The 222473-nt window shown below is 51.1% G+C and overlaps 5 protein-coding genes and 1 pseudogene across 13 annotated transcripts; 3 read left to right on the top strand and 3 right to left on the bottom strand.

The window, feature by feature from the left end:
- Positions 1 to 2614: 2614 nt before the first annotated feature.
- On the top strand, positions 2615 to 23974 carry SH2B3 (SH2B adaptor protein 3). Of its 2 annotated transcripts, XM_040986998.1 has the most exons (8): positions 2615 to 2986; positions 9102 to 9896; positions 20316 to 20417; positions 20496 to 20587; positions 20671 to 20765; positions 20860 to 21074; positions 21165 to 21336; positions 21472 to 23974. In XM_040986998.1, the coding sequence occupies exons 2-8, from the start codon at positions 9129 to 9131 to the stop codon at positions 21765 to 21767; spliced, it is 1740 nt and encodes a 579-aa protein (XP_040842932.1). In that variant the 5' UTR covers positions 2615 to 2986; positions 9102 to 9128; the 3' UTR covers positions 21768 to 23974. The 2 variants fall into 2 exon arrangements, with proteins under 2 accessions (XP_040842932.1, XP_040842933.1); XM_040986999.1 differs by lacking the exon at positions 2615 to 2986 and having other exon boundaries at positions 8792 to 9896.
- Positions 23975 to 24345: 371 nt separating this feature from the next.
- On the bottom strand, positions 24346 to 110948 carry ATXN2 (ataxin 2). Of its 5 annotated transcripts, none has more exons than XM_040986994.1 (25): positions 109990 to 110729; positions 85662 to 85698; positions 83909 to 83968; positions 83419 to 83490; positions 82679 to 82829; positions 70963 to 71087; positions 65204 to 65295; positions 64546 to 64743; positions 63334 to 63512; positions 61338 to 61547; positions 59312 to 59494; positions 54072 to 54272; positions 52974 to 53081; positions 52669 to 52739; positions 47086 to 47390; positions 46130 to 46193; positions 44913 to 45065; positions 44467 to 44527; positions 37791 to 37975; positions 37367 to 37499; positions 33362 to 33415; positions 28988 to 29133; positions 27763 to 27990; positions 25726 to 25894; positions 24346 to 24942 (listed from the first exon to the last, which is right to left on the bottom strand). In XM_040986994.1, exons 1-25 carry the CDS (start codon positions 110718 to 110720, stop codon positions 24914 to 24916), a joined length of 3945 nt encoding a protein of 1314 aa, XP_040842928.1. In that variant the 5' UTR covers positions 110721 to 110729; the 3' UTR covers positions 24346 to 24913. The 5 variants fall into 5 exon arrangements, with proteins under 5 accessions (XP_040842928.1, XP_040842927.1, XP_040842930.1 ...); XM_040986993.1 differs by having other exon boundaries at positions 44461 to 44527; positions 109990 to 110720; XM_040986996.1 differs by lacking the exon at positions 25726 to 25894 and having other exon boundaries at positions 44461 to 44527; positions 109990 to 110306.
- LOC121160967 lies at positions 45177 to 45284 on the bottom strand (annotated as a pseudogene).
- Positions 110949 to 131447: 20499 nt separating the features above from the next.
- LOC121160870 (BRCA1 associated protein) lies at positions 131448 to 155585 on the bottom strand. 3 transcript variants are annotated; one of them, XR_005884585.1, is made up of 13 exons: positions 155310 to 155585; positions 153983 to 154141; positions 152810 to 153008; positions 151419 to 151608; positions 145941 to 146054; positions 144368 to 144516; positions 140635 to 140710; positions 140056 to 140194; positions 139570 to 139679; positions 137410 to 137499; positions 134648 to 134751; positions 134281 to 134547; positions 131753 to 131918 (listed from the first exon to the last, which is right to left on the bottom strand). XR_005884585.1 is itself a non-coding variant. In XM_040986991.1 (12 exons), the coding sequence occupies exons 1-12, from the start codon at positions 155389 to 155391 to the stop codon at positions 131555 to 131557; spliced, it is 1776 nt and encodes a 591-aa protein (XP_040842925.1). In that variant the 5' UTR covers positions 155392 to 155585; the 3' UTR covers positions 131448 to 131554. The 3 variants fall into 3 exon arrangements, 2 of the variants coding, with proteins under 2 accessions (XP_040842925.1, XP_040842926.1); XM_040986991.1 differs by lacking the exon at positions 134281 to 134547 and having other exon boundaries at positions 131448 to 131918; XM_040986992.1 differs by lacking the exons at positions 134281 to 134547; positions 153983 to 154141; positions 155310 to 155585 and having other exon boundaries at positions 131448 to 131918; positions 151419 to 151628; positions 152810 to 152889.
- Positions 155586 to 155652: 67 nt separating this feature from the next.
- On the top strand, positions 155653 to 185767 carry ACAD10 (acyl-CoA dehydrogenase family member 10). The gene is made up of 22 exons (XM_040986987.1): positions 155653 to 155751; positions 157341 to 157454; positions 157855 to 158054; positions 160086 to 160234; positions 162169 to 162363; positions 162829 to 162987; positions 165500 to 165659; positions 166645 to 166786; positions 169737 to 169805; positions 171090 to 171271; positions 175217 to 175367; positions 176141 to 176286; positions 177753 to 177926; positions 179296 to 179696; positions 180671 to 180811; positions 181139 to 181276; positions 181406 to 181496; positions 182214 to 182372; positions 182968 to 183140; positions 184037 to 184180; positions 184729 to 184806; positions 185310 to 185767. Exons 3-22 carry the CDS (start codon positions 157868 to 157870, stop codon positions 185448 to 185450), a joined length of 3180 nt encoding a protein of 1059 aa, XP_040842921.1. The 5' UTR covers positions 155653 to 155751; positions 157341 to 157454; positions 157855 to 157867; the 3' UTR covers positions 185451 to 185767.
- A 7454-nt stretch (positions 185768 to 193221) lies between these two features.
- Positions 193222 to 214417, top strand: ALDH2 (aldehyde dehydrogenase 2 family member). Of its 2 annotated transcripts, XM_040986988.1 has the most exons (13): positions 193222 to 193370; positions 202082 to 202186; positions 203360 to 203500; positions 204540 to 204619; positions 206112 to 206223; positions 206487 to 206615; positions 206839 to 206952; positions 207436 to 207538; positions 207987 to 208171; positions 210738 to 210902; positions 212288 to 212445; positions 213583 to 213697; positions 214014 to 214417. In XM_040986988.1, exons 1-13 carry the CDS (start codon positions 193242 to 193244, stop codon positions 214044 to 214046), a joined length of 1569 nt encoding a protein of 522 aa, XP_040842922.1. In that variant the 5' UTR covers positions 193222 to 193241; the 3' UTR covers positions 214047 to 214417. The 2 variants fall into 2 exon arrangements, with proteins under 2 accessions (XP_040842922.1, XP_040842923.1); XM_040986989.1 differs by lacking the exon at positions 203360 to 203500.
- The last annotated feature ends 8056 nt before the right edge of the window (positions 214418 to 222473 follow it).

Here is a 222473-nt window from a genome sequence, read left to right as displayed (position 1 = left end):
CCTTTCCCTCCTGTGGTCTCATTCTTCAAGCAGCCGCAGCCTCAAATCACAGCTGTTTCCTCGCATTGCCACCGCCACCAGTGTGTGTGTGTGTGGGTCCCCGGTGGTGCCTGCCTCCCCGGCTGTCAAACGTGTGTGGGGGTTCCCACAGTCATGGGAGGGAGGGGCCGCGGGAGGCCTGAGCAAGTGAAAGGAGAGAACCCCAAGTTTCTGTCAGCAGTGAAAGTGTGGGCGGGGCAGGGAGGAGAGGGCTGGCGGCCGAGGCCAAAGCCAGGGTGCTGGCTTTGGCCTTTTGGGGGACGCTCCTAAAGGGACTCCCAATGTCACACCTTGCAGCCCGAGCCTGTAGCAGGTCCCTCTCGCCTCAGAGTCATTCCCCAGCCACCCCAGACCCTTGGGCACTGTGGGATGGCACTGCTTCTCCCACTTCACCTCTTCCTCCCCCTTTCAGGTTTTCTTCCCACCTGCTGGCATTCCTTCCTGCACTGCCCCCCCCCCCCCCCCAGCCCCTCTCCCTCCTGCCCCAACCCAGGTGTCTGTTGAAATGGCAACTCTCTGGAGATGTCTGTTTTTCGAAGATTTATCTTGAGTCTGGTGCTGTGGCTCAATTGGCTCATCCTCCCCTTTCGGGCACTGCAGATCCCATGTGAGCACTGGTTCATGTCCCGGCTGCCCCACTTCCCATCCAGCTCCCTGCCTGTGGCCTGGGAAAGCAGTAGGGAATGGCAGTGGTTCAGATATTGTTCTGGAGACTGAGACCCTGCCACCCTGCATGCCAAGTCCCTTCTCACAGCTCAGTTGTCCACCAATCAGATGTACCCTGGCATGTTACCTGAGAACCCCACCCAGCAATCTCAGGGGACTCCTTCCCCCATCCCTGCCCACTTACCAACCACCCTTAGGTAATCACTTGTGACGATCGCAGTCACCAATCCCTTGGGGCCCGCTTGCAGCCCCTCCCAGTTCTCCATGCCCCCCACCTTGCAGGCTCCCCCGAGTTGCATAAAGGAGTCCCCACATGTGTCCCTCTTTCTCTTCGCTCTTCCACCACTCCCATTTTGTTCCTATGAGAACTTTAAGTGCATTTAAAACCTAACAATGACCCAAAGCCTTGGGACCCTGTACCTGTGTGGGAGATCCAGAGGAGGCTCCTGGCTCCTGGCTTTGGATCGGTTCAGCTCCGGCCATTGCAGCCATTTGGGGAGCGAACCAATGGATGGAAGATCTTTGTCTCTGTTCTTTCTGTAAAATCTGCCTTTCCAATTCAACATTGTTTAAAAGGTAATTTTGAATTTTTTTTTTTTTTTTTTTACCTGAAAGGTAAGGACACAGGGAGAGGGAGATCTTACAGCTGCTAGTTCTCTCTCCAAATGGCTGCAACAGCTGGTCAGGCCGGAGCTGGGAGCTGAGTCTCCCACGTGGGTATCCTGCATGGGTGGAGGCTCCCTCCTCCCCTCTCAGCGGACCTGCCTTCCCACGCGCCCTGGCAGGGAGCTGGGCAGGGAAGCGGGGCAGCTGAGATACCAGCCGGTGCCCATATGGGATGCTGGCGCGGCATGTAGAGGCAAGCTGTTTCTCGGCCCCTCCCTGGGGTCCCCAGCTGTAGGAGTAGCTGGCCTGTAGGAGTAGCTGGCATAGCTGTCCAGCGCCCCCCACACCCCAGTCATGCCAGCCTCAGCTCCTCCCTCCCCCCTCCGCAGGCTGGAAATACCCACCTGTTGGGGAACCCCTTCCTGCAGCCCAGAGTGGGGGGCAGGGCGGGACTCCCCACTGGGGCAGCACTTCCTGGAGCAGAGCCCCCACCCGCTGCCAAGCACCGCGGCACAGGTTCGCCTCCGTCGCGTCACACCCGAGCGGAGATGAGTGGGGGCCCCTCCGAACTGGGGGCGTGGGCAACCTGCTTCCTGTCGGGGGAGGGGGCGCGCGGTGGGAAGGGCCGGCTGACCTGGCTCCATGCCGCACCAGGCTGAGCCGCACGGTTAGCCTCACCCTACCCGGGGGAAACGGGGCGACCAAGTCCGGGAGGCGCAGAGGCCATGGAGCAGCAACTCAGGAGGGCTTCCAGGAGGAGTGGAAGCTCGGGGGCGTAGGGGTGCAGGTGGTCTCTACGGGCTGGGGTCTGACTGTGGGAGTCCAGGCGAACAGACGGGGCCGGGTGGGGCCTGACCCCCTCCCCAGGCGATGCTGATGAAAGCCGGGGTGCTCTTGCACATCCCGGGCCCGGCGGGCGGCGATAAGGGCGCGCGCTTGGGAGGGAGACGGTGGCAGCTCGGGAGCGCCCCCTGGAGGCCGGACGGCGCAGCGCCCCGGCCCCGCCCCCAGACCTGGCCCCGCCCCCGCCACGCCGAGGTGCCCCGTGACGGGCGGGCCTGGGGGAGGGGTGTGACCAAAGCCGCCCCGCCCCTCCGGCAGCTGCCTCCCTTCTTTAGGCTGCGCGACGCGATAGGGGAGGAGCCGTGGTGGGCGTGGCTCGGTGGGACTCCGCCCCTCGGCTCGGGCTTCCCGAGGCGGCACGGGCGGTGGGCGGGGCCGCAGGGCTCGCGGGGGCGTGGCTCTCGGCGTCCCCGCCCCGCCGGCGTCCCCGCGGCGCGCTCGGCTCGCTCGGCCGGTTCCTCTTTACATAACGGCGCGGGGCGGCATGGGCCCGGGCCACCGTCTCTCCCGGCAACTCGCCCGGACTGTCGCGGCCCCGCGCTGTCCACGGCGGCGGCGGCAGCAGCAGCAGCCAAGTTGCCCCGGCGGCGTCCCGGGGGCGCCCGGTCTCGTAACTGTCAAGCGCTGGCGGCGGAAATGATGAGGCGCTGGCCATCTTCCGAGCCCTGGTTTCCTGCCTGAGCCCCGCGCGAGCGAGAGGCGAGCGAGGAGCCGGCGCGCGGAGCGGACTCGCCCGAGCCGGGGGCCCGCCCGCCCCTCTCCCTCGGGGCTTCGGGGGGCCGGGGGCGCGCGACGCCATGGGCCGGCCGGGCCCGCACCCCGTCTCTCTCAGGTAAGCCCGGCCCGCGCGCTCGGGGTGGGGTCGGGACCCCCGGGCAGCCGGCTCGGGCGAGGCGCGCGCGGCGGCGACCCCGGCCCACACAGGTGCGGCGAGGGTCAGCTGTGGCCACCCCGGCCGAGCACGCTCAGGCGCAGCTGGGCCCCGAGAGGAGGGGAGTCAATTCTGGGTCCTCAGGAAGTGAAAAATGTAGTTGGGAGCAGAGCCCCCGCTCCGGGATCCCAGACCTTGTGGCTGGGAGGGAGACCCCCCGTCCCGCTCTGCGCTGGCCTAGGGTTCGGGGGACCCCCACTAAGCAGAGGAGGGGGCGTGGACTTGAGGTGCGGGGCAGCGGGAGGGGATTTCTGGCTGGTTCAGTTCCCTGGAGCTTGGCGGGGGCGGGGGTCCTGCATTTGAGGAACTGGGGAGGAGGGGCCTGCGGACAGCCGGCAGCTTTCCTCTAGTTTCCTCATTCTCCTTTCTCTTCCCCATTCCGGGGCCGCGATGATGTGGGTGAGGAGGTCACTGCCTGCAGCTGGGAGTCCGGGGCTGGGGGGTGGGGGCCTTGCCAGACCGGCCTGGGGGGAGGAAGTGAGAGGGGGCGGTGGGGGGGGGGCTCCAGGGCACGTGGCCCAGGCCCCGCGGCCAGCCTGGCCTGCAGCCTGACCCCGGAGGTGAACATCCTCCCAGCCGGACACCTGCTGGCCACAGGCCAGGCCGCTTCCTCGGGTGACAGTGTGGTCCTGCCTGCTAGAGCGGTGGGCATGGGCAGTGGCCAGGGACAGAGCCCAAGTCAGGTCTGGCATTGCCATCAGTGCGCACCCAGGTCCTGAGGGCGTGCCCTGATGGGGGAGAGCCAGTTCAGGGGTGCAGGCCAAGGCCCCCAGCTCTGCGGGCGTCCGAAGGCTTCCAGGCCGCCTTCCTGAGCCTTTTCCCACAGCCCCCGCCTGCTGGGGCCAAAGGGTGAGCATTCCTGGAACAGCTGCGGGTCCCTTGGGGGGCGGCTAGCAGCTGGGGTCAGAGGACATCAGGGGCTCAGCTCAGCAGGGGAGGGAAGAAGGGCGTGGGCCCGGGCCCTGGGGAGCCTCAGCTTTCTCTTGGTGAAATGGGATAATAACAGGTTTACCTTGTGGGATTAATGAGCCCGTGTGAGAAGCACCTGCCGCCCGGCAGAGGGCTCAATTACAGGTGGTCACGTGGTGTTTATCCTTGCATTTGCGCAGGGTGGGGGGGTCCTGGCTGGGGGATCTCCACAGTCCTGGGGTTCTGTCTTGGTGAGAGTTCCGAAGGCTCTGGGCAGGATGAAGTGATGGCACTTCGCGGCTCCGAGCTCCTGCACGATGGCGCTGGCCTCCGTTTGTTCATCTGTGATATGGGTGTGACAAGAGAATCTGCTTCTTGGGATCGTCAGCTGAGTGACTCCATGGTGTGGCAGGGAGGGCCCTGGCAGTGCTGGCTTTTCCCACTATGTCAGCTCTGCCCCTGGTCGCCCTCCCCAGTGAGATGGAACTTTCTGGAATCTGCATTCTGGGCTGTGACCCCCACCGCGTGGGCTGAGGAGGCCTTGGAGGCAAGTTTGCCTGGGTGTCTCCTGTGGCTGTGATTGCTGGGACCCCACAGCCTTTCGGAGAGTGTGGGCAGGAGCTGAGGTGCCGGCCGGGAGGCGAGCACGGGTGATTTCTGCTCAATGCCATGCTCCCTGGAGCGGCGTGGGCTTCGGGGCCAAACCTGCTCTTGGCCAGTCTCCAGCCATGGGTCTGGAGCAGGTGAGCTGGCCAAGGAGGCTGCACTCACCTTGGCAGTTGCATCAGGAGTCGCAGTTGTGTGACCCCCTACTTGAGGCCCTCACTCCTCTAAGATCTCCGCCCCTGTGAAGTGGGGGCACTCAGTACATGTGAGGTGGTGCCTGGAGGGGCTGGCATTGAATAGCTGCCCAGCGTCTGGCTGGGCGGGGCCAGAGGCTGCTCCCCCCCCTCCCCCCGTGGCCCTGGGAGCTGCCCCCTTTGAGGGTCCATAGGTGGGCGTGCCAGGCACCCAGGGGAAGTGACTCAGCTGGGTCACTGCTGAGTCAGGCCTAATAGGACCCAGGAGCCCTGCAGCCCAGCTCCTCGACCCCTGAGGACTAGGGGTCCCGTGGGAACTGGGACAAGCCAGGCAGTAGGGAGTGGGTAACCCTCTGGATGCCCAACTGCTTGTCCCCTCACCACCAAGGCGTCCGGTGCTCCTCTGGAGTCCAGAGCTACTAGGCTGCCTTGCCCTGGGTCCCTCCTCCCCCAGGGGAGCATGTCCTGCTGGCTGCTGGTCCCACCCCTGCCGGAAGCCCCACAGCTGAGCAGATGGCTGGGGAGGGGGTTAGGCTGCAGGCTTCCTTGCTGGGAGCCAAGCTGGGAGCCCCTAGGGGCCCACCCGGATGTCCCCCCTCCAGCCCTGTTGGGCTGCTACCCAGGCAGCACATCCCCAGGGAGGCCTGGGAGGGGAGGAAATGTGTGCCCGGTTACAGGGCTGAGTCACAGGCTGCCTGCTGGGGGGCCAGGGCCTGCAGGGCCTGCTGCCTGGTGCGGAGGGCTCTGGGAGGTCCTGCCCTATGGAGTGGCGCTCATGTGGCCCTCATGGCCCCACGGATTCTGTGTGCAGAGGCAAACAGCTTGCTTTCTCTCAGGGCAGGTGGAAGGTGAAGCCACATCCTGGCCCAGGGCAGGGGTGGCCGCTGAGGGAGCTGCCGGCTCCCCAGGCCCAAGCCCCGCGCCCATGGCCTCCCCGCCTCCCGGGGCCTGGGTGGGGTGGTGGCTGCCGCGGCAGGCGTGCGCTGGGAGCTGAGGAGACAGAGGCCAGGTCCTGTTCTGGCTGACTGCACGGACCTGATAAATGTCCCTGGGGCACCAGGCGACCCCAGAGAGGCCTCTGCCCTGCACTGCCCATTGGCTGCCCTGCTACCAGTCGGGGCTTGGCTCTCAGCACCTCCTGGGGCACAGGGTAGGTGTGCCCTGGAGGCCTCTGTGGGCCCTGTGGACCCTGGAGGGGGCATGGAGGCCCAGGAGAGGCCTCAGGTAACTTCCTGCCCTGCACCCTCCCCCAGCTTCAGTGGGGAATTCTCCCTGCAGATGGCAGGCTGCAGTACCCATGTCTGGGCTGAGGGTGGGCTCTCAGCTGCCCAGGCCCCAGCAGGGTGTTAACACGGCACCAAGGCCATGGGGAGAGCCCTTGCTGGGCTTGGCTCCACTGTCCATTTGCTGCTTGCAGCTGCCCGAGATCATTCATTCCACTGCTGTGCTGCCCCACTGTCGGCCCGGCCCATGGGGCTGCTGTCCGCTACAGCTTGGTCCTGGCAAGCTGCAGTGCCAGGCTGCCACCCTTCTCCTACAGTAACAGCAGTAAAATAGTGGTTGCTGCTGGGCTCCCAGCCGCTGCCCAGCCCTGAGAGCAGAATTGTCCCCTCCAGGCGGAGGCCACACACAGCCTGGCATGGCACTCACTCGGTGGTCCAAGGACCTGTGAGGTGTCTGATGGTTCCTGCTTCAACAGTGAGGTCTTGGCAGGTGTCAGGGTGCCCAGGGTGTGCCAGCTGAGGGCCTCCTTCCTGGGTTGGTGGTGAATGGCACCCAGGGGTTGACTTGTGAGGGCTCAGTGCACACCACGGACCTCGGGGGGACCTCTAGGAGGGGGCCGCAGTGGGGAGGGCTCCCAGCATTGCCACGCTCAGGAAGGGAGTGTGTGAGACCCTGCAGGATCTGGCCTTCGCTGCGTGTTCGGGGCTGTGCAGGGTCGGTGTTGTAGGCCCCGGGAAGTGTGTGGCAGCTGTTGTCAGCCCTGTGTCTGCTCGGTCAGGGGTCAGGGAACAGAGGTTGCAACTCTGAGTAATGTCTTAGGTCCATGAGGTTCACTCAGTGCCACTTAGTGAGTTCTTGCTGTTTACTGGGACCTGGAGATGGAGGGAGGGAGGACCAGTGGTCTCTGGAGCCTGGGTTGGCCAGGAGGTGGTTGGCAGCGAGTGACAGTGTGCTGGAGGGCAAGGTCAGGCCTGCTTGTGGTGCAAACTGTGCACCTGGAAGCAGACAGTGGAGGGCAGTGGGACTGTGGGCAGACAGCGGGGGGCAGTGGCACTGTGGGCAGACAGCGGGGGGCAGTGGCACTGTGGGCAGACAGCGGGAGGCAGTGGCACTGTGGGCAGACAGCGGGGGCAGTGGGACTGTGGGCAGACAGCGGGGGGCAGTGGCACTGTGGGCAGACAGCGGGGGGCAGTGGCACTGTGGGCAGACAGCGGGGGGCAGTGGCACTGTGGGCAGACAGCGGGGGCAGTGGGACTGTGGGCAGACAGCGGGGGGCAGTGGGACTGTGGGCAGACAGCGGGGGGCAGTGGCACTGTGGGCAGACAGCGGGGGCAGTGGGACTGTGGGCAGACAGCGGGGGCAGTGGGACTGTGGGCAGACAGCGGGGGGCAGTGGCACTGTGGGTCTGAAGTCTGAGTGGCAGTGGAAGCCACTGCGGCCTTGGATCTCCACCTGGCACCCAGTGAATCTGCTCTGCTCCTGCCCAGCAGGTGGGTGCAGCCTCCGGGATGCAGCTGGGAGCCAGGGCCCACGGTGCGGGGTGAGGACTCTGCTCCAGTCTCGAGGATGCGTGGACATAGGTCCCCCTGCTCTGTGTGATTCCTCCTTGGTTAGCTCCATGGCCATCAGTGACGACGTTAGGAGTGGCTGAAGCAGCAAGCCCCTGAATTTTACTACCTCGGTCTTCACGCTGACCCTGAGGCAGGCGCCATCAGGGAAACTGAGGCAGGCCAGCACATCTTCTGGTTGCCCAGCTTGTCCCTGGTAGTGCCAGGGCCTGAACCTGCCTGGGCTGCCTGTCTCCCGGCACCCCAGGCTTGGTCCCCAGCCAGGGTCCACTGAAGCCATGCTGATGACCACTGAAGTGAGTTCAGTCCCCACCGAGCCTGGAGTGTCTTGGGGTTCCGACCAGTGTGCTCCCTGGGGTCTTGGCACCCCAGAGTCTCTGCTGCTGCCCAGGGTCCTGGATTGGGTTCCAGGCTTCTAACTTCAGACAGGTATACTTATCACAGGCATTTGGGGGATGAGGGTAGGGGATGGGCGAGTGTCAGGAAAACTGGGGGGGAAAACCCCATAAGCCCCAGTGGCTGAGAAGGCAGCTGGTTTTACTGGCTCTGTAGGTGTGTGTTCTAAGTCAGTTGTGCAGCTGGCATTGTCGTGGGGGCTGCATCCTGTCCGACTGCTGATGAGCAGGCCACGTGTTGGGGTACCCGGATGCTGAGCCCAGCTGGCACTGCTGGGCAGTGGGCAGCCTGTTTTCCCATTCCTACAGACAGCTGAAACGCTCACCCTGTGTTCCTTTGCAGCTTCATTGCCAGGGTGTGACCGGGCCGGCAGTGTGGACGGCCGGGTGCTCTCCACTCGTGCTATGGGCAGGTGATTCCCCACCACCAAACTGCAGGCAGCTCCTCCCCTTTATCCATGGCTTCACTTTGTTTGCCCTCTTAAGCCTGCAGTCTGAATGTATATATATATTTTTAAAGATTTATTTATTTATTGGAAAGTCAGATATACAGAGAGGAGGAGAGACAGAGAGGAAGATCTTCCGTCTGATGATTCACTCCCCAAGTGAGCGCAATAGCCGATGCTATGCTGATCCAAAGCCAGGAGCCAGGAACTTTTTCCAGGTCTCCCACGCGGGTGTAGGTTCCCAAGGCTTTGGGCCGTCCTCCACTGCTTTCCCAGGCCACAGGCAGGGAACTGGATGGGAAGTGGAGCAGCCGGGATTAGAACCGGCGCCCATATAGGATCCTGACGCGTTCAAGGCAAGGACCTTAGCCGCTAGGCCATGCCGCTGGGCCCAGTCTGAATGTATATTACATGGAAAATTCTAGAAGGAAGAATTCCCAAGGTTTAAATGGGGCCGTGCGCCACGTGCTGTGCAACCTGAGCAACCTCACAGGGCCCTGGGGTGTCCGGGTTACGCAAGAAGCCCCTGCGTATGTGTGTGCGTGCCACCTGTCTCATTGCTTGTTGTCCACCTTGGCCCGCAGACCGGAGGGTTGCCCTGCACGGGATCCAGGCGGGCTTCGGCCTTACCTGTCGGCCAGCTCACTCTTCGCTCACCCTTCCGTGTCTTTCAGCCTGGCCGCGCCACCTCGGTCTCCGCCATGAACGGGCCCACCCTTGAGCCTTCCTCGGCCTCCTGCGCGTCCTCGACGCCCACGGCCTCCCTGCCTTCCCTGCCGGCGGCGTCCCCGTGCCCCCGGGGCTGGAGCGACTTCTGCGAGCTGCATGCGGTGGCCGCGGCCCGCGAGCTGGCCCGCCAGTACTGGCTCTTCGCGCGCGAGCACCCGCAGCACGCCCCTCTGCGCGCCGAGCTCGTGTCGCTGCAGTTCACCGACCTCTTCCAGCGCTACTTCTGCCGCGAGCTGCGCGACGGGGCCCGGGTCGCCGCACCTGCGCGCGACTACCGCGACACGGGCCGCGGTGCCCCGGTCAAGGCCGAGGGGGCGGCGGCCGAGCTCGGCCCGGGCCCCGCCGCCGGCCTGCCCAAGGCCCGCAGCTCCGAGGAGCTGGCCCCGCCGCGGCCGCCCGGACCCTGCTCCCTGCAGCACCTGCGCCGCAGCCTCCGCCACATCTTCCGGCGCCGCTCGGCCGGTGAGCTGCCCGTGGGCGCCGTGGCCACTGCTGCTGCCACCACGGCCGGGGAAGCCGGCGAGGGCCCGGCCCGGTCCGGCCTGGCCCGCAAGCTCCTGCCCTGGAACCTGTCGCGGGGGCCGCCGCCCGAGGCCCTCAAGGAAGCGACGCTGCGCTACAGCTTGGCCGACGAGGCGTCCATGGACAGCGGGGCGCGCTGGCAGCGCGGGAGGCTGGCGCTGCGCCGTGCCAGCCCCGACAGCCCCGAGCTCCTGCTAGAACTCTTCGATCCGCCCAAGGTACGCCCTGCTGCGCCCCTGGGGACTGTGGACATGACATTGGTGGGTGCAGGTGGGTTCTTTGCAGAGTACCCCCAGAAGGCAGAGGATGGCTTTTTCAAACACTTGGCTTGCTTCCTAAAGTTTCATGGTTGCAGGAAGGTTACAGAGATGGGGCAGGGTGTCTGGCCTCTGTGGGTGCCCCGGCCACACACCTGGGGGTTTGTGATGGTGTCCCTGTGCCCGGTGCAGGTGTGACCCACTGAGTCACTCTCAGGGCTTGGGGTGCCTGCGGTGGCCCCATGGTCTGGAGGCGGACGCATGCGGGACTGTCCTGTTTGTCCGGTTCGCTTCTCTTGACCCTGGGTGTCCTGTGGCCAGTGGCATGGCGATCTGAGGTGCTCGGGAACCTTGGCCAAGGCTGACACCGAGCAAGATTGGTGTGTTCCTTGCGGAGGGTTCACGCTGCCTAGAAGACACTATGCACCCTCTCGTGTTGATGGTTGGAAAAGCTGTGCCCTTGGCAGCTGGCTTTGTTGCTCCTGTGTGCCCACACTGCAGGCTGTCGCCTTGGGTGTGTTCGGTGGTTGGGGCCACCCAGCTTGATTTCTCTGCCCCTTGTATTTTTGCCAGGTCTTGGCTGCCAGGGGGAACGACACTGATCCGGGGTGCCAGGGCCAACATTGGGCATGCAGTCTTTGACCATGTGGAGACACTGCCTCAGTGGAAGCAGTGTGGGGGGCAGGGCGGGGCAGGGACAATTCGCAGAGGGGGTCAAAACACGTGGGTGGTGAGGGGCAGGTGTCGCAGCCCTGCTCGTTGCAGGTGAGAACGTGTGCCCCCCTTGCCAGGCCCCTAGTCCCTCCTCAGGTTGGGGGGCAGGGCTCTGGCTCCGGGGCCGAATCAGAGTTGGGTGGCAGCTGTTCTCGGCGTCCCATGGGTGTGTTGGCTGTGTCTGCGTTTGGAATTGCAGGTGGGGGAGTGGAAGGCAGCTGGCAAAGCTGTCCCTGTTCTGTGGCTTTGAGCTGTCTCTCCACAAGGGCTGTGGTGAGCCTGCTGGGTGTGGATGGTGTGTGTACGCTGTCATGAGCAAGGCTAACTTGGCAAGTGTGAAAAGAGGCTTGAGTGCAGCTCAGCAGGAGTGTCCTGGGATGAAGAGCTGTGCTTGGTCGGGAGGCACCCACTGGCCTCGAGGTTGTGGGGGACACGGCAGAGGCTGCCTGGGTACATGGCTGAGGGTAGCTTCCTGTAGGGTCAGAGCATCAGGACAGAGCCCGCCTCAGTCTATTTTGAGCTCTGCGGTGGCATTGTCTTCTGTGTTTCAGATGTGTGGTTCTGTGTGGCCCTCTGGCACTCGGCGTTGGGAGTCTTCAGTAGGGCCCAGGCTGCGGTCATGTCCTGGTCTCTCTGGGTGTCGCAGGGGTGGGGCACTCTGCCTCGTCATGCGTCTGCCTCCCCGGGATTCGCTCTCAAGGAGCGCCTGGTTAGAGCGGCGGTTACCAACGGGGAGAGGCAGAGCGCGTGCTTGCACTGGCCTGCACTCCCTGGCTCACTCCCTGGCGGCAGCAATGGCCAGGACTGAGGCAGGTGTGCAGCGTCCCAAGCCCCTGAGCCCTCCTCTCTACCTGTGAGCTAGGCTGGGGGACAGGGCGCTGCCCAGTAGGCCAGAGGTTGGCATTTTCTGGTGGGCACCACCGGACTCCTTGGGATGTGGCTGGCAGGAACACACGTGTGGGCTTTGCAGCAGCATCCGTGTGGCTCCCCACTGTGCGGCCACGCCCTCTCAGCACCCTGTCCCATCTGTGCTCTCATCTGTATGTCAAAGGTCTCCTAAAAAGTCATCACTTTAAAAACAGCTTCTGCAGTTGCTCTGGGAGAAGGAGGGCCTGGATTTGGTGGGTATTTCCTTCCTGCCCAGTAGGGCCTACAGGTGAGGGTCCCCGCTTGGGATGCCTGGCCTTGAGTCTTGGCTCTACTTTTTCCTGCTGATTAGGCCCCCTGTGATGGGTCCTTGCCCCCCACAGGGGGACCTGGATGGAGCACCAGGTGCCCGGCTGTAATGCTGTGTCCCAGCCATTAGTGCGGGCATTGGGGAGTGAGCCGCAGATGGGGGGGTCTCTGCCTTTGTTTGCTCTCTTAAAGATTTATATATTTGGGCCCGGTGCGATGGCATAGTGGTTAAGGTCCTCGCCTTGCATGCCCGGGATCCCATTTGGGCACTGGTTCTAATCCCGGCAAGCCCTGCTTCCTATCCACCTCCCTGCCTGTGGCCTGGGAAAGCAGTCGAGGACGGCCCAAAGCTTTGGGAACCTGCACCCACGTGGGAGACCCGGAAGAGGCTCCTGGCTTCGGATCGGCATAGCATCGGTCGTTGCGCTCACTTGGGGAGTGAATCATCGGACGGAAGATCTTCCTCTCTGTCTCTCCTCTCTCTATATCCGCCTTTCCAATACGAATAAAATAAATCTTTAAAAAAAAGATTTATATATTTATTTGAAATGTAGACTTAGAGAGATCTTCCATCCTCTGGTTCACTCCCTAGATGGTGGCAGTGGCTGGAACTTGGCTTATCTGAAGCCAGGAGCCAGGAGCCTCTTCAGGGTCCCCATGTGGGTGCGGGGTCCCCAGGTTTTGTGCCATCCTCTGATACCCTCTCCAGGTGCATTAGCAGGGAGCTGGATGGGAAGTGGGTGGTGCTGACTTGGGGTGCTGATGCTGTAGCTGCAGGCTTTATGCTCCTTACCTCAGTGCCAGCTCGTGTCTCTGCCTTTCAAAGAATCAAAATTAAGGAAAATGCGTGTTATTAAAAAACCAGTGCATAAAAAAAAAAACCAGTGCATGCATTTAAAAAAAAAGTCCTACAGATTTTTGTTTGGAGGCCCCGTGTGCTGGGGCGGGGCTCACACTGGTGCTGCTTAGTTCCGTGCCAGAAGCCAGGACTGCTGGTAACTGGGGAAGGTGCCCCGCGTTCTCCGTCCTGGGGACCGAGAGCTCCCGGCTCGGCAGGGGCCTGGTGGCTGTCAGGAGACCTGTGGGGTTGCAAAGCCAGCAGCAGTGGCTCAGGGCCAGGTGCCCCAGCTTCGCCCTGTGCTGGGGCTGCTGCCGAGGGCACAGGGCTCCTGAGCAGTGCCAGGGCACTCAGACCATGGTGGCCAGGCTTGACCGCTGACCTGTGACCCCAGGACAGGAAGGACTGCACCTGAGCATCCTTGTGCACTGTGATTCGGGGCACATGGCAGGCAGCCACTGGGCGACTCCTGCTGTGCAGCCCTGAGCCCATCTGTGAAGAGGGTAGCTGTGCACAGGAGGCCCGCCTGCAGGGTGGGGCACTGAGAACACCTAGCTGTGGCAAGGGCCCAAGCCCAGGGCTGAGGTGTCCCTGCCTCCCCACTCAGTGCTGCCCATGAGAGGAAGGTAGGGGTGGCCGGTATACACTGCTCTGCGGACATGCTGTGAGCAGGAAGCAGGGGCGAGGAAGAGGCTGCAGGGGGCCTCAGGCCTTCCTGTAAGAACTGTGGGAGCTGTGGGAGGCCTGGGGTGGCAGGCTGGGAGACCTGGTGGGGGCTGCCCCACAGTGGCAGTGGGACTACAGGCTTGGTCCTTATGTGTGGCCTGGGGAGCTGTGTGCCCACTCCCCTGACTGCCCTTGGCCTACCAGACACTGCCCCGGGCGCTGGGACCTCCCCTCCCGTAGGGACAGGCGGCTATAGATCTGTACCCCGAGTCCAAGAAGCCCTGCCCTGGCCACCTGCTGACCAGCTCTGTCCACAGGCCACAGGGTGTCACCTGGCTGGTGTAGTCATGGAAAGGGCCCACGATCAGCAGCGGAGGGATGTCACGTGGGAGTCCTGTGGCTGTAACGGTGCCAAGCCCTCACCTGCAGGAGAGGCCCGGGCCAGCTAGCCGGGCTGCTGCCCAGGTCTGGGACGTAGCCTCCGTTTCTCTCTTGTGTACGACTCGGGTGAAACTCAGCTGAGCCTGCACCTCAGGCCGCTCCACACCCCCCGCCAGCTCCTCCCCCACAGTCCTGTGAAGGCAGCGCTGGGATCACACCCAGTGGGCTTCGGCAGCTTGTGTTTGGTCCCATGGCTGGTGAGTGGCCAAAAGGGGATTGGAACCCGGCACTTGGTGGCTCTCTGGAAGGGGTCTCATATGTGTCTTGGGCTCTCAGACTGGGGGTTGGGAAGTAGCTGCCCGTCAGGAGGCAGGGACTCACCAGGGGTCCCATAGCCCTGCAAAGTAGTGGCCTGAGGGGGCTGGACTCGGGGAGCCCAAGGCACCCATAGCCAGTGGTGTGACCTCACGGGTGCTGTGTGGAATGCAGTTTGGAGAGGCAGAGAGCCCCAGCTGTTGGGCCAGATCGTGCAGACCAGATGTTGGGGGCAGTAAGGGGCTGGTGTGGGTGACTGGGTGTCTGAGGGCTGGATGTGATGTGATGTGTGAGGTGGGAGCTCAGCCCCCCACAAGTGATTCCACAGGGCTGCTGGGCTGCTCTGGCTTCCCGGGCCAAGCCACTGAGGCCAAGGAGTGCCTGAGGAGTCGCGCAGGAGACCCCTGGCTTGGGCGGGGCCCGGAGCTGCCCGGCCTCGGTGTGGGAAAGAGGAAGCGGAGAGAAAGGGCCGTGGGCCGGCTGGCGGTTTCCTCCGGGGCCAGAGGGCGAGGAGGAAGGGGAGGCGGCGCAGGAAGTGGCAGGCAGAAGGGCTGCACCTTTGGCTCAGCCAGTTTGCGGCCCCCCTCTCTTCCCTGTGTCCTCAGAGTTGGGGGACCTTGGGGAAGGCTCGCTGGCCTGTGCCTGTGTCCTGGTCTGGCATCCAGGCTGCAGCAGCAAGGGCATGTGGCCACTGATTCGTATGAAGTGGTTGTCACTCTGCAGCTGGCATGTCCAACAGCTTCACTCACACCCGGGCTCGGGGCTGCAGTGGTGGAGCTAGCAGTGGTGTCCGGGGGTGCCCCTCTGTGGGCTTCGGGGGTCTCTGAGGCCCACCAGTTCCCCATCCCTCTGTGACATGGGTAAAGGTGGGGTGAACTCCTGTGGGGTCCATGGCCACACATGGTGCCCCGTGTGCCCCCTCCCTGGGCTCCCGGGAGAAGCGCGTGGCGACATAGAAGGTGCCCCAGTCCACAGCTGGGTGGGTTTGGCCCTGCAGCTCGTGGCAGGGGTGTACAGCTCACTTAGCGCTTCTGTTTTGGGGGTTGGGGGCTTCCCACCTGGGTTCCTCTTTCCTTTCTGGGTGGATCTGGCTGTGAACTTGGCCTCTGGGCCTCAGGTTCTCACCTCAGTGGAATGTCACTGGCTGACCTGAGTTGGAGATGGGGCTGGGCCTGTGGCCGAAGAGCCGCCCCGCGGGCCAGGCAGGTGCTGTGGAAACCACTCCTGCACCCTCCGCCACTTCGTGGTGAACGAAAAGGAAACTGAATTTGCTAGAAGTCTCTGCCTTGTGTGCTGGCCAGGGAGGGTCGGGTGGTGGGGGTGCTTCCTCCTGGTGTAGGAGGGGCCACTTCGGCTTCCTTTCTGGGGCCCCACACACCTTGGCCTGCCTCTCTCTGGGCTGGGGTGGCCGTGGACCTGCTGACCTGCTGACCCAGCCCGGCGCCTCGGGACCGCAGTGGGGTGGGCGGGGGAGCCCGGTGCGCCCGCCGGACCCCTGTCTCCTGACCCGCCCAGCGCTTGTGGTGCGGCTCCTCCATGAGCACAGCTTGGGGGGGAAGAGGAGAAGCAGTTGAAAGCTGCCCGCGCTCTGCTCCGGTGAAGAGCAAGCCCCCCAGGACGGAGCCTGCACACGCCCTCTGTCACTTATTTTCCTAAAAATCAAAACAGACAAAAGGAAGAAATGTACTAATTTTTATTTGAAAGGTGAGTGACGTAGATAGGAGAGCGCTTCCACACACAGTTCACTCCCCACGTAGCCAGGACTGGGCAGGGAGCCGGGGCTCCTGGGCGCCCCGTCGGGGGCAGGGGTCCCGCCACCTGCCTCCCAGGCTGCACAGGAAGCAGAGTGGCCGGATGGGGACCAGCCCGCCCAGCCTGCTGAGGCCTCGCACCTGCGGGGCTCCACTTCACTGTCAGGCGTGATTGAACATCTTTGTCGCAAATGCGTTTTGTGAACGTGCATGTGCACAGGCAGCCTGGCCCACAATGCAGACATGCCGTCTCCCCAGCAGGGTGCTGCGTGCAGGGAGGGCGAGCTGGCAGGCGCTGGGTCACGCGGGGGCCGCACCCGATAGGGCCTCGCTGGTGAACTGCGCCTGCCGCTGTCAAGCTCCAAAGCACTTGCTCTGGCAATCTGGGGAGAGGCTGCTGAGGGCACCGGCATGTTCTCTGTTGCCAGGGGTAGATGCCCTCACCTCAGGTGTGGGATCTGGGGTGGGCTGTGTCCTACACATCCTGCAGGCACTGGATCACGCTCTGCCAAGCAGCCTGGTAGGCGTCTGAGTAGTTCCAGGTAACTAGGCTACCATCACACACACACTCTCTCTCTCTCTCTCTCTCTCTCTCTCTCTCTCTCTCTCTCTCTCTCTCTCTCAGGCCATGGCCTCCGCGTGCTCGCCCACGCATACTCCCTGGCTTCTCTTACCACCCTGTTCCTGAACTCCTGCCCAGCTGACGGTACCAGGTTTAGGCTGTCAGCAGAACACCGTGACCCTTCCCTGTGTGGACTCTCCTCTCCTGTCCTGGGAATGACTTGGGGAACGAGGTCACAACAGAGTGAAGCCTTTCTCTGCCGTGCTCGTCAGCCGGCCGCTCTCACACCCTGGTACACGTGGCTTTCCCTGGACAGCAGTGTGAGACGGTGCTGTGGGGAGAAGGGTGCCCACAGCTGGGCCCTGGCCCTGCCGCCCCTATAGGAAGCATGCTGCCAGCCATCACACTGCCGCACATGCACACCGCCTGCCTGGGTTCTGTGAAGTCCTGACGCTGCACCCCATGGGGGCAAGGGGACAGGTTTTTGTTTTTCAGAAGCAGATTTTGGGGAGGGGAGAGATCCCCATCAGCCCACTTACTCCTCAGATGACCACCTGTAGGCCAAGCCATACCTCTTGCCCTGGTCTGCATATGGCCAAGCTGGCACCCTGATAGGATGGGGGTGCTAAACTTGCTGTGCCAGAATGCTGCCCCCTAAAATTGTTTACCAAAGCTCTTTCCACTCATACTAGCAGAGCCAGCCACGCTGGGCCAAGGGCTTCCCCCATCTGCTCCCTGGTGGTGCAGACCTTGGGGGGGGGCATGCTGCTCCCAGCAATATGTTCTGAGCTGAACAGAGGGTGCACTCACCCCATTCTCCAGGCAGGGCAGGGCTGCAAGTGGTGCCCAGCGTGGTCCAGGTCTGTCCTGGTGCCGCACCCACGAGCAGCATGTGCAATCCAGCCCACTCTTGCCTCGGGCTGGCCTCCTCTCTAAGGGGTCTGTTCCAAGAGGGGGCGCTCCCAGGACTGCAGAGCTCACTGGATCCTCACCTCATGTGCCTGGTGTATCCTGTTGTCCACCTTCCCAACCTGGCCCCAAGTGGAGACAAGCAGGGAGGGCTGCCTGCCTAGAGCAGGGGGCACTGGTGGCCAGCAGAGAGCAGGGCTGTGGACAGCAGGTTCCACTCATGTCCATGACTTCAGTTGATGGCACCTGTATTCTGTGTTGGGGGGCGGGGAGAAGGGCCTATGGGACACCTGAGCTCCAGGAGCATCTCGGCAACAGGAGGCTTCAGAGTTGGGGCTACTGAGGGGAGGACAGAGAAGGTGGGTGTGTCCTGCCTGGGTGCAGACAGAACCATGACTCGGTCTGCAGTGGCCGCTGTGCTGTGCTCTGTGTGTGTGTGTGTGGGGGGGGGGGGGGTGTGCAGCAGGTAAGGACTGCCTGCACGACCCTTAACACAGGCCAGGGGTCCAGGAGTTCAACTACTTAACACCCTCCAGTGGCCTGTGCTGGGCCCCAGCTGGGAGTGAGGCCTGGCGCCCCACCCAACCCCAGAGGAACTCCCAGTCAGATGGCAGAGGCAGCGGGGGCGTCAGGAAGTTATGGCCTAGCCCGATAAGCTCTGTGTGGAGGGAGAGGCAGAGGGCTGGCACTGAGATGGGGTGGTCGGGGGTGGTGTCTGCGTCAGGCAGGGGCTGGGCCTCAGCCTGGGGAGGGCTGTATGCAGCTGCCCATCCTGAGTGTGAGCAGTTCATCAGGCCTGCGGTTGGGACCCTGTGTTGGCCTCTGAGATGCCTTTTCCATCAACCAGCTGTTTCTATCATCCAAGTCCCTGTTACCTGGCGACGCATCTGCTGTGCGAATAGGGAGCCCCGGTAGCAAGCCATGGCCCTCTGTCATGACCCCATGGCTGAGCCTGGCCCTGTGTGGGAGGATGGGCCATGCCCTTGTTTCACTAAGCCTCTCCTCCCAGAGGGTGCCTGGAGTGAGTGCCACAGGGCAGTGCCCACAGCTTCTGTGCGCTTTCTGCTCTCAGCCCTTCCCGTTCCTGTGGAGACATGAGCCCATGAGTGCTTTGCTCCAGAGGCCATGCTGGGGTGTGTGTGGGGGACAGATCATGTGCCCCTTGAGTTCAGCACTTGGAGCTGCTGGTTGTGTCCCATGGTGAAGGTCCCCTGGACACAAGGTACTGACACTGCATCTTCCTGGTGTCTGCAGTGCACTGCATGAAATGTGTCACCTAGCAACAGCATTCATGCATTTCTCTCTCCAGGCTCTGGGCTGGGTGGGGGACTTGGCGATTGGGGACTGGATTTGGGCACCTGGGGGCCTCTGCCCAGGTCTGTGTTAGGGCGGCCGTTAGCACGACCTAAAGTCAAAGGGAAGGGATATAGGTTGGGCCAGCTGGTGTGACAGGGAAGCCAGGCCATGGCTGAGTGAGGTTGGGGTGCAGCTGTAGGAACCAACCTCCTTCCAAAGCAGCACAAGGACAGACCCAGAGCCCACGGTGCTCCTGCCCTCGTTCCCTGGGGAGGGGCTCCTCAGTCACGGTGTGGGGGAGTGAGAAAGTGGCTGTTGTGGGGCTATCCCTGACACTGGGCCACCCAGTTACCATGGCAACCCTGGAGTCAGGGAGTGCAGAGTTAGGCAGGAAGTGGTAGAGGCAGGGTGGGCCCTCCCCCTAAGGGTGAGAGAACTATAAAGGCTGGGGAAGGCAGCTGGCAGCGGTACAAATCCTGTCGCTGGGCCAGTGTCAGCTTCCTGGCAGCCACAGCAAAGCAATGGATCGGTCCCACTAGCCACGACTCTCAGGATGTGGGCACCTCACACCAGATGCCTGAAGCCACCTGGCGACTCCAGGCCCGATTCTTCAGAGTGAGTTGGGAGCACAGCCCTTGTGCCTCAGTCAGGCGGGGAGCACAGGCGATCCAGTCCCCAACTCGGCCTGCAGCTGCCGGCTTTCCTCTTCACCCATCTGCCACCAGTAGCTCAACCAGATTGGCCCTCACGGGATCCCTTCACCTGGGTACGCCAGGGCCACCCACCACTAAGCAGCTCAGGAACTGACCTACCAGCTCTGCTCCCTGCCAGGTTGGGCCTCAGACTGTGGCCCTGCTGAACCCCTTGCAGGGGCTGCCACAAGGTGGCAGGGAAGCAGCAGGGGCAGCCCGGGCTGACCTGCCAGACTGAGAGGAATCGGTGCTGCTGCTGGCTCAGCAGTTCCTCAGCTGCAGAGGGAGGAGCTGGCACAGAGGGGCCCCAGTCAGAGTGAAACCAGTGGCTTTGCTGGTTAATCTCAGCACTCAACACTGGGGTCTCGGCCAGGAGCGGAACTGAAAAGGAGCCCAGGCCTGACAGACTTCCTGGCGGGGATCCTGCTGGGGGTGGGAAGGAGCCATGTGAACCTTACCCACTTTGCAGGCAGAAAATCGACAAACGGACAGCTGGGAGGACTGGGCAGAGGCCGGGGGCTGAGGGAATGTGGGCCCAGGTCTGGTCCATCAGCCCCAGCCAGACTTCCCAGGCCATGATGCTTCTCTCTCAGGCCCAAGGCAAAATGGAGCGGCAGCTGAGGCCTGACCCACTGCCCTGCAGCAGAGGTGGCAGGTACAGTGTCTCAAACGCCACATGAGCACCTCGGGGCTCCTTGTCCTCCCACCCAGCCTCCTGCTGGCTTGTGAGGGGCTTTGCCATTTTGACCAGGAGTGCCCAGCCAGCTCTTGGTCCTTGAGCTGCTGGCAGACAGGGCCATGGCAGCAGCCATCTCCTAACCCTGGGCAGATGGTCTTATCGGCCTTTTCTCGAAAGGGAAGGAAGGGGGAATCTCCCTTCTGAGAAAGCACCTACTCATTGCCCGCTGGGGGCTTCAGGGCCAGGAGGCCCCAGCAGGTGTCCTGGTGAAGAGGGGGCCGAGTGGACCCAGTTCCAATTTGGAAGCATGGAGCTGCCTTCTGCGGTGGCAGTGTGGCAGCTGTATGCTGCAGTGACAGTTCCACTGGGGACTGTCCTGAGTGCCCCTCCTGGTCTCCTAGAGCTCCAAGCCCAAGCTGCAGGCCGCCTGCTCCAGCATCCAGGATGTGCGGCGGTGCACGCGCCTGGAGATGCCTGATAACCTCCACACCTTCGTGCTCAAGGTGGGTCACAGAGCATGGTAGCCCTGGGCCTGCGCTGCTGCGCCTGCGGCCCACACAGTGGTTCCCTTCCCCTGCCAGGTGAAGGAGCGGACTGACATCATCTTTGAGGTGGGGGACGAGCAGCAGCTGAACTCCTGGTTGGCTGAGCTCCGGGAGTGCACAGGCCGAGGGTGAGGCCCTGCCCCATTCCCCCTTCAACCAACACGGCCTCTCGTGGTCTCCCAGTGACCTCACATAGCCTCTTCTCCAACAGGCTGGAGCGCAGCGACTCGGAGCCACACATCCCCTCCCCTCCGGAGCCCAACGCGCCCAGCTCCCCCCAGGCAAGCACAGATGCCCTTAACCAAGGTGAGTGGAGCCAGGCCCTTGTCCTCATCACTGGAACCCGCCCCTGTCCGGTTCCCACAGCACCCAAAAGGGGTCACCCCATTTTTCCGAGCAGGTGCTTCTCCTGGGGGCCTGCTGGACCCAGCCTGCCAGAAGACAGACCACTTCCTGTCCTGCTATCCCTGGTTCCACGGCCCCATCTCCAGAGTGAAGGCTGCCCAGCTGGTGCAGCTACAGGGCCCTGATGCTCACGGAGTGTTCCTGGTGCGGCAGAGCGAGTCCAGGCGTGGGGAGTATGTGCTCACGTTCAACTTCCAGGGCAGAGCCAAGGTAGGGCAGGGCAGGGGGGCCCTGCCACCCTTTCCACTGGGGCCTGGGACGCCAGGGGCATCCCGAGTCTGCTGGCACCTTCTCCTACAGCATCTGCGCCTGTCGCTGACGGAACACGGCCAGTGTCGTGTGCAGCATCTCCGCTTTCCCTCCGTCGTGGACATGTTGCACCACTTCCAGCGGTCCCCCATCCCACTTGAGTGCGGCGCTGCCTGTGACGTCCGGCTCTCCAGTTATGTGGTGGTCGTCTCCCAGCCCCCAGGTTAGACCACCAGGCCCTGAGCTCGGTGGGGATGACCCAGGTAGACCAGGCGGTGGGAGAAAAGCTGGAGGCAGAGAGCTTGGTGTGTGGGGCCAGCACATGCAGACACCTGACTGTGCTATTTGCTTGTCCTAGGCTCCTGCAACACAGTCCTGTTCCCGTTCGCCCTCCCTCACTGGGATTCAGAGCTAGGCCTTTCCCATCTGAGCGCCTCCAGCTGGCCCCAGGGGCTCAGCCCCGAAGGGCCCCCAGGCCAAGCGTCACCCCCAGAGCAGATCTTCCACTTGGTGCCTTCGCCCCAGGAACTGGCCGCCAGCCTGCGGCGCCTGGAGTCAGAGTCTGGGAGTCGAGCCCGGGACTCGGACTATGAGATGGATGCCTCCCCCCGGAGCCACCTGCGGGCTATAGACAACCAGTACACACCTTTGTGACCCGCGGGCCAGGGCTGCTGCACCCAGCACACGCCGACACGTGGACTGTGAATGGAACAGGCTTTCCTTCCTGCCAGGGGGCGCGTGGAGGGGCACTGGTGCTGCCGCCTATGTCCAGGGTAGCTCTAGCAGGCCTGTTAAAGGGCCTCTAGGAAGCTCCCAGCACCTGCCCCCCGGGACCTGCCCATCGCTCCTGGCAGAAGTGGCCGTGGAGGGCCTCAGTGAGCAGTGGGGGCCTGTTGACACTGTCACAGCCGACAGACTTTCTGCTGTTGGGGAAGCCCAAAACACTAACACGCCCTGGTTCTCTCACTTCCCCCACTGCAGCCCATGCCTGGTCACAGGTCCTGTCTGGGCAGCCATGCCTAATCCTGCTCCTATTCTCAGCTTCAGGACAAGGTCAAAAATGATTTGAAACATTTTACCTCAGATTAGTTTTCTAAAAGATTCAGGTTTCACAGCTCAACCTTTGCTTATTACTTCATTGCACTGTCCCAACTTGAAGGCAGCCCTGTGGCTCTGTGGTCAGACACAGCTATGCAAAACCTGGGCTAGTGCCGGCTTCCTGTCTGCGGCCAAGCTACCAAGCATGCCACCCTTCCAGGGAACGCTAGGCAAGGAAGAGCGCCCCATCCCCGGTGCCTTATATCTAACCCACTGGGTTCTTGGTCACGGCAGTTTAAATGGGCAAAAGGAGAGTTGTCCTGGCCCTTTCTCCTAAACCCCTTACCAACCGGGTGGGCTCAGGCCCATCCCAGTCTCCTGCCTTATCAAGGACATTGAATATATTACCGTACTAGGAGTCTCAGGCTCCTGTTTGACTCCAAATGGAAGCCAGGAAACTGGTGCTGTAAGCAGAGCACCCCTACACCAGGGCTGCACCTCAACTTGCCTTTTGTCAGTGCTGTGAGCTGTGGCTTGCCTGGGCTGTCGGGCCCCAGAGGGCTAGTCGGCAGTGGCTTCCAGAAGGCAGGTGTGTGCCGTTTTGCAGTGTGCTCACAGCAGTGCCGGCTGCCTTCCCTAGGGGGAGGGTTTGCAGTGCCCCTTTTAATGAACACTCTACTCCACCGGGGTAGCCTCTTCTGGAATATTCTAGCGGGTGGGGAGGCTGCCATCCCTCCTACGGATCCCCTGGACCATAAACCAGAGCTAACGTGGAAGGAGAGAGGGGGAGCAGCATTCCACATTTGTCTTAACACAAAGTTCCTCTGAGCTCGTGTCAGACCCAGCATTCCATCCTTCCAGCCAGAAAGCCGAGTGTCTGGCAAACACTTGCTCCAAACCAGGGCTTTCCACTCTCGGTAGCCCGCCTCTCACACCAGGCACAGCGAGCCTAGCTTCCGCCCGGCCGCAGAGAGCCTTGACAGCCCCGGAAGTCGCTCCCCCTCCCTCTTCCGCTGCCCTCTTAGGAATGTGCTGTCCAGGTTTCCCAGGGCAGCTCCGGCACATCCTGACAAAGCCCCCTTTCCTGGCACTGGAACAAAGCGACACTAAGCCAATGCCTTTCCTTTGCTAGAGCTGCAAGAAAGGGAGGCCCTGGGCCAAACAGCCTTGTGGCTCGGGCGAGCAGCCCGCCGCGTCTCAGGCCTGCCATACCTCACGCCACTGAAGGTGGCCGGCTGCTGGCGGTGTGACAAGGCTAAGCCAGCTCCGAACCATCACCTGGACAGAGACCTCGCCCCACCCATCAGCTCTAGTCACCAACCGCCAGCACTGTGCCCCAGCCCCTCACTCCCTCTGACTATCGAGTTCTAGCCACCAGCACCGAAGAATTAAGTCAACTAACCTGCCTTGACTTTTAGACCAGCAATCCACATGGCTTTATCTGGTATAGATCTTCTGCCTTTCACCATTTCTGGACCATGTAGGAGAAAGGAATATCAATCATTAAAATCTTGGGCCAGAGAACACTATTTTCACTTAAGTTTCTTGGCCTAGATCAAGGCTTCAGTTCTCCCAAGGGCTGTGAGCCCTCCGTGCTGTCCATTCCGCAGACACCTCCCCCGACAGCGTCCGGCCCGCTGACCGCGCTGGGCTGGAACGGCGCACAGGGTGCTGCGCGCTCACCATGCTTCATCACAGGCAGAAAGGTATCGGGCAAATGTTTGTGTGTTGTTTATGTACTGTACGAGTAACTTATTCTTAAGTAATGCAGATTTTGCTATGGTGTACACATTGCTGTATGTGGATTAAAAAGTGTTTTCAAACTTGGGCTTTGCTGCTGTCCTGAGGGACCGCCCCTGGAAGGCCCCCCGGCACAGCTTGCCTGCTTCCCCCCAGCTGTGTTTTTTTCCAGCATCTCCTGCCCCCTCGTGGTCACACAAGTCACCTACCACCACCCACCGCGGTGCTCCGGGCCGTGAGGATGCCGCCTTGCGGTGCGGCCCAGCTCGGGCCAGCCTCTTCCTGCTGCAGACTCCGCCACAGGGCTGTCCCGGTCTTGTCTTTCTCTAGAGAGACCTGGGACCAGAACTAAAGGTGAAGAGAAGTCATGGAGCAGTGCCCCGCCAGGCCGCGCTGGCCGCCGGAGCGCTGCACCACGGCTGGCTCACACAGACGCACACTGACTGGGTATCAGTTTTTAAAACTTTTTTTATTTTTAAATTTTTTTTTAAGTTTTTATTTTATATTATCTACAAAGTAAACTTAAAAGTTGAACCACTGAGACAGTGATCACCTCATCAAACTTGATTTTATAAATAATCCGTCAGTTTGACGGTAAGAATTTACTGAAACCTTTTGTCAAGGTTAGTAAAAGGGTATTCCAAGTCTTGATTTTGTTTTAAAGCAGTAATAGCAGCAAGAATCACTCTTGTTACTTCTCTTGCTAGCTGATGTGTTCGTGACTTTCAAGGGCCATTAAAAAATAAATAACTTCCAGTTTCGGCAAGCAGAGCTGGGGCACTTGCGGGACTCGGCAATAGCGCATGGGGTCACGGGACAGCCCACAAGTTCCTACAGCGCCTCTACTCGGTCCACGGATCTCCACTGCAAGTGAATTGTTAGCATTCCTATTGGATGTTACAAGAAATCAACATATATTTTTAAAAACAAAATAAATGAACTTCTAGTTCTCTGTGCTTCCAGTTGGTAGAAGCAGTAGAAGGGAGGAGGGGATTTGGCCTTTGGGTTCCTCCAGGGCAGCTTTACAGCTGCTGTTGGTGGTGAGCTTGTACTGTAAGAAAGAAAAGTGAATATGTCAACAGAAGACTGGCAGCCCGCTGCGCTAGCCGAGTGTCAGCACGTGCCTGCCCTCTCTCCTTTGCTAGCTAGGAGACTCAAAATTTAACTCTCAATTTGTCCCCCTCCCAACCTGTGTCACGTGGGGGAGGGCTGGGGGGGGTGGATAGAAACAAGCCAGTCAGACGTGAAACCACTTCAGATAAGACTCCCAGACGACTAGTTGCTCATGGGGTAAGGAAAAAAGGCCTGAACACGCCCCCTCCCCAAATATTAACCAAACACCAGTTAGACTGTCCATTTCGGCCCTGGCGGCCAGCCAGTACTGCAGCACAACCCCGGGGCACTCTGTCAGGGCGTGGGCTGCAGCGGACCCTGCACTCACAACCAGTCCATACACAGCACTTGCTCATCACTACAATCCAGTCGGCCATGGTAATACCCCCCACTGTCCAACTGTCAGGACTCAGGAAGGAAACACGGCCCTGTCCGGCCTGCCTAACAAGGAAAGCCAACTGCGTCCTAGGCATGCGTCAGCTACCCAGAATGCTGCGGCTCATCATGCCAACTCCCGGACACCATCAAGACACACACAGACTCGGCTCCCGGCAGTCTCAGGCCCGCACACGGACCTGGTGGTCAGTCCCTCCTGTGCACATGTGGACGCTTCTGGCTAGTTCTCAAATGTGAGGCTGAAGCACTGGCCCTGCCTGCCACTCCACCTGTGCGAGCAGAATGCTTGGGGTGCCCCGGCGGCCCCTGCACACACACGCCTCACCTGAAGGGTGCGTCATATAGGGGAAATGCGCTGTTGTCGAGACTGGAATGGGCTGTAGTGCACTTTGAGCGAGGGCGGCCTGGGGACCGCCGGGTGGCTGTGTCGTCATTAGCATCATTGGCGCATGGGCAGTTGGATGAGAAGGAACCATTCCTGACTGTACATGAGCCTGAAACAGAGAGCTCTTTTACGCATACAGGCAACATCTCCGGCTTAAACAACATGTCAACTGTGTTCCTTCCCCTGGGCTGGCACTCTCAGACAAGGGCGGGCAGGCAGCAGGCCCAGCCCCCTTCTCTTCTCGGGGGGTACTCCCTAGCTCACCTTCAGGGAAGATCCTGCCAGGCTAGAGGAGCCTGGGAGAGACATCAGGGCTGACAAGTGGGCTGCTACCAACTGAGCACAGGATTCCAAGGTGTGGGGCGAGATCTCTGACGAGAGGAGACTCCTGATCCGAGAACAGCTTGCTCAGCCAAATGACACAAGATACGTACGATGATGCCTCAGAGCCAGGCATCCGTGGGGGCTCCCAGGAAAGCAGGGGCTGGCAGAGATGCCAGGGTTGGCCCCTCACCCTCTGCTTGTGGCCTGCTTCCCCAAGGCAGGAAAAGGAGACGGAGCTCTGCTCTCTGAGACATGCTGTCTGGAGCAGGAGGGTACGGTCAGGGCTCCAGCGCCATGGGAGACGTCATCTCCACGGTCTGGGCCAGCCCAGCGCCTGTCATTCCATCAGCCTGCAGTCGCTCTCGCTCCCTGCCTCCCTGCACCCTGTGCACTGTCCTAGACCATAGCCAGCCTCGCAGGAAACGATGCTTCTGCTCCCTCACTGTCCACCGGGCTCAGGACCTGCTTGGGGTTCTCCATGCTGGCCTCTTCACTCGTTCTGCACAGCAGCACACACGTGAGGTGCTAGGACCCCATTGGAGGCAAGTTTACATGCCTGCTTAGCCAGCAGCCTCTGCTAGACCCCTACGTACACCTCTGCTGGACACACCCAGCTCTCAAAAACCTTCTTGCAAATCATGCTGGCCCACACTGAACACAAGCAGCTGCCCGCCCATTCTCGGAGCCCATCAACTGCAGTGCACCGCCCGCACGACCTACCCTCAGCAGGCAAGGGCCCCCCAGGGACAAGGCAGCCTCCTGAGATACCGTCGCACTGCGTCGCGTCTCTAGTCTGTCCCTCACCAAAACCTCCCTAGCACTACCTGACAGGAAGTGGACTCCTTGAGGCAGGTCCCACTGAGACCCGCCTAAGAGCTGGTGTGACAGCTAATACATGCCCGCCGGCCTGACTGGCCCTGGGCAGGCCTCGAGGACAGCGAGGCCCTCCCGTGCATCCTCCCCAGGCAGGCTCTCCGCCTCAGTCCAGACCAGTTGGGCCTCTGTCAGCAGCAGATGCAGAGCCTACACTGCTTCACTGAGCCCCAAAACCTTCCAGAGCCACTCTGCAAGATAAATGAGAACACCGAGTACTTCCAGCTCCATGCACTGCACCAAAAGCCAACAGCCAAGGTCAAATCCCTCAGGAAGTACAGCACATGCTCCAATCGGGATCACGGATCTCCTCAGGGCACACGACCGTGAGTCTCAGCGACCACAGCGACATCCAAGCTGACGCACCAGCACCGACACCAGAGGGCTACAAGTCTGGAAGCCCACCATCCCTGCCAACTGTGTTTCTATGTGTGCACATGCGCATGTGGGCGTAGACGAGAAATGTGTGTACACACGTGTAGTGATAAAGCTGTGGAGAGACTGAGCAAAGCAGACACAGAAAGGGGAGACTGGGTTGCATTCCAAAGTCAAAGATACTCTGAAGGTCTCGGGTGAGAAACGTTCCAGGCCGAGCCCATCACAAAACCAACACATGAACACAAGGCCAGACCACGTGTACTCCAGAGGGAGAAGGGAGACAGGCGAACAGCGTCACACATAGGGGTTCCTAGCTTAAAGAGCACGTAGCTCTTTGCTGCTTATCTGGTAACCATCAGCATCTATTTGGCCTGGAGAGAGAAGCATTTAAAGCTGGTTTACCTGAGGTACGTGGGCCATGTGGGGCGGGTTGGTATAGGCTGGCTGGACGTGAGAAGGGTGGATTGTGAAGACAGTCTGTTGGGCTGCTGGGAAACTGCTCTGTGGCGACTGCGTATTGGAGGCAGGCGTTATGGCAGGGGGTGTGGGCGCGAGCCCCGCGTGGTAAATGGCTGACTGCTGCTGCGGACTGGCCAGGTGGAGAGCTTGGGCGGCCTGGTGCTGATGGTGCTGCAAGGGGAGGGCAAACAACTGAGAGCACTCTAAGGCACAGCGGTGGGTGTCGCACACGGAGGTGAGCCCCCCACGAGTGCAGGCTTGGCAGAGACCCCTCGGCAGGCACGGGCCGGGGGAGGGCCTCCTGTCTAGAGACATCTTCTGGAACACAGAAGCCTGACTGAGTCTGACAGTAACAAACCCAAACAAACAGTGGTCAACCAAAACTTCTGCCTACTGACCAATTTTTAACTGCTTTAGTTAACCAATGTAATTGAAGAAGCTAATGATGCAGGGGTGGGGGGCACAAAGTTCACTCTGAGCAGTCGACCTAGCTGCTAAGATGTCTGAGGTGGGGCCGGCTAACCCTTTACCTCCTAGTGCCAGGATCCCATTATGGATTAGGGGGCCAGTTTGTGTCCCTGCTCCACTTCCCATCCAGCTTCCTGCCTGTGGCCTGGGAAAGCAGCAGAGGACAGCCCAAAGCCTTGGGACCCTGCACCGCGTGAGGTACCCTACAGAAGATTTGGCTCTTGCCTTCAGACTGGCTCAGCTCTAGCCATTGTAGCCATTTGGAGAGTGAACCATGAGATGGGAGATTTTTGTCTCTCCTTATGTAAATCTGCCTTTCCAAGAAAAATAATCTCTTTAAAAAATGTTGGTTGAGGTGCCAGCACCTGATCCTGGCTCCAGCCCCTGGCAGTGAGCACAGGAGGTAGCAGCCATGGGGGAGGCGTCAGGTTCCTGCCACCCACACAGGCGACCCGGTCAGAGCTCCTGGCTCCCAGCTGCAACTTAGCCCTGGCCATAATGGGAGTGAACCAGCAGACAGGAACTGTTTAAGAACTTCAAGTTACAGCTGAAATGTTTGTCTGCAGAGCTTAGTCACTTTATTCTTGACCCCTATCTTCCTGTGATGACAACAGCCCTCCCTCGCCCGCCCTGGACATGCCTTCTGCCTTGGCCAGCACTGAGGAAGCCGGCCCACACAGGCCTCCGAGCTGCTCCTTACCTGGACAGGACTGGGCGCCGGATGGCTCCCACCATGCTGGCTCTGCTGCTGCCCGGTGGGTGTTGCCGAAGGCTGAGGATGCGGAGTGTGTGGGTGCAGGGTGGCATTAGGGTGTGTGTACTGCTGAGCAAGGGAGCCTGTGGAAACTAGAGTGGAAGAAAAAGCAGTGTGCACATCGGAGGCACGATGGCCTTTTACCACCAGGCTCACAGCCATTGCCAAGCCGCTGCCCGCTCCTGCAGCAGGCTCTCTAACCCCGCCACTGTCTTTAAATACTAAGTTTAACAGTAAGGCAAATATTTGATTCATTATTAAACTGACTGATAATATAGCTGTAGATAGCACTAGAATCTAGTTTTTAATTCACTCTAAAAATAGTCACTAGATTTTCCTGAAAAGGCAGCATAAAAACACAGGCAGAAACAACTCAAAGTAGCTATGCAAGACACACACACCTACACACACACACTCCTCTCTCCCGCCCCCCCCTTTCAGCTCAAGCCATCATCTGGCTAACCTCACCATGCTACTGTCCTGGAGATGGCCCACTGTCACCTGTGGCCTCAGACTACTCAGCCAACGGCACTGTCAGCACTTTATTATCAGGGCCTCGTGACCACAGCCTCTCAATCCAGGGGCTGCTCTGACATTCAGTTCATTTCCCAGACCTGACTCCAGGATTTCCCACTTTCAATTTTTAAAAAATCTAGCAGATGAAGTGACCTGACTTTCACAGAAACATGGACTTCCATCCAAGTGCCCCAGAGTTTTAGAAAGAATTTTAGTAAATTGAGTGACTTTGAAGGAAATGTGATGTTAGTTCAAGTTAGAACACGTCCATTAAATCTAAAAACCCAAGGTCAGTTCTTTGTGAATCTTGGAATGGACCACAGCCTAGCCCAAAATGGGGAAATGAGTTACAATTCATTAGCCCACAGTTTCAAAAACAGCAATTTGAGACCACCCCCCACCCCTGACTGAGATGTAGTCACTGCTTCCAGTGACCGGGGACAGCAGGGAGCTGAGACCAGGGCATTCTGAGGATGCAGCTTTTGCAAGACACAACTCTGGCTTGCTCTCAAGGAATGGAATCCTAAAATCCTGTAGACACGAAGCCACACCATTAACAATCCCCAAACAGTCCCTCACATTGCTCACACAGTAAGTCAGCAAGCATGGATGGATGGGGCGCTGATGAGAAGCCAGCACTTGCTGGGTCAGGCACCTTACTTCCAGCAGTCAAGAGAGGCCATGCCGCTGAGAATCCCCATCAGAGGGGGCTAGGGCAGCCGGTGTCATGGGATGGTATGCAGAGGGTCTGAGTGTGACGTCAAGGCTCCAACCCAAGAAGATGCCTCCAGCCACAACCGTCTCTCTCAAGAGCAAGGGTAAGACAGAGCCAGCACTAGAATGGCCTGTGCATCCATGGCCATGAGTAACCTACAGTTTAAAATATACACGGGAAAATCATCCGGATCATCAGAGTTAACACTGAACTATTTTAATAAACAAACAACCAAAAAAACGATGGCGTCGCATCCTCTGGACAGTCTCCAGAGCAGCACCTGTGCTGGAGCGGCCGCGTGCCGTTCTGGGACCTCCGGCCCACAAAGCCAGGACAGCGGTTCTTTTCTTCTAACCCAGCAACTTCTAAAAAGGCCACCCCACACTGTCTCTTATTTTTGTTTACTCTAAGTTGCACTAGCTTGGTCTCAAAGATAGGATGCACTTTGAAGGCGAGCCCATTGTTCTTCAAGAATCACGCTCATGTGAAGCATGCCTGGCCCGCCAGCTCCTTACAATGTTCTATTTGTAGCAACACCCAACCTGTCAGAGGGAGTCCAGTTTTTATGAAAGAAGAGTACAGGACCCAAGAAGGCTGAATCTGTATTTCAACAATATCTATCCAAGAAATCCAGAACTGAAAAATTTCACTTTTAATCATTCTCTAGAAAAATATATTCTTGATACAAAGACTTAAACTCCAAGTGCATTATTGTTACATACATGCATAGAGAACAGCAATACTCACGAAATCTCAAAAATACTCATCACTTGGAAAAATATAAAACTCTTGTAGTCTGCACAAAAAATTAAGCTGAACCATTACTGCTATGCATTGTTGAAAGGTATTTCTCTGGCGTAAGTTTACCAGTATTTAAAAGCTATAAAACAGTGTTTCAATCTCTAGCTAATTTGCATGCATAGCAACAAATATTTCCATGAACCAAAACTTAGTAAAATTGACTTTCTTTTCAAAAACCTTGATCCCTTCCCTGCCACAGAAAATTTAAAAGGCATATTTAGGGGAAAAAATGAGAGATTTAGTTAAAAATATTTTCCTTTGTTCTTTTAGCTCACAAGATCTTACATCAGGAACTCAAATCTCCCTCAAATAGAAAAACGAGTAATAATGGAGAACATGGCATTTATTTTTTACATTCAAAATTCATAATAAAATGAATAAAGCTTAGTTCCTCGGGCCGTCAGTTAAGAGGGCTCTCTTGTGAGGCAAAGGGGAAGACACAGGGGAAGGCTCCGAGGACTGAGATGCAACAAGTAGTCTGGTGAAGTTAAGCCAATAGGGGTAGCATCAGGGACGGCCACGCCCAGGCAGGCTGCGAGCTCCCAGCTGAGGGCTCCATTATCCAACTGCATTTGCTACAAATGCTCATTTAACTCAAGATTCCAGGGAACCGAAAAGTCAAGTGGATTTTCTTTGGAATTCTGGTTTAGTAATCTATCAGTTAAACTAGTCATAAAGCTAAAGCAGCTTTCATGAAATCTTCTGGCTACTCAAATATTGCTATGTGGGCAGACCTGGCTTACAAGATTACCCACCCATTCCCATTCAACTGCTTTCTGGACAGAAAAATTTACAATTATATACATGATTCATCAAATCATTATAGCACTAGCCATAGTCTAATTAACAGTTTTCGAAGCCATGTTCTTAAACAAATTCAGTTCATAAGCTACATGTTTAATATGCTACTAGATTTTATCATTTTGACCTTGGATGCACAAGTCATGAGAAATTGCCAGCACTGCTGAACTCCTAAATGCAATAAAAGAAAAATCATCCAGTTTTCAAACGTGATCTTAAATTCAGGAAAAGGTAAAGGAACAATAAAAGCTGAAAACTCTAAAATGGCAATGAAAGCAACATGAACAAATCATGATGAGATGACTTAGCAGAGGGGAAAACATAGCAGCACCTTAAGCCACAAACAACTCCAACTGTTAGTTTCTTTTCCCGTACCACACCCTTGTAGGGAAGTAGGAACAAGGCAGTTAATGCTTCGATGATGAACAGTGACGGTGAGATGGTGAGGATGACTCAGACTGACCCGCTTGGCGTAAGATAAATGACGGACACTACCTGTGCACACTCCAGTCACAGTGCATCCACACAGCAAGACTGCTTTTTTTAAAGAGCATCTCTCAAAGGATTAAATTTGTTAACATTTCCTAGCACCAAATAAATCACATGTATGTTATCAGCTTATTTTTGGATACCAAGTCATGGTACAATTAATGAAAATTTAAGGTCAAAGTGTTTTCTAAGTGCTATCTCTGGCATTTTCACAGAGCTAAGCACTGAGCAATTCCAACATAATGCAAAATTTAGACCCTAACATAAAATTATAACCTGTAATCCCCTCTGGAATGTAGTATTTCACACAAAAGGATGAATATAATGGCATGAATTTCTAATGCATTTCTATAAGCTAGTACCCTTTCTACTCAAAGCACCAAAGGCCAGGATGTATCTCACTTTAAAAGCTGCTGCACAAATAAGGAAGACACTCATCTTAGCAGCCCAGTGTCTTAGGAATTCATTCCAGAAAGCAAGCTCCAACCTGACTCCACCTGGGTGCGACTACTGCCCTTCTCCCCGAAAGGGTAGGGGACCTAAGCTACCCAAGTGACCTCTGGATGCCCTTGACAAGGAAGGCTAAGACTGAGAAAACACAACCGCCTCTCCCCTAGTATTTTTCCACTCCTCTGTAATTAAAAGTCCTGGTAAGAACAATTGTTTCCTTGCCAGGATGTGTTAACAGTTTAAGTTTTATATACAAAGCTGTGGCTTGGAATAAACAATGTCCTCTGTTTAGGAAAAGTGGTTCTAAAGAAGCCATTTCTCAAATACTTATATTTGCTTGGTATGCAAAAATTTTGGAACCAACTGAATATCTGAACTTCAGTTTTTAAGCTGGGTAAAAGTTTAAATTCTGAACTGTTGAAATTCATACTTTAAATGACTGTCTGAAACAAGGAAAATATTGTTCAACAACTCTAATCCCTTAGCATGTATTCTTTAAAAAGTGTTTCACTGTACAATTAAAATTAGTATAAAAAAACCCAACTCACTGGCAAAGTAGAAAGAAGGGCTTGTCTCCTTGTTGTATGGTAATTTGGGACATGCTAAATTCAGGAAATAGAAAGGTAAATTAGCCTTTAAAGGTGTGCATTTTCCTAATTTTCTGGAAAGGCTGACATAATAAGTATTTTTTCTATTCATGCATAATTCATTTTTATTTTATAAGAGAAGATAAACACCTTAAACACTGCTACAGAATTGGTATTGGGTGCCAAGTTCCAGCTGCTGACTTGCTTAAATAAAAGGTATAAAATCACCTAATAAAAAGACCAACATGGCATTTTACTGATACAGAAAGTGCTAAAATAAACGGCATTTACAAAGTTTAAGGCAAAGACACATTTTGGAAATAACATGAATAGATACATTATCCTGATAGATTGCATTTAGTCACACATTTAAAAGTGTACTCTACACTCGAGAACGCGGTCCTTCCAGTCGAGGTGTGCCCAGTGTGTAAGCATGCCTGGCAGCAGACACGTCGACCGCAGCTGGTGGTCAGGACGGGGACAGCAGGGAATCTGGTTTCTCTGCTTACTCTATTTTCCAACTCATTTGCGGTAAACCACCAAAACCAACAGAAACTATAAGGCTTGACTTTGGGTCTGATTCCCGATAGCTCCCATCAGTAAGCCATCACCAGAAGGAAAACAAAAGCCAAACTCTGGGTGGGTGTGGGCTGGGCTGACAGAGCAAGGTCGACGGGATGCTATTTGTGACCCAAGTCTTTCCCAAGACTGCCAGCCAGTTAAAGATGAGCAATGATTCAGAAAACACACCTCCTTCTCCTAGACTAACCACTGGTTGCTCAGCAATGGCCCAAGTCTTCCATCCTGTAGACCTTACAACCCCTGTCTTCCAAGTCCTTTGTTATCACCACAACGAGTGTCCTATGAACCCGTTACATACTCTCCTGCTTGCAGCAAAAGCTATAAAATTCTGAGAGGACACAGCTTAAAAGTAAAATAATTCATACTCAAACTGTGTGGGGCTCCTCTGGAAACACAAAATACACATTGCTCAAGGAAAATGAGTAAAAGAACAGGACCTAAAATAACAAACAAAATGCTGAAGATTTCATAAAAAATGTTCCAGAACAAATTAACTTCCTAGGGTCTGAAGTACCCAAAGCACACCAAGCTCCCGCCCCACTGACAGCGATCTCGTCCACACTGCAGGAGCAGGGCCCTCGGCATAAAGAACTGGCTGTGATGACTAGCTTGCTGCAGATCTCACTGCACAGTAGGCCTAGGGTTTTGCTTTCTATTTACGCACACCTGAACAGACTGCTGAAGGAAACTGCTCTTCAAATGGCAAAGTTCTGGGAGGGCAGTCCTTCCAACAGGCCATGTTCGTCTAACTGAGGCAGCTGATGCAGGCAGTGAGGGAGCACGCTGCGAAAGCCTTTGCTCAACATTACAGTATAAGCCACAGTCTCAAAGCACGGGGGCTGGAAAAGCTCTTCTCTAAAGGCAGTGGAAATTTTAGCTTAAGACCTTCAGATCTCAGGCCAAGGGGAGCACAGAGTATTCCATTCCAAGAGCAGAATTTCCTCTCAGAAAATGGAAGAAATGTTTTTCCACTTCATAATATATTTGCCAGAAATTTATAAACCATAATGAACTTTTCACCTAAGTCTTCAGCAAACTGGAAAATTGTTGAAATATATACAAGTTGCATAAAAGCCAGCATGATGAAACAACAGGGCCTTGTGGTACACACACTCATCCCTGTTGACAGAACTTCAGAAGAGCCCAGTGGCAGGAAAGCAGAACCCAAGCCACACACCCCATCAGGCTGTCAACGCATTTCTCAGTTCTGTTACAGATGGGCTTCTTGAAACAAATACCTAAACCACAGCACTTACACCACTTTCTAAAAATGCATCATCTACAGTGACAAATTTTAAGTGATATTGTGGAAAAGTAAAAGCAGATTTCAGTTTATAAACATCAATGGCTAGAAACATACAGTGTCTACCAGCAGTGAGGAGTGAGCCTTGGGGACAGCGCCAGCAAGCTGCTGGGGGCGGGCGGGGCGGGGTGGGGTGCAGCCCCCACCATGTCCACAACCTCAAAGTTCCTGCATACTTTTAAAAGGAGAAAAGCAGCAATATACCAAACACTTTTGCCAAAAATCCATAAATTCTTGACTAAATTTTGCTTAGATAAGTCACTCAGCAATGTAAAGCTTAAAAAAAAAAAAAAAAAAAAACCTTACACTCTCAGTCATTCAAAAGACTAAAGAGGTTTAAAAATTGAAATGTTCATGAAGTTGCATGTAATTTTAATTGAATTCTCATAGTGTGCACTTGGACTGGGTCCAGTGCTATGGCTCAGTGGCTATATTCTTGCCATGCATGTCTCAGGATCCCATATGGGTGCCAGTTCATGACCCAGTTGCTCCACTTCCCATCCAGCTCCCTGCTTGTGGCCTGGGAAAGTAATAAAGGATGGCTCAAATCCTTGAGACCCTGCACCCACACGGGAGACTCGGAAAAAGCTCCTGGCTCCTGATCAGCTCACTTCCAGCCACAGTGGCCATTTGAGGAGTGAACCAACAGATAGAAGAAATCTGTGTCTCCTCTCTGAAAATCTGATCTGCCTTTCCAATAAAATAAGTGAATCTTTAAAATTATATGGATCAACCCCAATTTAACCCCTAAAGAGACTGAAATGCCAATGAAGAGACCCAAATAACACCAGACCCCTCAGAAGCACTGAAGGCAAGCTGACATCATGGTGACCCTGAAACAAAGACACAGGGGTTCTACAAGCACACTGAGTCACTGCAAATTCTATGAAGGTGCAGGCCAAAGAGCTATTTTCAATTTGCTGAAAAGATAATTTATTGCACTAGACAGCTGCCGGGATAACCTACACAAAGTTCTCTGGCCACAAAATCAAGCCAGTTGGCTTTTTTTGCTTGTCATTCTTTTTTAAGGGTACTTCAAAAAGTTTGTGGGATATTGGAATTAAAAGGTAAGTGTGCAAAATATCCCGAAATCCATGCCTCCAAAGGGTCTTCAAGCAGGTCAGATTACGACAAATCCACGCATAGCTTAAGACTCCCCCCCCCCCAACAAAAATAAACATGCTGTGATTTCATTTTCCACGACTTCTAAAGTTCATTCATACAGAAATTGTATTTTTATAAAAAGTACTTCTGGTTTCCATGTTCACAGGTGTACTCAGTGTGAACAGGGTCCCGTGAAGCAGCAACCAGAGCAGGACACGTTGGTGCTGCAGCGCGGCTGCGCGCTCTGCACATGCCGAGGACGCCAGGCAGGCCCCGTGCAGGCCGTCCCAGACACTGACCGGGACAAGAGCAGGACCTTCCTCCCAGAACTGGGCCTAATCCTTACATTTTGGTCAAAGTAGGAAAGACATGTGAAGAAAATATAACCCCAGGCACCAAGGAGGAATCTGCTAAAACTCACAAAGCAGATTAGGGGCAGAAATGGGATTCTTTTGCCTTAGGGTTTTTTTTTTTTTAAAGATTTATTTATTTTTATTGCAAATTCAGATACACAGAGAGGAGGAGAGACAAAGAGGAAGATCTTCTGTCCGATGATTCACTCCCCTAGTGACTGCAACAGCTGGCACTGTGCCAATCTGAAGCCAGGAGCCAAGAGCTCTCCCAGGTCTCCCACACGGGTACAGGGTCCCAAGGCTTTGGGCCGTCCTCGACTGCTTTTCCCAGGCCACAAGCAGGGAGCTGGATGGGAAGCGGGGCTGCTGGGATTAGAACAGGCACCCATATGGGATCCTGGCACGTTCAAGGCGAGGACTTTAGCTGCTACGCCACTGTGCTGGGCCCTGCCTTAGCTATTTGACCTTCAGATTTATTTAATAAAAGACCAGACTATTCTTTTTTGTTAGTTTTTTTTTTAAAGACCAGACTAACCCTGAAGTCAGTTACCTTTTCAGAGCTTTTAAGTTCTTAAGCAAATTAAATTGGTCACACATACTAAAAAGATAAAAAGCGTCTCCTACCATACATCGCATGCGTCTGTTCATGAGCCCCGTACTGAGTGGCCGAGGAAGATACTAAGCCAGGCTGGGCATGTGTCGGCGGTGCCATCATCCTAGCGTTACCCTGTATTACAGGACTATAGACATGAGGATGCTGTGTCCAAGCAAAACAGAAACAACAAATATTAGAATATCAAATATGGCCAGGCAGATTTTCATTAGATTTTTAACTCTATAGTTTGCAGAAACAAATAATTGTAAAACTTTTCTTGAATTTCTCTGCAGTTCTTTCACTGAGCAATAACCTTCAAACATCTAAAAGACCCCCTCTATGTCCTTATAGCAGCCTACTCTATTAAAAATACAAAAATATAAAAACAGATCTGTTTACCATATTAGGCTTTACAATGGAACCAAATTGAAGAGATGGGCATGTGAACTTTACCTGAGACTGGTAGTGTGGCACGTGCTGAACCAGCGGCTGGTTCGGGAACTGCTGAGGACCGTAGGCGACATACTGCGGGGAGTAGGCCGGCGGCGTGGCTACAATCGGCGGGCCTGCCGCTGAGGCTGGGTGCATCATGGTGCTCTGAGGATGCTGGTCTTGCCGCTGCTGGGGCATATTTGGTACTGCGTGGGGGAAAAAAGATGGTTTCTTTATAGCAACAGGACCTGCTGCGCATAATGCACACGTTGCACATGAAGCGGTGTATGACTTGGCACCCCTGATCTGGCCTGTCTCTTGAATGCCACCGCACCCATTATCATAAAACTATTCTGAGTCTCAACATTTTCTCATCAGACATGGTGCCAATCAGCCTCAAGCACCAGTCCCCAGCTCCTGGCTGGAGGATTCTGACTCATCCTGCAAGTGTGAGCTTGTAAGAACTTCCTCGGAGTCCTTTCATGATGTTCAAACTGTGACCAAGTCTCACAGCACTGCAATGTGACCCTTCCTCACACCCCTTCTCTGAAAAGCCATTTCCATTTGCTCTTTACCTCAGCACAGGAAGGAGAGCCATACATGAACCTGTCTGATGACATCGCTGACCAGGCAAGGGCACTGGGCTCAATGACGACAACGTAAGAGAAGCAAGGAATCTCATCTACCCCACCCTCCTCAATTTTCCTTCTATAACTGCTCCACTTTCCCCTTACCACGTAGCATATGACAGGTGTCTAAATAACAGCCATTTATACTTACAAGGTTTTTATTTATTTAAGAGATAGAGGGAAAACTTTCATGTACTGGTTCACTTTCCAAAGACCTGCAAGAGTTGAGATTGAGGCCGACACGAGGACTTAAGGCAGGTCTCCCGTATGGGTCACAGAGACAAGCACAGGAGTCCAGGGACAGCATTACAAAGGTGGGAATGGGAGAGCAAAGCTGGGACTTGAACTCTGGCATTCTAAAATGCAAGTGTCTTAACCACTAGGTCAAATGCCTGGTTCAATTTTGACAGACACACCCACACACCCAAGATTTTTTATTTATTACACAGAATGGGAGAGATCTCCATCCATTGGTTCACTTCCCAAATGGAAGCCGAATGGCCCAGCTGGGACTAGGCCAGCCTGAAGCCAGGAGCTGAAACTCCATCTGAGTCTCCCATGTGGATGCAGGGGCGCAAGGACTTGATTTATCATCTGTTGCCTGCCCAGGATGCCTAGCAGAGAGCACAGTCAGAAGTGAAACAGTCAGGACTCAACTGGAACCCATATGGGATGCTGCTGCTGCAGGTGCAGGCTTAACTGGCTGTGCTATAATACTGACCGCTAATTTTGGCATAAACACAATTCAATCTCTACCACAGACTACAAAACAGAAACAGATAACTCTAAACAATGTAGCAAGAAGTTAAAGAGATGGTTTGTATAAAGTCCCTGCTGTGCTGTGGCAAAGATATGCCTTAAATAGTTCATGGCTGTGTTTCAAAATCAAGACTTTGACACGGCCTATGATGTGAAAAACATCAGAAAATATCTTTATTCAACACCTCAAGTGATAAGACTTTAAACAAAGTATCAAGATGCAAAAGCATGACAGTAATTAGCCTCGAGGACTGCACCCCCCGAGTATCTGCACTAAGTAAGTTCTCACTCAGAGACGCAACAGCAGAAAAGCCAGTGGCTCACACAACACACTCAGGGCACCGACTGAAGACATGTGCAAAACCCTGAGGACAGAATTCAGCTTTCCAAACACCTATTTGCTTATTTTCATTTTACCTGAATTTCAGAAAAAGAGAGAAGGTGGTGGGGGGAGACAGCAGGAGATGATCGACCCACCAGCTCATTTCTAACATGCTCGTAAGAGCCAGGGACCCAAGCCCCTGAGCTCCCTTCCACTTGATGCCTCTCGGGATGGGCCTCGGCCACAGCTGCACGGGAGGCCTAGCCTGCCCGAACGACAACCACACACTCGGAAGTAGACGATTTTAAACTACCGTGCCAAATGGCCACTCTAAGTAGAAATTTTGAAATGTGGCTGAAGATATAAATCACTACTGCTTGGGAAGACTCAACAATAAACAGGTACCAATTCTCCTCTAAGAAAATGTGCAGATTTTTCTAAGACTTCAACACAAATAAAAACAGGCAAACTAAATGGTAAAATATTTGACTGATACTAATAGAAAACACCTCTGGAAAATAACACAGCCAACTCATTATTTTGAAGACTCTCTGAAGGAAAAAAAAACGGGAAATTTAGTTGCCTTTCCTGGGCAAACTGCACTTCAACATGACTGGCTATTCTGATGAGGTAAGACTTTTCTTTACAGAAACATCCCAGCTAATAACTGCAGACAGGGCATGTCATCGCAGAGTGCTAACCCACCGACCCGGAGCTTTGAGAGGGCACGGTTAGTCCCAGTATCTTAAAGTGAGGAGTGAACAGAGTTCAGGACACAGATAACAAGTTTACTATTTTGTGGTATTTTTCTTTGAAATTCTCAACAACAAGGTAAAGTAGCTGAATTTTTAAAGTACACAAGCTCATTATGAAGTTTAAATATAAGTCAAGAAATTTTGGGGGAAAAATCAGTTTTGTGTGTGGATAAAGGGGAAAGGCAGCTCTATTAGACAAATGAATGAAACACAGCAGAAAATCCAGAAAACTGTACAAGGACATGTAATCCATAATAAAGTGGCATCTCATCTCAGGTGTTCCCTGATGACACGAAATCAACTTAAAACTAAAACCACAAGTGTATGTGAAGATAGAAAATACATTTCTAAATAATTCATTGCTCAAAGACATTCTGAACTGACTAAAAAGGACACAGTGTGTATATATATTTTGAATTTTGAATTTTATAGTACAATTTCATATGGTCTGGGATTTCTCTATCCTCTCCCCTCCTCTACCGATTTTTTCCATATTATTATACTATAGTGCTTCATAAGCAGCCATAAGTCTATCAGTCTTCCAATGTGACAATGTCAGGCAGTCCAGCATCCTGTTGTCTGGATACGTTCAGCACTTCCACTGGGAGTCCACCTTTGATTTGGAAGCAGAGATGCATTCTGTGCCGTATCTTCACATCGGGGCCTGACAGCCACTATTACACCGAGGACACAGTAATTTGTGGAATGCAGCTACAGAAATGGTGAAACACAGTTTTAAATGCTATCATTAGAAAATAAAGCCTCCAATGCTATGCTTCAGAGAGCACAGACTCCAAAGCAACCTGGGAGGCCGTGTTCCAGCAGAGAACTACCTGTCACCAAGTAGAGACTGGGGCCGAGAACAGCACAAGCCAACTGTGTCTCTTAAAGAAAATAAATTAAAAGATTAAACTGATAATACTACCGCAATAAAAGACACAGCAAGTATGTGACACAGCAGTTACGCTGTCTCCCTCGGGCCATCCACATATATGTCAGAGTGCCTGGTGCGGCCAGACTACTTCCGTTCAGCATGCCCTGGAGCTGGAAGGGTCCCTGGGGATGGCAGTGAGCTGCCACCTGCAATGCTTACAGCCCGCATCTCAGCCCGGCTTAAGAGTCCCCGCTGCTCTGCCTTCATCCAGCTCCCTGCTAAGGAGTTTGGGAAAGTAGCAGAAGGCAGCCCAAGTCCGTGGATCTCTGCCAGCCATGTGGGAGACCAGTTGGCATTCCAGGTTCCTGGCTTCCACCTGGCCCAGTCCTGGCCATTCTTACCATTTGTGAGTGAACTGGTAAAGGAAGTATCTCTGTCTCTCCCTTTCTCACACTGTGTTTCTCAACTAAATAAAATAAACCTTTTTAAAGCAGTGTTTCTTTTTTTTTTTTTTTAAGGCTTCTTTTATTTTACTGGAAAGGCAGATATACAAGAGAAGGACAGAGAGCATAACCTTCCATCTGTTGATTCATTCCACAAGTGGCTGTGAAAGCCGGAGCTATGCTGATCCAAAGCCAGGAACCTGGAGCTTCTTTCGGGCATCCCACACAGGTGCAGGGTCCCAAGGCTTTGGGACATCCTCGACTGCTTTCCCAGGCCACAAACAGGAAGTTAAAAGGGAAGTGGGGCTGCCGGGATTAGAACTGGCACCCATATGGGATCCCGGTGCCTGCAAAGCGAGGACTTCAGCCGCTAGGCTACCATGACAGGTCCAATAAAATAAATCTTAAAAAAAAAAAAAAGAATTGGGTCTCTGCCATCCACATATGAGACTGACTTGAATTTCAGTTTCCTGGCTTTATTTGGGCTAAGTCCAAGCTATTACAGACATTGGAGGAATGAATCAACAGGTAGAAGATCTTTTCTCTCTACCCAAGTCTCTCTGAAAGAATGTTTTAAAGAAAATATCACTGAAACCAGAATTTAATTTGAAGATTCTACCAAGAGTGATCAAGATGGGCTGCCATAGTAGCAACAGCTAAATCCCCTGCCTCCGAGCACTGAAATTCCATGCAGGCACCAGTTCACATACCAGTTGCTCTATTTCCAATCCAGTTCCCTGCCTATGGCCTCTGTTTAGGAATTTACCAGAATTCCCAGTCAGCACAACTAAGGCAAGGTAAGGACACAGTGACTGGAGTGTCAATGCATACACAGAAAGTCTAAGTCTTAAAACAGTTATTAGAAAAAGCAAACGGGTTTGGCAACATAGCAGAAAGTATATACCAAAAGACCAAGTGTAGGAGCTGACGCTGTGGCACAGTAGACTAAGCTATTATCTGCAAGGCTAGCATTCCACATGAGCTTTGAGTCCTGGCTGCTCTACTTCCAGTCCAGTGCCCTGCTAATGCACTTGGGGGAAAGCAAAGGTTGATGGCCCTGGTATTTGGACCCTTGCCATACATGTGAGAGATCCAAATGGAGTTCCAGGCCATCGCAGCAAGGTGGACAATGAACCAGTGCATAGAGGGTCTGTCTCTTTCTCTCTGGAATTATTTGTTTTTCAAATAAATAATAAATCACCTTTTTCCTTTGTAAATCAAGTGTTTCCCAATATACTAGCTAACATTTAAAAAAAACATTCACAATAGTACAAAAACAGCAATAAGAACATTAAGAAAATATACACAAAACTGACAGAACAAAAACTACTAAACACAGGTAAATTCAAGACTTACTCCCATTTATATGATAAATAGAGCAATAGATCATGAAATATATGGTGAATTTATTATAAGACACCGCCTCCCCCCACTCCATTCCTAACCCTGATCTAGAGACTCAACACAAGGATTCCCAAGCTGACTATAAAATCTACTTGAAAATGTAAACAGCCTAGAACAGTTAAAACAGCTCTGACAAAGAATAAAGCCAGGAGTCTTATAGGAACTCATTTTAACAGCTCTTGGAAGGACTGGGGCTGGCAGTTTAAGCACCGCCTGTTTGAGTTCAAGTCCAGGCTGCTCGACACTTCTAATCTACCTCTCCCTGTGAACAGCCTGGGAAAGAATGAGATGATGACCCACGTCAGCCATGTGGCAGATCTGGAAGAACTGCTTGGCATCAGCCTGGCACCGCCCTACTGCAGCCATTTAGGAAGTGCACCACTGAATCAAAGATCTCTTTCTCTGTCCCTCTAATTTTGCCTCTCAGATAGACAATTGCTCAAAATATAAGAAAACCAGGGTAGAAGTGGGAAAAACTACATATACGTATATGTATGTGTGCATATACGTATATACACATGTAATATGGAAAAATACTAAACTCAATCTTGACTTCACATTCTAGAATTACCTTGAAATCAAATATACATCTAAATCATGAAAGCTGAAACTAGAAGAAACAGAAAACTAAGTAAATGGGATGTTATAAAAACACAATATTGGCTCTGGGAGAAAATACTCATGGTATCTTTATTCAATAAAGGACTTAGAATCAAATTTATAAACAAATGGTTAAGATTTACAGAAAACAAACCCCATTTGTAAAATGGAAACAGATCTTTTTTTAAAAAATTATCTTTTCATCTCTCTTTTTAAAAAGATTCATTTATTTTTAATTGAAAAGTCATATCTACAAAGAGAAGGTAAGACAGAGAAGATGGTGCTTTTGCTGGTTCATTCCCCAAGTGGCCTGAAGGTTTCCCAAGGCCCTGGGCTGTCTTCCACTGTCCTCCCAGGCCACAAGCAGGGAGCTAGAAGAGAAGTGGAGCAGCCAGGATATGAACTGGAGCCCATACGGGATTCCGCCTCCACGCTGGCCCAACCCTTCAAATAATACAACACTCCAGTGCTGATCAACAACAACAACAAAATCAATGCGCAGCCTATCACAAGTGAGAGCCCAGAGGGCACTCGGTGGGGTAGTCAGGAAGACTGCTGTGTGCGATGTGCGCATCTCGCCTCACAGTGCCTGCTGCTGATTCCTTGCTGCAGCCCCAATCCCAGTTCCAGCTAATGTGCACCTGGAGAGGCAGCAGGTGACTGAGACACTTGGATCTCTGCCGTTCATGTGGGTACCCTACACTGAGCTCTCCAGCTCTCAGCTTTGGCCTGGCCCAGCCAGGGCATCTGGGAACTAATCAGCAAAATTGTGCCCCTCCCCCAATAAAAAAAGTAAGCACAGAAAGTCTAGAGCTGAGTCACAGATATGTATTCATTCTACACCAAGTTGCTTAATTCATGCAGCATGCAGACTACAAGCAAACACAGGGCAGGGTTATTCTCACCTTTACCTGCTCTATAGGTCTTGGCTTGATTGACTGGCATGGGCGTCATGGGTATTGGGTATAAAGGCTTGAAGGAATTAAAGAAGAAATTAACATTAGGTTCATGGCAATAGGAACATAAGAATATGCTCCTATTCATTTTGTCTTAGTTTCATAATGCTAGAGAACTAGATCTGAAGTTTCCTAATTTCTTGTAAGTCACTAAAAATAAAATCATACCCAAAACTAGAAGCATAAATCCCCAAGAACAGTAACTCTTAAATCAGTGTTCTCATTCCAACACATTCTCAGCTTCAGATTCTCACACCAACAACACACCGAATCCTGTACTCACTCTTTCAAATATTTCTGTTTACCATTTCTGCTCTCAGTCATCACAAACCAAAAAGAGGGCCTGGTACCGACCTCAACCAACCAAGAAGGCTAAATGGACACCGAATTTGAGGACTTACTTGCACGCCTGGGCTCACTGGAACTGGATACATCATATTTGGTGCAAAACAAACAGGCTGCGTGTAAACAGGAGTTGGCTGTTGATGACCCACCATAGATGGGCTGGGCTGGGCTTGAGGCCGAGGCGAAGTTGGGGTTGTAGAAGGCTTTGGCTACAAAAACAAAAACAGAGTTCAACCATGTCAACGTAAAAATTTAATGATGATAATTTGAAGATGGGAGATTCATTTTTTCAAATCATGTGATTTTTTTTTTACACTTTTAACTAGTCCCTTTATTAGAAATAAAATTTGAAATAAAAGAAAAATCCTTTCCTAAACATTGCTAATTAAGAACTACACCTGATCTTAGCCAAAAGGCCGAGAAGCGATGCTAATTAAGAATTAATATTAAAAATAGTGGTGGGCTGGCATAGTGGCTGAATAAGCTATCCTCTGCCTTGCTAGTGTTGGTGTCCCATATGGACACTGGCTCAAGGACTTGGGTCCCTGCATCCACATGGGAAACTGGAAAAAGCTCCTGGCTGCAGTTCAGCTCTAGCTGTTGTGGGCATTTGGGGAGGGAGCCAGCAGATGGAAGATCTGTCTGTCTCTCCTCCCTGTAAATCCGCATTTCAAATAGAAAAAAAAAAATTAGGCAATTCTTTAAAAAAATAGTGGCAATAATTTTTATGGACTTGGAGAAAATGTTTAAACATAATCAATGTTATAGATGCAACAGAATAACAGCAGTAGAACATCGATGAATTGACAGTCTAGCTAAACAATCATTTTCAAATTCTGACTCAGAAAGATTCAATGATTTGCTCAAGATCTTGAGGCCAATGTAGGGCAGTGGGCTAAGCTGCCATCTGCAACACCAGCATTTTATGTCAATGTTGATTCCAGTCCAAGCTGTTCCATTTCTCATTCAGCTCCCTACTACTGCACCCGGGGAAGCAGTGAAAGATGGCCTAAGGGTTTGGGCCCCTGCCATCCCTGTAGGAAACCAAGATTGCATTTCTGGCTGTGGCTTCAGCCTGTCCCAGATCTAGCTGTTGCAGACATTTGGGGAAGGAACGAGCAGACACTTCACTCACTGCTGGTAACTCTGCCTGCCTTTCAAACAAAATAAATCCTCAACAACAAAAAACAAAACCAAAAACACACGACAACTGATCCCAGAGACAGAAATGGGAGAAAAACAAAAAATGAAACAAAAACAGCAAGCAGCTTACCTGAGAAAAGGAACGAGGGTTGAACTCTTTCGCATTAGGATTCAATGTGGATTTCCTAACTTGCCTAAATCAGGAGAGAGTAAAAGCCACTGAATCCACATGGAATGGATGCTTCTCTAAAATCTTCCACATCTAACAATTTCTTTAAGAACTATTAAGCATGCTAGATTTGAACAATTAACCAAAGATCACACAAACACACACAATACCCATTGTTTCATCTGCTAAAGTAAATGGCCATAAAATCTTAAAATTTCAGTTCATGTTTTTTAATCAACTATTTCTACCAAAGGCAATTAACAAATGCTTGAATTTATATTACAGCAGTACCTTAACACAATTTTATCCTTAAAAGCAATTCTTAATAGGCCAAGTTTATATTGTGCAGTGGTTTCTCAGATGACAAAGTATTTTCTACATTTGACATAGCTTGGGGAAAAATCATGGCTCTAATTCTGTGAGTCCACAGAATTTCCAACTTCCCCCATCAAGCTGCACAAGGTGAGCTGTAATTGGGTTGTGTGATACCCAGAACACATAAATTAATAGTAGTTAGGTTCTAAGGCTAACCCATCAAAGTTTATTTAATGAAAACAAACCAGATAGCATGAAATTAAGCCCATCTTATTGTAACCATTCATTAAACAGCATTTCTGATAGAAACACTGGATTCCGCAGGCAGTCTGCAGTCCTGGCACCACCCTGGGCCTGAGTACTGCCGAGAGCCCACGGAAGTCAGATTCCAGAAAGGCATCACAAGGTGCAATGAGGTAATGTAGCTGGGATACCAGATTTAAACCAGTTGCTTGTAAATTAAGGGCTACTTGCAAAGGAATCTCAGAGTCCAGATGGCCTTGAGTTGAGAGGATTGGAAAGGCTTAAACAAAGCAAACAGAAGGGTGGAGCGGTAGAGGCTAACTGAATACTAAGATGTACTAAATTCCAGAGGTACTCACTCAGCTGCATCTTTTTTCTCTTCTTTATCATCTTTATCTTGTTTACACGCTGGGCTGGAAGTCTGAACTCCTTGGGAGGTGAGCTCAGGCCCCCTCTTGTGCTCCATATTACTCAGAATTGAAGGAGAAATGCTGGGACTATTTGGCTTGCTGCTACCACTGGTGCAGTTACCACTGCTACTTTCAATGAAAGAATCCTTAGCACTTGGTTCCATTTTGTCCTTGATCAAATCTCTTGATTTTTCTCCCTCTCTATTTTTGTTTAGTAGTTGATCCATAGATTCTGAAGCAGAACTTGGCTGTAACTAAAGGAAAACAATTACACTTAAATGTTTAAAATAATTCTAGACATAATCTTTACATGTGCAAGTATTTGGCATGAAATGCTCAGAAGTAGGCTTTTTCATTGTTGAGAATGTTTGTATGACAAAGCTACACTCAGAACATGCACACAGCAAACTCAGAATCATCAAACCACAGGATACATTCCAACTCCAAGTGAGAATGTTTAGTCAGAGTCCACCCTGGCCAGACTGCTCGTTGATATGAGTGCCCCTATCCTGCCAAGCCTATCATCCGGATGACAGTCAACTGCAAACGCATGAAGTGGTGCAGATCCCACTGAAGAGGCAGCCCACAGAAAGAAAGCTTTTCATTGGAGGTGTCTTCTACAGTAAGGTGTGAAAGATGCTTCGGAGGGGTACTGGAAAAGGAAAGCACTAGTTGCAGCCAGGGTAACAGGACACAAAAGTACAAGTGGACCAAGAAATAACAAAGCAAGAATAAGATGGTAAGGTGATCTGAAAGCTATGTTATGGACTCTGGCTATTAATTTTCCAGGCAATGAGAAATCAATGAGAAATTTCAATCAGGATGCAGTTAACACCAGACGCACAGCATAGAAAGGCAGATCACTGCTGCAGTAAATGACCTTGGACGAAGAAAACGACAACTGCAGTACAAGGACCACCTGGTGTTAGTCAAACAAGGGACAAGGTCTTAGCAGACCAGAAGAAATGAATGTTACCACTGGTGGAAAATGATTTCAGGACAGAAAACTGGAATGACGGAAGACAATGTCAAGTGAAACGACTGGGTTCCAAGGGAAGGGGACATGAAATGACGAGAACGTGCCCCACACGAGGGCGGCCTTAAGGTAGGAGAGGCAGAGGTAGGGTCCCTTGGCCTAAGCACACACGCTGCATGCATTCGCTCCTGACAGCTGCAACTGAGGGGAATCCAAATGTCCCTATTTTACCAATGGAGTCACAGAGGCATCAAGCTGCTGAGGGTGAAAGCTGGTCAGGGTATTATCTGAGTCCAGTGGCAACTGAAGTCACAATCAAGGCACTTGCTGGGCAAGCCTGCACCGCTCACAGCACTCTGCATCAGAGGCCCCACACAACGGCCCAATTATTTACTACAGACTTCAAGGCTAGTTACCACAAAGCTCTTTGCGTAAAGATAAGAACAAGATTTTCCTTTTTAAATTTCATTTTATTTGAAAGGCAGAAAGAATCCTCCATCCACGAGTTTACTCCTGAAATGCCCACAAGAGCCAGGGTGGAGCCAGGCTCCCCAGGATGCACATCTGCTATCACTATTCCCATCACTGCAAGCACACCTTAGTGCTTACTACGGGTTGGACATTGCATCATTTATACACTTATTATTCTTTTAATTTTGAATTCTATGGTACAATTCCATAGGGTCTGGGACTTTCCCACTCTATCCCCTAATAACCACTTCTTGACTAATTCTCCTCATACTACTGCAATAGTATAGTCCTTCGTAAGCAGCCATAAGCCCTTCCGTCTGTTATTTAAGTGTGCCTTGATATTGCTGGTACAATGTCAGACAGCATACTCATTATTTTACAATAGTTCTACTTTAGGAAATGCTCACAGCTGACAATGGTAGGGTCATTTACATTTTAGCAGTCAGATTTATCAAGGAAGCTGGTGCTGTGGCATAGTGGGATACGTGCTGTAGCAGTAGCATCCCATATTGGAATGTTGACTAAAGTCTCGGCTGCTGTCCTCTTTCCAACTCCCTGTTCACTGCCTGGGAAAGTTCCAGTGAATGGCCCAACTACTTGAATCCCTGCCATCCATGTGGGAGACCTGGAAGGAATTCCTGGTGTCAAGCCTCAGACTGGCCCAAGCCCTAGTCACTGCAGCCATTTGAGGGGAGTGACCCAGCAGATCAAAGAGGCCCTTCTCTGTTATTCTGCCTTTCTAGTAGGTAAAATAAATCTTTTTTAAAAAGATTTATTTATTTTTATTGGCAAATGAGATATATAGAGGAGGAGGAGAAGACAGAAGTATCTTCTGTTCAGTGATTCACTCTCCAAGTGGCCATAACGGCAGGTGCTGCGCCAATCCGAAGGCAGGAGCCAGGAACTTCCTCCAGGTCTCCTACGTGAATCCCAAGGCTTTGGGCCGTCCTCGGCCTCTTTCCCCAGCCACAAGCAGGGAGCTGAATGGGAAGCAGGTCTGCTGGGATTAGAACTGGTGCCCAAATGGATCATGGTGTGTTGAAGGTGAGGACTTTAGACGCTAGGCTACCGCGCCGGGCCCTGCTCCACCTCTGATCCATCTGCTTTTGGCCTGGGAAAGCAAGGGAGGATGGCCTGAGGCCTTGGGTCTCTGCGCCCATGTGGGAGGCAGAAGGAAGATTCTGGATCTCAGCTTCGCATCGGCTCAGCTTCAGCTGTTGCGGCCATTTGTGAAGTGAACCTGTGGATGAAGGACCTCTTCGTCTTTTCTTCTCTCTCTATAAAACTCAGCCTTTCAAATAAAAAAAATAATAATTCCCTTAGAATAACTCTAATCAAGACAGGAAAGTGCAATGCTGTCTTTCAGATAAATAAGGAAACAAAAGGGAAAAGGAAAGGCATGCCAAGTGAAGGCAGCTAGACAAACCAGGCGTGTGGCACGCCCTGAGGCAGGCACCTGGCACGCCTACAGCCTCTACGTGTTCTGGACCTGCTTTCTGCTGGCACACACCTCAGGGTGGGAGCACGTGACATCGGAGATGCACGGGTCCCTGCTGCCCACGTGATGGGGCTCTGACTTCGCACAGCTCCAGCTGTTACGGGCACGGGGGAGTGTGCGAGAGGATAGAAGGCCTCTACTGTCACTCAGCCCTTCGAATCAATAAAAGCAGAGACAGAAAATATGGTCTCTCCACATGGTGTTATAAAGTGTATCTGTTTTAGAGTAGTAGTACTTGATACTACAAAGCATATTCAAACTTCTGAATTTCAGAGCAATCTTATCACAGGCTTATACAGTAGGCAAAAGTTACTTCACTCATGGGGCAAATGTTTGGTGTAGTGGTTTCCACGCAACTGCGGACTCTGCCTGTCAAATGAAATGAAAAAAGTGTGCATAAATAAGCCATATATAAAAGACCTCATTTGTATGAAATATTCAGAAAAGACCAACCCAGACAGACTGCTACTGATGAGCAGTAGCCGAGGGCTGAGGTGACTGCTGAGTGACCACTGAGGCACGCGGGGTGTCCTCTGTGAGAGAGGACTACGTTTGCTCAGTCTTGGCATAACACTGTGAATACACTAAAGCCACTCCCTGAACACCTGAGTGGACTGTACCACATCTAAATCACACCTTAATAAACTGTTACATACACAAACTCATCCAGTGCAAAGTAAAAAAAGTGTTATTTTCTTTATAACTAAAAATTCACCACAGGAGTGTTTGAAAGGGGGACTAATTGTAAAACAAACAGTAATACAGGAAGGAAAAAAGCCCCAAAGGGGCAGAATAACTGTACCAATGATAGAACATACACCAAAGTCAAGATTATACAAAACAGCATCATCTGTAGCTTAGGAAATCTATTTATATTCAGTGCCAGCGTAAAGAACCGCACAGAAACCCTTCTCCAGAGGAGGGCGACCTCACAGCAGGCTTCAAGCTGTGCTGAACTGATTTAGCCAAGTAGTGGACACATGAATGTTGTTAAAAGTAGTTTAGGAACTGAATAATGGGCAGAGCCTGGAAAAACTGGGGAATGTAGAAAATGATCTAGAGTTAAGGAAATATGGACATTAAATGCAACCCTGGCAAGGGCTCAGAAGGAAATGAAAAGCACCACATGAACAGAATCCTGTGAGAAACACGAGAGCTCAAGGCGTTTCTGGCGAGTCCTCCGGAGGAAACGAAGCCCCTAGAAAACAGGCTGATGGAACGTTTGGCTGAATCATCTGCTGGTATTGGACGGAACTTGTCGAACCTGTGAGCAACAAGCTTCAATGTTTGGCTGAGATTCCCAACTAGAGAATGGAAGAGGCCATCCCTTGCTCCTTGCAGTAAAACACCAAATGAAAGAGATCCACTGAGAAGGAACGGTAAGCCATAAAGAGCAGACGTTGGAGCAGCCACGGCATGGGGTCTCAGAGCGTTGTGCTGCCTTGAGTGATGCCAGCAACCCACACTGGAGCACTAATCCACCTGCTACTGCCTCTGCCTCCATTTCAACTTCCTGCCAGCGTGCCCGAGTCCTCGTGCCCCGCCTGCACGTGGCCCTGTCTTCAGGCTGTGGCCAGTGTTTCCCACATCTCTCCCTCTGCTAATGATTACACGGCCTCATAAATAAATACATAATCCCTTTAAAAGAATATTAAGAGAATTATTAAAAGAATTTTTAAATTCACAACTGTTAATATTAGCATTAACTGGAATCTACTATATGCTAAACTTTGAAATAATAATATTGTGATGTCTGAAAGTCAACAATAAAGCTATTAGCAAACATGATTAAACATTAGAAAAGTCAGAAAACTACAATATCTGAGAAAAGTTAATCTTTTTCTTTTATTCATTCATCTTTTAATTAATTTCTTAAAAGATTTATTTATTTATTTACTTTTTTTTTTTAAGTCAGATATACACAGAGGAGGAGACAGAGAGGAAGACTTTCTGTCCAATGATTCACTCCCCAAGTGGCTGCTAGGCCACCACCCTGAGCCCAATTCAGTCTGGTAACCATATTTAAAGTCTGGTAACCATATTTCTCCTTACTCCCTAGGACATTAAAAGGAAAGTTTTTTGAGTTAACTTCAAAATTAAGCTATATATCTGTAGCATATTATAGTTAATACTGTGCAAAATGAAACAGTCATCAAGCAGAGACTGGGGTAGGTTCACAAACACTTGTCTAAAGGCTAGAGAAGCAGCATTATAAAAAGCTTCCACCACAATTAACATATTTGATACAACTGTCTCAGAACTCCAGGACTAGCACATTTGATACACACTAAATCAGATCATCAGGAACTCGGCCGTGTGCCACAGAAGTCTAGCTCCCTTGAACAAAGTGCACAGAGTAAACAGCAAAGGTCAGAAGGACCTGCTCTCAGTGGACAACTCGCCCTGCTCTCACCAAACCTCATACTTCCAGCTCCCACTGAGAGGGGAGACGGGATAACTTCACAGAAGGTTGCTCCCTACACTAAGCCCAGTGCTTTTGAGGGCATAAATAATCCACTTACAAACCAAAAACCCACAGTCATACTTAACACCTAAAAATGTAATTCATTAGATAAATGACACTTACCCTGAAGTCATTCTTAAATTTCTTCAAATCATCAATCTGCTTCCTGTGTTCAGAAACGACTGGCGATACACCTGAGGAGGAACAGACCACAGACACACGTTTACTTCCAATCTCAAGCTGAAGAGTATCCTGAGATATCAAAAGCTAAAATAAGGCTGTTAAAACGATATAAAATGTGCATTTTTACTTTTGATATTTGTCAAGTTATGTATCTGTAGACATACAAAACTAAGGAATAGTATTAACAAAAGTACTTTCTATTGTATATAAAATATTCTCCAGTTATGATCTATGATCATTCTAACCTTTATTTTCAGCTTTTGAGAAGCTAGGTGATGTTTCACTGGGCTTAATATTTTCTTTATTCCCTGCAGGAGAGTTCTGTCTCTGATCTTGAAGCCTTGACTCTTTAGCTAGAAAACAATGTTTAAAAAAATCATGGTTAGGAAAGTGTAGGGGGCTGGCACAATGGCTCCGCTGGCTAATCCTCCACCTTCAAGCACCAACATCCCATATGGATGCCAGTTTGTGACTCGGCAGCTCCACTTCCCATCCAGCTCCCTGCCTGTGGCCTGGGAAAGCAGTCGAGGACGGCCCAAAGCCTTGGGACCCTGCACCCATACGGGAGACCCGGAAGAAGCTCCTAGCTTTAGACTGGCTCAGCTTTGGCTATTGTGGTCATCTGGGGAGAGAAACAGAGGGATCGAAGATCTTTCTTTCTGTAAATTTGCCTTTTAAGTAAAAATAAGTATGTCTTAAGAAAAAGTAGAAAATCTCATAATTTTGTTTGTTGTTTTAAAGATTTAGGCTACCATGTCAGACCAATCCCATAATTTTGATTTCCTATGTTTAGAAATGAATACTTTCCTTAAACAGGTATCTGTCCTTGGGAGATATTATGTTTTCTATATGAGAAGGCTTCAAAAGTTTCATGAAAAATTAGCAATATCTACAGAGTGAAGGAGGGAGGGAAGCTGGCTCTGTCTACATGGCCACAACACCAAGGCCTGGGCCAGGCTGATGCCAGCAGTTAGCAGCTTCATCCTGGTCCTATGTGGTGACAGGTGACCGAATCAGATCAGTGGGGAGTGAAAATAGCACTTCAGCATGGGACACTGTCACAGCAGCTAATCTCCTGGGCCACTACAGAGGACCCATCATCATTCTTTAAAATATATATTTTTTAATTTATTTACTTAAAAGGGTGAATGACACAGAGATCTTCCATGCACTAGTTTATTCCTGAGATGCCCTAAACAGGACAGTCTGAATGGCAGAAACCCCAGTTCCTCACAGGTGCCTTAGCAAGAAGAGAGACAGGAATCAGAAGCAAGATTCCATCCTAGGCACTCCACTATGGGATGTGGGTATCTCAAGTAATGGCTTAACCCATCTGTACATACCCTCATTAGATGGGGTAACAGCTCTGTTGGATGCAGGACTGGCAGGTGCAGGAGATGCAGCACCCGGAACTGGCATGGCCATGGCCTCCGTCGGAATAATGCCTGCCTGGGGAGAAGCAAGCACTGGCCCGCTGGGACTATTTCCAATACTGTTCTGTCTGGGAGACCGGGGTCTGTGAGTTTTAGGGGACAATCTTGGAACTGAAAGAAAGACAGACATTATTTGTTACGTTCTCAGATTAAATGTCAATTCCTGAAAGAGATTCTCTGCAGACCCAGGTAAGCAGTCCTCTCAAGCTTCCACCCTTTAAGCTGGTACTGTGTTCTTTCCAAGTTGTTAGGAATAGTGGTGATACTGAAGAACACAGGTTTCTGAAGAATGATAGCAGTTACTACTAAACAACAACTGTTGCTTTCCCTTCAGATGAATTACTAATTTTGAAAGGGAATATAATGAATGCAATGGTATTCCAAAGGCGGACTCTCTGGAGGCAACATCTCAGGTAATGGCTGAAATGCCACCTGGGTGGCCAACATGTCCACCAGGAGGCTGGAATCAAGTGCTGCCTCTGCTCCTCCCTGGGTCTCCTGCGCATCTGCTCCCCAAGAGGTACTGCTAGGTACTGCTAGAGGTGAGGGCGCAAGCACTTGGTCCCTGATACCCACGCCGAAGACCTAAATTAACTCTTGGCGCCTGGTCTCAGCCTGCCCGAGCTCTTAGGTTAGCAGGCATTTGGGGAGTGAACCAACACATAGGAGAGTTCTGCCTCTTGTCGTCCGTCTCGCTGCCTTGGAAATAGATACTAGTTCTCGTCTCTTGGTTAAGCCACAATGGTCATGGAAGAAATGGCAGATACTGCTAAAAAAAACTTCATGGGAAATGTGAATTCAAAGAGATTTTGAAATCAGTTCATAGTTTGCTCCTAGAATTAGAGTTTCATGAGTTTTTTGAAAATCTTTCCATGGCACCCAAATGAACATCTAAGAGCTTTGTGGAGTATCCCTGCGGTACTGAACGGCAGCCATCTCCCAGTCACTGCAAGGAAGGGGCAAACCTGCTGCCTTCACTCTGGGGTCCCTCTAATAACTGTCCCACTCTCCTACTTCTAATCATATTGTCATTCTCCAAATTTACTGATACTGAGCAGCATTAAATGGTTATTAGAGTAACTGAAGAGGGTTTTTAAGAATCTCCATTTAAGGTATCTGAAGAGCCAGGGAAAAATAACAGGAAGTACAAAAGAATTTACAATATAATTACATGAAGCCGAATAGAGTGTAATGAATGGCAGAACATTAAAAATGTAAGAGTCTTAGTGCCCGGCGCGGTGGCGCAGTGGTTAAGGTCCTCGCCTTGCACGCCCGGGAGCCCATATGGGCGCCGGTTCTAATCCCAGCAGCCCCACTTCCCTTCCAGCTCCCTGCCTGTGGCCCGGGAGAGCAGTTGAGGACGGCCCAAAGCTTTGGGACCCTGCACCCGTGTGGGAGACCCGGAAGAGGCTCCTGGCTTCAGACTGGCATAGCATAGGCCGTTGCGGTCACTTGGGGAGTGAATCATCGGACGGAAGATCTTCTTCTCTGTCTCTCCTCTCTGTATATCCGCCTTTCCAATAAAAACATAATAAAAATAAATCTTTAAAAAAAAATTTAAGAGTCTTATGTACTGATTAATAAAATAAAGACGGGGGGGGGGGATCACCATGTGCTGTGATCTCACCATACTCTGTGATGTCATGAAAACACACTGGCAAAAGATGTTTGAGTCTATCAAAGTATAATTTATCTTTTTTTTCTAATACTTTTAAAAATATTTTATTTTCGTTTTTATTGGAAAGTTAGATATACAGAGAGGAGGACAGACAGACAGGAAGATCTTCTGTCTGCTGATTCACTCTCCAAACAGCCACAACAGCTGGAGCTGCGCCAACCCGAAGCCAGGGGGCAGGAGCTGATCCGGGTCTCCCACACGGGTGCAGGGTCCCAAGGCTTTGGGCCATCCTCTACTGTTTTCCCAGGCCACAAGCAGGGAGATAGATGGAAGTGGGTTCTAATCCTGGATGGCTGTAATCCCAGTGGCCATATGGGATCCTGGTGTGTGCAAGGTGACCACTAGGCTACCACACCGGGCTGCTTCTCTCAAAGACTGATTTATTTGGAAGTGAGAAAGAGGAAGAGAATGAGTATTTTCCATCTGCTGTCCACTCCTCAGATTGCTGCAATGCGCCAGACAAGGCTCCAACCAGTATCCAGGATCTTATTCCAGCTCCCGCATATGGGTACAAGGGCCAAGTACTTCGGCCATCTTTCACTGCTTTCCTGGGAGCATTAGCAGGAAGCAAGATTAGAAGAGCAACCAGGACACAAACAGGAATATGGAATGTTGATGTCACAAGCACAGCTTTACTCACTATGCCACAATTTCGGCCTTTCAAAATATAACTTGTGTATCCTTACAGTAGCTGCTACTATAGTCCATGAGCTAGGCACACACTGGATTTCTTGTTTGTGTCTGATATTCCCTATAAGCAAACTGTGGTTGGAGGACAGTACTACGTAGATCCTGTGAAGAACACTGTACCGTTAAGTCCAAAATAAATGTTTGTGAAATGACACAACAAAGGTGGCGAAAAACTAGGAAATAATGGGTGGGCATTTGGCACAGTGATTCAGATGGGCACCTATGTTCGAGTCCTACTCTGTGTTTCATCCTGTTTCCCGCTAAAGCACACCCTGACAGGAAGCAAGTTACACTTTTGTAACTCAGGTCAGGTTCTTGCCACTTACACGGAAGACCCAAAGGGAGTTCTGGGCTCCCAGTTCCAGCTGCTATGAGAATTTGCAGAGCAGGCCCGTGATGGGAAGACAGTGTTTTTACTCTTTCTCCACCACTATGCCATTCTAGTAAACAAAATTAATGCTTGCTTGTTACAAAGATAGGGAATATGAGGACTGGGACTGGTGGAGGGAATAAAACTGTCATTTGAGATGTTGGTGACAGTTTAAGTTCCAGCTGCTCCACTTCCCATCCAGCTCCCTGCTAACACGTCTGGGAAAGCAGAGAAGTGAACTGCACACTTGGGACCCTGTACCCATGTGGAAGACTGGCATAGAGTTCCTGGCTCCTGGCTTCAACTTGGCCCACAGCTTTAGCTGTTATGGCCATCTGGGAAGTGAATCAGGGATGAAAGATCTCTTTCTCTCCGAAACCTTACTTCCAAATAAACAAGTAAATCTTAACAAAACCAAAACAGGGGTTTGGAATGTGTGGTAGCAGCACTGTGGCATACTAGGCTAATATGCTTCTGTCTAAGGTATTGGCAACCCAGGTGGGTGCCGGTTAAGAGGTTGAGCTGCTCTGCTTTCCATGCAGCTCCCTGCTTATGGCCTGGGAACGCAGTTGAGTCTGGCTCAAATCCTTGGGCCCCATTACAGCCAACTGGCGAGTGAAGATCTCTCTCTCTCTATTTCTGACTCTGCCTTTCAAGTAAAAATAAAATAAATCTTGAAAAAGAGAGAGAGATGGGCCTGGCGCAGTGGCACAGTGGTTAAGGTCCTCGCCTTGCACGCCCGGGAGCCCATATGGGTGCCGGTTCTATCCCGGCAGCCCCGCTTCCCATCCAGCTCCCTGCCTGTGGACCGGAAATGCAGACGAGGACGGCCCAAAGCTTTGGGACCCTGCACCCGCATGGGAGACCCGGAAGAGGCTCCTGCCTTTGGAACGGCATAGTATCGGCCCGTTGCGCTCACTTGGGGAGTGAATCATTGGACGGAAGATCTTCCTCTCTATATATCCGCCTTTCCAATAAAAAAATAATAAAAATAAATCTTTAAAAAAGAGAGAGCGCGCGCACACGCGAGCGAGCCCGTCACCGTGACCTAGCAGTTGAAGTCCTTGCCTTGAACACACTGGGATCCCATATGAGTGCTGGTTCTAATCCTGGTGGCCCTGCTTCCCATCCAGATCCCTGCTTGTGGCCTGGCAAAGCAGTCAAGGACGGACCAAGGTTTTGGGACCCTGAACCCACGTGGGAGATCCAGAAGAAGTTCCTGGCTCCTGGCTTCAGATCAGCGCAGCTACAGCTGTTGCAGCCACTTGGGGGAATGAATCACTGGATGGAAGATCTTCCTCTCTGTCCTACTCTCTCCGTATATACCTGACTTTGCAATAAAAAAATAAAAATAAATAAACCTTTAAAAAAGAGAGAGAGAAAGAAATACGGGTCTCTAAATAGTGTAATACATTGTATTTCTCTTAGAGAATACTTAATAGTATAAAGTATATTTGTATTTATGAACCTCCACAGAATCTCACCCCAATCCCTAAGAGCAGAATGGGCAAAAACTACTTTACTCACAGGGAGGGCTTCACGGTGTTTAGCATGTCACTTAATACCCACATCACTCACCCCATCCAACTAAGATGCAAGTTCTGGGTCTGTTTCCAAAATCAGTCTGCTCTAACATGCACCCTTTGAGGCAGAAGGTCAATGTGGCAGGTGCTTGAGTACCTGCCACCCATCTGAAAAGTAAGAACCAGGGTCCACACTCTCAGCTCTGGCCTGGCCTGAACTGTTGCTACCATCTGGAAAGTGAACCACTACATAGGAGATCTTGGCTTGTTCTTCCCATACCTTTTTTTTTTTTTTTAAAGATTTATTTTTATTATTTTTCTATTGGAAAGGCGGATATACAGAGAGGAGAGACAGAGAGGAAGATCTTCCGTCCGATGATTCACTCCCCAAGTGACCACAACGGCCAGTGCTGTGCCGATCCGAAGCCAGGAGCCTCTTCCGGGACTCCCATGCGGGTGCAGGGTCCCAAAGCTTTGGGCTGTCCTCGACTGCTTTCCCAGGCCACAGGCAGGGAGCTGGATGGGAAGCGGGGCTGCTGGGATAGAACCGGCGCCCATATGGGCTCCCGGGCGTGCAAGGCGAAGACCTTAACCACTGCGCCATCACGCCGGGCCCTTCCCATACCTTTCAAATGAATTCTAAAATTTTTAAATTTTAAAAACTACTATTGCAAAAGGTGAAGTTCAGAATGACCACAAGGCTTACATTAACATGTGCTGAGTAAGCAGTAGAACCCAAAATAAAAACTGAAGTTTCTTAATTCCTGCTTATTCAAGCAGTTTTAGCATACACACCTACTTTCCTCACGTGAAGCTGCAGCCCTGCCCTTTTCAGTCAGTAGGACCATGAAATAAACACTGGCACCCACCCCAGTAAAGGGTCACCTACCCCCACTGACCACCGATGACCATGTCCCCGCTGCGGGACTGCTCCTTGCCACAGGAGGAGTCGCTGCTTCACTTGGTGGATTGTGGGATACAAATTCTAGGCCACTGGATATAGAACCCCTCCCAGCAGAAACTCTGTGATTTCGAGGGTGTCGCTGGGCCTTTGGGGACATCCTTGGAGGTCCTAAGAAAGGAACAACAAACATTATCATACCGCATAAATGCCATAATGTCCATTAGCACTACTTCTTGTTAAATACACACACATACTCTCTCTCTGCAGTTTATCCATGGTTAAAAAAAAAAGACTTTTTATTTTAGAAATATTTTGTGAAATATTACAAGCTTTACAAATAAATTTTATTTCCCTTTGTTTTTAAAGAAAAGGAGGGATGAAGTTCGTGCTAAGAAACCAAACAGTAAGATGTCATACTCTCAAAAGAACGTTAGAAATCTAGAAGCTCCCTAATCCGCCATGATCGACTTTACAACTCATGGCTTGAGCAGGCCTGATCCACTGAGCAGCTTCTCTCACTTAACAGACTATGATCTGCAAAACCAGAATCACTGACATCTGGGGAGAAATCTGCACATTAAGATGATCAAGATTCCCCATCAGTGATTCTGTCACCTAGCAAAACCTTTGCAAGGCAGTTTGCTATGGAACCAACCAAACTGTCAGGGCTGCCAAAATGATGGCACTCGGCAAAAGCAGTCTTCACATGAAGCCAAGGCTCCTCCCCCATACCTGCCACCAAACTCATCAGAATAGCAAACTCACGTTGTGTCCCACAACACGACCACACAGTCGTTAAATGAGTGTTAATGTCACAAAATATAATACCCAGCATTCATGAATAATGCAGATGAAATACTTCTGTGTGAATATTAAGTCCTTATATCTGAAAGTAAAAACATGGTTTACTCTCTTTAATGATCATGTGTCATCTAGTATGTTCTCTTGATATAAATCTCATTTGCTCAAAGGACAGACTGCAACAAACATCTCAACAGGCTTAACTCTGCCCTTAGTAAGGAATTCACCGTGAAAATCATGAAGCCCGCTGCTCCAAGTGAGATGCTGCAGTCAAGGTCCCACGTCCTCCCTGCACACCTGGATGGCAGCAGTTTATTTAAAAGCCGCCAACACAGGTTTCTCCAGGGAAGCATACTATGTAGGAAACTTCATCAGATCCAGCAGAGGATGTAGTAGTGATAATTTTAAAGAATACATCAAAGTCAGGATTGAACAAAAACTCCGTCAACTCATATCAAAAGAACATTATAGCAATATCAGAGAACAGGCTCTTAATTTAACTGCATTGAAATTAAAATGTTACCTTTCCATAACATGTAACAAAGGTAGATTTGACAGAGATTAAGAATCATGATTTTTATTTCTGATGTCAAAATATACCTAAACATTCAAATCCATACCTTTTTTCAATCAGTAATTTTATTTTAGATCAAGTAGCCTTTCACTTGTATAATACTGCAAAGCTTGATTTTTTTAGTTAACTCAATTAATTACAATACCTCAAACATTCTAAAAAACAAACTCCATATTTTATTCTAAAGACAGACATACCAAAGCAGGTATGTGAGCTGTCACACCCAAAAAGGGCTCTTGCTTCAGGCCAACAGGAATATCCACTACAATCTTGGCCAAAAAGCTATTACAGAAGGGCTGTGCAGTCAGCTCCAGCCTAGGGGAGTAAGGCGACCACCACAGCCCAGGAGAGCTGGCAGGCAAAGGCCCGGGCAGAGCCTTTGGGCTGTGCGAGGATCTTTACCAGGCGCAAACAAGCCCCTTTTCTCACAATTCAGCACAGTTCAAAGCTTCACAACAGTGATCAAATTTCTCTCTAATAAACAAAAGTTTAATAGAAACAATTTTAATAAACTAAAGTTAAACACAGAAATTATAGGTTATTAAATAATGAAGAGGAAACTATTTTGTAATCATAAACTCACATAAGGAGTTAAACAAAGACAAACAAAAACATGAACAAGTTGTGGTATTGTACCTTCTGAAGACATGCGTTTAGGCATAGTAGAGACAGGAGCTGGAGAACCATGAGCAGAGGGGTGAGACGGGGGTCTGGATGGCCGCGAGGGGGGCCTGGAGGGCGGCCGTGTAGGGGTGGCTGCCCGAGGTGGAAGAGAGTTGGGACCTGACTGGTAGCGAGAAGGTGGGCGAGAGGAAGGAGATGGGCAAGGCGATGGCCAGGGAACACCTGACAGAACAAATGATATGAAGGAAAGTATAAAAACTAAAGAAAAAAATGAGGGAAAAAGTAAACAGAAAAAAAAAGTAAAATGACAAAAATGATTTCTTGTACATTTTAACCCTTTGAGGACAGTCATCTGATTTATGCTAAGTTTTAGCATAACTTAACTGACATCAATTCACATTTTACTTTAACTTCCTTAAAATTCAATCTGTTTCAATGAATACACGTTCCCAAAGGGTTAATTAGGATCTACACATAGTACTGAAGAAGACCATAAGACCAGGCTGATTAATCCTGTTTCTACAGCTGTTTCTTAGTAACCAATTGGGACAAGGAGTATAACCTACACTACTGGATAATTCCACACAACAAAGCATAGCAATTCCTACTGAGGAATAAGATCATTCAACATATTTATTTTAGCTCTGAAATAATGAAAACAAACAGCACCTATTATACCAAATTTAAAATGTTGGTTCCTCACAACTATCTATGATTTATCTAGGCCTTCATTGGGTTTATTCTTGAATATAAGATTGTATGAAGTCTCACCCAGCAAGTCCCATCTACGTAGAAATAAAACATTACTTCTACATTTCCTAAAGCTAGAAGAGTAACAAAGTGCAGTGTTCACTGCTCTTGGAAAAAATTAAACTAGAAAAGGAAGACCTTCAAATTAATCTTTTCTGCAGTTAACAGGTATGTAAGAGACTGCTTAGCAAACAATGGAACTATCAAGCAGTCCTGAGTAAACTGATCCTGGTGGATGAGCAAAGCCCAGAGTCCCTGCACAGAGCGCCACCAGCCACCTGCAGCACAGAACAGGGACCAGGCCTCCTCTCCAGAGGGCTCCCCTCACTTCCCATCCCCATTACCCTGAAAGTATTGTTTACAAATAACTAAAAAACATTTAGATAAATAACAGCCCCAGTACTAAGGACAAAAAATACTGAAGAGTGTTCATTTGGAGAGGAGTTCTGGAAAAAAGGCACCAAGAAAACAAATGAAATTAGAAAGCTGGTGCTCTATCATCTCTAACATACCAAATTCAAATACTTCAGAGAACGCTCACTCTTGTCCTCAGGTTGGGAACAGGTGCTGTTAGCGATCACCCCACTAACTACCCCAGTACTGCTATTCAGCATTCCCCAATTTCCACCAAGGATCCACCCAGACTAACAGGTGGAGTAGATAAGGTCTTCCTACAAAAAACTCAACTTCTTTCACTTCAGGGGTTGCAACAATCGTTCTTAGAATAAGAGTTATTTCTGTTGCATAACATTCCTTTTCTCCACCTGACACTTGGGCATGCCTTGTATTAAAAGTACCTTCAATTCTTTACTAAGCAGAGCATAAGCACATTTTTAAAATGTTAAGGAACATGAACCCATATTAACCACTGAGTGTTCCACATAGATTATAATTTTTCACATAAAATTTGTCTCTAACTTTATTATTCAATATGATAAAAATTGAGTACTAAAAATGTCCAATTTCTTTATTTGTGGAGAGTTTTTTGGCCAAGCAGAGATCTGTGGCCTAAATTAGCGCTCTACATTAGTACATCAGAATTTCTTACATGAAATGCTGTATCTACAAATGATTCACACAATGTTTTACTGATTTGGTATCCAAAAACAGCATATTTCAAGTCATTCTGAAATAACACCTATTCCACAGAACTCAGTAAAGCTTTATACTTTCTTATCAGTGATGTCAACCATTGTTACGTACTTATGAAACTACGTATCTGATTAATGACATTGACAAATACGGTCAAAATACTTGCCTCCATTAACTACTCTTTGGTCTGAACCAGAATTCGGGTTGAAATCTGAAGTATGAGAAGTGGGTCTTGACGGCATGGAGCCTGATCCAGGCTGGCCCACACGCGGTGAATTCTGTCTCCCACTTCCCCAGGATATGACTTCTCTATTTCTTTGTCCAGGAGGAATATATTTATTTTCCCTGGAAATGAGAGATCTTCTCAATCATTTTATCCTAGAAGGTACCAGGCCAATGAATCACATCTGAGAGTGCATTTCGGCAGCCGGGAATGCTGTTTCTGGAGCAGCTTGCCACGGAAGCACACTGCCCCTTTCTTCCTCTGGCCCTGGCATCCAGGCTCCAGCCTCTCCCAACACAGAGCCTCACAGCCCTGTGTTCATCACCATTCTGTCTGACTGCTCCAGGATCCAGTCTATCAATCATGCTCTATCTTCCTTTTTCTTTTTGCCTTCAGCTTTTTCAACTTTATTTTCCCTAACACGGTTCTCCCTTTTTTCCTAACTCCCCTAACAGTGTTCACTAAGTTAGCAAACTAACTCATGGTCCTGCCTCTTACATCAAACAACCACCAGCCCTAGTCTAGATTGTGAGCAAGTCATCCCAGCTGAACCACTTCAATGTTCCTCTGTCAGCCGTCCACACTCAAGTTCGCTCACCTCACCTACAGTCTATAGGGTACTTTAAAATGACACCGCAAACCCTGTCACTGCCTCAATTCTCACAACTGCCACTGCTGTCCCCTCAGTGCGGACCCTGGGATGCACAGAGAGCTCACAGAAACCCTTTCCTCCCGGATCAGATGTCCCCCGCCTGCTCACACTCCTGCCCGTGCCTCGTCTGTTCTGAGTGGACCTCTGCCCCTGCCACACAGTGCTACTTCCTCCGAGGTCGTCAGACTCCACCACTCGTGCCAGCTCCTCCCTGCTCTGTATGTACCTGCTACTCTGAACACCCTTTTACTGCACTGCTATCACCAGAAGCCCTCACACAAGGAACTATTCTTCAAACGACTCACAGCTTGGTTCACTCTCCAAAGCTGATTTCTAAAAAAGTATTCCCAAGATTACCATCATGATTTTTTCTAGCTGAATCTTAAACCAGTTCCATGGGCACTCTCTGCCAAAGCTATATGAAAGCAAAACAGCAGTACACCTTCTCACACAGACCTTGAGTTGTGTATCCAAAACACTGCAGCATGATTTCCTTTAAATACCTAGTGTTTACGCTGTGCCCCTCGCGTTCAGCAGGATTTCTCTGAACCGCCGTGTATTTTTCCTCCTCGCTCCTCTCATCATTTTCCAGGGCCATTCGAGCTTTGTATTGGGCACTTGATTCAATTTCTTCTGCTAACTGGTTTGCTCGTGCTTCTCGTTTTAAAAATTCTTCTGAATTATCCCTTTCTAAGGGCACTCTGAAATGTGGTAAGAAGAAAAGCAGAAGCACTTTAAAATCATAGACTGCATATCTGTTGTACACAATTATGAAGGTTAGAATTTTTGACACTGGTAAAATTAAGAATAACACGGTTTGTTTACTTATAAATCAAAATTTGGATTTTAAAAATAATTATAGTTGCCCTGGGAGAAAAGAATATTTCAAATATGATTGAATAAGCTTTTATTACAACCACTACACTCCAGCAAATTTAACTTTTTGTAATTTAAAAACAAACCCGAAGTGTACTTAGAGTATAAAAACAGCATAGCAAAACAATGTTTATTCTTTGCTTTAGGGGGTAATTAACATCTTTAATATTAACAAAATAATTCTTTCATAAAATTGCTGAACTTAAAATCTAATAAATTTTATCTAGCATAATTTAATAGTAAAAGACAAACACACAAAAAATAAAAGCAATGCTTCAAACTTACGTGTATGAAGATAAACTGCTATCGTAGGTAGATACCACACCGTAAGTTTCTTCATTATACCGAAACATGTCATTGGGATCCCATCCGTTTGACTAGAAGAAAATTGAGTGCATTTTTAAAAATGACAAAATGTCTTTTTAAACTCAGTTTTAAATTAAGTCTCTATGTTACCTAACAAGCGACAGTAGCAAAACCTAGCACATTAGGAAACAAATTTCATTCAACAATTTTTTTTAAAAAAGATTCATTTTTATTAGAAAGGCAGATATATATACAGAAAGCAGGTGAGACAGAAAGATCTTTCATCTCCTGGTTCACTCCCCAAGTGGCTGCAGCTGAGCTGATCCCAAGCCAGGAGTCAGGAGCTATTTCCAGGTCTGCCACACAGGTGCAGGGTCCCAAAGCTTTGGGCCATCCTCTGCTGCTTTCTCAGGCCACAAGCAGGGAGCTGGAAAGAAAACTGGAGCATCAAGGACACAAACTGGCATCCATATGGGATTCCAGCACATGCAAGGCAAGGATTTAGCCACTAGGCTATCAAGCTGGGTCCTCCTTCAACAATATTTTAAGAAAAATCTTTAATTCTTTTTTTAAAAGATTTATTTTATTTTTATTGGAAAAGCAGATACACAGAGAGGAAGATCTTCCATCCGTTGATTCACTTCCCAAAAAGTCACAATAGCCAGAACTGTGCCAATCCGAAGCCAGGAGCCTTCTCCAGTTCTCCCATGCAGGTACAGGGTCCCAAGGCCCTGGGCTGTTTTCAACTGTTTTCCCAGGCCATAAGCAGGGAAATGGATGGGAAGTGGGGCCGTTGGGACTGGAACTGGCACCTACATAGGATCCTGGCATGTACAAGGTGAGGACTTTAGCCCCTAGGCTACCAGGCCAGGTCCAGAAAAACTAATTCTACAGATCAGTCCTTTATCAAGTTGGTAACTACACAAGATAGTCAAGAGGTTATTAGAAAAGCACAAAACATTTTAATTACTTCATAAAATATGATCCTTAGTGTTGTGCTGTGATCCTTGGTGTTGATGTTGCATAGCTTGTAGAGCTGCCACCTGCTGCCAGCATCCCATTTGGTCACCAGTTTGTGTCCTGGTTGCTCCACTTCCAATCCAGCTCCCTGCCAATGATCTGGGGAAAGCAGTGGAAAACGGCCCAAGTGTTTGGGCTCCTGTGCCCACATACAAGACCCAGCATGGTCCATCCCTAGCTACTGGGGCCATGTGAGGTATGTATGAGTACATCGAAGATGTCCCTCTTGCCTCTCTCTGACACTTTCACATACATTTTTTTCCCCTCAAATGACCTTCAGATTAGTCCCCAATAGCTACTTGCTCCCAGCTGGAGAACCTGGGTTTATTTCCTGGTTCCGGCGCCTGATCCCAACTTCCGGCTAATGTAACTGCTGAGCAGCGGCACTGATGACTCTTTTAACTGGGTTCCTACTTCCACTTGGAGACCTGCTTTGAGTCTGGCTCTGGCTCCGGCCTCAGCCCAGTCCAGCCCCCACACGGTCAGCCTGGGGAGTGACCCAGAGGATGTGAGTGCTCTTCTCTCTCTACGACCCAAATACATGAATTTTTAAAAAGCTTACATTATTTTATAAGACTTATTTGTTTGGGGCCCGGCGCGGTGGCGCAATGGTTAAGGTCCTTGCCTTGCACGCCCGGGATCCCATATGGGCACCGGTTCTAGCCCGGCAGCCCCGCTTCCCATCCAGCTCCCTGCCTGTGGCCGGGAAAGCAGTCGAGGATGGCCCAAAGCTTTGGGACCCTGCACCCATGTGGGAGACCTGGAATAAGTTCCTGGATCCTGGCTTTGGACCGGCATAGAATCAGCTGTTGTGCTCACTTGGGGAGTGAATCATCGGACGGAAGATCTTCCTCTCTGTCTCTCCTCTCTGTATATCCGCCTTTCCAATAAAAAAATAATAAAAATAAATCTTAAAAAAAAAAATAAAAGACTTATTTGTTTGAAAGGCAGGGTAATAGAGAGAGGGGGACAAAAAGAAAGAGTCTTCCATTGGCTGGCTCACTTTACAAGTAACCCCTAGGTCTGGGGTTGGTGCCGCCCAAGTCTCCAGGGGGTGGCAGGGGCTCCTCCGCTGCTGTTCTCCCAGGCCAGCAGCAGGGAAGGGGGCTGAAAGCATAGCACTCAGAATCAAACTAGTGCTCCCATATGGGCTGCTGAATTTTTTTTTTTTTTTAGATTTATTTTTATTATTTTTTCATTGGAAAGGCGGATATACAGAGAGGAGAGACAGAGAGGAAGATCTTCCGTCCGATGATTCACTCCCCAAGTGAGCGCAACGGGCCGATACTATGCCGATCCGAAGCCAGGAGCCTCTTCCGGGTCTCCCACGCGGGTGCAGGTTCCCAAAGCCTTGGGCTGTCCTTGACTGCTTTCCCAGGCCTCAGGCAGGGAGCTGGAAGGGAAGCGGGGCTGCCGGGATTAGAACCGGTGCCCATATGGGACCCCGGGTGTGCAAGGCGAGGACCTTTAACCACTTGCGCCACCGCGCCGGGCCCAGCTGCTGCATTTTTAAATATGTAATAATCAACCAACCAGAGGGAGGTTAACAAAATCATCACTAGTAAACAACTTTCTGGCTAATCATCTATTCATCATTCAAACTCCTCCTTTAAAGCCAGACTGGTAGGAAGCGGTGAAATCTAATACACAACTTGCTGATTTGTGCCAGAAGAGCAGACACAGCGTCAGCCAAGTAATGATGAGGACTCACCTAACTACACTGCCACCCTCGGAAAGACTAAGTGTAACCCTACTACAAAAACAATCACTTTGTTTTCACATATACAGGCATAATTACCTAGGAAGGCTTTAAAATTCATTAAGGTAGGGCTCCACACTCATTTCCCTTCCAATCCAGGTCTCTGCTAAGCGCCTGGGAAAGCAGCAGAGGATGGCCCAGGCCCTTGGGGGAAACAGGTAGACGCTCCTGGCTCCTGACCGGTCCAGCTCCGCCACCGTGACTATCTGGAAAGTGAGCCAGTCAATGGAATCTCTGCCCTTCCTCTCTGTAGCTACACTCTTTCAAATAAAAATAAATTATCTTCAGATAAAGCATTTCTGGTGTTGTGGCATGGTTAGCTAAGCCACTGCTTGCAATTCTAGCTGGTGCCCTTTATGGGTACTGGCTCAAGTCCAGGCGGCTTTGCTCTAGTCTATCTCACTGTGCCTCAGGAAAACTCCTAGCTTTAGCCTGGTCCAGCACCAGGTGTTGTGGCCATCTGGGGAGTGAACCAGAAGATGGAAGACCTCTACCTCCAACTTTGCTTTCCAAATAAATAAATACATCTTTTAAAAGAGTTGTCCTTTAAAAAAAATTTACTCTATAAAAAAAAGATAATCAGAAAAAGTTATCAAACCTAGTATACAGATAACCACTATTAACAGTTCCCTAATAACTCCAGAAATCTTCCACACATAATACAAGAATATCACCTTTTAAAAATTCAAATTGCTTTGTTTTTCTACAATTTTTTTTTCATAAGGCTTATATACCTTTTCATATCACAAGAGCCTTCTTTTTTGTAGATATGCAGAATTTCAATCGCATGACATATCACAAATCTACCCAACCTGTCCTGGACATTTAGAACTATCAGAAACAAGAAGTCACCACATATCTGTATGTTTAATGGACACATCAGGACAAAAACAAATGTTGGGAAGTAGAATCGCTGGAAGAAACCGCATACACATTCTAACTGTGGCTAAGCATTGCAAAGCCTCACAAAGCTATTAGTTTATCCATGTCACTGACAGTAACAAATTCCTTAGGGTGCAGACTTCAGAATCATTAAATTTGCTTCTGTGTAATTCTTAACCTAGCTTGTGTGTGTGTGTACTTTTAAAAATTTTTTTAAATTTATTTTTTAAGGCAGGTATGATAGCTCAATTGGCTGATCTTCTGCCTGATTTGCCTGAAATTGCCAGCACCCCAGCTGGTTCATGTTCCAGCTACTCCATTTCCCATCCAGTCCCCTGCTTGTGGCCTGGGAAGGCAGTGGACAATGGCTCAAGATCTTGGGACCCAGCAACCACGTGGGAGACCTGGAAGAAGCTCCCAGCCCCTGGCTTCAAATTGACTTAGTTCCAGCTATTGCAGCCATTTGGAGAGTGAACCAGTGGATGGAAATCTCTTTCTAGGTCTCTCTCTGCTTCTCTTTGTAAATCTGCTTTTGTAGTAAAAATACATAAATCATCTTTACTAAAAATGAATGGAGGGGCTGGCACAGTAGCTTGGTAGCCAAAGGCCACACCTTGCATGCACAGGGATCCCACATGGGCATCAGTTTATATCCTGGATGCTCCACTTCCCTTCCAGCCCCTTGCTTGTGTCCTGGGAAAGCAGTGGAGGACGGTCCTGGGCCTTGGGACCCGGAAGAAGCTCCTGGTTCCCGGCTTTGGAGTAGCTCAGCTTCAGCTGTTGCTGCCACTTGAGGGGGTCAAACAGCAGACAGAAGACTTTTCACTCTGTCTCTCCTTATCTCTGTAATTCTGCCTTTCCAAAAAATTAAATAAACCTTAAAACAAAAGAGACTGAAGCTAAGCAGATCTCAAGTCAGGTACACATATACGGCCTGTTGGTGCCTCGAGCAGAGGCGTTAGTTATATCAAGATTTGAAAACTATGATAGTATGTACATTTTTACATAACTAGAGAAGACATCAAAGTCAATCACTTTGGAACTTTTTGTCTGAGAGAGAAGATATTCATGATTAACTTACCAATAATGCCTTCAATACAAATTTGTTAAAAATTCTGTTGAACTTGATGGAAGACTCTTCATACAATTCAATCCTTGCTGTCTCAACATTTGGCAACAGACTGTTTACTCACTCATTTTATTTATTCTGAGAGGCAGACACAGATCTTTTATTCTCTGGTTTACAACTCCAACGCCCACAATGACCAGGGCAGGGCCAGCCCAAAATCAAGAGCCCAGAACTCCAGTCAGATCTCTGCCATGGCAGGAACCAGTTCCCTGAGTGATCACAATTGCCTCCTAAGAGCTGCAAGAACAGGCAGCTGGAGTCAGGAGTCCACACCAACACGCAGATCCAGTTGGTGTCTTTAGCACTCGGCCAAGTGAACGCACTGCCACTCTGTGCTCTATCTATTGTCTCCACATCAGAGACAAGTCTCTGTTGAGTATTCGGCAAACAAATGACGTGGCATGGAAAAAACAAAATTAAAATGTGGCAAGATCCACTTTAGAAACAGCAAGTTCTCTGTAGAGAACAACCTATCAGACCATAAAGTTTCTGTACTGCTTGAACTTGAATGCAACCCAATCAATGAGAGCTCACCTCCCTTTCCACAGGCTAAAAGCCTCCAACGCCCCACACCCATCCGAACTCAAGGTGAAGTCAATTCCAACTGTCTTAACACAACTGTGACACACACTATTTGCCTTTGGCAAGCATACAAGGCAATACACCTGCCATTTCCCACAGTTCCCAATTGAAGTCTTCACATGACTTATTATGATTTATTGTCATCATAAATGATTTAGGATCACCCACAAGAATGGATAGCATCTTGGCTTAGCAATTACAAATGAAATAAAAGCCCATTTTTATCTTTTGGTTTCTTGGGATCAATTCTGCGCACAACCAAATGACTAAGTTTCTCCACCACAGAAAATGGAACCCCGATCCCCTGCGTGTCACACACACAGCTCTGAGCAGGGGCTCATGCTGGTCACCAAAGGCGGCACTGACCACATCATTTTCCAAGGGCTCCAGATCCTCGCTGGCTGCCAGATCACCTGCATCCCACGGTTCCAGGGCCTTTTCTCGGTGTTCACCATTTACTTTGGCACTGAGAGCAGAGTCGGTAAACGCATCTGCAAAGGACAGCTTTGGTTGAAAGATCACAAAACAGGTAACAGATTGCACTACTAAATGTGAATTATCATCAATCAAAGATACAGCTGAAGGACAAAATTAGGAAAAATGGATATCAAAGAATACTATTCACTAATAGTATAATTTAAACTTAATTTAGTAAATGACATAACTGATCACTAGTAACTAGGCATTTTCTTTCTATATGATTTTAAGCCTCATGAAACAGTGGAAGACGATCCAAGGCTTCGGGCTCCAGCACCCACGTGACAGACCTAGAAGCTCATGGCTGCCAGTTTCAGACTGGCCCAGCTCTGGCCATTGTGGACATTAGGGGAGTAAAACAGGGAAGGAAGTTATCTTTCTCTCTTTGTAACCCCGACTTTCAAGCAAAGTAAATAAATCTTACATCCAAAAATAAAAACACTTAAAACAGAAAAATTGACTTTAGGAAAATTCAAGAGCAGACATGTTATTTTCTGCAACAAGCAACCAGATTAATTTATATATAAGATCATGATAACATTTTAATTGTATGAGTTTCCAAAAAGCATCATTGAACTACACAGAAACTCAATATTAAAGGTAACACACTTTTCACTGGAAAAGTTGAAGCCCAAAGCAGCTGGACATTTGCCTGACAGTGGAGTCGCTGCCCTGCAGGGTATGCGTGCACAGGTACGCAGGCCGTTTTTTTGTTGTTGTTGTTTTAAAGATTTATTTATTTTTATTGGAAAGGCAGATATACAAAGAGGAAGCAGAGACAGAGAGGAAGATCTTCAAATAGATGGTTCACTCCCCAAGCAGCCGTAACGGCTGAAGCTGAGCCAATTCAAAGCCAGGAACTTCTTCCAGGCCTCCCACACGGGTGCAGGGTCCCAAGGCTTTGGGCCGTCCTCAACTACTTTCCCAGGCCACAAGCAGGGAGCTGGATGGGAACTGGGGCTGCTGGGAATAGAAAATGCGCCCATATGGGATCCCGGTGCATTCAAGTGAGGACTTCAGCCACTACACAATCACGCCAGGCCCGTGCCATCGTATTCTAAAGAGCCTGACCCAACTTGTGCAATGGACCCAGCACACAGAAGCTGACACGTGCTCATGGCTTAGTTCCAAACAAACACAGTACAGCACCCCCAAATGGGCGCCCATATGGAAAAAACCAAGACACATACTTACATCTCACCATCTAGACTTTTCTCTGTTAACCACAACTTAGGTTCCACTAATGCCTAAATTACTAAGTTACCCTTTCTCTCAACTTTATCTTTTTATCTAAAAATCCTTTGTTTAAAATACCAACCTCATACACAAATCAGTTACTCAGAGATTGTTACTGGTATGATTTACATGCAGGGCAGAAGTATGATTCTAGGAGTAATGATATTCCTTGACTTATTTTTTAAAGATTTATTTATTTCTACCGGAAAGGCAAATTTCCGGTAGAGAGAAGGAAAGACAGAAAGAAAGATCTTCTATCCTCTGTCTCACTCCTTCAGCGGCCAAAATGGACAGAGTGAGCTGGTCCAAAGCCAGGAGTCAGGAGCTTCTTCCAGGTCCCCCACACAGGTACAAGGTCCCAAGGCTTTGGGCTGTCCTCACCTGGAGCGCACCAGGATCCCATATGGGCACCGGTTCTAATCCCAGCAGCTCCACTTCCCATCCAGCTCCCTGCCTGTGGCTTGGGAAAGCAGTCGAGGATGGCCCAAAGCTTTGGGACCCTGAACCCACGTGGGAGACCCAGAAAAAGTTCCTGGATCCTGGCTTCGGATCGGCACAGCACTGGCTGTTGCGCTCACTTGGGGAATGAATCATTGGATGGAAGATCTTCCTCTCTGTCTCTCCTCCTCTCTGTGTATCTGACTTTCCAATTAATTAATTGGGGCAGTTTCCAGTTACAGCTGCTCCACTTCTGGTCTCGTTCCCTATGACTGTGTTCAGGAAAACAGAAGCTGACCCAAGTCCCTGGGCCCTGCACCCACATGGGAAAGCCAGACGTAGTGGCAGGTACTTGGCTTTGACCATCCTTGACTATTATGGCCATTTAAGGACTGAACCAGCAGATGGAAGATCAGTGTCATGTTTCCAACTCTGCCTTTCAAATAAACAAAATCTAGAGAGGAAGACAGAGAAAGAGTACGCGTGCAAACAAGCTTTCTCCAAAAGTCAGTTTCAAAGACAAATAAAAGCTGAAGTACAGACTCAGCATGAAGCAAGGTTGGCAGTGTTGGGAACCTCACCGGGAAATCCTTGTCTGCAAGTCCTCCACCCAAACCAACACTCTCAGTCCTATGGAAACAAGACAGGGGTACTCCATTCTACAGTTATCAATATCCAGGATTGTACACTGTATTTCTGTATTTCCGTCCGATGATTCACTCCCCAAGTGAGCGCAACAGCTGGTGCTGTGCCGATCCGAAACCAGGAGCCAGGAACTTCTGGGTCTCCCACATGGGTGCAGGGTCCCAAGGCTTTGGGCTGTCCTCGACTGCTTTCCCAGGCCACAGGCAGGGAGCTGGATGGGAAATGGAGCTTCTAGGATTAGAACCGGTGCCCATATGGGATCCCGGCGTGTTCAAGGCGAGAACTTTAGCCACTAGGCCATGGTGCCCGGTCCCCAAAAACATTGGTCTTAAATAGTATAATGTTGCCAGCGTGGTGGCAGACTAATCCTCCATTTGCAGCACCAGCATCCCACAGGGGTGCCAGTCAGAGTCCACTTCTGCCACTCAGTTGCTCCACTTCTGATCTGGCTCCCTGCTATTGGCCTGGCAGAGCAGCAGGGGGTGTCCTTGGATCCTGCACCCATTGGGGAGACTCAGAAGAGGAGAGACAGAGAGGAAGATCTACTGCTGGTTCACTCCCCAAGTGACCACAACGGCCAGAGACGGGAGCCTCTTTCCAGGTGTCCCACACACGAACAGGGTTCCAAGGCTTTGGCCCATCAAGGCTGCTTTCCTAGATCACAAGCAGGGAGCTGGAACAGAAGCAGGGCCGCCAGGACACAAGCCAGTGCCCATATGGGATCCTGGTGCGTGCAAGGTGAGGACTTCAGCCACTAGGCTTCCACACCAGACCCATGTAAAACTCGTTTAAGTACAATGCTGTAACCAGGATTTCTGCAAAATTCAGAAAAATCAAGTGTGGGTATCTGCATGCAGATTTTACTGGTGCCATAAACCTAAGTATATTTATTTTGTATGATGTTCTATGCAAAGAAATAAAAAAATTATAAAACCAAGATCCAAAATACAAAATGACTGCCAATTCTGAAGTAACTACATGTATCGAAAGAAAAAAGGAAAATAAAAATTGTAAGATAACAGGAGATTTAGTTTCTTATGTTTCTTTCCCTGCCTTGTGAACAGGAAACTCATCCCTCTGAAAGTAGAGGGATAAAAGGCTTCCCTTCACTCTGTGCTTCCTCTACCCAGACACTAACCCAGCAGCAAGCCTGCTCCACCACTAACACCTGCTCATCAGAGTCTAGGCACTCAGATGTTCTGGACCGGTGGTGCCACCTGGTGGTATCATAAAGCAACGTCTCAGGCAAGGTGCCACTTCTCTCCAGCTTTCCCCACACAGAGGCAACTAGCGGGTTTATATTTGCCGCTTTATTCTTGTATCATTTTCTTTTCCGTTAATTCTCTAAAAAAGCATTCAAACTTGTCTGAGAACCTTTCTTTCAATTTATTTTTATTGGAAAGTTAGATTCACAGAGAGGACAGAGACTCTCCAAGTGGCCACAACAGCCAAAGTTTAGCTGATCCGAAACTCAGAGGTAGGAGCCTCCTCCAGATCTCCCACGCAGAATCCCAAGGCCGTGGGCCGCCTCTACTTTAACAGGCCACAAGCAGGGAGCTGGATGAAAAGTGCAGCAGCCGGGACACAAACCGAAGCCCACGTTGGATCCTGGCACATGCAAGGCAAGGCAAGGAATTACAAGTAGAGGTTGTTACGCTGGGCCCAGACTGCTCCACTTTCGATTCAGCTTCCTGGTAATGTGTTCTGGAAAGCAGCAAACGGCCCATGGGCCTGGGTCCTCCATTCCCACGGACCTGGTAAAGTGCCTGGCTTCGGTCACTCTCGGCCATTTAGGAAATGAAGCAGCAGAGGGAAAGATCACTGTTTCTCTTTGTAACTGCCTTTCTGATACATTAATAGCTCTTTAGAAATATTATTTGAGGTGGGTCTCAGGACGGGGCGTCTCATGCCTGGATCCCGGACGGCCGTCATGGGCACATGGTGAGCCGTGTCCGGCCTGCTGGGTTCCAGAGGCTACTTCCTTTGGGGTGAGTAGACCCGAGGGGGGAGGCCTCTGGGACTGGGCAGGTCTGGGACCCACCCGCCACCCTCATTGGGCGGTGAAGGGGATTTGGGAGGGGCACGACCTTGGGCCTGGGAATTTAAACCTCCAGCAGCCTCCCGGCAGCTGGTGGGTCTCAGGACGGGGCGTCTCATGCCTGGATCCCGGATGGCCACCATGGGCACATGGTAAGCCGTGTCCGGGTGGCCAGTGCGCCATTGGTGCCAGGCTCCGCCTGCTGGCTGCCCGGCTGGGGAGCTCTGGGTATTTGGTTCTTTGAGTTGCTGCTTAATTAGCTCCAGGTTGAACCCATTGTGATTCTCGGACCTGAAACAGGCAGTAACTCTTCCTTTGTAAAATTTGTAATCACTAATAATGCTGGGCACCAAATACCAGTCATGCAGAAGCCTGGGATTGGGGCTTGTCCTGCAAAAGTAGCTCCAACGGCTGGCTAACGTGTCAACTGGTAGGGAACAGAGTAGATCTGGTACGAATGAGCAAACCTTAGCCCACAAGTAAAACTAGAAACCAGAAGGGAGCAAAGGTCATGCCAAGCTAGGCTCTTGTACTGACTGGTCTGCGGGAGCCAGGGACACGAAACCACAGTGTCTAAGGCAGAGGTTGGGACAGGTGAGGAGCTGTGCCAAGCTGAGTCAGAGCAACCACTGGCATGCGAGTGAGCTATGGCTGGGAACAGACCCGGTTGGGGAGCAAAGGGGACAACCCTAGCTGGGCTGAGGTTCCCACAAAGAGGCACGTGGCCTGGAAGGGGGGCTGCGTTCTGATCTGGAAACAGTTGCAGTCTCCCTTGGCACAAGTGTGGACTGGGACTGGATGCACCGAACTGGGCCAGACCCCGACTCCCCCTGGTATTCAGGAGGACCAGGGCAGATGTGGGATGGACTAGGCAAGGTCTCAAACCCCTACTGAGCCATGCGTGAGCCATACGTAGGTATGGACAAACCATGGCTGGGCTGGAACATCCAACAGCAAGAACCAGATTGGGTGGAAGGCCAGTCAGGAAAAGCCACAGTTCCTGCTATGACAGGAGGTGGACTGAGTAGGGTTGGCTCATGGACCCACTGGTAAGCGTGTAACCTGGCATCGGGAGAGGTTCTGATGGAGGAGCCTGGGCAACTCCTCTGGCAGGACACAGACCCAGCAGGTAAGCGCAAGAAACATGATAGGAAACAGCCCAGAAAAGGCCATGGAAAGCTACCCACTGGCATACAATTGGCAGACGTGGGGGCAAGACCAGGCTGAATCTGTCCACGTCATCCACTGGCAAATCCAGGCACCAGTATGGGTCGACCCAGGTTTGGTCGCAACAAAGACTAGTGCACAATATGGAATGCCTAGGTGAGGTTGCCTGTACCGGAGGGGACCGCAGCGTCCAACCAGCCTGAGAACAAGAAAGGAAGTAGGCAGAACCAGCAGGGGAATAAGGGAGGGTTCCTTTGCAGGATAGCTACTTCCGCAGGAGAGCATGGGCTGGGATGGGGGCAGACCAGACTAGGCAGAGCTACCACACCTATGCACCTCATGCGGACTAGATCAGGGAAAAGCCGGGCTGGGCGGCTGGTGCAAACAAAATTAAAGTGGGTGAGGGTTGTTTGGGCAGCATCATTTGGAATCTGGGAGTGGGAGAGGCCTGGGAGGGTAATAGTGGGCTCATCCCTCTTGGGTTACCACTTCCACGGGAGGACATAAAACTAAACAGCGGCTGGGGTGGAATGGGGTGTGGGACAGACTGGATTACTGCTTCACTTACTGGCAAACCAGGGTAGGGGCGGTCCTGGTGGGGGTTATTGTGGGTCGCTCCAACTAGGCTGCAGCTCCCACTGGTTTAGGTGAGGGCCAAGTATGTGCTGGGCAGAACCAGGCTAGACTGCAACACCCATTGGTTCCAGTGGAAGTCGGGAGTGAAAACAGAACCAACCCAGCAATTACAACCACCAGCTGATTGGAGCGATGGACGGTGCCAGGCCCTGTACTTGTTAGCACATACAAGAAGTTTCTTTGGAGATCTTCCTAATCTAAATGCTGGACTCAGAACCCTAACGAAGAAAAGAGAGAAGACAGAACGGGTCAACCAACCATCTCAGCTATGATGGACTATGTCAATCAGTGGATTTTTCAAAGACCTCACAGTGCTTGGAGTGGCAAGATTGACAGCGATTCATAACTGTTGCAATATCAAAACCACTTGAGCAAGAACCTCAGAGCATGCCCTACACCCGGGACTTGGGGAGGGTGGGAAATTGGGTGGGCCTTCTCCCTTAATACCCCCCCTTTTAAACATGAAGGTAACAATATGGAAAACATACTAGTATTATCCACTTTCCTGTAGCCCTTGAACCTTCTTACTCTAACTAAGTATGTAAAGAATGTCAAAATAAATTTTATTTAAAGAGAAAAAAAAAAAAGAAATATTATTTGAAAGACAGAGTAATGGGGTTTATAGTTGCTTAAGTCACAGACACTGTTAAAATCAACAGGTTAGTACTTACGTTTATAAAGAAAAAGAAATTCTAAATTTCTAGTAATCATAAAGATGCAATCTTTTTGGGGCCCGGTGCAATAGCGTACTGGCTAAAGTCCTCGCCTTGAACGCCCAGGATCCCATATGGGCACCGGTTCTAATTCCGGCAGCCCTGCTTCCCATCTAGCTCCCTGCTTGTGGTCTGGGAAAGCAGTCGAGGACGGCCCAAGGCCTTGGGACCCAGCACCCATGTGGGAGACCCCGGGAAGGCTCCTGGCTCGGGATTGGATCAGCTCCAGTCATTGCGGCCACTTGGGGAGTGAACCATCGGATGAAAGATCTTCCTTTCTGTCTTTGCTCTTCTTTGTACATCTGCCTTTCCAATAAAAATAAACAAATCTTTTAAAATATATACATACACACAATCTTTTTCCACTAAAGTTAATAAATGCCCTGAACCGTATTGTAAAAACTCTGGAAATCCAGGAACAGGTTAAGGACCCAGTTTCTAATTTCTAACAAGCAGGAAGAATATTCTGGTGAAAACAAAGTAAATGAAGTATATGGAATAAGGGCCTGGGAAAGAGTAACAAGTGAGCTCTCTGGTGACTCAAAGATGAGTCAAAAGCCTGCCATGCAATCTAACCAGCCCCCCAATGTGCCTGTTCCCAGCCAGTCAGCAGCCCCGCTCTAGGAACAGAAACTAAGAGGTTAGGGCCCAGACCTCCCAGGAACAGCAACAAGAAATCACAAATTTGGAAGCAACGAACTCATCCAATTTTCTCTAAACTTTGATTTTTCCCACTCTGGTCAACCATATAACCATTAGTTTAAAAAACTGAATTAAAATAAATAAGTAAATAAATGAGGGGCCAGGGCATTGGCTCAATTGGTTAATCCTCTCCCTTTCAAGTGCCAGGACATATACAGACACCCAACTGCTCCACTTCCCATCCAGCTCCCTGCTCGTGGCCCGGAAAAGCGTTGGAGGACGGCCCAAAGCCTTGGGACACTGAACCCATGTGGGAGACCCAGAAGAAGCTCCTGACTCCTGGCTTCGGATCAGTTCAGTTCTGGCCATTGTGGCCACTTGGAGAGTGAATCAGCAGGTGGAAGGTCTTCCTCTCTCTCTCTCTTATCCTTTCTATGTATCTGCCTTTCCAATAAAAAATAAATGAACTGGAAGGGAGAACGGAAAGAAGGGGAGGGAACCTGGGTAAAGGGGAAGAGAAAGCCCAGCACCAACTAAATTTTCTCAAAAACCAATTTAAAAAAATTTAAATAAATAAAAAAGTGGGACCCAGCATGGTAACCTAGCGATTAAAGTCCTAGCCTTGAGCGTGCTGAGATCCCATATGGGCTCCAGTTCTAATCTTGGCGGCCCAATTCCCGTCCAGCTCCCTTGCCTTGGAAAGCAATCAAACACAGCCCACAGTCTTGGGACCCTGCACCCACGTGGGAAACCCAGAAGATGCTCCTGGCTCCTGGCTTTGGATCAGCTCACCTCTGGCCATTGCTGCCACTTGGGGAATGAATCAACGGATGGAAGATCTTCCCTTCTGTCTATGCTCCTCTCTGTGTATCCTACTTTCCAATAAAAATATAAATAAATAAATGCTCAGAAACGGTTTATCCAATACAATACAGAAAGGATATCATGATTAAAATAACTATCCAAGAACAGAAGCTTACACTTGAGTCCTGCTCTCCACCCAGCTTCCTGCTCGTGTACATCCTAAGAAGCAGAAAGCAACAGCTGAGGTCCACAGCTTTCTGCCACCCACAGTGGATGGAGTTCTGGGCCCCTGGGCTCAGTCTGAGCAGCCCTGGCTGTCACAGACATTTGGGGAGTAATCAGCAAATGGAAGATCTGCCTCTGCCTCCCTGCCTTTCAAGTCAGTGGAAGGAATGGGGGAGATTTAACATGCACACTAAACACAAGAAAATATTTTTTAAATAAACTGAAGATTAACTAAACAAAGAAAATGCCACAGCAGGTTCTTGGAATTTGAAGACCTGATCCTGCTGAGATGGCAGTGGTCCCCCAAACTGATCCACGGGTTCAACTTAATTACAATGAAAATTCTAACTACCATTTTGCAAAATTTAACAAAATGGTCCTAAAATCCACAAGTAAATACATGTAAATGCAAGGGATCATGAACAGTAAAATCAATTATGGAAAATCCTCAAGGAAAATCCTCAACAGCAGCACTTCCTGTCCACAGGAAGGACACCTGCCTGGCCACAGCAGCACTTCCTGTCCACAGGGAGGACACCAGCCCGGCCACAGCAGCACTTCAGCACTTCTACACAGGGTGGACATGAGCTCCCAGAGGAGTGGAGGAGAATGAACACCATGAAACTACAATTGTGCATGCTGGTTTTCCAGAATAAGGGAATACAGTTTCATTACCGTCTCCACATCTGTCTGTGCTCAGTTTGGATGGACATACTAGACCCTTTATAACCTCACTGCTCTTTACGTAAGAGTGCTTTTTTCTGAAATTGCATCACAGCCATAACTTCATTTGCTCAAAGACATCTATACTGAAGCTGTAGAGCTCCTGCCAGAGTCAAAACCGGTGCCAGGACACTCCACTAAGCCATGAGAGTTAAAAAACACAGACAGCAAGGCCCGGCGCGGTGGCGCAAGTGGTTAAAGGTCCTCGCCTAGCACGCCCGGGATCCCATATGGGCGCCGGTTCTAATCCCGGCAGCCCCGCTTCCCTTCCAGCTCCCTGCCTGTGGCCTGGGAAAGCAGTCAAGGACAGCCCAAAGCTTTGGGAACCTGCACCCACGTGGGAGACCCGGAAGAGGCTCCTGGCTTCGGATCGGCATAGTAGTATCGGCCCGTTGTGCTCACTTGGGGAGTCAATCATCGGACGGAAGATCTTCCTCTCTGTCTCTCCTCTCTGTATATCCGCCTTTCCAATGAAAAAATAATAAAAATAAATCTTAAAAAAAAAAACTTGCTAAAAACACAGACAGCATCCAAACACAATGGAGCAAGCAGAAACAGAGCAGAGCAGCATGGAGGCAGAGTGACAGAGGTGCTGGGAGGAGGCTTGCACATGGGGCTAAAACCAGGACAGCACCTAAGACAGTGGACAAAGAAACACTGTGAATACAGACACGATTAGGGGCAATGCAAAACAGGACCAGTCCAGGAATACAGCAGAGAGAAATTACCAAGAAGCTGCTTGCTGGAATTCCGAGGCAGGACCGCAGTCAGGATTAAAAAAAAGAGAGAGAGAGATGGGGACCGGCGGTGTGCCCTAGGGGCTAAAGTTCTCGCCTTGAACACGCCAGGATCCCATATGGGCACCGGTTCTAATCCCAGAAGCAGCTCCACTTCCCATCCAGCTCCCTGCTAGTGGCCTGGGAAACCAGTAGAGGATGGCCCAAAGCTTTAGGACCCTTCACCCGTGTGGGAGACCTGGAAGAAGTTCCTGGCTCCTGGCTTCGGATCGGCATAGCATCGGCCTTTGCGCTCACTTGGGGAGTAAATCAATGGACGGAAGATCTTCCTCTCTGTCTCTCCTCCTCTCTGTATATCTGACTTTCCAATAAAAAAATAAATCTTAAAAAGAGAGAGAGAGAGAGATCTTGGTGAAGCTGAGCGGGACCTGAGTACATTTTCAGGGTAAAGGAAAGGTGTGAGTGCACAGGGAGGGGAGGAGGAACAGAGAGCCAGCAAGGTGGCAGAGTCAGGATGTGACCAGATATGTAAGGCTTAGCCAACCCTGTCCACGAAAATCAGAGGGAATTAACACCATGGGGAAAGATAAATTTGCAGGGGGAGGGGGAGGGAGTGGCTGATGATAGCAAGCACCTCCAATAACCAATTTTGCCATTAAATGAATTTTCACCAAATCTGACAACAGCCCTACTAAGCAAAATGAGGACCTACATGTGATCATACAGTATCAAGAGTCAAAGTATGCACTTCCTAGGTCATAAACAAGAGGCTGGATGAGAAGGGAAACAGCTAGCATTCAAACTGACATCCCTGGAATGCTGGCTTTGCAGACAGAGCTGGCCCAATACGCCACTGCACCAGCAACCCCTCTCCTCCCTTCTTTTTTTTTTTTTTTGGTTAAGATTTATTGATTTTAAAGTCAGAGATAACACAGACAGCAGAAAATAATGCAGTTAGGGGAGGGCTAGAGCTTTCATGGCTGGTTCTCTCCCCAGGTTGTCATAATGGTTGTGGCAGGAGCCAGGTCCCAGCCAGGAACTTCTTCTTGGTCTCCCAAGTGGCACAGGAACCCAAGCATTTAGGTTGTCCTCCCCTGCTGTCCTAGGACAGTGGAGCAGTGCAGACTTGAACCCTGTGCCCATATGTGATGCCATCACCAAAGATCACGGCATAACACTATTCCTGCCGGCTTTTTCTAATATACATCATGTTCTACTTGACCATATTTTTATTACATAATTGCCTCTCCCCACTCATCTCTTCTTCCTCAGCCCTGATTTCTTTCAAGCACTCTGAGGCAAACAGAACAAGAAGTACTCAGGAGTGTCAGAAGCAGCATCTGTCACTACGGAGGTTACGGAAGACACACCACAACCTCCTTTTAATAAAACATTACTCTCATTTCTTATGCTCAAAAAGACGAATTAATCCTTCTTCACTAAGAAACAAAAATGAAATAATCCCTTGTTTTTGTATAAAGAAAAACTGTCTTACTTTTATTCCAGAAAGCACATATTTCTTCCCCCCCAAAAAAAACAAAAAGGTAGCTTGGAGCATCACTGCTTCAACAGAAGGCATATTTAGGAAAACGGAAACTCACCTCTTCTTGCGTAGCTGGAATCCATGTCTTTAAACTGCACCACAACAAAGTCTGAGCACTTGAACAAAATGCTCTCCATGATTTCTTCACGCTTTGGCCCCGAACTGGATTCTGTACTTTTCTCATGTGCAGCATCAAGTACCAGATCACACTAAAATGAAAACATCAATAAATATCCAAAACATTTCTAAAATAAAATGTGATCAAAATTCTTTAGGACCACCAAAGTCATATCTCTTATATGCCTATGGCAAAAGTAAAAAATATCAAGAGGGCCCAGTGTGATAGCCCAGTGGCTAAATCCTGTGTTGCAAGCACCAGGATCCCATACAGGCACTGGTTCTAATCCCAGCAGCCCCGCTTCCCATCCAGCTCCCTACTTGTGGTCTGGGAAAGCAGTCGAGGATGGGCCAAAGCCTTGGGACCCTGCACCCAGTTGGGAGACCCAGAAGAAGCTCCTAGCTTCGGACTGGCTCAGCTCCAGACATTGCAGTCGCTTGGGGAGTGAACCATCAGACAGGAGATCTTCCTGTCTCTCCTCCTCTCTGTATATCTGACTTTGCAATAGAAATAAATAAATCTTTAAAAGAAAAACTAAGAACACACTCAGTTTAAAATATTAATATTTAAGAATTAAGAACATTTTTCTTGCTAAAGCTGAAAACACAGAGTGCAGGAAGCCACGCACATGCGCATTAGTCAATTATTTACACTAGCAACCAAAACAGAGTAAGAATTACCTTAGGACTGTATGTTTTAAAAACTCCTTCATATATACCTCCGTTTTTCACTTGTACTTCACATTTGGATCCCTGAAAACACATAATTAAAATTTCAAAAACAGTGCACCACCCAGCCAGTAGAAACTGATGCTTTCATTTTGCCTTTGAGTTCATCAAGCTTCATTTCATATAGGAAAATTAGTGAATGCCAAGAATTCACTGACAGAAAACTTCACACAACAGCGTATGAGATGAGACAGATCTTGCTGCACTAACTGGGTGACACAGGATCCACAGCAGATCATCGCCCTGCCACTCCTGGGGCCACAGCAGGAACAGTGAGGCAGACGAGGCTGGACCACGTTCTCATATATGTTTCGTTAAATTATCTGATTCAACACGACCTAAGAAATGTTACTTTGGGAATCATTCATCAGCATTTCAGCTTCAAGAAATTGCTTCATTCCCTTTTCAAGGCAGTTTTATCACCAATAACCTCAGTACTTACAACAACTGATGTTAGGATATGAACCATCCTCATATTTGCATAGATTCCATCAAAAGAAATCTGAAACATTAAATAAATAAAAAGCACTCTTAAAAGCTAGCATTTATACCTACATGCATTTATACTAAAGTTAACACTTTGTTACAAAATTACAGTCAGGCTTACAATAGCACACATGTGCTAAAGATTTAGTTTATTATAAAAAATTTGGCTTCTTTAGAGACTAGAAGTCAGGCTTTCAAAAACAAAAGCTATCATCTCATCTAACAGTATGTGGAGTATATGTGGTAGCAAAACTAAACTTCTATCTCTAGGGGAAGACAAAAATCACCACAGAAGACAAACGGCCAAGCGCTCTGGGAGGATTGTGAACTCAGAAGCCACACAAGGGGCGTGGGGGAGTGAGGCTCATCTCCCACACTCCCTGTGCTGTTGGCTACATGACTATATGCATCTGTCAAAACTGATAGAAATACTGCACATTTAAAAGTCCACCTTAGCTGGGCCCGGCACGATAGCGTAGGGGTTAAGGTTCTCGCTTTGAATGTGCCAGGATCCCATACGGGCACTGGTTCTAATCCCGGAAGCTCCCTACTTGTGGCCTGGGAAAGCAGTCAAGAACGGCCCAAAGCCTTGGGACCCTGCACCCACGTGGGAGACCTGGAGGAAGCTCCTGACTTCAGACTGGCACAGCACTGGCCATTGCAGTCACCTGGGAAGTGAATCATTGAACAGAAGAATCTTCCTCTCTGTCTCTCCTCCTCTCTATCTGCCTTGGTAATAAAAATAAACAAATCTTAAAAAAAAAAAAAGTACACCTTAACTAATATAGAACGAGGAGTCCAGGTACTACCTCTGTGAATCCCTAACTGCCCCGCTGCATCCCACACATCCCAAACAACCTTAGAGCTTGAGAGCAGCCCCACTCCACATCACACACCCCACCAGCAGGGGCTCCCGCCTGATTCTCAGGAAGGAACCCAGTTTGCTCAAACAAGGCAAAGCCTCAAAAAGTAGCAACAGATTCTCACTTGTTTCTTTCATCAGATGGAACTCCTTAATCTTCTGTCCCTCATACTATGTTTAATTTCACTGATAAAGTTCTTACATACAAAGACCAGAGCGCCCTGCCCAGGGGAGAGAACTGAAAATACAGGATAACATATAATTTCAAAATAAGAAGTTCAAAAACCTGCAAACACCAGCCTTAGTGCTCTACTTACCTTTTGAGAGTTGCCCCCTTGGCCGTGCCCTCAGTCACTTGTCAAAGGACAGAGGAGTGGGGCAGGCATTCGACTCAGTGGTAAACTGTGGCCTGGCACAGTCAGCTGAGTTCCACTCTCCCTCCCAGCTCCTTGCTCATGTGCACCCCACCAGCCAGCGGTGGCAGCTGTTTGCTGAGTCCCCACATCCATCCAAGCCGGAGACCTGAGATGGATTTCTGGGCTCCTGGCTTCAGCATGACCCAGCCGTGGCTTTTGTGTGCATTTGGGGAGTGAACCAGCAGAAGACCTCTCTCTCTATGCCTTTCAAATAAAATGAAGATAACGACAACAACAAACAAAAAAACCCTGAAGTTTCTGTTATTATTATATCTCACAAATATAATTTTATAGAAAAAAAGCCCACACAGCTAATAAAAGTCAAGAACACAATTTTTTTCTTTTTTGACCTTGGTGTTGGCCTACCTATAGCTGCAAATAATCTTTAGATATCAATATTTCCAAACAAGTCTAATATTAAAGTTACTCACCGTAGACTGAGGCAGTCCTTTGCTGCTGTTTCGATTTCTGGAAAGATTAAATATCATTTTTTTATTAAGTTCAACAAGGTAAATAAACTTAAAATGTCTTACATTTTAAAACTTTATAACTGCAATCAGGTAAAGGATTGGTTATTGGCGACGAAGTTTCTCATCCTTCCCCAAGTCTCCCTAAAGCAGCGGGCACTGGCAACATGCGCACTCAGTCCCAGCCCTGCCTCTGCCCCACAGCAGCCTTCCCCGGTTCAAGCCCTGAGAGACAGCAAGAGATGGCTGAGGGACTTGAGTTTCTGCCACCCATAGGCAACACCCTGACTGAGCCCCCGGCTCCCAGCGCTGGTCCAGCCACTCCTGGTCACAGGTCACGCAGGGCAGGAGCGATCCATGTTTCACTCTCTGTAACAACATAAGCTACAGTTTTCCGAGCCTTCCTGGCCCAGAGACACAAAACACAACGGAGTCAGGGATGGAAGAAAATGATGTTAGCTTTATCAAAATCAAATAAACGAGTTAAAAGAAAAAAACTAAAATTAATAATGACTTCCAAAGGTAACCAATCGCTCTGCTATAGGAACTACACAAGAGAAAAATATAGATTCCATTCAATGTATTTGGTTGATAGTACGTCGCCTCCCATATTTTTCCCATCCTCTACAAACATGAACTTTCCCTTCCAATTAACGTTTCGATCAGTATCCATATAACAAGTGCTGATAAGAGACGCAATATACAAAGCTTAGCTGTCAAGTGAATTGCACTGCAAAAAGCAGAGAACTTGGGCCCGGCGGCAGGGCCTAGTGGCTAAAGTTCTCGCCTTGAACGTGCCAGGATCCCATATGGGCACCTATTCTAATCCCGGCAGCCCTGCTTCCCATCCAGCTCCCTGCCTGTGGCCTGGGAAAGCAGTCGACGACAGCCCAAAGCCTTGGGACCCTGCACCCACGTGTGGGAGACCCAGAAGTTGTTCCTGGCTCCTGGCTTCGGATCGGCATAGCATCGGCCTTTGCGCTCACTTGGGGAGTGAATCATTGGACGGAAGATCTTCCTCTCTGTCTCTCCTCTCTGTATATCTGACTTTCCAATAAATAAATAAATCTTAAAAAAAAAAAAAAAAGCAGAGAACTTGACTGTAGAACATAACCTATATGGCTACAAAGGGCCTGAGATTTATTTGAAGGATAGAGTTACGCAGAGCTAGAAATAGAAGAGGAGGGGGGAGGGGTAAATGAAAGGAAAGAGAGGAGAGTGAGGAGGGAGGGGGATCTGGAGGGGGAAAGAATGAGGGGGCAGACAGTGAGGGGAGATAGAAGGAGGTAAGGAGAGAGGAGGGGAAGAGGAAAAACAGTGAGGGGAAGAAAGGGAGAGGGGAGGCAGAGAGATTGAGTGGGGGGAGGCAGTGAGGGAGAGAAAGATATCTTCTAATTATTGGTTCACTTCCCAAATGGCCACAACTGGACCAGGCCAGTCCAAAGCCAGCAGCTCCTAGCCCAAGCATTGGGCCATCCTCTACCAGTTTTCCAGCCCCATCAGCAGAAAAGCTGATCTGAAGCAGGCCAGCTAGGACTCAAACCTGCACCCATATAGGACGCCAGCACTGCAGGCAGCGGCTTTACTCACAATGCCACAGACTGGCATTTCAAAAGTAATCTTTTTTTTTCTTAATACTGCACATAACCTACTTTGTCCTATGTACTTTAAATCACCTCTAGATTACTTATCATACCTAATATAACATAAATGCCACATAAAAAGCTGTATACTATTTAAGAAATAACGGTTGTTTTAAAAAATATTTGTGCATTCAATATAGACCCAACCTTCCCTTGAGAGTTTCTAGCTGCAGATGGTAGAGCCTGTGAATGCCGCTGACTGAGTACACGCCCAAAGCTTATTCCATTGGAAAAGATTGGCCTCCCCAGAAAAAAACAAAACATTAATGAGGTGAAATATTGTACTTCTCATCACAATAGCTACTCTGGTACAATTAAAACCTCATTTAAGTAAAATAATCATAACACTCACATCAAAATTAGCAAACATTCAAGCAGAAGCATAATTCAGTCCAAAAGACTAGCAACGTGAGGCCCTCACAGTGGAGGAGCACGCCTCTTGGCACATTGGCAAGCAGTTTTTCTTTTTTTAATGATTTGTTTATTTGAAAGGCAGACCTTTACAAAGGCAGGCAGAGAGGTCCTCCATCCGCTGATTCACTTTGCAAATGGGTGCAACGTGAGAGATGAGCTGATCCAAAACCAGAAGGCCGAACTTCCTCCTGGGCTCCCTTGTGGGTGCAGGGACCCAAGGCCTCAGGCCATAAGCAGGAAACTGGGTTCAAAGTGGAGCAGCTAGAATACAAACCGATGCCCATAAGGGATGCTGGCACTTGCAGGTGGGGGATTAGTGTGCCACACTACTCTAAATATACTTGAATTCCTCACCTTTAACTAACTCTGCTTCTCACACAGCACAGCAAAAGAAAATCTTAAAGATGAATAGCTTATCACTTGGAGAACTATCACCAGACACTACGGCAAAGACTTTACCTGTGCCACATCTAATCTAGCATCTCCACTTGACAGTGAGGAAACCAAACCTTAACAGTTAACTATCTTGACCAAAATCATTCAGCTGTAAGCAGTGGAGTCAGCTTTTCAATCTAGCGTATGAACACCCAGGCTTTCCATTTCCAGATTATGCTGCCTCTGAATAAACTGTCTATACACACTTTTTTTAAAGAAAAAATTTATTGGGCCCGGCGCGGTGGCGCAGTGGTTAAGGTCCTCGCCTTGCATGCCCGGGATCCCATATGGCGCCGGTTCTATCCCGGCAGCCCCGCTTCCCTTCCAGCTCCCTACCTGTGGCCTGGGAAAGCAGTCGAGGACAGCCCAAAGCTCTGGGACCCTGCACCCGCGTGGGAGACCCGGAAGAGGCTCCTGGCTTCGGATCGGCATAGTATCGGCCCATTGCGCTCACTTGGGGAGTGAATCATCGGACGGAAGATCTTCCTCTCTGTCTCTCCTCTCTGTATATCTGCCTTTCCAATAAAAAAAATAATAAAAATAAATCTTTAAAAATTAAAAAAAAGAAAAAATTTATTTATTTTTATTGGAAAGTCAGATATACACACAGGAGGAGAGACAGAGAGGAAGATCCTCCGCTCCTGGCTCCTGATTGGCTCAGCTCTGGCTCTTATAACCACTCAGAAAGTAAATCAGCAGACAGATCTTTCTCTCAATCTCTCCTTTTCCCTGTAAATCTTTCAATAAATAATAGGTCCCGATGTAGTGGCCTGGTGGCTAAGGACCTCACCTTGAGTGTGCCAAGACCCCATGTGGGCACAGGTTCTAATTCCGGCAGCCCCGCTTCCCATCCAGCTCCCTGCTTGCGGCCTGAGAAAGCAGCCGAGGACGGCCAGGGCCTTGGGACCCTGCACCCTGTGGGAGACCTGGAAGATGCTCGAGGTTCCTGACTCCTGGCTCTGGATTGGCTCAGCTCCAGCCACTGCAGCTGTTTGGGGAGTGAATCATCGCACGGAAGATCTTCCTCTCTGTTTCCTCCTCTATGCATATCTGATTTTGCAATAAAAATAAATAAATCTTTCAAAAAAAATGGTGTCTGTACTTTGCTACCACAGATTAAGCTGGCATCCCATATTGACACAGATTCACATCCAGACTTCTCCAGTTCTAGTCCAGTTTCCCAATAACAGTCTAAAAGAAGCAGTGCAACATGGCCTTAGTGTCTGCGCCCCTGCCAGTCTTGTGCGACTTCCTCAGGTGAAGCTCCTGGCCTAGGTGTGGCCCAGCGCTGGCTGTTGTGGCCATCTAAAAAATGGATGGAAGATCTCTATCTCTGTGTCTCCCTGTGAATACGGCCTAGTCCAGTAGTCTAGCGGCTAAAGTCCTCACCTTGCATTTGTCAGGATCTCATATGGGCGTGGGTTCATGTCCCAGCTACTCCACTTCTCATCAAGTCCCCTGCTTGTGGCCTGGGAAAGAAGAGGACGGCCCAAAGTCTGGGGACCCTGCACCCACGTGGGAGACCTGGAAGAAGCTCCTGGCTTTGGATCAGCTCAGCTTCAGCCATTGTGGCTACATGGAGAGTGAACCAGTAGATGGAAGATCTTTCTGTCTCTCCTTCCCTCTGCGAATCTGACTATCCAATAAAAAAATGGATAAACATTTTTAAAAATTAAACAAATGACACTTACTAAAAAACTTGGAAACAACATGAAGCAATTCTTGAGGACCCTGGATTCGACCAGACTCTTATAAGGAACACCAAAAGCATACGCAAAACAGAAGAACAAGTCACAAACTTCAAACTTCTTTGTTAATTACAGTCCCAATGCTAAAGCAGAAGAAACCTATGAGTGCTCCAGTACCTTGTATAAAATAAAACACACACACAGAACCTACGCACTCCCTCCCAAATCCCTCAGAGCATCTCTAGGGAACATTACACGCTCTGTCCACAGGACGGACCCACGGACACAGAGCACACAGGCATGCGGGCTGTCATCTAGCACGGAGTGTATCTGAGGTGAATCACCCTGAGAACTGACTCACTCAATTCTCTCCAGGCATGAAAAGCTATGGCTGTCAAGAAAAACGCAACCAATTAAAAACCAGAAATCTGATGCTAGCTGTTATGGTTAACTCAGGTGAGTCACTCTGCTCTTCCCATCTCAGTGTTAAATTACTATGAAGGGAAAGTCTACCAGTATTTATAAATATTTCCTCATTGAAAAGAACTTAGTCAAATGAGATGGCAATGGGGGGGGTAGTTTGTGACAATCCAAAAACAGCTAACCCAGTCTTTATTTTTAAAGCAAATTGTGATTGACTGGCCACTCCAAATTCACACAAAGCTGTCACCTGAATGCCAACACACCGAAGTGCCAACCGCGGCTCTCTGGCCCACTGTGCTGGTTCCAGCTCAGGCTCTACCACTCCTAAGCTCTGCAACTGCAACACCAGAACTTCAGCTCTCTGTGTTTCAACTTCAACATTTGTGTTGAAGAATAAAAAAATAACTTTTGGGGAAAAACAGGTCTCTTCCTCATAAGGTTGTAAAAATGAACAGCATCTCATATAGACAGTTTGATGTAAAACAATGTTCGGCACTTTATTAAACGCTTAATGAATGCTAGCTATATACAGCTATTTTCCCTATTTTTTAGTACACACTAACAGTTTAAAAAGTCTGCACAGAATTCTACCTAGAGAGACTAAGGGAGCCAGGCACACCACCACCCTCCCATTCAGAAAGAAAGGAATCCAGCGAAGTCCACCAGAGCATTCGGTCAGGATACAATGGTTTATACCCTACTGCCCAGTATGGAAGCTACTCACAATACAGCGACTGGGCACTGAAAAGACAGCCAGCATGATTGAAAACTGTGACTTCAAAATGTGCTCTAAATTTGAAATTTCAATAGCTATAAATGCATAGCCACCAGTACACTGAACAGTATTACTCCAATGCTTTGTGCTCCCTCCAGAAAGTGACCTATCTTCCAGAACATTCATCCCTCTGAATCACCCACCAAGAAACCATGTAAGTCAACTCAAAAGTCACCGATTGCTTGATCACTCCAGGGGTGCCTCAGAAACAATTCCAATCCTCCTCAAAGGACAAGAAATATCAGAAAAGAAGGAAGTATGGATGAAACAAGTCAATCTTGATACTTTAAGAATCTGCCTTCTAGCGCCGGCCCCGTGGCATAGCATGCTAATTCTCCACTAGGGACAGCATCCCACATGGTTGCTGGTTCAAGCTCCAGCTGCTGCCCTTCAGATCCAGCTCCCTGCTAAGGCACCGGGGAAAGCAGCCGAGGATGACCCAAGCGCCTGGGCCCCTGCCACCCACCCAGGAGACTCAGAAGCAGCTCCTAGTAAAAGCTGGTCCAGTCCCAGCAGTTGCCTCCATTTGGGGAATGAGCAAGTAGATAGATGGAAAACCTTTCTCTGTAACTCTGCTTTTCAAACAAATCAATCCTTAAAAAAGAATCTCCCTTCCCATCACCTAATCGCGTTGTGAACCACATTTGCTACGCACATTTACAAGTATCTCTGTGCGTTAGCTCTCCTCTTCCTTGCCGGGGACTTCCGCTTTCCACGGCTTCATGGAAAACTGCTCATCACTCAAGATCCAACTCAATCCCATTTGCTCTTTTTTAAAAAGATTTGTTTTTTTATTGGAAAGTCAGATTTACAGAAACACAGAGCTACATCTTCCATCTGCTGGTTTGCTCTCCAGGGGCCACAAATGGCCGAAGCTGAGCTGGCCCAAAGCCAGGAGCCTGTGCTGGGTCTCGCACACAGGTGCAGAGTCCCAAGGTTTCGGGGTGTCCTCTACTGTTTTCCAAGGCCACAAACAAGGAGCTGGAAGAGAAGTGAAGCAGCCAAGATACAAACCGACACTCATATGGGATTCCAGTGCATACAAGGCGAGGGTAGCCACTAGGCTACTGCGCCAGGCCCCACCTGCTCTTCTGAAGCTTATTTCCTTCACTGTCCTAACTGGCACTGCATTATTTTCAAGCCTGCCCTCCAGCACACTGGGAAACCTGCGAGCAGAGATCATCCTTCATTTATCCTTAACTGCCTCAGTCTGACAGCTACAAATTTCTACTGAAATAATGAACATACAGCTTAACAACATGCCAAGCTGCATCTAATCATACTGCATTATGAAAAATCTATCATTTTTGTAAATTGCTTACATAGTTTTCATTGGTTTCCAGACAAACTAATAGGAACAACTAAAAGTTACTAGGCACTTACTACAGGACAGGCATCTACGTAAGGACTCCATAGATCTAATTCATCTCATCTTTACCCCTATTTTACAAAGAACCTCTTATTTCATGGTGTGAGTTGGGGTGCAACAGGCTAAACCACTGTTTGGGATGCCCACATCCCATACCGGGTGCTTGGGATCAAGTCCCTCCCTTTCCAATCCGAGGCACATCCCAGGAGGCAGCAGGCGAAGACAGCTCCAGTATCAGGTCCTCACAAGCCACAGCAGCAACCCATGCAGAGCTTCTGGCCCAATCCATTCCTGGTTGTGGACAGCACTGCAGGCACACCAGTGTATGAAGATCTTTTTTGGCTTTCAAATAAAAGGAAACTTTTTTAAAAGCTGGAATACATGTGTAAATGTTTTTTTAAAAAAATATCTCAGCTATACAATCACAAATGAAACAACCTGCCCTACATCACCAAGTAAGAAAAGAACTGGGATGCTAAATAAGTACTAGTTGTACTATTGAAGAAACCATTTAAAGTTCCTGTTTGGGCGTGAAATAAAGGAGGAGGAGTCACAGTGATTTGAAATGCAAACTTCCAACACTAAAATGCAGATCTGGGAGAGGAACAGAATGCCAAGAAATACTGTCAAAAGAAAACCCAGTGTTAGGTGTTCCCTGGAGAAAGTGTCCCTCTGCCGACTCCCCAGGGAGACTCACAAACCACGCCCTCAAGGAAGCCAACAGTGCAAGACAATGCAGGTTCTGCAACAGTTGTTTTAAAAATGAGAACAAGCTACACAACAGCACAGCAAGCTCACCCTCAACCCTGCCGCACAGCATCCCATAAGGGTGCTGGCTCCTGTCCTGGCTACTCCACTTCCAAGCCAGCTCCCTGCTTATGGCGTGGGCCCTTGGGACCCTGCACCCACATGGGAGACCTGGAGGGAGCTCCAGGTTCGCAGCTTTGGCTCAGCTCAGCTCTGGCCACAGTGGCCATTTGGGAGTGAACCAGAGGATAGAAGATGTGTGTCTCCCTCTGCCTCTATAAAATCTGCTTTTCAAATAAGAAAATATCTTTTTAAGAATTACAAATATGAGGCTATAGAAATCAGAATAACTTTAGAAAAGCAGGTACAGAGCAGAAACCAAACACAGAACTCACACAAGCAGAGAAAAAGGAGACCATCTTCACGTAAATGATTTCCATATATATGTATCTATATTAAAAACAAAACTTCCTACACACTTTCATTTTACTTGATAGAAATTTTCAGATTTTCCTTCAAAGTCCTGCAACATCAAAGTAAAACCAGAAATGTGGAACTTTTAAATGTATTTGGAAGTCAAGAGACAAAGCAAGCCAGACAGAAAACAGATCTCCCACTCACTGGGTCACTCTCCCAGAGCCCCAGCGCTGGGCCAGGTCCCAGTTAGGAGCCACGGCCTCAATCCGGGTCTCCCAGGTGGGCGGCAGCGACTCAGGCCCTTAAGCCATCACTTTCCAGGGTGCACATGAACAGGAACCTGGACTGGCAGTAGGCGGCACTCTAATACAAGATGTAAGGATCCCTGTGCCAACTTCATCAACACGCCAACTGCCTGCACTGACACTCAAGCCAGGGCCTCCACTGGTGGCAGGGACCAAGCACTTGAGCCATCATCCACTACCTCAGTCTGCACGTTAGCAAGAAGGTAGATTAGAAATTAGAAATGAAGGCGCCAAGCCTTGAACCAGGCACTCCGACATGGGATGCAGGCGTCCCACGGGGCATATTCAAGCAGTGTTACATCTTAACTACTATACGAGTCCACTCCAAAGGTCATCTTTTTAAGAGTTAACAGGAAGGTCCAGCGCAATAGCCTAGTGGCTAAATCTTCACCTTGCACACACCAGGATCCCATATGGGCACTGGTTTGTGTCCTGGCTGCTCTACTTCCCATCCAGCTCCCAGCTTAAGGTCTGGGAAAGCAGTAGGAGATAGCCCAAGGCTTGCAGACCCTGCACTTACATGGGAGATCCAGAGCAAATTCTTGGCTTCCGACTGGCTCAGTTCTGGCTGGTGTAGCCACTTGGGGAGTGAACCAGTGGACAAGAAGATCTTTCTGTCTCTCCCCTCTGTATATTTGCCTTTCCAATAAAAATAAAATACATCTTTTAAAAATTAAGAGTTAATTGGAGATACAGTAAGAAAGATAAAATGAGGTTCCAGCCTGGGTCAGGGATGGTCCATGGTCTGCAGCCTATTTATACATGGGTGGAGGTCAGAATGATTTCTAACATTATGTTTATTTTAAGGCCAGGCACAATGGCTCAGTGGTTAAATATCTGCCTTGCATGCACCAGGATCCCGTACACATGCCAGTTCATGTCCTGGCTGCTGCATTTTCAATCCAGCTCCCTGGTTGTGGCCTGGGAAAGCAGTGGAGGATAGCCAAGGCCTTGAGACATTGCACCCTCATGGGATCCCCAGAACAGTCTCCTGGCTCTGGATCAGCACAGCTCATCTCCATCATTGTGGCCTTATGAGGAATGAAGAAGCAGACACATCTCTGTCTCTCCACCTCTCTGTAAATCTGCCTTTCCAATAAAAATTTTTTTTAAAGATTTATTTATTTATTGGAAAGTCAGATATACAGAGAGGAAGATCTTCCGTCCGATGATTCACTCCCCAAGTGAGCACAACGGCCAGTGCTGTGCCGATCCGAAGCCAGGATCCAGGAACTTCTTCCGGTGTCCCACACGGGTGCAGGGTCCCAAGGCATTGGGCCGTCCTCGACTGCTTTCCCAGGCCACAGGTAGGGAGCTGGATGGGAAGCGGGACTGCCGGGATTAGAACCAGCGCCCATATGGGATCCCGGGCATGCGAGGAGAGGACCTTAACCACTTGCGCCAGCGCACCGGGCCCTCCGATAAAAATTTAAAAAGAAATAAAAGGGACCTACAAGGCTGAAGCTTTCACTATTTAGCCCTTTACAGAAAAAAAATTTGCCAACATCCTGGTTAAATCATGGAAAACATTGAAGGTGAGGTGGCCCTCAAGTGGGAAGGGAGATTTTTAAGCAGAGCAGTGACCCAACCAAGTAAAACTTCAGTGCAATAAAAGGTAGACTAGGCCAAACCAGTAAGCATCGTTAATGTGCTGCAATGACTAAACCTACAAAGTACACTTGCGTGGCATTCTTGTTTGGCTCACACAAACACACTGCAGCATGATGGGAATTTCCCTAAAACCACAGAGGGCAGAAAGCCTTTCCACAAATACTGCATCCTTTGGGAGGATCACCATGTGCTCAGGACCAGAATGCCCTTCTAGGACTGGGACTGCAGCTCCTGCAGAACAAAGGAGGAACTGAGGGCTAAAGTCCTCGCCTTGCACGCGCCAGGATCCCATATGGGCACCTATTCTAATCCCGGCAGCTCCACTTCCCATCCAGCTCCCTGCTTGTGGCCTGGGAAGGCAGTGGAGGACGGTCCAATGTTTTTGGACCCTATACCCGGCGTGGGAGACCTGGAATGAAGTTCCTGGTACCCTGCTTTGGATCGGTGCAGCACTGGCTGTTGCGCTCACTTGGGGAGTGAATCATCGGACAGAAGATCTTCCTGTCTTTCCTCCTGTGTATCTGACTTTGTAATAAAAATAAATAAATCTTTAAAAATAAATAAGAAAGTAAAAGTTTACAAACTCTGCGAACTGCCAGCACGAAGGCACTGCTGACTGAGCTACTTCATGGCTAATACTGACCAAACGCCTTCACTGGCTTGTGGCGTGTCACAGATCCAAAGACTCTGCTATCTCCCAGGGTTAGACTCTCAGCTCCATTATTTCCCAGCTGACCCTGGCAGGTTCCTGAATTTCTCCAAACCATCCCCACTCCCCTGTAGGTAGAATGGACATGGCACAACCAAGCTGGCAAGTTCTAAGTACTGGAAGATATGAAAGTAATGCACTTGGCACAGTTGCTGAAATGTACTCGGCACACAGCGAGCAGCAGCTCTCCTGTCCTGAGGAGAGCCCCTCACAGCTGTTTGCATACCACACATAGCTACGGTTTTTTTCTTCAGAAAAAGAATGGCTACCACTACCAACCACTTGGCTCAGAAATGTGAGGGCTTTTTTTCTTGAAATATTTTACATACAGAAAATAAATCCATAATAAGGTTCTTATTTATTCCATGACATTTACATTGGGATAAAACATTCAGATTTCCTAAGGCAGTTAAGATCTAAATTCCTTATCTGTCACAAATGCAAATGTCTCATTTTCTTCTCTATCAGTCATTCTGCGGGATCTAGTCAAGTATCCACCTCCACACAGTGAAGCTAGCAACTGCTGCTCACCTGAAGGAAGAAGTTACGAGTGGGCCCTTGGCCTACGGGTGAAGATGCCCACTTGAGACACCCAGTTTGCTGTCCGGCTTCAACTCCAGCTTCTTGCTCATCCACATCCGGAAGGCCACGGTCAATGTTGACAACCTCCAGGTTTAGCTCTGGCAACCCTATGCGAGACCTAGCTTGTCCTACCAGCTCCTGTTTGGCTCCTGGCCCAGTCCAGTCTGTTGCTGGCATCTGGGGGACAAACCTGCAGAGGGACATTCACTCTATTGGTCTCTCTCTGCCTAACAAGTAACTATTATTTATTTATTTATTTTCATTGCAAAGTCAGATATACAGAGAGGAGGAGCAACAAAGATCTTCCACTTGATGGTTCACTCCCCAAGTGTCCACAACGGCCGGTGCTGCACTGATCTGAAACCGGGAGCCAGAAGCTCTTCTGGGTCTCCCACACGGGTGCAGGGTCCCAAGGCTTTGGGCCGTCCTCCACTGCTTTCCCAGGCCACAAGCAGGGAGCTAGATGGGAAGTGGGGCTGCTGGGATTAGAACCAGTGACAATATAGGATCCCAGCACGTTCAAGGTGAGGACCTTAGCTGCTAGGCCACCGTGCCGGGCCCACAAGTAACTTTAAAAGTGAGTAAATCATAGCATTCCTTAACTCCACCACCAGTTTTTCTTCTCACTTGCACATACCTTTGCAGAGCTCTTAAATACAATGCTATGAAGTCATTCTATCACCTTCTAGCTGAGGGTATTTGAACCTTTAACCTCTATGGTCAAATACTGGTTTCTTCTTAGGTAAAATAAGGACAAAATACCAGATCACCTAATAAAACTGGATGGCATTCTATCAGGGGGGAAAATACACATTTTACGTGTATGTATAGAATAAACCGATGGTGAAATTCATTAACTGAATTCCCTCCTTTTCAGTTAAGACCCTAATTAGCTTGCATATATATCCATTTCCCCAACCAGGAAACTGCTCCCTCTACCCCCCACCACATTAAAATATGACCCTTTGTGGGCCCGGCACCGTGGCCTAGCACCTGGGGTCTTCGCGTGCTGGGATCCTATATGGGCACCGGTTCTAATCCCAGCAGCCCTGCCTCCCATCCAGCTCCCACCTGTGGCCCAGGAAAGCAGTCGAGGACGGCCCAAAGCCTTGGGACCCTGCACCCTGTGGGAGACCCGGAAGAAGCTCCAAGAACCTCGCTTTGGATGAGCTCAGCACCGGTCGTTACACTCACTTAGGGAGTGACTCACTGGATGAAAGATTTTCCTCTCTGTCACTCCTCCTCTCTGTATATCTGACTTTCCAATAAAAATAAATTTTAAAAGTATGATCCTGGGCCCGGCGCGGTGGCGCAAGTGGTTAAAGGTCCTTGCCTTGCACGCCCAGGATCCCATATGGGCGCCGGTTCTAATCCCGGCAGCCCCGCTTCCCTTCCAGCTCCCTGCCTGTGGCCTGGGAAAGCAGTCGAGGACGGCCCAAAGCTTTGGGAACCTGCACCCGCGTGGGAGACCTGGAAGAAGTTCCTGGCTCCTGGCTTCGGATCGGCATAGCATCGGCCTTTGCGCTCACTTGGGGAGTGAATCAATGGACGGAAGATCTTCCTCTCTGTCTCTCCTCTCTGTATATCCGCCTTTCCAATGAAAAAATAATAAAAATAAATCTTTAAAAAAAAAAAGTATGATCCTTTGCAATATATCAGATTGCTTATAAACAGACTTATCTTCTAATAAAAATGACATTTCTCATTTAGGGGAGCTCCTTCCAAGATCTTTAAAACATCAGTCCGAGGGCCTCAGACAACGCATGATCTTAGGTGGCAGAAGCCCTCGGCAGTCTCCTCCTTGTCTGCCTGGCACACGAGCCCTGGCAGGGAGACACCACGCAGGGCACCAGGTCGTACGCTCCAGTATCTTCAAGGCGGACAAGAAGTACTTTAAAAAGGGGGAGGTAGATTTCCACAGCATGTGTCTGTCAGAAACTGCCATGCTCCTTTCCAGGTAAAAGCTTTTCCTTGGCAAGTAAATGTATCTGCTCTAACAATGAAACTGATGTTCACATACACAATTAATAATTAGCCAGCTACCAGGTCTACCAAATTGTATAAGCCATTGGTCTCTACTCTCAAGATGTTATACATGCAGAAGAAGACGCAAATACAAACAGATCCCAAATAGTTTCTCATTACTGGTGATATATATATATAAAAAAAAGCATATAGGCCTATGGAACTGTATTATAGAAATGATGATAATAATTTAAAGAGAAGTAAAAACTTAAAAAATAATTAAAATGAAACAGGAATCTACATATGAAAAGTTGCAAATTTAGGACCCAGCGCGATAGCATAGTGGTTAAAGTCCTCACCTTGAACACACACCAGGATCCCATATGGGCACTGGTTCTAATCCCGGCAGCCCCGTTTCCCATGCAGCTCCCTGTTTGTGGTCCGGGAAAACAGTCAAGGATGGCCCAAAGCTTTAGGATCCTGCACCCACGTGGCAGATCTGAAGAGGCTCCTAGCTTCGAACTTGCTCAGCTCCAGCTCTTGCAGTCACTTGAGGATTGAACCAGCAAATGGAAAATCTTTGTCCCTCTTCTCCATAAAATCTGACTTTCCAATAAAAATAAATCTTTATTTTAAAAAGTAAATAAATAATTTTTAAAATGCTAGTCGCTCTTATAAATAGTTTAGCAGTTACCTTTAAAATGAGACACCTGGGGGGAGTGGGAGGTGGTACTATAGCACAGGCAAGTCAAGGAACTGTGTGCGACACCAACCCCCATACGCATGCTGATTTGTGTCCCAACTGCTCCGTTTCCCTATCCAGCTCCTTGTTAATGCTCCTGGGAAAACGCCGAGTGCCTGATGCTGTGTCACTCACGTGGCGCATCTGGATGAAGCTCTGGACTCCTGGCTTTAGTCTGACCCAGGCCTGGCCACTGTAACCATTTAATCAGTGGACAGAACACCTCTGTATCCATCCCCTCCTCACTACCTGACTCTGCCTCTCAAATAAATAAAATCCTAAAAATAAACAAACTGCAGCAGTGTTTGGTATGGTGGGCTAAGCCACAGCCTGAACAGCCATATTCCACACTGGCAGCCTGGCTGATTCAGGGAGGACCCTCACCAAGTACCAGACCCCCAGTCCTGGCCTGGAGCAGTCCCAGCTCTTGTACCCATTCAGGGAGCAAGCCAATGAAAGGACGAGCACTTTGCCTTCCAAATACATAAATCAATCTTTAAAAAATAAACTGAAATTCTATTTTTATGTATTTAGCCAGAAGAAATGAAACCATAGACATACAAAATCCATACATATATATTCATATTCTTTATTCATAATAGCAAAAAAGTTAAAAATTTAAAACTACTAAAAACTTCAATGCCTTTAACTAGGTGAACTAGTACTTGCATGCAATGAACTACAAAGAGGAAGAAGCCCATGGCCAGGGTGCTGGCACAGCATGTTGGACGACTGACTGCAATGCCAGCAGCCCACGTAAGTGCTGCTTTGAGTCCAAGCTGCTCCAATTGTAACTCAGCTTCCCACAGATATGCCTGAGAAAGCAGCCAGTCCGTGGGCCCCAGCACCTCCATGGGAGAAGTGGAAGAAGCTCCTGGCTTCAGATCAGCTCAACTCTGGCCATCGCAGCCATCCGGACAGTGAACCAGCAGATGAAAACTTATCTCTCTCTCTCTCCCCTCATCCTCTTTATAAATCTGCCTCTCCGATAAAAATAAATCTTAAAAAAAAAAAAAAAAAAAAAAAAGAGGAGGAGGAGGGCACCTTGTTTGTGGTTGTGGCTACATGGCAATGGTTGCCAAAATTCAATAATGTCCCCACGTGGGCCTTGTCGGCAAGCAGGGAAGCCAAGACTTAGGAGGCCTATATCTTATGGTGCCTGGTTCAGGCTCTGGATACTTTGTGCTAACTAATGCATGTGGGAGGCAGTGGATGACAGTTCAAGTCCTAGGGAGTTCTGGATGGGCTCCCAGCTACAACGCTGCCCAGCCCGAACTGCTGGAAGCATCTGGGGCATGAGCCAGCTGCCACAAGATCTACCACTCTGCCTTATAAATAAGTAAACCTCCGGAGAAAAAGAAACTACACAAAGGATGAGTTTTACATAAATGATGCCTCAATGGGATTAGCCAGTGTAATTACAGTCAGCCACAGTAACTAGTACAAACAGCTAGTACAAATAGTTAGCACGGGCCTCTGGCCCAGCCGTGCGGACGTCACAGGAGCACCTGGGCTCCAGCGCCAGCTCCACTCTCCATCCAGTTTCCTGCTGAAACCATGCCTTCCCTGGGAGGTGGTACTGATGGCTCAAGAGCTGGGTCCCTGCCACTCACATGGGCAACCTGCACTGAATTCCTGGGTCCCGGTTTTAGCATGCCCAGCCCTAGTTGTTACATTTTAAAAACAAAGAGTGACTGACTGAGGTTTTTTTTTTTTTGAAAGGCAGTTAAAGGAGGAAGAAAGATGTTGAGGCGTTCCATCCACTGGATCCCTCCCCAGCTGGCTGCAATGGCCAGGACTGGCCAGGCTGAAGCCAGGAGCTTCTGGGTCTCCTATGTGGGTATATGGACCCAGGCACTTGAGATACCTTCCACTGCTTTCCCAGACACATCAGCAGGGAGCTAAGTAAGAAGCAAAGCAACTGGGACTCTAACTGGTGCCCACACAGGATGCAGCAGTACAGGCAGCAGCTTATCCCATTCTGTCACAATGCTGGCCCGTTACAGACATTTAAGGGGGCAAGGAGGTTCTGCTATGTAACCATCTCTTCCCAAACCCAAAATGGTTAGCAGGTTTGAGGTTATCAGACAGCTTTCCCCAAAGACAGTGTTCCTGAGCGTCCCTAGACTCCTTAGGCGCCCCGCCAGAGGCCTGTGACCCCGCAGACCTGTCTCAGCGGCAGCACTTGTCTTCTCCCAAACGGACAAATGAACACCTCACTGCAAACGTCCTCAATTATCCTTACCCTCCACTATTAATGACTACATAGAGCGTTCTTTAGATCCCTGTTCTTTGGAGTCTTCTGTCCTGACTGAAGCCATCATTTTCCTCTCTCCCATCACTACTGCAATTAAACACTTTCTTTCAGTGCGCTATAGCCGCACTTGGATATGACAGCTCTAATAATAATGAACTAAGCTCAGGCACAGTCCCCTGTCAGAATAAATTTTAAAGGAGACAGGGTTGCAAGCCAATCCACACTTACTCCTGACAGTCAGGAAGCCATGCCACAGTCATGGTTTTTAAAGATTCTAGAAGATAACCACAGAGGAGGGGATTCACCAAATTAATTATCTTAATAATTTCTCTAATAATAATATTACTATTCAAAGATCCCTGGAGGTACGTGCTGACTTGGTTAGAGGTACAAAGGGTAAAACAATCTGAGTCAGACCAGTTTGGATGTCTTACCAAAATTCCAAGAATTATAATATCAGGTTGCAGCTGAGATTTTAAGACAAAAAGAATGTTTCTACAGTAAATACTAATATATTTATGGAACTATACCAGTTACATTCTATTAGTATATTATTTAAATTAATTTAAAAAGACACTTTCTTCATGAGAATTTAACAGCAATACACTGGCTAATACAGTCCTGCCAAGACTATTATGCAGGCAACTCCCATCAGCGCTGAGCCAGAAGTTCAGGCGGAAGTCACCAGCGCAGATGCGTAAGTAAGCTACTTTCACAAATCGGTTTTCTAAAAAATGGGGCAGGTGCCGGACGTGGCAGCTGAGCTGCCTCTTGGGACTGGTGCATCCCACATGGCGGGCCTGGCTGAGTCCGTGCTCTGCCCTCCCTCCCAGCCTCCTGTTCATGCGCAGCCTGGGAGGCAGCAGGTACCAGCTCAAGCACCAGGTCCCTGCCAGCCATGTGGGAGACCTGGATGGGCCTCTGGCTTGACCCGAACTCATCCTGGGACACTGTGAGCCTCTGGGGAGTGAACAAGTGGGCAGAAGATAGCTAGTGTGTATGTGTATGTGTGTCTTTCCAATTCATTTACTGTTTTATTTGAAAGGCAGAGAGACAAAGAGAACAATCACTCATCTGCTGGCTTATTCCCCACATGCCCACACTAGAAGCAGAGCAACCAAGAAATCTGTCATTATTTACCAGAAATTCAATTTTAATTGAATGGCCTATACTTTTCATTTGCTAAACCTAATAACTCTAGCCTAGATACACCTTTCAATCTATTCCTATTCCTTCTTTAGTATTTCAGACTGACTAAGGCAATAACTGCAACAGTGTTACAGTTCTTTTTTTTTTCCTAAGATTTATTTTTAATTTTTATTGGAAAGGCGGATATACAGAGAGGAGACACAGAGAGGAAGATCTCCCGTCCATTGATTCACTCCCCAAGTGAGCACAACGGCCGATACTATGCCGATCTGAAGCCAGGAGCCTCTTCCGGGTCTCCCACAAAGCCTTGGGCTGCAGGGTCCCAAAGCCTTGGGCCGTCCTCGACTGCTTTCCCAGGCCACAGGCAGGGAGCTGGAAGGGAAGCGGGGCTGCCAAGATTAGAACCGGCGCCCACATGGGATCCTGGGCGTGCAAGGCGAGGACCTTAACCACTGCACCATCAAATCGGGCCCAACAGTGTTACAGTTTTACGTGGTATATACACTAATCCTACAACAGTTCTTATCCTAACATGCAATACGTTGTAACGTCTTTCCTTCATTTTTGTAAAAGTGCTTTGTCATGACCTACTAATGTGATTTCACAACACACCAAGGGGTCATGACCTACAGATTGAAAAATACTTCTTTGAGAGATATGAAAACAATTTAACCTTCTCTTGTGAGTCACTATTATGAACACGTTAATTAACTACACCATGCTATAAACAGTAATGCCCTTAGGGCCAACAAAGGCATACAGCCATGAATTCATAGTCAAAACTCCCAGGTTGGCACATTCTTGCATACTATATATAAAACTCTCCAGTATCTTAACTTTCTATCACACTAGTATTTCTCATTGCCATCACTACACCTCTGTGTGTACAGGTTTCACCTTTCTGCTTGCTGCAACTGGTAAATCCTAAAACCCAGGCAAAGTCCCATGGAAGTGAAAGCAAGAACGCGTGTGGGAGGCCTGAAGAACCTGCTCCTCGGGGCTGCACAGCACAGACTTTCACCTCGGCTTCCGGATTTCCAGGTGTTTCAGAGATGGAAGTAATGAACTGCACAAAGTCTACAACAAATATCTGTGATCTCAAAAGAAGTATGTGCTAATTGGTTCCAAACCAACCTTTATTCTTAAACTGACAGAGTAAACTTGACAATTTATAAAAACTGAGAATTTTAATGTATGACTTAGGTAAGTAATAGGAAAAGCAAATCTATTTGACCACTGACAACAGGTAGGTAATACTTATATAGGGTATAACCTTATATTCTAAAGCTCTGATGTATTTAACAAAAATAAGCCACTATAAATAATTTGCAGACAAGCTACGCACCACAAACTGGTGAGTTTTACAGAGTTCACCATGATATTTTGTCCTATTTCCAAAATGTAGTTAGTTGTCAGTCACACACAAAAGGGGTACTTTATAGCCACTTAACTTCACTTCCATGGTTTAAATTATAAGTAATCTACATTAAGGATGTCTTACAAGTTAAACAGAATTTCCAATTTTCACATGAATACAGCTGCAAAGAACCAGCAAACAAGACCTAAGGTTCACAGTCCTGGCCAACTGTCAGCGACCCAGATCCACAACCATGAAAATCAAGGATTAAACATGTAAACAGATTCCACATCACGTACCTTCTACACCAAAAACAAAACACGGCACTACACCTCACTTCTGGAAGCCAAACTGAAGGTCACACACAGATACCTGAAGGACATGGCCTGGCTGGGGACTCTTCAAACTACACATGACGGTGTTTATATATTTGTATTTAAAGAGAATATAATAAAAATTCCTCAAATGTCGCCTTGGGCAATGTTTCTAATTTCTCAAAACTCAGGAATTTTTCTCTTCCCTCTCATAGGATTTTCTGTTATTTCTTCACTCTGAAGAAAAATAAATTTTCCCAAAGATGATACATACTGTTGAATTCAAAACCACATCTCACTTTGTTCAACATATACATTTTCATTAAAAAAAAAATTCTAAAAACACACACACCAAATTTCTCATAGTGGCTGCCTTCAAGCAAAAGGATTATGGGTGATGTTTATTGTGAAGGTTTTCTGCCGCTCTGCACAATTTTTTCTACAGAGCACTTAACGCTTCTGCTTTTCAAATTAAGAGCAAGAATTTTCAAATATAAATGCAGGAATGCTTCCAGACCGTTCCCAGTGTATTTGTAGAATCTGCTGAGGACAGAAGCCTTCAACTGAAGTGGGAATATCCTTGCATCAGGGGACGTATTCTACACACCCATATGCTCAAATTACGAAACAAGAGGCAGTCAGACCGGGGCTGAAGGGAGGACAACAAAACCTCCTGGACTAACTGTGCTTGAGGAGCAGGGAAGTGGCTGAGGGCCCAAGTGCTGCTCTGTCAGGCAAGCGCTGGAACGCAGAACGCACGCTGCCATGATCCACACAGAACACTCATCTTCAAAAACAGGAGAAACTGCTTTTCAACAGAAAAAAAAAATACTTAAGGATATCAAAAAACAACCTGTTTACCATAAGTAATAATGCTAAAACTTACAAATTCAAATGCCTACATTACAAATGTTACACATAAATTCTACAGCCTACCAAAGGCTTCACAACTAACTGCATATTCATTGATGAGTAAACCTGAGAAAAACTTTTCTACTTTCGAAGTTTAACAACTAAAGGAAGAGAAAAAAGAAAAAAAAATCTCAAGAGAAAACAACATTCTTTAATACCTAAAATCTTAGCAATTGCAGATGACCCAGATATGCCTCACAACAAAATACAAGCACTTCCATTTCAAAATGTACAAGGTAGGCGCGTTAGTAAACTATTTACAGCTCCACTACAGTTATCACTAACATTGAGAATAGATACAAAGGGGCTGGCATCCCATATGGGCACACAGTAATGCCCAGGCTGCTCCACTTTTTAAACAACTCCCTGTTCATGGCCTGGAAAAAGCAGCAGAAAATGGCCCCAATCCTTGGACTCCTGCCACCCACATGAGAGACCCAGAAGCAGCTCCGAGCCCCGGCTGTGCGGCCACCTGAGGAGTGCACCAGTGGATGGAAAATCCGGCTGTGTCTATCTCCCTCTCTTTTCTCTGTAACTGAGCTCAAATAAACTAACTTTTAAAAATCAGTAAAGCTAAAACAGATACAAAGTCTTGTTGAGGCTCAACTTGGCTTATAATATTGAAATACAAATTTACCTAGCCAAAATTAAAAAAAAAAAAAATCCCAGCCAAAGTCTCCTAAAGTCTTAAAATTACTTCCAAGTAATTTTAAAACACACAGCAACAACAAAAACATTTGCTATGGTGAAAACTTTCTAACACAGCTGTACTGTTTAGAAAAAAAAAAAAAAAAAAACAGATCCTCACTTAAGTCAAAACATATGGCAGTTAAATAGCTATGATAGAAATTGGCATCCCCTGGGCCTAGCATGGTAGCCTCATGGTTAAAATCCTTGCATTACCTGCACCAGGATCCCAAATGCACACAAGTTTGTGTCCCGGCTATTTTACTTCCCATCCAGCTCCCTGCTTGGGGCCTGTGAAAGCAGTCCAAGACGCCCCTAAACCTTGGGACCCTACACCCGCATGGGAGACCCAGAGGGAGGCTCCTGGCTTCGGACTGGTTCAGCTCAGGCCATTTTAGCCACTTGCGGAGCCAATCAACAGACAGAAAATCACCCTCTGTCTCTCCTACTTTCTGTATATCTAACTTCCCAGTAAAAATAGTAATACTTTAAAAAAAAAAAAACTAAATAATAGGGGGCCAGCGCTGTGCAGGATTACCCTCCTCCACCTGCAGCATCGGCATCCCATATGGACACAGTTGGAGACCCAGCTGCTCCACTTCCAATCCAGCGTCCTGGTAATGCACTTGTGGAAGCAGTGGAAAATGGCACGTAGGCCCCTGCATCCACATGGGAGGCCCAAGGCCTTGAAGGGCTCCTGGCTTTAGCACTACAACCATTTGAGAAGTGAACCAGCAAATCAAAGATTTTCCTCTCTCTTCACCTAATTCTTTCAAATAAACTAAAAAAAAACTTTAAAAAAAAACCTGTAGTAAAACACAATACAATACCTAAGCCTTAACACCCCAAGCATCACCACCCCCAGCACTTTCCAAAGACAGAGGTTAACAAGAATACACTGAGAGCTCTGGGACAACAGTTCCTCCACATTTCATCCCTGTACCAGGGGAAGGATGAGCACAAAGACACACCTTGCTCATCCAGTCACAGGTGGCAAAGCAGACAGCAGTAAACCCTCAGAGGGACCAGGATGGAAGTCATACACCACAACAGCAATCCACAACGCAAGCACCAGACAGCAAACACTCAACTTTCCCTCAAAATCCCCACAGTACTAGATTAACTACACAGGAACCATTCCATAGCACTGGCTTCTTGACACTGGAAAGGAACAGAAGCATAGCATGGCAAAGCCAGAGACCCACTGCAGTCCTGAAGACCTCTGACCCAGCAAAGCCATGCCCTGGGAACTCTGGAGCTCTCCACTGTTCCCCAACAGCAAAAGCTACAAACCCAAGCCCTACAAGAGCTGAGCGACCAACCAGAAAACTTACACTTACAGTGCAGTATGGGGAGATAACCACAACCTCACTACCAACTCTGTAGAAGTGAAAAGGTAAAAAGCATAAATACAAGCTGGATCTAGTAGTCCGAGTCAAGTTCCACCAGTGTGGCTGCACTGTACTTAGTCACTTTCAAAATGTGCGACAGGACCGCTGCGTGTCGCTGCCTCCGACAGTGGCACCCCACTGCAGCACCAGCTCCCTACGAACCCGCCTGTGGAAGCAGCAAATGAAGGCTCAAGCTTTTGGACCCTGCCACTCCACAGGGAGACACACGTGCAGCTCCTGACCCAGCCCTGGCCACTGCAGCCTTGTGGGTGAACCAGCAACCTCCCCTTTTCCCTTTTCTCCCTCTGTAATTGACTTCCAAAAAAAAAAAACTTTCAAAATATCGTAATGACAAACAGCAAGTCGTTCTGTAACTTGTAAAATCCAAGGTTGAATTGTCTTTCTTCTCCCACATACCCAGAAATTTACCTTAACTGACCATACACAACAGGGCAATTCTAGAAGTTGTAACTAATAGGCAAAGAATGTAGTTATCAAAAAGCACTTCCACAGGACCATTTCCTGATGATCTGAATGACAGGGACCCAGTATACTGAGCAGAAGTGCCTGCCAGGAGTAAAGGCTACTACTACGTGTACCCCAGGTACAGGAGCCTGGAAGCAAGGAAGATGCCACACAAACCTTCACAACTCCTGATCCGGCTCATTCCAGCTACACTGGAGCTGTCTCTTCGCTATAATTTGGTTTTTATGCTTAGAATAGCCAGTGCAACCTACACAGCTTCAGTTTCGTTAACGGAACAAGTTGAACATGTGTATCAGAATCCTTCCTGACAGAAAAACCCAGAATGCACCTTTTCCCAACGAAACTCATTTCCCACCAGATGCACAGGACAAGGCAAGCGAAGTTACAGAACCCCAAGCCGCGTGAGCAATGCTCGCAGTCTGCTCTGGAGGAACTGGCAACGCGAGGGGTTAAAGTCAGAAAACACCGCCCCACCCCCACGTCCCTCCCACCACGGAAGGTGGAATTCCTCCACCACCAGCTCTGATTCATCTACATGGATAACGTGCTGCACAGGAAAATTCTCGGGAAATGGAACGATGAAAAACAGTTCCAGAAAGGAAAAGCCCCATCTCCCCCACCACGAGGTCTGCGTGGGCAGGCGGTGGTCATTGGCCCGGCCAGCCTGCTTCGGCCTGCGCTGGGCACGGCCTCGGGGGCGCCGGGGAAGCCGAGCTGCGTGCCCTTGGCGGGCCCGGCGACGCTGCCCAGGGGAAGGACACCGGCCAACACGGATTCGAGCGCACTGCACTCGCCTCTCCGCCTGCACGCTAACCATTTTCTTGGGTCACCAGGACTAACAACGGCCCCGACAGGCCTTCCCGCACCCGCACGCCCTCCTGGGCCCAAGTCACTCAGCCGGGACGGCACAAACCTGGGGAAGGGGCCGCAAGCGCCCGCACCTACCCCCGCTGCAGTTTCCCTCCCCTCTACAAACCTCACAAGTGGGGTGGGGTGCGGGAAAATCCGCAGCGCGCCCGCTGCCGGCCGCCAAGTCCGGCCGGGGTTCGGGGCGCACGCCGGGCTGGGGCCCGCGCCCCATTCTCCCGCGGGCAGCCTCGGCACGGCAATGCGGCTCGCCGGGACAGGCCTCGCGGGGGAGGCCCCGGCGCTCCCACCCCGGCCCGCTGCGGGCCACCGCACGGCCCCGCGACCCCTCCCCGGCGGCGGGGCCGGCAGGCCTGCGGGGCTCCCCTGACCGCTCGTTCCTCCGAGCTCTTCCAGGCGGGCACGAGGTGGTGGGTCCAGGACACCAGACAACCCCGGGGCTGCCCCTATTCCAGAGCAGGGGCGACGCTGCTGTGATTCCGCCCTCCCTGCATGCTCCCGAACCACCGTGGGAGACAAGGCTCGGGACACTGACCCTCAACCCAAAGACCCCTTCCAACGTGAGCGCTGCAACTCGGGGGGAGCGCAGAGGGACGTGGAAAAGGAGGTGAGGAGGACGCTGTCCAAGCATCTGCCCACCTGAGACGGAACCGGGAGCTGACAATCGCGGAGAACGGCGGACCCCCGCTCCCCAAAAACACCTCCCAGGGGAAGGGGAGGCTGCCCGGTCCCTCCATCTTGACCGCTGGGCGAGGGGGTGGGGATGTTGCAGGAGGCCGGCCGCGGCCTGACAATCCCACAGGAATCCCGCGGCGCCCTGCCCTCCCTTCCCCACCCCCCACCGCCCACTCCTCCGGGCTGCGGACCCAGCGGGGCCCCACCCCCCGTCGCGGGCCCCCTCCCCAGCCCCCTCCACCCAGCCGGCCGGTCACGGGGCGGGCAGGGCGGCGCGGGCCGCGGGGGAGGGGGACGCGAGGCCCCGGGTCCTCGTTAGGCCCGGAGTCCAGGGAGGCTGGGGAGGGGACGGGGGAGGAGGGCGACACCCACCTGCCCAGGCCGGGCCGTGCGCCTCCAGCGCTCGCCGCCACCGCCGAGGACGAAGGGGAAGCCGCGGCCGAAGGCGACGAGCCCGAGGACGGCGGCGGTGGTGGCGGCGCGGCAGCGGTGGGCGACGCGAGAAGGCCGCCGCCGCCGCCGCCGGGCTTGCGGGTGCTGGCGGCCGCCGACTGCTGCTGCTGCTGCTGCTGCTGCTGCTGCTGCTGCTGCTGCTGCTGCTGCTGGGGCTTCAGCGACATGGTGAGGCGCCCATACACCGGTTCGCACGCCGGGCGGGGACAGCCGGGAGCCGGGCGCGCCGAGGAGACGCCGGAGCGCGGCGGGGACGCGCGGACGCCGAGCGGGGAGGCGCGGGCTGCCGCGGCCGGGGGGGCGCCGGCGCTCGCAAGGGGGAGGAGGAGGACGACGAAGGAGCGGGGAGGCCCGCCGACACCGAGGAGCCGCCTGGAGCCGGGCCGGGACGCGCCGCCGCCGTGGCCGTTGCTACCAAAACAGTGCGAGGCGGCGGCGGAGGGAGGCGAGCGCGGCCCGGAGGGCGGGGGGCCGGGGCCGGGCGGGGGAGGGGCGGCGGAGGGATACGGGCCCCGGGCCGCGCCGCCGCCCCGCCCGCCCCTCCGCGCCTGCCGCGGGAGCGAGCGCCTCCCGGGCCACCTGGCCGCGGCCGGCCTGCGAGCTGCCGGGGCGGCGGCGGGGCCCTGAGGAGCCGCGGCGGCCGAGCGCATCGTGGGGTGTGCGGGGTAGGGCGTGAAGCAGCGGGGAGGAGGCGGGGGCCGGGACCCCGACGCTCCGGGGTGGCTGTGCCCGGTGGGCGCCGAGCTGCGGGGCGGGGAATGGGGGGGAACTCTTTGCCGGAAGTCGGAAGGGTCGGGGCGGAAGCAGAACGTGAGGCGGCCTCGGGGCCGGGGAGGGGGACACGTGAGGAGCGGGCGCCGCGCTGCGCCGCGTTCGCGCGGGATTCGGCTGAGGAGGGCCTCGGGGCCGCGGCGCCCACCCGCCCTGCCGAGAGCGCGTGTCAGTGCCGGCGGCGGGGCCGACGGGGGCGTGGGGGCAGAGGACGGGAGCGCTGAGGCCTGTGGCCCCGCCGCGTCCCCTTAGTGTCCTCGGGACTCCTGGAAAGCCTGTGTGGCCCTCCTCTACCACCATCGCCACCTGATGCAACCTAGGAAAATGGCCTGCGAGGGCCTTGGGGCGGAGGCTCTGGCTTCGCGTCCTGGGCTTTGTGTCCCCCGCGCCCGGCGCACAGTAGGCCTTCAGGTGTCCCGCGGGGTCGGGGCCATCCGGGGTCCACCCACATCTGGTCACCTCTCCCCCACCTTTCCACCCAGGCAGCACAGCAACCAGAAAACTCTTTTGGGTCTGTGACCTTCATTTGAACTCCGTCTCCCCTCACTTGAACTTCGTTCCCATTCATGAGTCTCAAAGGGGAAATACACGTGAATAGGGAGGGGGTCCCCCCAGGAGGCGACCTGACCAAGAAATGTGCGGACTTCAGACCTTGACCCCTGGGGAAGTTTTACTTTAACTTAGGGAGCCAGCCAGCGCGGTTGTCCGCTTTCCAAAAGTGTTGCAACTAAACGGGAAGCAAATATATATATTTATTTATTTATTTTTACATATAATACATATATATATATTTTAAACAAACTGTGTCTACCTGGTTAAAAAGTGGAAATACTTCAGGAAATGAGGAGAGGGGAGAACACCAAAATTTCCTCTCCATCTCCTGGGATCGTTCAGATACTTAGGAAAAACTTGGGAGAATTTAAAAATCCTGGTTCCCAATGAAACTGACCTCTTACATATTCCGTGGGAAGCTTCCCGTTTTTCTTCAGCGTAGACAACCAGCTTTATTTCCCACCTGAGGTGAACAAAAGGTGAAGGGGGAAATGTTTTCCTTTAAGCCGACAGTTGCAAAATCCTTTAAAAATTAACCCCAAGAAAATTAGAACTTTTTTTTTAAAAGGGAGGGGGAAGGGATTAAGTTGCATTCGTGGACACACAACCGCCTTCTCCTGCGTCATGGCGTGACAGTGACACCTGGAACCCAGGGCCCTGTTTCCCCGCCGGGCGGGAAGGGAAAGAACCTGGTGAGAAAAGCCAGTGGGTAGCAGAGCTGAGCTCTGTTGGTTTAGGTTGGGAAACCGCGTTTTTATATCCAGTTTGCTTGGAAAAGGAAAAGCCAACAGTTCCATTGAGGTATGATTTCCATATTGTGAAATGCATCCATTTTGTATGCAATCCGGAGATCCTCAGTAAATTCTCCAAGCTGTGCAAACATCACTCCTAGTCGTTTCCATCATCTCTTCCAGAACAATCCTTCAGGTCTGATACGCAGCTCCTGGGTCTCCCCCTACTCCCTCCCTCACCCTCCTCTCTCTCGACTTTTCTGTTGTGGACATTGCCTCTGTAAATGGCATCTTCTGTGTGTGGCATTTCGTTTCTGCCTTTATCGGTTTATCCGTTGTAGCCCACGTGGGGCTTGTGTCGCTGTGACTAGCGGCAGGCTGTTGTTCAGAAGCGAGTACAGGCTTGGTGCTGCTGCGGCCGGCCAGCACAGCCTCAGGCGGCTCCAGGCTTCCTGGCCACGGGGAGGTGATGCTGCTGTGGACACTGGTGGCCCTGGCCCAGTGCCCCCTTCTGTGTGCACAGGGCTCCTGCCCGTGCAACTGCTGGGGGCACCGTCTGTTTAACTGCGAACTCTTTCCATTTATTGTGCCATTTCACTTTGGCACCTAGAATGTTGGAGTGTTTACTGTCATGTGATTTCTGCTTTTTATTGAAATGGAAACCAAGAGACTCTCTACTGTTTGGTCACCTCCCTTTTTCCTTAGTGGAGGGAATGTTGCCCCCCAAAATCGAGGAATAGCTTTCATTACAGATGCTTCGCCTGAGTTTTAGGCCTTCACAGCATGGCTACCACTGTGCCATCAGAGGGTAAATGTCAGGGCACTGCACCTTAAACTGGCAGCCTCACTCTGATCCGGCTCCCGATGCCCCTTTATGCAGACCAGGTGCCAGCGACAAGCCAGGCAAAATCCCGGGTGTTTCCTTCCAAGATGAGGGCCCGCCTCTCCTTGGACTGCCCTCTCTGCCTCACACTCGGTGGTGTGGGGCCAGCCAGCTGCCTGCCAGGTTGCGAGCTGCTCTATGGAGACGGCCCCTTGGCAAGGCTCTCCTGAGGTGCTGACGCTGCCAGCGGCCATGAGGGAGCTGGGAAGCCGCTCCACGCCAAGGCCAGCCTCTGAGAAGGCAGCCCTGGGGGACCCAAGCGGGAAGCGCCCAGCTGAGCCATGGCCACCCTGATCTTAACCTCTTGTGCTCTAAGCAGCTGAGCTTGGGGGGTGGGCGGGCCTTCCGCAGCAGCAGCAGCGCTTTGCCAGTGATTGCCTTGCACAGTCACAGTTCCCTGCAAACAAATGTTTAAGTCAGCAACTGATCTCTGGGAGAAGTCCTAGTTGTGTTGCTTCCCCTCCCCGCCCCAGGTGATTAGCAGGCAATCATCCAAACAGAAACACAACAGGGGTCTTTAAGGAACTGCCAGCAAAGAATCCAGCGGCAGGCTGGGACTCTGGTCCCACACCCAAGGGCAGCGTCAGATCCCGGCCCGCTCCAGGGCTCCTGAGCAGCGCGCACCCTGACGCCAGCAGTGATGCCTCAAGTAGTGGGAGACTGCCCTCTGCCCTCCAGTCAATGCTACCCCAGCTCCCGCCCTGCCACCGTTTCCAAATGTGAGCTCACTCTCATCACCTCACATTAATTAAGATGGGTCAGAGTTGTGGTACCTCAGGTTAACGCTGGGGACTCCCACGTCGCATAGCCCCTAGCAGAGTGCCTGATTGGAGTCTCAGCTCCTCGCTTGGGATCCAGCCCTCTGCTGATGCACCGCATGCCTGGTTCCCCCTGCTTACCTGGGTGGAGGTAAGCCAAGAAGGGGTTCCCAGCTCAGTGACCTTCCCCTTTGGGGTGGGAACCAGCAGTTGGAAAATCTCTGTCCATGTCTTCCTCTCTCTGTGTGTGCCGCTCAACCTTTCAAATAACAGATCTTTAAAAATAACAGCCATCCTCCTGACGAAGTGCAGCGAACCATCACCTGAGGCACCATGCTCAGATTGGACCAACTCAAGATCTCGCTCCTGCTTAGGCGACTGCGAAAGCAGCAGAAGCCAGCCCAAGTGCCTGGGCCCTGTCACCCATGTGGGAGACCTGCATGGGGTTCCAGGCTCTTGTCATCAGGCTGGCCCAGTCCCAGCCATCACAGCCCTTTGGGCAGTGAGCCAATGAATAAGAGATCTCTGTCCCTGCCTCTCTCTCCCTCTGCCTTTCCAGGAGAACATCTAAAAATAAAGACAAATTAAAATAAAATGGCTATGGTGATTTCAAAAGTTTTTAAAAATAAAGTCTCAGGTGAGAGACCGTAGGGAGAAACACGTTCAGATGAGGGAATCTGCTGTAGATTTTGTTCCTGATCCCTGCTCCTCAGTGACCCCCGGCAAGCAGCAGGGCCCCGTCATTACCCCGTTAATTTTCATCCCTTCAGGGATTCATCAAGTCACACATGGTGGAGCGAAGCACAGAGAGTGATACGCTGTCACCACCCACAGCAGCGTGCGTCACGTGAGCCAGTGTGCCCGGCAATTCGTTTTTCTGCAATCATTTCTTTTCAGCTCTCTTCATTTGATCTTATTTAATGTATGATGATACATTATTCACTCAATACTCTTGATTTCACTCTCAAAAGCCTGAAAATGAATTCAAATCAAAAGTAACATGCACCCTCAAAATTCATCCTCTTCAGATTTTGTATAGACTAATCCTCATTTTTAAAAATGAGCAGATGTAATTTCAAAAATAGGACCATGTCAAGTGGAACCCATGATTTTTTTTCTAACTGTAGTTACTCCGAATTCTTAGAGGCTAATCTATTTGTAGACATCCCAGGAATCACAAAAAACTAAAAGCAATTAAAAAAAAAGAAAAAGGAAAACTGATGGGGTGGGCTTCCAGGAAGACGTTATTTATACACCTTGTGTGCAAAGCAGCATCTTTCCCAGGACTTTGAAAAAACAGGAGGGGGTGTGGCAAAATAGTCTAGAACACAGCAGGATTATTTCAAAAGCTGTTAAATGCGCCGTTCCCTGTACCTTGTGGGACAGAATAATGATGCAGGGACGTTATTCACAAGGCAAACACTGGATAGCAGCTGAAACACACAGAAGAAAGAATTCTTTATTTTTCACTGGAAAGGCTTGTACCATACTGAGCCAGAGATTTAAAGAAACTCAGCCTTTTGTTTCTCTTCCTTCTCTCTTGTTTGTGCTCACCCTCCCTTCCTTTAGGGGGAAGGGTACACTTTGTGGGTGCTCTGTTTGATTTATGGAAAAATATGGGCCCTTTGGAGTGTGTGGGGCAATCCCCAAAAGGGATGAGTCTGGCCCCTGTGCGTGCGAAACTGGCCACTGGCAAGGGGTCTTGGCTAAAATATACTGTGAGCCTACGGTGGCACCCCAGAGGTGCCGGCCTGAGGCTCCTACTGACGTGGCTGACCTGTTATCTCCAGAAAAGCACTTGGGTTCTTGTTCTGGGGTGTGATCTAGCGCAGGCCCAGCAACACTCGCTGTCTTGTCTAAAAGCCCTTCTGCATAGCATTTATTTTGCCAAGATCAAGGCCATGGCTAGAGAATGATCTTGATGACAATAACTGCACTGGCTGCTGCTTGCCTGTATGTGCTCAGTCCTGGTGACACAACCACCCGAGGACTCTGGGAGGACAGAATGTCACTCCCCCTCCTCCCTGCCCCTGTGGTGGCGGCGGGCACAGAGGTGTCCTGGGGCATCAGCATTCTGAAGTGACGCTCTTGGTAGCTTGTCTGTAGAGGCCAGGCATGCTCCAGGTGACACTGGGCTTAGCCCCAAGTTCACTTGCACCCAGCTCCCCAAATCCTTGGCATCTCTAAAGTTGTACTCTCTTTTTGTTAGGCTAATGAACTGCCTGAGCAAATCTCTGGTTCTAGGGTAGCTTGACCAAAGTGGGATGGGCTGAACAGCCTCACTGACATGTCCAGCATGTTGGTTCCAAGTCAGCTGGGACAACAGAGCCACCTGTGTAACTGGACAGCAGGCTGGCCTGGGCTTCTCGTGGGGTGGTGAGAACCATGCTCCCAGCGCAGGCACTGCTCAGCTCTCCTAATGCGTCTCATTTCCTAACGTCACGTTGGGTAGAGCAAGGCCCGTGAGCAGGCCGGATTTGAGGAGTGGCACAGATTCTATCACTTGATGGGGTAAGCCAAGGAAGGACCTGGAAGGAGGCAGGAACTCCTGGTTTATATAAAGGATGCGCTATTGGAAAATCAGTATCAACATTTTTTTGTAAGATGGTTTGCAGAATTGGGAAGAAAGCTAAGGAACCTACTGTTAACCATTTGATGACTTCCAAATGTCTACATTTTTTGGGCTCTTCACTCAGGACTATGAGAATGATATCGTCGTCATGTGTTGGAGAGCATACAGACAGAGCTGCCTTCTCCTGGCTCACTCCCCAGACACCTGGGCTGATGAGCCAAAGCCTGCAAGCCAGGTTCCCTCTCGGGTACCAAGGACCCAACTACCACAGCCAGCCCCTGCTGACTTCCGGGGTGTGCAGACAGGATGCTGGTGGGCCTCCCTCCAAGCTGGTGGCTGCACAGTGGACGGTCCAACAAATAGCAGCTGCTGGTTTGGGAAAACTTACCTTCGTTGTCCTTCATCAGCTATGAGGGTCATGTCATGTGTCCTCAAGTGGCAAGGGAGTAGGGCTGCAGAAAAGTAGGCATGCCTCCATCAGCTGGTTCACTCCACAAATGGCTGCAACAGCCAGGGCCGGGCCGGGCTGAAGCCAGGAGCCAGGAATTCCATCTGAGTCTCCTGGATTGGTGGAAGGACCCAAGCACTCGAGCCATCTTCTGCGACTTTTCCAGCTGTATTAGTGGAGAATGGGACAGGAAGCACTCCAACATGAGATGTCAGCCAAGAGTTTGGTTTTTTAGGCAGTGTTTCAGAAGTTCTGTGGATAGTTTCACATGGGACATACAATCGTGGGTTTTTTCTGCAAGTTATACATCCTCCTTGCTGTCTGCAAAGTCTGGTAGTAGAATCATTTCCTTTTAGACCGAGACCATTGAGAACACACAGACCTGCACGCAACACATGGCATGAGAGAGGAAGCCTTCCAAGGGTTCAGGTTCAGCTGGAGCTCCAGATGCCTGCACGCCCTGTCAGAGTGCCTGACTGCAGCCTGCCGCCTCTGCTTCCCATCCGGCTCCTGCTGATGCACCTGGGAGGCAGCAGAGAGGAGACAGGGGTTGTGTTCTGGTGTCCTGCCTTTGACCTGGCTGTCCCTGGCTGTTGTGGGCATTCGGGGAATAAACCAGCAGATGGAAGAGGAGATGCTGTCTGTCTGTCTCCCCTTGTCACTTCACCATTCAGATACGAACAAAAATTTAAAGTTCTTATTAGAGGTATCTGATCTGAAAGCCCTTGTCAGTGGGGACCGAGGCGGCTCCATCCATGCTGGACAGCATGACCAGATGTGTTTGTTATCCAGCGGAAGGCAGTCACTGGGAAAGCCCCGAAGCGTGGGGCCAGTGCTGTGTCATAGTGGGAGAAGCTGCACCTTGCAACATTGGCTTCCCCCAAGAGTGCCAGTTCAATTTGTAGCTGCTCTACTTTTTCCTTTCTTTTATTTTTAAAAGATATATTTATTTTTATTGGAAAGGCAGATCAGATGTACAGAGAGATGGAGAAACAGGAAGATCTTTTATCTGCTGCTTCACTCCCCACATGCCCACAATGGCCAGAGCTGAGCCAATTCAAAGCCAAGATCTGAGATCTCATGTGGGTGCCGGTTCTAGTCCTGGAGGCCCCGCTTTCCCTCCAGTTCCCTGCTGTGGCCTGGGGAAGCAGTTGAGGATAGCCCAAAACTTTGAGACCCTGTACCCACGTGGCAGACCCAGAGAGGGCTCCTGGATCCTGGCTTCAGATCGGTGCAGCACCGGCCATTATGGTCACTTGGGGAGTGAATCATCAGACGGAAAATCTTCCTCTGTTTTTCCTCCTCTCTGTATCTAACTTTCCAATGAAAAATTAGTAAATTTTTTTTTAAATTAAGGTTTAAATCAGGGTTTTTTTTCCCAAATATTTTTTAATTGAAAAAGAATACATAGGAGAGATAAAAAGATATAAAGTTTCTACCACACTTGAAGTTTTCAGCTACTGTGCAGCTTACAGCATGCTCTGTGAGGCTGACTCTGCGCATCACAGGCCTGGTTGTGCCCTTTGATCTCATTTTATTGGGCAATGTTATTACACCACTTTACAAATACTCCATTTATTCCAGGCTGACCCTCCAAGCCTGTCCTTTTGCCAGCTTCTTGAAGGGCACTCACAACTAACAAACTCCTCAACAATACCAGATTTAAAGAAGAAGGGAGCTGCATTGTGGGTGCTGGAATGTTCCATGGCAGGGAGTGTTAGGTACAGCAGTTCACACACACCCTCAGCACACACATCTCACGCAGGGTGCCTCGGGGGGCAGCTCCGCTCCATCCTCAGCTGTGGCTTCCTGCAGGCGGCAGGTGATGGCTCTGCTCGGGTCCCTGCCACCCACACCGAGAGCCAAGCTCAGTTCCCTGGCTTCACCTCGCCCAAGCCTGGTGGTGGTGAACCTCTGGGGGGACGAGCAGCTCGGAGACAGATCCTCATTCTCGCTCTCTTTTGCTCCTTCGTTCTTCCCTTCCCCCACCTTTCTGCCTTTCAAATACTTTTAAAATTATTTTTAAAAGATTTAGTTATTTTTACTTGAAAGAATTACAGAGATAGAGAGAGAGAGAAAGAGATAAAGAGGAGAGAGAGAGCTTCCATCCGCTGCTTCACAACACCCAATGCTGGGCCGGTCCAAAGTGGAGAGCCAGGAGTTTCTTCAGGGTCTCCCACATGGGTGCAGGGGCCATCCTCTGTTACTTTTTCCAGGCCGTAAGCAGAGAAGTCAGGACTGCAGGCAGTAGATTAACTAGCTGTGCCAGCACCTAAATTATTTTTTTAAAGGTATTTAATGGAACAGGCATTTGGCACAGCATTTAAAATCACTGCTTGAGATGCCTGCATCCCATATCAGAACTTCTGGTTCAAGTCCAACATCCTGCTAATGTGCATCCTGAAAGCATCAAGCGCTTGGATCCATGCCACCCATGTGGCAGACCTGGACTGAATCGGTTCTGCTGTTGGCGTGGCTCGGTCCTGGCCAGGGTGACTATCTGAGGAGTGAATCAGCAGATGAAAGCTCCCGCTCTTCCACTCACTCTCCCTTTTGATCTGCCTCTTCCTCTATCTCTGTAACTCTTTCGTTCAAGTAAACAAAATATACCTTTAAAAATAGCAGTATGAGGGCCCAGCGGCGTGGCCTAGTGGCTAAAGTCCTCGCCTTGCACGTGCCAGGATTCCATATGGGCGCCTGTTTTAATCCCGGCAGCTCCACTTCCCATCCAGCTCCCTGCTTGTGGCCTGGGAAAGCAGTCGAGGACCATCCAAAGCTTTAGGACCCTGCACCTGCTTGGGAGACCTGGAAGAGGTTCCTGGTTCCTGGCTTCAGAACAGCATAGCGCCAGCCATTGCACTCACTTGGGGAGTGAATCATTGGACGAAAGATCTTCTCTATAAAAAATAAATCCTTAAAATTTTTTTTTAAATAAAATGAAAAACAAAAGGCCAGCGCCATCACTCAACAAGCTAATCCTCCACTTGCAGGCATTAGCATCCCATATGGGCACAGAGTCTAGTCTTGGCTGTTCCACTTTTGATCTAGCTCCCTGCATGTGGCCTGGAAAAATAGCCCAGGTCCTTATGTCCATTTGGAGAGTGAACTAGTGGATGGAAGGTTGGTCAATCAGTCTCTGTGTGTGTGTCTCTGTCTCTGCCTCTCCTTCTCTCTGTGAATCTTTCACATAAAAATGTTTTTTCTTAAAGATTTATTTATTGTTTCGGCCCGGCGGCATGGCCTAGCGGCTAAAGTCCTCGCCTTGAACACACCGGGACCCCATATGGGTGCCGGTTCTAATCCTAGGAGCCCCACTTCCCATCCAGCTCCCTGCTTGTGGCCTGGGAAAGCAGTGGAGGACCCTGCACCTGTGTGGGAGACCCGGAAGAAGTTCCTGGATCCTGGCTTCGGATTAGCACCGGCCGTTGCGCTCACTTGGGGAGTGAATCATCGGACAGAAGATCTTCCTCTCTCTTTCCTCCTCTCTGTATATCTGACTTTCCAGTAAATAAATAAATCTTTAAAAAAATTTATTTATTTTTATCGGAAAGTCAGATTCTCAGAGTGAAGGAGAGACAGAAAGATCTTTCATCTGCTGGTTGATTCTCGAAGTGGCCTCAATGGCCGGGGCTGAGCCAGTCTGAAGCCAGGAGCTTCTTCCAGGTCTCCCATGCAGGTGCAGGGTCCCAAGGCTTTGGACCGTCCTCGACTGCTTTCCCAGGCCACAGGCAGGGAGCTAGATGGAAGTGGAGCAGCTGGGGGTGCATATAAGGCGGGGACTTTAGCCACTATGCTGGGCCTTAAAATAACCTTTAAAAAAATAAAAAGCAAGATCCTTAAAATAAAATGCTTTCATAGATTCTTTTATCTTTACGCTTGAAGATACAGCTCTGGTTCCCGCATGGGAGGGCCAGAGTCAGTGAGCAGCACCCGGAGTGTATGTGGAGGCAATTGCGGTCTATTACTTCCAGGACTCGGCTATTAAAGGCCCTGGGTTTCCTTCCTGGGTTGGGCGCTTTCGTTTCCGTTTCCTGCAGGAGCGGGGAGGAATGTCCCAGCCTTCAGCTGTAAACTGCCAACAAGATCACCTGGTCTGACCCGGCTGAGGCAGGACTTACCTTTCCCATAAAGCTGTTACAGGCTCCTTTTTAAGTGAGAAATTGTATTTAGCCCCTGAATGATTCCATAAATGTCCAAGTGGCCCTTGGCAGAGGAAGAAAAATGAAGGTCTCCCCACCGTACTCTGCAGGAGCCCTGCTGCCAGATCCTGGGGACGTGGAGGCCACCTAGGAAGCCCCTGGGGCTGCCCGGCTGCCCGGCAGCCCTGCCAGTCGGCCCAGGAGGAGCACAGAACAGGTTGCTGTGCTGTTCCCCACGTGGGGCAGGCAGGGCCCTCAGTATCAGGGGAGCTGAGAAATGATGAGGGGTTTCCATGGTGTTGCTGGCTTTGCTTCCTCTTCCCCTCTAACCTGCTGGCTTCATTCTGTGCTGGTAAAGGGGCTCTCCAGAAGCTGCAGGGAGCTGGGGCTGCATTGCTGTAGGTTAAGCCACTGCCTGCGACGCATTGGAGCACGGAAACCAGCCGTTCCACTTCCAGTTCAGCTCCCTGCTAATGGCCTGCAAAAGTTGGGGGAGATGGCCCAAATGCTTGGCCCTGACCCCCACATGGAAGCCCTGGATGGAGTTTCCTGGCTCCTGGCTTCTGCTTGACTGGATCCTGGCTGTTGCAGCCATGAGGAATGAACCAGCAGAGGGAAGATCTAGTTCTCTCTTTCTCTGTAAACTCAGATAAACAATTATCTCTGTGGCACTGATGCTTATTGGCCAGGGCTATGTAAAGTGGTCTTTCAGGGAACCTGTCACTGTGGCTAGGCCTGAGTCACATGGCTAGTTCCCGAGCAGGGGCACGCTGCAGACCAAGGAGTGGGCTAAGGACGGTTCCCTGAGGGAAAGGTGCCTTCAGGAGAAAGACAGAGTAAGAACAGCAGTTTGCCTCCTTTGCTGCTTCCTGTGAGCGCGTCCAGGTGTCCGCCCGGCAGCTAGCAAGCCCAGGCCTCTGCCTCTCTCCATTCCCAATCCCCTGGCCCGGGTACTGCTGTGGTGGTGGTGCCTGCCTGCAGTCCACATGGGAGACCCTCTGACGTTCCAGCCCTTGTCCTCTGTCCCCCACACCAAACCACAGGCCACTGTCCTTTACTCCCTCGGGAACCTGCATCAGAGCAGTCTCCAAGCACCCCCGCTGCCCAGCCCCCGCGTCCATCTCCCCAGCCGCTTCTCAGGGAGCCCTTTCTGCGTCGCTTACCTGTCCGAGTTGCGTGCAGCCCAGGCCTCTGCTGCGAGCGTGCCGTTGTGTTCTGTACACGCTCTTGCTGAACACGCTTCGACATGCCTCAGCCGTACACGTGCTGCCTCCCCCAGTGTCTCAGCAGGAAGCTGGATTGGAAGCGAAGCCACCAGGACCTTAACTCACTACAGCAAAGCCCCATCCCCTCCAGACCACTTTTAGTACCTCGCTTTGTAAATGCTATGGAAGTAACCCTTTTGCAGCATTTACGGATTAAGAAAAAGGTCTATTTATGTTCAGTAATCTGTTTCTCTCCCCAAATCCTTAACATTCTGTGTGACCAGTTGAATCCACAGCAGCAGGACCTGTGGCCATGGAGCACCGAGTGTGCCACATGCTGGGTGGTTTCCAGCCACAGAAAGGTTCTTTCTCAGAAGGGTTGGCAGTGTGGCACCAGCAGGGCCCAGTTCTTAGCAGGCAGCCAGGGAGAATCTAGCCCGAGGCTTTCCTTGACTTCTGAGTGGCTGTGATCCCACTGCCCTCCCCCCGGGTTCCCCTGGCACCACCTGTCTGCGCTCCTGTACCTCCCTTTTAAAAGTTTATTTGCTTACTGAAAGGCAGAGCAATAGAGAGAAATCTTCCACCCAGTTGTTCACTCTCCAAGCAAGAGCCAGGGCTGGGACAGGGCGACACCAAGGAGCCCAGAACTCCATCTGTCTCCCGAGTGGGTAGCAGGGCCCAGACACTTGGGCCATCTTTGCCGCTTTCCCCGGGCACATTGGCAGGGAGCTGGACTGGAAGTAGAGCAGCCAGGGCTTGAAGTAGTGCTCCCTATGAGATACCGGCATCACAGTTGGTAGCTTAATCCACTATGCCACAGCACTACTCCAGCATGATCCCCCACCCCCCACCGCCACTAAACTAATTCCACACACAAGGAGCCAAGAGTCAACCAGAATGGCAGAAGCATGGAGCTGAAGGGGGCTGGACTGGCGCCCAGGGAAGCTAGGTTCTGCCAATGAAATGCCTGAGTTGGTCAAAGGGACCCCTAAGCCCTGACAGCAGCTGTGTTTACTTAGCCTTCAAGTGTGGGTGCCTTAGAAACGATGCTTGTATTTGCATCACTCAGGGTGAGTAGGTGAACAGGAAATCAGAAACATCCAGAACCAAAACCCCTTCTGGACTCTTCCCTTTCCCTCGTGCACATGATGTCATCGCTCAGAACCAAAGTCCTGAGGCGGACGTCACGGCACATTAATCTGTCACCTGGGATGCCCTCGTGTCTTTTCAGAGATGAACTGGCCTCTTCTGCTTCTTCTTTTTTAATGGGTTCACAGAGGTCAAGGTAGCATGTTACACTGCAGAGCAGTCAACAAGCCTGCCTGTGTGCTTCAGATTTATGCTAACAGCAGGTGCCATGTCCTGTGTTCCCACAGTATTTAAATTTTGTTAAAAATTTTAATTGGAATGTCAGATATACAGAGAGGAGAAGAGACAGAGAGGAAGATCTTCCGTCTGATGATTCACTCCCCCAGTGACGACAACGACTGGAGCTTAGTCAGGGGCGAGGAACTTCCTCCAGGCCTCCCACGCACGCAGGTGCAAGGTCCCAAGGCTTTGGGTCGCCCTCCACTGCTTTCCCAGGCCACAGCAGGGAGCTGGATGGGAAGCAGGGCTGCCGGGATTAGAACTGGCACCCATAGGGGATCCTAGCATGTACAAGGTAAGGACTTTAGCCGCAAGGCTACCACGCTGGACCCCCTCCCTCTGCTTGTAATGCTGCTCGCTGATGCATGGAGGAAGCAGCAGGTGACGGCCCAGGTGCTTGGGCTCCTGCCACCTGTGTCGCAGACCTGGCTGAGTCCCCATGCCCGGTTTCAGCCCGGCGCAAAGGATGCACAGTCTCTGTCTTTCAAGTAAGTATGTTAAAAAGGAAGAAAGAAAGAAAAAGTCGCCAGAGCCAAAGCTAGCCTGGGAGCCTCCGCTGCAGCAAACCCACTCAGGCACAGGCTGCCCGCTGCACCGGCCCTTAGCACTGCTTCTAGAAAGCAATTTTTGACCTTGCTGTTATTCTTTCAAAATTGTCCTCTTCTTTCCCATGTGAAAGATAGAGCACTGGACCGGCCACTTCTCGCCCACCACTTCTGGTCATGCAGCGGACAAGATTTCAACTTGCATTTTGGGGGATGCTCACGCCTCGCCCACAGCCTTTCCATGGTGGACGGGCTGTGGTTCCCCGGGGGAGGAGGGAGCACGGGGTGTGGATGGCAGTAACCTTCCTGCCTAACACTGTGAATGTTCTTTAATGAACTGTGTACCTTAAAAAAAAGTCACAGTGCCTGCCAGGCTGGCATTGTGAACTAGTGGGTTAAGCCTCCAGGTACGATGCCAGTCTCCTGTATGAGTGCTGGTTCAAGTTCCAGGGGCTCCACTTCCAATCTAGCTCACTGTTTCATGCTGGAAGATGGTCCCAGTGATGTTTCTGGCTGCACCCTAGCCATTGTGGCCTTGGGGTGCAAACCAGCAGTTAGAAAACCCTGTCTCTCTTCTTTGCCTTTCAAATTAAATAAATAAATAAATCTTTTAAAACATCTTTTTACAATATATGTAATCTATATTGTACCACCATAAAACAAACAAAAAAAAAACCCAGCCCGTCTCACCCTGTCGAGAAGCCTGTGTGTTCCCATGGACCCTGAACTGTGAGGCTTCCTCAATCATCTGCTTTGAAAGGCCTGCCTTAAATCAACATTCCAGCTTTCAAGAAATTATGATTTGCCTTAACAAACAATGAAGAAGTCTGCCATTCCCTGCTTCCAAAGGGTAAAGAGGTTATGATACGTTGAGATGGAAGAACGGGGGATATGGGCATTTAACTTCTAGGTTTAACGCATACCCCTAGTAGTAGTTTCTGATGAGAAAATATGGCCTATAAGGTACCTCCCAGAGTGTGATGGGGTTGGTGCTGCGGTATAGCATGTCAAAGCCACCACCTGCCATCTGCTCAAGCAGCTCCTTCGCTACTAGGCCCAAGTGTTTGGGTGTTTGCATCCATGCAGGAGGCCTGCAGGAAGTTTCTGGCTCCTGGTTTTGGCCTGGCTTAGCCACTCTGGCCATCTGGGGGGTAAACCAGTGGACTAATAGATAGCTAGATAGATCTCTTTCTCTTTGTAACTTTGACTTTCAAATACATACATCGTTAAACAAAAGTTCATGGAAACTTGGCAATAACAGTTAAGAGGCTTACGTCCCACTTCGAGTGGCTGGGTTCAGTTCCTGGCTTGTGGGTCTGGGGTCTGCCTTCCTGCCAGACCCCGAGAGGTCACAGGTCATGCCACGAAGAACTGATCTCTGACATCCGCGTGGAAGATCTGGACGGATTTCCTGGCTCCACCACACTGGTCTCAGGCAAAGAAATGGTTTTTAAGAGTTTACCAAAGAGCCCTGCCTGGTAATCTAGCAGCCAAAGTCCTCGCCTTGCACGCACCAGGATCCCATGTGGGCGCCAGTTTGTGTCCTGGCAGCCCCGCTCCCATCCAGCTCCCTGCTTGTGGCCTGGGAAAGCAGCAGAAGATGGCCTAGGTCCTTGGGATTGTGTATCCACATGGGAGACCCAGAATAAGCTCCTGGCTCTGGATCAGCTCAACTCCAGCCATTGCAGCCACTTGGGGAGTTGAATCAGTGGATGGAAGATCTTCCTCTCTATGGATCTGACTTTCCAATAAAAATAAATCAATCTAAAGAAAAAAAAGAGTTTACTGAAAAAGTATCCGGTGTCTGTACCCAGAGAAGAGCAAAGGCAGCAGAGAGGTGTGGCTTGGTGTGGCCTAGCATCCTTTTCCAGATTACTCTGTGATGCGATTCGCCTATTACTAAGCATGAGGGGCAGCCGGGCAGGGCTGGGAGGACCGAGCCCTCAGGCAGATGGGGACAGCAGGAAACTGTAGCGGTACCCTGACTAAATGCAAGCTGGGATCTTGCCAAGACAAAAAGTGCAGGATTGGCAGCTGAGAGGTCCGAGCAGGACTCGGAGGAGGAGTGGTTCGGAGTCACAGCAGAGGCCGCCTCCTCTGTCCATCCGGGAGGACTTTGGCACAGGCACCCTGCCCAGGCCTGTTCTTCCGTAACTGAAGTCAAACATGCCTGGGGGCGGCCTGCAGGCCCTGCTGAGGCAGGGAGGCTGCCGGGCCCTTCCTGGCTGTGCTGTAGGCCTGAGACCCAAGCAACTAGTCACTGTTGATTTTCTGCAGCCTGGAAACAAGACACACTGTGGCCTGAGGCCCCCTATCCCCCACACCCCCATTCCTGCCAAGGACAGGTGGTGTTTGAGGAGACGGTAGGTCTTTTTTTTTTGCAAGCTATCTGGGGGCTGGCAGTTTCCGCAGGAGTGAGAATATGAGTGGGCAGGGCTGCTGCTTGCACTGGAAGCGGGTGATAAGTTGCTTTCTGTTGGGAGTGGTTCTGGGAGAACTGCTCTTCCTTCTTCGTCTGAAAATTTTCCATGTATTTGTTTTCTTTTTCTATTTTTTCATGTACTCTTTTTTTTTCACATCAGCTCTGCGATCTGTCCTGCACCAGAAATTGAGTTGTGTTCTTTGTTTTTGGTTAGCACGCTGAGGCCTTTGGGTACTAAGAGTTAACGACGGAAAGTGATATGGGCTTTTTCTCAAGTTGTGAAAAAATACTTCTGCCTCCCCCGAAGCCTCTGGGAAAAGTCTGAACTTTCTGCCTCCCGGCCACAGCCAAGGCACAGAGAAGGTGGAATCGGCACAGCTGGAGTGGCGTCTTCCTTTGCAAGCTAGGGACAACTGCTCAGGACTGCTTTGGGGCAAGAGATGGCTGAAGAGCTGTGTGCAGTGGCTGGGTTAGAACTGTTGCGTCCAGCACTCAGGCTCAGTGCCATGGGCTGCCTGTTTTGGAAGGAGCTGCGCCATCATCAGGGATTGTCGTGGAATCTCCTGTGCCAGGACCTGCCCCGCCCCTCCGCGCAGACCTCCCTGCATCCATCTCAAAGCGTCCTGGGCTGAAGCTCAACGTTGTTGTCTTGGATCAGAGAAGAAACAAAGCTGTGTTGGTTGAGGGGTGGGGGCTTGGCAACAAGGGTTATCCACACCAGCACATCCCTGAGCCGAGTGCCCGGGACCTCGTCTCCTAGATGAGATTCTAATGGGATGTTTTCACCAAAGTGATCCAGCATCAGGCTGTGTGAGGTTCATCATCATCTTGTGTAAAAACACATGGTTCGAGGGCCTGGCGCGGTGGCCCAGTTGCTGAAGTCCTCACCTTGCACGCTCCAGGATCCCATATGGGTGTCGGTTCTATTCTTGGTGGCCCCACTTCCCATCCAGCAGGATGGTTTTCTTTCTTTCTTTGACTTCAAGACAAAGTGACAGAGATCTTCTATCCACTATTCATTTCCCAGAGGATTGCAACAGGCGAAGCTGGGCCAGGCCAAAGCTGGATCCTGGATCCTGGTCTTGGCCGAAGGTGACAGGAACCATGAATACTTAGGCCATCGATTACTGCTTTCCCAGGTGCACCTGCAGGGAGTGAGCTGGATCAGAAGCGGAGCAGCCAGGACTCCTGCTCATATGGGATGTCACTGCCAGCGGCAGCTGTTGAACACACTACCTGCATGCCAGCCCCAGGAGCTGCTGTGTGTATTTTGTAATTTATCTGGAAGAGTTGAGCCCTGCACAGTAGTCTAATGGCTAAAGTCCTCACTTCATACACACCAGGATCCCATGTAGGTGCTGGTTCACATCCCAGTTGCTCCATTTCCCTTCCAGCTCCCTGCTTGTGGTCTGGGAAAGCAGTCAAGAACAACCCAAAACCTTGGGATCCTAAACCCACACGGGAGACCTGGAAGAGGCTTCTGGCTCCTGATTGGCTCAGCTCCAGCCATTGCGGCCACTTATAGAGTGAATCATCGGATGGAAGATCTTCCTCTCTGTCTCGCATTCTCTCTGTAAATCTGCCTTTCCAATAAAAATAAATCTCAAAAATTAAGAATTACAGGAGAGACAGAAAGATCTTCTATCTGTGCGTTTATTCTCCAGATGGCCCCTAAGGCCAGAGCTGGGCTGGGCTGCAGCCAGCAGCTTCTTCCTGGTTTCCTGCGTGGCTGCAGGGGCCCAAGCACTTGGGCCAACTTCTGCTGCTTTCCCAGATCATTGCCAGGGAGCCGGATCAGAAGTGGAGCAGTCAGGACTCAAACCAGCATTCCTGTAAGATGCCAGCATTGCAGGCAGTGGTGTTATCCGTGACACTACAAGGCCAGCCCCAGGAGCTGCTTCTTGACTTCTGATTCCATCCTGCTGAGAGGAGTCACGCAGCAGAATCACTTTACAGCAGTTAGCTCAGCTTTATCCTTATCAAAGCTTTCCTCACGTGCGAAGAGGGGAATTTTCTTAAGTGCATTATTTTCACCACCGCATCAACCAAAAAAGATGTTGTCCGTAAGGCCTGGTCTATGGCAGCCAGGTCTTCTGGATAGTATTTGTAGCTGACTTGTCCTGCCTGCACGGGGAGATGGGTTTCCAAAGGAGGACAGAGGTGTTCACTTGCCATTTGCCCATTCTCTGCAGTCCACTGCTCAGCCCTGTGAGAGGACAACTTGGCCACGCAAGCCAGGAGCGGGGTCGCCGTTTCGGGGCGTTCATCTGCATTAATCAGCTTTGTGGCAATGTGAGAAGCTAGGTGGTTGTTTTGGTTCAGAGATGTGGAGGTCTGGTCTGGGGAAGAAAGAGGATGGCAGCGGCGGACAAGTGGCGCAATCAGTAAGGGGTAAACCAGGAAGCAGAGGGGCTGGGCTCTCCGGAGAGACGCCTGCTGAGCACACCCCCACTGACTTAGGGACTACCCTCTGGATTCCCCTGCAGACACCACTAACTGCAATCTGTTCCACCTTCTTAGTACCTTTAATACAGGACTTGGTGGGGGAGGTTATACTTTATATTTTTTACCTGAAAGGCAGAGGTTGAGAAAGGGAGACAGAGATCTCCCATTTGTTATTTCACTCCCCAACGGCTGCAACAGCTGGGGCTGGGCCAGGCCCGAACCAAACCAGGATCTCCATGTGCATCCACGTTCCCCACACGGGTGTAGGGGCCCATGCACCCAGGCCATCTTTGTTGCTTTTCCTGTAGAAGCAGGACAGGTGGGACTAGAGCCAGGGCAGGTGTGGCACGCTGATGGTATCGCAGGTGTGGCTTAATCCGCTGCCCATCATGGTCTGTGCTGCCTTGGGAGCAACATCTTTTTTCAACCATAACAACATTTTAATGTTTCGCCATTTGCTGACAATTTATGAAAACAAAACTACTCAACTGGCTGTAGGGCCCAGAATGTTTCAGGTGTAAAAACTGATGGTTGAATACTGCAAGACTTGGGGTGCCTGACACTTCTGGTCCCCCAAACGCTGGCCACTGGCTTGACAGGTCAGAGGAAGATGCATCATCCAGCTGGTCCCTGCTCTGCTGAAGGGCTGAATTCCATGCTTTCTAAATCCAGGCATGGACATGTATATACAGGCTCCAAAGCAAAAGTCAGAGACACAAATTTTACACAGGGAAAAATGGTTTCAAAGTTTGGTAGTTTTAATGCAAAGTCATTCTTCAAGGTAGTGTGGGTATATTAACTTGCTCATTTCTTGAAGCCTCTACCTTATGTTATTCTATCAAATTTAAGCACAACTCTTTGGCCCTGTAAAAAAAATTCTTTACATATTTTAAGGTTTTCTTTTTTTCCTGGAACATCGTTGAAGCCTTCATGGCCAATCTGCTCATCGCCCTGGGCAGAGCTTCTTGGAGCTTCTATCCCACCTATGCCAGAAGACTCCATTTCCCAGCTGGTGGTGGACTGTGAGCAAAGTGAGGAGCGAGCAAGCTTTGCAAATGGCTTCTACTTCTCCTCCACGGGTGTGCTGTGATGCCCTTGGGCTCCTGCAAGGTCACACATGCAAGACAAGCACTTGGCCAAAACAGCAGGATCCTAACTAGTGTAAAAATAGATTTTAAATAAAATAGAATCTCTATAGGAAAGAGAATTAGGGTCTGCTTTACATTCCCACTCTTGCTCAGAGATAGCTGTAGAATTCAAGTCCAAGGAGGAGTTGAAGAGTTGGTTTGCCCTACGGAAATATTAAGAACATCTGAGTACATTCATTTTGTGAAGTTGCAAGTCAGATTTGGGGTGGGAGGAATGCTGCAGGACATCCCTCAGAAATAATCATTAGGAACTTGCAACATGGGACACATACGGAAGGATCAAAAAGGAGGCCTGTTCTCCAGCTAAAAACACTTCTGAGATGTGTAATCTGAAACCTTTGGCTAATGAAATGGTTTGTCCTGGTAACCTCTCCTGCTCCCTCCTCAGAAGCTGACTGATTCTGCTCGATCTTTACATGTTACAAACTGCTGGGCAACTGTGGCTCCAGACAAAAGACATCATCTTTGCTGGCCCACAGGAGCAGTGTGTGACAGCAGTGAAGAGGGCTCAGTGGAGCACCCCCATTTAAAGATGCAGATCCAGCCTTCGGCTCTGTCAAGAAAGCCTGACTGAAATCTGCCCAAGCTCCCTCTAGCTGCAACCTGGACTTGCACGCAGCTGGATCGCCTCTCAACATTCAGAAAATACTGACCCCAGCAAAACAGAGTTTGCTGGTCAGAGGCCTCACTTGACATTCCCGTGGAGATGACCAATCCCCATGCTGCTTCGGGCTGGAGGTTAGGGAATCCACTCTGACCCGAGTGATGAAGCAGCCATTAAGCTTCCTTTCTTACTTGAAGTTCGTAATCATGTGTGCAGTCACCAAAAACACACACTGTGGGGCTGCCACCGTTTTTTCCAGCACTGGTTCTCCTCAAGCATGAAGAGGTATTGTTGGTCACAGCCAGTGACTACTTCACAACCCTGGCTATTTTCACCCAACGTTCAAACAATCCTTCAATTCTTCAGAGTGAAGGAAGGAGATGAAAGCCAGGGAATTTGCCTAACTTCTCAAGAGCCAAAGGGGGCTGCCCTTCAAAGCAGCTGTTGTGTGCTGTGACCTCAGGGAGGTATGGGTGCTTTACAGTTAGGTAACAGTACCTGTGAGGTTACAGGAAGTAAAACAACAGCAAAAAAAAAAAACAAAAAACACTTCCTTACTATCTTAGACCTACCCAGAACAGTATATCAAGAATACCAACTCAATAAATACCACAGAAAAATGAACAGCAGAGCTGGGATATCTACCAAGCAGGAAGGCAAAATGGTCATTAGAATTTCTGAGGTTAATGAGCCACCTTTTAAAGCACTGCCATCGGGTCTCCCAGTCGGCACTCTCCATTTGTCACCACACGCGCGAGTCAATAAATGAGCCCAACGACTGCGGCGTGATGCTCACTTACACTTGCAGGCGCCCACCCTCACTCGGAGCTGGAGGTCCCAGCACGCCCCACAGTGCCAGGGAGAACAGTCTCAGGGGAGTCTGTCTCTGAAGGTCACTTGCCCCTCTTGCCACGGCCCTTCCTGGAGGGCAGCCTGCCACTGCCCCCGGAAGATGAGGAGCTGGAGGCTGTGGCCATTGCAATGTTGATCTGTCCCTCCTGGATCTCCTGGCGGGTCTCGGCCGGCAGGTGGCTGATCTTCTGCTGCGCCTCCAGGTAGAACATGACATCGCGCAGCTGCTCCTGGATCTCTGCTATCTGCAGGTCTTTCTGGTCGCAGGTCTCCTTCAGCACCCTCTCCTCCTCCTTCAGCTTGTTCTGCAGGAGGACTTGGTTGGCTCGCAAACATTTGTTCATTTCCTGCTCCTCTTTGAGCTCAGTGGTGAGCTTGGCCACTTTTGTGTTTAGCTGAGTGCACCTTTTGCAAAACAAAGGAAGACAAAGCACATTTTGATTTGCTGACACAGTCCTCTCTCTGCTCTGGGACAGCACAGAGGAGCCTTGGCTCTGGCTCAGCCTCTGACCCTGCCCTCCTAAGCCGAGCTCAGCTGCCACTGAAGTCAGCTGCACAGATCAAGCACTTTGCCCCAGGTAACCCAGGCATTCCTGCAAGATGCTTCTTGTTTAAAGCACTGGATTGTTTAAAGCAGCGATTCTGTGACTCAGGACAGAATTTGTACTTCTCTGCAGTCAGTGGCATAAACAGGTGCCTGAGCAATCGCTGGCCTAAGGAAATTATGAGGACAAGTGACATTCTTGGAAAGTCAAGTGCTCTGACCTCACTGCATTTGCTGGAGAAGGAAAAAGAAAGTGCTTATTCTAACTGAAGGGTCCTTAAGATGTGGCAGTGCCCCATACTTGCTGCCCAATCCTACTCATAAGTCAAGAATCACCAATTAGGCACCATCTGAGATAACACCTTCATGTGCCAGCATGCCAAGGAGCTCTGACAGGGGAAGAGGCCCTCCTGCACACTGGCACTGGAGCACAGCAATGGTTACACAATTATACAGTTATTGCCCTTCTAGGAATTTGTCCTTCAGAATAAAGATACTCAGGACTATCCAAAAAGACACATGGAGAAAGATGCTTATGGTGGTGTAAGACTTAGGATGATTTAAACGGCTATTAAAAGGGAACTGGATAAAACTGAGTGGGCATCTGGCATAGTGTAGGTCACTGCTTGGAGCATCTAAATCCCATACTAAGAGTATTTGGGTTTGAGTCCTGGCTCAAGTTCCAACTCTAACTTCCTGCTAATGTGTACCCTTGGAGGCAGCAAATGGTAGTAGCTCAAGTATCTGGAATGCCTGCCCCACATGGAACAGTTAGATTGAGTTCCACATCCCTGGCTTTTTCTGGTCCAGCCCTGGCTGATGTGGGCATCTGGAGAGTGAGCCAGCAGATGGAAAAACTATCTGTCTCACTGCCTTTCAAATAAACTGGAAACCAGTATGATGCATTCATATGTTAGCGTACCATGTTACTGACACAAAGATCAACATGAGCCTAAATGTATAGCATGAAAACAAATCTCCCAGATTTTTTACCAAACAGATAAAACTACTAATATACTTTTGCAGAAAAAAAAGATTCTGTGAAACCCGTGGGCAGAGCTAAAGATCTGGAAAAATAGGGCCTGGCGGCGTGGCCTAAAGTCCTTGCCTTGAACACATCAGGATCCCATATGGGTGCTGGTTCTAATCCTGGCAGCTCCACTTCCCATCCAGCTCCCTGCCTGTGGCCTGGGAAAACAGTTAAGGATGGGCCAAAGCTTTGGGATCCTGCACCATGTGGGAGACCTGGAGGAGTTCCTGGCTCCAGGTTCCGGATCGGCACAGCATCGGCCGTTGTGCTCACTTGGGGAGTGAATCATCAGATGGAAGATCTTCCTCTCTGTCTATCCTTTGTGTATATCTGACTTTGTAATAAAAATAAATAAATCTTTAAAAAAAAAAGATCTGGAAGAATATTCACTGGCGTCACTCATAATTGTTCCTCTGGGGCTGGCACTGTGCCACATTGAGTAAAGCTGCTGCCGAGGACACCAGGATCCCACACTGAAGCATCTGATGGAGCCCCAGCTGCTTTGATTCTGATCCAGATCCCTGCTAATAAGCCTGGGAAACCAGAAGCTGGTCCAAGTGTTTAAGACCCTGCCACCCATGTGGGAGACCCATGATACACGTCAGCAGGAGTGAAGACTAAAACCAGGCACTCAAGTATGGAATGCAGGTGTCCTGACTGCCATGCCATTCTATCTTTATAGACTTTGTACAATTCTAAGTTTGTTTCCAAATAAAACACTTCAGAACTTCTTTACTTAGGACCAATTACTATCTCTAAATTTATACTTTTATTGTGAGATACAGTTATTTACAGTATAGAACTTCTATCCATTTTTATTAAAGTAAAAATGCATTATTGAGCCCGGCATGATAGTCTAGTGGTTAAATCTTCGCCTCGCATCTCTCAGGATCCCCTGGGGTGCCAGATTATGTCCTGGCTGCTCCACTCCCCATCCAGCTCCCTGCTTGTGGCCTGGGAAAGCAGTAGAGGATGGCCCAAAGCCTTGGGATCCTGCACCTGAGTGGGAGACCTAGTAGAAGTTCCTGGTTTTGGATCAGCCATTTGGGGTGTGAACCAGTGGATGGAGGATCTCTGTGAATCTTTCCAATAGAAACAAATAATCTTTTAAAAGAAAGAAGAACAGTAACAGTAGCAGGGAATGTCCTTGCTGTGCTGTGTGAAGGTTTTGCTCCATATTCACTATCACCGACCTTTAATTCCTGTCCAGTGACACACACAGCCTCCAACAGCTCCAGCTGAGACAGAGTCTGTTTCCTTACTGTGAGCCCTCTGCTCCATGGCTTTGAGAAGCTTCCGGCTCTTTCTACAGGTGAATCTGGAAGATACCTGCACACAGCCCTGGCACAGACACCACAAGAGGGCACCGCATCCCACACCTGGGCACGGAACACTGCACTGCTTAATAAACGAGGAGTCACAGCGAGTTATGTAAGGACAGAGGAATACCTGGTGACACACTGGAAAGAGAAGGTGTTTCCAAAGGAATGAAGGGAATTACGTGCTTACCGTCTGTCACCATAAACTGGTCATTTTAAGGAACACACCCATTGTACCTACTTTCTTTCCATAGACTGCTTTTCTTTCAGGAGATCATTGAGTCTCTGCTCCAGGGTGTCACATTTCTCAATTGTTTCTTTGAATTTGGTCTTCATGTTGTTAATCTGGAAGGACAGAGATCACAGCCATTTGACAAAGCAAAGCTGGGTGGTCTCTGGATCCAGTCACAAGTCCCCCTCTCCCCAACAATTATATGAACACTTTTCCAAGCTTTTTATGAAACCTGAGAAGAAAAATTTCTTCCAGGGATGCCCAGGGTCAGTCGTTGCTTCTCCCTGTGCACACTCCATGGCAGGGGATGCTAACGGATACAGGGCTGGTCACAGGAGGACAGCAGCAGGACAAAGGATTGCATCATCCACTAACTTATAGATAAACATTGGGTCCTAGAAAACAAAGCATCTTTTCAAGCAGTTGAAGCTTTCTACTTAAAGCTGCCCTGGCCTCCGCTGCAGCCCTACCTCAAAGAAAACTTGAGTCCCAATGTTTTATTTCCCTGGTCTTTGGCCTGAAGAAATGCAACTGAGCCTAAAGAACCTTCCAGGATGTTGTAGGAACACAGGCTGAGCTCAGGGGTCTGAATGAAGCACTATGGGTGTTTGTGTTGGTGTATCTCGTAGAAAAAACCACCCATGAGGCTGCCGAGGGGCTGACAGGGCACCTTTCCGGGATGTGTGACCACCGTCCCACCTCTGCCAAGTGCGGACACAGGTGGCCTTTCCCTGAGGGTGCCTAAACCAATCTCCATTCAGAACTAGTCAGGTGACTTTCAGTGCCTCTGGGAAAACACCTTGACTCTTGGAAGGTTCTCATGAGAATCTCAGTAATAACTTTTCATTAAGTATAATTTTTAAATTGGAAAGGCAGATCAGATTTATGGTGAGAAGGAAAGACAGATCCTCCGTCTGCTGGTTCACTTCCCAAATGGCTGCAATGACCAGATCAACCAATCCGAAGCCAGGAGTCAGGAGCCTTTTCCTGGTCTCCCATGTGGGTGGAGAGTCTCAAGGCTTTGAGCCATCCTCCACTGCTTTCCCAGGCCACAATCAGGGAGCAGGATTGGAAGTGAAGCAGCCAGAACATAAACCGGTATCCATATGAGATCCTGGCACTTACAAGGTGAGGATTTAGCCACTAGGCTATTATGCCAGGTCCTAAAAATCATTTTAAAATTAGACGGCCCTGCATTGTGGTATAGCAAGTAAAGCTGTTACCTAAACACCAGCATCTCATATGAGCACCAGTTCATGGTCTGCCTGCTTCACTTGGATTCAGCTTCCTGCTAATGACCTGGGAAAATCAACAGCAGATGGTCCAAATGCTTGGGCCCTGCATCCACCAGGGGACCTGGATGGACTTCCAGGCTCCTGGCCTCAGCCTGGCCCCGCCCTGACTACTGCGGTTGCTTGGGGAGAGAATTGGCAGATGAAAGACACCTCCTTCCTTTTTCCTTCTCTTTCCCTCTCTTTTACGCTTTGTGACTCTTAAAAAAAAAAATCTCTAAAAACACTGAAGTTAAACATGAATTTTTTTTAAAAACCCTGATTTTGGGCCTGGCATGATGGCTTGCATTGCAAGCCTGGGATCCCATATGGGTGCTGGTTCTAATCGCAGCGGCTGCACTTCCCATCTAGCACCCTGCTTGTGGCTTTGGAAAGCAGTCGAGGACGGCCCAAAGCCTTCGGACCCTGCACCCAAGTGGGAGACCTAGAAGTTCCTGGCTCCTGGCTTTGAATTGGTTCAGCTTCAGCTGTTGTGGCTACTTGGGACTGAACCAACGGACAGAAGATCTTTCTGTCTCTCCTTCTCTTTGTATATCTGCCTTTCCAATAAATAAATAAATCTTAAAAGAAATAGATTAAAAGATAAATGAAACTGATTTCATAGTCTACTTGGAAACTGGGTCCCAATAGCATGGCATAAGCTGAGGCATTGTCTACTCAGTTGCTGCTCAGTCCTGACCACCAGGTTGCCCCAGCCCAGCTCTGTAGGCCCCCTTTGCAGCATCAGGGGTTGGCAGGGACTCACAAAGTCACCAAAGTAATCACATGCAAATGTTAAAAGTGCTTATCTAATATTAAGGGAATTACCACATTACAGAGTGTTTTGGTTTAGAAAACCACTCCTAGAGACTCCCTGGTTTTCAAACTTCCTTCTTTGGAACCCCCAGGGTTGCTTGAACAGTCGGGAGAAAAGGAAGAGTTGCCGGATTTCAGGCCCCTCCACCCCAGTGTCCACTGACGCCACATTCCTCTTTTCCATGTTACAGTAGTGAGTGGCATCCTGCTTAAAGGACTGTTTGCAAACATCTGCCTCTGGCCAGTGAAACACAAGGGCAAACAGCGAGGCCCAGGACCTCACCAAGTTCACTGCCTTTCATTCACTAGGCTCAGCATCATCCCGCTGCCTCAGAAGTCCATGCACTGCTCCCCTCAGCAGCTGTTCCCAAGATGACAACCAACTGGCTGGCTCAAATTACAAACTCCCATGCACATACTTCTGTTTTTTTTTTTTTTTCAAATGGAATTTTATGAGGCCTTAGAGAAGCTGACTGAAGGACACAAACAAACAGAATCTCCTAGAACCCTCCCCCACTCGGCAAATGCTCAGCCTTAAATCCAAGGTTGAACCTTTCAGAGGCAAAACAGTTCTTAGTTATCAGACTGCCAAGAGTTGAAGGCTCCTGCTTCCTTGTACTTTGCCTCCACCATCTGACTGTGTGGCCATGTGGCATCTCTGCAGTCACCAAACCAGACACTTACTTCCTCTGCTGTATCCTTCTCTATCCGAACTATCTTGTTTTCCCAGTAGATTCGTTGAGATTCCAGCTGACTTGTGAGTAGATATGAATACTGGAACATAGAAAATATCAAAACATAAGTGACAGCTGTCAACTTTCTGCAACCAATTTAAAATTCGACATCCATGATCTGGAAAATCAAAGCAGTCACGAGAATACATAGCCCTCTGGTTCCAATCTGGTCAACAAACACAGGGCTGGCGACACAGAAATGGCAACTGTACATCTGTCCTCCAGGGGCTATGATCTAGTTGGAGAAATGTACATTTATAAGAACTGACTCTGGCTGAGCTCCGTTAAGAACTGCAGGGGCTAGCACCATGGCATAGCACATTAAGCCTCTACCTGTAGCACTGGCACCCAGATGGGCACTGGTTTGAGTCCTGGCTTTTCCACCGTCAATTGAGCTCCTTGCTAATGGCCTCAGAAGGCAGCAGAGGATGGCTCAAGTCCTTGAGAGTCCCTGCACTCATGTGGGAGACCCAGAGAAAGCTGCTGGCTCTGTGTCGATCTCTTCAGACTAGCCCACCTCTGGCCACTGGAGCCATTGGGAGAATGAACCACAGGATGGAAGATCTCTTTTTGTCTCTACTTCTCTATGTAACTCTTTCAAATAAAATCTTTTTTTCCCCACTAAAACAAAACAAACCAAACCAAACAAAAAACTACAGAGATTTAAAACTCATGCATAACTTAAACCTACTCATTCATCTCCCTGCTTCCAGGAAGTTGCCCTGCCCTTCACAGCTCTTTCAGCCACGACTGTCACTGACAGCACTTCTGACATGAGCACTTCATCACCAGTTTCCACATCTGTCACCTGGATCTCCCAGTTCCACGGGGAACTCCCAGAAGACAAGCACTATGCCTTTATCTCTTTGTCTCCAGCATCCGGCCTGGCACCTGCTGAGTGTTACAGTTTGCTGCCTGACCTCATGGATGAGCAGGGCTGTGTAACTATAAAGAAAAGCAAGGTGGTCAATGACAGTAGGAGCTGCAGACCTGAAGGTGAGACCTTGCAAGGGCTCTTGACAGACAAGAGGAAACAAAGACCAAGGTTCTGATTCCAGAGAACTCCCCCAGACCTCGACAGAGCTCCACGCGCTCAGAATCTCTTTAGAGGTCAACTCTACACTGGTGAGGCTGGGGTGACAGAGCGACAGCACCCAGTGCAAGGCTGTGGGCTACTGCACGGAACAATGTGGACAGCGCAGTGAGGGTCAGCAGGTAGCACGGCCACAATTCTGCTCTGATGCACCGGAGGTGATGTGAACATGCAAAGGCAGGATGATCAGGAGGGCTGGGCCCCAGCACAGGGACTTCACTTCATACTCCAGCACCAGCAGCAGTGAAAGACAGGAGCCCTCAATAAAGGCGTCTCGAATGAACAAATGCCTGTGGACACTTACAAGCTACTTATTCTAAAAACTTAGTGAAGAGTTGTGTCTTTTCACGTACACATCCTACTTGATTGTTGTTACCTTAGTAGTAACAGCAGCCTTCAGGCCGTTGGACTGAAGCCTTGCAAATGAGCATGCTGTATAATGTCCATTACTTCCCAGCTTAAAGCATTCAGCTCAGGACCGGTGTTAACTTTCCCCTCGTTCACATTTGTACGGGAGGCTATACCGCTACCAAGAAAAGCCAGACTGGGATAACTCTGATGCCTCTGCAAGTGCATAAATGTCCTCGAATGGCTTTAAGTATACATGCATCCATTCTATAAAAACACATAGTTTGAGTACACAATTGAATATAGAAGCATCTAATTCATAGGACATCAGCACATATACATGAGAATGCTCCTGAGACACGGAAAACTCCTAACAGACTGTCCCATCTCTGACCAGATCTGTCCAGTTTCCAACTGCTCCTGTGAGGCCAATCACACCGAGTTAGAAATATCACATTGAAAACGGCAAACAACAGCACAGCTTAGACTTTCAAAAGAAAGCAGAATAAAAACAATTAAATAATAACTTCACAGTAATGACAGATCCTGGCTGGGGAGAAAAAAGGTTCAGATGCAGAGTTAATGGCAACATTAAAAGCCCAAACAATCCTTGCAGTGAGCGCAGTGAGCTGCAGGGACAGGTTCCCAGGGTAACCGCCGGCATCTTACCTCCAACTGTAAGGCATCGAGTTTCTCTTCCTGGCAGCTGTCACCCTCACATTCATATTGGACTATTTTTCCATCTGTCTTACTTGCAACCAGCCGATGGACATAATTATCTGAAGAGAACAGGGAGGCGGTCAAAGCATGCTTCTTCAGGATGAGAAAGGTTCATGCCCTTCACCTCTGACAAAGTTGGTTTTTTCCCCCCTAGATCTAAATTAAATTTCTTACAGTATTTCTTTAAAAGTAGGTTAAACCATTTGAACTTTAAAGAGTGTAACTGGGCAAAATTGGGAGCGTTACCCTTTATAACATCAGACTAGGGCCATCCCTAGGCAGCAGCACCCTAGCAGTCTCAGGGGTCACGGGAATTCCCGTTTGTGGCAGCCACCAGCGAGGTGTCATTGCAGGCTGTGATGGACAAAGGCAAGGCTGCACACAAATGCCGCCATACAGAATGAATCCAAATCAGAAAATGGGCATGGTGTTCACCTCCAGCGTAGTCCCAGACTCGGTGGTTGGTGAGCTGCATGGCGTACGTGTGCTGTGTCTCCTCAAAGTGCTTGTAGGCGTGTCGGCTGACATACCGTCCACATCCTATGTGGCCACAGATTAAACAAATCCAAAGGTTCTATCAAGAGGAAGGGAAGATCTTCATTGGGTAAGTAAAACTACGGACCTGGCCCATGTGGGGGAGCAGGGCTCCCGCAGAGACAGACCAGCGAGCTCGCACCACAAGAGGTTCCAAGCAGTGTGAACCTCATAGCCGACCATCACCGTCCATTTTCTGGCTCAATTGCCTTGCTCCGCTCTTAAGAGCACTATGTTAATAGCAAGGAAAAGATCCAATTATCAATAAAAGCCCAAGCCCTTTAAAAAGAGAACAAAGGCTTGAACAATTCTGCTTAGGAGTCACACAATTTTTTTATTCATATATCTCCTATATCAATATGAGAAAAAAAAAATCAGTTTCAAAAAGAATTCTTAGAAGAATGTAAACCACACTAAGCAGAAGCAAAGCCAGCCAAGGAAAGCTGTGTTCATTTTTCCCTTCTCCCGCCCATGACTTACTTCCTGAACACCACACTCAAAACACTTATTTTCTTCTACTGGCTCCGGCGTCTGACAGTACCGGCACACGGGACACCTGGCCAGGAAAGCAAAAGACAATGTGTAAAACCATCACTGTGCTGTTTAGGTCCCATAAGCAAGGGCAGCATTTAAAACACAAACTGAAGTCTCAAAGAGAAGGAAAACATAAAAAATCTTGATAAAGGAAAGAGGAAAAACATTGTCCTGCCAAACACCCTTTTCTCACTCATTTGTGGCTTTACTTTTTTTTTAAGTATTCTTTACACAGCTGAGAGGGATGCGAGCTCATGTGGGAGGGTCGAGGTACGGAGGAAGGTGGGTGGGTGGGACAAATATTTCAGTTCTTTATTTTTTCCTGTATCTGCAGGAAGGTGGAAGGGAGAGAGGGCCGCTTTCCACTGTCAAACTGCACCGGCACCTGCGGATGGCCTCTGCTTAGCTCAGATGGTCACAAAGGTAACTAGTCACGGTATCAATGCAGACTGGAGACAAGTTCATCTGTTGCATGTCTGCCTCTCACTGACACAGCTTTACTCCAGACATCTATATTCTCCCCATTTCCCAAACATGTGAATGCCTCAGAACGAACCCTGTCCTCTGCAGGCGGCTCCTAACAGCAACTCTCAAATCTACAGTACATCTTACTGAATTAAAATAATGGGGGATATTAATATGCTTTCCGAAATACACAAGCCATCTCATTTGATGACTATCATGTTGATACCAGTGCTCTATTAAGTATTCAAGTTTCACCACCCACTACCAAGTCCTGTGGTGGGTGGGACCAGAAGGGTGTAACCTTGGGGTCCGGCTAAGAGAACTTCCACAGGTCCCAGGCCGGGTCGGACTCCATGTGTGGGGCCTTGGCTCAGCCACCGCAAACATGTGGTGACCTGGGCCTGGGCCTGCCTGGGCTCAAGAGGTTTTTCCCTTCCTGGTGAGTGCTGAGTTCCCACTGAGAGGGGAACATTAGGGAACAAGGCAGGCATGGGTCCCCCCCCCCCCCACTGCCAACATCGTGTGGTGGGTGGGACCAGGAGGATGCGACCTTGGGGTCTGGGTAAGAGAACTTCCAGCAGAAAGAATAAAAAAATAATAAAATTTTAAAAATGAAAAAATAATAATAAAGTATTCAGGTTTCAGTTGGGTCCAGCGCGATAGCATAGTGGTTAAAGTCTTCACCTTGAACGCTCCGGGATCCCATATGGCGCTGGTTCTAACCCCGGCAGCTCCACTTCCCATCCAGCTCCCTGCTTTTGGCCTGAGAAAGCAGTCGAGGACGGCCCTAAGCCTTGGGACCCTGCACCCACATCGGAGACCTGGAGGAAGTTCCTGGCTCCTGGCTTCGGATTGGCACAGCATTGGCCATTGGCAGTCACTTGGGGAGTGAACCATTGGATGGAAGATCTTCCTCTCTGTCTCTCCTCCTCTCTGTATGTCTTTGTATTAAAAAATAAAGCTTTAAAAAAAAGTTTCAGGGTGCAAAAAGCCAGTTACAACTACAGTGAAAAAAAAAACTGGGTCTGACACGGCAGCTTAGTGGCTAAATTCTTGCCCTGCATCCATAGGGATCCCATATGGGCTCCAGTTCTTGTCCTGTGGCCCACTTTCCATCCAGCTCCTTGCTTGTGGCCTGGGAAAGCAGTGGAGGACGGCCCAAAGCCTTGGGAGCCTGCATCCACATGGGAAATCTGCAAGAAGCTCCTAGCTTCAGATCGGCCTAGTTTCAGCCATTGTAACCACTTGGGGAGTAAACCTGCAGATGGAAGATCTTTCTGTCTGTCCTCTCTGTAAATCTGCCTTGCCAATGAAAATAAATAAATTTTTTTAAATAAAAAAAATCCATTAACCCTTTCTACTATACTCAAGACAAAGTGCGTGTTTCTCAGGAGTGTATGTGAGTATGTGTAAAACATTTATTGATATGGCTTCTCTCTTGGTCCCCCAGGCTCCCACCACTGCAGGTGAGGGGTGGAGCAATGAGGAAGCCAGGCAGGGCCCTGCTGCTGACAGCTGGCATTCTTCTTCTAGCCCCTGGCATCCTGTGGACATTCACCCTCTGAGCCCCTGGACTCCTGCCCTGCATACCTCTTCCCCCACACTGCCTTCCGCCACTCCTCCCCCTGGCAGATGCATTTCCGGAGTCCCTGGATGCATCTGCCCGCTGCTCTTTTCTAACACTGGTTACGGCTGTGAGTTCACATTTAAGATGTGATCATGCAATTCACAGTCATTTCCCTGTACTGGGAAATTCCTGAGGTGACCATCTGGTATACCTTTGTAAGTCCCATACTATAGCCTGCAAAGGAGGCAAGCATCCTAAAAAAAATGTAAAATGTACCAAATCCACCTTAGTTCTTGGCAGCCACTACTGGACACTGAATAATCAAGTCTGATAAAGCTAAAAATGTTGGGCCTGATGTTGTGGCATAGTGAGTTAAGCAGCTGACTGCCACCCTAGCACCCCACACGGGCACCAGTTCATATCCTGTCTGCTCCACTTCTGATGCAGCTCCCTGCTAGTGGCTTGGAAAAAGCAGCTGAGGATGACCCATGTGTTTGGGCCTGAGTCACCCATTTGGGAGACGTGGATTAAGCAGCTGGCTTTAGCCTGGCTCAGTGCCAAGCACTGCAGCCATTTAGGGAGAAAACGAGCAGAAGGAAGATCTGTCTTTCAAAATAAATAAATCTGCAAACGAAACCAACAAAACCACCCTTGAAGTGATAGCCTGTGCAGCCAAGTGACTGGCAGACAGTGCAGGTGAGCTTCCACCTGCCACAGCCTCTGGCTCTCCGAAGTTAAGGATGATTCACGTTCCTTTGGGAAATTCTACGATTCAGAATCAGCATTCCAAAAACGACGTGCTCTAAGCCTGCAGAGTTCCACGTGACTTGAGAGGGGAAAGAGAAATTGCAAGGACTATCCCTGTTTCTAATTACTGTAAAGCCAGGTTTAGAAAGTCAAAAACTGGGGCTGGTGTCACGGGCTCAATTTTTAACTCTCCTCCGGCAAGCACCAGGATCCCATATGAGCACTGGTTTGTGTCCTGGCTGCCCACTTGCCACCTGCTTGCTTGTGGCCTGGGAAAGCAGTGGAAGCTGGCCCAAAGCCTTGGAACCCTGCACCTACATGGGAGAACTGGAACAAGCGCCTGGTTCCTGGGTTCAGATCAGTCATTTCTGGTCATTGTAGCCTCTTGGGGAGTGAATCAGCAGATGGAAGATCTTTCTCTGTCTCTCCTCTTTGTAAAATCTGCCTTTCCAATAAAAACCAACTGGAGGGCCCAGCGCCATGGCCTAGTGGCTAAAGTCCTGGTCTTGCACATGCCGGGATCCCATATGGGCACCAGTTCTAATCTGGGCGGCCCACTTCCCATCCAGCTCCCTGCTTGTGGCCTGGGAAAGCCGTCAAGGATGGCCCAAAGCCTTGGGACCCTGCACCCACATGTGGGAGACCCGGAGGAGCTTCTGGCTCCTGGCTTTGGATCGGTGCAGTGCCAGCCGTTGCGGTCACTTGGGGAGTGAATCATCGGACGGAAGATCTTCCTCTCTGTCTCCTCTTCTCTGTATATTTAGCTTTCCAATAAAAATAAATAAATCTTAAAAAAAAAAACCAACCAAAACCAACCAACAACAACAAACTGGAGGCCTTCTGGATTCCAGGAGAGGCCACGGTGGGTGGTGACAGGGTGGGCACAGCCCCGGAACTCACGTGGTGTCGTCCCAGCGCTGCAGACACTGGCTGTGGAAGCTGTGGTTGCACAGCGTGGTGAGGATGCCATTGACAGACTCGTCCATGCGCTCCAGACACACTGTGCATTTGGGGAGCTCAGTCAGGTCCATCACGGGGAGACTGGCGCCCTGCGGGGAGATACCTCATGGGAGCCTGGCTCTTCACCCGTCAGCAGTCCTGTTCGTTCACAACTACTTTCCTGAGGCTTTTTGACTCATGCCAGAATTTTCACAACATCACTGCTCTATATGAATAAAGCTAAGATTCCCAGTGCTCGCTCAGGCACTGGGAATACAGAGGTGAACAAAGTGGGCCAGGATCCCTGCCGTGACCGGGCTGACAGCCAAGGAAGGGAGACACTGCCAAAGCCTGAAGGGTTCAATGTGTGTCCAAGAACACTCTACAGGTATTTCAAAACTTTGGTGCACCAAATAAACTTCATTTGATTCCACATTCGCACATTAGCCGTAAATGACTCTAAACAACCCAAAGGACTAAAAGATAGAAGAGCAATGGGGCTGAGTGACTGCTCCACAGGCCAACTGATTGATAAGAGCATCAGACACTTGATGTACTTATTAAACACCTATTTACTAAATTCCTGACACTGTTCTATGTGTGGAACAACAGCAATCAAAAGCAGGTTTGGTTGGCCTCAAAAAATGTGTCTGCCCTCAGAAAACTTAAATTCTACTAGAGGAAGAGACTGAAAAGTACTGGGGAGCACGACCTTGGGGACACATAAGTCTAAGTGTCAGGGACAACATCTCACTTGAGCAGCAGCCGCCCACGTGATGGTGGGGAGCACACATCTAGGGACACACGAGTGACAGCACGGACTGTCAGGTCCCAAAGAGCCAATGTGAAAAGCGGACCACGCAACAAGTTATTCCTCATGAAGGGGAAGCCACCTCTAGTACTTACCCAGTTTTATTGTCTCTCAGTGTCAGAATGACCACCTCAGAACTTAGTTCCCTCATACCAATTTCAAGGAAAAAAATACCTTAACATATACTTTCAAAGAAAAGAAACCTTAAAAACTTGCAGCTTTATGACTCAAGCACTTATTGTAGGATGAATTCCCAAGATGTCACAGGGGCTCCCATCATTTACAAATCTCTATCAGAAAAGAATCAAAAACTTGGAAGCAGGTTAAGGGCTGGTGTTAAAAATAAAGCACTTTTTTTTCTGGCTCCAGGCAGTGTTCTAATGAGCTGGAATAAATCTTTCTTTTTTAAACACTTAATTTCAACAAAGCAGACATCTTTTCCCCCCTAATTTTGCAATTTCAAAAAAATGCTGTGAAATTTACATAACACTCTCCATTTTCAAGTGTGTCAGTATTCACAGGGTTGTGCAAACATCACAGCTATCTGATTGTGGAACATTTCTCTCACCCCCTTAACTGTCACTCCCCATTCTTCTCTCTCTTCACCCCTGCAAACCAGTAACCTCTTTCCTGCCTCTCTGGACCAGCCTATTCTGGACATTTCCAAAGGTCACTAAACATTCAGTTTCATCTCAGCTGAATAGGAGGGCTGTTCATACTTACATCTTCAGATTTCAGCACTTCCGCCCTCTCTACGTAGACCAGCTGGCAAACATCATCTTCTATGGAGTTGAACTGGCGGCCATTGCATGCCATATAAAAACTATCTGCATCAGTCTAGGTAAAGCAAAAAGAAAAACAGTTAAGGCAGAAGTCCTGAAAAACCTGCGTTACACTACAGACGCATGGTTGACGCTGAGAAGTCGCAGGTCCTGAAGCCGGCTGGTCAGCTCCTCGAGCCCTGGGGCTCACAAGTCTGCATCCTGACAACACTCCCTGGGCCGCGGGAGGGCAGTCAGCAACTGCAGCAACTGCAGTCAGCAAGCTGACAGCTAGCTCAATTTTAATATTCAATCAGCAATAATCAACATTTCCCTCATGATAATTTTCTCCCCCTAGTCATCACTTTCACAGTAGCTGAAAACACTCATTTTTGCAAAGCTTGAATCTAAATCATAACTGCTGAATCCTTTTTGAAACAAGTATTGGCATTTATGCTAAAAAGAAATAAGATCAGTGGAACTGGTATGGGGGAAAAAAACAACAACTCTAGCTTCTCTTCAATAAACCAAATACACCAACTCCACAGGGAGTTTCTAACACCAAAAGTAAAAGCTCTTGGTCAAGGCCAAGGAGGTCCAAGATGAACCTCCTCTAGAACACTAACAGATGAAGGCACGTGGCTCAGCAGGGACGTCCTCAGTCCAAGCCCTGGCTGCAGCACCAAGCCCAGCTTCCTTACCGAGAGGCAGTATGCCGCCAAGCAGCTGGGCTCCTGTCACCCCCACAGGAGAGCTGGACTGAGGGCCTGGTTCTTGGTGTTGGCCTGGCTAGGCTCTGACTGTTACACATGACAACTGAGGAGCGGACCAACAGATGGGCACTCTCTCTCAAGGTTTTAGTTTTCGGTTTTGAAATATTAACAGTCTCATTCCATAAGTGGAAAACAGACGGAATAAGGAAAAACAGCATTATTTCACTAAAGCTGCAGAGGCACATGCACGTGTGTGGATGTGGGTGAAGCAAACCTCCTGAGCTGGCACCAGATGGACGAGCACAGAGAGGCCCGGCCTGCCTGGAGCCCCTTCCCATGTGCGCAGTGACTCAGCCACAGCAAGTTGTGTGGTTTGGCACTGCTGGTGTGTCAGAGCTGCTCGTTGGGGTTTCTGCCCAAGGACATGCTGCTCTGTGGGCCTCGAGGAAGAGGCAAGGCAGTACCAGACAAAAATCAGCCCTACCGGGCACCTCAAAGCCACCAGAAGCTGCTCAAACGGCTTTGAATTCCACTCCTGGGATGTCATTTAACTGTGCATTCTTGATTGGTTATGCTTTCTTAATACGACCAGGTGAGCCAAGCAGCCGAGTAGGGCCAATTGTGAATGCAGTTTCACTAGGGATAGATGGGGTAGGGACATGTGAGAGGGTTTCCCTTCAGGAGCCAATCTGTGCATCGGGAAGTTTGTTTAAACTTCAAACTATTTTTTTTAAAGATTTATTTACTTATTGGAAAGTCAGATATACAGAGGAGGAGAGACAGAGAGGAAGATCTTCCGTCCGATGATTCACTCCCCAAGTGAGCCCGACGGCCGATGCTATGCCGATCCGAAGCCAGGATCCAGGAACTTCTTCTGGGTCTCCCACTCAGGGTGCAGGGTCCCAAGGCTTTGGGCCATCCTCGACTACTTTCCCAGGCCACATGCAGGGAGTTGGATGGGAAGTGGAGCTGCCGGGATTAGAACTGCGCCCATATGGAATCCTGGCACGTGCAAGGCGAGGACTTTAGCCGCTAGACCATGGTGCCGGGCCCATTACTTAAAACTATTTTCAAGTCAGCTGCTGGACAGTAAGTCCCCCATATAACTCATTTAAAACGGCTTCCTTCTTCCAGAGCCGTCACTTTCTCTTGAGATGCTTCTTGCTGAGTAAGCTTACAGGCACACAGAGTCAGGCCACTGAGAGAATGGACTGCTGAGAGGGCAGGCCTGGCTCAGCCCTCAGGCCGTGCAGCACCCCCAGGACCTGGCAGTCCCTCCTTGGACCCCCAGCTTACGATAGCTGTGGAGGAAGGGCCCAGGCATATGAGCTGGTTCACTCACCAGCGGGCAAGCTGTTCCATTCCTGGGGAGCTGCTGATCTACACTCCAGGAATGTGGTTTCTGAAACGAGACCATCCCTGCAGAGTTGAGGTACCCCACTCTGAGCATGGTGCTATCACTGCGACCTTGTACATGCCAGGCAGTGTGCGGGGAACAGGATGGACATGCTTACTGCGTCAATCTATCACCCAAATACACAAAATAAAGCCTAAAGCTAACTGCAAAGTGCATGCAGGAAACATTTATCTTAAATATCTGCACTATATGGCCCAGTTCAATGGCTCACTCGGCTAATCCTATGCTTAGAAGTACTGAGATCACATATGCGCACAGGTTCGTGTCCTGGCTGCTCCACTTCCCATCCAGCTCCCTGCCTGTGGACTGGGAAAGCAGTGGAGGACGGCCCAAAGCCTTGGGACCCTGCACCCTGTGGGAGACCCAAAAGAAGCTCCTGGCTCCGGATCGGCTCAGCTCCGGGCTTTGTGGTCACTTGGGGAGTGAACTAGAGGATGCAACATCTGACTCTCCTCTTTGTAAACCTACCTTTCCAATATAAATACATCAATCTTTTAAAAAATTGCATTATATGGGGCCAGAAACACAAGAAATCCAGCTTTTGTTTCTTCTTAGTCCTTTGTTTTTATTCTTGTCTGAGGATGAACCCAGGAAGGTCAAGTCCATTATGATCAGGGTTCCTTCACTGACACAGGGATCAACTTCACAGTGAAGCATCGACTTTTCCTTCTCTCGAGCGGAATCGCTGAGACCGCCCTAGCTAAGCATGCAACTCACAGCAGCTAACATATTCTACTGAGGAGTCCTTTTTTTGTCCCCAAGAACATGTGCCTTTAAAAAAAAAAAAAAAAAAAAAAAAGATTTATTTGTTGTTTGTCTGTTTTGAAAGTCAGATATACAGAGGAGGAGAGACAGAGAGGAAGATCACCTGTCCACTGATTTACTCCTCAAGTGACTGCAAAAGGCTGGTGCTGCGCTGGTCTGAAGCTAGGAGCCAGAAACCTCTCCCAGGTCTCCCACATGGGTGCAAGGTCCCAAGGTTTTGTGCCGTCCTCGACTGCTTTCCCAGGCCACAGGCAGGGAGCTGGATGGGAAGTGGAGCTGCCAGGATTAGAACTGGTGCCTATCATATGGGATCCTGGCACATCCAAGGCAAGGGCTTTAGCTGCTAGGCTACTGCACTGGGCGCCTACTCACCTCATTTTTATATTCATCTAGGAACATGCATTCTCTCAAAGGTGAATATGGAAAGCCTAATTTCTTTAAAACAGAGGCTCATGCAAAGTGCTGTTAATGCAATAAGTGAAATGGAATGGATAGCAACACTTTCCTGCATCAATATGGACCTGCTTGCTATCACACAGAGGCACTTTCACAAACTGAACAGACTGCTGCTCTTCCAGCACATCTGCCCTCTGCTGTCAGCACTTCCAGTCAGAGCTCTAAAAGCATCTTCAATATTTAAAGGAATGCCACAAAAGCCCTCTTGTCATCAAAACTAGAGGCATAAAATCATTATTTTTATAAAATGTGCCAAAAGGCACCTTTTTTCAAAAAGAAAATGAAAGAAACAGGTGAAAGTAAGACAGTGTCAATGCTGACCCAGCTCCCTGCCAACGGCTGAGGAAAGCACTGGAGGATGCCCCTAATCCTCAGGCCCCTGCACCCACGTGGGAGACCCTGTGGGGACCGAACCAGCACATGGAAGACATTCTCTATCTTCCCTTCTCTTTCTGAAATTCTAACTTTCAAAAAAATAATAAAATCTTTTTTCTTAACATTTGTTTTTATTTGAAAGGCAAATTTTTATATATAGAGAAAAGATCTCTCTTACTCCCCAAATGGCCATCACAGCCAGAGCTGAGCTGATCCAAAGCTGAAAGCCAGGAACTTCTGGGTCTGCCATATGGGTGCAGGGTTCCAAGGGCTGGGAGCACCCTCCACTGGCTTCTCAGGTCACAGGCAGGGAGCAGGAGCAGAGGTGTATCAGCTGGGACACGACCAGCACTTCTATGGAATGCTAGCGCTACAGGGTGGAGAATTAAGTTTGCTGCATCAGCATGCAAGCCTGAAAAATAAAGTTTTAAAAAGGGAGGGAGGGGAACCCCCAGCGTGGTAGCCAAGCAGCTAAAGTCCTCACCTTGCCCACCTGGGATCCCATGCGGGTGTCAGTTCTAATCCCAGTGGCCTGCTTGCCATCCAGCGTCCTGCCTGTGGCCTGGGAAAGCAGTAAGGATGGCCCAAAGCCTTGGATCGTGCACCTGTGTGGGAGACCTGGAGGAAGTTCCTGGCTTCAGATTGCCTAAGCACTGGCCGTTGCAGCCACTTGGGGAGTGAATCAGCAGATGGAAGATCTTTCTCTCTGCCTCTCCTCCTCTCTATATATCTGATTTTGCAATTAAAAAAAAATTTAAGATGGTGTCAACTTAAATTGTGGGAACTACTGCTCTAAGGTAATCGTTACTACTGGATAAACAAAACATTAGTTTTTTTTTTATGTCTGATTTGACATATTAAAAAAATTGCAAGCATCAGGCAGGCACTTGGTACAATGGCTGAGATGCCAGTAGAGGGGCTGGCACTGTGGCATAGCACATAAAACCACTACTTGCAATGCCGGCATACTAGACGGGCCCCAGTTGGAGACTGAGCTGGATCATTTCCGATCCAGTCCTCCATCAATGCACTTGGGAAAGCAGTGGAAGACAACCCAAATCCTTGGCCCTCTGCGCCCACGTGGGAGTCGCAGAAGAAGTTCCAGGCTCCCAACTTTGGCTTGGCACAGCCTGGGCCATTGTGGTCATTCGGGGAATGAACCCAGCAGGTAGAAGATCTCAATTTATTTTTTGGCTCACCCACATCCTATCCTATACTGCAGTATCTGGATTTAAGTTCCAGTTCCAGCTTCCCACTAATGCATACCTTGGGAAGCAAAAGGTGACAGCCCAAGCACTTGGGTCCCTGCCACCCACGTGGGACAGCTAGATGGGCTTCTGGGCTCCTGGCTTTTCACTAGGTCCACCTCCAGCTTGACAGGCATTTGCGAAGTGAACCAGCAGGTGGAAGATCTCTATCTATACACTTTACAAATAAGTTATAATTTTTTCTAGAATCGTAGCTATGAATTTATAATTGTATTTTTGCTAATAAATTTAGATACACATCTAGAATGATAATACTCCTGAAGATATCAAGAACCGTGAGTGCAAAAACATCATAAATCATACGCGCCCACATGGGATCCCGGGCGTGCAAGGCGAGGACTTAACCACTTGCGCCACCGCGCCGGGCCCCATACACAACCACTATTAAACAGTTTCCAAAACACAATTTCTGTGGTAAAGACTTTTTTTAATATCTTAATGTTTACCTGTGCACTAAACTTTATCAGCACCATGTACTGATTTGGAGTGGAGTCTCTGATGATTTTCATTTGCTCAATTACGTCATTAAACGGGGCGACAAACTTCATAAGGTCATGACTGGTCATTGTGGCGGGGACTGTGAGGATACACAGCATGGCACTGCGTCTTACATCTTCCTTCAAGGAGGTCATCTTACTAACAAGACAACAATTAGACTGGTTTAAATAGACAAGGTATGGTTAGTTCAGACAACGTTAATTAGATAACCTTATAAGAAAAGAGGAAAAAGTGAAACTTAATGCTTCACAAATCAATCTAAACAGCTTGTCATCTTATTTGAAAGTACACACTAGATAGATAAATACAGAATTCCTTAACTGTATCTGCAGTGCAGTTTAAAGCAAGTTTTAAAATGTTCTAAATCACACACACACGCCCCAGCTGACCCCACCTCTGGGATTTCTACTCTTCAGCTAAAGGCTTGTTATGTTTGTAAGTCTGCAGTAGGCAATTCTTATAAATCACAGCCTGTTACTGGGTAACGCTGAGAGCATGACTCCAGCTCGGACCTCTCAAAGGACGGGGAAGAGGTGAGCGCTGAAGAGCTCGGTCGCTAAGGGAGAATTGTAAGCCACAAGGACGTGGTGATTACTTCACTAGGTGCTGCCGGGCTAGAACAGCCAGACTGGGGGAAAAGAAAATGCACTCACAAAGCCACGTGCTTTTGAAATGCTGTGATCGAAAACGGCTAGCTGAGCAGTCACTGTTTTCCCAGAAGGGAAACTTCCTTGCAGGGACAGTCCTCATTTGCAAGGCCAGTCCATCTGACAACAGCCACCAACAATCAGAGAGTGCGCGGATTATCTAGCCTAGCACTTCTCTGAGCAAGCTTTTTATTGATCACAGAAAAGGGCAAAAAGTAATAATATGAGCATCAATTAAGTGACTTCTAAGCAGCCTGGTTAGTAAAAATTTGGCGGGAGGAAGAGAGGATGGTAATGCTATAGGTCACTTTCTATGTTCTTTTTTAAAATCATCCTTCTGGTCTCCTTCATTATCCCCTGATCAACTACGTAAACATCATGAATTCTAAAACTGAAAAAATGAAAAAAAGAAAAAAATCCTTCCTTTAAATCCCCCAGTTGCCATCCACACCCACTTGCAAGGTAATACATACCCAGGAACCTACACGGACCTTTTTTTTTTTTTTTAAAGAAAAAGCTTCAACCTTCTGCCACAATCCACAAGATCAATCAAATGTAAAACATTAGCATTCTTTAATAGAAACCCTACTCAGCATTCCAAAGTTTAAAACATCCACCGTCTTCCTATGCAGGACTCTCCTCTTCCAACACACACAAGAGTGAACAAGCAACAATGAGAAAAGGGTTCTTACTTCGTTTTGTACAGATGCATAATACCATGAACTATTTCGACGGAAGGATTGCCGCTGAAGAAAGAGATCTGGCCCGGCAGCTGTTTGGACGGGGAGTCAGGAGCGGTACTGCTGCCTTCCGTGCTCGGACCTCGGCTTCTCGGGGCAGCGGGCGATGCTTCCCAAGACGCTGTTTCTTCCACCGCATCTTTTGGTTCATCTTTCACAAATCAAAAATGAGCATATTATAAACGAACAGGAAAAATGCCAAAGGATTCCAAGTGCATTCAGATTTCATGAAGGATAAACAGAAACCACAAGGTGCTACTTAAGAGCTAGATCCGAGGGGGGGGGGCATTTTTGCAGAGCCCGTTAAGCTGTGGCTTGTGACACTTGGCATCCTGTAGCAGAGTGACAGTCTGAACCCTGGCAGCTGTGGTCTCAATCCAGACTTCCTGCTAATACGCCTGGGACTGCAGCAGCAAGCGGCCAAGTGCTTGATGCCAGCCACCAACAAGGGAGACGTAGTTACGGCTTCCGGCCTTGACCCTGGCCCAGCCAAAGTTGTCACTACATGGGGAACAAACCAGCAGATGGAAGATCTCTGTCTCTCCCTCTTTCTCCATCTCATTGCCTTCCAGAAACGTCAATAAATCAACAACAACAACAACAAAAGATCTGTATTCACAGAACTGCCACTGTTAAGGGTACTTCCATTTTAAAACCCACTCTGGCCTATAGAATCCTCTGTTAACACTCAGAAACCTAACACTGGCTCATCTACTCAGCTCTATCGTAAGGCAGGCAGGTGTCTGGCACCACCCACTCCAAGTGGGCCAACACCTTGTGCTACAGCAGCCTGAAAGCCAAGCGCCCCCCATGGTGACCACCTCCACGCTGCAGCCGCAGGGCATCCATGCACTCCCCTGGCCGGGAGGAGCTGGCAAAGCAGGCTGACCCACAACAGGCTTCTCTGGCTGGAGGCATCACCTGCCAGACACTTGGGCAGCAAGTAGCTCTCCCCTTCTGAATACAGTTGTCAGCCCACTTTGTTACGAGCCATTTATCAGAGAATGGGGCTTTGTGACCTCATGGAAAACACACAGGCAGTGAGATAAAAGCCTGCTGCAGGTATGACGTGCACGGGGCAAGGGCCCCGAGTGACAGGCCAGTGCAGGGTCTCCGACGGCGTACCTGGGCTTGACTTCATGGTCTCAATGATGATGTCGGTCATCTCCCGCCGGCCAAGGTGCTGGTGGATGACCGCCGCCTTCTCCCCGGGTGACTTCCCTTCCAAACAGGCTGCGGCGGAAGCCAGCGCCTTCTGTTTGATCTCATCAGACATTTCCACAGCTAAAGAACACAGGAATGAAGAATACCTGAAAATAAAACAATCTCCTCTCCACCCCCAACTCAGCCATCCACAGAGCTCTCCTCTCTCTGCCGTCCCCCTCCCCCGCACCACTCCATGTTCACAAGGTACCTCCGCAGCATCCAGCTCACCTCTGGCACTCCCGTATGCCCAGCAAACAATCAGTGGCTAGCATGCTAAATCCAGAAACGCACAGCTGTTCCAAACCAACACAAGCACTTGAAACAAGCAGAACCGCAGGCCGGGGAGCCTGAGAGAAGCCTCACCACTAACACTTCAGTGTCTCCTATGTCATGGACCCAACCCTATAAACACCTTCTCTGTATGGGGCCCAAAATGAAGGAATCAAGCCAATAAAAAGCAAAATTCCAGAAGCAAACATCCTGAGTTACCCTCACAGTAATACGTGATTTCTAAGGAACCACATGTAAAGGGATAAAGGAGCTTGGAGATGTACCCGGAGTACCCCAAGCACAAGCTGCTAGGGAGGGCACCAGGTCTGCCTGCCCACCCCTGTGCTCCCAGCACTGGTTTAATTTGCAGCTCCAGAGTTTGTGTTCTTTATTTTAGGAAGGACAGAAGGTTCCAGCCTGCCGGGACAGATGACAATGACAACCTATTCAAGGACCTGCGGGAGCCCCCGCAGCAGTCCCCAGCGAGGAGGTGGGTGCCTGGGTGGGTGGCTGGCTGGGGGTGAGAATGGAACCACAATTTCACTGCTCGACCATGTGAACGCGCGCTACCGTCCATTTTATACAGTTGTTGCGTGAAGGAAATTCGGGAAAATAATCACACACCCGGCTGAGCTCGTGGGGCCGGGGGTGGCCAAGAGGCATCCTCCATGGAGGAGTTATTTATTATTATTATTATTATTATTACTACTATTGTTACGGGGCACAGCCTCGCAACCAGGAACGACTTAAACCTTCGGTGTCACGGGACCCAGAGAAGGAGTGGGGATGGAATGAGGCAAAAATACACCCCCAGACTGCGCAGCAGGCTCCTAACGCAGAAGGCCCCTGCGAGGGACTGGGGACGGGACCCCCGGAGACGACGACACCTGGGAAGGGCCAGGAAGGACCGACGGCCGGAGTCCGAGCGCCAGCCCCGGCCCCCCGCGAGGGAAGGCGCCGCGGCCACGACACTCACCGGCCGCGCTGAAGCCGAAGCCGGCGGGGACGGCCGAGTGTTCCGCGAGCTCGAGTCGGATGACCACCAGTGACACACTCATAGGGCAGGCGCTGGCCGGCGCGGGCCCCGGCGGGCTCAGGGGAGGCTGGGAAGCGAGCCGAGAGGCCGAGAGGCCCGGGGCCGGCAGCTCCGCCACCGCCTCAGCGCCTCAGCGCCGCCGCTGCCACCTCGGCAGCAGCAACAGAAGCAGCAGCAGCGGAGGTTCCGCGCGCGGCCCTCGGAACCACAACACCCTCCACTTCCGCCTCCCGGCCGCCGTCGCGCAGGCGCGGGGTCGCGCAGGCGCGGAGGCGGCCGCTCGGTGGGCGGGAGGCGGCGTGCGTGCCTGACGCGGCTGCCGGGAGAGGCCCCCGGGCGACCGGACGCAGCGCTTCGCTCCCCGGCCGCGGACGGCTGAGCGGTGGGTTGGCGTGCAGACCCGAGGCCCCTTCTGCCTGTCGCAGGGGGCATTCCTGCTCAGCAGATCTCGGCTGTCCCCGCCTTGTGCGGTACTGAGCTCTGACCCCGGCAAGGGCGACTTGGGCTGCGCTTCAGTCGTACGCTGGAGTTCGGGAGAGTTGGAGTTGCTCCTCTGAGCGCACCCCTTCCCGTACTCGATTTCAGGGTTTCCGACTCTCTAAAGGGAGGGCGATAGGCTGGTTGAGGGATCGGGGATCCTCCTCCGCGTCTGGCACCTCCCTGCCGACAGCGTGGGCACTCACTGTTTGGGGACTGGGGGTGCTGTCCTTGCCCTCAGGGAGTCGACCTGCGACCCCGGCGGTGCACCCTGGAACCGACTCGTTGCATAGGGTTGGAATGCTGTCTTTCCGGGTATTTATAAGGATGAACGGCGATGATGTTTGCAGAGCTTTCCTGGGTGCAGCATTCTTTGCAGCGTGTCAGACTGACTCAACCATGTCGATACCGACAAGCACATTATTACACATCTCCATGATGTCTCTGGCAGAACACCCCACCTGTGCATTTGATGAGAACATGGAGACAGCAGATCTAGCTTTTCATTTTGAGTGGCGGGGAGCAAACACTCTTTAGACAGTATAGAGGGAACACCAAGACTCCGGGAGGCAAGGTGGAGCTAGCTGTTCATGGCTGACCAAGGCTTTCCTCTGTTTTTTTTTTTTTTTTTAAAGATTTATTTTTATTATTTTTTTATTGGAAAGGCGGATATACAGAGAGGAGAGACAGAGAGGAAGATCTTCCGTCCGATGATTCACTCCCCAAGTGAGCGCAACGGGCCGATACTATGCCGATCCGAAGCCAGGAGCCTCTTCTGGGTCTCCCACGCGGGTGCAGGTTCCCAAAGCTTTGGGCTGTCCTCGACTGCTTTCCCAGGCCACAGGCAGGGAGCTGGAAGGGAAGCGGGGCTGCCGGGATTAGAACCGGCGCCCATATGGGATCCCGGGCGTGCAAGGCGAGGACCTTTAACCACTTGCGCCACCGCGCCGGGCCCAAGGCTTTCCTCTGTTTTGTCGACTTCATACTCCTCTGTTTAATGAGCTGCTAACCTCAAGAGCTTGCTTGAATAAGGCAGTCCGAGCTTAGAGACACGAAAGCCAGTTACTGACTGTGAGGTGGAGCTGGTACGTATAGTACTGTCTGGGTGGAAAAGCACCACACTCTCCTGAGAAAGAAGCCCTGGGTGCAGGAGGTACAGCAGAGGCCGGGCTGTAAGATCGGTGGAATGCAGCAGGTGGTTAAAGAGAAGGAGAATGTTTGAGTGGTTGAGCCCAGCAGGTTCCCAGGCCTGTACAGGGAAGGCATCACAGCGTGTCTACCTAGCGTCCCGGGGCAGTGGCCAGCACGGGCCCTGCACCCTAGTGGATGGCCCAAGCCAGCCGCTGCGGGCAGCACTGCCTGACCAGCCACGGGCAGCAGAAGGGGGTCTACTCCCTTCACCCCCCCCCAGCTCAGACTCCAGAGATGCTAAGCCCTCATCCAAAACATCCTGATGCCTTTACGAGCCTGTAAATAATTTCCTTGTTCTGTCAGGAACTTTGGCCGAGGCCTGGGAACCAACGTTAAGTAAGCCAAACGTGCACCTCGACCTCCAGCGTCCTTCTGATGACCGCGGAGGCCCACGCCGCCGCTCTCAAGACGTACTGTGTAAGATCTCTTCCTTTAGGTTCCTGTGTGGTTTGCCAGGTCCTCATGGCAGCTCTCAAGCGCCCAAAGGTGCCCAGAACCTTTGGGCTGCCTTGCCAACTTGTTTTCCTCTAACTTGATCCTTGGTAAACTTTTTAACTGTAGAATTCGCACAAAAAGCATAAGGATTTTCATGTGAAAAGCAGAATTTGCCTCGATTTTGTCATTTTTTTCCCTAGTATCTTTCATTAATATATAGAAAAGTTCAAAAAAATATAAGGATTTCAACACTTTTCATCTAGATTGACTTAACGTTTTACCATGACTTATCACTTCATATGTGATCCCCCAAACGTCCAGGTAGGGGCCTGGATTGGAAGTGGGAGACACCCACTGTGCCCTGTGCCTTCTTCCCACGCAGCTTCAGCCTCAACATGTGCATAAGAAGACTCTTACAGTCCTCCCACCTCCAGTGGGCCCGGCGAGCAACCTTCCTGAAACATGCCTGGCACGGGCACCGGGGAGCCCTCCGAAGCACCCATTCCGGAGGCAGCGCCTACAAAGCAGTGATTTTTGACATGGGTGGGGTTCTCATTCCTTCTCCAGGGACAGTGGCAGCAGGTGAGTTCTGTGTTGGGTTTCACTTCTGGGGGGTGGAAGGGGGAGGGATAGAGTGGAGGGTGGCTTATAAACTTATAATTGGCTATATGAGTTATTTTTTTTCTGATATTGTTTTTAACCATTCTATGTATTTGAGAGACAGAGTGCTTCCATCTGTTGATGTGCTCCCCATATGCCTTTGAGGGCCAAGGCTGGGCTGCAGCCTCAGACTGGGAGCTGAGCGCATGGCACAGGGGTTCCATGTGGGTGATGGAGACCGGTGATTGGAGCCTTCACTGAGGCCTCCTACAGTCAACATTCCCGGGGGGCTGGAGTTGGGAGCTAGAACTGGCTGTTTGTACTCCCAGCAGTGCTACACAAACAGCCTTGTGTCTCATCTTTGCTAACCTTTATAGCTGTGGAAAAATTCCTGAAAATGAATTTATTTTATCAAATACAGGTGCATTTAAGATTTTGACAGAAATGACCAAATTGCTCTCCATTGAGGCTGCAGTTAGGTGGGCTCCCATGAGCAGTAGAGGAGCATGCCCGCTTTCTCATATGCTTGCCAGCTCGGGCAAGCGTATGTGCAAAAGGCTGTCTGATTCAGATTGGCTCCAAAGTAAGGTTTTTTTGTTGTTGTTGTAAAGATTTATTTTATTTTTATTGGAAAGTCAGATTTGCAGAGAGGAGAAGAGACAGGTAGACTTTCTGTCTATTAGTTCATTCCTGAAGTGACTGCAATGGCTGGAGCTGAGCCGATCCAAAGCCAAGAGCCCAGAGCCTCTTCTGGGTCTCCCATGCAGGTGCAGGGTCCCAAGGCTCTGGGCCATTCTCGACTGCTTTCCCAGGCCACAGGCAGGGAGCTGGATGGGAAGTGGAGCTGCCGGGTTTAGAACCGGCGCCCATATGGGATCCTGGCACGTTCAAGGCGAGGATTTTAGCTGCTAGGCCATGGCATCGGGCCCTCCTGAATTCTTTCCTATTTATTTTAAAGACAGAGAAAAAGATGTAGCTGGACAATTTCTATCTGGTGGTTCACTGATCAAATGCCCACGGCAGTTGGGTCTGAGCCAAGCCAAGGCCATGTCCTAGGCCCCCATCCGGTTCTCCCACAAGGGTAGCAATGACCCAAGGACTTGAGCCTCCACCTGCTGCCTCCCAGAACAGTGCAAGCAGGAAGTTATATCAGAGCCAAAGCAGCCAGGTCTTCAACTAGGCACTCTAACATGGGGGTACAGGCATTCCAAGGGGTATCTGAACCACTGTGCCCAGTGCCCCCAACCAGCCCCTCCATAATGCCTTTTAAGAACAAATCTTTGGGCCCGGCGCGGTGGCGCAAGTGGTTAAAGGTCCTCGCCTTGCACGCCCGGGATCCCATATGGGCGCCGGTTCTAATCCCGGCAGCCCCGCTTCCCTTCCAGCTCCCTGCCTGTGGCCTGGGAAAGCAGTCGAGGACAGCCCAAAGCTTTGGGAACCTGCACCCACGTGGGAGACCCGGAGGAGGCTCCTGGCTTCGGATCGGCATAGTATCGGCCCGTTGCGCTCACTTGGGGAGTGAATCATCGGACGGAAGATCTTCCTCTCTGTCTCTCCTCTCTGTATATCCGCCTTTCCAATGAAAAAATAATAAAAAATAAATCTTTAAAAAAAAAAAAAAGAACAAATCTTTGCCAAGAGAAGACACTTTCTTCCCAGTGGCGCAGTGAGAACAGCATTGCCCATGCACTTTGGTTGCCTACAATGACACTGCGCAGGCTCCCTGCACGAGGCAGGGGCTGGTGCCAGGCTGCTGTCCCACTCTGCCACAGCGAAGGGAGAACAGGGCACGTCCAGCAGCCAGCGTCATCTCATGAGCGTGGAAAGGGGACCCCGATCATAAACACCCACAGTGCTCTTCCTTTTGCGAACCCAAGGTTGGGCGTCTTACCATTGGTGAGTTTCTTCAAGGACCCAGGACCCCCACAACTTGGCACCGTGGTCGCGGTGCGGGAACTGGCATGTCATCTCACCCATTTGTGGATGCAGCTCTGTTTGCTTTACTTCCTCTAGAATGGGAGGTTCAGAACCGTGTGCCTTCTGGAACAATAGTGAAGGCCTTGATCAGGGGCGGAGACAACGGGCCCTGGATGAGATTCATGAGAGGAGAGACAACCACAGAGGATTTCTTACAAGAATTTGAAAGACACTGCTCTGAAATGGTGAGTGGTAAGCATGCCTGTATTTCTTTCCTGTTTTTTGCCATCAGTACTGGTGGCAACATTAATCAATAAATTGGTTAGACTGAAAAATGCAGTGAAATTCTAGTCATCCTTTATGTATTTTTAAAAATTGTTATTTAAAAAAATATTTATTCACTTATTGAAAAGGCAGAGTTACAGAGGAAGAGGGAGAGACAGAAAACGATCTTCCATCTGTTGCCTCACTCCCCAGATGGCTCCAGTGGCCAGTTCTGGCACAGGCGAAAGCTTGGAACTCCACCCAGGGACCCTGTATGGGTGCAGGGCCCCAGCACTTGGACAATCTTCTGTTACTTTTCCCAGCTGCATTAGCAGAGAGCTAGGTTGGAAATAGAACAGCTGAGCTAGATTGGAAATAGAACTTAAACTGATACCACTATTGCAAGCTGTGGCTTAAGCCGCTATGCAACAGCATTGGTCCCAAGCAGTTTTTGTCCACCATTAGATACTCAACTTTAAAAAAAATAGTTTATTTATTTTTTTATTACAAAGTCAGATATACAGAGAGGGAGATCTTCCATCCATTGGTTCACTCTCCAACCGGCCACAATAGCTGAAGCTGTGACAATCCAAAGCCAGGAGCCCAGAGCCTCTTCCGGGTCTCCCACATGGTTGCGGGTCCGAAGACTTTAGGCTGTCCTTGACGGCTTTCCAAAGCCACAAGCAGGGTGCTAGATAGGAAGTACAGCCACTGGGATTAGAACTGGTGCCCATAAGGATCCCAACGCGTGCAAGGTGACAACTTTAGCCTCTAGGCTACAGTGCTGGGCTCTATTTTTTTTCAAGATTTATTAGAGGGCCCGATGCCATGGCCTAGCAGCTAAAGTTCTTGCCTTGAATGCACCAGGATCCCATATGGGAACCAGTTCTAAACCCGGCAGCTCCACTTCCCGTCCAGCTCCTTGCCTGTGTCCTGGGAAAGCAGTCGGGGACGGCCTAAAGCCTTGGGACCCTGCACCTGTGTGGGAGACCCGGAAGAAGCTCCTGGCTCCTGGCTTTGGATTGGCTCAGCTCCAGCCATTGTAGCCACTTGGGGAGTGAACTAGTGGATGGAAATCTTTCTCTATCTTACCTTCTCTCTGTAAATCTGACTTTCCAATAAAATAAAGAAATAAATCTTTTAAAAAAAAATGCTTACTTTGGGGCCCAGCGGCGTGGCCTAGCAGCTAAAGTCCTCGCCATGAACGCACCAGGATCCCATATGGGAACCAGTTTTAATCCTGGCAGCTCCACTTCCCGTCCAGCTCCCTGCTTGTGGCCTGGGAAAGCAGTCGAGGACAGCCCAAAGCCTTGGGACCCTGCACCCGTGTGGGATACCTGGAAGAGGTTCCTGGCTCCTGGCTTCGGATCAGCATAGCATCAGCCATTGCGGTCACTGGGGGAGTGAATCATCAGACGGGAGATCTTCCTCTCTGTCTCTCCTCCTCTCTGTATATCTGACTTTGTAATACAAATAAAATAAATCTTTTCAAAAAATGCTTACTTTAAAGGGATAAAGCTTACTCTCTGGGAGGCAGACAGCCGGTGGCGACTCAGGTACTCAAGTTCCCAGCTCCTGGTTGGGCCTCGCCCAGACCCAGCTGTGACGCAGCAGATGGAGGATCTCTGTGCCTTCCATGCGCTGCTCCACTCCCCAGACACCTGTACGACCAGACCATGCCAAAGCCACGAGGCTGGACCTGCATGCAGGCGTCCACGTGGGAGGTGGGGATCCAAGCATGCAGCCATTGTTGCTGCCTCCCAGGGTGGTGCATCAGCGGGAGGATGATGGGAAGTGGAAGACTCAGGCCTCAAACCTGGCACTGTCCTGTGAAGGCTTAGCTGCTGCACCCGACAACCGCCGTGCCGCTCACTCCTGCTGACTGCTGCTTGTCCTGTCCCCTCACTGTTCTCAGGCAGAAGCCCCCGTGCGTGCGGCGTCGTTTTTCTCTCTGCTGACCAGTGACCGAGTGGCCAGGCAGTTCCCAGTGATGACCGAGGCCATTGCTCAGATTCGGGCGAGAGGCCTCCAGACCGCAGTCCTGAGCAACAATTTTTATCTTCCCGATGGGACAAGCTTTTTGCCCCTGGACCGGAATCAGTTTGATGTGGTGAGCTTGAGAGGTTCCAGCAGGCGCGAAGGAGGCCCTTGTGTTTAGTCCTTGACAGCGTTGAGCGGGCGGGTTTTGCACTGGGGATGGGCAACAGGGGGGAAACACCTCCTGGAATACCCCTGTGCTCTTGGTGGGGGGGCTTGATAACTGATTGAAAACCCTGCTTTGGAGACCCTGCTGCCTTCTCCAGTTGAACCTGTGGTCACTCAGGCCTTCATGTCTTCCCTGTGGGCCTGCCTCACAATATATGAACCAGAGGTAGAGTTGGGCCCAGGTTGTAATCTCATATTTTCCCATTGTTCTGTGAAAAAGGCAGCCATTGTTTCATATCCTAACATGCTCACGCTACCTGTAGGAGCAGACTTCCACCATCACCCTCTTCCCTCCAAAACCACAGCAGTGCACCTGGGAGCTCCAGCGTGGTGTTGCCCATCTGTTATTCCTGCCTCGACCCATTCCTAGGTTGTGGAATCCTGCCTGGAGGGCATGTGCAAGCCAGACCCTAGGATATATCAGCTGTGTTTGCAGCGGCTCGGCCGGCAGCCCTCCGAGTCCATCTTCCTTGATGACCTTGGTCAAAACCTCAAAACAGCTGCCAGCCTTGGCATCCATACAATGAAGGTAACGAGTCAGAAGTTTGAACTCCTGTCTTTGGGCCAGACATTCGTATAGCCATTTACATGCAGTTTTTTTTTTTCCTTTTAACTTTAGACTTATTTACTTGAAAATCAGACTTATAAAGAGAGGGTGACACTGGTTTACTCCACAGGTGGCTGTAACAGCCAGGGCTGGGCCAGGCCAAAGCCAGCAGCTCGGAACTGCAATCAGGTCTTCCTGAATGCATGTGAGCCATCTTCCACATTTTTCCCTAGGCCATTAGCTAGTACAGCAGCCCCACTTGCATCCAGCTCCCTGCTTGTGGCCTGGGAAGGCAGTAGTAAAGGACGGCCCAAAGCCTTGGGACCCTGCACCTGTGTGGGAGACCCGGAAGAAGCTCCTGACTCCTGGCTTCGGATTGGCTCAGCTCTGGCCATTGCAACCACATGGGAAGTGAATCAACGGATGGAAGAACTTTCTGTCTCTCCTTCCCTCTGTAAATCTGACTTTCCAATAAAAATAAATAAATCTTGACAAAAAAAAAAAATGTAGAGCAGCCAGGACATGACTCAGCACCCATATGGGATGCTGGCATCACAGGCAGTGGCTTTCTCAGCTATATCACCCCAATGGCACCTCTATAGAATTGTTGTGATTCCTTCATGATTCTCCCAAGCCCCTGCCTTTTGTATGAGTTATGAGGCACCTGTGACTAGCTACTTCTTGATTGTCTATGAGAAGCAAGACAAACACATAAGAAGAAGGCAGCTTGAGGAAAGTGACCCACGAGCCGGTGAATAGCAGCCCAAGGCATTTGGGCATCCTTCAGCCTGTTCTCACATTGCTGTTCCGGGCAGGGAGCCAGCAGCTGCAGCTGCCCAGGCCTCCCTAAGCCATGGCTGTGAAGTGTGAGCATCTGCTGCGGGAGGCTGGCTTCAGGTGGTGGTGTTCCCACGACTGAGCTGATGGCTCCGGGACAGAGCACACACTGCGGCATGGGCCGTCCTGCGCATGACTGTCCCATATTCTCTTCTCCACAGCATGGTTTGAGATGAAAGGAAAAACAGAAATGCATCCTGCTTCCTCATTGGCTGAATATCCTCTCCCCAGTCTTTCCTCAGAGAAGTGGATTCTTAGATGCTTCCTTCTGAGGAGCTCGCCTTACCGGGGCCGGTGGTGTGGGAGCAGGTTAACCCGCCACCTGCCATTGCTGCCTTCCTGCCTCTGGGAACTGGGAGTCCTGCCTGCTCTAATTGTGATTCAGCTACCTGCTGATGGGCCTCTGGGAAAGCAGCAGAGGACAGCCTAAGTACCATGTGAGAGACCCAGCTGGGGTTCTAGGCTCCTGACAGCAGCCTGGCCACTGTGGTTAGTAAGCCATCAGATGTCAGTGCTCATTCTCACTGTCTCTGTCTTAGCACCTTTCTAAAAAATACATTTTTTTTAAAAAATTCATTTATTTTTTATTACAAAGTCAGAAATACAGAGAGGAGGAGAGAGAGAGGAAGATCTTCCGTCCGATGATTCATTCATTCCTCAAGTGACTGCAATAGCCAGTGCTGCACCAATACAAAGCCGGGAACCAGGAACCTCTTCCAGGTCTCCCACACGGGTGTAGGGTCCCAAGGCTTTGGGCTGTCCTCTACTGCTTTCCCAGGACACAGGCAGGGAGCTGGATGGGAAGTGGAGCTGCCAGGTTTAGAACCAGTGCCCATATGGGATCCTGGCGCATTCATGGCGAGGACTTTAGCTGTTGGGCCACAGTGCTGGACCCTAAAAAATACATTTTTAAAACAGAATCTAAGGGACTTGCATGGTGCTGCAGCAACTTAATCCTCCACCCTGTGGCGCTGGTATCCCATTTGGATGCCTGTCGTGTCATCGGCAGCTGTCTCCACTCCCGATCTAGCTCTCTGCTTATGGCCTGGGAAAGCAGCAGAAGATGACCCATGTCCTTGTGTCACTGCAGCCATTTGGGGAACCCAAATGAGACTCCTGGGTCTCAGCTTTATATCAGCTCAGCTTTTGGCCATTTGGGGAGTGAACCAGCAGATGGAAGATCTCTCTATCTCTCCTTCTCTCTGTAAAATCTGCTTTTCCAATAAAAATTAATTAATAAGTCTTAAAAATGAAAGCAGAAGACCCAGAATGATAGCCTTGTGGTCAAATCCTTGCCTTGTATGTACTGGGATCCCAAGTGGGTGCCATTTTGTGTCCTGGCTGATCCACTTCCCGTCCAGCTCCCTGCTTGTGGCCTGGGAAAGCAGTCGAGCACAGCCTAAAGCCTTAGGACCCTGCACCCACATGGGAGACCCAGGAGGAGCTCCTGGCTCCTGGCTTTGGATCAGCTTAGCTCCAGCCATTGCAGCTACTTAGAGAGTGAACCAATGGACGAAAGATCTTTCTCTGTCTCTCCTTCTCTCTGTATATCTGCGTTTTGAATAAAAATAGAATAAATCATAAAAAACGAAAACAAAGTCAGAAGCAGGAAAGCAGGAAGTGGCCTGGCCACGGTGGGTCTTCTCTCTGAAACCAGGTCCGTGACCCAGAGAGTGCAGTGCAGGAGCTAGAGGCGCTGCTGGGTTTCCCACTGCGTTCGAGTGTACCCAACACACGGCCCGTGAGGAAGACGATGGAGATTGCCAGAGGCTCCCTGGAGAAGTACATCAAGGACTTACTGGGGACGCAGGGCACAGGTGGGTACCGTGTGCATTTCGGCAGCTGTCTCCAGGGAGAGGCTCTCGGCCTGCTTCTCACCTTCCTACCGCAATGGAAAGCACCAGAAGCAAAACAACAGTGAGGTGCAGGGGATCTGCGTTCTGCTCTCTGCTGTGCCTCAGCCTTCTTCTCTGCAGACCTGCTCTCCACCTGAGAGTGGTGCTGCTGCCACTTGGGAGTGTTTCTGATGGTTTGAAATGGCAGCCCTTAAGGTGCGTGCGTTAAAAGTTCACTGTGCATACGTGCCTCCTAGCCCTCGCCTCCCAGCGGCAGAAGAGCAGGCGTCTGGGAGCCTCCAAGGCCATCTCCACCCGTGGGTGAAGTCCTGCCCCGGCCACCTGATCCTGTTCACTCTGGCGGCTCCATGGTCACTTGTTTTCCTTGTGATTGGGCTTCCTGGACTTGGAGCAGGCTAACTCACACAAGGTTCAAGTGTGTTTCAAAGCTGGAGGCAAATTTGGTTCACCTCCACCAGGAGGCCACAAGGGAAGCACAGCCTTTGGCCTGTGGGCTGGGGAATGGCATCTCAGGAGAGCAGCCTGGCTCGGCCAGAAGGGCCACCCTGCACGATTCCTTTCAGCTGTCACATCAGCTATCAGGCATGGCTCAGCCAAGTCCAAGCGAGTGACACAGGGCACTTCTCATCCTGAGACATTCCCTGTGGCCAGGCGGGTTACTATGACTGTGCTATGGTGACAAAAGACCAGAACACTATTGTGCTTGGAGCAGGGGTTGGCAGGGAGGACAGAGGGGATGACCAGCTTTCAGCCAGCAGCCTTTGCCGTATGCAGTGGTGACATGGATTGTGGGCTCAGGTGTCAAGGGCGCCTGGTGAATCTGCCTGTTTCACGCTGCACACCACGTGAGGAAATGCTGCATCCGAAATGCAGAACTCTGGAACACAAGAATGTCCAGGGGGTCCTGCAGATCTACTTTAGGGTCGCCTCTGTTTTCACATTGCAGGCCCCCTGGAACTTCTCCAGTTTGACCACGGACAGTCAAATCCCACTTACTACATCCGGCTGCATGGGCATCAGCTGGTCCTGAGGAAGAAACCCCCAGGGACACTCCTGCCATCTGCCCATGCAGTTGAGAGAGAGTTCAGGTAAGCAGGGACACGCTACCTGCCCCCCACAGCCTCCACCCTATACAAGCTCAAGGTCTAAGCTGACAGCCCCAATTGTAGCGCCCTCCCACAGTTAAAATGACAACCTAAACCTCTGCGTTATTCCAGCTTCACTGAGAACTCTGTTTTCCCTCTTGGGCACCTGAAACTACTGGAGACCATAGCTGCCTGGGTGGGTGTCTGCTTACAGGCAGAAGGACCCTAACACTCTCAAACCAGAACTGTTGACTACACATCCTGCTCCTGAACTCAGCTATCCCAGAGGACCAAGGACCAAGAGGGGACCCGGCTACTGTCTGTGATGCCAGCATTCCATGTGGGTGCCTGGAGGGTTCACTTTCCAGCCTGCTCCCTGCTAATGGCCTGGGAAAAACAATAGAGCATGGCTTAAGCGCTTAGGCCACTGCCACCCGTGTAGGAACCCTGGGTGAAGCTGCTTGCTCTTGGCTTTGGCCTGGCTTAGCCCTGTCCATTGCAGAGATCTGGGGACTGAACAATGAGTCAAAGATCAGTCTTGAGGCCAGTATTTGGTGCAGTGGTTAAGACCTACTTGGGGTAGGGGTGGGAGGCAGTCTGGCATTGTGGCATAGCAAGTTAAGCCTCCGTCTGTGATACCAGCATCTCATAGGGATGTCAGTTTTATTCCTGGCTGCTCCACACTTTTTTTTTTTTTAAGTGAGCATGATACACACTTCTTTGGGTTGGTTGGTTTAATGATTTTACCTATTTATTTGAAAGATAGAGTGAGAAAGAAAAAGAGAGAAAGGAATCTTCCATTCACTGGTTCACTTCTTTTTTTTTTTTTTAAGATTTATTTTTTAATTGGAAAGGCAGATATACAGAGAGGAGAGACAGAGAGGAAGATCTTCCGTCTAATGATTCACTCCCCAGGTGGCCACAATGGCCGATGCTATGCCGATCTGAAGCCAGGAGCCTCTTCCACGTCTCCCATGCGGGTGCAGGGTCCCAAAGCTTTGGGCCATCCTGGACTGCTTTCCCAGGCCACAAGCAGGGAGCTGGATGGGAAGTGGGACCACCAGGATTAGAACCAGCGCCCATATGGGATCCCGGGCGTGCAAGGCGAGGACCTTAACCACTTGCGCCATGCCGCCGGGCCCTGGTTCACTTCTTAAATGGCCACAACAACCAGAGGCAGACTGGTCCAAAGCCAGGGCCTCGTCCAAGTCTCCTATGTGCATGCAGGGACCATTCTTTGCTGCTTTCCCTGGCACCTTAGCAGGGAGGAGCTGGATCAGAAGCAGAGGAACCAGGGGAAGAGTCGGTTGGCATTGTGGTGCAGCTTGTTAAGCTGCTGCTTGTGACAGCGGCAGCCCATATTAGGGCTGGCAGTGCACCTGCAAAGGCAGCAGAAGTTGGTTGCTGTGCATGGGTCCCTGCCACCCACACGGGAGACCATGGTGAGTTTCTTGGCTCCAGACTGTGGTCTGTGACAGCCTGTATTTTGCAGGAACACTGGAGAGTGAGACATCAGATGGAAAATATATATATATATCTTAAAGACAAATCAGAGGAGTGAGGATTCCTAACTGACACTTCAGTATGGGATGTGGGCATCTCAAGCAGGGGCTTAATCCTCTGCACCACAACATCTGCAAAAGATGTTGAGAGAGAGGCAGGCCTAGTGCACCTTTCCACGAATTAAGCCCCTCAAATGCCACCACAGTGAGGGATGGGCTAGGCCGAAGCTGTGAGTCAGGAGCTTAATTCACTCAGAAGTCCATGTTCCCTGGCCTTTTTGGAGTAGCTTTGCAGTAGTGTTTAACTGTTTCTAAGCACAGCTATGCTTAGGGAGCAGGTGCGCAGCCTGGCGCGGGAGATGCCTGTGTCCCACACGGGCCGTGCTGGGGTTGGTGCGAGCTGCAGCGCCCTGCCAGCTCAGGCCTGGCGGCAGTAGTGTGGGCACCAGCAGTTGGGTTCCTCACATGTGAGAAATCTAGAGTTCCTGCTCCTGGCCTTGGTGGGCGTGTGAGGAGTGAACCCAGCAATGGAAATCTCTCCCTCTGCCCACCCACCAGATCTCTCAAAGAAAAAGAAATGAATGAATAATTAAATCTTCCTCTTCTAATATAAACATTTAAAAACATACATTTCTTTCCAAACATTTCTTTAGCTACATCCCACAAATTTTGGTATTTTATATTCTTTTTCTTATTCCAATCTGAAATCTTTTCTAATTTCCCTTGGGATTTATTCTTTGAACCACAGCCATATAGAGCTGTATTATTGGTTTCCCAATGTTGGGGTGGATAGCATGCACTAATGACTCCTTACTGAATGCCGCTGGGCTCTGATTGTGACTGCACGGGCAGCGCGTGGTTGGTCATGGCAAACACACTGTGCACACTTGAAAACAATGTGTTTCTGCAGTTGCTGACCAGCCCACCCAAGGTGTGGCTTAGGTCCCCTTGATTGGCACTGCTGTCAGATCTGTGTCTTTAAATAAATCTAGCCTCATCTAATCCCATTATCTCTGAGAAGTGGGCATGAAGGTCCCTACTGTGAATATAGATTTGTCCGTTTCTTTCATTCTAATCATTTTCTGTGTTTTTTTTTTAAGATGTTTATTTATTTGAAAGTCGGAAAGAGATTGATCGATAGTTCAATCTTCTATCCACTAGTTCACTTCCCTATACGGCTGCAACTGCCGTGGCTGGGCCAGACCCAAGTCAGGAACCTGAATGCCATCTGTCCTCCCACCTGGGTGTCAGGGGCCCAAGCCCTGGAGCCAGCGTTTCCAGCTTTGCTAGATGAATCTCCAGCGGGCACCCCTATCAGGAATGTTGGTGACACACGCACTGGCTTAACCTGGTGTGCCACAGCAATGGTCCCTCGTTGTTAAATGAGAAATGTCCAGAAAATCCCCATCTGCGCAGCCCAGAGCCAAACTCACTTGTGTTTATTCTGGCAGGGTGATGAAAGCTCTCGCGAGTGCTGGTGTGCCTGTGCCCAAGGTTCTTGACCTCTGTGAGGATTCAAGGTAAAGAGCCCGGTGGCTTGCCGCCGCAGTCAGTCCAGCTGCAAGAGCCAAGTCCATGAACAAGCTCAAATTCCAAGTTGTGAAAGACGAGCTGGGCAGAGGGCATGCTCTCCCGTCGCCTCGCTCAGGGGTCCTCAGGCCTCTAAGCTATCCTGCAAGACACAGACATGCCAGTTTATAAGAACTGGGAGATATATCTTTAACATTTTGTAAGATGTACAGCCACCTAGTTTCATGTTGCTGATTTTTGTACTTTTTTTCATGGTGATCTTTTGGTTTAAAAGTGGTCCAACATTCTTTTTTAAATTGTTCTTTTTGTCCTAACGTTTAAATATGAAAATTTTGGCATGTATAAGAAAATTCAAAGAAGAAAAATCTGTGAAACAAGCACCTGTTTCTGCTTTATCTGAATTAAAGCAGCGTTAATATTTGCCCCATTTGCTTTCTGCACATGCATGTGTAGGTAATACGTACATGTATAATGTATGTATGAAAGAGGTTTGGCTGAGCTCTGGGAGTAAATTGCTGAAAGCAGGCATCTCTTAAAAATAAAGACATTTTCTTTCCTAACCACAGCACCATTATTGCACCTAAGGCAATTAATAATCATTGCACCACATTCTGTATCTGATCTGATTTCCTGTCATCCAAAGACTGCCTTTTACTACTCCCAGTCAGGACCATCATTTACAATGGTAAGAATCTTGGAGACAGTTTTTGGGAGTGGTGAACTGGTTTCCAGTCATGACCACAACAGTCATTAATGATGTGGCTGTGAGTCACCCTAACCCCTGGTCCAAGCTGTGTATGCACCGTGCAAGCCGCCAAACAGTCTTCTTAACAGGAGTGATATGAAGGGGTGCTGGTGGACCCCTCCCTGTGCTCAGCACCCCTGTGTGTTTGTTCCCTAACTTCTCACGATGCCCCCTGTGTAGAGCGTAGGGAGTTTCTGAGGGGTCACCTTGCCGGCCATGGACAGAGATGTCCCCATGCTGCTGACCCCTCAACCATGCTGCTTCCCACCTACTACACTGCACCCGTGCCTGGGCCTTCTGCAAACGTGCCAGAGAAGGGAGAGGCATGCCGGCAAGGAAGCCTAGACAGGGTATGTGGGAGGTTTTGGGGGTCAGCTGGGCAAGGCCCAGCACCCCGCATGTGTGTGTGTGAAGGAAGAGGGAACTCAGCAGCACACCAGCATGCAGGCCATGTGCTCGGTGACCCAAGGAGCCACCGCTTTCCCATGGTGGGAGCTGGGTTCCTGAAACCTCTGCTGTGTCCTGCCAGTGTCCTCGGGACCCCCTTCTACCTGATGGAGTACTGCCCCGGGCGTGTCTACAAAGACCCCTCTCTGCCAGGCCTGGAGCCCAGCCAGCGGAGAGCCATCTACACCGCCATGAACAGAGTCCTCTGCCAGATACACAGCGTGGACCCCGAGGCTGTTGGCCTGCAAGACTATGGGAAGCAGGGTAAGCTGGGGCCGCTGCCTCCCTGCCTACTGGGGGCCTGCTCTCAGGATGGGGGTGGCCTCGGCCGTGAGCACACCGAGGGTTGGCTAATGCGGGCTGGACTTAGCCCCCTCCGAGGCAATCCAGTTGAATTTTAACGGAGCTGTTGCTTAAGTGGACATTGTAGCCTTGGGCAAATCTCTCCCTGACTGCCACTTTTACCTTGCTCAACCATTTCAATCTCTTCTCTTTTTCTACTACTGGTCCAAGGGGTTTAAGTCCCATTGTCTGTGTTTACCCTTTGCCCTAAATATTCTGCTTAGCAGGAATTTTTAAGTGCCCTTGTGTCAGTCTGTTTTGTTTTTTACTCACGTATATTTTATTTCTGCTTTTTTCGATTTTTTTGCTTTTTCGTATATGAGAGCACTCATTGCTCATCATCTTTGAGGGGCTTTTCCTGTTTTGAAGTCCGTTTGCTTGAGGCTGAGTCTCAGAACTGTGACAAAATGCGCGCACAGTTTTGTAACTCCCACCACGGGCCTCTGTGTTCCTGTGAGGAAACGTTAGCCGTAGTGTGAGCCAAAGGATTCCACCACTTGTGTTATGCAAACGGCAGCATGACCGTTGGCCTGCGTGGATGCCTGGCCAGGGTTAAAGGACCATGGCAGCTCGGCTGTGTTTGCTGCTTCTATTGCTTTTGCCCAGACACAAGTTTTCCATAGGATCTGAGTAAAGCCTGCGTGCTTGGGCGATGATGTCAACTTCCCAGCCCATTTCTGCCCAGGAGTGACAGGCACCTGCTCTGAGTCCCTGAGACGGACACTTGTAGCACTCCCTTCTTGAAAGCGTTTCCGTGTGGGTCAGGACTCTTCAGATTGCACATTTCAGAAACTCAGTCTGACCTGGCTAGTTCGGCGTTTCAGAGTCTGTCGGCTGTCCTAAAAGGGAACTAGGAACTGAAAGGGAACTGGGTCTGCTGGATCCAGAGCCTTGCACTATCAGTTTCTTGTTTCTCAGCTCTTTTTCTTTCCATTTCATTTCCGAATTCTTGTTTAGTGGCAGATTTGTCACAAGCAGCCCCAGTGGTGTGGCCTGCCCAAGTATGCGATCCAGGGAAAAGAGAGGGTCCTGGCCTGGGTGAGGTCGGGGCCTTGCTGGCGGCTGGAGACTGGCTGGAGGATGCAGTGATCTGATTGAGTGGTCCTGGGTCGCCCTCCTGTAAAGCCGGGTGGGGTCACCACAGTGGCCAGGGCAGGCTGAAGTGAGGAGGGCGGGTTTCTCCACAGGAAAGGCTGGCAATGTAGGTATAGGTTGCCACGTACAGCAGAGCTGGGGTAGAATTTCTGATAAACAATGAATAATTGTCTTTTTTGACACATGATGTAAATCCCCAAAGCCAATAGCTGTAGCGGTTTTGCTGTAACTTACAATCTAACAGGCTTTTGGCCTTCCCCCTCAATGGGAAGGGAGGGTCTTCTTGCTGTCCCTCATTCTTAGTGTAGTAGGGCACACCATCCCTCCTGCCTGTGCTGACCTATTGCCCACAGGCACCAATTCAGTGGGAGTCCCCTTGGGAGGTGCTTGCACTCACTTGTGTTGCCTCTTGGGGAATCAGGTGTAACTGGGCATGCCATGTCTTGTCTGGCAGCCCTTGTTAGCAGTAACAGGGCCAACCTCATTTAGTTGGGTCAAGCCAACTGGTGTCCCCTGTATTGACCCATTGTTTTGAAGTGGAAGAAGCAATGGGACTAGAGGTGAGATGGGCATTTGAGGACCTTGGCTACCTCACATGGTTTTGTCACAGTTTTCTCAGGAGTAGAGCAGTTAGAGGTGCTGTCCCACCTCCGCCTCATGGTGAGGGATGGAGCAGATAGAGGGAAGCTCACCTCATGCTTTGAGTAAGGTGGAAGCCTTGGGCAGGGACAAGCAGGTAGCCTAACAGCATGCAGACACCGGGCAGGACTCAGCAGAGAGCTCGGGGTGGGTTCTCCTCTCCGGCTCGTGATTCCGCCTTCCTACTAAAGCAGAACGTGCAAGGCAGCAGTGATGCCTCAGATGGTTGGGACCCTGCCACCCGCACAGGAGCCTCAGCCCGGCTCAGTCCTGGTGCAGGCATTTGGAGGGCATACCAGTGGATGGGTGCTCTGTTTGGGAGATAGGGCAATAGGTGCCCAGGGCACGAGAAGGCACGGCCAGTATGATACCTGCTGTGTGGAGATGGTGGTTTAAGGTAGGCTGTCTCATGTGCTCTCCCGTCCCAATAGATCCTTTGCATTGTGTTATTTGCAAGTAGACTGTTTCTCTGCTCTTTTTACTGACTTGTTAGCACATAAAGCAGAAGCCAGATGTGATTTCACATGACCAGGGCCAGCGTCCCTGCATTTGAAACATGACAGCAGAAAGCAAAATAACGTAAGGGTTACAGAGAGGTCTTTCTCCCAGCTGTGTAGCTGCTCTGTTCCTTCCTCCAAAGGCGACCACCACGGCCAGTTTCTCAGCTAACGTGTATAAGCAGACTCTCAAAATTATCTAAATGTTTACATGTAGTTAATATATACTGGGGTGTTTGGTATGGCGCAGAGGGTTAAATCACTACTTGGGACACCTGCCTCCACTTCCACTCCAACACCCTGCTAATGTGCTGTCAGGCAGTAGATGATGGCTGAAGTTCACCCCCATGCGAGAGCAAGATGGAATTCCTGCCTCCTGGCTTTGCCTGACCCAGCCGCAGTGGTCACAGCCATTTGGTAAGAGAGCCAGCAGAGGGAAGCTCTCTTTTTCACTCTGCTTCTCAAGCATTTAAATAAATACGTGTACAGCAACTCTGTAGCTGTTCCGCATGTAGTCTAGCAACTGGGATCCCAATATAACCTGACAAACTTGCAGGCTTCTCAAACCTGCAGCCTTGTGTGCCAGCACGGTACGGGACCTGCCACCTGTGATTCCGTTGGGCCTTCATAGCTGCCCCGTGGGTTGGAGGTGTTGGTCTTTTCCCCGAGTCCCTAAAGCAGAGAGGCCTGGAGAAGTGAAACCAGCTGAGAGCCTGCGCTGGGCCTCACATCTCCAGGATCCCTTCCAGTTGAGATTCACAGACGTGACCTTCCAGCTGCTAAACCATGACCCCTCTTCATGGTGGTCTTTTTGCGAACAGCTTTTTGCAAGCTCCCTTTCTGGAGCATTTACACCAGGTCCCAGGGCTGTGCGTTCTTCCCAGCTGCTCTATGGGGACCGTCTCAATGTGGGGACACTGAGGTGCAGCAAGGCTGAGCAGCCTGGCGCGCTTACGCGGCTGGAGAACGGCAGAGCTGGGATTCTGTCCCTGAAAGTTGGCGCCAGCTCTTAGCCAGCCACTTGTACTTAGCTAAAATGAGATTTTTTTAATGTATTTTCATTTTGATTTGAGAGGTAAAGGTACATACAGAGAGAGAGAGAAAGCACACATGCTTGTATTTGCTGATTTACTCCCTAAATGCCCACAATAGTCAGAACTGGGCCAGGCTGAGGCCAAAAGCCAGGAACTCTATTCAGCTTAGGTTGGGGTTAGGACTGGGCTTGGGGTTAGGGCTAGGGACAGGGACCCAAGTACTTGAAGTCATTACCTGCTGCCTGCCTCCCAGGGTGTTCATTAGCAAGAGGCTGGATGGGAATGGAGTGACCAGGGCTCCCATCAAGCGTTCTATTGTGGCATGCAGGCATGTCATATGGTAACTTAACTGCTGAGCTAGAAGCCAACCTAGAAGGGGCTTATTGAAGACAGCAGCTCACAGGCTGTCTCGTGAGTCAGGGACAGGCTTGGAGGCATGTGGCTGGGAGGGATGCCCAGACCACACTTGTCCTGCCCAGAAGAAATGGCTCTTGACTTTCACCTTGGGATGCCAGGAGTGATCTAGCATGGGGAGTCCTACATTCATGCTTCAGAGGCACTGTCATTGAGGTGGCACTTTCCTTCAATCCATTTCTCCTCAGGGGACTACGTCGCCCGGCAGGTGCAAACCTGGACGAGGCAGTACCGTGCCTCCGAGACCAGCACCATCCCAGCCATGGAGAGGCTCATTGAGTGGCTGCCGTTACACCTGCCCCACCAGCAGAGGACCACAGTGGTGCATGGGGACTTCAGGTAGACATGGCCACCTGGAGCACCCACTGCGTGGGTGTGTGAGATGGCAGGATGGGCCTTTAAGCTTCCAGCTGAGACTCCTTCCCACACCAGCACCTCCCTGTGCATGGCAGGGCTTCTCAGCCCTGGAAGTATGACATCTTGGGTCAGAGAGTTCCTATGGCGGGGGCTGCTGTGCACCCTGGGGTGTCGAGCATCATCCATACCTGGCTGTGATAGCCAGACATGTCTGCAACCCTGGAGCTGGAAGGGCAGTGAGCAGGGATGGGACACATTCTTGCTGAGTGTATTGATAAGGGCTTGGAGGGGGCTCCTTGGGCCTCTGTGTTTCCCATGTGGTCTGTCCAGCATGGGGGCTTCTGAGAGTGACCCAGGGCTCCCCAGGTGTGTTCCCACAGGGAGAGGCCCAGCAAAAGCTGTCTCACCTTTTCTGCCCTGAGACCCTTGAGATTGCTCCCCCTGCCCTGGGATATTTGTCACAGTGAGGAACTCCACGGGGCGAGGAGGAATTAGACTGCCTTCTGTGGGAGGAGTGGCATGGAACAGGTATCCCCGGCCGAGGGCTGCCTGGCCAGAGCCTCACCTCAGGCAGAGGAAGGGCTGGGGACAGCTCGGCAAGCCCTTCCTTGCACGTGCCTCTGACTCCCCTCCTGCAGCTGGGAGGCTCCTTGCAGGTGGGGAGTGAACCCCGACGGCCATGTGGGCCAGGCAGGTGCACCCCATGACTGCCAGTGTCCTCAGAGCCACCTCTCCGTTCCCTCTTGGCTCTTCAGACTCGACAACCTGCTCTTCCATCCAGAAAAGACTGAAGTGCTTGCTGTGCTGGACTGGGAGCTCTCCACCTTGGGCGACCCCCTGGCCGATGTGGCCTACAGCTGCATGGCACACTACCTGCCCTCCAGTTTCCCTCTGCTGCGAGGTAGGAGCTGCTGCTCTGCTCTTGGAGCCTCTGGCAGAAAAATGAAGCGGTGTGTGCTTGGGCTGGGGCAGCACGGGGAAGCCTGTTCTTGGGACGACACCGTAGCTGAGGAAGCCATTGAAGGATATCTGGTCAGTGAAAAGCAGCCTGTGTGTGCACAGCACACCACTAACTTCCGGTTAACTTCTAAAATGAAAGATATAAGACCTATCAGAACAAATGAAAACATAAAAATCATTGTTAGTCCCAGAGAAAATGTGTTCTTGAGAAGCAGAGAGTGTGACAGACAGAGTACGCTTCTATCTACTGGTTCACTCCCTGAACGCCTACAGTAGTTGGGATGAACTTGGAAGCCAAAAGCTCAATCCAGGTCGGCCACCTGCTGGCAACGATCCAAGCACTGCAGCCATCGCCGGCTGCCTCCGAGGGTGTGCATTCACTAGAAGCTGGGTCAGGAGTCAGAGCTGGAAGCCAGGGTGGGATACCAAACCCGGGCAGCCTAGTGTGGGCCATAGAATCTCCTCCAGCGTCAGCCACTAGGCCAAATGTCTATTCCTACAAGTATACTTTGTTTTTTCTTTTAAATATTTGTTTATTGTTATTGCAAAGTCATATATACAGAGAGGAGGAGAGACAGAGAGGAAGATCTTCATCTGATGGTTCACTTCTCAAGCAGCCCCAGTGACCAGAGCTGAGCTGATCCAAAGCCAGGAGCCAGGAGCTTCTTCCAGGTCTCCCACACGGGTGCAGGGTCCCAAGGCTTTGGCCCGTCCTCGACTGCTTTCCCAGGCCACAAGCAGGGAGCTGGATGGGATTACCTAAGTCCTGAACATGTAGTTAACCCATGAAATGAAGCAGGCATGTCAGGCAAAGCGAGTTAAGCTGCCCTTTTAGACACCATCTAAGCACAAATTTGAGTCCTGGCTGCTCCACTTCCCATCTGGCTCCCTGCTAATTCACCTGGCAAAGCAGCGGACGATGGCCTGAGGTCTCGGAGCCCCGTACCCCACCTGGGAGATGCAGATGGGGTTCCTGGCTCCAGGCTTTGGCCTATCCTAGCCGCAGCCACTCCAGCCATTTGTGCTGATGGAAGGTCTCTGCCTCTGCCTCTCCCTTTCAAACAGAATTACTTTGTGAAAGAACCAACAAACTATTTTGTTACTGTCTTTTCCATAATTTGATGGGATCACTTTGGATGTTGCTTTTAATCTAGTCACTGTCTGTAGACACTCGACATCCTGTGAGCTGTGGCTGGGACAGACATGGAAGCCTCATGCCCTCCTTTGCTTCTTTCAGAGTCTTCCAGAACCAGCCTGGGAATGCTGCCCCCGTGCCCAGGGCCCAGTCATCATGGGAAGGGGAACCCCTGGCAGAATGAGCTGGGCGCCTTGGTGGGCACAGTCTGGGCAGGGACTCTAATCCACGTGTGCCACCTCCCCCAGTCCCACGCTGGCCTCTCTCCTCAGGTTTCAGTGACCTTGACCTGGCTCAGCTGGGGATCCCTGCCACAGAGGAGTACTTCCGGATGTACTGTCGCCACATGGGCTTCCCTGTCGTCGAGAACTGGAACTTCTATCTGGCCTATTCCTTCTTCCGTGTGGCCGCCATCCTGCAGGGGGTCTACAAGCGGGCGCTCACAGGTGAGATGGCTGCCAAGGAGAACAGGGTGGAGGGGTCGTGCCATGGCAGCCCTCCCAGCCTGGTGGAGAGGCTTTGGAGGTGCAGGTGGGGTCCCAGTTCTTTAGCATTCAGTTAACTCAGCTGTTTATGATTAAATACATAGATTTGTACACGCGCTGTCACAGATACACACTCATACATATGTATTGTCTCATAATATGCATGTGTGCTGTAGCTTTTTAAAGTGCTTATTGGAACTGGCACTGCGGCCCAGCTGGTTAAGCTGCTGTTTGCGGCAGTGGCTAGTGCCCTAGTCACTGCACCTCTGACCCAGCTTCCTGCTAATGCGCTCGGAGGGCATTGGATGATGACCCAGGCACTCGGTCCCTGCCACGCTGTGGAAGGGCTGGTCGGAGATCCTGGCTCCTGGCTTTGGCCTGGCCCAGACTTGGCTGTGGGAGCCATTTGGGGCACGGACCCGTGGATGAAAGATTTCTTCTCTTTCTCTCTTTTGCTCTGCCTTTAAACTAACTGGAAAACAAGTCTTTCTAAAAAAAAAAATAAATAACAGTAAAAAGACTTACTGATTTTTTTAAAAAAGATTTGTTTTATTTTTATTGGAAAATCAGATATAAAGAGAGGAAAAATCTTCCATCTGTTGATTTACTCCCTAAGCGACTGCAACGGCCAGAGTTGAGCCAATCCAAAGACAGGAGCCCAGAGCCTCTTCTGGGTCTGCCACATAGGTGCAGGGTCATCCTCAAGGCTTTGGGTCATCCTCAACTGCTTTCCCAGGCCGCGACCAGGGAGCTGGATGCAAAGCGGGGCTGCCAGGACATGAACTGGCACCCATATGGGATCCCGGCTTGTGCAAGGCGACGACTCCAGCTGCCAGGCCTTAATGATCTTTCATTTACTTAAAAGGTGAAGGGACAGAGAGACCTTCCACGCCCCAGTTGGCTGCAGCAGCCACGGTCTGGTCCAGGTCAAAGCCAGGAGCCCAGAACTCCATGCAGATCTCCAGGATGGGGGGCAAGGACTCAAGTGGTTGGATTTGTGCCATGAGCAGGAACCTGGATTGGAATTGGGATAGACACTGACACCCAGAGGCTCTGGTGTGGCCTTAACTGCTGTGCCAACCACGTGTGACAGATATGTGACACTTGTCTGTTTCCTGGGGGACTGTCTGTGGAAGATGCAGGGTTTCTTGCAGCCATAGGTGAAGGCGGCAGGCAGTGCTGTGGCTGTGGGCGTTCAGCCTGCAGTGCAGGGCAGGTGACACGGGGCAGGTGGTGGCGCCTGCAGGTGGAATAGCTACCACACCATCTCGGCCAACATCAGGATGAGCCAGGTCGGGAGGAGTCACTGTTTATCTTTGCTTCCGCTTAGGGCAAGCCAGCTCGGCAATGGCTGAGGAAAGCGGCAAGCTGACAGAATTTATGGCTAACCTGGCGTGGGATTTCGCAGTGAAAGAAGGATTCCGGGTGTTCAAAGAGACGCCAGCCACGAGACCGCTAGCAAGGTCCTACCACACTGGGACTGGCCTACCGCCCCTGCCGAGCAGCACAGGTGCCAGGAGGTACAGTTCTGCCCCAGGAGCCAGCTCAGCCCACACCCCTCAGGGGGCTCTCATCTTCTCCCCGGAGGGCCTCGCCCCGCCAGTCCGAGAGCTGTACGGGCGGCTGAAGCGCTTCATGCAGCAGCACGTGTACCCTGCGGAGCCTGAGCTGCAGAGACACCAAGCCTCGGCTGACAGGTGGAGCCCGCACCCGATGGTGGAAGAGCTCAAGGTAAAGCAGGCTGGCTGAGGGCATGGCGTGTGAACACATGGACCCTAGGTGCCCACTGCCAGTGCATCTAGGCCTGGGCAGAGATGAGCCGGAGGGCTGAAGCTGGCATTTCTGAGCTCTTGGTCACTTCTCACCCCTAACCTGCTGCGGTTGCGTGGGCACTCAGCTCAGATGTGCCTGTGAGAGCCAGGATAAGCAGGCTGGTGCTATGCCTAGCTGGGCACATCTGCAATGTGCTTAGTAAAGATGTAGAAGCTCCGTGGTGTCACAGCCTGCTCTACCACCAGCTGTCTGCTTGTCACATGTCATCTCCCAGTGATGCCACGTCATCGGAGAAGCGGAAACATGATGCCCTTCTCAGTCGGGGTAACCTGGCATCATGTTTGGCTGAGTTACTTAAGATTTAGTGAGGAGCTGAGAACTCTGTCCGGGTGTCCCTCGTGGGTGGCAGGGACCCAAGCGCTGGGCCATCTGCTGCTGCTTCCCCAGGTTCATTAGCAGGGAGCTGGATCAGAGACCCAGGAATGGGGATTTGACTGACATCCTGATGTGGGATGTGGGTGTTGCAAGTGGTGGCTTAGCATACTGTGCCCTAGTGCTGGCCCCTGTCTGAGACCATCAAGGGGCACAATGTAGGCATCACCTCTTTTCCTATTTAAAAACCAATGACAAAATTGCACGAAGCTCAGACATGACCCAAGAATATAACATACAAAGTAAGGATTCGCTCACGTTCTTTGCCGTCTGAGATAATCACAGTTAGCCCTCTGCTGGTGGCGCCGTGGTGGTGAAGGTGGGTGTGTCTAGGATAGGGGACCTTGCTCCTCTATGCATCTGTGGGCGGAGACTCCGTCTAGTGGCCAGCTTGCTGCCCTGGGGTGGGACCTGCTGCTCTCCTCACTCCTGCCCCTCCGACCCGGCCTCCCCACCCCTTTCCCTGTTCTGCGTGGTCAGACCTGCTTTCCCCACACCAGGAGAAAGCCAAGGCCGAAGGACTCTGGAACCTCTTCCTCCCCTTGGAGACGGATCCCGAGAAAAAGTATGGAGCGGGGCTGACCAACGTGGAGTACGCGCATCTGTGTGAGCTCATGGGCACGTCTCTGCCGGCGCCTGAGGTACCTCCTCCCTCGAGGTACCCACCCCCTGGGGAGCATCTGCCCAAGTTGAACTTACTCTCAGGAGGAAGGAGGTGTGGACCAGAGAGTAGCACTGCGGCAGGAGTGTGCGGGATGACAGGAGCAAGCCCGCCCCCTGCTTTAGGCAGAGAGGTTCCGGGACCGGCTTGGGGGGGAGGGGGCGATTCTGGGCTTGTATCCAGAGAGGTGGGACTTCACCGAGGGGGTTGGACGGCCTGTGGTGTGGGAGGAGTCCTGCCGCAGCACTGTCAGGTGTGTGACATTGGCATGACACAGGCATCATGGGCCACTCTGTCTGCTCTTCAGATATTCAACTGCTCAGCCCCAGACACGGGCAACATGGAGCTGCTAGTGCGCTATGGCACGGAGGAGCAGAAGGCCCGCTGGCTGCGTCCCCTGCTGGAGGGCAAGGCACGCTCTTGCTTCGCCATGACTGAGCCTCAGGTACAAGGCTGGGGCTGCCCCCTGCACCTGCCCAGCCCCCTGTAGGCCTCTCTGCACCTGCTGGGCCCCGCCCCACCCTGGTGGGTTCCTGCCACAGGACAGCACTGAGCTCATTATGCTCTCCTGCAGGTCGCCTCGTCAGATGCCACCAACATAGAGGCTTCCATCAGGGAGGAGGGTGACTTCTACGTCATCAACGGCCACAAGTGGTGGATCACAGGTGTCCGGCCCGAGACTGGCTGTTCGGTGTTCACGGCACAGCTCTAGTGCCCACACACAGTGCCAGCTTCCTATTCACTTGGCTCAAGGGGGTGGGGGTAGGGTCTCTCCATCTGCCCCTAGTAGGAGTAGCTGACCCGGAAGAGTCCCCAAGGGCTTTTCACAGGCACAGATGGCCCCCATGATGGTGCGGGTACCTGTCTGCATGGCAGCTGCAAGGGAAAGGTGGACGCTCACCTCCCTTGCCCCCAGCTCAGGTGCACAGTGACCTAGGGGTTAATGAATGCCCTCCATTGATGGGGTTACTTCTGCAGGGTCCCCCAGAAGCACTCAGTAGGTTTTACCTGCACTGAGTGTGTGCGCCTAGCCAGGAGGCAGGTGTCAGCATCCCCATTTTACAGTCAGGGACACAGCTTCAGTGGCATGCCCAAGGACCCAGCCCCTCACTGCAGACAGTGACCCAAGCTGCTGCCGGGATTCCTGTTGGCGCAGAGCCTGGCAGACCCCAGTTCCCAGGCTCTGGTCTGTCCATTTCCCTCCAATTCCATGGGCCCTGTCTGCTGCAGTTGGGGTATAGGATTCCTTCCTCCTGGGACAGACCCCCATAGGCTCTGACTGCTGACAGAGGACCCATGGATGACCGGGAATCTGATGCAGTCTGGCTGCCTAGGACCCATGGCTCTAGGGGCAGCTGACAGGGTCTCTCCTTCCCTGGCAGGCATCCTGGATCCACGATGCCAGCTCTGCGTGTTCATGGGGAAAACGGACCCGCATGCCCCGCGCCACCAGCAGCAGTCTGTGCTCTTGGTGCCCATGGACACGCCAGGGGTGAAAGTCGTCCGGCCTCTGACGGTGTACGGGCTGGAGGACGCGCCAGGTTAGACCTCCCGCCACGGGGTGGGTCCTCAGGGAACTGGTTGCATCTACCGCCTGCATTTCAGCCCCAGACCTTGAATACCAGCCATGTGACCACATTCCTGATAGGCATTTGGTGCAGCCTCTTCCTCCCAGAGGAGAGAAGCAGGAATGTGGTGACAGCAGTGACAGGGCCAAGGCCGAGGTGCCTTGTTCACCTGCCTTCCAGTGTGCAGAGCGTCCACCCCGCCCCTCTACGCCATGGCCATGCCGTGGCCATGACCATGGTTAGGTCTTATCCCAGGGTCCTCTGCTAGCACAATTCATGTTTGTACTTCGACAGTGTCTGGGTTCGTTACTCTCTCATAGCCATGCACTCCTGGGCAACTCCAGCTTCAGGAAGCAGCATCCCATTTCCACCTGAGGAAGGGCAAAGAATTGTTTGCCATTGGAAAGCAGTATTTCATTTTCCATATTAAAAAGGCTCCTGCCTCCAGCCAGCCCTCTCCCACAGGAGACTAAGTCAGGGGCAGCAGATCACCAGGGGCCAGAGCCAAGGCCATCCCAGAGTATGCCTCTGGCCAAGGGCTCAGGACGGATGTGTTTGCATCTTTCAGGTGGCCACGGTGAAGTCCGGTTTGAACACGTGCGTGTGCCCAAGGAGAACATGGTCCTGGGCCCCGGCCGCGGCTTTGAGGTCGCCCAGGGCCGGCTGGGGCCAGGGCGTATCCATCACTGCATGAGGCTCATCGGGTTCTCTGAGAGGGCACTGGCGCTCATGAAGGCCCGCGTGAGTGACCCCCATTTCCCGTGCTGAGAGAGAACCCCCATCTGTTTTGCTGTCAACCTCAAGCCCTGCTTTCCGGGCACAGACCTAGCAGGTGAAGCAAGATGGTGTTCTCACGGGGCACTGCGTCCGTCCTATCTTTGGTCCATAGGTGCTGCTTGCTGCAGTATGAAATGCAGAGCCCAGCAGGGTCCCACTGTGACCTAGTGACCCGAGGAGAGGGCAAATTCAAAGGCCTGAAGGGTCATAGGCTGCCCAGAGCCATTCACGCTATTATACGTGGTTAATGACCAGACAGCAGGGAGGGCACGGCTGGGACTGCTGCGCCTGACCCTGTACCACTCTCCTCCCCCTGTGTGTCCAGAAAGCATTTCTTTGCTGGGACCTCTTGTCAGAGTTCCCACTTCATGCCACATCGGTAGCAGGGATCTCACGAGGGGCAAGCCAATGATTGAACCCAGCACAAGCTTCTCAACACAAGCACCATGTAAATAGAATAAGTGGAACAAAGCACTACTACTTTTTTTTAATGCCTCGTGGCTCCCACTTTTAAAAATTCCCCACTGCAAATGAGGTGGCCCACCAGGGGTTCTGGCACCTTGACACTGCTCCCCAGAGCTCAGGGTGTGAAGGCAGGCCGTGGTCAGCAGAGGGCGCCCTGGCGGTAGCCTTGGGCCAGACGCTGGCTCTGCTTTTGTCCAGGGGTGACTGAGTCTCTGGAACGATTCTTGGAAGCAATTTGTTCAGACACGTGACATGAGTGTTGTCTAGGTCTCCCCCTGGAGACCGCCTGTGCTCAGAGAGCCACATGCGTCGCCCATTCCCTCCCTGGGTGTGCTTCCGCCACCTCCACAGACCAAAGCCACCTGAGCCTCTTCCCTCGGTTCCCGTGTCCACAGGTGAAGTCCCGCGTGGCCTTCGGGAAGCCCCTGGTGGAGCAGGGCACGATCCTGGCAGACATTGCCCAGTCCCGTGTGGAGATTGAGCAGGCACGGCTGCTGGTGCTGAAGGCCGCCCACGTCATGGATGTGGCAGGAAATAAGGTCAGGGTCCAGGGGGCTCACACGACAGACACTCTGGGGTCAAGGGGAGGGAAGTATTCTCTCTCGCTCAGCAGAAAGCTGTGGGGAAGCGCGGCTGCCCGACATTCAGAAACTTGTGTCAACTCTATCTGGGCAGCTTTGTCTATTTTTAAAAGAAATCCCATCTTCTCTTTTACTGTGATTTTCGTTTGTGCTCTCTCTCTTTCTCTCTCTCTCTATATTTAGAAATGTTTATTTTCATCTATTTGAAAGGCAGAAAGGGAGACACACAGGTTTTTCCATCTGATGGTTCACTCCCCAAATACCCACAACAGCCAGGGTTGGGGGCCGGGTCAGAGCCAGGAGCTGGCATGTGCTGGTGGGGAGGGGTCCGGGTGCCCCCCCTGCAGGGACTCGCTTCCTGGCACCTATCATGAGTTGGCCTCCCGTCCAGTTCCCTCTCTGGGGACCCTGGCACTGAGCCCCTGGTCTTCACTCCTCCCTGCAAGCCTGACTGTTCTTCCAAGCATCCAGCCTTGGTGTCCACGCCACGTCTCTATTCCCTGCAGGCTGCAGCTTTAGATATTGCCATGATTAAGCTGGTCGCTCCGTCCATGGCCTACCGTGTGATCGACCGTGCTATCCAGGTGAGCACAGCAGAGAGGCCTCCTGGCCTCCGCCCTCCCTGACAGTGCCTCCTGGCCTCCGCCCTCCCTGACTGTGCCTCCTGGCCTCCGCCCTCCCTGACAGTGCCTCCTGGCCTCCGCCCTCCCTGACAGTGCCTCCTGGCCTCCGCCCTCCCTGACAGTGCCGCAACATCCTCCTTTCTTACTTGGGAGCAGCCCTAGGGGACAGGGGTGGATCTGGAGGCCCAGAAAAGTGAGGGGCCTTGTTGGGTCACCCAGCTGGCTGGTAGCTGACCTCACACCAACACAAACCTGAATCTTCACCACCTCGGGGCCCTTAACCATGTGGACTGTGGCCTACCCTTACGTCCTCACTCCGGGCCTCAACCTTGAGCTTGCCTGGGAATGAAGCCATCTGGGGGGGGGCATCCCAGGTCACAGTGGTCAGCCTTTGGAAGTAGCTGTCCTGCCTTGAGGACTCACAGGGCGTCCCCCATGCCCGACTCCCACCCTGTGCCCTCCAGGCCTTCGGAGCAGCTGGCCTGAGCAACGACTACCCACTGGCTCAGTTCTTCTCCTGGGCCCGGGCTCTGCGCTTTGCCGACGGCCCGGACGAGGTGCACCGGGCGACAGTGGCCAAGATAGAGCTGAGAGACCGCGCTTAGACCCACAGGCAGGACCAGCTCTGCCTGCGGCTGTGAGTGATGGCCCGGGAGGCCTGGCTATGTGGCTGCAGCTCTGCCAGGGACAGAAGGTACTTTGTGTTCCAAGAAAGAGGAAGGGAGGCAGCCACAGCACTCCTGAAGCCCCCTGCTTCCTGACGCCTCCCTGCTGATTATCTTTGTCTACAACACAAAGCACAGATTAAAATGTTGCTTTGGAAAAGGAGATGCAGTAGTTACCACTGAAGAAGGACATGGCAGAGACTTTCTGAGCTTGTGTGCTGCCTGAGGGCAGTGAGAATAAAGGTCCCACCAGCCCCTCTCATGCTTCCGATCCCTCTCGTCTCGCCTGGGCCACACCTGTATGGGGTGTGGATGCTGTGTCTCTGGTGGGTCCCGGGTCACTGCCCCCTCTTGAGCCCGCATTCTGTGCTCCTGTCAGCTTCCCCTGGAAGAGCTATGATGTCTGGGCCCCTCCAGGTCTCACGTTCCCCGGGTGCTCTGTGGGGAGGGGATGGTGGGCTCTAAGAGGAATGCAAGTGCTTGTTCACCCAAAGTCTGAGTCCCTGAGAAATGGATGCCCCAGGAGCCAGGGTGGCAGGCAGGGAGGCCCAGGCTGCTAATATCCCTGTGGCAGTGTGGCCAAAGCCCTCGGGCCATCAGCCTAGGTGACTGCTGCATCACAAACTGTCCCCTGCTGTAGCCGGATGGAGCACCTATAGGGCCTGGGCTCCTCCCATGCATTTGTCTGAGGTGGGTGTGGGGTGGGAGGGACGAGGCCTATCACACAAGGATGTGAAAGTTACACTCAAGCTTGACTCTACTGTGAGTGCTCGCTAGCCTGGCGAAGAACCCTTTGCACCCTGGTGGGATTCTCACAGCCCGAGGACTTGCTTCAGCACTGACCTCTGGGCAGAAGAGGGACTTTTTAAGAAGGAAGTGGTCATGGCCTGGCCGATCACATGGCATTGAACACTTCTGTGGCCCCCAGGGTTAACTCTGTCTGTCCAGTGGTGGGCTAGAGGATGGCCCCATGCCTCCCAGCACTCCTGAAGATGGCAGTGGGTGACCCAGCAGACCCTGCTGGGGCCGTGGGGAGGCTTGAAAGACGTGCTGCAGCCAGGAAACATGTGACAGAAAGAATGGGCAAGAGTTTCTGAAGAAGGGTCCAGCAAGTGCACAGGCCCTGGAGGTGGGCAGGCGGTGACTGGGGAGCGCTGGGGGCGGGCAGGTGGTGGGATGGGGAGCGCTGGGGGCGGGCAGGTGGTGGGATGGGGAGCGCTGGGGGCGGGCAGGTGGTGGGATGGGTAACGCTGGGGGCGGGCAGGTGGTGGGATGGGTAACGCTGGGGGCGGGCAGGTGGTGGGATGGGGAGCACTGGGGGCGGGCAGGTGGTGGGATGGGGAGCACTGGGGGCGGGCAGGAGGTGACTGGGGAGCACTGGGGGCGGGCAGGAGGTGACTGGGGAGCACTGGGGGCGGGCAGGTGGTGACTGGGGAGCACTGGGGGCGGGCAGGAGGTGACTGGGGAGTGCTGGGGGCGGGCAGGAGGTGGGATGGGTAACGCTGGGGGCGGGCAGGAGGTGACTGGGGAGCGCTGGGGGCGGGCAGGAGGTGACTGGGGAGCGCTGGGGGCGGGCAGGCGGTGGGATGGGCATGGGTAATGGCTGACTCCCAGTGTGATGAGGTGGTACACTTAGATGATGTGACACATGACTTGGGGTTTTAAAGCTTCTCCCTAGAGCTTGGGATGCCCATGTCTCCTGCCAGGGGGCCTGGTGTGAGTCTCAAACCCCTCCACTTCTATGCCAGCTTCCTGCCAATGTGCACCCTGGGGGGTGGCAGCTGATGGCTCAAGAACTTGGATCCCTGCCATCCATGTGGAAGACCTGGATTGAGAACTGAGCTCCTGGTTTTAGCCTAAAAAGAGGGGTGGGGCAAGGGAGGCATTAAAGAGGTGGGTGTGGATGAGCCCCAGTGCTAAGAGCAAATCTAGGCCTGGCCTGGCTGATGTCTTACTCCCGGACCTCTGGCAAGCACTCCCGTCTGCAAGCTGATGGGTGGCTGTGGGAGCCAACTTGGGTGTGAGCAAGGCAGCTCTGACAGTGATCATGCCTGACCAGTTTTATTTATGGACTGCCAGGCTTGCGTAACTGGACCTGCCTTAACAAAGGGAGTGGAACATGTTTCATCACACATTGTGTCTTCCCTTCCCAGAGCGACAGAACACATGTTCCTGCTGCTCCCTTCTTGGCAGGCAGTGGGGCTGGGACCTACCTGCCCTGCCCAGACCGTCCTGGATCAGGCAGTTCCCACCATCTTCACGGGGAAGGGTAGGCCGTCTCCTCTAATTCTCCCTCCTCCTCATTCTCCCTGCAGAATAGGTTCTTGGCATCCACAGGCTGCTCTCAAATATGGTCAGAGAATTCTAGAATAAGTCTGCGGAGGCCCAGGTCCAGACAGCTTGCCTGGGCGGGGCTCCCTGCGTCTGCAGCTGGGAAGCAGCTCTGCTTGGCGTCCTCCACAAGTCCCCAGTCTCCAAGTGGCTATCCAGGGACACCCAGGGCTTCCAGCTCTCCAGGGAAGCTGTGGGCTGCCTGGGGCTGCAGGGACTCATCTCCTTGCAGTGACCAAGAACAGGGCTGATGCCCTGGTGAGTGTCCCCAAGGCCCATCAGGGACCATGCCCTCATGGCTCTATGTGCTGCCACACAGGTAACAGGCTTCTCACCCGTCTCAACGTCCCCAGTGTGTGCGGATGTCACCACAGAGGGAGGCCAGACTCTAGTATCACCAGGGCCCAAAATTAGTGACAGCCTATTAGAACAGGAACATGGGGTGGAGATTCATTCAAGTGGACTGAGTAAAGAAATGGCTTCAGGAATCGATGGCACAGCTCTTAAGAGCCGTGACAGATGGACTCTGCCGCAGCAAGGGTGGGTTCCATCACACATGCCTGCAGCCCCAGGGACGAGGGGCCAGCACAAGGTGACCCAGCCTCATGAAGGGACAATGAGGGGGCAGGGGTGGGGCTGGGGCTTGAGCGGCAGTGAGGAAGTGCAAATTCCCACAGTCACGTGGAGGTCAGCCAGCTGGCCTGTGGCTCACACACTTAGCCTGTGAATCCAGACTGAAACCCCGAAGAATCCAGAGATCTTTGTGTCCTAAGGCATGGGGTTTTGGGATCTCCAAGGGGCTCTCCAGGCACTGCGGGCTGAAGGAGAAGCCCCATGTGGCCAGTGTATACAGAACCCTGAAGGAAGGTTCGAGTCCTCCCGATGAGAATTCTATTTCCAAAATTTTCAAGGCAGGCGCTGTGGCTCACAGGGCTTAACCAGCACTCCTGGGAAGCAGCAGACAATGGCTCCCTGCCCCCCATGGGAGACCAGTTGGAGTCTGGGGCTTCTGGCGTCAGCCTGATCCAGCACTGGTGGTTGTTGCAAACATTTGGGGATTGAACCAGTGAATAGAAACTCACTCTCTCCCTCAAATAAATTTTGTAAAATGCATGTCATCTTGGAACATCTTGCCAGCAGCCTCTTAGGTCAGGATTGGGTAGGGATGCCACAGGTCCCACACAGCACTGCCTTCCCCACAAGAAAACATTGTGTGTCTCCGGAGGGAGGCTGGCCCTGCAGTAGCCGTGTGCCCTGCCCCCTCTGTGATAAACACCTGCAGCTGGCGTCCTGGAGTCCACGGCCACTGCGCTTTAGCTGTGCACTCTGACCTGTGATGCTGACGACTGACAAACAGGCCATTATGGGTCCCTCCCTTAAGTAAGATAAACCCTGTCTCCACATCAGACCTCTGAGTGGTTTCTCTGGAATGAAGGAAGCTTGGTGGGTGAGCCCTCCTGGGCGGCACTGTGCTGACCACAGGGGCGGCAGGTGCACAGGGTGGGACCTGTAGGTCAGGGAACAAGCCTTCCTGTTTGGAAGCTGCTCTGACTTCCCCATCTAGCCTCATTGTTGGACTTGGGGGCCAGGGATGGGGTCAGCCAAACCTGTCAACAGAAAGTTGCCATCCCAGAATGAGGCTTAAACAAAATCTCATTAGTCAGTGACAAGGAGGACACCTCGGCTGCCATCTTTTTTTTTTTTGAAAAACTAGATTCAAGATGAAACACAAACTCGGACACTGACACTGAACTGTCTCGGAGGCTCAGAGTGCATGTTCTCCGAGGAAATCAGGGCCGTGTTTCCCCCACGGCCCTGGGCACTGTGTAAGTGCTCATGCTTTTTGCCAGCTCGTGTTCCTGGACACAGGGACAATGGAGAGAGAGCTGGATACGCAGAGGAGGTGTGCGGGGTGGGCATGTGGCTCAGCATTTACTGCTCGGGTGTCCACGTCCCAGAGTCCTGCTCCATGTCCAACCCAGCTCTGCTGATGCACTTCCTGCAAGGTAGCAGGCGATGCCTCAAGTACTTGGGTCCCTGCCACCTGTGTGGGAGAGCTGGGTAGATTTTGGGGCTCCTGGCTTCAGCCTGGGCCGGCTCTAGATGGTGTAGCCATTTGGGAGAGTGAACTAGTAGATGGAAGATCTCTCTTTCTCATTTAGCCTCTTTCCAGAAATAAATTTTAAAAGATTTAAAAGTACTTCTTAAAAAGAAAGAAGGGCCCAATGCTAAAGGGCCCTAGTGGTTAAGGTCCTCACCTTGCACGGGCCAGGATCCCATACGGATGCCAGTTCATGTCTGGCTGCTCCACTTCCCATCTAGCTTCCTGCTTGTGACCTGAGAAAGCCGTAGAGGACAGCCCAAAGCCTTGGAACCCTGCACCTATGAGGGAGACCTGGAAGAGTCTCCTGGCACCTGGCTTTGGATCAGTTCAGCTCTGGCTGTTGCAGCCACTTGGGGAGTGAACCAGTGGATGGAAGAGCTTCCTGTATGTCTCTCCTCTCTGTAGATCTTTCCAATAAAAATAAGTCTTTATAGAAAAAAGAAGTTTCTTTTAATACAACAAATATTTACTCAAGAGGAATGAAACAGATTTAACAACAATAACAAAGGATGAGTTATTTGGGAGAGATTTGGATCAGGTGCTAAGGAGTGCTTTGCAGAGACAGGGCCAATGGATCCTTAGCTGTCCTGGGGACCTTGAGCGGAAGAGGGTGTGAAGGCAATGGAGGGAGGCTTCCCCAGATGTTGACAGTAAGGATTTCCTTAAGGGAGGGGGAGCCAAGACATGCGGCCAGCGATGAGGCCACCAGTGGGGAAGATGGTGCTGAGTGCCTGAGACAAACCGAAACATATTACCTGTAAGCCCGTTTGTACCACGCAGAGTCACACGCACCTGTAAGCTACGTGTGTGCCATGTGGAGCCCACACATGCACCTGTACGCCACACAGAGTCCCACATGGCAACATGAGCACATGAATGTGCCTCTTTTCCTCCCCCAACCCTACACAGATGCATCTGGGTCACTGGCAACCTCAGCCCCCTCTCGGCCCCACCCTCTGCAGCCCCATGTGGCTGCTGCCACGGCCACATTCTTGCCTCCAGACAGGCCCTTGTCATCTCTCACTGCTGCTCTCTGCCCCGCCCATCTCCCCTCTACAACCATTTGTCTGGGCTGGCCCTCGAGGGAGCCCTCCGGAACATATACACAACCTAATCCCTTCAGGGCTTGGAAGTCTTGGCCACAAGAAGAGACACTGTGGGACATGGCTTCGGGGATCACAAGGGCATGTTGTGGCATACGAACAGTCCCATGAACCTGTGTCCTTTGGAAGTGCCCAGCCATTTCAGGGTAGTGTGAGGAAGAGAACTAGGGGTATTGGGCACTTAGATCTGCACCACACACAAAAGACAAAACGTGAATGGTGAGGTTAAAGAAAAGGCCTGTGGACCAAGGCTAAGGGAAGCAACAACCAAACAGGACAACGGGCAGGGGACGGGGCAGCGGCCGAGGAACACGATGCTCCCCTTCACTCATGAGAAATGCAAATGGATACGCTAGGGGAACGCCCTATTCTCCCTATCGTGGAAGCAAAACAAAAACCCCAAGCTCCCCCAAAACCCAGAAAAACTAGCCCGATCATCACCCCCCACTGGCGAGGGCATAAGAAAACCGCTGTATAACCTCAACAGCAGCCATGTGGACAGTCTCGACAGATAATCCTTCAAGCTGATGATGGCATGAAAGCCATTTGCGTTCAGGGGAAACCACTCTGCTCAGAGCCAGGCAGGCACAGGAACCTATCTTGCTGTGCGCCCAGAGCGGTGACAGCCTTGGCTCCCCGCCCATGGGCCCGCAGATCACAAACATGAACAGCTGAAGGCTGGGTGGTCCCCTGCACTGCAGGGCAGGCCTATGTGGTAGGGCTGAGGTCCCTTGGGTGAACTATGTCTTCAATACAACCCTGCCTTGATAATGGGCCTGGCCAGGGCGTGACCCTTTCCACAATGTCTGTATTTAGATAGTCAACATCTGTTGATTCAATTGATCTTCACTTCGTCTCAACTGAGTCACAGGTGTTATCTTGTGGCGCTGAATGTATGGGCAAAAGATGGAACAACGCCTTCATGTCATCCTGCCATCGTGTGGGAAATGTGTTCAATCAGCACGGCACCCCAGGGGACAGCGGAACAGGGCGTAGCTGTTTGGGAGGTTAGGAAGGCTTTCCCCGTGGGTTCTGACAACAGCTGGGGAAGTGGGGAGCCTTGGGAAGTGGGAGGCCTGGGGGCTGCAAACGGACAGGGAGACTCGCTTTCCCACACTCCCCAGAAGTGGTCATGTGATTGCAACTTAGCCCCTCAGCCCAGGAAACCCACCCAGACGCCACACTTCCAGCTGCTTTCTTCTCTGGTGCTTAGGCAACACCCCCACCCCTCCACACACACACCTTGGCTATCCACCTGGTGCTAAAGACAGAGTCAGGTGCAAGGAGGTGCTCTGGGTCCTAAGGTCAGGCTGGGAGCAGGAACTTAATTGTTTTTGGTCCCTGGGAATTTTAGGCCACGCTTTGTGAATTCCTGGCTGCAATGCTCTTGACAACATGTGAACTCTGCAGGGCAAAGTAAACAGAAATATTCTGCTGGGCTGGCGCACTTCACACGGGACCTTGGCCATTGTCTTGGCCTCAGCTCCCTGGGCTTCAGCCTCAGAGGAAAGTGGTGGTCTCGGTCCAACCGTTCTTAGCACAGCTCAGCTCCTCCCGCCATGGCTCCTTCCCCTCCCCACGGGCTCTTACTGACATCTCTCTCCGTGGAAGCCGCACACACGAGGTACCATGCCCCTTGCCCAGCCAATGCTCTCTCATGCCCTCCTGAGGGTGCAAGGCCCGCTTTACTGCTTGGTCTATGGGGGAAAGCATTTCAAGTCCTTGTGTCCCTTCCCGGCTGTCCTGCAGGGGGTCCTCCGCGGGAGACAAGGAGAGCCAAACTGCGTTTCCGGGGCCTCTGAAACGCCGGCTCTCACCGGTCTTTCTGGGACTCACTTGTCACCTCCCAGCTCTTCACCTGCTCACCTCCTGCCCAGGCCTGAACCCGCTAGCAGCGGTGGCGGCGTGATCTCCCCGACGCGAGTGCTAAGAGGGATTCTGCCCCACCAGCGCGCGTGAAAGCCGCGGGGCCGGTTCCTCTTTGCCTCCCCGCGCTTCTCGTTCCACAACCCCCACTCCCACCCTGCGCCACCCTGGCCACCAGCTCGCAATGGCCCAGGGGGGACGGCCCCGCCCCGCCGCCCCGCCCCGCGCTTGCCCATTGGCGGCCATGGGAGGCGGGGAGGTATGGGCTCAGTGACCCCAGCTGCCCGCAGCCCGCGCTGGCACCTGGTGTCCCGCCGCCTGGCCAGCATGTTGCGCGCCGCTGCGCTCGCCGCCACCGCCGGCCTGCGGCCCTTGCTGGGCCGCCGCCTCCTGTCTGCAGCGGCCGCCCAGGCCGTGCCGGCCCCCAACCAGCAGCCTGAGATCTTCTACAACAAGGTGAGACCCGCTTTGTTCTGGGTCCGGAGTCGCCGCACAACCCTGGGTGCGACGCTGAGGGCCGGGAAGTTCCTGGCTACCGTGGACCTGTTTATCCACGTGGGACACTGGGGTTCGCTGTGGACCATCTGCACCCGCGCCCCCCAACCCCCACCGCCGGCGCGGTGGCCTGGGCCCCTCCAGCTGCCGTTGCGCTTCCAGCTCAGCTCCCGGTGCCCCCTCCCGACAGTCCTCAGCACTCCGGCCCCCATGTCGCTAGTGTGTGACGTGGCCCTCTTGTGGGGACCCCTGTCTTTTCCGTGGCCACCTCTTTTACCCCGACTCACGCCCTCCTCCACATAAATTAGAGAGGCAACGGTTAACGAAGGCGTGTCCTTGCGCCACACAAGTGGAATCGGGCGGGGGACCCGGACCCTGGTCTCCAAGGGGAGGTAACCGAGTTTGTGCCTTCCAGGGAGGCAGTTTTGAGCGACCCAGGCAGGCGCTTTCCAGCGTGAGATCCATATCCAGTGGTTGGCTTCTTGCTCAATGAAGACTTTGGAATGTTTCTGGTCTTTGCGTTATGGTGGAGTGGTTGGCGTTCACAGAGTGAGAGGATTAGGAAAGAACGGGTCTGGCTTGTGCAACAAGTGCGACCCGGCTACTCTTGCCTGGGCTTCAGTTCTTGGTAAAGGGCGAAAGGCCGGGGATCTTCCTCAGTGCCAGGCCCCATACCCGTGGTTTCAGGTGCTTGGTGCTGAGTAGCAGCACCTGTCCCGTGTGCACGGCCTTGGTGCCTGGCAGGTTGTGGGACTTGAGCCGTCTGTCTGTAATTTAGTCCTTCCAACAGCCCTGAGTACTGTAATTACCTCATTTTACAAGGGAGCAGCCTGAGTCACAAAGAGGTGAGTGGCTTGTCTGAAACTGAAGTCGGTGGCAAAGACGGGGTTCCCATCTGGGCCCCCGAGTCAGAGCAGTCCGTGGCACACTGCAGCTCCAGCTGGCATCCTCGGGGAGTGGTGCTGCTAGGGTTCTCAACAGGGCCTGCCCTGAAGCCTGGCTGCAGATTGCGTAGAGGGATGGAGAAGAAGGCACACGGTGTAATCTTTAAAGCATGCTACCATGAGCGGTTTGGAAGCGAATAAACAAAAAAGGGAAAAACCCAAGTCAACAGCGCAGCAGGCGTCAGCCTCGCAGACTGCTTAACTGGGATTTCACGCCTGGACGTCGGAAAGGATCCGCAGAACTATCCTGGAGGAGTTGGGGCAGCATGGAGCCTTGTCTATGGGATCTTCTTCAGTTCTTCCTCTTCCCTCCTGGAGGTGGGATCTGGGACCAGTTTGCATGACTGCCCGGCAGACAGAGCAAGCTGGGCCCCAGGTTTAGATGGGGGAGCGGAGTGAGTTCTCCCAGCAGCTGCTTTTCTTGATCACTTTTCTTCAGATCATAGAAGTAGCACGTGTTCCTGTTAGGTAATGTTGCTGAGTGCCAACTTGGAAGCTGTTTCTGTGAGACGTGTGGCTGTGTGAGCCTGTGGGCATTTTCACTGCAGCTGCACGTGTGTGAGTAAGAGAAAGCCACAGCACCGGAGGGGAGAGCACCTGCACTCCGGTGCCATGCTGCCCCTTAGGTCAGGCTCTGCTGGGACCAGGGGTCTGCTTCACGGTTATCTGTCCTTGGTCTGTTCAGATCTGTTTCAGTTCTCTAATCACTCCCCTGCTGGCAGGTGTGTGTGGGGTGGGGAGGCTGCTTCTCCAGAACACCAAGGACTCTAAGCACAGGCTGCTAGAGCCTGAGACGTTGCCCCAGGGCTTCCTGGCTCCTTCAAGTGCAGTGAACTGTTCTGAAGCCAGAGGGCTGCTTTGAAGTTGCCTCTGCAGGTGGGGGGTTTTTCCTGAGGGTTCTGGGTGCTTGGGAGACAATGCTTCATCAGATCACCCCAGGAGAGGGGGAGGGCTGGGCTGACCCTCTAGGTGCCCTTTGGTCTCTGCTGGTCATGGGTGGGGCCACAGGGTGGTGAACCCCTAAGTGGGTGAGGGAGATTCCAGGAGGAGCCCTGTGGAGGGGCTGGGGATGGCCAGCCTTCCGGAGAGTTCTCATCCAATTTGGCTGCAAAGACGCATCTGGTCAGGGAAACTGACTTTGCGTTTTCCTTCTGGTATCTTCCTGACCAGAGTCTTGGAGAGCCAGAAGCTCCAGCCACTGTGGCAGCCTCTGTGGCTGGGGCTTGGGGAGTCATTTTATCTCCTCCATCCCCAGTGCAGTCACAAAAAGAGGATGATCAGAGGCTCCCTTGGGGATGAGAGACCTTGGGGAGGCTCAGGGAGCAGGCCCTTCCCCAGCAGCCTCGGTCCCAGGAGCTGGCAGACAAGAGCATCACCAGCACGGAGACAGACACATAAGGGAAATGCAGCACAGAGCAGCGACCGTCAGGGCAACAGAGAGGCATGCCCTGGCGAAGGGGGCAGCATACACTTGGGTGGACTCTGTCCTGCGGGCGCTACATCTGTCAGCTTGGTAGAAATTCCGTCTACATCCTTGGGTTGCTGTGAGAATGACCTGAAGCCATTCTCAAACGGTTTCTGGTGCTGCCATGTTTACTGCAGCCTCACATGAGAACTGAGGGAAAGGTGAGGCTGCGAGCTCATCATGCTCATGTAGCAGAGACCAAACTCCATTTCATGTGGTGTTACTGTTTTTACAGTTTGTTTCCTCAAGGGGCAAGCAAGGTTGTGGCAAAGCTGAAGGGAGTTTGGGGTGAACTGTACTTGAGCCTTTCCCTTTTACCTCTTGACCGCAACACTTAGAGAACCCACAAAAGGGAATTCGTGCGGTTTGGGGGCTGCCTTGGTGGCACAGAGGGTCAAACCACTGCTTACAGAAATGGTAACCCATATTGGGGTACCACTTGGAGCTTCTCTGTCACAGATGCAGCTCCCTGTTAATGTACCTGGGTCTGCACGCACAGGAGCCACCCATATCAGAGACCCAGATGGAGTTCCAAGCTTCAGACTTGGGCCTGACCCAGACCACTGTGGCCAGTGGAAGATCTCATTCTGTGTGTCCCTCATATCTTTGTCTCTCTGCCTTTCAAATACATTTATTTGAAAAGAGGGCAGGTGGCAGAGGGGCAGGGACAGAGGGAGAGAGGTTCCATCTGGTTCATTCTCCAAGTAGCTGCAAGTGGCTGAAACTGAGCTTGGAGCATCGGAAGTGGAGCAGCCAAGACTCTACCAGCACTCACATGGGATGCTGCTATTACAGAGGGCAGCTTAACTTGCTGTACTATAACGCTGGCCCCCAAGTAAATGCATCTTTTAAAAATGTATAGAGACAAAAAATATATACAAACACAAAAATACCACACATACACAATAAAAATGTATAGAGAATGAGCCCAGCGTGATGGCTCAATGGCTAATCCTCCCCTTGCAAGTGGCAGAATCCCATATGGGTGTTAGTTTGCGTACCAGCTACTCTACTTCCTATCTCTATCTCCTTGCTTGTGGCCTCAAAAAGAAGCAGAGGACCAAAACTTTGGGACCCTGCACCTACATGGGAGACCCAGAAGCAACTCCTGGCTCCTGCCTTTGGATCAGCTCAGCTCCAGCCATTGTGGCCATGAGGGGAATGAACCAGTGGATGGAAGATGTGTCTCTCTGAGATCTCTCCTTTCTGGAAATCTGTGTTTCCAATAATAATGAACCTTTAAAAACAAAACAAATGTGTGGAAAAAATATTTTCCTGTATTGAGTTGTCCGATTCCAACAGTAACACATCCTTGGAATAAAAAGATTGAGCATCGTGCAAGTGGGCAAGCTAGAACCTTACGGGAGACAGAGGCACTGCAATAACACCCACAGCAACACGGTTGTTAGCAAAACCCCGAGTTTAAGGAAGGCTTAGGCAGTGAGGCAGCCTGTACTCCCTGGGGAAGTGGGAGACAGACCGGACTGTGTTAAGGAGGAAGAAGGACTGCCCAAGGGGCACACACTACAATATGAACCAATTAAAACCCCACGCAGCAAGTTTCGTATCCAACCATGTTAGCGGCGGGTCTGTATCAAGTGTGTACGGAGGCAGAGCAACTGAGGCTGCTTGGCGTGACAGGGCAGGGCCTACGCCTATGGGCGTGACAACAGGGAATGGAAACGTTGGCTTTATTTCAACGTTTTTGTTTGTTGAGAATGCTAAGTGTCCTGTGAGCAAACAGTCACAGAGAATAATGGTCCCCAGATATCCGCACCCCCGTGGATAATCCCTACTAACACTGGACACAGGGAAGGAGCTAGAGTTTCCTTGTTTGGAGTGGTTCTTACAGGATGAGCTGAAACCTGCAACAGGCCAAGCTGTGCCTTGGGGTGACTTGTGTGGCGTGAACAAGGCCAGCACTGGTTTGCTGCCCGTGTGACTGTGATCTTAAGAGGCTCTGGGAAGAGACAGGGCAACCCAGAGGGACGCTGCCTGGCTACTGCTCCTCCAACAGGAAACATCCTTGCCTGCTCAGGGCCCAGGGACGTGCAGAGCTTGAATACTGATCACATTGTGTGTATGTGGCATCAGCCTATGTTTTCAGCTTCCCTCCTAGCCACAACCCTACACCTCAGGCACTGTTGCTATCGCATCTTGGAGGTGAGAAGGCCGAGGCTTGGGGAGGTCAAGTTGCTGCTAGGCTCTGAGATTGTATGCCCTGAACCAAGGCTGTGCCGCCTCGGGGCAGACCCTTCTGATCACACCAGGAAGTAAATATTTGAAGAACAATTGAGTGGCAGATTTGAAACAGTAGTGGTTGATGTTTGCATTCCCAGCAGCAAGCCCTGAGATGCGAGCTTGGCACAGAACCTGGAAGGCATTGCTGTTTATGAGACTGTGTGTACAGCTGGTGCTTGAGGAGCCAAGGAAATAGCTGTTTCAGCTCAGAGGGGCTGGCTGCATAGCCCTGGGGGCTTCCATGCTGGAGGGTGGAGGGGCACCAAGGGTTGTGAGGTTAAATCGCCTGGGGTTGGTGCAGCCAGGAAGAGGGTGCCAGTTCACAAGCACTCGAACAGATGGAAGCTGCGCCTTCCCTCTCGGTCCCCCAGCCACCCCATCCCATTGTGAAAGTGCCTGAAAATTCAAGCACACAGAGCCTTAGGCCTCAGGGAGGAGGGAGGGGGCTGAGGCCAGCTGCCACTCTGTCCTGGGAGGGCTGTCCTTGGCCTCAGCTCCAAAGAGATCTATCCCAAGGCCCTGGATGATGTGGGAAGTATGAAGGTGCACGGCTTTCCTTGGTTATCTTGAACTTGACTCCTTGGGATTGTGCAACTCAAAGGACAGCGGCTGTGTCCCACTGGACAGACTTACTGAACTTAAGCGCTTACTGGCAAGGATCAGTCTAGCTGGAAAAACCCTACTTTTGCTCACTTACTTTTTTGGGAAAAGAAGATAATCCAGGGGCATAGATTTTCTAGGCCGCTCCCCTAGTCTTTCACACAGCAAAGCCTGAACACATTCTTTCTCTAATGCATCCTGCCTTCCTCCTTATATCACTGCAGCTGAGCACAATATAACTTGTTACTGGAGACCTTGACAGATTATGATGGGTGTGGGGGTGGTGACCTCTGCCCCCAGGTCCAGCTCTCCTGTCCAGGGCCCCCGCTGACTCTGCCCTAGCTTCCAAGTGTCCCTGCCTCCCCACCTCTACTCTGCCAGATCTCAGTTTGCAGAGCCAGGAAAGCAAGCTGTCCAAGGGCCCGAAGGATCGCCTTCCCCTCTAACTCAGCGATTCTAATTTCTACCCACCCAGAGGAAGCGACGTTGGCAGAACAGTGTTGGCAGAACGCCGTTATGGGAACAGTGAACGCCTGGGCTGGGAGCACAGTGATAGGAAACAGTTACATAAACTGTGGTGGGCCAGGCAGCCCTGGCTGGGGAGCAGTGTGCAGGCTGGGAAACACAAAGTCTGTTAGCCCCCGCCCCCGTGGTCTCCCGGGCCCCAGCGGCCAGTGGGGATGCTGGCCCGCTGCAGGTGGCAGCAAGAACTCTGCTGTCCCACAGCCACCCAGGCCCTTTCAGTTGCTCCTGCCCCCAGGTTGTGTCACTGTCACCCTGTCACCGTTCAGATTCTCCCCTTGTCGGCGCTGTCAGAGCCCTCCCACTGCAGCCCAGCCTGGTTTGCTGGCACCCTCTCCTTGCTGCAGCGTTAGTGCCAGGAGCCTGGGCTCAGCCCTGGCCTGGCAGCAGCCCACTGTTCAAGTTTATGGAATGTGTGAGGGGAATGAATCCAGCTTCTACACAACTGAGGGGGAGGTTGTTTAAGAGGCGTTTTTTGATGAAAAAGCTTTGTGTGTTTGGCCAGCAGTCCAGGCCCGCGGGGGAGACTCCTAGTGCTTCTAGAAACCCTGAGAAATGTGAGCTGGGGGTGGGGGGCGCGCCTCCCCACAGGTGTGACCACTTCCCCGCAGGTGACCGCCTTAAGCGTGTTATATAAGTCATGCTTTGGGTTTCAGGCCAAGAGGTTATAAAGTGTCTGGCCTGGACTAGGCCTGGTGTTGTTGATGCTGGAGACAGGGTGGTGAAACTCCGCCCTCGGAGCAGAAGTTCTGGAAGGCTCCATGGGAACAGCTCCTGACCCAGCTCCTCTGCTGCTCAGGGGAGACCCCTGTGGAATCTAGCTCTGAGAGAGGCGGTGGTTAATTTAAACTGAGAAAGTTCTAGTTTCCTGCTGGACAAACCCAGGTTTAATCTTACTGGCTGATAAGGAGGGAGAATGCTGAAAACTGGCCAATGAAGCATGACTCAGCAAAGCCTGTGCTTGCCAAAGCGCATGTGCCAGGGAGGGGCCCTCCAAAGTCCTAAGTTACCCATGAGGGAAAATGCACAGCCCCCCAGAGCTCCCCAGACCTGCCTACCTTGCAGCAAAACTGGGGGACAAGACTAGTGTGGTGCGGGAAGGGGACCACATGAAAAGTGGTAGCCTTCGCTTCCAAGACTCCCCCCTTCTCCCCTGCTTGAAAGCAGACCTGGGACAGGATCAGAGGCTGCAGTTGGAAGAACTGGACACAGAGCAGAAGCCCTGGGGTTCCAAAGATGGGTTCGAATCCTGATTTTGGCTCTTGAGCAGGCGGCTGACCTGGACTCTACCTCAGGACCCTCTGTGAGGTGCCAAAGGTGACATATGCCTTCTAGGTTTGCTGTGAGGTTTAACTGACAATGGCTCAAGCACATGGACCCCCAGTGCAGGGACCGCCACTTGGACAGCTAAGAAGCATTGGTGCTAGGGACACACAGAGATGGCCGAACCATGACACCATCCCTGGGGCAAGGGGAAGAAGTGAGGTTAGAGGGGACAGTGTGAGACCCTCCCAGGTCCAGTTTCCCAGTCCTCTGCCTTTACCAGGAGGAGGACCCTCAGAACAGGACGCACGTGAGCAGGTTCTTTCACCTGGGTCAGTGAGTTTGCCAGGCCCAGAGCCCAGGCACTTGAGCCACATCCCATTCCCTCCCTTCCCAACCCCTTGTAGGAGAAACAAGTGTGTCACTTCTCTAAAGCCGAATAATTGATGGACTAATATAGAACCATGCAAACATGGCTTGAAAATAATCTCATTAATGTTTACCCACATTCCCCTGTCAAGTGCCAAGTGCAGTGTCAAGATCTTTCCCTGGGAATGCACAGCTGGTTACACCCAACAGCAGCAGAGGGTTTGGGCACAGATACGAAATTTCAGCCTGAGAAAGTGGCCCTGCCGGCCCCTACCAGACTGGCTGCTTCCTGTCATCACCCTGTCATTGTCACACTTGTCCATGCTAGGCTTGGTGCAAACACTTAGAATGCGGCCCTGCTTGTTTGTCTTCCTTATTTGGTCTCAAGCTGACACCTGCTCCCCTGGGGTCCTCCATGCCTTTCCCTCTCCTTCCCCTGACTCAGCCACCTTCTGAGGACCCTCTACCCAGAGTCAATTACCCTTGCCATCTCAGGTCGTCTGGGGCTTGCTCTGCTGGGGACCAGGACGAAAGCCGTGCGAGAGCTAGGTCTATGCTGGGCTCCTCCCCTCTGTGTCTTAGCCCTGAAACAGGGTATGGCTTATTGCAGGTGCTCAATGGGGGACAGGATGACCTGGTGTGGCAGTGTGGCATGTTGAAAACGGTTGTAGATTCTTTGCGTCCTCCCCAAAAGAAGGGGACATCCTCTCCCCTGCCTGTGAATCTGGACTGGGCCCATGTGTGGCTCACTTTGTCCAACTGCATTTGGTGGCAGGAACGAGGTCCCGCACCTGCTGAAGCTAGACCTTAGCAGTGTCTCAGCTTCCACTCGGGCTCTCAGGACTCCCGTCTCTGGGGAGGCCAGGGGAGCCTGAGCCTCAGCGGCCCTGTCAGAGGAGCCATTGTGCACCATGAAGTTCAGACACTTCTAGCCCCAGCTGCCCTGGGACTACAGCTAAATGCAGGACTCTGTTGGGACACGTCCGTGAGGTCATTCAGAGCCGCTGAGTTTGTGGACGGCTTGTGATACATGCACAGATACCTGGAATAGGCAGGGACATTATCTTTGCAAAGTTAACTGACTTACCCCGGCCCCGTGGCAGGTGGGTGTCTCTGGCTTCCAGGTGTCCGCAGCTCATGCTTCTGACCTCCGGGTCGCCCTGCTCTGCCTCTTTCATGTATGTGTCCTTGTACTTGGTCTTTGTGCGCTGCTGGCATTCGGTCCCGGCTGGAGAGCAGGTCCTGAGAACTTTCCCTTCTCGTTGTAGATCTTCATAAACAACGAATGGCACGATGCGGCCAGCGGGAAGACCTTCCCGACCGTCAACCCGTCCACGGGAGAGGTTATCTGCCAGGTGGCGGAAGGGGACAAGGTGAGAACTGGTGACTAATCCCAGGGTGGGGAGGTGTCGTTTCTTCCACGTTTTTGTATGACTGAAATGTCACAGTGTATGTGTGTTGCTAGCCTAACTAAAAATGTCAGGCTTTGGAGCCAACAATCATGAGAAACTTCCCTGCAGACAACAGGGTACACTTGGAGGCTTGGAGTGAGGGCAGGGAGTGTCCGATCCAATTTACTCTGTCCACACCTAGAGACTGAAGGTCAGCGAAGGGAGACCAATGGCCACGTGGCAGTCTCGTGGACTAGAGCCTGGGTCTCCTCAGATCTAGCCCTGGAGGCAGGTTGAATCATAAGTACTGGGAGGAACTACAAATAAATCCCAGTTAGTAAATATTGATGGTTTTTAGTGGAGGAAAGGTAGGGAAACTGACTCAGGCATACTTTGCTCCATCAGCAGGGCATCGCCTCCTTTCCCAAAAGCCAAGGTGACTGTCTTTCATGCTTATGGGGAAACCGGTGGTCTTGGTCTGGCTGCCATTGCTATAACAGAGCATCTGGGGCCAGTGGTTGATCAAGAACTGAGGTTTGTTTGCACTGTTGGTGATGGAGGCCGGAAGTGCCCAGCACAGTGGATGTCCATCCACTGCTCAGCTTTGGCCAAGAGCCTTGTGCCACTCCAGCTCCTGGCAGGACGCAGCTGGGCAAGCAGAGGAGGAGCGAGATGCAGGCGGTTCCTTCATCAACCAGTCAGCTCCCTGCAGTGTCGCCGTGACAGTCAGAGCTCCTGGGGGCGTCCGAGGGGACTCACTGTAGCAGATCATGGACATGTAGCATGTGAACAGAACGCTGCCCTGTGTCCCTTGGGCAAAACTAGCTGTGTGGCCCTCACTGCTTCTCCAAGCAGAGGGATGCTGGGCAGCCTGCGTGGTGGGAGGAGGCCAGCTGACCTGGAGGGGAAGATTCCTTCTGCTGGGCTGGCCTTCCTGGCACTCAGAAGTGGTTGAATTCCAAGTCTGGCCCCCGAGACCCTCTGGGGGACTTGTAAGCGAAACTTCACAACTGGCAGCCATCAGGCTTGGCGCTGCCTGTCTGGAATGTCAGGTAGCGCTGGGATCTGTCTTTCCAGGAGGGCTGCACAGTGCCTGGTTATCCAAAGGTAGTTGCCACTGCAGGGGCCTAAGCTGCTGGGGTGGGTGTTTTGCAGGCTGACGTGGACAGGGCAGTGAAGGCCGCCAGGGCTGCCTTTCAGCTCGGCTCACCATGGCGCCGCATGGATGCATCAGACAGGGGCCGGCTGCTGTACCGCCTGGCTGACCTGATTGAGCGCGACCGGACCTACCTGGCGGTAAGTACCCAGCACCCTCCTCCAGGCCATGGCATCTGGTGGGCAGCCAGGTCCCACCTTGCTGATGCGAAACTGACCAGAAAGATGTAGGTAGACCCCTGTGGGGTATGTCCCTGGGCCAAGCACAGGAGCCTCTTTGATGCAGGTTGCTGAGAAAGGAGACCACGAGGAGTGGGGAGAGGTACGCTGGGCCCTTCCCAGGAGAGGCTTCTGGGGATGGCCATGTCCCCTGGTCCCTCCCCTCTGCATGGGGCGTTTTTCTGACAGAGGCAGTAGTAGGTGAGAATCCCATCCTACACTAGCTGCCAGGTGGACCCTTCCAGAAGGCCTGCTGTTCTGTGGCACCCTTAACCCTTACACAGCACACTGAATCCTCAGGATAAAGTCCTCCAAGATCCATTTTGGTCTGGCTCCATCGCCCATGTCATGGTGGACTGTGTCCCTTATACACACAGCACAGCCACTGGCCTTTCTTCAAGATCGTCAGGCTTCTTGGAGCCCCAGGGCCTTTGCACACGTGGTTCCCTCTATCTCAGGTTTTCTTTGCTTTGTCGTCATTTGCACCCATCCCTGTTGGCCTGGTGGCCTGCTATACGTCTCTTTCAGGTTTTGCTCTGATGGCCTTGTGTCAGGAGGTCTCAGATTGCGTTGGGCAGCCTTGGGTCTCCCTTAAGCCTTAAGCACACGTAGTTGATGCTCTGTCATCATTCACTGTCTTTTTGCTTGCTGGCTCCATCTTGTGTCTGGATTCCCAGCACCTGGATCTGTCAGAGAGCAGAGCAGAGAGTGTGTTTATGAAATGATCTGGTGACGTGTCCAAGTCACATCCCTTCCGTTGCCCTTCCCCAGTCTCCCTGCCTTGGAAGGGGCTGGGGCAGGGGCCTAGATGTGCCCTCAGTGTTCAGTGGCACCAAGGGAACTGTGCCCCTGGCCTCCACCAGCCCTTCTTGGCTCAACCCTCAGCACAGTCATCGGCTCACTTGCTCCCCTTCACCCCTGCGCCGTCCATGGCTCCGCTCAGCTTGTCCTTTGTTCTCAGGCCTTGGAGACCCTGGACAACGGCAAGCCCTATATCATCTCTTACCTGGTGGATCTAGACTTGGTTCTCAAGTGTCTCCGGTAAGGGCAAAGGTTTCCTGTTTTTTCATTTTGCCTGGCTGTGCCAGAAGGGAGGGAGGGAGGGATAAAGGGGAGGAGGGGTGTTAGGAAGCAGGGAGGATTAGAGAAATGCAAGAGGATTTTGGGAGTCGGAGATGTCTGCTGTGTTTATCTCACAGGAAAAAGCCCTCAAACACTGTGACCTTGACATAAATCTTTCTTCTTGCGTCACTTTGGGTAACTTCTATAGTTTTAACTTGTTCATTTGCTGGTGCATTTATAGGATTCTCCTGTACCCCTTTAGTCTCTGGGAGGGCAGTAGTAATATGTCCCGTTTTTGCTTCTGATTGGAGTTCTTTGCATCTTCTGTCTGTTCTCTTGACATGTTCAAAGAACTTTTACCTTTTGTTGATTCTCTCTAGTGGTTGTCACCTAGCCCTGCTCTGGTTTTCCTTTACTAGCTTTGGGTTTAATCCTTAATGTTGTGGTGGTTGGGAGCAAAAGCTTTGTTGGACTTGTTGGGGTTGCTGGGGACAGAAGCTCACTCAGTCTAATGCAACCCACACACGCCAGGGTCTCAGCTCTGCCTGACACAGGGTCACACACCAAGGTCTCAGCTCTGCCTGACACAGGTACACATGCCAGGGTCTCAGCTCCGCCTGACACAGGCACGCACGCCAGGGTCTCAGCTCCGCCTGACACAGGCCACACACGCCAGGGTCTCAGCTCTGCCTGACACAGGCCACACACGCCAGGGTCTCAGCTTCCACACCATGGTCTCCGCTCCACCTGACACAGGCCATGCATGCCAGGGTCTCTGCTCTGCCAGGCTGCCTTGGCTTACCCTGCTCCCCTGCTCCTTCCTCAGCTCCTTCAGGGCCAGCCTTCATGCCAGCTCCTAGCTACCCACCGTGCTGACGGAGCTGCAGTCCCAATCGCGGTGCCAGAGTCCAAGGGGGAGGGATTGTGATTGGTGGGCCTTGAGTCCGACCAGCTGTGGCCAAGGTGGACAGGCCATTGTGCAAAATGGCTGCTGCCGTGGGACAAGGGGAGAGTGTGGGTGTGGTGGGGTGTGCGTGTGTATGTGTAAGAGAAGAAGGAGCTGGACATCAAATAGCAGCAAACCTTCACAAGAGCCACATTCAGTGAGGGTGACCCCATGTCCCAGGGGACCCAGGGGCTCGTATACGCAAGTGTCAACGTTTGCTAGGGCCACCCTTACATTACACCACGCCCCACATTGATCCCATGGCTCCCAGGTCTGTGGCGACGGGCTGGCCCAGCAGCCATGCTTTGGTAATCCTGGGTGTTTGGATCCGATGTTCTGTTTCTGCTTCTGTGAGCAGCCCAGGTGGTTCACACATACGGGACCCTCGCAGCTGTGTGCAACTTTCTGGGGAATAAGTTACCAGACAGACCTGGCTGGACAGCTTTGATTCTCTTCTTTCCTCTTGGGTTTGTGGGGGTCTGTGAGAGCTGCTGATGGAAGTTTGGACTTCTCTGTCTTGTAAAGGTATTATGCTGGCTGGGCTGATAAGTATCATGGCAAAACCCTTCCCATTGACGGGGACTTCTTCAGCTACACCCGTCACGAGCCCGTGGGGGTGTGCGGGCAGATCATTCCGGTGAGTGCTGGCCGCTGTCCCCCAAGATTTGTCGGGGGCACTGGGTGTTGGCATTATCAGAGGCAGCCAGAGGCTGAGGACGTGGGCTTGTTTTGGATGTTCCTGGGTTAAGGAGGCCGTGATTTGGGCCTAGCGTGGCGCCGGGCACGTGAGCGCATTAACAATGCAATTCCCTCCCATTGTACAATGTGGGATGTGGGTCGCTGTCATGTTCCTGTCACAGACCCACGCGGTGTCTGAGGACAGCCTGTTGCTTGTTTCAGTGGAACTTCCCGCTCTTGATGCAAGCGTGGAAGCTGGGCCCAGCCTTGGCGACCGGGAATGTGGTTGTGATGAAGGTGGCTGAGCAGACGCCACTCACCGCCCTCTACGTGGCCAACTTGATCAAGGAGGTGCGTGGCTTGTTTCTGGTTTTTCTTTTTCAATTTGTTTGGGAAGGAGAAAGCAGGGCACATGTCCAGCTGCTGTTCACTCCCCAAATGCCTGCAGCAGCTGAGGTTGGAGCTGGGCGGCGAGACCACAAGAACTGGGGCCTCCCTGGGTGGGGTATATCCCCCCATCTGGGATCTTGGATCAGAGGATGACATCCAGGGTCTCTTGGCTGTCTGTCCACAGGCTGGCTTCCCACCTGGGGTGGTGAACATTGTCCCTGGATACGGCCCCACAGCCGGGGCTGCCATCGCCTCCCACGAGGATGTGGACAAAGTGGCATTCACTGGTTCCACCGAGGTAAGGCATGGTCAAGCCCTCACACTGGCCCATTTGCCCCCAGCTCCTGGGGTTCTCGGATGAGGATGCTGCTTTCAGAATGAGCATCTCAGCATGGCCTGCAGGTCTTCGCCCCCAGGACTCTCTCCCACTTAGCTCCCAGGAGAGGTCTGTGTGCATCTGGGGTGGAGGAGCTGGGAGGAACCCCGGTAGCTTGGCTGGCTTCCAGAAGACCTGGGGCTGGACTTCATGGAGCCCAGGGCTGCCCAGTGCCCTGACGTCAAAACACCTGGGCCATGTCTTGACTCCATTGCGGCAGAAGACCATGGGCTTTAGAAAGACAGGAGTTCAAATCCTGGCCTTGCCATTAGGATGCAGGGTGACTTATGAGGCTCCTGTCCTCAGTGACCCCCCCAGTGTTGGGGTCTTCCCTTTTGGGTCTGGATAAAGCACACGGTTCCTTGTCCCCAGGCTGAGGGCTTTCCTGGTGCTGTGTTCCCACAGGTGGGCCACCTGATCCAGGTTGCTGCAGGGAGCAGTAACCTCAAGAGAGTGACCCTGGAGCTGGGGGGAAAGAGCCCCAACATCATCATGTCCGATGCTGACAGTGAGTCCTTGAGGAGGAGGGCTGGGCTGAAGGTAGCCCCGGCCATACATGCTGTGGTCTGCAGCATCCACAGGAACTCAGGCTAAGGGGTAGCCGTCTGATCATGGCCCCTGGCAGCATGCTGTGGCCACGGCTCTTCCCACCTCCCCTCCTGGCTGCCTTGGATGCAGCAGGCAGAGTGCCCGCACCTGTTCTGACTGCCTCTGTCTGGCCCTGGTCCTGCTGGCAGCTCTCGGATTTGCCCTCCCTGGGCACAGCCTCCACCTTCTTCCTGGCCTGGTCTCACAAGCAGTGGGTGAGGGATGGTTCTGTCTGTTCCAGGACAGGCCCTGGCACTTGGCAGATGCCCCTGCTGAGAGTGTGGGGGTGCGTTTCACGGGCAGGCAGGTACTGGGTCTTGTCCATCCTCTTCTCATGGTACCCTTGTGTCCCCCTGCCCTCCCTGCAGTGGACTGGGCTGTGGAGCAGGCCCACTTCGCCCTGTTCTTCAACCAGGGCCAGTGCTGTTGCGCTGGCTCCAGGACCTTCGTGCAGGAGGATGTTTACAATGAGTTCGTGGAGCGGAGCGTGGCCCGGGCCAAGTCCCGTGTGGTCGGGAACCCCTTCGACAGCCGAACCGAGCAGGGACCACAGGTCAGCCGGGCAGTTACTGGGCTGGGTTCAGGGTGTCTGCAGCCAGCATGCAGAACAGGGCAGAGCATCAGGCTCGGCGTCAGTCAGCACTGGGTTTATGTCTCGGCTACGCCCCATGGGAGCTGTGGCCCCATAAGGGGCAGGCTGGAGACCCTCTCCGGCCTCTGCCATCTGTGTGCAGGCCTGACACCACGGCAGCTGGCTGCTGTGCTCAGGGCCCTGGGAAGGGAGCCACTGCCGTGTCTGGAGACCTTGCTGTGGGCTGGAGTTGAATGCCGGTAATCTGCCTCTATCCTGCAGCTTTACTGAGATATCACTCATATACCACAAAATGTGCTATTTCAGAGTTGCACACTGTGGAACCCTGACCACTAATCCACTAATTCTACAACATTTTTCCATCACTCTCCACACTTGCCCTGGCTGATAACACAGACCTCCAGACCCAGTAGCAGTCATTTCCGGTCCCACCCCCCTCTAGCCCTGGCAGCCCCCAGCCTGTGCTCCCATGCATGCTGGCCTGTGTTGCATATTACTGACCCGCCCTGGGTGTGAACACAGCCCCAGCCTGAGCTCCCTGTGTGAGTCGGGCCACCCTGCGTGTTAACAGATACAGTCATGCACCAAGTTGAGGCCTTTGGAGCTTCCACGTGGCATAGCGTGCCTGGCATCCTCTGTCATATTCAGATTCATTTAGGTGGCGTATGTCATTCTTTTTTTTTTTTTAACAGAGTTTTATTTATTTATTTATTTGAAAGGCATAGTGGGAGAGGGAGAAAAAGAGAGACCCTCTGTCTGCTGGTTCATTCTCTAAATGGCTGCAATGCCCTGGGCTGAGCAGGCCGAAGCCCAGAGCTGGGAACGCCGTCTGGCAGAGGCCCAAACACTTGGGTCGTCCTCTGCTGCTCTTCCAGACGCATTAGCAGGGAGCAGAAGCGGAAGTGGAACAGCCAGGAATCTGACACGGGAGACGGGTGTCACAAGCGGTCACTTAACCTGCAGTAACACAGTAGGGCCCTTCCCTTGCCTTTGTGACTGACATTCCAGTGTCTGATAGACCATGTTGTGTTTCCCAAGTTCTGGCTGCTGTTATCAGTGCTGCTAGAAACCCCAACACCTTTTTCTCTTGTTTTTCTTTGTGGTTATTATTAATGTGACATTAATCTGTATAATAACTTTAAAGGGGTGGGTACTCAGTGCGGTGGTGAAGGCTCTGCTTAGGACGTTTGCACTCCGTAGCTCAGTGCCTGGGTCAGTTTCCTTACTGCTCTTCCCGACCTTCCTGGGGAGCAGGCTGGAGTACTTGGGTACCTGTCTTCCACATGGGAGACCTTACCTTCAGGCCCGTGGGTGGGAGCTCTGTCTGCCTCTCAAAGGCTGAGAAAGGGAGCTGGTGTTGTAGTGAAGCAAGTTAATCTGCCCCTTGTGACATGAGCAACTTCCACTGGGGCGCTGGTTTGAGTCCTGGCTACTTGGCTTCCCATCCATCTGGGAGGGTTGCGTACGGTGGCCCTGGGGGCAGGGGGGTCCCTGTCACGGATGTGAGAGACCTGGCTGTTGCAGATGGAAGATCTCTGGGACGGTCCCCAAAGTGTTCAAATACAGACAAAGAGCCTTTGCTTCCCTCTGGGCCTGCTCTCCGTGCTCCTGCTGTCACACTGCTGCTCACCAGTGACAGGGTCCTACTGTGCATCGTGCTCTACAAGCTTTTGCGTTGTCTTTCTGGAATGTCGGCCTGGCATGTCAGTTCAGTTTTACTAGCAAGCGCCGTGATGCCGGGTGTATCATGGTAACTGTAACCAGCCCCTCTACTGATTTATTCCTAGCGTCGTTTCTCTGTTTTGCCTTTACTTAGTGTTCTTTGATGGCATCCTTGTTGAGGGCCTTGGTGCATGTGGAAAATAAACTCCTGGGCGTAAGCAGTTGGGCCAAAGACTGCTGTCCATCACCCACTTGCTAGAAGAACCATGCCAGGTTACAGTCCACTAACACCATGTTTGACAGTGTACTTAAACTCTGGCTTATCTCATAGTTGAAAACAACAACAATGGGCTCGATGTTTATTTCTGTGGTGGCCAGGAAGGTTGAGCCTTTTTGTACTTTGTGCCTCGGGCGCCTCCTCTTCAGGTCTTTCATACCAAGGGCTCTGGCCCTTTTCCCACTTGTCTTTTTGTTGCTGTTAAGATTTATTTTATTTGAAAGTCAGATATACAGAGAGCAGGAGAGACAGAGAAGAAGAACTTCCGTTCGTTGATTCAATCCCCAAGCAGCCACAAAGCCAGGTGCAGTGCTGATCCAAAGCCAGGAGCCCGGAGCCGCTTCTGGGTCTCCCACGCAGGTGTAGAGTCCCAAGGTTTTGGCCCAACCTTGACTGCTTTCCCAGGCCACAAACAGGGAGTTGGATGGGATGTGGGGCTGCCGGGATTAGAACCGGCACCCATATGGGATCCCGGGCGTGCAAGGCAAGGACTTTAGACAATTAGGTCTTGTTCCTGCATGGCAATCATTCTGAAGCAGGGGAGAGGTCTGAATCCAGTTTGGACATGACTGGCTCCTTCTCCCACAGGTGGACGAGACCCAGTTTAAGAAGATCCTTGGCTATATCAAATCTGGGAAGCAAGAAGGGGCAAAGCTGCTCTGTGGGGGAGGTGCAGCCGCTGACCGCGGCTACTTCATCCAGCCCACTGTGTTTGGAGACGTGCAGGACAGCATGACGATCGCCAAGGAGGAGGTGAGCACCTGCAGCCTGGGCTCCGGGAGCCTGCTTGGGGGGGCGATCCAGCGGCGTCCTGGAACTGCTGTGGCCCAGCCGCAGATTGGGCGACATCTCTGTGTCTACGACAAGCCACTTGAGTTCCTTTCTGAGCTTGTCACCCCTCCCGAGTGTGTCATGGGAGAACATCTCAATTCCCATCGTGTCCACAGGCCTTGGCGTGCTGGTCCTTGAGCCAGGAATCAGCATTCCCATGGCCTGACCCAGCAGGGCACTGTTAGACCAATGTGGGCTGGTCCTAGCACCTGAGCGGAGTGCTTTGGTAAAGGCCCTTGGTGCTCACCATGAGTGCCTCTCACACAGTTGCTCCCCACGCATCCGGTAGTTGTCTCCCCATGGACCCTGGACACAGGGCTGGCCACCCACTACCTGCCCTCTGCCCCCGCTTCCCCTGGTGGCCTCTGCAGGGATGGCTGGGGCTGCTGCATCCTTCCATGTACAAGTTGAAATCAAACACGCACACATGCAGATCAGTGCTGGGAGTTCTGCACTTTCCCCACCCACTGTGATTACTTGGCTGCTGTTCCTGAAAATCTTGGGTACTGGTTTACTGGGCAGCCAGGGCAGCTTCACTGCTGCCCAAAGCACACGGCGCCCCTCACTGTCCTTCCCTGGCCCTGCCTCCCCTGTGCTCTCTGCATCCTCCCGGGCCGGCCTCAGTGCTGCTTCTCTAAGTATTTTCCTGTATTCTTCAATGGAGAGCCCTGCTCACGCCTGGGCCTGTTTTCCTGCCATGTTGCTCTTCACTCCCACCCTGGTCCTGTTGTGTCACGGCCTGTCACCTCCACCAACCCTCCCTGGCACCCAGCTAGGCCCCATGGAGGCGCTGCAGTGGTCACACTGCCATAATGGCTGCATTCACTTCGCTGCTCTCTGCCATTTCCTGAGAAGGCCTGGGAACAGGCCTCCCATCTACCTTCCGGTTTCTACCTTCTCCGTGTTCCTTGTGGAACTGGCTCCTCCAGGAAGAGGATGGGGAAGGTGAGCTTGGGCTATGCTGAGAGCCAGGACCATGGTTTGTTTGCCATTGGTGCCCCAGTGGCTGGTTGGATGACCAGCTACATGGCTGACTTAAAATCTTTGACACCAAATCCAAACAACCCATCTCCTGCAGGACTGTTTGGGAGGAAGACACTGTTCAGCAAGCACAGGTGATGGAGGGAGTCCTTCCCCGTGAGCTTCCTCCCTGCGGCTGTCAGCAGGATTGGTGGCTGTCAACTCCCTCTGGGACTGTGAGGTTCTGCTGGGGCACTCATTCCCATATAGTGTGACTTGCTCATCACTGGGGAGCTGCAGGGTGATGCTCCCTTGTGGCCTCACCCCCCACTCTGCTCTCATTCTAGATCTTTGGGCCGGTGATGCAGATCCTGAAGTTCAAGACGATCGAGGAGGTTGTTGGGAGAGCCAATAATTCTAAGTATGGGCTGGCTGCAGCTGTCTTCACAAAGGACTTGGACAAGGCTAATTATCTGTCCCAAGCCCTCCAGGCTGGCACTGTGTGGTAAGAGCCTCCCAACTGTCCCTCATGACCCAGCACAAACTCCCCAGGGCCTTGATCTTCTGGCACCCACAGTTTGGGGTGCTGGGGTGTTTCTCCTGGGCCAGGGTATAGTGGAGCCATTAGGTCAGAGACCTCCAGCCTTCCCCTCAGCGAATCGAACATCACTCTGGTGTGTGCACCTGCAGCTCCCCTGGGCACGCAGAGTGACTGAGCTCCTTAGCAAGCTGGGTCGAGGACAGGAGACAAGTACTGATTCTAACACTCGTTTCAAAAGCTTAGCATCTACTTTACATCCACTACCTTGGTGATAATTTTTAAACACAGAAAAGAACAAGTGTTGATGAGGATGCAGACCCCTTGGAACCCGCACAAGTTGCTTGTTGGGAATGGAAGCTGCTGCAGCCACTAGGGAAGGTAGTCTGACAAGCCATCCAAAAGTTAAACAGAGTCACATGTAACTGTCAGTTCCACCCAGGCATATGCCCAAGAGAGGACACAGGTCCACATAGAAACAGTTACACAAATGTTACACAAATGTGCGTGCTAAAAAAACAACACATTGGTCCATCAACAAGTACACAAAGTATACCCCATTCACGAATGGAACGCATGGAAGGTGGCTCAGCCCTAAGGAGGAATAAAGGCACTGCCACATGCTCTGGTGTCACAACTGCGCCTTGCAGACACGGTTCTTGGGGAAAGGAGAAAGACCCAAAGTGCCACACACTGTACGGTCTATCTCACAGTCCCAGAAAGGCAGATCCATGAAGACAGAAGGGGTAAGGAGGGAGGACTGGCAAGGAGAACTGCTCGTTGGCCAAGGGGATTCTTGTCCTATAGAAACACTCTGGAATCGGACAGTGGCAATGGCTGCACAGCATTGTGAATATGCTCTCAGCCGCCAAATTGTACACCTAAAAGCAAAGAAAGTTTGGTTGCTAATTAGCCTGAGTGGAGGCTGTCCTGGGGAGTGTGACTGCCCTCCAGGGTTTCCCTTGAGGGACTTGGTGTGGCCACGCATGTGGCTGCCTGTTACCATGGCTCCACCTGTTCTGATTTTTTTCTCTGTTAAAATTTAAGCCATGCAACATAGGTATCTCCCTAGAGTGGCTTCTGACATCTCTCATCAAATTACAGGGTCAACTGCTACGATGTGTTTGGGGCGCAGTCCCCGTTTGGTGGCTACAAGATGTCGGGCAGTGGCCGGGAGCTGGGCGAGTACGGCCTGCAGGCATACACTGAAGTGAAGACCGTGAGTATTGATGACTGCAGGCGCCTCCCGCTTGCCTGGCTGGACGCCCAGAAGGCTCATGACTAATTTCTTAAATGAGAGTTCGTAAAAATGTCTACAGACTTTGGCAGACATTGCCCAAGGGCTATTGTCCAAACGGAGGACCAGTGGGTGAAGAGGCGCGGGGTGGACGCAGCCCTCGAGGCTCTGGGACTAGCATTGGCTGGTGAGGTGTTGAGAGCAGCCAGAGCCCCTTGTGTTTCTTCTTGGGTGGCACTTAGCTGGGGGGCACGTGGGGAAGCAGGGACATTTCGCAGCATCTCTGTCCCTCCCACAGGTCACGGTCAAAGTTCCTCAGAAGAACTCGTAAAGAACCACGCAGGCTTCCTTCCTTATACACTGATGAAATGCCATGAAGAACGACCCCTGCATGCATGCTAAAGCCTCAAGAAAATCTTCCTATGAATCCTTTCCGTCCAGAAAGCCTGAGAGCCTGAGCTGACGAGCAGGCTGGGTGGTGGGGTGATGGTGTGTGGAAAGCCCTTCAGACTGCCCGGGGGTTCCACCTCCCGCGTGATCCGTGACCCTAGGTTCAGATTCCTTCTCCTGTCCGACCTGCCTGTGTGGCAAGACAAAGCCATGGTTTCCCATTGCATCACTCAGTGCGGTTTGCACTGAGACACCAGCTAGCGCCTCGCCTTGTCCCTGCACTAAAACTTATTAAAGCACTGCTTCTCTCCATTCTGTGGGTGACGCTTGCTTTCTCCACCTCCACGACCCCAGGAAAATGCTGGCAGACACGGTGCCAGCCCCGCCCCGACGAAGGGTAAACTGCTTTTGTTCCAGGTGTTTACCGGAGAAAGCCCTCTGGCCTGTCTGGGCTGGACCTTAAGCCAGGTCCTCAGATTACAGCCTCACACCACCCGGCTCCTGCCCACCAAGGGAGGGAGTCAGGGAGGGGACTCGAGGCCAAGCAGGACAGAGCCTGTTCGGTTTCGGGACCATGTGCTGCCTCAGCAAGCGCCCCTCTGGAATCCCCAGTGCAGAAGGCTGCTCGCCTTTAAGCAGGCAAGCTGGACATTAGTAGCCTCCTGTACCTTGGGGTCATTATTTTAATTCATTTTTTCCCATGAATTCTAAAAAGAATTTTTTTTTCTCATATTTTATTCTGAAAGAGACAGATGGAGACATTGCCGGTTAGCTCCCCAGATTCCTGCAATGGCTAAGACTGAGCCTGGCCAGGGCCAGAAGCCGGGCACTGCATGCCGCTCCCCTGTGTGGGTGGCAGGGACCCAGTGCTACCCTTCAGGATATGCAGGGAGCTGGATTAGAAGTGCAGACCCTGACATGGGATGCCGCCTTCCCGAGCAGGGCCTTAGGAACCTGGCTGATCTGACTCGGGTCGTTAGGAAATGCATGAACACAAGCGCTGCGACACCTCCACAGCTGATCTGATAACCAAAACAGCTACTAAAAGCGACCAGGGCAGACGGCATGTGCAGTGGGGGTGAGCTGCGCGAAGGGATGGCTCACATGCCAGCCACTGTTATTCAAAACAGTGCACAACTAAGATTTACAACTTTCTCTGGAGTCTTTCACTGAGTATTTTTGGACTGTGACTGGCTGTGGGTAATTAAAACCACAGGAAGCAAAGCCACTGTCTTATCTACTATGATAACCCGTAGCAATAGTACACGCAGGTCCACATCGATTCCCAAAGCAAAACTCCTGGGTAACCACAGAGTGCCACGGGGCAGAGATTTTATGTACTTTGTTAACTTACAGGAAGTTAGTAAAAGATGAAAGAGGAGGCCAGTGAGGACCTTAGCTGGCTAATCCTCTGCCTGCAGAGCTGGCATCCCACGTGGGTGCCGCTTGCTATCCTGGGTGTTCCACTGCTGATCCAGCTCTCTGTTTATGCCCTGGGAAAGCAAGAGAGGATGGCTCAAGTCCTTGGGACCCTGCAACCATGTGAGAGACCTGGAAGAAGCTCCTGGCTCCTGACTTCATATCAGCTCAGCTCCGGCCACTGTGGCCAGTTGTGGGAAGATCCGTCCCTGCTCTCTGCAAATCTGCCTTTCTAATGAAAATATCTCTGAAGTAAAATAAAATGTGGAACGGGGAAGCAGTTCCAGGGCAGAGTGGGCACTGTGCTGTGCTAGGAGCAGGCTTTTGGCACAGCAGTTAAGGCTATTGCATCCCCAATTGCAACACCCGCATCTGAATCCCAGGTCATCTCCGACTAGTTTCTTCCCCATGCAGATGGCGGGAGGCGGCAAACGATGGCTGAGGTGCTTGGGTTCTCGCTGTCCACATGGGAGACCCGACCCCCCGGCTTTCGCCGGGCAAGGTCCTGGCTGTTGCAGCGATTTGGGGAGTAAACTAGTTGGTTGGAGATCTCTGCCTGCCCGTCTCTCTCTCTGCCTTTTAAACAAATAGATAGAAGTTGCCGAGTTGGTCAATGTTTTAAATATTTGTTATTTATTTATTTGGAAGGCACAGTGACAGATCCTAAAATGGCCTAAACAGCCAAATCTGGGCCAGGTGAGAGCCAGGAACCTGGAACTCCAGCGTGGTCCATACTTGGATCACTTTCCATTGTTTCCACGGACTCATTAGCAGGAAGCTGGAGTGGCGCTCACATGGAAGCCAGCGTTACAGGTGGCAGCTTCAGCTGCTGTGCCACAACACCACCCCAAGTCTGAGGTTTTAACTTGTGAATGGCAAACACAAGCTGACAGCCTCCAGGAGCTGGGTTGGTCATTAAAAGCCAAGATGGTTGCATGTCGGCCTGGGCAGGCTACAGAGCATCAGTATCCCAGCTTAGCTTTGGTTGGGGAAACCATTTTTTTTTAAGATTTATTTATTTTTGTTGTAAAGTCAGATATACAGAGAGGAGGAGAGACAGAGAGGAAGATCTTCCCTCCGATGATTCACTCTCCAAGTGAGCGCAACAGTTGGTGCTATGCCGATCTGAAGCCAGGAGCCAGGGACTTCCTCCAGGTCTTCCACACAGGAGCAGGTTTCCAAGGCTTTGGGCTGTCCTCGACTGCTTTCCCAGGCCACAAGCAGGGAGCTGGATGGGAAGTGGAGCTGCCGGGAGTAGAACCAGCACCCATATGGGATCCTGGAGCGTTCAAGGGGAGGATGTTAGCCACTAGGCCATCGCACTGGGCTCAGGGAAACCATTCTTAGCTTGTAGGCTGTGCAGAAGTAGGCAGTGGGCTGGATTAGACTCTGGCCATCGTGTGCTGACCATGCTTTGCTGCCCCCCATGCTGAGGAACGAACGTCCTTGCAGGGCCTGTATCAGGGTTAGCCCGACATTCGTGTTCTGCACAACGCCAAAGACGCATCCTCTTGGACTCCTGGTGACTTATAAATGCATCATCAAGATGGAACTTGCTGCCTTGGTCCCACCCGAATCACCCTACAGCACCCCTGGGGTGCAGCGTGTCCTCTGGGAAACAGGAGAGCTTAGACCCCAGAGCTGCACACGGCTGCCCTGGCACTCCAGCTTGCTGGTCCCCGCTCCCTTCGGCTGAGTCTGCGGGTGGAAGTGGGAAGCAGCTGAGCAGGCGCGCTAGGGATCAGGAAGTGGATTAGAGGTTCCCCTCTCCTGCTGTAGTGTTTTTCCAGATCGCTCTGGAAGTCTGGTTTGACGTTTCTAAGTTGTGCATTATCTGTTGATCATTATTACTGCGCCTGTGATGTGGATCCTTGCTGGGTTGCTGCTTCTTCCAGGTGCAGGCAGTGCCAGCACCTGCTTCTGCCGATGATCGCTGACACGCAGAGGGAAGCAAACCAGCAGGTGCAGGAAGGAGTCACAGTGAGCACAGGGCAGGAGACCAGGTGGGGCAGGTGTTGTGGGGTGGCGGGCTAAGTCACTGTTTGGGGTTGCCCACACCCTATGTCCGAGTGCTGGGGTCCGTGCAGTTGGCGTGGATGGCACGAAGGTGCGAAGAGAACAGCGCCCCCGCTTGGCAGGGCCCAGGGGAGCTTCCAGCTGTTTGGCAGGGCCCGGCGGATTTCTCTCTGACCACCCTGACGCTGTTTCACCCCCTGGATGCATGGACACTCAACCACCCCACTAAGAATTCTGTATTCTATTGAGCATTGTTGTTTGCCCCTGTAAGATAGTTTCTGCCACTGATGTGAGCTCGAGAGTTAATGTCACTGATAATGTCTTGGTGAGTGGGCCTTTGACAATTTACACACAGGAGCACAATTAAGCCCATGCCATTTTTGGACACCTTATTGGGTACTTAACCATTGTCTTAGAATTTGGCCCAGACATACAGCACACTTTCTGGGAAGGGGCTTGAAAATATCCTAAATATTAATGCAAGTGATGGGAGTGAGAGCTGAAACTGCTATGGCAATAAATATAGTTATTGTTATCTCAAAGGCTAGCCTGTCTTTGCAGTTTTTTTGGAGCCTAGAAAATGTAATTGTTTTAGCCACTTTTATAATTTTTAGCTAGAGGAATTAAGGATGCTTTTATTAAAGAAAAATGCTTTTGATTATTGCTTTATTGTTTATGGGGTTGTAGGAGTCTATAGTTGTAGGGAGATTTAATATTTGGAGTTTCTGTTTTAGATTTTAGGTTTTTTTCCCTTGTAACCTATTTTCCTATTAAGTGATGGGTAAATTGTAGAAGTAGAAATGTGGTGGGAAAGTACTACTGATTAGCAGGTAATCGCATGTGCCTTGGCCTTGGAGTCCTGGCTGTTGCTCCATGGCTACTGTTGAAGAACAAATAATAGCTTGCTTTGAAGACTATGAATACAGTATTTTGCAGAATTATCTCTAGGGGCACCTGCTTAGCCTTGAAGTGCAGATGGAGTGACCAAATGTCTGTACATGCCCCCGTTAGTCTTGAAGTAAAAAATAGAACAATTAGTTGCTTGTGTAGAAGCTTGAGAGGGGTTTTGAGAAAACAAAAAGGACAGCTTTTTCTGGAGCTGTGGTGAGAACGCACCAAGTGTCTGTGTCTTTCTTTATCGCCGACTCCACGCGCCCTTCCCGAGCTCCGAACTCGGCTGGAGCTGGACTCCGGCATCCGAGTGCCCGCCACCGAGTCCTACACCTCTGCCTCTGTGTCTGATCCAGCCACTCGGTAATGCTCAGTGGGGGCAGCAGATGGTAGCACAGGTTTTGAGTCCCTGCCATTCACTTGGGAGACCCACATGGGGCTCCAGGCTCCTAATTTCAGCTTGGCCCAGTGCTGGCTGTTGTGGACATTTGAGGATTGAAACAGTGGATGAAGGCTGGCTCTCTCTCTTCTCTCTCTGCCTTTCAAGTGATGAAAACAAGCACTGACATCCTACATGGGCACTGGTTCAAGTCCTGGCTGTTCCACTTCCCATCCAGCTCCCTGCTAATGTGCCTGAGAAAGCAGTGGAAGGTGGCCCAAGTCCTTGGGTCCTCCATACCCCAAAGACAACCGGGGCTACTGCCAAGGACGGGAACACGGAGACTGCAGACTCCCCTTGTCCCCGCCCAGTGGACCATAATGTCACTGCCTGCCCTTTTATTTTTTTAAAATATTTCATTGTTTTATTGGAAAGTTAGATATACAGAGAGGAGGAGAGACAAAGATCTTCCATCCAATGATTCACTCCCCAAGTGACTGCGACAGCTGGATCTGCGCCAATCCAAAGTCAGGAGCCAGGAGCTTCTTCCAGGTCTCACATGGGAGCAGGGTTCCAAGGTTTTGGGCCGACCTCGACTGCTTTCCCAGGCCACGGGCAGGGAGCTGGATGGGAAGCGAGGCTGCTAGGATTAGAACTGGTGCCCATATGGGACCCTTGTGTGTGCAAAGTGAGGACTTTAGCCACGAGGCTACCATACCGGGTCCCTGCCTTCCTTTCAGCCCCGTAAGCAATGATGCCCCAGCCCTATCAGGGGCAATCTGGAGAAACGCAGACAGCCACTGTTCCTGGCTTCCAGACGTGAGAATCAAGACTCACTGGAGCTGTAAGACAGCTCTTCCCGCGGATGGCTGACAGGGTAAGCGTCAGCTCTGACGAAGTCTTCACCGGGTTGATGCTGACATCCTAGACGCTCGCTCATCTCCACGCACTTGCAGAGACAGGAACCAATTAGAACCTTAGTGGCCATCTAAAATTATCAGCAACAAGCTAATCTCTCTGGGTATTTGGATGTGGGTCAGTCACAGGAGTATTGGGTGTAAAGCTGTTGCTTCTGGGTTTAGCTCTAACAGGTCCCCAAGAAGAAATGCTCTCCTCTGGTTGAACAAAGGACACTGCCAGCTTTTCAAGCTGCCTGGAGAGGCTGGCTGAGCAGGCACTACCCAAGTATGGGGCGCCACCTTGTGGACTGCACATAGAACTACATCTGTGGAGCTGCAGGTGACACAGCTTGGAAACCTGCCCTAAGAAATCTGCTAACCGGAAGTACAATGACCAAGAGCAAAAGGAGAGACAGAAGCACAGTGAATATTACTGAAGACTCCCCTGCAAAGGAGCAAAAGGCCTGGCCAAAGTCAGAGTTAACTGAGGAATACATCGAGAAAATAGGGCATACAGAATTCAGAAAACTGGTTACAAAGCTTCTTATCAACAGTGAGAAGCACATATACAGGAGGTCAAGGAATGTAAGGAATATGTCACACAGGAAATAGCGACAATGAAACAAAATCAAGCTGAATTATTGGAAATAAAGAAAGCAACGGAGCAGATCTTTCTTTTTTAAAGAAAGTGAGACTCCATCTGCTGGCTGACTCCCCAAATGGGCACAATGGCCAGGTAGAAGCCAGGGGTTTCTTCTGGGACTCCCACATGGGTGCAGGGAGCCCAAGCACTTGGGTCATCTTCTGCTGCCCTACAAAGTGCATTAGCAGGAAGCTGGATTGGATGTGGAGCAGCTGGGACTTGAATCAGCACCCATATGGGATGCTGGCACTGTAGGTGGCGACTTTGCCCACAGGGCCATGGTGAGCTGTGCTGGGGGCAGGGCTGGGTTTCAAGGTCCACAGATGGGAGCAAATGCTAGAACTTGCCTTCAGACTGTTTCCCTATGGTATCTCTGAGGGACATAAAGTTGGGTAGAAAGCAGCATGTGCTTTCGCACGGTAACCGTGGCCTGCCCCTCTGGTGGGCGTCTCCGCCCGGGAGTGCGTCCAAGACAACAGCCAGCAGCAGGGAGGACTGTGTGGGGTATCAGAAAACTTAGCATGTAGTGGCCACTCGGCAGCATGCAGGGATGAGCTATCACCCAAACTCTGACGCAGAGCAGGTGCATCTGGGGAGGACGGGGGCAGATGTGAGCAGGGACGCAGGTGAGGAGCCGCCTGCTCTCTCTGCAGGCTGGCTTCTGCCATGCCCCTATGCCCAGGGCAGACAAGGAGCGCTCAGCAGTGGGACCAGCCACCTCTCTGTGTGACGTTCAGCAGTGACTTACAAGCGGCTTCCTGTTTCAGTTCTTGGGAGCTCACCGCTGTGGCGTGAATGTGTTCTCCCCAAATTCATATGCTGGAAACTGAAATCCCTGACTCATACATGACCGGCACCTGGAGGTGGGGCCTTCAAGAGGCCGTTCCCACACAGAAAGCCGGGAGGTGTGACCTGGTGAGCCCTGACGGCATTAGCAGCTCACGAGATGAATCATGAGATGAAGACAGCCCTGACCTGAGCTGGCACCCAGGAAGTTCTGCCAGGCTAGGTGGACCAGACCCCAGGGCACCACTCCTGGACTTCCGGCCCCCCCCCTCACTGTGAGCTAAATCAGCCTTTCTCGAGGATTTTGCTTTAGCAACAGCAAACAGACGCTGCTATCCCTCATGGCCTTTGCGTGGGTCAAATGGCCATTCTTGAGCCAATCAGTTTGCCTGGGGAGGAAAGACATCAGGCTTACCTCACGGATGGGTTGCCGGGTGATGGGTGGCGCTGTGAAGGAGTCTCCACCTGCCAGTCAAAGGGTGGTCCACAACTGACCAGCTGCATCTGCTTCAGGGCACATTTCCTTAGCGTTTTAAACTGCACGCTGCAGCTAACACCCAGTCAATCAGAATCTGCATCTTACCACAGTCCTGGCGGCCAGCAAGCTGAGCCGCTGGCTTATGGGAAAGGGCAGTGGACTCTCCGTCTCCCTCCGTCTCTTCCATTGACAACAGCTTCACAGAAATAAAACTCATGTACTATACAAGTGGCTCAGTTAGCGTGTACAACACAATAGTTTTTAGTACAGAGTTAGGCATCTCATGCTAGCATGCTCCTATCTATTTCAGGCCATTATCCCTACAGAGCCTTGCGCCTCTCAGCTGCCACCCTCAATCTCACTTATTTCTGAACCCCTACTCATACGTGACTATGATGTACTGTCTCCGTGGATAAACTGATCCTAAAAGTTTGACACAAGTGGACTTGCACAATACCCCTCTGTGGTGTGTCTGCCTTTTCTCTTCGTGTAATGTTTCCAAGCTTCACCCCAGTGCAGCCCACGCTGCTCAGGTAACACTCCACCACGGACAGACCACATTGTGTTCATCCACTGGTCTGCTCCTTCGAAGGCCGCTGCTCTGAGCAGGTATCTGCAACCGCTCGGGTTAGATTAGGTCTTAGGAAGCCATCATCACAGTGACTCCGATGTGACCAGATCCTGCTGGGCAGCTTCTGACAACGCGCAGTGCTGACCATGAGACAAGACTCAGGATGCTTTATATCTCCCCAGACTACATGCCTTGGGCCTGGCGCCATGGCCCCACTTGCTAACCCTCCATCCCCAAGCGCCGCCAGGTGGCACCCGAACAGGTGCCCATCTAGGGTACTGGCACC

This window comes from Ochotona curzoniae, unplaced genomic scaffold (genome assembly GCF_017591425.1).
Source record: "Ochotona curzoniae isolate NIBS_2020 unplaced genomic scaffold, NIBS_Ocur_1.0 contig_46, whole genome shotgun sequence".
In the NCBI taxonomy this organism is placed as follows: domain Eukaryota; kingdom Metazoa; phylum Chordata; class Mammalia; order Lagomorpha; family Ochotonidae; genus Ochotona; species Ochotona curzoniae.
This window is presented reverse-complemented; position numbering and strand designations above follow the sequence as displayed.

Excerpts from the sequence above, each read along its gene's own strand:
- SH2B3 (XM_040986998.1), top strand. The coding sequence starts at position 9,129 with ATGAACGGGCCCACCCTTGAGCCTTCCTCGGCCTCCTGCGCGTCCTCG. Across the intron at positions 20,588-20,670 it reads CGGGAGTGCACAGGCCGAGG|GCTGGAGCGCAGCGACTCGG; the intron begins GTGAGGCCCTGC and ends CTTCTCCAACAG. Across the intron at positions 20,766-20,859 it reads CACAGATGCCCTTAACCAAG|GTGCTTCTCCTGGGGGCCTG; the intron begins GTGAGTGGAGCC and ends TTTTCCGAGCAG.
- ATXN2 (XM_040986993.1), bottom strand. The coding sequence starts at position 110,720 with ATGCGCTCGGCCGCCGCGGCTCCTCAGGGCCCCGCCGCCGCCCCGGCA. Across the intron at positions 37,976-44,460 it reads GACCTATAGAGCAGGTAAAG|TACCAAATATGCCCCAGCAG; the intron begins GTGAGAATAACC and ends TCCCCCACGCAG. Across the intron at positions 27,991-28,987 it reads CGGCGCCCAGTCCTGTCCAG|CACCATCAGCACCAGGCCGC; the intron begins GTAAGGAGCAGC and ends CTCCCCTTGCAG.
- LOC121160870 (XM_040986991.1), bottom strand. The coding sequence starts at position 155,391 with ATGAGTGTGTCACTGGTGGTCATCCGACTCGAGCTCGCGGAACACTCG. Across the intron at positions 140,711-144,367 it reads CAGCGCTGGGACGACACCAC|GTGTCCCGTGTGCCGGTACT; the intron begins GTGAGTTCCGGG and ends TTTCCTGGCCAG. Across the intron at positions 137,500-139,569 it reads TCGATGCCTTACAGTTGGAG|TATTCATATCTACTCACAAG; the intron begins GTAAGATGCCGG and ends TCTATGTTCCAG.
- ACAD10 (XM_040986987.1), top strand. The coding sequence starts at position 157,868 with ATGTGCATAAGAAGACTCTTACAGTCCTCCCACCTCCAGTGGGCCCGG. Across the intron at positions 165,660-166,644 it reads ACTGGGGACGCAGGGCACAG|GCCCCCTGGAACTTCTCCAG; the intron begins GTGGGTACCGTG and ends TTCACATTGCAG. Across the intron at positions 179,697-180,670 it reads CGATGGTGGAAGAGCTCAAG|GAGAAAGCCAAGGCCGAAGG; the intron begins GTAAAGCAGGCT and ends TCCCCACACCAG.
- ALDH2 (XM_040986988.1), top strand. The coding sequence starts at position 193,242 with ATGTTGCGCGCCGCTGCGCTCGCCGCCACCGCCGGCCTGCGGCCCTTG. Across the intron at positions 207,539-207,986 it reads CATCATGTCCGATGCTGACA|TGGACTGGGCTGTGGAGCAG; the intron begins GTGAGTCCTTGA and ends CCCTCCCTGCAG. Across the intron at positions 210,903-212,287 it reads TGACGATCGCCAAGGAGGAG|ATCTTTGGGCCGGTGATGCA; the intron begins GTGAGCACCTGC and ends CTCTCATTCTAG.